Genomic DNA, 261432 nt, shown 5'->3' with positions numbered 1-261432 from the left:
GTGAATGTATTGTGGAATGCCCTTTGACATTTTTTTTTCCATTTCCATTTTTTTGTATTTAATTTAGTTTTGGAAACAAGAAAGAAAGCATACGTTGGGAAGTTTTTCCACATGGTGGACCATTACTACATAACACCCAGAGAGTATCACTGGCATACACAAGATAAGAGCTAGTGCTGCAATTTTAAAAGCCTCAATATTTGAAAAGTTTTCAGGATTTCATTGGATTATACTTTTTTTAAGCTAAGCAGCATATAGTAACCCTGTTTCTTACAAAGCCAGTCCGTGTCGTATTAATGTACTGTATGTCGTCTAAAACAAACACCTGTTCCTACCTGGCAGGGAGGGCTGTAGTCTTCATGCACTGTGAACATGTTATTTCCTCATCCAGGTGGCCACTCAAAATATAACCCAGTGTGAAATACGTTACAGGTGTGACCCCAGCATGCAAACCTGCTACCTTCACCAGACGGTGCAGGAAATCAGAAACACACCAGGCCAAGGCCATTTTCAATCCATAGTGGAGGAAGTCAGAACAGCAGTGAAAGTCTTCAACATAGAAAGTGTCATTTTCATATTAAAATATGATGATTACCAGTTTTTTTCAGGCTTATAATATATTTTACATACACAATTTCCTTAGTTAATTATCAAGTCGAAGTTGTGCCTCTGTGATTTTGTTCACAGCCTTCCATGTGTTTAGTCATTTTTCCTTTGCTGTCCCTCCAAGTCTTTCTAACCTGCTTAGATTCACTAAATTAAAAGTATTAATTGGGAGATTTCTGATTTTGGTCACATTACAAACATGCACATGATCTGGAGCGGCTCATGCCAGATAAAATTTGTGACCCCTGAGATGTACCCCTGAGTTTGTAGCTGTAGAAAATGATTTTGATTTGAAGTGACTTTCTTTAAAAAATATATAATTAAATGCAGAACAATGCATTGAGCTCATGTGACCAAAAGAACAAAGCAATCATTAAATTATTACAATCACCTCTGTAACACCACTGTTCGCTCAGGTGTTATGATGCAAAAGCAAGCTCTTACATGTCAGCCACACAAAAGGTGAGAGAGGTGATGATGCACATGGATGTTTAGATGAATTTAGCATGCTTGAGTACTGTGCGCATCCATGTTGCACAGTGATGAGGAGGCCAGGTTTAGCGTCTCTTCAATTAACAGCAGAGGTCTCGTCTCGGCGTCCTCCAGGGCCTACCTGTACCTCCGCTGATTAGTGAGCAGTCACAGCCCCAATTAGAGAACACAGGAACCTGGAGAGACAACACTCTTTATTTAATTGGATTGTGTTGCAGTCGGAGGCTGCTAACTGGCAACGTATTGAAGCAACCTGGAACTGTGGAGCATAAACAAGACATTAAAGATAGAGAAGGTCTTCTCGAGAAACGTTCGCAGAGTTCCGTGTGATTGTGCAACTGCGGAAGCATTTTTCATTCTAGGAATTATGCTAAGTGTCTCTCTCATTTTAGTCGAGAGTTGCTGTAGTACTGCTCCTCAGACAGGGTCATTAACACACCAGTTAAATTTAAATAGTTATATACAGGGAAGTAATGGAGTTTAAACTTAGCTCAGCCTTTTTAACCTGAAAAATGTGGATGACTTAATTCAGAGCATAGATTATTACAAGTATTATAAAGTTGATGGGATTGCACATCATACCTCATGAGGAAAAAAAGTGTGAATCTACTGGTTTCCTTTTGAAAAAGAATGATTTTATTACCTTGTGAATGGTAATCCTATAGTTAATGTATTAACTTTATATTAACACTAAATCAGAGCTGTCCAAAAGAAGCACAAAATCAAAAGGAGCTTCCTGAGATCATATTTTTTTCTGGTAGCTCTTCAATCTTGTTTCAATTTTCAATCCAAGAGCTGTTTTTCATTGTTGCACGTTGACACAGTAAAATTCTCAAAGGTCTTCCTTTCTTTTTTTTGCCCTCACTAAACCCTTTATTTCCCTACAGTTTCCCCTCACTGAAACATGTGGCACATAACAAAGACATCACCCTCATAGTGTGGGATGGTAGTCTACAACCAGGCGCCTAAGGGACACTGGCTGGCTGCTTGGTGCTGCCAGGATCCAGACAGTCCAGTTTCTTTCTCTGCAAGTCAGTCAGACCCCCTCAACTCCCCAACTCCCTGAGCCCCCGTCACTCTTACCTCCATCTAATTACCAAACCTAAAACCCCACTCAACTAATTAGCCACAGCAGACCCAGGAACTGTGAGTAAAGGTAAAGAGATGGCTTCATTCGGGGAGTGAGTGTGTACGTGTGTGTGTGTGTGTGTGTATGTGTTAAACAGAGGAAGAGTGAAAGAAAGAGACAAGAAGAAAGGGAAATGGAATATTCAAGCCTCCTTTAGCCAGCACATCTCTACAGCCAATTAAAGTCATTTATTAAACTCTTTGCAAAACCTGAGTTGTGCATGACAGAATGATAGGGAATGTGTTTGTTTGTGGCTGTGCATGTGTTTCTGGATATGTAGATTTGCGTGGGGGTTGCCTGCACGCGTACCCACATAGCCTCGCTCACACACACACACACACACACACACACACACACACACACACGTCCACATGTGTCTCAGTATGGCTGGCAATCTGTCGCCTTTTCTGTCTATCAGTGGCGCGAGAGCTCAGTGGGACATAAATTACAATATGCAGCAGCACCACTTGTGTAAGTCTCAATGAAGGGGAGGAATAACTTTCTTAATCAAGTTCCCCTGATTAATTGTAATAAAGGTGTCATCCGTAAATGTGTCCTCCTGATTGAGTAATTCGGGGCCGGAGACAGTAAGCACATCCCTGGTGATTGGGGGGTTGGACAGAGTTGGGGGGTGTGGGGGGGGGGGGGGGAAGGAAAGGTGTGAGGAGGACATACTGAGACACAAATAGCTCCTGGGCACACTGGCAGCCTTCGCAAAACTGACAGTTATGAAATACAATTATCAGTGTGATCTGCTTAAGAATTCATCAGCGGCTTCAGCGGCCAGTAAAGACGTTCAGAGAGAGACAGAGAGGGAGACACGAGAGGAGAGAAGGCCTCGCTGATTAAATGAGATTTTTTTATTTTTTTTATTTTGTCCAGATTGTTCACATTATGTTACACAGTTGTGTGAGGATGATCTTTTCTGTTGTGTTCTTTTGTTAGAATATCTGGTTTTATCCATCTCAGTTTAAGTCAATAGAATTAAAAGAAGATAGATCTTTTATTGTATTAAGCATTTATTTAGAGATGTCTAGTGGTTTAGGTTAAAAACAGGCTAAATTTAGTTGGGAAAATATTTCAAGATGCCTAGAAGGGCAGTTCCACACATTTTTGTCTTGTTGGCAGTGGCTCAGGAGGTAGAACAGGTCGTCCACTAATCAGAAGATCAGTGGTTTGATTCCCGGCTCCTCTAGTCCACATGTCAAAGTGTCCTTGGGAAAAATACTGAACCCCAAACTGACTCCTGATGGTTGTGCCAATGTGTATGTGTGTGTGTGTGTGTGTGTGTGTGTGTGTGCGTGCATGTGTGAATGAGCATTAGAACTCCTGAAGAGCAGGTTGGCACCTTACATGACAGCCTCTGCCATCAGTGTATGAATGTGTGTGTGAATTGGTGAATGCTGGCATGTAGTGTAAAAGCACTTTGAGTGGTCAGAAGAGAAAGGTGCTATATGAATACAGTCCATCTACAATTTATGGCACCTTTAAAATTAAGCCATGTCCTTTTGTGACCCCTCGTCACAAGTTGCATTTTGTCTGAGCAGGTCAAGTAAAAAGTGATCAGACTTTTTAAATTTGCATAGTGTTTGGGTGAAAATGAATCATTTATGTAGCAGTGGTATCAGCATCTTACACGAGCAGTGAAGATGCAGTTGAAAGCTCAGGAAAAGTAGACTTTTTTTTATGGCAAACAAAAAATAATAATTTAGAGCTGCAAGTCAAGAAAATTAATCAGCAGCTATTTTGACACTAGTAGATAAAACAGTAGTAATAAAATAATTAATTTGTTTTTTTTGTTTGTTTGTTTTTCAACTTCTGTGATGGTAAACTGAATATCTTTGGGTTTTGATTGATCTGGAGAATATCCAACAGATAAATCAATAATCAAAATAAACATTAGTTGCAGTCATAATTTGTTTAGAAGAAATACAATTTGGTTTTATTTCCCATCTTCTTAATAATCTCACCACTCCTCCAATTTTTCTGGCCAGCCCCTTACGAGCTTTTGACCCCAAGGCTGGGAACAACCCATCTAGGTTACTTACAGTATAATAGTTGTTTTAAGAGCATTTTTATGAGTATATATCAAGCTTGTCTATTGTACATGTGAGATACAGTCATTGAATTACTGTTGGCTATATGTTGCCTATATATATAAAAACTTGCACTTTGAAGACAAATGTATCCTGATGTCTAACTTAGACATCTGCAACTCTTCAACAAAATAAGCCAATATTTGACTGAGCATAATATGCAGGTGGCAGTGGCCAAGTTCGATAGCGACCCAGACATCCGAACTATTTTAACAACATGATTTATGACAGTGGTTAAAAACCCTATATCAGCTTTCATTTACCACTGTATTAATACAGTATTATAAAACTTTATTCTAGCTCGCTGCACTACCTGCATACGTATTGAATAAAAGATCAAAACAAGCACATTTCTATTTAACAGATAAAATCTCACTCGACAACATTCATCATCTCTTTCTACCTACATTAACCCTTTAGGGCACTTTCTCTGGCCTCCGGAGGGGAGCGAGGGTCCCTCATCGTGTCTGTTCAAATGTAGATATATATTCAGGTGAAAGGCAAGGGCACCATTCAGCACCTCAGGATTAATGACAGCATCAACGCCATCGCCATGCTGACCAGCCCCATATTTCCATTGGCTGGATAAAGAGGAGAGGAAAGACAGTGGTGGGAGGAGTGGGGGGGGGGGGGGGGTGTATGAGCACCTTGTCGGCAGGATGACGGACAGGTCTTCAGTCCAGCTCCCCCAGGTCCCCCCTGTCCTCATTCTTTACTGGCCAAGCTGGCCAGCAAAGCAGCGTCTCTGCGGCCAAGGACACAGGGGTGTCAGCATTGCGTCTGAGTAACATCGTTCATCAGGCCGCATCGGTAATGGGTAGCTCTCTGTGACAGTGGTCATCAGGACACAAAAGCAAAAGGGCCCATAAACATCACATGACAGATGGTTGGGAGGACAGCTTTGAACAGGGAGGGAGGGATGGAGAGCGAGAGATAAAGTGAAATAGAGAGAGAGGGGGGGAGAAGGACGGAGGTAGAAGAGAGATCTCAGGCCGGATTGTTAAGTCTTATGAAAAGTCTCGAGCACTGGATGGTTTATGAATGCCCATGTTCAATGTCAGCTGTGAAGGGAAAAACTGGAAATCACAGGGGAAATAGTTTGTAAGTGATGCCTGGCAAAACAGGGTCTAACCTGAGTGAAGTTTGCACAAAATTGCCTCAGTAAATCAGTCCATAATGCAGGAATGAATGCAAAATATGATGTATTATTGCACCAAAAACATGAAAAAACTGTTAAAGATTTTAATTGAAATACCTTTTTACTCACCATTTCATTCTGAGAACATTTTTTAATTCCATTTTGTCACTTCCTCTTGTTTGTTTACCTTCATGTCAGCAATGACTTTGGCCAATTAGTGCGGTGAAACTATTTAACCTCCACCACAGTGCGTGCAGTGTAAGTTAACGGTTAAACGGCAGGACTGATATGAAAGAGGTGTTTGCTCAAAAGCCTAACATAGAGAGAGAGAGAGAGAGAGAGAGAGAGAGAGAGAGAGAGAGAGAGAGAGAGACAGAGACAAAAAAAGTTGTGCTTGAAAACAAAGGATAAGAGATTGTTGAGGAGAAATCTTCAGATACAAGCCTGCAGCGCTGATATGTCAGAAGATTTTATCAAAAGGGTGTTTGGCACAACTCCGACTTTGAAGAGTTTGACAGATGAGCACGCTGCGTAGGAAGAGTTGGCCTGAGGAAGATGATGTTTTAAATAAATTGCGGCCTAGGCAGTTTTGAGCTTCAGGGGGAGGAGGAGGGGGGTTAAGAAATAATTACGGAAGTGAGAGCAATGACAGAATGCGAGAAACAGGTTGTGTGAAAATTAGGTGAGGTGAAGGTGTCGACTGCTGTCATAGAAGTGACTACAGTATCTGTTGTAGGTCCCCGTGGAGGGAAGAGGCAATTGTTGTGTTAGCATTGGCAACACCTTTGTCACCTCCAGATGTATACTTTGTCTTCAGTTGTTTACAGGGAAATCAAGTCCCAAATGTGAGGTATCATCTTCAAAGCACAGGAAAAGGTAGCTCCCTGCCCTCCATAGTAACGCTGCAGGCCATTCTGCGTCTTTCTTTGTTTTGTGGAAACAACCTTGCCCGTCCATTAATCGTCATCCATCCATCCCGTGCACCTGTATATAAAAGGGAAATTAGAATATCCATCACTCGAGCACAACGTCAGCATGATTGATGGGTTAGTCACTGGATCCCCTCCGTTCCCTACCCAAGTCTGTGTTTCAGGAGTGAGAAGTGAACATTATCTAGCACCATGATCAGATTTAGTCTGCACATTTCCATCTAGGAGAGCATTTTGAGTGGATGATACACAATCCCTATGAGGAGGCAGCCAGCAGAAGGTTTATGGAAATCTAATATCATAAGGCTTTTTGGTTTGTTAGACTTGTTATTCATAGAGTAGGCTGGTGACACGTTTGATATAACAGTATAAGACAATGTAACGAGGCAGAATCTCATTTTGTTGAAGTGTTTCTGTCAAACTATGGTCTGAAGGATGATGGGGAAAATCTGTGCAAACAGGTTTTGAGTGGGGTGTGCTAAGACTAAAATACCAACTGTTCTCAGAGAAAATCCTTTTGTAAATAACAGGAAATGTCCTCAGAGAAGGCGATATGAATGCCAGAGAGCGCAGGATGCATGATTGTCTTTTGAGTTAAGTAGTATTTAAGCAAAAGGCATAAATAGATAGACTCAGTGCAAACAGATGGAACAGAAAATTAAACGCCAAGGTTGGACTTTTATTAAAAAAAGACTAAGAAACTGATTTTTAAAGTGTTAAAGTGCTCTCAAGGTTTAAATCCAATGAGAAATACTAGATATTTGTTATTTGTTTATAATACTGGCTGAAAATGCTCTATCAGCATTGTCAATCCAAAGATATCGGTATTTAAACACCCATATCGGTCAAGTTCATGTCTCTCCTTCTCTATCTCTCTCCCTGTGTGTGTGTGTGTGTGTGTGTGTCTGTGTGTGTGTGTGTGTGTGTGTGTGTGTGTGTGTGTGTGTGTGTGTGTGTGTGTGTGTGCGTGCATGTGTGTGTGTGTGTGTGTGTTTTGACGAGGTGGAGACAGGAGCCCTAACGCTGCAGGATGGAGAAAGGTGAACAGGAAACAGAAGGTGCCCATGGAGGAGGTATATGACATCTGTCAGGATCCAGGGTGGGTGGGGGATTCAGCACCCCCTCCTCCACCGGCCGAGGGTCACCCATCGCACCGCAGTCGCTGAAGTTGTCACGACACCGTGACACTTCCTTGGCAGCGGTGGCCGAGAACCGGACAGCCTCGGACGTTCAAGACACACACATATTTTTTTTTGAGTAAATTTGTCTGAGGGGAGTGGGGGGCATTTTGTATGTGCTGTTTGTTCCTTCTCTGTACAGAAATGTCAGCGTCCTGTTCATTGCTGTCCCCCCACCCTCCCACCACCACCCTCCCATTCTCTCTCTTCAGGGTCCTGGATGGAGGAAGGTTAGCTGACATGGCAAGGTCGACAAACAAACAAACAGAAGGAATTAAAATAGAGAAAAACAGAGCAGATGAAACAAGGTGGTGTGTTTTTATCACTGTGTGGCTGATGGCATGTAGCAGCCATTACTCTCCGTTGTGTCCTCTGCCCCCCATTGGCTGCAACAACACCGCCTGGCGGGACTGCCAGTGTCACGTCATCTCACACTTCTGCTTAACTACATGGACGACGAGGGCCACTTCACACCAGGATTGCTTTATTGTTTCTTTCTGCTCAGGTAGCTTTTTTTTTACTCAAGGTGGCAAAGGTTGTTCACACTTGATTTGAAAGAAAAATATTTAAATATATTATTTATTTGAATGAAAAAAGTAAATGCACAATCCCCACACAAAGTTTTTGGAAGCCATTTCAGAATAGCCTGGTTCCAGACTATTGAAATGCTGTTCAAATAGTGAAGTGTGAAAAAAAAAAAAAAAAAGTTAATTGCAACAAAATGGCAATTCAGTCTCCTTACCTGATTAATTTCCTCAGTGTTCTCTCTGAAATGATGATGTCTGGTGACCTTTTTCTTCATTTATCACACAAATAAAATAATAATATAATGTCAGCTGCAGGTCTTTACATCACTTTGTCCACAGGAACTTTGTTAATATGAGCAGATTCATAGTTTTGATTTAAAACAGGTTTAAATGCAGAAAATGTGGAGAAAATAAGGCCCTGCACATTTGGGTCCAATACACATATCTACTGATAAAGCTGCTGTACATTCATCAGGGTAACATATATATACTATATATAAACACAACACTTATAGAATACAGATTTGAAAGTGCCAGCATTCAGAACAATATGTTATCATTGGTGCTGAGTGAATTGATAACCCGCTCTTATATTGGCAAGAATATAATGGTTGTTTTATCATTAAGACTTCACCCTAAATAAGCAGCAGAGCACCGTTTGTCATGACTTTGAATGTGTTTGGCTCAGCCTGCTGCAGGTGAAGCCCGGGCCTCACCTTCACATATCTGTATGCAGAGTGTGCCTTTAAAAAAGCATGTTTCTTTTGTTTATTCTTTGCGTTGTCTTTCCCTTTCAGAGCAGAGTTTTGACATTGGAGATGACAGGTGTCTGTGGGGTGGAGGAGGAGGAGGAGGAGAAGGAGGAGGAGGAGGAGGAGGAGGAGGAGATGATGCTAAGAAAACAATCTTTGACTGCCTGTGGGTGAAGGCAGACTCCTCTAGGCAAGGCGGCCTTCAGCGTTTAGCTGGGGGCGCAGTATCAAAATCACAGCCACTGCTGTACCCCTAAGGCGCTAATCTCAACCAGTTACCGTCAAGTGCTGCTTCTTCTTTATATAATCCTTCATTCCCCCCCCTTCCTTTTTCTCTCTCCATCTCTGCCATTCCTCTACCGTTCAAGACCCAATCCACAGAGGTGAGAGGATAAATGACAGTTTGAGAAGGTGCAGGGGAAGCCAGGCATCTTGAATCCAGCATTGTTTCTTTGCTTACCAGGGTTAACAACAAATCCAAACTGTACGGCTCTCATAAAATGGTTTGGTGGAATTGTAATATCATAATTAGCAGGGCTTCTGTACCAAACTAGGCATCTCACCAGATGCTTAGGAGACCTGTGCTGTCATTCAGTCTGCTAGATGGAAAAGGTTTGTTGTTTGATCACTGGATGACTGCTAATTTAATAAGTGTTAACTATGGAGCAGCTGAGCGAGGGAAAGAGGGAAAAATGAGGGAAAATGTAGGAGCAAAAAGCATTAAGATTAACTGATGACATGTTCAACTGTGCGCATAATATGAGGCTTAGTTAAGTACGCACATGCTGTTTGTCAATTATTTAAAACCCCAGGAAATTAAGTCCAGGTAATCTCATAAGGTGTAAATAACATTCTTTTTCATGGCAGCTTAATTGAATTCATTTGATGCTATTTAGAAATAACAGAATTAGATTTGCTTTCAAATACAGCACAAGGCTTTCAAGAGGCATTCTTTGTAAAGGTGAAAAGAAAAGGAATTAAAGTTTGTTAATTCAAACAGATCTGAAGGGATCAGATATGGGAATAAATGAAAATACAAAGGATCCCTCATGCCATCCTGTAAAGCTCTTACTCTCACACTTTGCAACAACAACTACCCTGAAATCCATTAATGTTAAAATCTAATCACTGGAAGACTGTCTCAGAATGGCAATCCAAGCTGAAATCTGGACTAAAATATTTTTCTGATATCAATTTTAATAACTGCTTTAATCTTCTGTGTGACTGTTTTTTTTGCTCTTTTTACACATACTTGTACAATGTATGCACGCTGGGAAATATAGTCATGATTGCTTGTTATTCTGCTGTTACATTCATTGTAAGTGTCACCTTAACCTAATACCTATACTTAAACTATAGAAGTAACTGTGCAGCTAGCTGAAGCAAAGCTGTTTGACAGCGAGTTGTGACCAGGCCAACCATGCACACACAGACACAATGGCCTCAGGCATTTCTGATTAGGCCTTACTAGTGGGATGGCATGGCCTGACGCTATTTACACACAAATAGACAAACGCACCCACAAGGAGTCTTGATGCAGACTGTAGGTGAAGGCCGGTATATGTCTGTCTTGTCTTGTGAGTGAGCAGGCCGGAGATGGAAGGGGAATCGGGGAGAGGAGGGGGGTGGACAGATCGGAGGGACGGAGGGGAAGAGGGGAAATGGAAGGATTAGATGAAACCTTTCAGTGCGTGTCATCATCCCTGACATTCTGTAGGGCTTGACCTTAACAGAGTAGCATCGTGTCAGAGACAGGGTCTCATCACCGCCAGGGAAAACACACACACACACACAGACAGTGCTTCAGAGATCCCTACAGCAATATCAACACCCAATATACACTTTCATACAAACACACACATACACTGGGAATCAAACTGAGAAGCGAGCCAACACTGGTCTTTTGTTAAAACTCAAGTATCAGCTGACTGCCAGTCACTTGATGATATAATATAGTTTAATTAATTACATATTAGTAAATTAGTGATTTGACAGTTGTTAATAAAACTCACTACATGGTTGGATAAAGAGCTTTTCTGGAGTTTATGGAGTTTTCATGTGCACTTTAAGTATTTATTGTCAGTGTTGTCTTAGGCTGAGGTTAAAAGTTCACACTTCCTGTAGCTGTTCTGCAGCTTATGATCATATCTTATCATCTTCATCAACAGATGGAGTTGAAGAACATGTGGGATGATCAAAAATCCCCAGATTAGATCATTATTCTAAGAAAGCTCTGAAAAAGTAGTTCAACCATATTGGTAATGTGCTGCTGTGCCAAAACCACATAATCATAATATTTATTAGCATATTGTAGACTTAATAAATTACCTGAACTTTCTTTGACAACATAATGGTAGCAGAAACACAATATTGACATAATATGACGCTACTCCAGGAAATGATTTGGCTCCTATAGTGCTAAATGCTCCACTATGTTCACTGGCTAATTGTGTCTGCAGTTAGGTTCTGGACAGGTAGCATACAGTTAGTCTTTCTGACTTAAAACAGCTGCCTGGTGTGACCAAAACTTTTAATGAGAGTGATGAGAATGAACTAAAGCAGTAAAGTTGCTTTAAAAGCTATGCAGCAAATATGCTTAAAAAACTTTGTAGAGCTGAGGGAAGCTGCAGAGTTTGGTGCTAATCCCCTGTGGGTTCATCATGAGTACTTTCATGTGCAGTACATGTAGTCATGTGATCTATTGCTAGTATAAAAATACTGATTATAGCAGCTTTAAAAATAAGATGCAGAATCTGATGTTCACATGTCTGCTTAGACAGATCTCAGGTCCTGTCAAGGTTCATTTCAAAGTCAGGGTGTGAGCTACAGGGGAGCCAGGAGACTCCTCTTAATAAGACATGAGCTCCCCTGAAAACATGATTTGTGATATTTTTTGGGAGGGTCTCTAAAATATTGACAATATGCTACTTTTGCCAAACATTAATATTTTTCTGTATCTTCATCATCATGGCTCATACATAAAATTGGGCTATTGTTGATGTATGATTCATGCATGAGTATTTTTCATTACTAATTTACTCAGTCTGCACCAGACACTGTATTTCTCCAGACTGCTATTACTCATTTCTTTGTTCTGTAATCAGCATACTGATATGGCCAAAAAGTGAGCTCCCTTGAAAGCCATAGAATAGTCTGCACCTTGTTCAAAGTTATAGTAAACAGGATATGAAGTCAATATATCTGTCAATTGTATAAAAAACCTTTCGAGAAGTTGGAATTTGGAAAGAAATAAAACTTTCACAGACAAAAAAAATGCATGGACCTAAGAGCCATGGTGGAAAATAAAATAAAATTAGTCTGAACCTGAGACCATGTTTAATTATATTGATATCTGCCAGTAAAAAATAGATCTCAGTTCTCATAGATACATTTATCAAGAGTGAGGTTAATTCTCCTACTCCTGCACTTCCTGACTTGACAGAAATTTACTTAGAGCCAGCCTATAAAACATAAAGCGTATCACAAGTCCCATCTTTCTACCCTGCCCACCTATAAAGAGTGCGTCGTAACGATGCCTTGCGTAGGCACTAGGCTTTAACTTCCACACCTTCTCATTTGTCGGCCTCCATATTCTGAGGACAGATTTAGAGTTGGCCATCGGGCTGCTATTAGAAAAATATGGTTGACCTTTGAGGACCAGGGATGGTTTAGAGTAGGATGGTTCCTCCCTGGTGTTGTTTGGACAGCCTGCTCTTCTCAGTCTTATTAACATATGCCAGTCTCCCTAAATGTTCTCCGTCACTATATTAAAAAATTTAAGTGCAACAGTATAATTTTTATTATGCCCATAAAGGAAGCGTGGGCTCATATTCATTTTTTCATGAACAGTGAACTTTAAGAGTGAACCGCAATGGGTTACATAATTAATTCCTGCTTTCTGTTAATTTGCTGCCGTATATTCCAAAGTTCCTTTGTTTTAATCTTGTTTTCTACCTATCTATGTAAAAATCCATACTTTAAACACACAAAACGGAACCTTTCTGCCAGTTTTTGTGTATATTTGAAGGTAAAACCATTGCTCCACATATTTCCCCCTTAAGCAAGTTCAAAAATATTTTTTTGTGATATTTTTTCTAATTCGATACATCATAAGTCACATAGAAATAGCTAGATGGAAATATATTTGGTGTCTGTGTTTGTCAGTGATAGTGCTGCTAGGAGTTTACAGAAGCGATGCAGTGGTAGCAGTGTGTTTCTGACCCCATCATGCTATCTGTTCTAATGATGCTCAGGCCTCCATCAAAGTAGGGACCCCCCATGGCTCCTGGGGGCCCCTGGGCTCAGGCACAGTTGCTCTGGTTCGGTTTTTTCCCCTCACTGCTTGAGGCTCGGCACAGTAATGAGAAACAGAATTTAAAGAACAGCAAAACAAAACAACAAAAACCCCTCCATCTTAGACTGACATCCAGTCTGTGTTCAGTCAGCTTGCTCTTTTTCTCCTTCTCTGTATCAAAAACAAAGATTGTTTTAATGGAGCAGTTCAAACACACTGGGCAGCTTTTGTTCAATGCAACATTTTTCTCTTCCACGCATGCACACACAGACACATACACACACAGACACACGGCTCACACAAACAGGGAGGATTAGTGTAGAGTGTGTGCACATATGGATTGATATGTTACAGCTTACTGGACCGATGCAAGACAGAGGGAAAAAGTATTGATTTTTTGCCAATATGGCTGCATGTTGATCCTGGGGCCACATTCATTTTCATCACTCAGATAGAGGGGGGGGAAAGCAGAGGAGTGTCACACTTGTTTTGCCAGTCTCCATGGCAACAAGGATCATCTAAGTCAGAGGAGGTCAGGCCGCTGGGGAGAGGCGAATCTAGGTTCACTGGAATCAACATTTCATGAAATTTTCTTCACCCTCACTCTGTCTGTCTCTTCTTGTGTCTGTCCATCATTTCTCTCTCTTCTCTTCATCACTACTTTTACCTTTATGCTCCAGTTCAAATTCCTATATCAGCTAGAAGAGGCGTAAGATGCTTTCACACCCAATCTGTGTGGTTTGGTTCAGTTATACTGGTGTGAAAGCGGTCAATTGAACTCTGGTGAGGATGAAACAACCAGATCCAGACATTTCAGGGCGCTTTTAAACCTACAGTTTGTTTGCTCTGGTCTGATTCTGTGGATGAGTCCGTAAACTTTTGCACTTTTGGTTAGCGTTAGGGTTCGAGTTAGGGTTAGGGTTTGGTTTCTTTTGACACAGAAAGAAATTCAAGCGCGTCAAAATGCTTCACTGAAAGCCACAGGAGAATGTTCACTTGGGTTAGATGTGTCTGGGCCTGGAGTGCACGTGTAAACACAGGAAGAAAGTCCTGAAGAAGGTCCCATCTTTGGCTAACTGCTAGCAACTGTTGATCAGAGTATTCCTTTTAGTTTTGGTGAGGGGGGGGGCTTTCAGATTCAGGTCGAGTCAAGTTCCCACCACAAACAAACCGCTCCAGAATTCATTTGTGACTGAGCCGAGACCACTTCCTGTTTTTTCAGTTCTGCCCAAGCTAATCATACAAAGGGGGGAAAAAGAACAAAAATCAGATTTGACCAGACTAAACAACATGGGTTTGGAAATGTCTTAAGACAATCTTGGTCCACTTCCAAGCAAACGGGTGCAGTTTGTTTGTGTTCTGAAAGCAAAACGTACCAACCACAGGATTTTATATCCATATAAATGCTGTATGTACATCTGCACTGCCATGACAATCGAGAGCTGTACAATGCTATGAAAAAACGCCAACAGGAACTTAAATGAACTAGAACTAAAAGCCAATAATGACTTTCCCCCCTTGGTCCAGACAAAATGAACCAGACTACAGGTATCAAAGTGCCCCTAAATAGTACATTTGACTGAGGCGCTGAACCCCGAGTTACTCCAGCGGAACCAACTAAAACACTGTTTTAAAAACATATGGTGCTCTGTTGACTCTCTCTGTGGAAAACTGGCCTTTAAACCCATCACTCATTTCTCTCCTGTCCCTCTGCTCTCCTCTCAGTGTGCTACAGCTCTCTGACCAGGCTGCATCCTTCATCCCTCATTCCTCTTGATAGATTAGAGTTTATTACTGCGATCCCAGATTTGTTGTCACTGCGTATTTGGGTGGTAATACGTTTCCTGGCTCCTCATCCAATTTGCTGGAGGCTGATGGGCGGTTGATTTCGGGAGAGGCGTGAGAAGAAAGAAGGGTAGCTGCCAACCGACTGAGGCCAACTGACTCTCCTCAGGTGATAATTGGCTGCTGATGCAACATCCAACCCCTAGTAATTAATCTCTGTGGTTGTGTGTGTGCACCACCAACAACATGTGTTCACTTCTTTATGCATGATGTACTACACAATCTGAAATACAATTTGCAGTTTAAAATCTGACCTTCACACTTTTATGTTTTGACTATATATTTTTTGGGTAACAATATTAGTTATTGCTTATATCAATGAGAGTGCAAGCGTGTTTCATCACTGTGATTACCCCCCCCAAAAAACTCAGAAAGGTCATCAAGTGGCAATGGTCAAAGTACAGTAATTGTGATAATATTGAATTCAGCAAAGGCATCCTAATAATCAATGCAGTCTGATATAGAAATACAGATTGTTTGATTACATATGTACCTACTATAAGATGTATCAATTCTACATTCATTGTTGATTGCTGTTGTTTCCAACCATTTTGACCTATGACCCCTAAAAATGAAGTCTACATCCTTGACCTCCGTGTTGGAAACCATTGGTCTATTATTCCCTTATTATTGTAAAACTAAAATCTCATCAGACTACTTATAAGTATGTATCAATCAAATGTTTTCATTTCCCATTATTTGCTGTTTCTCGCCAACCAATGGACTAGAAAACATTGAGATACATTACTTCTCTTGTGTCAAACAACCTGCATAAAAACATCTGCCTGTCAAATATCTCCAGATGTTGATGGTGATATTTGGATAAGATTACATTTTTCTTCTCTGGACTCCAGTGGCAGTCAATGGTATCCTTATGAAGAAATAATAACCACGTAATTAGTTTGTTATAAGAGCCGCAAAGAAAAGCCTGAATTAGGTTAATTAGAACATTTTTGGGAAAAATTACCACAGTATAGCTTGTCACATAATACACATCAGGTAGCTCATTGTTATTACATTGCAGTCGATGATAAGCCGTGAAAATAACCTGACAGTGTACAAGGCAGAGAGATAAGAGGCAGATAGAATGAGGATCTATCTTACTGTGTTAATTAAAGATAATCAGTCCTTAAAGACATCCAACTATTTAAATTAACACAAGATGGTGAGTCCTGCATCTCAGAGGGGAAAAGACAAAGAACAGGGAGCTATAAATATGTACAGAAAAAAAAAAACGGTCAAGCAATTTTTAAGCAAACTTTTGAAATGTCACCAAAGATATAATGATAATGATGTGTGTTTCTGCTGAGTTGAAGTTTTGATTTGAACCTTTGGGAGGCAATCCATCCTTTACAGTAACTATAAGTGTTGCCACTGGACAACAACAATGGCTGACATGGTAAAACTATAACTTTAACAGTTTGATAATATTCCTCATAGTTTGTGGAGGAAATTGCTACACATGTTGTAATGTCAGTATATATGTAATTTCCACTGCTATCAACAAAATCAACCAAAAAATATTAGTTTTAATACCTTTCACATATGAATCATCATTTACATAATAAGCCTTAGACAGACAGAGAAGAAAGATAAATGTTTAAGAGAATGACGTCAATTCATCATTTATGTCTGTAGATAAACCACAGCAGTGAACCAAAGGCCTGCTTGGGTGTCTGCTTTTTTTCCCTGGTGATTCCGATGGCGGACAAAGGTAAGAAGCTGGGTTTCCTCGCCAGGCTTTGTTCTCTGTGACTCCCAGTGTGAGTTCCGTGTTAATTAGGTAAATGAATACGTGTGTACAGACGGGGCCACCCCACACTAATAGCGACACCAGCACAATCTCAATAAAAGGGCCCCACCAGCTAAGGCTAAGTTTGTGATTAAAGGAAAGGCCTCTATGGTGAGGTGTAACAAAACGGCATACAGTGAGCTTTGAAGCTTATTTATGGCGCTTTATCTAATCCCTACCACCCGTGGCTATGGAGGAGATATGGATGTATTATTCATGATAATGTATGGTAGTGACTCTTATGCAGATTCACAACAAAGGCAACTTTCTTTTTGTCCCTCTAAATGGCCAATTATTTTTTTTCTCTAAGACTGACACGGAACAGATCAAATGATGGGGGGAAAAAAACAAAAACTGTGTTTCTGACGTCTTGTGGATGAGTTTACTGTAGGCTCTTGTCTGTCTTGTGAGTCTCTGAGCCCTCAAGCTATGGGCTTCCTTGGCAGAACTTCTGACTACAAATCAGAGTTTTATTCTTCTCACCTAGGGGATGCCAGGGATTCTCTATAGTCCTAGCAGTAAAATTTGAACTCAGTCCAAATCCACATCATGAACACACAGGTCAAAAAGTAAAGAGACATCCTTAAAGAAACAAATCTACCCCAAAACATCTGAAAATAATTGGCTTTGTACCTTGCACTTCTGGGTGTATTACAGTTTATTTGGTGTTTTTTTCTTTCTTATAATTCTTCAGAATAGCAGACCGAAGATTTGCAATGTGACATTGAAAATGTGAAGCGCATAGCTCAATATTTTGTTCACATACACTGCTTTATCCTGAAATCTTTTCTGTGTAAGCGTCATATGTCTGAGGGAGAGTTTCTCAACAACTGACAACATTACACATAAAGAAATAATTGAGAATCTTTATTTGTACTGTTAATATGATGTGTGATGTAATACCCCTCTTATGGAGGAGACGTAGTGAGATGTTGGCCTATTGAACAGTCATCCAACCAGTGTTTGACCCATTCACATGAGTCTGCTTTCACAGGTTAATATCTGGTTTCAATCTCTACTAGAGACACATGTCCACCACAACTCAATAATGTCCAATTTGCTTTCAATCCAGGCCAGGAGGAGGGACACAGATATGAATCAGCTTACTGGTCCATTCACCAATATGAATTACATTTAAAATCTGCTCCATGCTGTTAATCTAAAAGCGTGAGGTCTTTTGTTTTATTTGACCAAGAATGCATGCAAAACTTCTGCCCACATCTCAGAAATAATGTCTTACCATGTGATCTCTCTGGCTGTGTTACTGTAATAGTTAGACAATATCCATCTAGTTCATATTCATAGCCTTATATTATGATTTTATTACTGTAATTTTCATGTTGTGATTATGGTTATGGTACCTCTCAGATACATACTTGATCAAACTTACTGAGGACACAGTTCCTCTCCAATTATGAGGAGAACATGTCTTGTGGATTAATTACATGTTGTAAAGAATTCTTTAGGGCTACTAAATGAACAATTTAATGTGAACATATCATGAAATTATTATGATGGCATTCATTTTTGATTGTTTGAAAGATAGTGTCGTCTACATGCTGCTTTCAGAGCTGGATCCTTCTATATTATATAATTGTGATCATGTTGAGGCAAGATCTTTTTCTCTGCTTCTTTAGAAATCAAAACAGTAATGGCCAAAGCAGTGCAGCAACTTCACACCCTTTTTTCAGCTCCTCTGAGAAAGGTAGTCAGGGGAATGTAGGAAGGAGGCAGGTTGAAGCAACAGTAAAGTTCCCAAAGTATAAGAGGATCCTTGGGTGGACTGTGTCAGTGGACATCAATTGTCAGTATGTGTCAGGCGTGGAAACTTTATTGTCCAAGTATCCACTGACCTAATAATGCCAAAGCATCTTAAAGTAATCATTGAGTGGGGTGGGATTGCTGCTGGATAGATAAGTCAATGCCAAACAACCACACCAGAGTTACGTGCGCAAAGTAAAAGACTGTCATTAATTCAAAGGCAGTTAATAATGGATGAGGGAAGACATCACTGAAAAGCTATTTACGGTTTGAGGAGGCAGACATATGAATAGATGACCCTTCCCTCTCACGCAGTGACAGTCGAGGGTTACTTTACAAAACTGTTGGCAGCAGAAGATCTTCCTGTAGCAGACAGACAGAGTTGCTGTCACTCAACACTGAGCTGTCACCCTCTGCTGAGATACCGTAAGTGTGTATGTGTGTGCATGTGTAAGTGTGTGTGTCAGTGTGACAGGTCTGAATTAATGAGAGGTATGTGTCAAGGGGAGAGGGAGACATTGAGGAATAAGGAGGGCAAAAATGGCGGCGGAATAGTGGCGAGTACAGCCTGTGTGTGTGTGTGTGTGTGTGTGTAGAAATGGCACTTAAAAGGATAATTTTATTATTTCCTGTCTAGTTATTTAAGGGGAAGTCAGAATCAGATGAATCGTTAAAGTTACAATCAGTGACAGTTTCATATTAAAACATTGTCTGCTACTCTATATTACTGATTGATCTTGAGATAGCAGTAATTAGTTCATAAAAGGTTTATATATGGTATCGTAAAAAGTCTATGTCTTGCAGATCTTTTCAGGGACAAAGTCTGTGGTTTAAAGGATGTGGTGTAATTTGTATTTCTGGTGAACACTGAAGAACAAAGTACACCCAAAAAAAAGCCACTTCATATGCAACCTATAATTCAGAGCTGTCCCTCATTAAAATGGCAATGTAACTAAGCAATATAAGGGAAGTGTTTTCCATTTAAGGGTCACTCAAATAATAAAAAGCACACATATATATATATTTCGATTGAATGAGTGGTATCTAAGCATGATGTTAGTTTTGGTTTTAAATGCACCGGTTTTGAGATACCTGCCTATGAGATTCCTGCTACTTCCAAAATACATTGGAGAGGAATGTAGTATTGCACTTTGGGGTAAAAGACTGGTCAATATCAAAGCAGTAGAGTCAACATTATCAGACTTTTAGTCTTGTGTATGGATCAAGCCCCAAAAAATGCCAGATCCTATACGTTTTCCCATAATTGAACTGGATCTCATCTTTAATTTGACACCATCCTTGCCTCCTTTTTTGACCCTAACACCCCTAATTTGTAATGTCAGCTTCCTGTGTAAAAATGTTAGTCTGATGCCCAAACAGAGATAACCCTGATGACATCACCCATAAAATCACCAGTGGTTTTCTAAACATTTGCAAGCTCTTTCCAGAGCAACAGATAAGATTATACAACTGTTTGCACAAGCTGAGCTGTTCCCCTTAAAGGTGAGTAGAAATTCATGTGAAATCAGTGGAAAGCCCCTTTAAAAATTACATTTAATTTTTGTCTTTTGCTTCCATGTTTGAAAACAATATACAGTATTTAGTTGATATATATCTATATGTGTGTATGTGTGTGAATATATGTATATAATTAATCATATGCATGATTTACAGTATTGCTTCTTTCCTCAATAGCTTGTTTGCGTCTTGCATTTGAAAGGCTGTTGCTCCACATAAAGAAAAAGATGACTCAGATGGGTAAACCTCAGTTTGTGTGTGTGTGTGTGTGCTTTACTCTGTGTGTGTGTGTGTGTGTGTGTGTGTGTGTGTGTGTGTGCCAGTTTCCTCTCCTGACTGAAGGAGAAAAACAGCCAGGGAGAGTCTATCAGCGTGGCACCCTGCTCCAGAACATTCTTGATGAAGCAAAGGTTGTCTTCATTAGGTGCATTAATATTCATGACGAATGGTAATTTTGACACAGAAAAGGTCTCAGTAACCTTTTCTCATGCATTTTTTCACTTCTCAAGGAAATTACAGTCCGGCAATGACTTAATTAATGCTTGGTTTCTTCGCCAAGTCGTTTGAGGGCCTGTCACTTTGAGGTTGGGGTATCTGTCTAACACCGACAGCGATTGAGAGAGATAGAAATAGAGGGAGAGAGTGAGGAAAGTAGGATTTCAGAGAGATAGGGAGGGACAGGAGCCGTTGCTTTTGCACAGGCATATTTACCATTAAATTCTCCACTCTGTTTTCCTCCATATGCTCCACCCCTTCTCTCTCTCTCTCTCTCTCTCTCTCTCTCTATCTCTCTCGCTTTCTCACTTCCCCTCTATGCTATCCACCCCCTCTATTTCTCCACCTCCTCCTTCATTCACTGCGTTGTGGTGTGTTGGTATATGGAGGATGTCACCCTCAAGGCCCTGCAGGCCTCACATTTCAGCCGGGAGATCATGAGATGTGACAGGATGTGACTTTTCACTTTCCTCTCTTTATCATCTCAGGGATCGTTCTGCAACATGGCTTCAATGCCGCTGAACAGTGAAGCACTGCAGTCCTCGATGCATTTCCATTCCAGAGGCTATTGTAGAAATAAAAACAACGCCTGTGACATATTACTGTCTATGAAGAGCATGCATATACATATTTCAGATGCTTTATGTTACTTTATACTCAATAATATGTTTTAAACAGTGTTTTTGGGCGGCCAGAAAAGCCCATCTGATCTGGATTAGTGTAGAATTACAATTTTTTTTTTTTTAATTAGAAGCCCGGCAGTGGTGATAACTTGACAAAATTAATTAAAGGGCCTTCTAAATGTGCCAAAACTCAATTTACGAGAGTTTAACATTCTCTGAATATTCATTTTATTTTATTTATGGTCCTGTAAAGCACAAGTAAACAAATATTTTGAGGTGTTCTTTTTTCAATTATCACTTTACTAGTATGATGGAGTTATTACATTATTTGGCAGTATACTACATTTAAAGGTTTTATTGTGTTTTATCCCTTTAGGACCACAGTTTTATGAGACTGTAACCAATCATAACATTATCCATCAGTTGTAACAGTACTGGCCACACAAACACAAACACACACACACACACACACACACACACACACACACACACAGCAATCTAAAACATTCAATCCTTCCCATTTCCTCTAAGACAGTAAAATATTTGAACATAAGGCAGCATTTCCTTTATCATGTCCCATAAAAATAGTAATTTGCTGGAGCCCCTTGTAGCACAATATGGTAGGCAGTGTGTTTTCCTGATAATGTAGAGATGACAGATAGGTCCATACTGGGAGGTTTCACTTCACTCTGGATACCAGTGTAATAAATTGCAGAGGGAAGGAAGGACGAAAGGGAAAGATAGAGCGGGAAGAGAGAAAGATAGGGCAACAGATAGAGACTCCTCCGACATCTCTCTTCTCTGGCCAGTAGAAGGCTGCACTGTGGGCAGTGATTATACGCTATGAAAATGTAGGATTAATTAGGCCGGCAAGGGAAGGCAACCCTGTCTCATTACTGGCACACTATCCCCCCTCAAAGATATCACCACTAACACGGCCATCGCACTAATGCCAGCAGACAAAGTCCTCTCTTTTCTGCCCATCGCCCTTATTATCTTATTTAAGGCCACTTAAGGAGGGCCCCAAAGGTGGGCGACACCATAGATTCTCTTCACTATACGCCACCTTAATCAGAGCGTCTCCTTTGCTCTCACCTACAGTTCTATGGGAAAAAAATGGAACATGTTTCAGAGAAGAAAGACGTTTTTTTTTTTTCAGTGTAGCGCTACATGTGTGATTGGGTGGAGCGGGGACAATGGTGGCACAGTTTCCACTTTGTCACAGGAATAATTAGTCTATGGAGACTTTGCCCTCACTGCGTTGATCCTCTGTTCTTCTCGCTTTATCCATTTTCATAGATAACGTGTCACTTGGCCAGAGCCTTCCCCTCCCCATAACATCTGTGATTCTCCATCATACACTGTTCATCTTCCAGGTCTTTATCTTTCTTATTTGTCAAATACATCGCATCACAGAAGGACAATTTTCCACACAGTTGTGCAGGCCATGTGAAACTTTACTGGGATCATTTTGCCATTTGAAACGATCATTCAGGTGATAATCTGTAAGATATATATATACTTTTTATTTTTGCTTTTTTCGTCTTCTTCTTCTTCTTTTGTAGTAGGCGTTCACAGCTGTGGGGGTTTGATTTTGGACTGCACTTCTCAGAGACCACTTGTCAATTAGTGTAGTCAGCGTTAATGTTACTCCATCTGAAAGGTTAAAAGTATGTTGGCATGGTTTCCCATCATTATTATCATCATTATTAATATTATTGTTATATAGAGCTTTCTTTGTCAGACATGATTGTAAATTGTATATATTTGGTTTTTGGATTGGTTGCTATTTGAATACCTTAGGCTCTGATTAATTATAACAGGCATTTTTTTTTGGACTATTTTCAGAATTTCATGGACAAAATATACAAAATCAACTAATCAAGAGAGTCATCAACAAATTAACCACATTTGCAGCTGTATTGTTGTAAGTGTCTTTTTTCTTACTTAGTAAATGTAATAGCTTATATGAACAGTCTTTAGGAAGAATATTGTATTATTGTAGCTGGCAAGTGGCAAAATGGTGAGATTACCCAATGTAGCATATGGGCCTCACAGTCAATTGTAGCATGTTGTGGAGCCTACATAACGAAACCTAATTAGATTGTTGAGTCAATCAGCATCCCACAGGTACATAACATGGCTGTAGAGAACAACAAACCTGTCTAATTGCCCTGAACATGATTACACCTCTCACCAGGACTGAGTGCTTCAAACATGCTTGTTTTTGTTTTTGATTGCAAAGTCGTTACATGTGCTAATTGTGGCATGCAAACCTGTTTGAGTGAGTGTTAGCCTTAAGATGGAAGTCGAAATTATAAGCATTCAGGGCAATAAATGACATTCCTCCCGCTGCACACATACTGGGCCTCTGCCTTGGAAATAAAACAGCTTTTGTGCATGTGTGTTCGCCCATCTCTACTGTTTATAACCACTGTGAGAGTCTCACCTCCTCCGAGCCAGACTTAGCCGAACATAATTACCCAGGGCGCTCTGCGATAACGCCTACTGTCACTCCTCATTTACAAGGCCTGCTGGAACTCCACTCAATTAAGTAATAAAACATGTTCTCTACTATTACCCTCTATCACATGAACATTTCAATAGCGCACATCCATAACTGACGCGAGCTGCTCTCCCCTTTAAATTGGCAAGAGAGTTTAGTGAAAACGTTGATGTGTTAGTTTGGGATTATTCAGCTACAAAAGTTTACATCTTTTCCTCAGCTAGATATTTAATGTCATCGTTATACTACGACAGAAGTTCAACTGCAAGTAATAATCTACATAATCTATTTAATTGTAACACATGAATTAATGACAAATTGTACATTCATTATTTTTAACATCTGGAGTTAAATCTTTACCAGGAATAATCTTTAGATGAATAAAAAAGAGAGCATCAAAACAGAAACAATTTAATAAACAGACAACTCACTAATGATAAATTTATGAACTGATTAAAACATCCTTAAGAATATACAACCAAAAATGGAGAGTAAGATGAGTAATGTTTAGTGAATCTGAGCTTTAAAATTCCATCCTTTTATTTTCAGAGACATTGGTAGAAGAAAGAAAGAAAAGAAAGAAAGAAGAGTAACTTGGGACCTTATAAGGGAGTAATGAAAATGTCCTCTCAGTATTTATTTCCTCACCAACTTGTTGTGGTAATGTGCCCCCTCTGGAGTGTCAGTAAACTGTGGTGTCTGCTTCTGCTGTACTAGAGAAAGAAAAAGTGCAGTGGAACCAGGGATTTGTGGTCTGACGCAAATATTACCGTGTCCCCAAATGCCGACCGGTACTCCCGGCCAACGGTGACCTGACTGCAAGAGAAGAAATGTAGTCTGATGCAAATGTTGTGTTGGCCTGCAGTCAGAGCCCTTAAGTCGACCCTGAGGCAGTTAGCTAACTCCCAGACTGCCACGTACAGTACTGTGGATGTACTGTAGTTGCACTAAAGCTATACTGAAGCAACTCTGCTCACTGTTTTTCCAAATGGTGCTCTCCAGGGCCCCCCCTGCTTGCCTGCAGTGATGTCTGAGGCCACCACTACAGGCAGCTGCCACACCTCTGCTGAGGCAAGAGGCTCCTCTATGAACTAGGGTAACATTTCAGATGTGTTGCCAATTAAACACCCAAGGGACACGGTTTGAAGGAAGAAAAACCAGCATAGGTCTCGTGAAGAAACGCATATCACTATTTCACTGCTAACCAAGTGGGAAAAATACATGACAGTGATATGGTTTTTCAGTTTTCAGCCTCACCTATTACAATGAGCAAACATTTATATTCACTTAATTCTTAAATCGTATCTGTTTCGACTCAGACCTGTACACTTCACTCTTGCATCTTGTCACTGATATGCATCATGTCATCACCCCAGTTTCATATATTCTAAGCAAAGTCAGTAACATGGTGCAATCTGGAATATGGTGCAATACAAAAAGTACATTTGGTGTCATATATTTTTCCTTTTGTCTGTTTGCTGTTATAGGACAAAACTCCTTTGATTGTGGAATGCAGGATGGTATTCACTGTCAGAGATGAGCTATGGCCTCTTGTTTTCTTCTTTAACTCGGGGCGTAGTATTGAATCCTCAGAATACAATAACTGCTTTTGTGCAGTTATTGTACAAGAGTAGGTGAGTAGGTGTTCTTGTTTTATTCATTCCTCCAGGATAAATGCAGTGCAGGTCGGGTGAAGTTTCACTGATATCAGCTCTACATGTGTCTGCATACAAGTGTTCCCTATAAAAAGGTGTACAGAAGGTGCTGAGAGGAGATGGGGAATTGGTATGTTGATTTTCTTAAGAACGCACTGTTAAAGCATCAAAGGCTTCAGAGGCGTCAGTCTTTCAGACACATAACATCAGGATCAAAATGTCAGCTTCAGCTCAGCACAGACTGTCATCCATAGTCCCCACACGACCTTTACGGAGGTTCTGCAGGGCATGTGTAGGTGGTGAAATACAACATGAAAATGGATGTGCATCAGGTGTGTCTGCATCTATGTATGCTAGGCGTTTGTATCTGCAGGCTCTAAAAGGTTAAATTTTAGAACAAGTTGATCCTCACTTTTATTTTTGGATTGTGTTGGATTTTGTTAATGAGCTTCCTTATAGGTGTGTAGGTGAGATATGAGTGTGTGGCACAGTGGAATAGTAGCTCCTCACTAAAAAGATGGCAGCTTGGAAAAGAATGACTTCCAATATAATGGCTTTCTGCCTTGTATACTTTCATGGCTCTCTCTATTGCCTCAAAGGTCACAACTGTCATTTAAAAAACTGTCAATGATGTAAATTTACATGTCAAAGTTCACCAAAGTTAAGTGTTACAATTCAATTGAAATTAAATTATTCTGGTGTGAATTTGGTTTGTGGTCATAAATGCTGGCATGACTGGGCCTTTAGTCTTATGTAAGTGTGTGTGTATGCATTTGTGTGTGTGTATGTGTGTTTCACTGCACACACGTATGTCCCCTGACACCGTGTTGTCCTGTTTCTCCCAAAAGAGTGCACATTTCTATTTCTGTGTATGTAACTGTGCAGTTCACGTATGCGTTATGGGATCTACCCACTGATTACTGAGGGAGAGTTTCAGCCTTTGGGAGCGCGGTGAAGGACTGGCTAAGCTCTCGGCGATGTCAGCGGTGTTTAGCAGAGAGGGAAAAGCTTCAGCACTGTCGCTCACTGAGCTGGACTCTGACTGCTGGGTGTTTTTGTTGGACATCAGCACATGACATTTGATGCTGAACAGAACCCAGACCTAGGCCAATACAGAGCAAGGGGAACGTGCGGAAGAACCTGGGGCATGCTGGGTAACGAGATCTGGTGAGAGCAGTGGCTGGATAATGGCAACCTGCCGCACCTTAAGGATGTGAAGTCAGAGTTTAGGGTCCCATTTTTATAACGTCACTGGGATGTTTTTTGTTCTGATTTATCCAGTAGTAGAAAGATATATGAGCAATGAGACAGATGAGGAAATGTGACAATGATACAAGACTGGATCTGAACCTTCACTGTCACAGTTAAAGCTGTGTGTACATTTGATTTAATTAAGTGGCTTGTAATACATGATAGAACCAGGTCTTTATTCCATACAGCTTATCAGAAGAGACAAGCCTTTATTTATTTTATATTTTAACAGAAAGTTGCTCTGTTCTCTTTTTTCCTCTTGACAAATCCAAGATTTACAACACTAACTCTATCATTGCAACAATATATTAATGTCACATTCACAACTCTGCAACTGAAGTTTCTCTTTTGAATCCAAATTGTGTTCTCGTTGACAAATTTACTGCAGTTAGTTCTGTATTATGCCAATCACTTCCTCCACAGATGGTTGACATTAAAAGCCTCCGAGCAGCTCAAAGGGCATAATCCATCCCCTTTCCTGGTTTCCTGGTCTGCAGGAAGCTTTGAGCTCAACTGCCAGTAGTTTAGCACTGAGCAAACGATTGGCAAAGTACAGTAGGCGCAATTGGATTTTATTAATGAGCCTCTAAGAAATGGCTTTTATTTGTTCATGCTGTTATTTGAGGGTTGACCATTATCTGAATATCTTTTTTTAGAGTGGAAATTACAGTCATTTAGATTCTTCTGCTAACCTTGCGTGCTGTTGTAGGAGACTTTAATCAGAATCCTGTAAGACTTAGGTTGCACTAGCAAAAATAAAATTCAACCAAGATAAGCACACTACAAAATATAGCTTTTACACACATTTAAAATCAGCACACCATTATTATCCATAGCCACCGAAGAACATAAACACAATGAGGTTGTTTGCGGCTCCCTTGATAACGAGCCACTAATGATGCTAAGTATTAACAAAAACCCCACAGCTTCTTGACATGTTAAAGCCGGGTTAAAGAAAACACACACACACACACACACACACATTCACACACACACTTCAGCTCAGGAGAAGTGAGAGAAGACTCGAAGGTGGCGGTGCAGGGAACAAGGTGGGGGAGAAAGTGAAGATCTGGGGCCTTGGCAGGATTCGGCACGGCATGACAAGGCTCCCATTACATCTCATGTCAGCTCATAAACTAATGGAGGCATTAGCATAGCTTATAGTATGACTATGAGTCATTGGAGATGATATATAATTTAGAGAATCTGCGACTCAGCCCTAAAAACAGTGATTCCAGTTTACACAGCCCTTGCTGATGAGAGCAGATGTAGGAATATACTGGCATTCATTTGTGCACTGTGCATTAACACAGTCTCTCTCACACACACACACACACACACACACACACACACACACACACACACACGCAAACATGTATATACTTGCATCAGGAGGCTAATTACTGTAGCTCATGCGTTACTGATACCATCTCTTATTTTTCTCCCCTTCCATGTCTAATGGTTGTGACAGTAAATGAAGAATGCCTGGGGGGGCATTTTCATTGTGACACATTTAAGAATGCCGGCAAAGCACGTGACTGGAGTGTGTGTGCGTGTTTGCGTGTGCATGTGTGTTCAGCTTTGCTTTTAAAATTCTTCAAAGTACCGTCACAAAACACAAACACACACACACACACTCAAGCTTGATAAGATCTGTTCAAAATCTCCATCAAAGAATCACCATTAATTGTCATCAGTCACAGCTGAAGCGGTGCGAGGGCAGCGCAGTTGCATTTCGATCAAGACGCGTATAGAAAAGCGGCTGATAGGCTGTGACGGCTCCAGGGTGCGCCTGGCGTCTCGGGGGCATCTCTTTGCCCAGAATCAAGCCTTTATTGTGAGGGAAGGAGCTCTCAGGGCCCCCTTCTAATCTGACGCCCATTCTCCTCTCTGTCTCACCTGCAGGTGGGAGCTCACACAGCTAAAGGCCTCCTCACAATCAACCCCCCTTCTCTCTCCTCCTCTGCTCCTTCTCCCTCCTGCCTCTTCGTTTTAATCCCCCATCCATCCATCTACTGCTCTCTCCTCGCAGGTGCTTTCCTCCATTTCCTCCACACTTGTTCACAATTAGTAGCTTTCAGGGGTTTTTTTTGGAAAATTTGCTCACTGGTTCTTTGGTGAATTTCCTTTCATGCGTTTTATTTTGTTCTCTCTGGATAGATCTCGCCCTCCCTGTCTCTACCTCTTCTTTTTCTATCCTTTCTCTTTTCCCTCGCCCTCCTTGCATTCCCTCTCCTCCCTCCCTTTCTGCTATACCTATCTATCTATAGTCCGGCAGATGCTGTCCCATTTGTACTCTCCCCCATGACATTCCTACGGGGGATTGCTTAAGGATTCAGGAGCCTCGGTGCTCATGGATCACACTGACACTTGGTCAGCATCAGCAGATTATGAACTATAGGCGCCTGACACCCCGCCATTGTTCCTCCATCTAAATATGAACAATAAGGCCCATCCGACGCCCACGCTGACAGCTTATTCGCTCTTATCACTCCTGTGGAGCCGCCCGGCATGATCTGGGCGCCTCCCCCCATCCCTTCCTCCCCCCTCGCCCCATGTTCAAGTCCCCCCCACCACCACCTCCCAGTCCCACGTGCTCCAGCCCCTTCTTAGCCCAGCCACAGGGCAAGGGTGGAAGGACTTGAGCAAAAAAGGAAGGGAAAGGAAGGAAGGGGCAGAGGGCAAATAGAAAAGCTTACAGAGAGATACAGAAGCTGGTTGGAAGATCATGAGGGCCTTCATCAGCAAGTAGAATTTATAGTTTGGAGGATGCTCTTATCTTGAAGAAAAAGGGTTCAAGTGTTTTGTTTGGGGGCACTCTGGCAGCGGGATGCCAGACGCTAATTGCTTGTCACTGTCAACTGTCAGATGAAGCCAAGAAGTCAAACACTGTTTGAACTGACTGAGAAAAGACACAGATTTCAGTACACAGGTGGCTGCTGTGGACAGATAAAAACATTAGCTAAACTATCATTTTCGAGCTACAGTATATACGTTACATACAGGCTTTCATTTATTGTATTATCTATTTGACACAACCTTATGAATGTCAAATTTGGATGATCCAGCAAATCCCAGGATTACATACAATGCCAACATTTGTTTTACATCCAGTGCCAACTTCTTGTTTTACATCCACGGTTCTCAAAATTCTCGTTTTTCATCTATGAATGCAGCTACTGTCAGGGTTAAGGTTAAAAGATCTTGGTTTTTGGAATTTGAAATATGGTTAACATAAAGTTTGGGTCATGCATGTTAAAGAAACACTTAAATAGAAATGTGAACATTAATTGCTGGTCTCCTTTATTATTGCGTGATGCACCTTCCCATCTTGCTATATAAGAAATACTACTTCCTACGTCGGCGCCAAACATTGGCATTGGACGTTAATCGTGAGATCATAAAGAATCATACAATATGGATGTCATTCTGAGGGTTACTGGGCTGATTCCACACAAAAAAATTAACTGAATATCAGCAGGGCTTGGTTAATGGACTGTTTCTACAACCACGACACTACCCTGCCACAGAGCTGCTCATCTCTGTCACCATCACAACTTCACAACCTCCACAAGCTTTTAATGAGACTGGCCGAGTTCCCTGTTGACAGCACACCTTCCACATAAAGAAGAGAAAGAGAGAGAGAGAGAAGCAGAGAGGGGGCGACAGGGTGGATGAAGAAAGAAGAGAACAGCAGTATGGAGAGAAGGAGGAGGAGAGCAGTGGAGAGTGGCGAAGCTTTCTGAGCGGTGCAGAAATTAACAGGGCCCCAGGGACGGCCAGATCAGAGCCGGGGGTCCCCAGAGAGCACTTACCACGGGGGCCCCCCACGCTTGTTGCAGCAAGGCAGGGGCCACTAGGGGACTCCCAGGGCTACACTTCACAAATGCGGGGCTCAGTTCGCTGTGCAAGGTGGTTAAAAGGCAGACGGTCAGGGTAGCTGGGAAGGAAGAACACCACAATTATGTCCTGCTTTGAAATACCCCACTATGAGACAACCAGAGAAATTATAACAAGCTCAGATATGTTTAAGATCAATTTGGGAATAAATCCTCACAAATTATGTATTCCTCTTCTCTGAGAACATTATATTCAAAGGCTAACTCCCATGTAGGCTTTTTTTAGGGGGCTGAAATGCCAACCAGATCACTGGGGATGAGGGAATTAGCCAATAATATGAGTGCTGTTGAATGACACAGACACCACCCATTGGCAGCACCATAAATTCGTGACTGCACTTCTCCAGTGGCACAGTCAGGAGTGGTATCACATCTAATCCAATATCAGTGACACTAAAACTCAATCCAGCAAATGAGATCACCCCGAGAGTTGAGGCCCCACTTCCTCGCTGTACATTAGGAGAAAGAAAGTAGGAGGCAGAAAGAGGGAAGTAATAGACACAAGAGGGGAGTACTAAGAGGAAAGGCTGCTGCAAAGTAAAACTTTGCCCATGCATGCACAGAGATATTTGACATTCTCATTTTAGTCACATCATTTAATTGTTAAGACACATGGGCCCATTTATAAACATTTTACACACTCATGAGAGTCCAACTGGACTGGAATGTAAGTGTCATAAATGAAAACAGAGATGTGTCGCAAGAGCCGTCCGTGGGATGTTTGTTCATCTGCACTAAGAATGTTCATAAGTCTGTTCCTGTTTCTAGTGGCGAAATGACATTGGACAGCTAGTAAAGCAAAGACGTTCTGTAGCTCAATTTTTTTAGCAGTGTCGGTTTAAGCCACAGGACAGGGCCTCACTGTGTTAAATTAGTAAAAGATGCCAACGGCTTTTGTTTCTATCCAACTGACAAACACATTTTTAACAAACCTTTGAAACAGTGCAAAATAAATAACATTTGAATTTGGTTTTCGCCAGCTGAGTTTCGGTCACTCAATCAGCTTTGTGAATGTCAACAGACACACATCCACAGTCTTTCAGGTGTGGATTCAGGTTGGTCTTCTATTGGTCAGCACACACCACTCCTGCTCACTGTCGATTCTGGTCACATAAGTATTCTCATTCTCCTGGACCTCTCTGCAGCTTTCGACACAGTTTCCCATGCCAACCTTCTCTGTGAAGACCTAGGCCTCACCGGTAGAGCTCTCTCCTAGTTTCAGTCATAGATCTCAACAGGAAACCATTTGTCACCATCAGAGACTCTAGTTCCCAGCCCCACTCAACCAGGGTGTGCCTTAAGACTCTGTGCTTGGACCTGTCTTCTTTACCATCTATATGTTCCTCCTTGGTAAGATCGTCCGCAGTTTAAGCTTCCACTGCTATGCCGATGACACACAGCTGTATCACATCACTAAACCATCAGTCCCTTGTCAATTGCTTCAGTCCAAAACAATAAATCTGGATGTCATCTAATCTACTCAACCTAAATAGCTACAAAACAGTACATATGGTTGTGGCTTCTGGGGTGCAAATCCATCATCATATTTGTTTTCTACAACCTCAAAAACATCTCCAGCAGCACAACACTCTCATCCACTTTCACTGGCACCCAGTCAAGTCCACCATCTCCTACAAAATCCTCCTCCTCATTTATCAATCCCCCCATACCTTTGACCCACACTATCAGACCTCCTCCACCCCTATACCCCATTGCAGAATCTGCAGTCCTCAGACAAGGGGTCTACTCTCCACCCCCCACACCAGCCTGTAGACTTTTGGGGAGAGAGAGTCTTAATTGTAGCAGGCCAAACCCTCAACAAAACCAAACAAAGCAAGCAATATATTCTTACATTTTATTTCTACTGACATTCAGAATCCTGCTGTATGTATTACGGCTGTTACATTGTACTCATAACCTTCATAATGCTTACTGTATTCTTACTCCAGTGGTGGAAAGTAATTACATACATTTTTAGGACATATTTGTGGAACTTCTTTATTTCCATTACTATAGTCTACTCCTTCCACCACCACAATTCAGAAGGAAATATAAGTTTTCACTATATATTCATTTGACAGCTTTAGTTACTTGTTACTTTACAAATCAACAGTAATAATGAGCTTATAAAATATGATGCATTGTTATAGAATATATTACCCAACAGTATATAAATGACTAATTACTTACACACCATGAGCAACATTAAATGCTGCACTACTTTTTCAATTGATGCTGTGACTTGCACTTACGTGATGTGCGTATAATTAAGCTACTCTCATCAAACTTTCACAATGTGACATTATGGCGAGATAATATTCATGTTAAAACAGATTTGTCAAACTGATATCATGAGGAAATTAAAGTAGCTTTTCTATAGCACTTTCTGTACTTGATTTCGGTGCCTTATTTACATGGATTATCCACTTTGGTACAGGTTGTTACTTTCTGTTTTCTGTATCATGTAAGAATGTAATGCTGGAGTGACCCAATTTTTGCCAAGTAAAACATTACAGTTTCATCTTATCTTTAAAATATGTTTCGAAATCAAGAAAAACCTATCATACTAGGTTGTTTCTTGTTTTTTTTTTTTTACCTCTCTTCATCTGTCACACTGTTTGTTTTGCTAAAATGAATATACCAACAGAATTAACCCCTATATGGCAGTGCTGACATGAAGCAGATGGCTGCAGCAGCTATGTAGAAAGGTGTTATCGCAGGCTGACAGTGAAAATCTGCTATTTAAACAGAGTGGCGTGTTGGCGCAGGATAGCGTGCCGACTTCTCCGAGTCTATGCATGTTATTCAGACTATGTGAAGGCCACTGATATAATATTGAGGATGTCAAATTGTTTAATTCAACACTGTACTGTAGATTTAAAGCATAACATTTTTTTTCACCCTCAAGAGGTTTATATAATTTTAAATACTGTAAATCTAAATGGAGAGGAAACTTAACTGGAACTGTTTTGAGAGCATTCCATCTCAATTCAATTTCAAGTTTTTCGGCGATGTGCATGCTGTTGAAAAAGTGATGCTCTTGTAAGGGCAGAGGGAATAGGCCTCCCACTGATCCACTCTTTGCTTCATCGTTTAGTTTCCCTTCTGCTGGAGACACTCTGTCTTTCACTCTCCCTTTTTTTATGTTTTGAAGTGCTTTTCCTCAGTGTTGTGTGCCTAATTAAAAAGCACTTACAGTTGTTTCTGGTTCAAGGTTGAAACGTTGCTATCTCATCATAGTGAGCTAATCAGATCCCTTTTCAATCACTGCTTCTCCTTAATGAAGTGCTGCAGACTGTCAATGGCACTGCCTGCCTGCCTGCATGCCTGGTGTTTTATTTTATTCTTTTTTTGGGGTAGGGGTAAGCTGCTCTATGGAGGAATGGAGAATGCTTGCCATTTTGCAGGGGGTGTGAGTGTGTGGGATAGAGTGGGCTGTCAATTTCTGTCAGGCGCTGAGGTGTGTGTGGCAGTGAGTCTATGGCAGGGAGACCGGGGGTGGGGTGGGTGCTAGGCAGGGATTAACATGATCAAAGACACAAATACAGAGCCACATAGGAAAAGTAAGAGAAAGGGAGAAGAGCCATGCAGGGCCCCCCTCTCCCTTGCCTCCCCTGCCCTCTACACCCTCCTTCCTGTTTTCCCATAATAACTCCCATGGAAGAGATGAACCGTAACTGAACCGTGGCTTCCCCGGCCTGCACTCCACCTCTGCCTCAAACAACTATCGATTTACAGCAACAAAAATGACAAAAACAAACATTGGATTCTTCACTGTGTATGCAACTATACGTGGCCTATCGATAGCAAGGATGTATGTACACACCAGGATTTGAGGTTACAGCAAGCAGGGCACATGTAGGGGGAGACAGACAGGAAATAAACAAACAAGTCGGTTTAATAGAATTGTACCTGGTGCCCCGAGGACACGCACACACACACAAGCAGAGCGTATCAACTGGCATGCTAATACTGCCAAAGGGAAGCCAAAACTAATAGTGGAGACATTAAGAAAATGATCCCCAGGCTGATATGTTTTCTATAGATGGCGACTAAACAGAATTGCTATATTTATCATACTCAGGGAAATAGAGGGAAAGAGAGAGACCCCCATCCTCACTCCTGTCCCTCTCAGTTGTCCCCGGGAGAGTGATGAGAGTTGCCCCTGGGAGAGAGTGCAAGTTAGTGTTTTTATGTGTGCATTTATGTGTGTGTGTGTGCGTGTCACCTGAGATACTGAGTCTCTACACTCCACTCCCACCCAGCCTTTGCTAGTTTAAGGTGTAGCAGCAGCAGTACCACAGTAGTGAATGACATTACAAGAAATATTCTGCTTTCAAACCAGTAAAAGTACACAGGTATCAATATTTTACCAGCAGCTGCTCTTCCTGCATGATGCTAAGAATTTTCACAGACTGCTACTTCTATGAAAAGTGAATATGAACAATTAGTATATTCAATTAATTCGACTTTTATCTTTACAGCCATTGTAGAGAAAATGAACAAGGTAGAACGTACAGCATAGTACACAACTGTTGTCACCAGGGAGTGTTGAGTTAACAGCAAAATGTATTTGAAGTATCTAAAAAGTGAACACTATGCAGAATTGCTCATTTCATGTAAATATAGTAACATTACATTTAGAATTTGTAGGCAATATACAAAAATGTAACAAACAAATTTAGCATACTATAATGTAGCTGTAAGCAGACATCCTCCAGGTATCCATAACTGCATGGTGCTACTGTATATAAACAGATAATATAAGAAGATATAGTGAAGCACTGCTGTAAGAATGAAGAATATTAATAGAAGTTATAATTGTTGACAAATACTGTACATTAATAAATCATTACTTTTGCCTATAACTCCATTTTTGTGTTATAAACCATTCGTGTGTTGTGAGAATGAAAGTAAGTGTTATATTTTACATAGAATAAGTAAAGTTAATATTATTTCAGACTGTTTTTTATATTATTATATTATTACTGCATTGCCTTAAAGTGTAACTATCATTTTACTGTCAATGTGGAGGCAAAATCTGACTATTTTACACACTTCTGTGTTTGTGAGTGAATGTACTTATGTTACTTATCTCCTCTGCCAGCTGTGCAGGAAAGAGCATGTTAATACCAACAATGTAGACTACTGTTGATAGAGAAGTGAAATTACAGTACTGAAACTAAAATTAAATTAAAGCATTTTTTCCCCCAATAGGAACATTTGTGCTTGGTACTTTTCTTGCGTTATTTCCACCCTTGCTCCTACTTCTTTACCCTCATCTCTCCATCTATGACTCTCCTTCTCCTCCTCCCCACCCCCCTGCCCTTTTCCGGCTCTCCAATTAAGCTTCAGCGGCAGGTTTCCATCAGCCGTCTGGTCGTCTGCAGCAGGACTCTTCGGAGCAGAGGCCTGTCAGGAAATGAACTCATCACTGGGTGACAGCTGCTAATTTCTCCCTCTTCCATGTCACACGAGTGGCCTGCTGCAGTTAATAATGAGCCATCCAGCCCTGATTAGGGAGATACATGGGGAGGGTGGAGATGCACACAATACAGTACACAATCACTCAGCCAGACATGTAGAATAATGTAGTGCGGGGGCACAGACAGACATTCCTATTCAGAACAAGAACACCAATACACACAGTATACTGAGGATGTTAGTGGAGGACATGAACCCAGCTTGACTCAGGTCACTCATTTTGTTATTTGCATCGCTGGGGGGCATACAGTAATATGCTTCTCCTACCTAGACTGAACTCCATATTAAAAGATGGCTTTTGCTTTCATAACAGGTCAGTAGCAGGTCATATGGTTTAGTTTTTTAATGTTTTGCAAACCGCCACATCACAATACTGTTTATTCTTACATAAAATTCAAACACATACAAAAGAATTGTTTTACATGTCAAAAATTCTACTTAAAAATCTGATTTTTTTAAAAATATCCTTAAACAATTTTCCCCAGCAGAAATGATCTACTATCTGGATTTCAGTGCAAAGCCCCTGATATATGAAGATAATATTCTGTTCTGTAAAATCTGTTCAGAACTTCAATTTGCCTAAAACAGTGGCTCCCAGTAAATCTTAGGGTCACACATACTATCAACAAGATAGCAAAGCAGAAAAATCCATTTCTACTAGATACAATTATAAGATACTTTTCAATCTAATCTAAATGTTTTCTTGTTTTCTTACCTTTTCAGCCCTATAAATGGTAAAATAAAAGTAAAACAACTCTTTCATGAACTTAGTTATAACCCAGACATATTCAACAAGTGATTATGGGTAACTGTTTGCTTAGAGGGCAGTCACAAGACAATAAGGTTGGAAGCACTGACTTAAGGGATGAATTCTTTAAAAATGTTGTAGTTCAACTAATTCAGGTCACAAGGAGCATTTTGAATATGCTTCAGCCCCACATGCTTTTTCTGTAGTCGAACAGCAACGGCAATTATTAAAAACTATATATTATTAATGTGATTAATAGATATTATTAATGTGAAGGAATTTCTGCATACATGCAGTGATGCAAAGATCATGGGTCTCATTGTTACGTATCACTTGTCTTAGCTTTTGCCGGTGGTCCTTGGCATGCCAGGTTGTTTTAGATAAGTGGCTTCAGTTGCCATCATGATTGAAAAATCTTCTCCCATTATACTAGGTCGGCACTGTGTGCTGTATGTTCCTCATTTTGGTTCTAAAAATTAGTGTTTTTTCCCCCAATTAACACTTGAAATGATGAAGGCACTTGAATATGACAGCGTAATGAAAAACATACTTTGGGGTTTAATTTGACTTCTTTAAGATGCTCTGCTACTGAGCATATGACAGGGGGTGATCATTCTTTCTGGTTCCCTCATATTTTTGAAAAATCCAGCAACTCTTCTTCCTTTGATTGAGGCGAATAATGAGCATGATTGCCTTGCTAATATTGAGAAGACCACATCTGCTAAGACCAGATTTTCTGCAGACAACAAGACCTAATTCTGATCTGATTCTCTACATTGATGGTTCAGCATGTGGACCATCTGTTAACAAACACCTTGCTAGCTATGCTGTATGTATGATGTGAATGACTTGGTAGAGACAGAAGCTTGAGCATTACCTAATGGTAAAGCAGGTGGACTGTATGCACTTATGAGAGCATGAATTTTAGCCAAAGACAGAGTTGCAAGCCTGTGATCCTGCAACATGTGGAAATGTGTTGGCTTACTCTGCAGCCAAACAAGCTGACTTTTTCTTCATCCACGGCACATCAGTGTACAATGTACATTTGGTGCCTTTCCACTGTCTATCTGTCTATCTTCTATGTGCTGGTATATGCTTCACACGTAGAAAAAGTGGGGATAAAAGTGGGATAAAGCAATGGCTTGGACACAAGTAACAATAAAACTTTCTCGAAAGAAAAATGGGACAATGAATAACTCAATAATGGGTCTCTATATACTGTTGCAGATAGTCCATTAAAGGAAAAAAAACTTTAACTTCAACCAAAGATGATTGAAGCATTGACCACTGGGAGGAAATAAACAGTGAATAGCCTTTGTGGCAAAAATAACTCAGAGTCTTGGGTATATTTTAAAGAGATCTTTGTATCGTTCCTCTTTGTCAGAGTGGTATTGTCAAATTGTCATGACAATCAGGGTTCGCCTCTGGGATCCTAACTCCTCTGTTCACCTTCAACTCAAGTTGATCAGCACGCAAATCACCCAAGATCCAGAAGTCTACCCATCCCAAGAAAGGCTTGTAATCAACTCCTAGGGTGAGACTGCTTGTGGGACCATGGGTGGGGGGTGATACAACATTCCCATCAGAGGATACAATATTTTCAAGACAACCAAAGATACTTTAAGTTAAATAAATAGTAAATAGAAGCAGAGGAAAAATAAATAAATTGATCAATGAAACAATTAATAACATCAATGAATGGCATGTCTGGTAGAGTCTCAGAGGGACTGCAGAGTAATATAATGAGAAGAAATCATAGTAAACTTTTAACTGACAAGTCTGATCTCATATGTGCTCATGAAGCACTAATAGGGAGTACCTTCAACACCCCACAAAACCGCTCTGCTTTGGACTGATGAATACCTGACAGAGTTTGTTAACTAACTGACTAACTTAACTAGTATTAATAGAAATCTTGATACAGTTGATGAGATTGGTGATTTTATGTTAATCAAATCTCTGGACAAAGTGTCTCTGTCTCTTAGGTGGACACAGCCAGTCCAACAGCAGGGAGAAAGCCACGCTGGTCCATGCCAATTTCCACATTCCACAAATGACAGGAGCTAGTAGTTACACCTGGCCAAGCCCAAGTGGGTGAAGTCCACCATCCCCAAATGAATTCTGAGAAAGACGACATTGTGTGGAAGGAGGGCTGCTGTTTCACTGGCGCTACCAGCCACACATGATGAGGGGCCAATACACATTGAAAGATTGTAATCTGTCACACACAGAAACTAGTCATTGAGACAGAACAGGGGTCACAGTAATTAGACATACATTTGAATATAAGGGTGCACTGAGCATAGACTTGTGTCTCCATAGTAGTGCATCTGGAGGATTGGGTATTACAGGAAAAAACACAGAAAAAAACCCATTCAAAGTAGAAATTGGGGTCAAGGTGGGTCTGTTTAGACCAATCACCCATGATTGTAACCCACAAATGTATCCAATTGGGCAGCAGGACAGAGAGACCAGTTATACCAGACAGCTGCACTATTTACTCTGGAGAAAGCTAGTTTGACACTTGGGTGACTATAGAGAGGCTACACAGGACCCCACTGGGCTGTACCCCTGGAACCACTTTATGTGCACTCTTTTTAATTGCAAGACTGATAGTGTTACTGTGGTTCTAAGACAAACCACAGGAGCCAGAATATACTGTAGTGTGCACCTGAGGAGTAACACTACTGCTATTCAAGCCACTCAGCAGATGGTAAGTGTTGGTGATAATGGTTAGGAGTTAATGTATAATGACTTCTGAGGATCTGAAAATTGTGTTCCACCAGGTAATAATCTTTGATAAAATGATGAAAAATGGTCAAATATCATGACATGTTAGAGGAAAAAACCTAACAGACAGATGGTGATTCATAAGTTAATACTTAAGTATGTTGGGGTTCATGTAAAATCTTGATATTTTGGAAATTGCTTAATTTGAACCGTTATGTTTTCAAGGTTAGGACTATGTTTGAATTTGAATATACTTGAATATACCAACACTGAATAATCAAAGTTAATATTAACAGCTGGTAAAAATGAACAAGGTGATAATATACATTGATTGCTGTGGGTATATAGGAATTCTGTAAGCTATAAGCATTTATAGTAACTGTTTTTATGAGATGATAAAGAATTCGAAAGTTTGAAAAGTTTTGGTTTAGATAATTTTAAAGTGCTTGAAAAGTGCTTGACTTTTATCCTTTTTTAAGACTAATTTCCTTCTGTTCTGATTTAGTAAATTAAGAAACTCCATGTCTCTTATTATTATGTGTATGAATTGATGGTAATATATCTAAGTGTTAGACATTTCAGATCTGCTATATTACATTACACTTGTCACATTACATTACATTATGAAATCATGTTATATAATTTATCATTGTATACTTTGATTCACATAATGTTTGACAAAATGATGTTTGATTGATTTATGCAGTTGTATGTTACTCCAACTCTTAAGGATATTATTGTAGGTAATTATTATTGATTTTATGATCAATAAGAGGGGGAACTGTGAATATATGTATATCATATTCTTCTATTCAGATATGGAGTCTAAGACTCAGAAGATAGACAGAGCAGCAGGTGTCTGTCATTCCCTGGGTCAGATTGACTCCTTCTCATTGCTGCTGTTATGAGAACACCGGTGCAAAAGTAAAACAATGTTATCACAAGGTCTCTATGTTATGACTCAGCCTGGCTGTATATCTCCTCAACAAATCTTATAACCACTGGTTCACAGTTCTTCCCTTTGATTTTGGGATGAAATTCACATGTCAGCTTCATGCACCACAGCTGTACCCCAGAGTCTGCTCAATTGATCAAGTTTGTATTTGTCAATAAACTCTCCTGCTTCAAGACATCCAAATCTCCTGGTGGTCCTGATTTACCATGCTCAAGGTTTCCATAACAATTAAAATATATTTTATACTGACATATTTTGGGTTTAGTGTAAGACTATGAGCAGAGAGGGTGGAGATTGTATTTTTATATTTGATTTACTTATTTTTAAAAAGTGGATTAACCGATCAGATTTGTCTTTGCCAACTGCAGTTGCCACACCCACAGAGAGACTTCATTTCTGTTAGACACACAACATGTGTAACTAGTGAATTATCAAATGTTTCATAAAAGAATTTGATTTTTTTTTAAAAACCTACCAAAGTGAAACTTTCAAGGACCAATGTTGATGATGCAGCTTCAACCACTTCAGTGTCCATCTCTGATAACACCAGCAGTTGCCCCAGTCCCAACAACCAACTTAGTCGTGTGCAGCTGGTTATTGTAGCCCTACTGTATAGCTAGACCTGTGGCCACAGTCACAGAACCAGCAGAAGATGTAACATTGCTTTCTTTTTTTTATTGCCAAAGAACATAAACATACAATATGAAGGGAAAAACAAACAAACATAAAAAACATCACTTTCATCGCACTTATGGAGCATTTCCAGCCAAAGCATTTCTTCTTTCCATCCCAGCAGTTTGAGATCGAAGGCATTTCAAGATCATTCAACTTAGGTTGGTTTCAAGAGTAGAAATGGATTCATTACCTGAAAGAGGTGGATAAAGCCATGTCCTTCACATGTTGCTCTGCTGGAGCAAATAATCTAATTAATGAGGACTGGACAAGAGCTGATGATACATTTATGAAAGAAGGCTTTTTTTAAATTGCCAAAAGGCTGTGGAAAAATGTATGAAAAATTATATTTTCATCTTGAGGCTCCAAACAAGATTGCCTTGTTAAGCAACACATATATTCACCTGCAGCTTGCAAATAGCTGCTCAGGAGAGACAATTGGATGTCAGATGTAGTGCAGAATGAAATACTTGAATGCTTTGCACATGCTTTTCAGCACAAGATAGATGTTACAGCATCTGACTCTTCTCAATGAACATTGGGTCATCTGAGCAGTTCTCATTTCCGAGCAGAGTGTATTTTGGGGAATTTATAAAGCACCTGACACAACGTCAGAAACCCTCTATCACTGCACCAAGGACATTCTCTTGCAACTGAACCTTCTTTTTGAAAACTACAAAGTTACTATTTCGATTGTGCCAGTAATGTGTTGCTTCTCTGGGGTACAAGCGCGACTTAAGGAGATTTGTCCTGGTTTGTTTTTTGCACACTGCTGCAACCATGCTTTGAATCTGGTGCTGCAAGAGGTAGTGCGGGATATGCATTTTGTAGTGGATGTACTCATCTTTGTGCAGAGCATTGCCACAATCATCAAAGAGTCAGCGAAGCGCAAAAACTTGTACCAGTCAGTTTTGGTGATGAAGATATCACGTGTTACATTCTTGGGTTGTGTCCAACAAGGTGGCGTGTGAGGACAAAAGCAAGATCAAGGACATGCCATGCCTATAGCTCACATTTGGAGACACTATGTACACTCCAGCAAGATTTCAGGTGTTCATAGTGAGATACGGGCAAAAATAGCAGGGCATCACAAGATAGCTATGAAGGGTAGAACTGTCTTTGGGCTTCTCGGTTTGTGAGGCAGTCTTTACACTGAAAGAAGAGAGCTGTGGATGACAAAACAGAGGTATGTGCATCAGCAAACTAAAGTTGCCGCCGGACTCTAGCAGGATAAACAGGATGCTGTCTCGTTTTTGCAGCACAACAACAGCGGAGGATGTTGTGTCAGAAAACGGTGAATCACTGGTGTGTGATGTGAATTTTATCAAGCACTTGATCTACTGAGATCAGAAAATCCAGCTGAGGTTCGATCAAGACGGGATGACAATTGCCAAACAGAGTTCAAATACTCATGAACAGAGTGTCTCTACACCTGCAACTGAGGATGCTGGAACTCACACACTTCAAGTTTATATGTTTATATATGTTTATAGAGGACTTCAAGGAGGTGGAAAAGCTGCTCCAGCTGTGTCTGTGTTTACTGATGTCCACCGCTTCCTCCGAGAGATGTTTCTCCTCACTTTGTCGTCTGAAACTTGGCTCTGTAATACTACTACTCAGAAGACATTAACTAATGGCATTACTAGATGTCCACAGAGATATTGTGGATGGTATTAATAGCCCACCTTTGGAATACCACACTCATGTCTTTTGCATCTACTACTCTGTATGTCCTGGTTACTTACTCCTGCCACCATATAATATACCTGTATAATATATAAAATTACTCTGGTTGTGGTTTGTGACATGATCTTGAAAAAAAAGCACAAGGGTTTGCAGAGTAAACATTATTCTAAGTCTTTAATGACTAACCTGGTTTAGTGGTTTAACCTGGTTTTGCCAGTGTCAGCGTTTGCTGTATCCGTCACATGCGTTGAACTGGGTTGTTGTAGTCTAGCTCTCTCTTCCTCTCCCTCTCTCCTTATGTCACTCCTCTCCCGTGTGTCATTTCTGTGGTTGCTCTGATGTTTATAAGGTTTACCAAGCAGTTTAAATTGGCTGTTTTTCTATACCTGCTCTTCAAGATATTTACCATCGCCTGATAATTCAGCAGTATTAACCCTTAAGCAGGCCTTACTAGTTATGTCATTTGCACCTAAAGTAAGGAAGGAAGGAAGGAAAGAAGGAAAGGAGGGAAGAAGGAAGGAAAGGAGGAAGGAAGGGAAGCAAGGGAGGAAGAAGGAAGGAAACGAAGGAGGGAGGAAGGAAGGAAGGAAAGGAGGGAAGAAGGAAGGATGGGAGGGAGGAAGGGAAGGAAGGGAGGAAGAAGGAAGGAAAGGAAGGAGGGAGGAAGAAGGAAGGAAAGGAGGGAGGAAGGAAGGAAGGGAGGGAGGAAGGAAGGAAGGAAGGAAGAAAGAAAGGAATGACAGATGAAGGAAGGAAGAAAGGACAGAAGGAGGGAACATTTACCCTAACAGCTGAACTTAGAGCTGATGAAGGAAGGACAGATGAAGGAAGGAAGGAAGGAAGGACAGAGGAAGGACCGGGAGGACAACACAAAGGTTAAAGAGTCTGTATCTCCTGGTGCACGTTGTCTGTTTAAGGGTTAAGAGTTAATTATTGAACTGATGAGTGTACATTTCTTTTTTAATAGTATGTAAGCAAATATCACAGGTATGTCTTTTGGTGTGCATTGTGCAATTATATAATAGTTTTGGCTTCCTGCCCTGTGTAAGGCCCTCTGGGTATAATCATTAGATATAAATGAACCTGTCTGTTTAGTTCAATGGGGTACAAGTACAGCATATAGTATGACATTGTACTATACACTGTATGTATGCCACTGACCTTCAGCACCCCCCCCCACAACCCAACTCAAAATGTTTTCCAGCGTCCCCGCTCAGTGGGTGCTAACAAACTTTAGCTCCTGCTTACAGGCACGCATGGATGCTCACGCAGAGAATGTGACCTCTGTTAAATGTGTGTATCTTTGCTGAATGTGGGGAAAAAAAATCAAAAAACTGTGAGTTTATAAATGCAACATGATGCTGGGAACAGGAGACAAAGACAGGCTGAAAGGCTGACAGGTGTTATGTGAAATTACAGGCTCCCTTCTCTCTGTGTGGTTGTGGATTTCACTGCTCTTTCACTTCTCTCTGGCCTCACCTCTCTCAACATCCATCTGTAATCCTCTCATTTTTCCTGCCCACTCCTCCGCCACTTTCTCTCTCAGCCCACCTTCTCGCGCTGTGTGTGTGTGTGTGTGTGTGTGTGTGTTAAAGGGATGATCTTTTGATGCCCTCGCAGTGTATGAGTACTTTCTCTGTCTACTTTCAGCGGTTGGCCATTGTGTTTGCAGCCGTCATAGTGCTCTCCCACTCACTCCATCAGAAACCAGGCCTGTGTAGGGGCCTAAATGAATATTGATTCTCCCTCCAGTGCTGAATACTGCTGGGGGGGAAAAAAAAAGGATGAGTGTGTTGTTCGCAATGAACAGAATGGGCCTGATGGGGGGGTTGGGGGGTAGAAGATGACGATTAGGATGATGGTGATCATGATGACGATAATGATAATGGTGATGATAATGACTGTGTCAGTGATCAGAAAGCATGATGGGAGCTATCAGTCGATGCATGTATGTGCATGTTGCTTGTATGATGGCGCCGTACAGTACATCTAATCACTGTATTAATGCTGAAATGTGTGTTTGAAATCAATGGCAAATAATGCAATCGTGAGGTGTTGGAAGAAAAATCATAAAATCTGGACACAGTTGTTAAAAATTAGGCTCAATCTTTATTGTCAGAAATGAAAATGCATTCATGGATTTTAGAGGTTTTCCAAGAACTTACAAATAAATGAAGGGTTGTCCCAGAACTAAAATGTATCCTTATCACTTCCTTTGACTGTTACATATAAAATATCTATAAGATCTGTTTTTAAATGTTTCAAACCATTGTTTTGTAACTAATAATATACTAATTACTACAAAGGATGGAAGGAAAAATATCATTAGAACAGAGAGAAATTAATAAACCTTTGTGTCACAGGACACATGAGCAAACTTCTAACATCAAAAAACAAACTCAAAGTAATATCAAACAAGGATTTTATGAGGAAAACAAAACACACTTGCATGAAAACCACTGAATACATATTTTCCTTTTTGGTGAGTCATTAAACTCATCATATTAAATGCATTTAAAAAAATATTTCAGGAGGAAATAAATTCATTTCCTAAAGTTGCATGGTATTAATCAAGTGGTTAATGTAGTCTTGGTGGTTGTGAGGATTGCAAATTAACTCACTTAGCACCAAAACCTCTTTCCTTCGCCGTCCCACTAAACGAATCATGTCTAACCTGAGTTCAGCATAGCCCAAGAGAGGAAAAAAACACACAAACCAGAAATGATGAGAAGAAAATAATTCAAACTGTAAAATGAAACGGGAAAAGGGAAGAGGAAGAGTCCCAGAAATAGATTTCCTGGCAAACATTCTTTCTTCTGGGAAAATCAGAAATAAAATGACAAATGTACCTCTTTCACTTCATTTCTCCCTCCTCTACCCTTCCAGGACTATATTATGAGGCGCTCCGTCCAGGTAGACCACCATCTCTTCTCCAGCCTGCTGCTCTGTCTGCTGCACTGTTTCCTCACCTGCCCCAGCCTCTCCATACACGCTTCCCTCCACCTGTAAGGTGCAGTTGTCCAGCTCCGTCACAATGTAGTGAGTGCCCTCGTCATTGACGATGACCTGAGTTAAACCTTCCTTCATCATCTGAGACGCTGCCAGCTGCAGCACTTCCTGCATCTCCTCCTGATTGGCCTCCTGGATGACCTGCACTTCCTCTTGCTCTTGTTTCACCTCAGGCTGCACAGCCTCAGCCATCTCTGGGGTCAAGACCTCATGAACAACGGCCGCCTCTCCATGCATTTCTTCCTGATGGCCCATTTCACTGACAGCACTGAGCAGAGCGTCCAGAGCCGTGGACGACTCCGAAACAATGTGACTTTGTCCTGCTGCCCCAATCGCTACCCCTCCTCTAGCCACAGCCCGTAGCTCTTCCCTGGCTTCCCCTGACTCCAGCACCACATACTGGGTGCTGCCTCCGGCCAGGTGGGCCCCTGCAGATGCCACTTCCCTGCCTGAGGCTATGACTTGTCCATCTTCAGTGATGTGGAGCACCTCTGCCACCTGGCCGGCCATAGCCAGCGTCTGCAGGGTGGCAGCGGCCGATTCCTCCAGGGCCTGGTCAATGGTCACCTCTTCATCACCGTAGCCCTGGATAATGATGACCTGCTGGACTGATTCATCATGGCCAGATGCATCTGAAGAACCCTTCCTGCGCACAGGGGATTCCACAGACTCTGACTCCACAAAAGTAGCCCCCTGGCCCTTCAGACGACACTCGAAAGACTTGGACACAATACCTGTAATAACAAAAGAACACAATTCACATTAGATTTCATTTTTGGGATGATGCTGATACTTTTATTACAAGCAGTTCAGTGAAATAGAAACACGCCTCAATTCCTACACTGATTAAATTGAACCAAAACTGAGCTTTCTGCATACCTTTAGTGCCAGACACTCTTCCTTTGGTCACTGTATGTATATGGAGTCCAAACACATATTATAAAGAGAAAGCTATTTAGGGGCAAGATGGCCAGGATCTCATGCAAAAGCACCAAAATACACATTGCAATTAATGTCCATACCACACATGGCATGGCTGTGTAATGTTCTTGATAACTACAAATGTTGAACTTTCTATGTTTGTGCATCCATCACTGCGAGAAAAAGCTATAAGGAAAACTAAGTTAAAATAAAAGGTGACATAACACTTCACATATTTGTGTCACTTAGTGCATGAAAGGAGACAGAATATAGAGATATTAGACTGGCGGAAGAGTGTGGTGAGATACGGCTGGTGCTAATTGAGCCACAGTGTGCCCTCTCAGATCACAGGTTGCCATGGCGTCTCCAAGGTGACAGGAACAGTGTTAGAAATGCCATTGTTTAAACAGCGCCTGGCTCAGACACTTGTCGGCTAATCTATGCAGAAAAATGGGAATTTGAGACAGTGAAGAGCGGACTCTGCTCACACCTGAGCCTCTGAGCTTATTGTAAAAATACTGAAAACACACATATCCTTGTCATGGGAAAAGCATATTGACCCTCATTTGCAATGTTTTAGTTTAACCTGAAGGTTTGCACTTGAAAGTTGGCACATTCGACAACACTTAAAAGCTTTGAAACCCCTTAAAATTCAGAAAACTATCTTCAAAATTCAAAGTTTTTGGGAAAAACAACAACAACACAAAAATCATACTTTTTTAAAAATCTTGGGTTCCTGAAAAGTTGACATTTTGGTAGTACAAGGTTTGCCCCCAAGGGTAGCAATGAGATCACACAGATCTCCCAGTACATGGAGGAACAAACTCATCAATCATTGATATTCCTATCTCCCACTGACATGTACTGTCCTGCACTCGCAAGGTTGACAATGTGATCAGAAAGTCAGAGTTGTGCTGCAAACGGTCTCTGACCCAGCTGTGCCCTGTCCTCAGTGTAAACAGGCACAGACATGTGTTAGCTCTAACTTTGACTCTTACAGGACAAATAGACAGTGACCAGTTGTCCTTTGGTGAGAGCAAGCTTAATTGTGCATAGATAGACTCTCAAAATGGACTACTGCTACATTTTTACGAGCCTGTCCATGAGTGGCTGTAGGAAACAATGAACTGATATTTACATATAATATTACATATTTTAAGTGTGTCCAACATCACAGTGAACTGAAGGGACCTGGATAAATAGAAGTTGTAGATGCTGGTTTCAAGAAACACACCACATCTCCCAGCTTCAGCTCAGAACACAGTTTTAAAGCATTAAAGATACTTAATAAACTCAAAAAATGGCTTTTTCTGGCAATGCATCAACTGACGCATTCTTGTCAGTTCAAGACTTTGAAGAAGCACTTTTATTTTATTTTCATTGATCAATCATTCACCCTACATCTACTTATAAATCTGTCCATTGCCCGTGTTCACCCGTCAGCACACAGTATGATAGATCATTAGAAACTGGCATTATTTTAAAAGTGAGAAGATGAAAACTTGTTGCAGTTGCAGTTATGACACACACACACACACACACACACACACACACACACACACACACACACACACACATACACCCACACCTGTCTACACCTGCCAGGTTTATTTTAGGCAACAGTTAAAAAAGAAAGAACACTGGACAAAAGCAAGCTGTTTCGAGATCTCTTTTTACAAAGACGTGTTTGATTCATGCAGAAAAGGAGAAAACGTGACAATGTTTTTGGTACTGCTGAGTCATAACGGACGTAATTAATGACAGAGAATGAATAAATCTGCGTGTCACAGAGAAAAAAACAGACAGCAGGACAATTCAGTGAGATTGTAGTGGACGGACGGAGTGATTAACTGAATCCACAGCTGTTATCCTCTGAATTACATCATTCAGAGGATTTTTCTCAGTCTGTTTTCATACCTGAATGGTTTAAAATGCTTTCTACAAACTCTGAAACTGTGTTCCTTTCAGCATGACTGAGAACACAGAACCCAGCGCAGGGTCCTGTTTCGAGGGAGTTTTCTGTTAAGAATTGTTTGGGTTGATAACAGAATATTTTGTATCATGGTATTAATACATGTGGCCAATTATATTTCTTTATGCCTTTTGATTTTTGCATGTGAAATACAACCAACACAGCATACAGCTCATTCTACTGGCCAGTCTTTTCTCTCTACCCCCCTGATACTGTATATCTACTGTATCTCTATACGTAGAGTAAGATAATACAATGTGCATTTGTTTAAAGGCAAATTAGCAAAGAATTCATTGTGACGCTGCAGTCCACAGGCAACTAGTCTGTGTAGTATATATCAGCTCAGTCTATTTGTATCTCAAGTGACAAGCACAGTAGTTAGTGTATGGAGGGAGTCAGCATTGTCGAAGACAGCCAGAGGAAGTTGGCATTTTGAGCAGCATAGGTTACCTATTTTCACAAAGCTACAGGGCCAATGCTAACTGCCTACGCCAGAACGCTGCAAGCTGAGAGGTCGGCTGGAGAGGACAATAACTCAATGGCTGTGCAGTTCCTGCCGCATTACCATAAAACCTGTTTATGTGTGTGTGTGTGTGTGTGTGTGTGTGTGTGTGTGTGTGTGTGTGTTCTTAAGTGAGAGGGAATATTTATGTGTCAAACCCTCACTCAGCTCAGTAAAGCTCAGTTTTGCCTGTTTAAATATGTGTTAATCCATGTATGTCTGTGTGTGAATCTCTCAATTTACATATTATATGTGTAAATGTGCCAGTATGCAGGTATAATGTTACGGTCAGGCTCTGGTGGTGTGTATCTGTGCAATAAGCGCTCCTATATGTACAGTATTTGTATGTATATGCAAGTCCCAATATGTGCTCACGAGCCTACTTATGTGAGTACGTGTTGTGCTTGTGAGGATGGTAAGGCTATGCGTTGCTAGTGTGTGTCACATTAGCCATGGGGTGCTGTCGGCGGGTCCCAGCGGCGGCCTGCTGAGGTTTATGGAGTGTCACTCAGTCGCTGCAGCCGTGAATCAAGTTAATGTTGCAGATCCCATCTCTTCAGTTGTCCTGCGCTCCCGGTGGAAGAACAACATTTGAACAGCGTGATTTGGCCCCGGCGAGAGGCTGATGCCTGTTTAATATGTGTTTTGAGTGTTCTGACTGACTGATTCCTTTAACAGGAAGAAGGAGAGAGGATGATAGAGAGAGAGAGGCAGGCTGCTTTATTGGCTGTGATCTCAAACAAGATGGAGGCTCCCTGAGAGGAATAAAACAACAGGGGGAAGAAAAGGATGTGGAGATGGGTGGTGATGTCATTTTGATTTCCAGAAGATACAAACGCCTGAAAGAAAGTCTTCCTGTGAAATTGAATCAGTCACTAATAATAGACTAGTGGAAGGATGATAATAAATTAGGTTTTTAAAAAATACTTTTTATATGAATTTTATACTAATTAGCTTTATAAGTACAATGTACATCTTTGTTATCTCTTTGTTATACTCTGTTATCTTATTTCCCTATCCAAGTTTATGTGAGAATATGAACTGAAAGGATTATGGAAGACATCAGAGGGAAAGAAAAAAAAGAGTGAGATGAGTGGAAGCACCAGAGATGTCTATCGTCTATTTGTAAACAAAAATAGAAAAATGTCAATAGTTTGTAGCTGCATTGTTTTTTTTCTTTTTTGAGGCAGGGGTGTATTCCTATAATAAGGTTGGAAAAGGAGGAAGTATTTAAGAGTAGGGACATGGACTGGTTTAAACTACTGTACTGTACTCTCAACGGCAGTTCTCTGAAAACAACTCAGTATGTTGGGACCTCAGACAGAGAGTCTTAAATAGATCTACTACAAACCAACTTTACTGATGACTTGCACCTGACAAAAAACCTGAATGAGTTCTATTGTTGATTTAAAAGACAATGGGACAGTACTGACACCATTAAACAAGCTCCAGACCACCAAGTCCTGCCCCCCCACCCGGGCCTGGGCTTCTCCACACCTGTCTATCTCTGAAGAGCCCTCCTCTTTCTCCTTCTGTCCCACCTCAAATCCATCAAGGACCCAACCCTGGATTCCTTGCAGTTCGCCTACAGAATCAACAAGTCTGTGGACAATGTGGTACACATGGCACTTAATCCTCCAGCACCTGGACTCTGCAGGAACTTATGCCAAGATGCTGTTTATGGATTTTAGTTATATCATCTGCAGTAGGACAAGATCTCCCAGGTGCATGTGCCTGACTGTACCTGCAGGTGGATTACCAACTTCCTGTCTGACAGGAAGTTTCTCTTCTCCCTGTACACCAACAGCTGCACTTCCAAGCATCAGTCCATCAAACTCCTGAAATTTGTAGATGACACCACCCTGGTGGGGAGGGGAGCGCCTACAATACAATACAATACAATAAAACTTGGAGCTCAACTCTCTAAAGACAGTGGAGATTTCAAGAGGAACACAGCCCGCCCTGCCCCGTCCCATCAACCTGCCATAAGCAATGATGGTGCACTTCTACCCCGCCATCATTGAGTCCATCTTCACCTCCTCCATCACCATCTGGTACGCTGCTGCAACTGCTAAGGACAAGGGCAGACTACAGCGAATCTGTGCCTGAAAAGGTGATCAGCTGCAATCTGCCGTCACCCCAGGACCTGAAATCCTCCAGGATGCTGAGGCAAGCAGGAAAGATCATGGCCTGCATCTTATACCACTCTATCACCAGGTTGCCTCTTTTAGCTCCATTCTACTTTTTGCCATGAATCAGATGTCAAACTTGGTAAAAGCATAGATTTTTTTCTTTATACAGGAGAGCAGCAATTTGCCCTAACAACTAATTTTCAAAATCACATTGTGGCAGTTGTACAAATAATGTCAAACTGGCCAAGAAGTGTGTGTCCCCAATATCTAATATTTATTATGTGAAGAAAGATGAAATAAACAGTTTAATAAAAACAGTTATAATAATCTGCATGCACCTATTCTCATCATACTTCATATTAAGTCTGACAGAATTTGACAGAATACAACTGTATTTGCTGATGACAGTGAACCCTATCATAAGAACTGTCTGATGCTGCCAGAATGAGATAACCTCGAATGGATGAAATGATAGTGAAATTAAACTAAACCTGATTTTGATTTTGATGAGGACTCCTCTGGAACCCTTTTTAGAACAATTAGGTGATCCCTGGATTATAGTCCGCTAACCATTTGTACAGTGTGACTCCGTGCCTCACAGCAGTCAGTGTGCTAGGTACCGTACACGGAGCCTCTTTTCTCAGTGTACGGTGCAGATGCAATTATTGATCAGTGGATCAATGAGCTGGCCAGTGCTGGAGGCCCGGGGCCTCTAAGTGGCATTACTTCAGCTCGGAGAGGCCGCCAGGGGAGCGGTCAGACAGCACTTACCAGCAGTTAGAGAAATTAACCTTAACACTGAGACACCAGGACATACACAATCAATTACACTCGCTGTAACACAGGTCAGCTTGCTGCAAATGTAAGCTTACTTGCACATGCACATGTAATCAGGCCAGCACACACACTCTCTCACACACACATGCTGGTCTTGTTATACCAGTTCTATTCATTCTTTAATCCCTGAACCTAAATTTAACCCTCACACACACACACACTGAACGACAAAGAAATCAACCTGAATAGACACAAAGGAAAGCAAAGTCAATTATACTGTATCAAGCCATAACACAAGAGAGGACAAAAAAACATGCTCGCCATATCAATTACAAGGTCAATGGCAGGACCATGAAAAAGCCAGAGCTTATAATCAATTCTTAGCCACAGCACAAAACCCTTTACAATCCTTTTACCAGCCGATTACCTTCAATTATAGATATGAAGCCAGTGCCTTAAAAAGAGCATGATGGAGACCCCTAAACCTGACACACATATGGCTGTTATTTGTGGGGGAATTTTTACTGACGAGGTGGGGCTGTGTGTGTGTGTGTGTGTGTGTGTGTGTGTGTGTGTGTGTGTGTGTGTGTCACTGGTGTAGGCTTTTGAAGGTGACACTGCTAAGTAGATAAAGTGTCAGTTCTGGGTGTATCCAGGTCACCGGGGAAGGCCTATGTACAAGAGTGTGTAGTGTTTATGTGTGTATTATTAGGCATTTGTATTTCTGTGTATTTCAATATACATGCATTTTATAGTGTATGTATTTTTTTTAAGTAGTACACATGATGTTAGGGTTAGGGTTAGTGCTTGCTATTAATGTTTTTAGTTTTATGATAATTTTCTTGTATTATTGTTTATGTTATGCAGTTTTTGTCTTAATTTTCTTGTTGAGTGTATTTTGGCCATGAAGGTAAAGTTTTAAAGGTTTGTGGTATTTTTTATGCAATATATTTATAAAAATAAACACTAAATAAACATTAAATAAAAAAAATGAATGTGTTTGTGTTGAGATATTGTATTAATTAAACTTTTTTTTTTACATGCTGCTGCAAAATATGATATTTAAATTAGTATAAAATATGTCAATGTATAGAAGTTTATGTTCAAAAGTTAATTTCTTTACAAATAAGAAAACTGATGTATACTGTATATTAACTGTATATATTAGTAGACTGGTGTTTGTGTTGATATAGTATTTAGGTTTATACAAATTCATATGCTGAATCCATCTGTGTGCTACATGCTGTATGTGTTTATTGACTTTTATTTGAGTGTGTGTATTTCAGGATCTTCTTTGGTCGAGCTGTGTACATGATGACCTTACCTGCCTCTCTCTCCTCCCCTGTGAGGCCTCAGGCAAAGCTGCATCTGCTTCCTTTGCGTGTTTGTGTATGGGCGGGCGGGCGGGTGTGTGTGTGTGTGTGTGTGTGTGCACCTCCACGTGTGTGTGTGTGTGTGTGTGTGTGTGTGTGTGTGTGTGTGTGTGTGTGTGTGTGCGTGTGTGCACACAAACTAGCAGGTCAGCTAAGGTCCGGCTAGTGATGGCTCTACTTTGTCTGGTAGGGACAGCCGCTACTGTCACCTTTACAAACGCCATGAATCAACGCCAGGGAGGACAGGCCGGCCGACCAAAAAACAACCAATTATACAGCAGCCAGATTGACACCGGGTGGACAGGGCAGAGAGAGAGATGGAGACGCACTGAACACACCCCAAGGACGAATAAACAGAAGAGAATGAGGGCACAGACTGACAGAGGGCCTTCTGGGCTATAACACCGATACAGTGGCTTTAAAGGCCAATATTAATACATCAGTCAGCCAAAGAAAGAAGTGAAAATCTCACAAAATCATTCTGTCACAAAAAAATTAATGCCTGTGCTGTTCATTTCTATTACCAAATGATGTAACACAATGTTTAGTCTACAGCAGGTTCATAAAGACTATTAAAAAGGTCTTTCATAGCATAAATCCTCTGACACACAGGAAGTTATGTGTTTTATGTTTTTGGCTGTGAAGTGTTTTTTTTTTATAGTGTTTCCAGGTTCCTGTGAAAAGAGGAGTGTTTTCTCAAGTTTATAGTCTCTTTATTTAGAGTCTCCCACAAAAAGGGGGGAGTAGGGGCTGGCAGGAAAGCTGTAGGGCTGAAAAACACCTACAAGTTGATTTCATCCATGTTTCTCGACTCTGGTACCATGTGTAGTGGAAGCTAAGAGGGTGAATTATGTTGTTTGCAATGTCCAGATTAAAACCTCATTCATGAGCATAAATAACAATGATCTGATAGCAGTGCAAGCCAAGCCAAAATCTCAAAATGTTGCTTTGGAGGTATTTAATCTGTTGCATCAGGTTGCAATGGACCTGGACTTGGAAACCAGGAAAGTGTTTGTATTGTGTTAAGTGGTGAATTGCACTTGTTCAGATGACTATCTGGCAGAACAGCCATATATTGTAGTTATGTTAACAGAATACATAAAAGCTGGATTTGGTCTGCTTCACATAGTCAAAGCACAAGGTCTTTATTATTGTGCTAATATCAGTAACCATACAAGGAGAACATCCAGTAGAAGAGCTTAACATAACTTTTACTGCAGGTGGTCCCAACATACTGTACAAGATCATAGTGCAGCTTCAAGGCAAGTTGTGTTTTTAACTGAAGTCAAAGTTAACAAGACAGGTTGAGGAACATGGATATACCATAAAACCCCATTTGTCTATTTCACTCAAATAACTCCTGGACATCACACAGGAAAAATAACATTGTCATATTATTATGTTTAATACTGAAGACAAGACATAAAAAAACAAGAATATTTAAGAAAGCAATGGCCATTCAAAGTCAAAATACCAAAATCACTGGACAATGAAATATCAAAGCCCTCCAATTGAGGTGGAAAGGACTCATAAGGTGGGAAGTGCACAGACACACACAGACACACACACACACAGAGTAACAGTGGTCATAGGGAGCACAGGTCAGTGTCCTGCTCTCAGCTCTTTTTTTGCTGACAGAGGATGACCCAGTGCAAGTATAATCTAGTCCACACTAACTCTAACACCCTCATGTCCCCCAGGTCTGAGACAGAGAGAGACAGAAAGATATATTCAACAGAAGATGGAGGTGGAGGTGGGGAATAAAAATAATGGGAAAACATGTCTCAATTACATCTTCATCCTTTCATCACTGAATAACTGTTCTGGTGATTAACTTTGTTATTGTGCCATTTTGTTTTGAGTTGCCTCATTTTAAAAATATTCAACATGATATATGCTATCAAACTGATTCAGAAGAAAATGATAGAAAGTTTCATAACACAAACTACTTACTACTCTACTTTGTAGATTTTTCAAAAGAGATGAAAGTAGAATATAACAAAAACGAGGAGAAGATTCAGTTTTCAGATTTTAAAGCTTAGTATAACACATTTTCTCAGGGAGCGATGAGTAAGACTTAGGAAGCAACTCAGGATCCCTCAGCAAATAGTCACAACTGTCTTTACATGTTAGACTATCGTCATGCAGGAGCTAACAGCTTCCTGTGAGGACTGAGTGGTACAGTAGGCGGAGGCCATATATGAGGTTGGCCAGGTTAGCCAGTATTGTAGGTGCAGGAAGCATGGATTGAGCTGGGAAGTCCCATCTGCAAGATGAAGCAACGCTTTGTATCACAGGGGCTGAGTGAGAGCAGTGTCATCTACAACAACACGCACGAGCTGCTGACAATTCATCCATTTGGCGATGGATAAAAGGAAAGAACATGTGGGAGGTTGCCACAGTCGCACAAAGTGAGGCCTGATCAACCTCAGCGGGGCTTGCCAGCGAGCGGGCGTCTGACACTGAAAGGCCTGAAAACACCTGACGACCACAGGTTACATCACCAATATTGTGTCCTAGAAACGGATTAGAAGATGCTTCGTTTCAACCTTAAAATGACTAACCAGATATGACTAATGTATTACTTTTTTGTTGGGAGCGCTGCTTATTTCCCTGATGCTGTAAATCATAGCTATTTGCTCTGTGCAGATTAAGGTCAGAAACGATCACGGTGTGATGGCCAGATGTGAGCGGGAAAGAAAAGAGAAAGCGTAAAAAGCGCCTCATCCAAGAATAGGAGAGAGGGATGGTTGACATGAAACAATAACAAAGATCACAACACTCTTCTTTCCCATATCCTCCCCCCCCTTTCCCTTCTCTCACTCTCCCCATTAGGCCTTCTTTCTATCTCTGCGGCCTGTTTCCTTCTTCCTCTCTCTCGTCTTTCTCTCAAAATCTCTGGAGGTGGACCTTTGATTGCTTCTTTAATTAGCCATGTCAGACGGCTCCTTGGATTTACTGGGGATGTCGAACTTCTGCAGATAATTACATCCCTTTCACTTTCTCTCCATTGCGACGTTCACCCCTCCCTCCCTCCATCCATCCCTCCATCCTCCTTTCACTGTGCCACCCCTATCTATCCCTCTCACTCACTCTCCCATGATTTAATGATTAATTATGGATGTGAGTTTGAGAATAAAAGCTTTTTCGCTAATCAAAATGAAATTCCCCCCCCCCCATTCTTGTAATTACAGTGTGAAGATGATGTTGCTGATGTCTTTTTGTTGCCAAGGCCTGGCCCTCGTAGTGATCTGAGGTCCGTCAAGGCGGATGAAACGAATAATCGTGACATAATGGCTGCTTCAGAATTTCTAAAAAAAAAAAAAAACTGGAGAGGGTTGGGGGTGGCGGGGGGGAGAGAGAATAAACAAAGAGTAAAGACAGAGGAGAGAGAAGCAGAATGCTATGAAGGATGTCTGTACAGAAGCTTAGAATGGGAATCAAAGCCAGGCCTAAAACTATAAGCTGGACAACAGCCATCAGCCATGGAGACAATGTTCTTTTTGTTTTAATTAAATGAGAGTTTAAAAAAAAAATGCACAGGGTCCAGTCTTGTTTGCACTAATTTTGTTACACTGTATTGATATAAATGGGAAAAAAACAAACAAACTGATAAAGATGCTTTCTCAAGATACTGAATGAATATCAATCCAATCTAGACTGGTGTTTGATTAAACGGACCTTTCAACCTATCTCACAAGAGATAGAAATAGTTTAAAAAGCGGATTAATGGAAATGAAGATACTGTACTTGCATCTGACTGCAGTTTCAGCTCAACCTTTGTTTACATTTATGCTCAGTGAGAACAAATAGCAAAGCTGCTCTTCAACATATTGATGAATTATGGTCCAGGTTGCTTCTCTTTTAAAATACAAGTGCTCTGTGGAGCAACTGGAACAACACAGATGGCAATACAACACAATGATCTATCAAAACACTCGAATGCACAGCTTACTTTCTAGAGATTGTGCATTTCTTGTTGCTTTCATGTAGAATTCAAGAGTATAATAACAAATCAATTCAATCCAGTGATGTATTGTATTAGCTTTGGTAATAAAAATGGATTACACCACTGCTCTGATGAGCTTTTTTACTCTCAGACATGATTATCACGATCAATGTAAATCCTAAAATGTAAAGTACTTGAAACTGTCATGATGTCATATTGTTAGATTAAAGAGGTGCCAATAGTTGAATTTTGAAATGCAAATTTTAGTGCAATTCATCACATGTTGTCAAATCTATTTTTCAAAAACACTACATAGAGTGAAAACGAATTATACATAGGCACCACAGTTCCTAAATATGGACCAGGGAGACATTAGACGGGGAAAAAAATGCCTTTCACACAGAGTGAAGGAGAGGAAAGTATATTGTATGTGGTAGTTTGGTCTAAAGGTGGATGCAGAGGAAGAGACAGAAAGAACAGAGCCTACAATGCTGCCAGTGAAAGATGTGTAAGGGAGGGCTGCACCATGCAAATAGTTTCTGATTTACATAAACATGTTGTACTGAGGCATTTGTCTTTACCATACAAGTCTATATCAGCTTTTCATCCTTTGTGTTTTATGTTTACCACTGTAAGATGCTTACAGAGCGAGGGTACAAGGTGCACACTCATGGTGAGAGAAAGTGATGAATGTAGATGTTTTTGAAGTTTTGATGGATACCAGCAGATAATATTTGACTTAACTATTTGGTTATTGTATAAATGTCTACGTGAGAAATACAAAATCATACTTTCTATGCACTTTCTTTAGTTCTTTAGACATCTGATGCAATGATAGAGAGATTAGAGAGGTTGATGAAGACATTCGCCATTGACACAAGTTGAATGCTTTAAAGTGAGTGACGGACTCTTGAAGGACAGATAACATGTTGGTTATGTTGTACAAGCTGATGTGGCACCGTTCACACTTTATTATGAATTGCAGCAGTTCATAAAGTGTTCTTAAACAATTCAGACACACTGTAACAGAAATATTAAAGTAGATAAAATCAAAGCAGGAGAGGTCAAGCAATGAACCCTGTACTTCCCATTACGTAACCAATAGCATTCTTTCATTAAACCTCATATCATAGAACTGAGAGTACACTTTAAAGCAAGTATCAAACCAAGGTGAGTTGCAAGGACACATTTATATAAGGAATGATTTCTTACACTACAGTAGCGCATTAATAAAAATATAACAGATTTTTGTTTCTGCTTGTTTAGCTTGTAATCATAAACTAAAATAATAGTTTACCCTCCTTTTTATTTACCACAACATCAATGATGCCAACTAAATCAAAGCCTGACCATCCATACATCCACACAGAATACAGTATGACAAGTCCCTATTGTTCCCCGCTGAGAAGACTCACACTCGTACACACACACACACATACACACACACACACACACACACACACACACACACACAGGTCTGTTTAGCTTAGTCTCCGATCCTCCCTGCCATATTTACTGGGTATTTACCTAACAGAGGCATGCTGGAGATATTTATCGTCCTGATGGCTCTATATATAGGGCTGAGGAGCTTGGTGAGAGGAGAGGCAGGCGCGGTGGGAGGTTGCTCCTCTAATCTCCATCTCCAGGCTGACAGGCTTGAGAAGGCCCTAATGAATGGCTCTTTTCATCTGCACGCCTGTGTGTATGTGACAGTATAAATATTTAGCAATATTGGAGTCAGCTTGTGATTTTACACAGATGGAGTGATTGATGGCTCAGCCCCCTGACGCATGCCAAAGACCATCCTGGAGATGTTATATAAACCACAGCTTCTCTCTCCCTCCATCATCATCTCCATCTCGCGCTCTCTCTATCTTTCACACTGCCTCCTCTGCTCTCCGCCTCCTTCCCAGCTTGTCTCCTCGCTGTCGATCCGCCCTCTGTGGCTCTGCCAATTTGCTTCACTGTTGAATTTCTATCATACAGTGTGGTGTCTCTACGGCTGTAAGACAAGCTAAATCAGAGGAAAACAACCTGACAGGGAGGAAAGTCTGAGGAGATTGGCATCGACATGTTACAGTACAAACCAGCTTGGTATTTCAAACCGCTTATTAAAACACATTTTTCATAAAACGACGTCCTGGAACAACTCTTACATGCTTTATTTATTTAATATTAATTCATTTTTCATTAGCTTTGTCTTGTTTTTATCAATGTTTGACTGTTTCACCATTTTTTCATTTTCTTAGGCTGCCTGCCTAGTCTGCAAACTTTGAAAAAAAAAGAAAAGAAAAGTTTTTTACACAACATCAAGATGATGCATATTATCATGTACACATAAACAGTGTGTATTTCAGTGCTGTTCCCATGCTCTTGCACTGTATATACAGTAAATCAAAGGTCTAAGTGGACATGTGTGTGAGAGAGTGAGAGCTGCACTTCAGCTCAGCCGGCACACTTGCACGTAAGCAAAGACATACAGTACATATGCACACACTCACACACACACATTCAGAAACACATGCACAAAATGCTGTCATCTGTGCCAGAAAGAAACCAGACCAACCGCCACACTGTCTGAGCAACACACACACACACACACACACACCACACACACACACACACACACACACACACACACACACACACACACACACACACACACACACACACACACACACACACACACACACACACACACACATATTTTACTGCCAATATACTGCAGGATCTCTCTATGAAGAAAAGTGTGTGTATATCCAGTTTGGTTTAGCTATACTTCTGAGGACTGACTTGTGAAAGCTCTTGGCTATTATTGTTTTGGGGACAGTTTGGCTGGTTGTCATAGTGATTTTAGAGTCAATCCTTAAAATCTGGGCAGTGATACGAGTATTGGTTTAGTTACAGGTACAATATAGGCTGGAGTCATTATAGTTAAGGTAAATCTAAACCTCAGGGAAACTATCCTAAAATAAATCTATTGCCTTTGTGTGTGCGTATGTTTGTGTGTATGCGTGTGTACAACAAAGACCTTTTGCATAGGTCTATGCATAGCCAATTAAACTAAAATACATGAACAAAATCCCTGAACAAATATATGAGGACTTTAAGGGGGGATGTTGAAGATGTATTAACCTTGTAATTGCCTGTGTAAAATATGCTCCTCTGGTAATGAAATTTCCTGCTTTAATTTGAAAAAAATGGGGAAATATCTCTCCTTTTTTGCCTTGTGTTTTCTCATTTAATTGCATTTAAAACTTCAATCTCAAACACCCCCACCGCTTTTATGGGGGGAAGGACCAGTGCTGAATCGCCACATCTATTAATCTAACTGTCCTTTATCGGAATTAGCATTCAAATGTGATCGGTTCCACTGCGCCTTCGCCACTGCTTGTAATTCCAACAAAATCCACTCCTATGCAATAACTACAGTGCCCTTCAAGACCACTGCCACCTCCCACTTGCTTTGAGAGGTATTGATTTTTATTTGTTCTGTAATGAGAACAATTAGTCTTTTTCATGCCCTCCTTCATCTATCACCGCCATGTTCTTGTGGCTCTGCCACCCAGTCCGGCCTCTGTCTTTAAACCCAGCTGGAGGTCTGTTCTCTGGGTAGAAGATGCCACTGTCCCCCTCTGCATAGAAAATACAACAAGCTGGATAGATAGATAAGGGAGGACATTTGGCTCACCTGACCGCGGCCGAAAACAAAGCATGATGTCTTTTAAATTCTTCCAGTCTCATTGGAAAATTAATTCAAGTGGTAGGGTTGATATTTGATTGACAGGTGCTTTTGGAGTATGACACTAACAAGACAAAGCTAATAGGCAACATTTGTACTTTGATTATCACTCCTAAAACTCAACCGAAATGAATATTTTCCCCTCATTTTTCTTTTCTTGGCACAGAGGGGAAGTTTGGATTCAAACTTCAATCAATGCCACAGTAGCAGATAAATAAACTGTATCCTATCTATCAAAGTGGATGTCTAATCTCTCATTCAATATCTAGCCCAATGTGCCAGCTTGACTCTAATTAATACAGTCAGGAGAAATTACCACGCTTTAAATCTGGCACGGCTGATGTTAACATGTATCATAAAATGTGAAAACACAATAAAACACTCACATCTATCCATTAAGAATGCTTTAATTTCCGCTGTGGCAGAAGAGTGGCAGGCCAGACGGACTAGCAGTGATCAGGAGACTTTAGCCTCTATAAACCACCTGATTGACAGGGTGATTTGTGACTGACTGACTGGATAAGTGGCTAGCTGCTCTGTCAGTGTAGCAGTTTGTGCCTGTATACGAGCATGTGGATATGTGTGTGCGCAGGTGTGTGTGTGTGTGTGTGTGTGTGTGTTTGTATATATGTGTGTGTGTGTGACGTCAGGTCCTTTTTCAGCCATGGCCGGTGAGGAATGAAGTATCTGAAAGAGTCCATTTCTCTTACCGCGCTGCCTGAGCCTTACTTACCCTAATGATGTATATAATAGCCTGCAACTACACTTAACCTGAGCATTACTGTGGCAAAGACTGAGTGGGAGAGGCACACACACAGATGCACACACACACACACACACACACACACACACACACACACACACACACACACAAAGGTCTAGTATTCTGAGGACGCTGTTTACCAAAGGCTGTGAGGGCAGGAAACAACCTGGCATGTTGAGAAATGAAAGACTCGCAAATCGCACTCCATCAAATCAAATCAAACTCTAAGATGTACATTAACATCGACAGCTGTATCCTCGTTTTTTTTCTGATCCCTCGCTTGCACTTCACTCTGCTGCTGACTCATTCTGTTGCTATAAGCTAAATGATACAAGCAGTTAGCATGCTGCATCTGTTGTCTCTTAATTAAACTCATTTTCCTAGATGCCTGTGTATGTTCATACATGCAATATGGAATGTGGCCCTTTCACCCCTTTCGCATTCATTAGCACGGACGAGAACAAGCTCATCACTTACACGTGCTCCGTAAGTGACTGGATGAATGTGTGCGCACGTGTGTGTTCTTGTGTGTGTGCAAGACAGGTCGGAGACAGTGGAGAGACAGTAAATGACAGAGTCACGTGAGTCGGCTACTGTATGAAACCTCAGATCTAATCAATAGGAGTGAGGAGGACGCCAGGCGCCAGCCAGAGGGTCACCACTCATCACTCAGGTCAGCGGCGAACACACACACGCGTGCGCGCACACACACCTACACACATGCACGAGGGAGGGCACTGCATGAGGGCACATTACTAGACAGGACTATGAGGCAGTAGAGGATGGGTCAGAGAGAGGTTGAAGCACATAGCAACAGAGGGGGAGCTGGATCGATGGGAGAGATTGAAGGAGCTCCGTAATACCAGAGGAGTCACGGATGTCCAGAATACAGCTAAGCAGGGCTAGGAGACAGGTCAGGGGGGTTAAAACAGCCTCACACCACAGGGAGGAGGCATCGACAGGCCATAAAAGAGGTGAGGCGACAGCGGAACTGACTGATTTTGATGCTCATCATGGTTGAATACGATTGCGGTCAACACAGAGTATCATCGGTGTAGAAGAGAAACGGAGAAGTCTAATTGGATCAAAAATAATCAGGTTGTGCCTGGAAATTAACAGTTTTACTAATATGACAAATATAGCAGGCTTTTAGCAATGTTTGCAACAGGAGACAGCCTGCTAAGCTGTGGGGGCTCGAAGGAAAGTGGGGCAGCAGAGGAGAGCACCAGAGTGTGTGTTTGTGTGTGTGTGTGTGTGCGTCTGGGCACGCTGTGTGTGTGCTGTGGCCCTGCAGTAGAGAGGCACCGACGGAGAGATGGACTAGGCCTGGTGGCATTTAGCCCTGTTCTATAATGACACTGAAAGCTGGGGAGGAGACACAAGCACCGTTATTGAATTATTGAAGGTGCACGGTGAGGTATAAATCTGCCATGGAGATGCCATACTGTTGTAACACACACATGCACGGTCGCACACACACACACATATACACATACACACATACACAGAGGCCACAGACACACAGCGAGGTTGGCGTGACGACTGCAGGCTTTGACTTGCTGACCTTGAGGTTGTTAAAACAAGCTCTCCGTCAGCTTTTCTGCAAAATATGTTTACCTCGTGTGAGAGGGAGAGAGAGAGAGAGAGAGAGAGAGAGAGAGAGAGAGAGAGAGAGAGAGACAGAGGAAGAGAAAGAGAGCTGGAGTGAAAGTGTGTGTGTGTGCTCTGTGCTGACATTGCCGGAATAAACACAGCGACTCCATCAATTCTTCCGGATTGTGAGGCAAAATAAAAAAAGACGACACTGCGGAGGGAGACATAAAGTAACTACCAACCTGTACTAGCCGGGCTTTACTACACAGCAGCATCATGACTGAGAGAGGAGAGATTAAGCTCTCGGGACGACAAACAAACATTCACACACATACACACACACACACACACACACACACACACACACACACACACACACACACACACACACACACACACACATAACACACACACACACACAGATTAAAAGAGGACGGCGGTATACAGATATACCTGTAGCGAATGCAGCCTGCAAACCGTACATCAACCACCAATTACTGATGTTTATCTCTTAAATAAAAAGAGACAGAGTATTGCTACATGCATTAAGACATCACTATATGTGATAATTCCCTTTTCTTCCTTCCAGCGGAAAGATTTTCACCGTGCGCAAACACATTTTTATTTCCATTATTATTTCTGTATCTCTGTACAGATAGGGAAGTAGTGTTTCTCAGCTTGGTCGCCTCCCACCTCGAACATACGAAACAGAGGCTTCCTACAGAAAACGCTGGGCGGATGTAATGTACTGTATGTGTGTGCAAACTAACCGTGTGATAACAGAATGTTGCAAAATGCTTCTATGTACAATTGTTTCTATTTTAGTCTGCTCATGTATGCATATTTGTGCATGTATGTCTGTGCGCTTGTGGATAAGTGTGTGTCCTGTCTGTGCTCTGTAGCCGAGGGGGGCAACTCTTCTTATTAACATCATCAGTCTGCATCATTACTAGGCTGCCTGGGTTGGGCAGCAGGTGCTATGAGAGTGCCAGGGTTACAAACGACCATGGGATCGCTCTCGGAACACACACACACACACCCGCACGTACGTACGCGCAGACAAAACACACACAGACAGACTCCGAACCCCCCTTTCAAATCCCCAAAAGGGATGTGGGGTGTCTGTGTCTATCTGTTATCCAGTGGGTTAGCGCTCGGTGTCTGGCCAGGTTTTCACTGGGGGGGAAAGACTCCATCCATTCTCCTGACAACAGGCCGGCGATACGCAGCAGAGGCTGGGAGAAACTCAGCTCAGAGCAGGGGAGGGTCCACAAGTCAACCGACACAAAAAAAAAAACATTACACAGGCTGTGTGCAAGACAGTGTGCAACTATCTGGAACATGCACACAACAGAGTATGAAAAGAAAAGGTAACATGTTCAGGTGCAGGTGCAACTGAGGGGTTGATACTGGCCTTTTAATAAAAAAATGGCACTCTTATAGGATATTTGAACTACTGCAGTTTGCTTGATTGTATTTGGGGTCAGCACCTTTAAAGGGTCATTTCATCTAATATGTTTCTTCACTTACTTCTATTGGTGTCTATCCATGCAGGTAGCTTTGATTTAATTTGTCCAGGGCTTCAGATATCCGTCTCTCCATCTCTGAGATTTCTACCACCAAACTACAGTAAGTGTTATGGAACTTGGTGTGTGGTTCGTTCTGGAAATATAATGTCCTGTAACTTTGCATTTCATCTGGACTATTTCTTTTTCTGGACAGTTGCACAAACAGCAGCTGAAATATTTGGGTTAATCCAGAATAACCTAGACACCAATTCTAAAATGACACATTTCTTATATTGACAGATGTTGAAAATTGGGCAAGTAAAAGGTAAGAGAGAAGCTGTGTAACTACTGTAGATCATACTAAAAGTAAGTGAGACTTTTGCTAAATTCTGGTGAACTGGCTGTAATGACTCATTGTAATCAGTCACCTACAGGTAAGACCTGAGTATCAATGCATTTTAAAGGATACATATTGCATCCAATGGCAACTTTAGTCCTATCCAATCAGGTTGTTGAAATCTTACCCTAACCCTATGCAGGTACAAACACATCCCATAAATATAAGCATGGTCAATAGGCAGAGTTTGCATATTGACAGATAGATATCTACACCGGTGAAGTTAATGCTGATAAAATGCCCTGCGTTATTATGGCGTGTAACCAGAGAATGGTAATAAAAGCTATATGAATGGGGACTGGCCTGTTTCTCAGGCGCCTTTATGGCACCACCCATGACACCAAAGATGTGTCAAAGACAACAGACACTCAATACAGTGCTGCACTGCTGTACCCTACCTACTGTTATGGATTATGTAGCCAGCATGCATTCATTTAAGATGTACACATTGATCTGGCATTGACAAAACATTTCATATTAGCCAGGGTTTGCTCTTTACAGCATCAAGGGCAATCAGATGCACTATACTGCATCGGGCTAAATTTAACCTACTATCAATCCAAATGTGATTCACTCAAAGTCATCCTGCTTCTATCTATATGTGAAAGGGGTCACTTTTAAATACAAATAAATATCTCAATTTATTCACAAAAACCCAACAAAACGTCTGTTTTTAATTCATTATTGGTAGGATTAAACGTTGTTTAGGTTAGATTAACTCACTCCAGTGGCAAAATTAGTTTTGTTGATTGCACAATTCACTGATATTCCTCTAAACCACCCACTTAAAACTGTGTCACAGCTGGGCTAGGTGTGCCTCTGAATAAATCAGCATTAGTGCAATATTGATATGACTGCAATTCAATAAAAAAAAATTGAGGAGGGTGGGGTGGTGCAAAACAAAATGATAAATAAATAAGAGATTCACAACAGGACCAAAAATTGTATTTGGTTCTTTAATACTGAAGCTGCAGCAGGAATTAATGTCTCTGGTTAGTTAGTGCTGTTAATTGGGCGTGCAAAATTAAAATGTTAAAGTCACTTCTAGCTGAGAATGCAGGGAAGGCCCCTCCAGCTGTATTTGACCTAACAGAGCGTGTTTCTTCCCCTTCCTTCTCTCTCTGCTTCAAGTGTCTCCAAAACTAATAAAAAACCCCCTCACAAATCCCCCCATGAAGCCCTCCATATGAACTGTCACATTAATAACACTGCACTCGTATTCAAATTTTCTGTCGAAAAGCTAAAGAAAGATTGAATGCCCCGCCGTGGCGCGGCCAAAGATTGAAGACGTGTCTCATTGACATTGTTAAAAGTTTATGAAAATATATGAATTCTCAAACGTGGCGGGCCGCCGTGCAGCTCCACTCCCAACACTTCTGTTAGAGACCGCGGCTTTTAATCAAAATGATTGAATACCACAAGTTTGGATTCAGGGATTCTAATAGAGGACGGATAAAGTGTCACGGTCCACAACTAGAAAAACCATACGGGATCACACATGCATGCATAAAAACCTTTCTACATTTTTGTTTTTGTGTTGTTTTTTTTAAACCATATTCCTCATTGGTAGGTATCTTGTTTTCCTCTGTTACTGAGCTCTTGTGTAAATGGCATGTGTGTATGTGGCAGCGTACAGTGAGTGACTGTTGTGTCTTTTGGCTCTGTTCCTTTGCTTTCTGGAGCTGATACGACGCTATATCTGGGAAAGAGACATATGGGCACCGACATGAGCATACATACACACAAGCACACACACACACGCACGCAAACATATCACATACTCACACACTTATATGCACAGATATATGCACACTTATAAAGTGTGCTGAACACACACTAACAGCTGCTGGCAACGTCAAATGTGAAAACTAACAGAGGCGACCATGTCTTTATGTGTCCGTGTGTGTGTGTGTGTGTGTGTGCGCGTGCGTGCGGTCTATGTGGCGTGGCCTTGGCAGAGAGGGCTCATGTAGAATTGCTCTCCAAAGGCCAGGAGCCGACACTGCGGAAAAAAAAAAAAACGCAACTCCACTGGGGATAACACATGCCATCTCATTGGACCGCACACTGCATATCACTGCTAGAAATACAGGAGCTAGACCAGAAACAGCCTTGTTTTAGCTTAACCACTACACTTTTCTGAATTTCTATAAACTGACCCTATTCCCACAGTGGTAACTTGAACTTCCCCTCAGGGTAGGTGGGAAAATCTGAAGAAGAAGACTAGTACAAACCTACACTTTAGGGCTTAAGGTGAACTTGAAAGCCTGAGAAAGCAAAATAATTCAATCACAAAGGAGCTGATTTAATATACGTATTATACTGATATTGAAGACAGAAAAGTAAGTCAAACATCAAAAAAAATTGGTTTGTATTGGGTGGAGTTTCATTTTGGATGGTGGATTTAACTACAGTAGGTCCCAACTACCAGTAAAATCATTTCCTGAAATAATTTGTATCCAGCTAAACTGTAGCCAGAAGACTGTGTGTTCAATACACTGATACAGCTGACATTTTAAGTACAAGCAGTCACTGGCTTTTACTCTGTTTTGCTTTAAAGCTTTACTTTGTCATCTATGTGTATTTATTCACATGTCTCTGCTGCAAATTAATAGATGCTGGTCTTTGCTTAGGCCACTGCACCATCATCAAGCAGGAAAGACATGCAGCACAGACAGGAGAAGCCATAGCTTAGTTACCTTGCTTTTGGATAATTAATGCTAATTAGTGTAGCTTACACATCACCTCATGTGCCCTGCTAAACAGATAATGATCATTTGACAGTGTTTATTTTAAACTCATGGTGGTAATGTCTTAAAAACCTGATTGAATTACCGACAAGCATTTATATGTCACATATGAGGTACATTACACGACTATGAGTCCACTGCCAGGCCTGTATCACATAACAGCATCTGAGTAAAATGTGAAATTTGAGATGTATAAATCATCTTCAGTAAACAAGCAGCATTGAAATATAACTTCAAAACATTGCTATAAAATGAATGTATTGTGGGTGCATGATATTATATTGTGAAAATTGTGGGCTTGTGTTAAGTTTGGCTCCCTCCTGCACACTGCTGACTGTCAAGCGCTGCCTGAGCTTCTTTGCTGAGTGACATGTGTGTACAGTATGTGTGTGTGTGCGTTTTCATACTGCGGTGGCAAGCAGGTGGTGTTTTTCTCTCACTCCAGGAGGCTCCTCAAACAAAGAGCTTTTAGCATCAACTTATCAATCTCTGCTACGGTACCACGAACAGCTGGGTGGAGGGCAGGTCGCGAAGGTGGGGGAACGTACGGTAAACACACACACATGTACGCGCTCGCGATCTGAGTGTCGGCTGAGAGAGTGCTCTGGGTGGTGACTCATGTAGCTGTTTGTGTGAATGAGTTTGGCATGAGGGGATACAGGTGAGAGAAGAGGCAAAGTGGATCCAGGCTGACGGACACACTGCTGAGTTGAATGGAGGAGGTGGAGAATTAGATAATAGGGGAGGGCTTCTGCATGCATTCAAAGTCGCTTAAAAAAGGATTTACTCTATGGCCTTCATGATTACACCAGGATTTTTCTTAACTTTTAACACTTCTATTACTTCAAATATTCTTCCAGGTGTATTATGGCTGATTTTCTAATCGTTTCCACTACAGCTGACCTGAATGTTAATACTTAACACATTCAAGATAAGAAATACATCTTGCAATATGTTTCTGTGTATGTGCATACATAGAGGGAACCAAAGAGTAATGAGTGTCATTCACCTACCATATCTAGCAACCTTCTCATTACCAAGGTAACAAGTTACTACTACAGTACAACAGGTGATCTTCTATCTACTGTGTGATTGTGCTTTTAAGAAACTCTGTGGAGGAGCAGTTAGGCAAGGGAGGGTTCCAGAAACAATCAGTTGCAGGAAGAGATATTCGATATGAAAGACATACATAGGTATGAGGGAAAGACATACACAGGCCCGTTAACACAGTTAGGACCTGGGTCAGGTGACCGGCACAAAAGCTATTAAACTTTGTTGTTGCTGTGGTGACAGATGTGAAATGTTTTTAACACTGGAAAACACAATGAATCCTCTTCAGATTGAATAATACATCTGAGTTACTTCATCATATTCCTGATAGCTTACAATCAACTTTACATGATCACATCTTGACGGTGATTAACTAAATACTAGTAAGTGAAATAAAAGCTTGGCTCTATTATCACTATGATCCAGTCCCCTTTTCTCTAATACAACAACAAATACGAGATGCACTGACAGCCCAATTTATTTGAAACACATCTGAGGGATATTAAACTGTAGACATGAAAACCTGAACACAAAATACACATCTGTTTCCAGGTTCTCTGTGACTTAAAAACTGAAAAACATTCATATTTGTCTAGACCTCTGTTTACATCTACATCTAAAATTGTTGATTTAGCTAGTCACACCATGAAATGTAACACATTTTAACAAAGAAGTCATGATATTCTTTAACCACATTGCATTTCACTGCAGTCACTGATACTGCAATTAAGAAAGTGATGGTTTTAGCAAGACCAGTTGTAAAGAAGTAGACACATACAGCTGTTGCCCTGGTAACCTGGTAGTGGTGGATCAGGATGCAGAGAGTATTAGTTGGAAAGGATGTCGTGAAGGGTTTCAGTGATTTAAAGATGAGTTTAAATTGTCGTACAATTTTTCATGGAACTGAGTGCTGTGTGTGTATCTGTTGTCCTGAGAATGTCACACTCTTCAACTGTGTTGGCAGGTTGTAAAACGCTGTGATGCAACCAACAAGCTTAATGTGGACAAGATTGCAGACATTTCTGTGATTATTTTTCCACTAGCCTAACACAGCTGTCAATCAATACCCACATGGCAGACATCAAAGCCTTATAAGTCTTTAAATCTTATTCATGGAGCAATAATTGAGAAAGCGACTGAGATTATTGACTTAGCATGTCTGAAGAAAAGTTGATGCTTTTTGAATGGGAGTCAATTGGAACCTGAGATTTTTTGGAGTCAGCATCTAGCGGCTGTTGCTGGCATAGCAACATAAGATACCTCCACATTGACCTCAGCCTCAAGTCATGGTAGTTGCTGCTTGGGATTGCCGTCACTTTATTGCAACACTTCTTCAAATGCAAGTTCATGGCAAGTGGGCAAAACCCAAAAACAGGCGCAGAAAATGGGGAAATGAATACTGTAGTCCGTCTATGATGTGTGAGGTATAGTTTTAAATCCCGCCAATGGTGGGGTAGAGATTTTTTATTATTGTTATTATTAGAGCTTATGACATCTTTTGAGGGAGCCCTGGTCAAGATAGCAGCAATACAGTATTTCAAACAACATACGAGCAAGGACATTTTTAAAAAACGTACAGTAGCAACTCAGCAAACCATAAGCCTAAAAAGACACCTCACCAAACCCTCCACTACATTCTTAAATGCCCATTCTTAAATCAGGATTGGCTCATCTAGCTGCAAATGTGTCTGCAAATGCTTTCAGGCTGCAGGGGCAGAGGACATAAAGACCTGTTTACCAAATTCAGTGTGAATCTTATGGACAAACAGTAAGAGGGTATCATTTCAGCTCAAACAATAATTACTAGATTTGAGTGAGATATACCCATAAAGGGAAGAGGGGAGCAGACCAAGGATGGACTTAAAAATAAATATGTACCAGTGAGTGAGTCTGCACAAGGCCAGTGAAGGCCACTGAAGCCCACTTGGGCATATAGAGTGCAATAGTTAGTGAGAGCTTAGCAGCATGTGACTAACCTCAGAGTGGTACACAGTATCTTGCCAATGCAAGCATTGGGCAGAGGTGTAAATGTGTAACAGATCACCATAGTTAAGTAAGGGAAGGAATGTAGCCTCAACTATTTTTTTTTCCTGGCAATATACCGTAGGAAAAGCAGGATTTGTTTCTTAAATAAACACCTAGCTCGAGCTTCAGTTTCTTACTTAGCTTAGTTACTATGTTTTCACTGTGAAGATACTTGTACTGTGATGCTGATTCAATATGATGTTGCCCTGCAACATTTCAACATTAGGACAAGAAGCTAATGTCTTTCCTGGCATTAGAAAACAACATCAATTTAGTTTTTGTAGCATTCAACATGGGTTTCACAGGTTGGAACCATGAGTCTGCAATGCCAAAGGCAAACTTGCAAATACTCAAGTGATGAAGCGATGGTGGCACCACAGCAGTAAATGACATTATCATCGGTATAAAAATGAAACTGTGCATTAGGAACATTTTGACCCAGGTTGTTAACAGAGACAGTAAGCAGAGGTGTACCCAAAACACAACCTTGGGGGACTCCTGACTCAACATGTGGTACAATGGCGGAAGTGCAACCAGTTTTAAAACATTGGGTCATTTTCAGACCAGCCAACAATCTGCAGCTGGTTCTTTAGGATAAGGTAGTCATCTGTATTGAGGACCTTTGAAAGATCGATAAAATGAGAGGCACAGGGTTATTTTGTGATCCAGTGACTCAATTACATCATTGACAGTCTTTAAGGATGATGTCACAGTACTGTGTTATGCTAGACTGGCACAATGAAAGGATATTATTAGTGGCCAGGAACTCCTTTGGTTGATCATTTACTATCCTTCAAGGTCCTTTGATGAGATAGTTAAGTTGGAAATAATCCTATAATTATTAAATGATGTAGGGATCCTTTTAACAGAAAGAAAACATGGGCAGATTTCCACATTTTTTTGGGATGAGGTTTTGAGTGAAAGTGAGGTTACAGGTGCTTGATGAGGGTTTATCAACATTATATGAAACTATGGTTTTTTGGTCAAGCAAAAGAAAAGCACTGAACTTCAACATTGGAGACGGGTTACAAAATAACAATAATATCTGAAGAAGGCATATTATTTAAAGGCAGGGACTGCTTTTTCAAGATTTTCCTGGGATTATTCAAATTGTAAGTCATTGTGGACAGGTAAAAAATCAAAAAGTCTTTCAAATCATGTGAAAAGGTTGCTTAGTTGGCTAAAATGGAGCCAATCATCCTCAGTCCCTGTTTCCCTTGCCTTCACCCAAGCCAAATTTCTCTCATGAAGTAGCTTAGCCAGATCAGTGGAAAACCAGGCCAGCAAAACCAGTTTTTCATCACTTCACTCTAAACCTTTGAACGTGTATCCACAATATCTGAGAGCCAATGGTAAAAAAAAGTTTCCAAACGTTTTAAACATGATAATGAGATGAATATTTTCCCAGTCATGGTAAAATAAAACTTGTTTTGAAAAGTTTCATATCACCTCTTATAACAAAATGAGGCTTGAGCTTGAGAATTTTGGCATTTCTAATCGCAGTCATTACACAGTAATCACTAACAAAGTGCAGCTCAGTAGTTGTGGGGTGGGGGGGGTCATTAATAAAAATGAATCAATTTAAGATGATTTCTATGGGTTTTTGGGGTCAGGGTATGTGGGGTACATGAACATTTGGCTAAGAATTAATAAGCTACAAAGATCTATAAAACAGTCAGATACAGGCTTTAGCCTCAATTGAGGCTCATGCAGTGAATGATGGGGTGAGTCAGTCAATCCATCCACATCAAAGCTCCAGGCTTCGTCTTCCTCCCTCTCTAAAGAGGCACAGGAGTCACAGCTATCACTCTCTTCCTCAAACTCCTCTCCAGCCCCCCCATCCCACACCCCCACCACCTCCTCGATTCGCCCTTTCATTATCTCTACGGCAAGAAGGGAGAGAAAAGGGAGGGGAAAAAAACAGAAGAGGAGAGTGGAGAGGTCTGAAGAGGTTTTCAAATCCAGTGAAGCCTGTCACATTACAAAAACATGTCGCTTTAAACTAAATGTGAAATATCAGTAATTGAAGCCATAAATCCACTGTTGTGTTTCCCCTCACCTCCTCCTCCCTCCTTTCCTCTCTCTCTCTCTACCCATCCCTGCCTTGCTCTCTTGTTTTTGTAGGGGTGCTTTTGATGAGCGGTAAATTGGAAATTATTTTGTGTTGTAATGCCGCTCTGAAACGTCTTCCCATTACCATGCGTCAGTCAGCACTGACAGTGAAATTACTCAACTGTCAATCTGGCTATCAAAAGAGATGGGTGGGGGTTGTTCGTGGTGGTCGGTGGGGGGAGGAGAGAGAGAGGTAAAACAGGATTTAGAGATTGATCAATAAAAAGAGGGTGATGGGAGGAGGGGCAGAAGGAAGAGGAAGGGAGGGTATTTGGTCCGTCATAATACTTCTGCTGTGATTGAATAAATCAAAGCTGTTGTGGAATTTAGTTGTCACTATTACCCTGCTCCTGAGTGTTCTTATTTGTGTGTGTTTTGGTGTGTGTGGGTGTGTGTGTACGCCTGGCATGGGTGCCATTACTGGTACAGGCACCATCTCATGAGGGCAGCAGCAAATTAACCATAATTGCAGATAAGGGACAACAGGAGAGGAGAAATGTATAGAATCGAGTAAATGGAATAATGCCTTTGTTTCGCAATAATTTACAGACTGAACAGGGTTCCTGAAACCTAGCTTGGATTCTCTCCTGCTGTGTCCCATGAATGTGTTTGCGTGTGTGTGTCTCAGAGGACACAGCTGTGTTTTTGTTAGTGTGTGTGACTACACTTCTAGTGATATAGCTGGAAAATAACAAGCTAACATTACCTCCAGCTGGTGATCATTATAAAGCAAACACCAACATAAAGAATGGTATTACATTTTCAATTTTATACATTTTGATTCTTGTTGAAATACCAAAAAAAAAAGATCTTGTGATTTATGATGTTCTTTAGATTGATAAACTTTAGCTATAAATACAAACGAGGAAAAATTGCAACTGGAAGCTTTGGCCTCACCTGCATCCCTGGATGTTGTACAATAGTTCAAGAATGTCCTACTATTATTACTGCTGCAGTGTGTGTTGTTGTAATGTGTGTCTGTAATGACTGGTGTGTGGAGAGGCTTTGCAGTATATAAGGAGAGAGAGATAGAGGGAGAGAGGAGAGTGAGAACTCCTTTATTGCTCAATGCTAAATTAATTGCACCAATTATTCACGGAGAGAGTTGTCTAGTGGCGGCCTTCGGGGGGCGAGGCCCTGACCGCTCTCCCTCATTTTTAATTGGCTGTCCTGTTGAATAATTGATTGGAGCAAATGTGAAATGGATGGGAAGGTCCAAGTGTCTTTCATCACAACAGGCCGGCCGCTCTGACAGCCGGCCACAAACAAACTCTGCTGCTGTACGCAATAAACAAACCACATGCAGTGGAATTGAGCTTGGCCACTGCAGTGGGGTTAGAATAGCAGATATGACTCCTGTACAGGACACTGGCCTCTGAAATCTCAGCAAGATGTACAACATCAGTAAAACTGTAACTGGCTAGGCAGAAATCAAGAGGGGTGGGTGTGCGGGTGAGCAGGATATCTATTTGTATAACTGTGTCAATAGGCGCTAAAATATGTAAGTGACTCAGACTGATGTGTGGAAAAGGGATCTCAGGTAAAGCACTTCCTCAAAGTACACTTTAACTTTGAGACAGTAATGTGATTACTGTAGGCAAACAAGACAAAAGTGGGGATGTAGTTCACCTCACTCTAAGCTTCATTTTGCATTATGTGTCATTAGGATGTCATGCTACGCTGCTATTGTGGCACAAAAAAAGAACATTAAAAACATCAGGATTTATGGGAGATGTATTCCTGACATACACCAGTAACTAACAAGTATGACATGGTGACTACCAATCTTTACATCCATGCTAAGTACACAATTACAACTGCATCACCTTACTCAAACTGATGATTTTTGCCTAAAAAAAGGCACCATTCAAATATTATAAATGCATTTTGATCACAGTAGAAACGTATGTCCGAATACAATTTGTTTTCATGTTGTTCCGCACTAAATTATGATATAATTGGCTCTTAGGATGTGTTTCACAGTAAAAAATGTATCAAAATATTATCTGCCTTACTGTTTGTAAAATCCAACACTTAAACATGGATGAATGTTTGATATACTGTCAATCTGTCCATTATTTTCTACACCTCTTATTCACTCTTGCATAAATTACACATATCCTTATGTGTCTCTATGCAACCACACACACACACACACACACACACACACACACACACACACACACACACACACACACACACACACACACACACACACACACTTGCAAACCCCTCGGTAATCAAAGGCTATTAACTCCTGGTGCTTTCGTAACAAAACAGATGTAAGATTCATGAGTCCCTGCCCGTGACTGTTGTCTTTGCCACAGGCTAGTAAAGAAACAATTAGTGCAGAGCTGGCCTCACTGTCCGCCACAATCAATAGTCCCTGATGGTCTTCTAAGCCTATTGACCGAGGCCCGTTCCTCTCCATGACCCCCCATCTGTAGCGGCCGACAGCAGTTTCAGTCCACCTATCCGGACCTTGGGAGAGGGTTACTAGGTTAAACAAGGCCCGATCCATGCAAACAAGCACGTCTCAATGCTGTCTGCCTCAATCTGCATTGGTATGCAAAGATGCGGTGGAAGGTAAACATGTATAAGAGGTTAGCAGCTTGACATAAAACTTCAAAAGGGTGCGCATAACACAAAACAATCAAAATAATTAAAGGTCACATAATGCAAATTGCACTTTTTCATGTATTTTCAACATAAATGTGCGTCCTCAGTGGGAGACCTCCAAACTAGGAAAAAAAGATAATCCTCTTTCTTTTTCTCTTGCTCCATCCATGCTAATATGTCCATTGTGATTCATTGATAAATTTACCATTACTGTAATCCGAATATTAAGGGTGCTACAGCAGATAAATTGCAGTTCCATTATGAATACTTTGAACAGCCTTCAGTCTCTCCTGTCATATAATCTCACATTGTATCATGGCCTTAAAGCCGTAACCACTTCCGGAGCGGGACATGGGCAGCAGCAGCAGCTCATTTGCGTAGACGCAGACAACATCCCACTGAGAACGGGACAGAAACAGAGGGTTACAGAGACATGCTACAATGCATAATCTCAATGGTAGCAAAAAAACTACAAAGACATGTTTTGGGGACCTCAGAGACCTATATTAACTTGCTGAAAAGGAGTATAATATGTGACCTTTAAAGTCAAAGATGGATGGATTTTTGAAAAGAAAAAAAAATGCAGAAAGTCCTGAATACTCATTTTTGTTCATCAGTGAATGTTTGCATTGCAATTATCACCAAGTTATTCACATTAAAGGTTGCAAAAGTATGACTGCGGTGGTGTCTTCCGTGATTTCGATCACTGGACTGGTTTGGAAAATAACTGTACGCACCTTTAACAGAGATGTATGACTCTCAGCAGGTGTACAGTTGTGAACAATAGCACATTTACTGCATCTTTATCTACTGTTCAAAATGCAAACTCACAATGTTAAACTGTGGCATAGTTATAAATCATTTGCATAATAAAATAACTAAAATCATTGTCTTCCTGTGTTTCAAAGAGGATAAACTGTGGGATTGTGCTGAAAACTCATTCTCGGTCTATGTTCACCTGTGCTTTTGAAGACTGCGAGTGTGTATGTGCATGGGTGTCAGTCGACTTACACACACCATCTTGTACCAATCATCTCCCTTTAACAGCAGCCTTAGTGGCACTGAGGCAATCTGGTGATGTTACTGTAATTGTCAGAGTTTGTTTTCGTGTCCTGACAAAACCCTCCTCCTTCCCCGCATGTAAGAACATCTGGACCGGTCCTACTCGCTGCTCCCCGGCCTGCTGTGACAAGCTTTCTCCTCCGCGCTGCCGACGAAGGAGGAGGAGAAAGGAAGGCAACAAAGACGGAAGAGCGGGAAAGGGGTTGAGGCAGAGGAAGCGGAGCAGCTGTAAGGATGAAGGGGTGGACAGCGGTGAACAGGTGTCACTCCCACTGACGGGCTGCCACTGTGGCCCGCCACCCCCGACCCTCCGCCCCACCTGCACACCCACACAGGGTAGTGGTGTAGTGGTAGTTAAGAGAGCACCCGTCCCTCACCCCAACGCCCACCTTCCTCCTCTTACTCAGATGGCATCCAAGCCTTAGCTCAATCTGGCTGCTGGGCTCACAGATTGACGTACACACACGTACACACATGCACTAATTAGCACACAAATGCCTGTACATATTCATAAAGGTGTGAGTATGAGAAATCATGGACATAAGCTTGTGGATGCATGCAAACTTAAACACACAGACACATCTTTGCCCTGCTAAAGTACTCTTTTCTCCCTCTAGATCCAGCTGCATAACCTTTAACTGCAAAACTTATATCAAACTGAATCTACATGTACAATTCTAATATCAATCCATCATCACAACATGTATTATAGTATTCTTGGTAGTCTAGTATTCTATAGTATTGTTATTGTGCAGCTCAAGTTTGATCCATAAGGGAGTTGCTTGTGTCGATGTCGTTATGCACACTGATGACTCAACTTTGTTCTGTTCACCACCAACTTCAGTGGAGCCGAGAGAGAATCTACATGAGGATCCAACTAAAGAATGAATAAATAATTGTGAGGCATATTATTATATAATGAAGTATACTATCTGAAAATAAAGTTGAACATCAACCAGTAATTACTGAAATGCTATATTTGTATAATGTGAACTGGCTGAGATATGGAGGGAAAAGCAACTGGATTACTTTGAAAAATCATGTGACATGAAACTGGAGGTGTCTGCTGTGCTTCCAGAATTAAATATGAAGCTTTCAGGGTTGCTTTCAGGGTAATGGCAGACTGTCACAGACAAATCACTGGCAACATATTTATTTGCTTTAGTAAACAACTAAGGCCTGCAACTAATGATTCTTTTCAATATCTTCTTCTCTGACTAACTACTTCAATCTATCAAATGTCAAGTGGCTTGCTTTGCCCAATCAAGTGTCCAAAACTCAAAGGTAATCAGTTGCACTGACATTAAACAGACCAAAGCAGCAAATCCTCCACCTCGAGTGTTGTTGATTAATTTTTTGTCAGTTTACTTATCAGCTGTCTGATCATTTTAGCTCTGAAACAAATATAGGCAATACACGTTTTGATCCAAGAGGAAGAAATGTGATTTTAACAATGAACATTGAACCTACATAGTGACAATAATGACCATAAGGCCCTTTGTATCATGATCAATGCAGTATATGTTCACAGTATATGTAATGTTCAAAAATATGACAAGTTACATCTTAATGAAGAATGAAAAGGGCTGTCTCCCCAATCACTCAATCAAGATTCAAATCTATTTATCATTTTCCCTCTTATCTGTCCATTCATCCATCTGTGTCCAATCATCATGCTCTCACAGCCTTCATCACCCTCGTCACTTTATCCCAGTAGCATTACAGGACAGTTTGGCCAGAGGGAGGTAGGTGCAGGTGTGTGTATAACGCACCCCCCCACCTCCCTGCCCTCATCCCTCCTCCACTACCCTCCCTCCGTTGCCGTGGTGAGGAGGGCAGTAATTACTCTGGTGTCAGCGTTGCTGGGTGTGACTCCTCCCCCGGCAAGGGGCGGCGGGCATCCATAACCCATCGTCCTGCCACGGGGTAAACGCCGGGCCATCCATCACGCACCCACTTGACAAATACCTTCCATAATAGAAGTTTATTTTTATGGGAGGCTGAATCAAGGACTTTCCCATGCATACAAAAACGTGTCAGAATTATTTATGGCTTGTGCTGAGACGCACAATATGTCATATCAAAGTCCCATCCCGCTTGCCGGCGCTGCTGGAAGCTGCCGGCGCTTGGCCTGTCGATATCTCCGCTCGCTATCAATAATGTGGAACACCGCCACGATAAGCCTCAGGATTCGGAGGTCATACACACACAAACGCATACACATGGGAGCTGACACACACACACACACACACATATTCAGGCATCAAATGCATACACAGACAGGGACATGCAAAAAAACTTGCACATGATGACATACATCGATGTGCTTCCAAATGCATATCAAACGAAGGCAAACATTTTCATGTGAACACACACACACACACACACACGCCTAGAGACTCTCTCATACACACACACACACACACCCACCCCACACACACATCCACACACACACACACACACACACACACACAGAGGCAGGGAGGGAAATGTAAAAACACACAGATGAGATGAGAACATAAATTCATTCATGTGCCCACAGTCCCTCATTTAATGTTCTTTGCAATGAAAACAAGAGTGTTTTTTGCACTTGCTCACAAAAACAAGAGAAATACCAATCCCTGCATGACACAAGTGAGTTTTTCTTCATAGAGTTTATTTACTTTACCTCCCAACCCTCTCCTAAGGATAAAACAATTACCCAATACAAAGATGTTCACAAGGCTGAACTCGGAACTGGTGTGTGTGGTGAGCAGGGCCGCAGATTGCCGTCTGTCAGTTACAATCGCCGCCAAGGTCAGACGGAAAAAACACCCAAAACGGTTTGGAAACGAGGGAGCGTAGCTGATCTATGTACTACGTGTTCGTGTATGTGTGTAAGCGGTATACGTACGACCATGTGCGGTAGAATAATCTCCGCCAGTGCGAGGGCAAATCTGAAGGAAAATAATAATAAAAAAAAAAAAAAATAGAAAAACATAACAACTTAAAGGAAATCCCTACACAGCTGCCTGCAAATCTGAGAGCTGTCAGTCAGCGTGAGTGGCAATCCCTTTCGCCCAGAGAAACGGCAATAAATTGGGTTTCCTGATAAGGCCCCGGCATCACCAGCACAACATCTGACCAAAAAGGAAAAAAGAAAAAATGAGCTGCTTTTCCGTAGGCCACTTGAGGGCTGTCAATCAACATGACTGACAGGCTCACATGTCGCCAGTGGAGAGAAAAAATAGATTAATGTACAGAAGAAGGAGCTGTGAGAGAGAGAAAGAGAGAAAGAGAGAGAGAGAGAGAGAGAGAGAGAGAGAGAGGGTGGGGAAGAGAGAGACAGCATTAAGCCTGGCTGGGAGAAAATGAATAAATATGATAAATATGATAATTGAAATGATGAGATTTTGGTACTTGGTATTGGATTCCGCTATGTGCCCAAAGGGATTAGTCCTTCATTCACTGTCATTTTCAGCCTGTCTGTCCCTTACACACACACACACACACACACACACACACATATATATAAATATGTAAACACTGAGCACCGACGTAAAGTATGCATTCAAAATTGAACACAAAATGCTTACATTTAACAAAAAAAATAAATAAAAAAGATGTAATTCTTGTAAAGGTGGGTTGTTGTATGTGTAAAACTCGGCAGAAGGTGATAAACCTAAAAGTAGCCGTCTACAAACCCACTGGCAAAGTAAAAAAAAAGAAAAAAAAGAAAGAAAAAACAGCGTCGGTAGCAGCGGGAGAACTTTGTCCTGTGAAGACAGAAGATGTATGGCTCAGGGGAGATAGTAGCAAAAGTAAATGATTACCTTTTTACAAACTGGGCCTTTGTAATAAAATGCGTAGGGGGGAGTATTATCAATTCAGCCGCCCGGTGAAGATAGCATTTCTGAAGCCACGGCGAGGCTGATCACTATCTAGAGAGGAGCCTGAATCTGTATTCCTCACTGCGAGTCCAGGAGGAAGAGGGGTCTCAGACCTGCTCGTGTATACGTGTGTGTGTGTGTGTGTAAGGGAGAGAGAGAGAGAGAGAGAGAGAGAGAGAGAGAGAGAGAGAGAGAGAGAGAGAGAGAGAGAGAGAGAGAGAGAAAGTGTGTGTTTCACTGAGAGAGACATCCGTTAAGGCCCTTTATGCCTGCAGGCCCAGCTGTGACAGAACCAAGATCTATTTTCTTACACTCACAAACAGAAAGACATGCAAGAGTGTGTGCGCGTATACACATGAAATCTCTTATACGTGCAAACATACACTCTTAGTCCTTGGGGCATAGAACTATAAGATTGGAGATGAAGTTCTGTGTGAAACTGGGTGTGAGTGTGTGTGTGTATGCATCTCTATACCGTGTGTGTGTGTGCCGAGCTGAGATTCTCTGTTAGATGTCTCACTCTGGAGAAAGACACTGACAGATGACATGTACACAGCCCCGAAAAGACACACACACAACACACACACACAGACACACACACACACACACATGCAAACGTACACACTCTCTCAAACAACACACTTGTCTGATAGCAGTCAAACAGAGTCGAGAGAACACAGAAGAGACAACAGACACACTGGCAAACAGATAGACAGATAGCATGGCAGAGCTCAGCTGCTGGCCCAGAGTCACATCACTCACTTTCAACAAACACACACACACACACACACACACACACACATCGCCAAGATGGTAAGACGTAACACACACAAACATACAAGACAGAAGAAAGAGATGAAGTGAGAGAAGAGTAAGGGGGGGTTAAAAAAATACACAGGGACACAGTCAAACAGAGATATAAGTATAGCCAGAGGCGGTCATGCATACTGTTGAATTGTGGGATATTTACGTGAAACGAGGTGACCGATGATGTGACACTCGTTTATCCCCCCCGTCTGCGTGTGCATGCATGTATCACACACTCCTGCCTTGTGTCAGTGGGTATCAGATGTAACTGAAGCCAAACATTAAATTCAGTCTCCATGCTGAATGAAAAACAATCAATGCATCAATGACGACATGTTTTAACATTTTTGGTGGACGCTTATTGTCCATGAGAAGTGTAAAAAGTGAGATTTGTAGCTTTTCCTGAGTATCCAGGGTCTTGTTTCTAATAGAAAGATGTTGCTGTCGAATTTCTCAAATGTGATTTCTTCGATGCCTTGAGCAACACGCGTAAAAACATTCCTTTGACCCCCACTGGATTGGTGTTGACAGAAGTTTGAGCAGAGGGGCACCCCGCTGTTTTACACATCGCGTTCACTTTACTTGTCATGAGGAGTGCTGCTTGTATATTTATCTTTTGTGGTTCTGGAGGGAGATTTCTAAAGCGTGAGAAAATAATCTTGATGATGATGATGGGTTTAGAGCCTTCCAGTTTGTAATAGAAAGTCTGTTTTACAGAGATGTTGCATTATGGGAATTGTAGGTCTATTGTTTTTGGAGATTTGCCCATACCAGTGAGTAACAGTCAATGCATCTCTGCCTCTGTTGTTGCCATTTACATCAGACTTTTTTCTTTGTGAAATTGTTGGAAGGGCCCTTTAAAAATATTCTGCAAATTAAACTGCAATTATTACAATGATAACACATTACAACAGGTGACTGAATAATATGTGTATGTCTTATTATATGTTTTTTGGAATTGGGTAAACTGAAATCTAGAAAAAGTAAAATGCAATGCTTTATGAATTATGAAATTGAGTGAAAATGAAAGTTTGCATCAATTTCTTTTAAAAGTGAAATTATGAATTAAAGGCTGCTCTGATATTCTGAGGCATTGTATTTAGATAATTATACTGAATTCAAATGATATTACAAATAATAATATAATAGACATGTCCTTCCCTCAGCCACCCAAACTCTGATTTTTTAAAAAGTGCCCAGTTCAGATACTTATCTCAGCTAACACACAGCGCAAAGCTCTGTTACAGAAATTCTGAAGTCCCCCCCACCCTCTCTCTCCATCCTCCTTATTCTCCTTTTTTCTCTCTCTCTCTCTTTTTTTTTACAGGTGTCAGAAGAGATTTCATGGCCTGTGCGTATGTGTGAATTTGCCACACCCCTTTTGAGTGCTAATTTACCCTTTTAGGTTTAATCTCCCCGTGAGTGGCTTTCCTCGCCCTTTAATTAGGCTATGGGGAGTCGACACCAACACTAAACACACACTCTAAGACTTCGAGACACGCACGCAGACTGCTACTTTCTAACATAGACACACACGTACAACAGTTTATGTACACACAAACACACACACACACACTGAAACGCTGCAGAAACACAGTCCCAGACTTGAGACACGCTTTGCTGAGACAGTCCTCATCAGCCCTCTGTGGGCCTCTTTCACACTCTGGCTCCCCTCAACTGCACCAGTCACAGAGTCAGGACAAAAAGAAAAAGGGAAGGAGAACAAGAAAAGAGGAAAAAAAAATAAAACGTAAAAAAAAAACTTAAAAGTGAGATATTCTATACTTGTGAGAGGACACAGAGAGGTGCTGGCAGTGAAGGTATTCATCTCTTAACTTTTTCCATTTCAAATCTATTTGTCAAGTTAAGGCCACATCAGATTTTGGCAGACACACGTGGCAACGGTAGATACATGTTTGAATTTTCTTTTTTTTTTGAAATTCAAAGACTTTGCTGCCCATCCGTTTTCCATCAAGATGCCGGTGATATGGACACTCATTGAATCCAAAAGGCCAGGCTTTTTCTGGGATTCGCTCGAATTACCATCATCGGCTTCATCCCTAAATTTGTGATTTGGGCACAGGGCTGATGTGTTTTTGCATTAAAGTCTTGTTCTGCAGTTTAAAAGTAGCCCATATGATCCTAATTCTATATAATTGCTCAAACCTTTTTAATGCAGCTGCTATATATCAGCAGAGGAAGACAATCACAACTGAATGCTGACAGGGTTTTCACTGTGTGTTAGCGACTGTGGGGCAGAAACATGTTAACCACTGAGCTGTATCAATCAGACACTAGAAAATAGATCTGTGGTCTGTATTGTCACCCTAATTAATCCTCTTCCTTTTCCACCTACGAGTCTATCTTCTAAAGCACCACCTGCTCCAGTGGTAACTCAACACCGAAACTCCTCACTTTTACTTTTTATCCCTGTTTTTCTTCTTTGCTCTACAAACACACCACAGATTTACCCAAACAAAACTAGCCAATAAGGAGGTAAATACAATAACAGCAGTAGTGATAGTGGCTTGTTATGTTGGAAATAAAAGGGCACTTAATTGGGGTCTGATAGTCTAATAGGCAGCCCCTCTGATTACCAACTCTGCACATTGGCTTAAATTAGCCCGCTGATGAGCAGCCAGGGGATTCAATTATGCTGGGGGAGAAATAAGGGGCCCTAATAGGCCACTGTATCAGGAAACATGGGACTGGGCTTGGCTAAAGCACTGGTAATTGGTTGTTTAGTTGGGGAAAGTTGAGCTTGCAAGTAATCAGAGACGCTCAAGCGTTTGGAGAGCCACCAAACAGACGACATGCAGCGGCTAGAGGAGCAAAGGAGGAAGACAAGGGTTCTTGGCACAGTAAAAGGGGCAAAGGTCACGGTAGAGATCTCAGAAGTGCACTCCAGCCTATGAGGGTGTACATCAGGGGAAACATGTTGGTAGTCGGAGATGTGTTGACTCAGTGAAGGTCAAGATGGGGCAAGCATACATGAAAGTGAAAATCAGCGGTCAGCCTTATCTAACAACCTGCTCTCCTTTATATTTTTTCTTTCTTATCTTTTCAGTATTCTTTGTGTCACCCACCTTTCTAATCAATGACTACTTCTTTTATTTCTGTCTTTCTTTCTTCGTCTCAGGCAGCTGAGCTGTTAGCCGTAGCTGGATACGTACAGTGTGTCTGAGCTGAGGGAGAAGGGGGATTGAATTGGATGAGGCTTTATAGGAGCCGGCGGCCTGTCTGGTCCCATATTCACTGTCCAATACAGGAAGAGCAGCTCTGCCCGCGAGCATCCCCTTCACACGTCACTCACAGGAGGCATTTGTGTGCGTGTGTATGTACTGTATACTCATATAAAAGCATACTCTAGAGTTTCAAGTATTTTAATGCAAATATATGAGATAGCCACTGGGGTTATGTTGCATCTACTGTAAAGATATGACTGCACAACAACTGAACATACACTTTCCTATGTTACAAATGCCACTATCAAATGTAATATGTGACTAAAAGCCTGTGCAGACAGTGTTATCCATTTTGTGCTGCTATCACACTTTGCCACTGTGCCCTACATAGGCCATCAGCAACTTTTTTAGAATAGTGCAACATAAGCACACACCTAACATAACTGTGCCACTGCGACTCCAGGGAGTAGATATCAAATGTCATCAATCTGCTTCAATTTTTCTGACACTGACAGAACTCGTCCAGAGGCTCAGACAGAGGTGGAAGTTGACCCTATCTGACAATGACACTACTCTTCAAGTCATCATTTACCATGTGTGAGAATCTGTTTGCGATCGCCTAAAGGTGGCACAAACACAATGTAGCCATCACTTTATATTCAAAGCAGGCAGAGGACCTACTGTCGCCGTACTGATTGGACAGGACTTGCCTGTCAAGGCTTTGATTGGCCACTAAACGGCTGAGAGGAAGCTCTCAGATTGGCACCAGCAGGAAGGGAAGGGAATAGAAGGAAAGGATAAAACAAAAGGCCGTTTGTTGTGGCTGATGTGTGATAAATGCAGCCGTTTGGAGGAGTTTTCACGCTCATTGGAGCAGGTCATTATGCAGGAATTGCTGCTTGCAAGGCCCCAGCTTGGTTTCGGAGTTGGTTTACTTAGACACGTGCAACGGACGGAGTAGGTTTTACTCTGAATCTGCTCAGTTAACATCCCAAAACAAACTCACTCGCACTTTTATTGTTGCATCCCTCCAGGGATACACAGACACTGAGCAGCCGCTTCTCGACTGTAATATCTGAAGCTGTACTGTGTGTGGAGAGTGTGGATTGAAAGGAGTAGCTATGAAACACAGAGCAACAGTCTGAGAGATGGACCTTAAAGGGCACAGGGAATGGTTGTGAGTTCAAAACAATACACTTCAGTCCTCAAAGTGAGCCATTCAGCATCAGATAAACTGAAAGGTGTTCCCCCAACAGGGAATAAACCAATTAACACCTCAACACTGGCTTGACCTAATCTTCAAGTTTATACATGCAGGCTTGCTGAGGTTGAATAAAATGGAGAGACACAATAACCAAACAAGGTACAAAAACAGAAACTGTTATAAAGACAGACATTTATTCATGTCTGAAGCCACATTCATCAGATCTTATGCATCTCATCAATATGATGCATTTCATGTGTTATAACTTTGATACTTTTACTTAGACTATAACAGTTGAGCTTAATTTCATCATTGTTTACTCTTCTCTTTATTGGTAGAAACATGTATTGGCTTCTCATTAAGGCTGCAAATCCCTTATTGTCTCCAATGAGACAATAAACTCAAACTAACTAAATTTATGCCATAACAGCGTGAGCACAATGAACCACCCTGTTCATCTGATTTTACATCATACTGAACAGAATGACTTTTTTCATTAATGCCTATCATCTGAATGCAACATAAGGGATGTGACACAAAGACGCAGGTTCATCACTAACGCTGACGACTTGATGTCCTATAGGTGTTTTTCAAAGAACTGCGATACATTGTGTTTTGTTTTTTTTCTGCATATTTTCCCACATAGAAGCGTGTCACATATAACACATTGTTATTAGAAACAGATGTTGATTTTATCGCCGGTGTCTGCGGCTTCTTTCACAACGTCGACACAGTGTCATATGCGCTGGGATACCAGGACACATTTGCATGACATACACACCTGTCGTCCACAATGCAACACGCTGCCGCAACACAATACGCAAGTAAAACTCAGGAGAGTAATGTTTCATTACATGACGAACAGAAGGTGAAAGCAAGGGAGGGGGAGGCAGAGAGGCACGCGGATGCATAACTTAAGTAAAAGCCATCGAAAGCCATATTTGTTTGCAGATTTGTTTAATAAGGAAAAATATATGCAAACAAATGAATTTGCCTGTGGTTGTAACTGTGTATTAAGATCATCACTTACAAGGCCAGGTCTCCTCTAGCCCTCTACAGTAGCCATCCATCATGCATTATTAAGGAAAATAGAATCTGCATAAAGCTGCAACAATGCCTTGAAGAAGTTTATTTATTTATTTGTTTTTATCTTTTTAAGCACTAAGCAGCAGATCCAAGTACTAAGTCGCTGTTAGCTAATTACAAAGCATTTGATCTCCATGCCCCGAAGATGTGCAATTATAACCTTGGTTGAAAATTAGGGAAATGTTTCATAATTAAAAATAGCGGAATGAAGATGCTCTGACAAAGCTTATGGCGACATCCCACCTGTGTTCGTATGTGTGTGTGTGTGTGTAACATGGGTTTTGGTATTGAAGTGGACAGGAGCTTTATTCAACAAAGCCACTGCCCTGCAACCACAGCTGACCTCGCTGGAGGGAGACAGCAGAGAAAACAGGAAATATAGCATTTCCCAAAGCTGCACCAGTTGCAGTGTACTAGCAGCATTTTAACTAGAGAGAAAGTTCTAGTAAAGGGGTAATTTAACAAAGTCTCAGCACTCAGAAACCTGTGGCTCTAGTACTGCTGCAGTGCTATCTATGCTGAGATCACACAGGCACCGCCACTTCTTTCCGGCATATCTCTCTGCAGATCGCACTAGGAAGACAATTGTCATTACCATTTTATTAAAATGTGTCCTATCAGCAACATTTTACCCTCACATATCTAACCTCCTTTCTTTCTTTTTTTCTCCTTCTTTTTTTTCTCCTCAAATTCTAATCATCATTCCCCTCCATCACTTGCTGGGTCTAATTCCCTCTCTTCCTTCGTTTGCAAAGGACCTCTGCTTTCATCCTTGAGAAGGGCTTTAATTCGAAGTGCGACGCTGAATAAAGAAGGGAAGACGGAAAGAGAGAGGGGAAGAGAGAGAGAGTGATATGGAACGACAGAGCTGCGGCGGAGACGTTCGGGTGTCAATCAATCCGACGCGAGGGGCTGCAAGGGCCCGTGACTAGGGTGCGTTTGATCTGTGTCTTTCAAAGGGGGAACAGCGGGAAGGGCCATCACAGACGATTTGCCTCTCGCTGCTGGCCCTAGTGCCACTCTGACAGAGAGCAATCACAAGCAGGTTAATTCAACATCTACCTTCTTAATCTTTTTTTTCTCCTGTCTTTCTTTTGGTCTCGTTCTGTCTGCTTAGATGAAACACTGCTCTTTCCGCTAACACCCCCACCTCGCTTTCCCCTCTTCTGAAAGAGAGAAAGATCACAAGTGCACTTTCGACGCTTTTTCAAACCACCTATAGTTTGATTGCTTTGGTCTTAATCAGGTTTAAGAGTTGTTGATTTTCTGCATTCCTGCTATGGTTTATTTTCACATTGCTGTTGCGAGGCGAACATTTCTAGCAAACTGTAATGCATCAATGGAAGCTAAGTGGGATTTCAAATTTCTTGCAGAAAATTGGTGCAGCGAAGGATTTTCTTCTTGGGTAACAAACACCACGAGCTGCTTTTTTTTTTTTTTTTTGGATCGTTTAATTTGCTTGTCATTTTTTGGTTCATATCTGCGGTGCGGTGTGAGTGGAATATGAATGAGAGCATCAAGATGACATCTTGAAAACACGCTGCTTAACTTGACTGAAAGAGGAGGATGTGTTCCCTGCAGATAACTGAAACATGGGGTGAGTTCCAGACAAGATCTGACCTTTGCTCAGAAAAGTGAAATCTGAAACCCACAATGTACACTGTTTGATACAGCTGTAGTGGAAACATTGTAGGATCATGTCCACCTTCTCACATTAAAACCCCAACCTTGGAGAAACATAGAGAGAGAGATCTCCTTTACAAGGTCTTGGAATAACTACTGTGTTTTCATTTGGCTTAAGAAATAAAAGTTGGTAATGAAATTGAAAGATTGTGTTCCTCAGCAAAGGTCAGCCATGCATAAGGACAAACACAGGTGAGGAAAATTGTGGGGTTAAAGGGTAAGGAGAGGCAAAAGGTGTGCCTGGGTTAGAGGTGAGAGGGTATGGAGACGTCGAGGAAGGGAAGGAGGAAGGATTTTTTAAGTGTAGTTAAGGGTAAAAGGTTGTATAGAGAGGGTAAGAGTTGGGATTAAAAGATACCACAAGGGAGAGGTCAGTCAAACAATCTGAGGAAATTACACCAAGACTATATCTCTTTCAGAAATGTAAAAAATAAATAAATCAAGTTTTCAGCATCAGCAAGACTATTCAGTTTTGAAAGGAGATACACCAAAGCGCCGCCAGAACGCACGGCGCTCCCCTCCAACTCTACTGCTTTTATGTAAGGTCAGAGGGATAACAGGATAAAGCCTGTCCTCTCTGCTCCTCTGAAGGACAAGCACTCTGACGATTGGATTTGGTGGCCTTCAAGGACAAAGGAAGAACACTGGGATACAAAGGAACCAATAGAGGAAGAACAAGATTTCATCTGTCTCTGTGGTCTGAGTGATTGGCAGGGTTAGCCAGACCAGCAATCTTTGAGTACTGCCTCTTTATGGTTGCGTGACCCTCTATCAGCATTTAATAGGAAGACTCGATCCAGCGACAAAAAGAAAAAAATACTCGGGGATTCTGGAAGATCTGACCCTTGTGGAATGAAAGAGCTTGTGTGGAGTTGTGTGGAGTGATTTCAATTTTTTTTTTTGTTGAAGATTAGAGATGTGTAGTAGATAGGTCAACTGGATCCTCTACTGGAGATGTGTGAATTTGCTTTGCTTTTCCATTTTTTAACCACGACACAGAAGGTATAACAGTTGGAAAATCAAATTACCTGCATGTAGGTAAGCAAGGTCTGGGTTCTCAATATCAGGGTGACTGTCCTTCAGGTGGTTGCGGAACTCCATGGGAGAGTTGGTGGCGTAGCTACATTTAGGACAGTTGTACATCTTCACTCCCTCGTGTTTGCCCGTGTGGAGAATGTGCTTCCGGATGTTCTCAGCACAGTTGGATCTAAGAGAGACAAACAAAGATGAAAGGCCTCATTCCTTTTTGAAAAAAAAAAAAAAAAAAAAAAAAGATTAAAAGATGAGAGTCATGAGGGAGAAAACACAAGATAAACGCTTGGCAACGTTCCCAAGAAAGGTTTGCTGTAGTACACATAACACATGCACACACGCACACACGCACACACACACACACACACCAAAAAAAAAATCAAGCTGGGCTTTGGAGCTAAGGGAGCATCCGTGTTTGGACAGACTCTCAAAGCATTCATTGCCTAAATACGCCTCTGTGAAACAGGCCTGCAACAAGCAAACGACTAAAGGCCGCTTTCACAAACAACAAAACGTCACTTGTAAAACAAACATTTACATCCTGCATACTCTTTTGATATTCTGTTATGGTTTTACGTATCTTTTAGATTTTTTTCTTTCCTTACAGTTGTTGGGTTTAGTGTGTAATGGTGTTGGGAGCTATGTGTAACGACTGCTATCCAACTGCAAGGGGACCTAGTGGCCCACTGAATGCATTAGAGATACAGTATGTCTGAGCGCTATGTATCTTTTGAAATTTTATGAAAGGTGTAGGATTAGTGGTGTATTTTCTGTGTGTGTGTGTGTGTGTGTGTGAGTGCGTGCATGCATGAGCGGGATTCTGTGGGTCTTTTGGCTGGTCAGATAGGGCAGGCCGAGCAGTGAGCTACTGCAGGGTGCAGGATGTAATGATGTCAGCTCAGAGAGTCACACACAACCCTCAGCTGATTAATGATGCTGCCTGACCTGCTCCAAGGCTCTATCTAAACCTGCCCACGGACACACACAAACACACACACACACACACACACACACACACACACATGTATGTGCTGGATGTGGCAAGACAAACATGCACATACATACATATAAAGACATGAAGAAACCTCACTTTGTGCCAAAATAAGAAATTATAAATCTCTGATATGACTACATGGGTGTAAATATACAGACAAGATTACACAAACGCTCACGTATGTGTGCAGAAGTACACATATAATGCATCATGCAAGCGAGTATGTGCGGTGTAGAACACGCTTTCATACACACACATAAACACACACCATCATGAGTTGATGGATGGGGCACTCGTGCTCAGTTTGGACCTGACATTCTCGGACAGTATAATACGCAATTACTCTCCCTTATCACCTTGGCCGGGACAATAAAGCCTCACTGTGCCATAGCTCACGCCAGCCAAGGAGAGAATTTGTTTTCACTTTTGCAGAGACACCTCTCTCCATCATGGGGCCACAGTCCAGCCCGGCTCCACTGGGGCCTTAAAAAAAATGTAGTGGGCCCTCACTGGGTTCTGTTTATGCTGTGTGAGACGCAGAAGCGGCAGCCACTGGTGAACAATGAGAACTCTTCACATAGCTGAAGACAAGGCTGGGTTGCTGTGCTATCAACAAAAGAATAAATAACAGTTTGTAATTCACAGTGCTGTTTTTGCCAAGGGATTACTGATGGATACAACACCATACTGTATATGTGATTCAAACTATATCTAGTTCATGAAAGCTTCAACATCTGCTTTAGAGAAGTTAGAGCTCTCATTTCAGGGTCACAGAAAGCGCTGCTTGGATTCCTGGTTTGTTTTAAAGTAAGAAGAAAAACCTGGTAGTTTAACTATTGACAGCCACAGAGAATGAATGAACCTTCCTACCTCACTAGAAACTGCCACAGTACTCGCCACACTTTAATTCACAAGTGATATGCGGTACAGAAACACCACTGAATTAGAGTAAGAATTAAAATTACTGGTCCTGAACGTGAGACTTCCCTAATGCCTCTTTTAAAAAGCATAGATTTAAAGTCTTGTAGCTTTACATCAATATTGAGTGCGCAGAAGTTGAAGGGTTTAAAGAATTTGAAATATCTAAATGTGCCTTATGTGCATTGAGTGACAGCGTATAGATATGTACATAACCCTTAATAAAACATATGCTCAATCACTTATCCAGCATTTTGGCACAGATTGTTATGATTACTTTTCTATCAGCCATCACTTGCAAAACAATAACAGGTTCACAGACAAATCACGGCCACATCTGTTGACTGCATAATGGGGGGAAAAAAAAGATAGACTGAAGAATTTAAACTGTCACATGCTCACAAATTAACGCAAATCATTGTGCTTAAAAAAATGCATTTAATACTAAAAGTGAACTGATTTCTTATTCAAAAAGTGGGAGCATAAATAGATAAAATTTGAAGCGGAGCTAAAAGGTTCTAAAGAGAGCGCGGGTGGATTCCTAGGGGGGCCATGCTATCTCTCAGATATGGTAATGGTGTAATTGTCATATTAAAACAACACAACGTGCGTTTAGGAGTCAGCAGGTGTCACAGTTAGTGAAAGCCCACACCAGCCCTCCTACTATACACTGTATTAATTAGTCCAACACTGTTTCAACTTCCTCCCCCATCCATGCACTCACCATGGGAATCAGCCATACTGATGCTCGACGGAAGCATCACCCCTCCTCTGCTTCGTTCTGTCTCTCCCTCTCTCCTTTATTTTAGCCATTTCCATATTCCTTCTCCCAACGAGTGTATGGTAATGGGAGAGGTGTAATTGAGAGGCGCTTCGTTAGAGGAGATTTAAATGTGTTTCTTTGTGTGTGTTAAGAGTTGAGGTGGGGTGGGGTGGGGGGGGGGGTATTTGGATCAGTGGTGCTATTTGGATCTTATTCTGCCAAGAAGGCCCAGTTATCATCATTAACACCCCCCCCCCCCCCCCCTCCACTTTCCACCCTCTCCCTCATCCTCTCCCTTCTCTTTACGAGGTCGCAAACCTTCCTGGCATTGACAGTAAGTGTGTCATCCTCAAAGCTCCCCGCTGCCTCAAATTGAAACAGTATTTTAACAGGTAGATTGAAACGCGAATGCTGCGGCGTTCGATAAACAATAATAGCCCTAAGAATGGCGCTAACGTGGCAGGAGTCAGAGGCTACGTATCAATTAGACTGTTTAAGATGCCACCGTGACTTTAATGAGAAAAAATGAAAATTGTGAACAATAGATTGCTATAGCAAGGGAGCTGGAGAATAGTCAAATAGACATCATTAATTGACAGCCCAGGACTCCCAGTGCAATATCATTAGAATATTTTTACCACTATTCTCCAACTATAATTATCCCCCTCTATTATCTATCTCTGTCTGAATAGGAGATGAGTGGCATTTGATAAATCATTCACTCCCTGCTCATTTACATGCATTTGAGGAGCAGCCTTGATGGAGATAACATTGTATTGAGTGGGAGCCATAGATGTCATCCATAACATTTAATATGGATATCTTTAATTGTGCAAATCAGATGTATACCCCTGGAAACAGACACAAACATTTCCGACATCCGAGTGCTGTCAATCACGCAGCTCCTAAATATTTCTTTACAACTAACATCATATCTATTTCATAAGGCCGGCTTACATTGAAAGGTCAAACGTGGTAGCTCTTTATCGTAGCTCAGGCCACCGGAGACGACAGAGTTTTAAACATGTATTCAGAGTGTAAAAGCAGGGCGAAGGCGAGTCCCCTCTCGGCAGTCTGAGGCCCCCGTATTCAATTCCTCATCCTCACATTAGTAAACCAGCGGGGCGTTGCTGTATCCTCAACCTCCCCCGCCCCCCTCCTCCTCATCCTCTTCCTACCTTGCTCCCCCCTTCCCTCCCCTCTGGACCCCTCAGAACCCCTGGGGCAACTGAAATGTTAATTGGGCTTCTAATTTACTGTTTCATTTGCCCCTATCTGTAATGATCATTAAATATCAGTGCGGGAACAATGGGGCCCAGGAACATTTGGTTTGCTCTTTATTCAACATCCTCCTGATTTTTTGGGTTAGCGCTACTTGTCCTCACGTTCAAAAAAAGAAAAAAAAAACCTCTCTGATCAACTATTTTTACATATTTTTTCATAATTCATCACTACAAATGTCTCATAAAACTCAGAGTTAAATGAGACATTTGGTTCCTGGTTTCTGACATGCCATGAGATATGTTCTTTTCTGTCATGATAAGAACAGATTACTTGGCAAAACACCAAATCATTGAAGTTGGTCAAATTAATATCAACTATTGGCAGTTTAAAAGGTTTACATATTTAACAGCTGTACATACAGTATATTGACCTTCACCCCTAAGATGTGTGATTTGTCATCCTATGATGTCCTTTGTGCCTGCAGTTGAACCCAAAAGAACACATATTAAACTTCAATGATGTTATTTTGGCATGACAATCTTCAAATGTAAATATGGTGAATCTCAAATCAAACATCAAAAAACTGATATTGGTTGAATCCTTAATTAACACAGACAAGAAACACTTCTTGATAACTTTAAGAATAAGGTCAGATAATCTTTTGATAATTGCAAAATATTAGCCCGATTTTTCAGCATTTCTTTCTTTTTTTTTTTTTGTCTATGTTGGACTGCGTGCAAAAGACAGATGAAATGAGTTGAGCGCTTCACCGCAGCGGAGCAGGTGTAGCAAGCTGCCGAAATGACTTTGTCACAGAGGGGAAAAAACGAATGAAGAGTACATCTAAAACCAATGATGGGTTTGAGATCATTCCCTTTCACACTCTTCTGCCACAACCTGATGAGGAAGCACAGGATGAGAGAGAGAGAGAGAAAGAGAGAGAGAGAGAGAGAGAGAGAGAGAGAGAGAGAGAGAGAGAGAGAGAGAGAGAGAGACAAGGGGAGGATGAGAAAGAGAGAGAGAGATGGAGAGATGGAGATGTGCAACGCCAGCCAAAACTTTTTCAATTTCACCGACAATTTCCTGTGTAATTACTGATGTGGTATGATGGTGTTTTAATGACAGGGACCTGCCAGTGACAGTGACATTGTGTGTGTGTGTGTGTGTGTGTGTGTGTGTGTGTGTCTGTGTGTGTCTGTGTATGTGTGTGTGTTGGGGGATCTGGCTGGGCCTGTTGATGATGGCAGAGTGATGAGATGGAGCCGTGCTGTGGAGATTAGACCTGTCTGCCCTCCACCTCTCCCAGGCATCCTTTACACGCACACACGGACGGACGGACGTACACACACATGCACACACACACACACACGGATACACACAAACGGACACACACACTCTCACACACACACACACGGCCTCTAGCATTAACACCACCCCTCTACCCTTCCAAACTACCCTACAATGCCACCTGCTATCTCACCATCACACACACACACACACACACACACACATTTTTACACCTCCCTACAACACCTCCCACCCCCACCTATCAACCCCCTAATCATCAGTGCCACGGCGGCAGCCATCAGCGCCACCAAGCGTGGGCGGGTCAATGAGCCGGTACCTGTAGTCGCACCAGGGGCAGCGGTATGGTTTCTCCCCAGTGTGAACACGTTTGTGCCGCGATAGGTGGGACTGCGTGGTGGAGGCGAAGTTGCACAGCTTACATTTGAAGGGTCTCTCTCCTGTGTGGGTGGAGGGGGGTTGAAAAGATAAGAGACAGACAAGGGGTGATTAGATGGTGACTGGATGACATGAGCTTTTGACACAAATGTTCACCAACAAAGTCAAATAGAAAGCTACATGTGTCATGGTTTGGCTGAACCATTGAAAGTTATGAATCTACAGTTTAAGTAGAAACGGCTAGAATTTTTTGAAGAGAAAGTGAGTGTCCTTGCTTCCTCTGTTATTATATAACACGTTAATACAGGTAGGTGACAAATAAAAGGAAAAACCAGTACAAGTCTGAAAGCTTGACGCCTACAAAGAGGGGATCTAGTGGCTATGTTATGCTGTGGGGAGCATTTTGCTGGCATGGTTTGGATCCACTTACCCCCTTAGATGGAAGAGTCACTGCAAATCAATACAGTTGTTAAAGTTGTTGCAAGTGATCACCTCTATCCAGTGATAAAACATTTCTATCCTGATGGGAGTGGTTTCTTCCAGAATGATAATGCCCCCATCCTTAGGACATAAAGCGTTACTGAATGGTTTGATGAGTGTGAAAATGATGTGAATCAGATGCTATGGCCTTCATAGTCACCAGATCTCAACCTGATTGAACATCTATGTAGTATATTGGACCAACATGTTAGACAGTGCTCTCCACTGCCATCATCAAAACACCAAATAAGGGACTATATTTTGGAAGAATGGTGCTCATCCCTCCAGTAGAGGTCAGAGATTTGTAGAATCAATGCCAAGGAGCATTGAAGCTGTTCTGGTGACCCAACACCTTACTGACACACTTTCTTTTGGTTTTTCCTTTAATTTGTCATCAGTCTGTAGTTGTTGTATGGGTTTGTCTACTGAACAATTGAGATCGGTTGAAGTATAACTACTAACAGACTTTGAATTTTTCCCCCCTTAAGCTTAAGCCTCATAGGCAGTTGAAGTTGGCAATTGTAGACAATGAAAGTAGTTGAACTAACAGTTGCAGACTAAGAGCTGAAAGCAGATAAAATGTTGGTTGAGGTGTAAGGGATGAAACAGTTAAACTGCTATGTAAAAAGATATGAAAGAAGTTGCAATGGTAACACCAAACAATAAAAGAAACTGAAATTTCATTTGATGTTTGAAAGATGGTTGAACTGTGCAAGCTACACATAGTTGAAGTGCCAGTTGAAATATTCAAACCTTAGTAAATATAAGCGTGAGTGACTAGAGGCTGCAAGCAGTTGAAATGCTGCTTATAATGTTATTGTTTTGTCAGTTTACCCATCAACAGGATATGTTGGAAAATAATGAATGGATGAGCCTTGGTGGTGATCCAAACAGGAGACTTGTGTCATTACGTGATAGATAATTACCATATTTGACTTGATTCTAAATTGTAAGTTTATGCTTAGAGGGTCAAAAAATTGATTCAAATTAAAATGAAAATGGCAGGACTGGAGTCTGTAGGTGAAAATTGTGTATTGCTATGAAATGTTTGTTCTCTTTGGGAATTTAAATGATTTTTCATTGTTATATTTCAAATGGCAGACCAAAAACTGAGTTATATTATATGGGGTTTCAAGATTGTCAGTGTTTAAAACTAGCAAAAAAACCTTCTTCAGTCTGTTTCAAGAAGCTGCTAACTTACAGTACATTCAGGAAGTTTATTAACTTGGCATAAAATGAGGATTTTAAGTGTCAAGTGTTTGTTAAAAAACTGTTTCATGCCAACAGGAAAAACTTTAGGAAGGAAACATTTAAAATGGAAACAGAAAACTTTTCAACTTCCCCCTCACCCTTTAGCATTTCCAAGTGCTTTTATTGTTTGTGCCACTGTCATAAAGACAACCGGATCACTTTCCGTTTTCCACAGAGACTAGCTCAGCGAACAAACGATCAACATCACTTTGGAAATAAGAGGAAAGAAAGAAGCATGTTCACTGAAGAGGTAAACTGAAATTGTCACAATTTTATATTGAATTTGGGAACAGGAAAAAGTTACTGCAATGATGGTCATTACATAGTAATAACTTTTTTGAGTAACGTTATTGCTTCGCACAAAGACAGCAGGGGGAGTAGGCTAAACATAAGGAGAAAAGGCCTGAGTTTAATTTATAATGGGAACATGAAAGCAGACAGAAATTCTTTATTATTGTGTTGAGAAAAGTGAACTGGATTGGTAGCATGTTCTTTCATAAAATGAAAGAATCTCAACAACAGAGACAGTGATAACATATTTTCAGTCTGTTGATTTTCATATGAACAGGTAGATGAACCTGACAGCCAACCTGACTGGATACCTATCCAGTATTCTACAGATGTAGGACTTAGCTTAGCTAACTAATTTCTTTCTATGTCAGCTAGCATAGCTAATATGAAGAAAGCCCTCTAGAAATCAAAATGCAAGTTTACTCAGGTAGTATACCCAATGCAACTAGACACAGCTATAAGTAGTGTGTCAACAAATTTGTCTGTGCAATATTCCACATTTTATGATAAATGTGGAATAGAAGGAGGTTGGCCATAAAATGATCATTATATGCAGCAACTAATAGCTACTGGGGAAAACAAAAGTGCTCTCTTCTTCCTCTTTTGGTTTTGCAGTGGTTGACACATTTCCTATGTGCCATACCATTCCTACATTTTCCCGGGAGATCATGCCTGCTGGCAGCCAGAATTGCATAGTGAAAGTGAGGTTTATAGGGAACCAATCTAAACACTGATGGTGTCATTATTCTATAGCTATTACACTGTGTAATCAACATCTACTTCATAATGATGAGTTAAAACAAAAAAAAACAAAAAAAGTTGTCTATTTCCACTTTAAAGACACTGAATGATTGTACCAAATGTTACTGGAAACTACAAGAAGTGTTGGCATAAGTGGTGACCTTTAAACATCTGTATCAGTCTAACAGTGACACACTATCACACAGGGTGGTCCCTTCATATGCAGCTGCATGCCAACAGATTTGAATATGCAGCTAAATCTGGAATTGGTGGAATTGACACATATCAACATAGAAAAAACAGGACAAAAATTGGCGGTTTCAGTAGGAATATGGCAGAGAAGCTGAGGAGCAAACAAAATGAATTATGAAAACCTAAATGAATATTTATAACAGGATTCTTGATCCTTGGGCACCTGCCAGACAACGGTTAAGAGCAGTATTTGTTTCACTATCTCAATTTCCAAAAAAGCACTCGTTATTGACAGCCTATCTGAAAAATGCAATTTCCCTAAGCGACAGAATGACATGGTGAAATGATAACTGAAATTAAAAATCTCAGATTCAGTCAGCCATACTGGTACACATGCCTATCACTGACAGCAGCATGTCACACTGATGTGCCTGTGTGGGTGTGTGTATGTTTGTGTGATAGCAAACAGTTGCTAAAACTATGTGGAAAATAATTACTAGTGTTCTGATCTCAAACTGTCAATCACTGTCCAAGATTATGAAGGTCTGCACACACATAACAGTTTGTGTGCTTGGATTAGTTTATGACATGTGTCGAGGTCGGGTGCAGCCATGCTTACCTGTGTGTTGGCGCCTGTGTTTGGTGAGGGCGTGTCTTGTGCCTCCCGCGAAACCACACAGGTCACAAAGATAGGACTTTTCACCTGAAGAGACAGATTGAGAGTGAGAGAAGGAAGGACAGAGCATTAGGGGCATCAACAATGAGAGAAACATAGGAAGAACCAAAATAAAGGAGGTAACAAGAAGCTGAGACATATAAAAATAACTTTTATCTTATTTACACCTTGTTTTAGAGAAGTCTCAAATCTACTGTACATCTCCTTTAACAGACCAAAAAACAGTCTTTATGTAAGTATAATTGTGGTTTCTAGATCATACAGCTTTTAAATGTATCCTCCGGTTAGCAAAATGTACTTGGTAGAAAAAAACAAACCATCAAATTTTTTCTGGTGAAAGTGTTGGCTTGTTTATAACCTGTCTGATCACCTGACCTCTACAGGGCTTTACTTTAATGATGAGTGGTTCCCAGATCTCACCAATTACTTTGGTTACTTTTGATAACTGATGGAAAGAATGGCCACAATGTGTTGTGTATTAACCTTGAATCAAGCTTATTTTGACACACTGAGAATTAAAATGACACCATTGATAATTAAAATAAATTGCTAACATTGCTGGTTTCATTCACCTGAATATGTGATGCTTCAACATTCCTGAGATTGTCCTTATTTCAGTTGTTTTCCCTCTGTCTGCTTTTACTAAATATAGCTCAGCATAATTAATGTGGCTTTTTTTCATTTTATATTTGCCTTCAACAAAAAAAAAATAAAATCAAATAAAATCAAAACTAATAATGGTGAGGTGGTAATAAGTGAAAGGTTACTGCAGTAGATTGTTATACCCATTGAAAATCCTCTAAGTGGAAAAGTCTGATGGAGGAAATAATGAATAATACTCCCTTCACTCTAAACTGCTGAGGTGCCGTTGAGCAAAAAAACGGAGAGCTCAAGGAAAAAAAAGAAAAAGAATGAGGAATTATTGAGTTAATGGAGAGGGAGAGAGAAAGAGACGTAAAGCCTGGAAGTAAAATGCAGAAACAGAGAAAAGAAAAAGCAGACTGAACAGATGAGCAGCAGGTCTAGTTGGCTAACAGATGAGCCAAGCAGAAGTCACAGATCACTAGTGTATATCCATCAGAGCTCTCACAGCTAACTAATTCCTCCAATCAGATGGATCCATGTAAATATGTCAAATGGGGGACGGGAAATTGCCAGTGTGGTTTATTGACTGTGATAAAATCTGAAAAGCACCGCTGAACATAATTACATACTTGTCAGAGCCATAAAAATTAGCTTTATTATCAATGGGATGGTTTTCTACAACTTCATTTGGGGGCGATGCCTTCCAGATGGGGAGCGTGGAGAGCTTTTTTACACTCCTCCTCTCTTCCCTGCATCTGGCTCTGTCATTAACAGCATGATGGTCTCTCCCTCTCTTTCTCTCTGCCATTGCACACAGGCAGTTACACACTCTCACACACACACGCACACACACACTGAGCGACATTTGAGGAAAGTCAAGCTCACAGGCAAATGCATACACACAAACACATTTATAGAAGGGGCACGGGGATGTGAATGAACACACACACACACACACACACACACACACACACACAGACACACACACACACACACACACACACACACACACACACACACACCACACACACACAGCTTCCCCACATATAGACACACATATCAAACTGCATGTGCTAGTAACACATTTCCACACATGCACTCATGTACATGTGTAGTAACACATAAACGGAAACACTGTAGGCACCACATGCTCTAACATACAGACACACACACACACACACCCCACATATATGTACCTTATGTGCACCCAAGATCCCCGTTATTTAAATATTCATCTAAATGCTGATGTTGAACTCAAGCTCTCGCCACACACCCGATAACACATTTGGGTGACTCTTCCAGCTGGGCCTCGGTGGCGCTCTGCTCCTCTTCTGCACAGATAGCAGCTTTCACCGAGTCCGCAGAGACAAAGCAGCCTCAAGTTTCCTCTATTACACCCATTTAAAGCCACTCGACTGTGAGAAGAGTTTTAATGCAGTGCCACTTAGAGGGGAGAAAAACAGCCTTAAAAAGCTGCATTCGTTAGCCAATTCATACAGGCTCACTTTTCAATCCCAGTGTCAATGGCTTTTAAAGGAACAATGTGGTTCTGCAGATGGGCATGTCTTTTTTTTCTTTTCTTTCTTTACTGCTCTCCGTAGACAAATTAAATTACACAACAAGGTTTCAACCTTGTGTGTCAAAATCAAGATAACTGATATCTGTTAAGTATTTTTATGGGCAGCAATGATCAAAATATGAACATATGTAACAAAAAGTGATGTATTTTTAGACTTTTGGACATTTGTGCAAAAGAGAAAGTGGAACTACAACTTTAGTTAGAATCTCCAGCAAAGGTTACCCTGCAGAAGTGAGACCTTAGTACCAAGACTGTACCAATAAGTACCAATACATTGTGATAGAAGTATTTCTCTAACACTACATTTCTACATCTAAAATAAGCAACAATCAAAGGTACATTTCAGGAAAAAAAACAAAACACTTTGGGTATTATTTTAACATTCAACAACTGCACTGATTGGTGCACTTTAGTACTTGATATCAACTTTTTTCCAGCTAACTCCATCCACTTCAAACCATTGATAGGAGCACCAAAAAAGAAAATCACAAACGTGAAATAAGCAAAACAGCTCTAACCTTCGCTGATCATTTTGTGTTCATGTAGGACTCCATTGCTCATAGAGAGAAATTGGTTTCAAGGCCTTTGATTAAAAACAAACAAACAAAAAAGCTCTTTTATTCCTGGGTTTCTAAAGTCTGCAATAGTTACTGAGGATGTAGTCAGACCCTTTTTCATCCAATCAGAAAAACAGCGCTGGTCACTCCTCCCCTCTTCCCCCTCCCTCCTTCCATCTCTCATTACAACCAACGCTACAAGACCCCACCACAGAAAAATCCATAGCCATCGATCCCTACGCCCAGCCGCGGTCGCCACAATTATTCTTGAGGAGGAAACGTTGGCGATAAATTACATGTGTGCTTTTCATCTGCTGTCCTGTGGGGTGGGGACGGCGAGGTGGGGTAGGAGCAGTGACGCGCTGCTGTCAACGCTGGAAGCTCTTGCCTGAAAAAAGCAGCACAGAATCTCCCCCCTCGATCCCACCTAACATTCAACCTTGCAGTACATTATCACCTTAACCTCTGCCTACAGTACAGTAAAGGATCTGGAATAACACTTAACCCTTACCTTAAACCTTAATGTAACATAACCCTAAAATCATGTTTATATCCTCAACCGGCATCGACCTTAAACTCTACTCTCACTTGAACCGAATCCTAACTCTAAACCCTGACGAACATCAATCCTGAGCTGTTCCCATGCAGAAGAGAGGCCCAGACACACATACATAAAGATACATGTCACAAACATCACTTTAAAAGCTTACATAACCCCAAGTACCCAAAGTATAGCGCCAGACACAAAAATGCCCCCAAAAATACATTTACTGCTAATGTGTCTTGCACAAAAAAAGTCTGTAAACTTTCAGGCAATTTGAATATTGGCTCATTGCATCTTTTCTTTTGTTCCCCTAATGCACCTCAACCCTTCAGTCCCTTACTGGAATATAAAAAATGCCTTATTGCGAGACAATAAAAGAACTTTGAAGTCAAAATATACAACCTTTCTTTGCATGTGTATGTGAGTATATATATATTTATATGTATATGTATGTGTGTGTGTGTGTGTGTGTCTGTGTGTGTGTATTTCAAATAACCCCGAAGGAGTCTGCATGCAGCTATAATTGCCTCCCTCATTAGTTATGTTTTAGCAGGAGCGGATGGGAGGGCAATTAATTTTACCGCTTAATTTTTGACACAGAATCCGCTGCTGTATTGATGTGTTCGCCATTTTGGGTCTCATTTTTCAGGGAAATTAATTGACAAAGTGCGAAGATTTATCAGCATATCGCCAGATTAAGCGACAAACTGAAGCAATGAGGAAATCAATTGTGGCCCTGTCGCTGTGTTGAACCCTCCACTACCCACCCACCTCCTCCCCCCGACACCCCCTCCCCACAACGCCCAAGAGCCTGGGAAAAGCTGGGTGGGTCAGATGCAGTGCACTTATTTATTTATTTGAGTCGCTCATTCATCAGCCGTTACAAATGACCCTGGCGGCTGACGACCACTGAATCCCCCCCCCCCACCCCCGCCCTCCTCCCCTCTCCTTCAGACACGAATAGTGTGTGAGGAGGGAATGATTAACATAAAAAACACACAAATCAGAGAGGAACAATGAATCCCGTTAGAGGCAGGAGGAGTGGAACTGGAGGTGTTAACTTTTTTTGAGTGGCGGCGGGGTTTTGCATGTCACGGCTCTGTCCACAAGATTTTAAAAATTTGACATAGATTAGACATTAGACATTCGATTATGGCCTTCATTTTTGCTGTTAGTTTGGCTGCAATGCATTTATGGGTGAAAATTAAAAACAGTTGATTCAGTCTTAATTATGTGGGGGTTTTTTTTTTGTTTTTTTTTGCTGAAGTCACCATTAGCTAAGCCCAGCTAAGCTAAGCTTTCTGGCATGACACATTTGGACTTCATAATGATTAAAAATAGAAGATTTACCACTTACTCATACTTGTTGGTCATGTTTTTAAACAATGGCTCCTTGAATTCATACAGTAAATAAAAGCAGTCTTCTCGTTTTCTACCTGGTGACCGTCTATTTGTCGGCTGCAATGATAACTGTTGCTAGCAGATTTAATCGGCTGTAGCAAGGTTGCTATTTAAGCTAACTTTAGCTCCATGTGTTAAGTGAAAACGCTACCTCTGGTTACCTTTTTCATGTTTCGAGCTGACTCATTCCAAAATGGGAAACCCTGTAAAAGAGTCTTAAACATGCACTTGGTGGAAAAATACATGATATCATGCAAAAAGAGGCTAACACTTAGCATTCTCACTAGTTTATAGAGATGGTAAATAAAAAAGCAAGTTGGAATAATGCTTTATTGTTTGTGTTTTCAAATAGTATGTTTCACCTAAGTCTTTTTAGGAGAAAATGCTAGGATAAAGCAAACGTTACGCTACACTTGCAAGGGTTTTAGGGGGAGGCTTTAGACTATAGTCAATTATAAAAACTTTGTCATTTAATGTTGGATCTAAATTTTGAAGTTATACCAAGGACATCTGAGGCCTATAGCATTGTGTATATTTCATCTGTTTGGCTAAAAGGAAAAAAAGAACTCTGTCAGATGTTAGTTTTAACTGTATTAACCTTGTTTTTAGCCCCAGAGTTTGTGGTGGAACTACTTCTTAATAAGGGGGGGTTTTAACAACCTTTTTGGACAGACTCCTCGTCCCCTACCTGCAGGAGTCTGGTGTGCACAGTTGGGTCATCAGAAAGATTCAGCTTAAATGGACTGACAGGCTTCTATGTAAGCTTGTGGCAGTCAGCCCTCGGCTCTTTCTTCTCTGGCTTACACCATGTTTGGTTTTTGTGTGTTTACTTTCATTTATCTTTTAATTATGTACAAGGAATCTGTTTTTAGTTACAACTCATGTGTGGTCTCCCCTCTGTTGTCCAGCCTTGAGACAGGTCGTGACAGTCTGATTCGCATGTATATGTTTGTGATTACTGTTGCCTAATGTTATCGTTATTTGTCTCACTACTAAATTTACACTGAATCTGTGGTGTTTCAGCACGAGATCATGACACGGACCTGCTATTATAAGGGATTAGAAATGTTAATTTAAGGGAAAATAAATCAATTATACAAAGTTGACAAACCAACTCAGTCAAAATGTGCCACCATGATAAAGTTCTCAGTAGAGTGATAGCACTCTGAGTTTTCCCCTCACCGTATGACTTTGAGTTTTACACTTCGAACTAATGAATTGGATGTGTGTGTATCATTAAACTCAGCTCCAGCACAAACTCCTCAGTCAGTCCTGTGAGCTTCTACAAAAACACACACACACACACACACACACACATACAAACACACAAAGACACACACAAACACACACATGGAAGAACTGTAACTCCCATCCCCTCCATTACTGACTGCTCTGTTCCCAGGACAGATTAGTTCAACTTTTAAATCTCCTGCTTATTTTATTAGTATTGCATCTTAGCGCCGTGAAGGAGCCGATTTATAACCTTTAAACAGATCACACACATGCTGATAATATTTCAGTGTGTCAGGTTGGCTGCTGGAATGTGATTGCAATGATTGTATAGCTGCAGCTAAGCGTCCAACCCAGCACCAATTACAACTGGCAAAGGAGTATCGGGGGTCGCAGCAGAGCAAATTGTTTTAGCTTTTTTTTTTGGGTGTAGCTAATCAAGTCAGGTCTTGTCACTCAATAAAATGAGCTTGTTTTAGGTTCAGTCTTAATATACTATTTTCATATGTTCGTGTAATACTTGGCCACCCTTGATCTTTCTAGTTCCCCTTTATTTCATCACCTTCCCTTTTCCATCTCAATCACTTCACTCACTCTCTTCAACTCAGTGTTTCTTCCCGTCAAAGTCACCAATACACACACAAACACACGCACACACACACCACCACCCCACCAGCACCTCACGCCTCTCCAGGTGACAGCAAGGTGACAGTGTGACGCCAGTCGCCTGATGGGGAATGATGAGGGCTGGAAACAAATGAAAATAAAACGTCTAATTATGTCAGAGGCGCCTTGACGTTACATCACTGTTAAAACACATTTAAAATAACATCCAGCAAGTCTCGCACTCACACACACATACGCACACACACACACACACGCAGCAGGCACCCGTGACGGATGGAGGGCTCTCCTGCAAGCGCTCAGTCAGGCTGTCAGGCCACTGGCTGCTGCTGCTTCTGTCATTGACTTAAAAGGGCATCAAGGAGCCGTGTGTGGGACATTACTGAGGCCGAGGGGAAACTGCTGGGCTGCAGCATAAAGACACTTTCAAAGAGGCTGACTTGGGCTCCTATCGAGGGGCTATTATTGAAGACAGTATCCTCCCACCGCCCACCGCACCATCTGTCTATCCAAAGTTTTCAGTAAGTTGAAAAAAAACATGACTCTGAGCAGTCCCACAGTGTACTGTATGGACTGTAATATGTGGGAAGGATGCAACGGGAAAGAAAAGGAACTAGATATAGTATACAAAATACACCGATTTCAATGTTGCAGCCAGTGTACTAGTGGTAAAGAAGAAAGTGGGTAAAATAAACAAAGCAAATTAAAATATAAGAAACTCATATGATTTTTACCTTTCAGGACAAAACTCAAATTATGCACATTTCAAACCACCTTCATCAAGATGTAGATTGGGCTTGAAAGAGGTTAAACTCTATTTGTATTGATAGCACATACAATATGCTTCAAACAAATATTCAGCTTTCAATTTCTAATTTAAACTAATTGGGAATCTACTCCAAATGCAATGGTTCTTTTTGTTCAAAAAAAGGAAAGAGACAAATTACACAACAGGCCAGACTTTTTTATATCGACTGGACATGAACCAGAATACATTTTGGTTTGTATCGCGTTCACTGTTTTCTCTTTTTATTCTTGGTTTTGCCTTCCCAGCAGATGAACACACATGTGACCAGCTTGAATGTGGGAAAACACACTCTTGACGATCAGATGGATTTCATGAATACACACTTGCTGACCAGCTGGGTTTGGGGAACACACACTTGGTGACCAGATGGATTTGTGGGGAAATACACATGACCACCAGTTGGATTTGGGGAATACACACTACCTTCATTTTCCACACCAAAATTGAGGGGGTGGCAGAAAAACAAAAAAAAAGTGAATATATTTTTCCTCTCTATAGACTTTTAGTCATCTCTTTTCTCATCTAAGAGGTTGATATAACGTTATATGGAGCGATGGCCGTAACAGAACCACAAGAAAAAGGTGTAACCCCTCCGCAGGATTGCCAGGAACTAGCGCTCAACTCATTCTGGAAGTTGAAAATGAGTACAGATGGACGAGCCGTGGCTGTAATCGGCCAAAAGCGTGTGTACAAACAAAGCTGTGAAGATTCATAATTAATGTGAGATTTCACAGTTAACACATGAACTTTTGTTAAATGGTCTACAGCTATAGAGAAATGATAAAAGTACATTTTGTTAGATCCAAGTATAGTGTTTCTTGATTAATAACCTTTTGTCTCACTTTTATAAAAAAAACGCTGATTGCCTGTAAAAACAAAAAAAAAAAGAAAAGTTTTTCAGTAATTTTTCTGTTTGATGTGTCAGTCAACGTGTTTATGGAGTAAAGCAGTAAGGGTTCACGGTGGAGGTTACTGGCTCTCAGTGTCTCACCAGTGTGTGTCCGGTAATGGTCCTTCATGGCTGACAGGTTGAGGAAGGCGTAATGGCAGGACGGCCAGGCACACTTATACGGTTTCTCCCCACTGTGCAGTTTCATGTGGTTGTTCAGGGCCCATTTTTCACTGAAGGAGCGGTCGCACAACTCGCACTCAAACTTCCTGCAGGAGAAGAAGAGAGAGTGGAATGAGGAGGGGGAGGAGGAGGAAAAAAACACAAAAAAACGAAGAGTTATTTACTGATCCCAAAGCTGACGTAAAATACTAGAAAATCCAACCCTGTGAGAAAGGAAATGGAGGTTGCTTGGTACTCGCGCTCACACCCGCAGAGCAAGGGGCCGTGTGATTGCGTGCTGTACATCTACGCCCACACTCACACACACACACACACACACACACACAGAGAATGCAGTTGGCTGCTGGTGTGTCATGTCTGTATAAGCAGGCATTGATTTTTCTGTCCTGGCCTGCCACCTCCACCATTTATTCTCTGTTTTGCACCAGGGCCCAGAGGACTAGAGAAATTCTGTTACAGTCCACACACACACACACACATACACACTCAGTCACACACACACCCTGCAGGGCCAGTGGGGAGAATGGAGTTCACCTGTCCAGCGTCCCTGACCACTTAGCCACAGCTAAATGAACGGTTAGCAACATTTTACCTCCCGCCTTTCTCTTAAGGCCTCCCGTATCCGAGTTTCCCTCCATCTTAACCTCTCTGCACAACACTTCCTTCCTGTTTGTGTGTCTCATCATCAACACCAGTCCTTCGCTCTGCTTCGGAGAGTCTGTATCAATCCAATAAATGCAAAAGCATGATTTATCACGCGTGGTGTGTGTTGTTTTCTTTTACGCTGCCAAAAGCCTCTTTTGAGAATCGGGATAAATATGTGAATATGCATGCTGTTCTTTCTTTATGTTGACTCTGGACATCTGTCTATTCCTCATGCCGACGCCTACGACCTGACAAAAGCTGTGTTTTTCTTTTTTTTTTTTTATCAGCGTGTAGGATGTTTGGACCTATATTCATCTGCTGTGTTATTAGGCTTCAAGAAACACACAGAAGTAAAAAAAAAAAAAAAAAAAAAAAAACAATAGAAAAGCCTGTGCTTGAATTAATCTTTACCCCCGCGCTATAATTTAGGCGCAGAATGACTAATGTGCGAGTCATAAACAAATGAAGTCGGGTTTTGGGGAGCATTTGTCTTGCTGCGCGGGCCATGTTATTTTAGGGAGGGCGGCTGTCTTTAAGTCCTGATTGTGTCGCTTAATCCCCGTGGTATCTGTTTCATAGCGAGCAGCATGACACTCACCTGAACAAATAATGACTCCAAGCAGCATGTAGCATGTGTCTGAATCAATAATTCAAACTCATACATCTTCCTTACTGGAAGAAGGGAGGGAGGTGGGGGGGGGGGGGGTGTGGTAAAGGAGAATGAGAGGGAGGGAGGGTAAAGAGAGAAAGGAGGGAATTAAGGTGGGGTGGTGGAGGGATAGAGAGGAAAATGTGTCCTGGCTTCCATATCAATCTATATGTTCCATAAAGATGAATCTGAATGGGATATGGTGCCGTCCTACACTAGTTGAGAGGACATTTTAAGCTCACTTACTAGAAAGGATGGAGCGACTTTTTAAAATGGCGCCTTTATCACCTGGCTCTAAGCTAAAATGCATATTTAAACAGCCACCTTTTTCCTTTTTTCTCATCAGGTGACTTGGCAGAGACTTTATTTGACCAACAGATGTATGTCTGCATCTGTATTTCCTTCCATTCCCCTTCCCTTTCTCTGCGGTATTTATAAACGGCTCGTCGCCCGTGCCACCGTGGGAGAGGTAAATAAGATGAGTGAAGAGATGTTATCTTTTATTGTAAGCATTATGCACAACACTCCTGCTTTATGAGCTAAACGGGCCATTGTTTATCACGGGGCGTAATCGCAAAGTCAGGCAGGCAGGCAGGCAGGCCTTGACGTGGGCACGCGGCATGCTGGGATGGAGGAGAAAAAAAAAAGAAGAGAAAAAAAAACGAGAGAGAAAGAGGAAGAGGAGAGAAGATGGAGGAGTCAGGGCTGGCAGAGTTGACTATCAGTGGGGGTTTTGTAAGGATGAGAGGAGGGTTTGCGTCTGTTTTTATGGGATCAGATGGAGCGCTTTGATCTTGTCCCCGCATGTCAGATCCCGTCACGATCCACCGTCTCGCCCATACATATGCATACTGCCTCTAAACAGCCAGGCACCATGCAAAACACACCAAAGGTAGGAGGAGGTAGCGGGGGGAGAGAGAGAGCGAGGGAGAGAGAGAGAGAGAGAGAGAGAGAGAGAGAGAGAGAGAGAGAGAGAGAGAGAGAGAGAGAGAGAGAATGAGAATGAGTGGATGTGTTTGTGTATGCGTGTGTAGTTATGCTATACATACATATATCCTGTGTGTGCAGGAGGGAGGGAGGGAGGTAGGGAGGGAGGGAGGGAGGAAGAGAGAAAGATGGAGAGACAGAGGTTAGAGAGAAAGAGAGGTCTGCCAACTTAAAATATCTGAAGACTTTTATAGTGCCTCTTAGAACTGAGTTTAAAACCAACAAAACATAAATAAATCCACAAAATCCTGCTAAAGCATCTCAGTCCAGATTCAATATAGCATGAGAAAGTTCTGAAAGTCCTAACAGGGATATTAAAGGAGTGGGAAGTGTATATTTATATACATGGCTATGAATTCCAATTTTATGTGGCACAGTAAAGAAAATCTACGTATGTACAAATGTGTACTCCATTCTAACAAAAACATCAATCTGTTATTAGGATGACAGCACAATTAAAAAAAATGAAAAATAAAAAAACATTTAGAACAGATCTACACACAATTACACACTCTTCTTCTATATCCACATGGGCACTTGGCAGTAAAAGGCCTGTGTTGGGTTAAAAATGTCGCTGATAAAGCTTGTGGGTGGCTACATTTCTATTGTATTCATGCACACATTACAATAATTTTTGAAAGCACATATCTTCAGGTCAAAAATTCTGATTAGCACTACATTTCATAAAAATGTACGTTTGTTTATTGCTGACTATAAAGGCCAAATCACGATCACTAGCAGCTGTTTTATGCCTGTGTGCATGAATATAAATATCAATGTACATTTTCTTTTTATAAAGAAGCAAGGAAGCTTGTCTCTCACTGACTGCTCCCTTAGCTTTTAACATTACTGTCTAACCTTGATCAGCTAGAGGCCACAGCAGGAAGAAACATCTGTAACACTGAACGACTTCTACTTCCAGTCATTATATTGGCTTTTCCCTCCTCCTGCACGTCTCGGTCTCTCTCTTTTCCCCTCTGATCAGCAACCGAGGCGACATGATTGACACCCTGCACATATTTATTCAAAGACCCAGGTGGGCCCTCTTGCTTGTGCGTTGAGGAAGCTGCATGCTACTGTGTCTATACTGTCACTCATTACCATATCTATACTGTAGTGTGATCCTGTCATCAGTTCAGGCATATAGGGCTACTGTCAGAACATCACAGGCCACACTGGCCTTAATTGTGATATAAATCCCCCAGGAGGAGTAACTCTGAGGGTGGGAAAAAAAAAAAGAAAAAAAGAAAAAAGACCTGACTCATTACCACTCACTCACTACCGCCCCCAAGTGGTGAGGTTGTGCTTGTTAAATGAAACCTTGCAGAGTGTGAGCTGAGTTTCTACTAATCATGTGTTTTGGATAGCAACAGTGTGTTAAAAAAGGAAGTATTTTTTTTTGCATGCTGACGAGCAAGAAAGATCCAGATGTTTCCACTAAGCTCACAATTGACTGATTCAGACGACAAACTGTTTAGTTGATAAATAATATGATGTTCATTGACAGTGTCATGGCTACAGGCTGCACTGTACTGATGCCCTGCTCCCTCCTCCTCACTGCGAGTTTGGTTTTATGCTGCAGAGCATCACGCTAATCAATGGGTATGTAAACAGTGCTCTTTTAATTGACTACGCTAATTGCGACGGCCTTTTTTTTTGGACGGCTAAGGATTCCTTCTCTGGTTTTCATGTTGTGTTGGCCGGGCCGGTGAGAGGAAATAATCCGCTGATGCTCTCACGCTGCAACACAAAGACAGAAAAGAGAGAGTAAGAGAGAGAGGGAGAGAGAGAGAGAGAGAGAGAGAGAGAGAGAGAGAGAGAGAGAGAGAGGGAGAGAGGCCGACTCTCGCCTCAAGCCAAACTGACACAAACAGACAACTTCAAAGTGAAGACTGTTGTTTATTTGGCGAAGGGAAAGGAGGAGGGGGGGGGGGGGTGGAGAAAAAAAAAGAGAAAATTTATCTGATATGCAACTGTCAGGAGAGCATTTTCACATGCAAAATAGCGAGTGAGTGAGAGAGATTACCTAGAGGGAGGAACATGACAGCATTCACTAGGGTCAGGATGGATCATCATCTTCAGCCCCCTCCTCCTTCGTCTCTCTCCCTCTCTCTTTCTCCCTCCATCGCTCTATCTTTATCTCTCTCGCCCTCCGTTTCCCTCCCTCCTTCCTTCCGTTTTTCCCCTCCTCTCCTCTTTCCCCCCTCTCATCCTGTTTTCAGACTCCATCACTCTGCACTTCGACAACCCGGCAGCTTAAATCCAGACTAAATTAGCTGAATGAAGATTAAATCATTTGGCCCTGAGCTCTCCAAGATATTGGGAGGAAGACTGAGTAAGCCTTAAATGGTGGCTGACTGGGTTCGGACCTAAATATGTGTCTGTGGAGAGGCTCTTCCTTCAATGGCAGTCAATCGAAACCTGATTAGAGTGGGGGTGTTGGGTAAAAAATGGGGAAAAGATTAAATTTCTGGGACAACTGTTTCCTAAGTACGGACGCTGGCTTCGTTATTTTTCGTTTGCGCGCCGAATGTCGACCGACGACAGGCTTGTTCCCGGACTAAGATATCGAACCGGGCAACATCATCGCTCACGGTGCTTAGGAGAAATGCTTTAGAGAGCGCTGTAGTCAATGTGGTCTGCGGATAGTCAAATCACTTTCCTGGACGGTGCTAGTTTAACATTCAAATGAACAAAGACAACCATCTCTGGCCTGCTGCTGCACCACTTACAACAACAGCACGAAAACTAATGCTAAAAAGAAGAAGGAGGAGGGGGGGGGGGGGGGTCTCTCAGGAGAAAGTCAGAGAATCATCCCAGCAGAGGGGGCATTTTAAAGTGAAATATCTATCGAGTTAAAGCACAGTGAGACCTGCAGGAGCGTACAGCCAGCGTGTCACACAAAAACAAGGACTAAAACCTCCATGAAGAGGCCACATGTGTCTGAGGAGTATTGTAGACGAACCTCCTCTGAGAGGACTGCTGCTGCATATGACTGCAATATAAACAATAGCACACAACAGAGATGCTGCTGCTGATTTATGTTTACCTTCAATCCCAGGAGGGGGAGGAGAGGGGGAGGAGGAGGAGAAGAAAAAAAAAAAAAAAGATAATGAAATAAATAATAAAAGACCAGGCCCATCAGATAAGCTCCTGTTTATCCCGCTGTAGGGCAAATACAAATTGTCAATTTAATGAACACGGTGGACGTGATGAAAGCGGGGTGAAGGAGCCTCCTGCCTGACAAACAATCAGGAAATGTTATCTTAATATTGTTGCGCTGTTATTCAGCCCATAACTTAGGGGGTGGGGAGAGGCCATGAGGAGAAGGAGGTGGGCATGGTGGTAGGGAGAGAGGGGAGCGAAGGGGGAGCAAGGAGGCACAAAGGCCAGGTCCCTCTGTGGTGGCCCTGTTATTGCCTGTTTTTATTATGAGCCATAGCTCAATAGTCCCAAACACACTTTGAAACACACGACTTAAATGTGAGCCTCGGAAGAGTGCACAAACACACACACACACACACACACACACGTAGACACACCGTGGCGCACATCACGCACACACACACAGCCTTGAATTACTAGATCTCTTTTTTTTTCTTTTTTTTTTTGTGAGGGAACAACACGACATGATTCTGAACAAAACAGCCTGAAATGATGTCTTTCTCTGCGTGCAGGAGCATGCCGGTGTAATGTGAAGTTTCCGGACTCCAGTTAATTTAAAAGCTTAATAGGTTTTTACAGATATCCGACTATTAATCAAAATGTTTCAACCAAAAAACTGCAAATCAAAGCTCCAAAAAGCTTCCTGCAGAAATTAGCATCCCCCGAAAAGTACTGAAAGTCTGATTTGTGTGACACGGTTCGGTCAAAGGCCTCTTAGAGCCTCCCTCTCCCTCCCCCCACTCTTCCTTTAAAACGGCACTTTAAAAAGTGTCCAGATGCTTCACAGCTCAAAGTTTTTTTTTTCTTTTTTTTTTTTTGTAATTCTTGAATTTAAAGCATCGCAATCTGAGCAGCCACCAAAATTAACTATTATCTCCATATTTATATATTGCTCGCACTAAATTGCGTCGGGAAGAATTACTATCAATATGAATATCTGCAACAATAACTCAGCCGCAGTGCTGAGGACAGGATGCTCTTTATCAGGCTTCTGATAGGCCTTAAATACAGCACAAGGCAGCCATATCAGAGCTTTTTCTCTCTAATATCAGACCGCATTAGCACCTCGTAAATCAAATTACACTCCTAGAATTTCATTAGGCTCACCTGCCAGCGCTGCTGTGCTGCAGAAATATTTATGTTTTTATGCTGCGATTGTGCGCTCTCAGGTACACAAAAGGGAAGGGGGGGGGGGGGGCGAGAGGGAGAAAAAAAAAAGGGTGATAAACCTAATTATCTTTAAAGAATACAGAGAAAATGTGTCATAAATGGTGGCGGTCCTGAGGAGAGCTGGCGTTTTTCCGAAGCCTGTGGGGGCTGCGAGTTTGGGGACAAGTCTGCTCTGCTGTTTACCATCTTTAACCGGGGCTAGACTCCCTGCAATCCAATTAGCATCTTCCCTAAATTCGCTCTAAAACAGAACTCAAACAGGATGATGTATGACACCGATCACGGAGCCCTCGACAACAAGCTAATCAAATAAAGCCAAAGCAAGACTGCTAATCGTGCAAATACTCGTTCAAGCTGGATCCCAGCGTTATGATGGGAGTCTGTCTTTATTATCTAATTATCTCAAAAGAATTTCGCATTTCCATTTGTACATTTGTACATTTCTTGTTTGTTTGTTGGGTTGGATTATCTGCATCATAAGCATCTCTAGTAGTGAATGTGAGCTGAGGCTGGGGCTGGAGAGGCGGGGTGGGGAGCTGTTGTGGAGGCGGCTGTGGGAAAGAAACGCCCGACGTTCCCCCCGTCCCATTTTCTTCCCCATCTGGAGCGGCTGGGTCTGGATGGCGGGGGTGTCTGGGTATGGATTTTGATTAGACACAAAGGGAAATGACTGAGCCAGTGACCGTAACGACAGCCACTTAATAAAAAAAAGTACAGTCTATACATCAAAGAGCATCTAGCTGTAAATCATTCGGCCCTGTAACGACGTGCATCCTTGTCCCATTACCTAGCCCCTAACAGGCCACTCATATTTACTCTCTGGGCCCCAATATCATTTTAGAATAATGAGCATTGTCCCTTATCTAATTAACGAAGGAGGGGGGGCTAGGTTCATTCTCTCCTCCCCTCCTCTACTCGCTCCCTCATTGAAATTAGGAAGCTGGCGTATTGCTTTAACTCACAAATATTTAGCTAATTTTTTCTCTGTGGCATGACCAGTAAAAGTTATGACACAGATAGGGGCGCTCGTGACTATTGTTGTATGTTGTGTGTAATTGCTGCATGTTGCAACTGGAGGCTGTTTATCCAGGATTTTGTGTGTGTGTGTGTGTGTGTGTGTGTGTGTGTGTGTGCGTCTGTGTGTGCTCCAGTGGGCAGAAGTAAAAGACCAGGTCCATTCTCTCTCTTATTACTGGAATTGTAATTCAATGATCACCTTAGATCACACGCGTGCCATAAATCAGATAGGCTTGACAGAGGATGAAAAATTGTATTAATAATGTGAAACTTATTATACAGTCCCAAATGCTCCCTTGATAAATGACATTGTTTGGGCCTGACAATGATTGCATTTAAAACATTATTTCTGTTTTCTGCTGGTGTGTGTGTGTGTGTGTGTGTGTGTGTGTGTGTGTGTGTGTGTGTGTGTGTGCACTGCTGGACATAGCAGCAGTGCTTTGCCGGTGGGGAAGACAGAGGTGGGGTTCCCAAGCTTCATAAAATATTCAAGATGTTTCCCACCCCTCTCTCTGGAGTCAGTGGGCAGGCGATGGCCGTGGCAGTAAGGGTATAAAATGTGTGTGCGTGTGTGTTTGTGTGTGTGTGTGTGTGTGGCCAAGCACAAAGTTAAATGGCTGGTGGCTCACCGCAGCACAAACACCCCAACTCCCAAACCGCAGAAAGGAGACGTGCACATCTTCAAGTCATAAAGCGGTATACTCTGTGCCGTTATAATGACACATCCTAGTCAGATATTAGCAAATGTGAAGAAGTGCAGAAAGAGAGAAGCGGCGGGCTAATCATTTATGAACGAGTCTACTAGAGATTGCTCTTTTTTGAATAAGTTATTTGGTTGGGAGTTTATTTTTCTTCATAACTCAATTTATACAAGAATGCTAATATAAGAAAAGTAAGTCTAGAGTTGGTTTTGAGCAAAAGCTAGCAGTGACATGAAACCCCCTTACAGGAAAAAAAGCCTGAGATTCAACACACTCACTCTTTCTTTCTTTCTTTCTTTCTGCATTGTATCAGAACAAGCTGGACTGTGCAGGATTGAACTAAAGTCTAGTCTGCATTCCCTGAACACTCAACTGTGCTAGATGGAGACAAACCTCTGAATCCTTGTGTTGTGGAGTTGGAAAAAGCAGCAATAGAGAGAGAGAGAGAGAGAGAGAGAGAGAGAGAGAGAGAGAGAGAGAGAGAGAGCGAGAGAGAGAGAGAGAGAGGGGTCTGGCACGGAGCCTATTTCTTTTCACAAGGACAAACACATTATGTTGTAGCGCAGTATTTTGCTAATGCTTTCTTATTTTCAACACCTCTCTATATGGATTAAGTGGCCCTGCTTAGTGCATAAGCTGTAATGAGGGATGTTGTGTCTGTGTCAAAGACTTGAGCCAGAAACCTCAACCCCGCCTGCCAACGGCGCTGTAAACCAGACCTGGACGGTAAACAGCTGGACTAGAACGTCCAGGCCTTAAAAGTGTTCTCTCTCACACACACACACACACACACACAGACAAACACACACACACACACTGCTTCTTTGTGTTGGACTAACAATCGAGGGACGGACCGTCGGGGCTCGTTCTGATCCAGCTCACAAATCAACAGTCTGTGCCAAAAACTTTGAACCGGGAAGATAAATAAATAAATTAAATCCGATAGAAACTTTTGACAAAAGTAGCAACGCCAATTTAGTGTACATGTAACAGCTTTTGGAAGAAGACACCTGGCAAAATGTACAGTGTACAGTCAATATGGGTGTTTCAAGGGGCAAGGATAAATGTTGGAGGCTTCGACATAAACACGCAAACTTAATAAAAGATTTTGCAAACTTGATCAAACACTCGCAGAAGATTTATGTAAATGTCTACAAGCAACAAGCACGAAGATATGAAAAAAAAAAAAAAAAGCATACTGGAAACAAATAAAACATTTTATGCTCTGGATGACCAACCGTTACAGCTGACTTACATATGATGTTCTAGGTCAGTTTGGAGTGTGACAGCAGACTGGAGAGACTTTAAAAAAGCAGATTTTGGAGCTTGCACAATGACTGCAGCTGAGGACAGTATTTGACAAAGTGTTTTTGGAGAGCTTTCTAAAGTGAATTGAGAGGCTCATTGATGGCTTAGTGGATTTTGCAGAGGGAAAAACAAGCATCGGATTCTCATTTATTGATATTTGGCAGCGGTAGAAGCACAATATCTGATCAAAGAGGAACACGCTAAACATACTGGAAGAAATAAATGTCAGTCTTGCTCATTCGAGTTAGTCTTAAACTAAACAAACACATTTCTATTTAACTGAAGAAGAAAAAAAAAGAAGTGTGAAATAATAACTTTGGAGTGTTTGAGCAAGTATGAAACAAAGGGCGGCTCTATCCTTTATCCTGAGACGTGTTCGCAGTTTAATGAAAAGAATAAATAAAGGCAATGGTTGCACTTGCTCTTTTGCGACTAGCTTTGTGATAAGTAGTGTGCTCTTAGAATTGTACAATCTACGACTCATATTAGCTTCTTAAAAGCTGGTATCGGTGCAGCTCCGGGTTCAAGAAAAGTCTAATTAAGTTCCTGGACAGTTGGGAGTCAGATCCCAGTGCAGGGACCCCCAGAACCAGACCGGTCTTTCCCAGCAGACCTGACTTTCCCTGGCCGGCCATGTCCAACGTCCTCTACTGTATGTGTAATATAACCCCCCCTGCGCCCCCCCCCCTCTCTCCTTGTGATCTTATTACCCCCCCCCACACACACACACACACATACACATACACACACACTCCACTCCACTCTCCCCTCTCTTCTCCCTCCTCCTCATCCCTGCAAATGACCATGATGGGAGGCCATTCATCTCACTCCATCGGCCACCACAATGAAATAAATCAAGAATTTTTCCCCCAAATATAACAATATTTGTATTTGGGGTGGGGCAGACGTAATTGATGACTGCGGCCGCGCTAATTAAAAACGGCGGAGGTTTCATTAATCTTGGTCATTGGGTATGGGGATAGTAGGGGAGCAGCTATAGTGTCGGCTGGACGATGGGGGGTGTGTGTGTGTGTGTGTGGGGGGGGGGCGCCTCCCATCGTCCTCATCGCTCAGGTGATTTGGTCCATTGTCGAGTATATTAGCACGGCGAGGTTAATGTGAAACGGTCATTAATAATCACAACAAAAGTCTATAAGTATACAAGCTCAGTCTCTCTCTCTGTCTGTGGCCTTCTACCACGACGTGACTCCAGGAAGCACACAAGACAAAATAGTGAACAATCACACATGTTTACTGCCATGTCCTGGCTGGAGAAGTTAATTGCTTTTCTGACTTTGCTTTCTTTTTTTTTTTTTTTTTTTTTACTTTCTCCTGTCACACAAGCACACACATGCACACACACACACACACACACAGTCATACGCCGCTTTCGGAGAATTAATTACCGGTCTCAACTTTTGCTGCTTTGCCTGTGTTTGCCTAGTCAAAACTATCCAGGCACAGAGGGCTGAGGTGTCACAGGCTCTTCAGAGAACAACGAAATACGAGCACCGGAGAGAGAGGGGGGGGGGGGGGGGGGGGTTCATGCATGTTTCACGTCGTGTGAGTCTACACATCTGACATAATCTTCACGCTCTACATTTTGGGGCGTACATGATTTTTATCATAATATTTTGATTCTTTAAGAGTATTTTTTCCTTAGTCAGATAATCTGATTCATGTCATACATTGTGGATTATCAAATTTTTAACATGCAAGATGGCAGCAGGGCTTTAAATCAATAAACATAATCTATAACATGGAGAGAACGAGCTAGGTTTAAACATTTTGAGTGGTTTTCTGAAATGACTCCACCTTGAAGCATTATTAAAATACATTTCCGTAACCACTCCCCGGATCACACAGATCACACAGACCAAAAACTCTTCAGCATCTGCCACATAAGTCACATCGGCGCTTCTACTTAGCAGAAAAAGACGTGAACAGACCCCGGAGTTGATAAAACAGAATCATATTGTTACTCTTGTGCCATTACAGCGCAGACAATTTACTAAGTAGCACCTATGAACGGCGCAGATGGATATCATCATCACTCCGTAATGGCCCCTACATGTTAATTCACAACTTTAGCTTCTCCTCCACGACTCTGCCACAGAATAATGGCTAGCCTGCATCTGGTGAGAGGCAGTGTGTGGGGCAGTGTATGAAGCTTAGAGAGAAACGCAGAGAGACAAAGAGAAACAGAGAGAATTAAACAGGGAGAGAGAGAGAGAGAGAGAGAGAGAGAGAGAGAGAGAGAGAAAGAGATGGGTGGGTGGGGTGGAAGCAGTAGCATATGGTGCCACGCTGCCATAAACAAGCTTTATGAAAAGACCGGGGACGTTTATTTAATCATGGAATACCTGAGGAATCGCAACGAGACACACACTTTGTCCCATTATTGTTAGCCCATAAATTTAACTGCTTTACCACAACGACAAGGAACCTGATACAACCGCTGAAGACAACACGGGGAAGCAGGTGAATTTATGTATATGTGTGTTTGCGAACTGCACGGTGGAGCTATGGTAAAGAGTGTGTGTGGCGTTACAGCTGCAGCAATAAATGCAACACACTGGTATCAGTGTACCTGCCAACACAGAGAACAAAACACTCTGTAAAGTATCTGATACAGAACACTCAGATTACAGATGTGTCGACTGTGAAGCTTCATTTTATTCTTCCAGCAGCCTCGTCATGCATAAACATTCAGCTTTTCACCTGTAATTGCCTTCATTCTCTAGAAGGTAGTCTAACAGGCGATGCAAAGAATTAAAACATTCATTAGTGCCTCGACCTCTCGGGGTCAGACAAAAACATTTCCGAAAAAATAACAAGGTGGGTCTAAAGGCCCCCAGAGGAAACACATTTCTCATTTGTATTGAATTGAAACAGCGGTGGACATCCAAATAAAGCTCTGCACTGCACTGGGGTCACTTCAAAATCACACACTCACACACACACACTTACAAATGCACAAACACAACTGTGCTTGCACATAGAGCTGGACATAAATATCAGCATATTTGCCACATGCATGGAAGTGCACATGGGACTACATAACACACAACTGCACGTACAGCTGTACTTGAAAGTTCACAATGCAATATAAAAGGGACGTCATGCACACGAGACACAATTGGACTGCGTGTGCAATTGTGTGCCTGCAAGTGTACTGCGCACACACACGCACATATACACACAAACACATACACACACACACACACACACACACACACACACAGACACACACAGCTCTGGGTCAGGGGGACAGCGGTAGCTCAGAGCCAGCTGTGACCTGCCGGTCCAGGTGCTCAGGAAAACCGCTGTTAACGGCCACGATTGATGATCTAATCAAACTGTCACCATGGCGATCCGCTGCAGGGGGAGGGGAGGTTGGGGTGGCGTGCGTGTGTGTGGGGGGCGGGCAAGTGGGAGTGGGGCGAGAGCAGGTGGGGGGGAATATCCAGGAGGCCTTGTGCATGCTTACCGTTAGCCCAAATTGAGAGTGACAGTCTCAATAGTGAAAAGGCCTCTTTTTTCCCCCTCTAAGTAATGGAGGAAACAACTCCAGCGGTCTTCCGGAGGATGTCACATAATCAAGGGAGCCCCAAAACACCCCCACCCACCCCTCTCTGTAACGTCTCAGCCCAAGCAGAGCGTGGGGGGGTGGATTGAGACTATGGACGTCCGGAGATGATGCGGTACAGTGCTGAACCGACAGCCAACACAGAGCTGATTATGATGAGTTCTGCATTGTTGGATGCTAAACACGCACACACACACACACACACACACACACACACACACACACACACACACACACACTCACTCACACACACACACACTCACACAACACACTGTACTCCCTAAATCAGCTAGACTAAAATGTACATGAACATCTAGTGTTAACATCTAGTCTCGGGGGGCCATTAGGAAACATTGGTAATGTCGATTTAGTGATGAATTGTTCTTTTTACAACCTACATGAGGAGATGATGGAGAAAAAAAAAAAGAAACCTTGAATCCCAACAATCATTCTTTCACATTATCTAAATGGAATCATCTGTAGTGGCCCCTATAGCCTGCTCAAGACCATCAACTGCATGGGCCCCCGACCCCACTGCTCTAAACTATGATGATGGGTAGGCCTCGTACTCTGCTGTCCAACCCACACTCACATCATATGTTCACACATTAAGCGCCACTCAGCCCACACAGGCACACCAGATACCAGGAGATGAAAACATCCACGCTGTCTGTCACATGTTTAGCTGGGGATTTATGCAATGAAGAGGAAGTGGTTTCCAATTCAGTGAGTTTGGAACTTTTGGAGTACCAGCTGGTTTCCTTGAGGGGGCACTAGGGGGTCCACAGATAGAAGAGGTTTCATTTTATGATCATTTATTTCATTAAATCTGATCTGTAAAAGAGAATACATGATAGAGTTTTCTGTGTAAGAGCAAACATTTCTCTTTAACCACACTGCCAAGAAGTCAGCTGGATGAGAGGAGATACAATTGATATTATTTAAGAGATGTTATTATATAAACCTTATGCATTTCAATATTTCCCCCATATTTCTGTATTTCATTAAACAACATGAACATGAATGTATTGTAATACTAAAAAATTGAAATGTTTAAGAAAGCTCTCCTAATGATTAGAGTATTATTATAATTAATCATCATTAATTACGTCATATAATCCATCTCAGTAGGGATTTCTGGTTAGTGGATGTGTATTTAATTAATGATGTCCATAGGTGAGTGTGTATATTATATTACTTTATATTGTTATAAAGAAAAATACATAGTGTCAAAGTGTATATTTATTTGTTAAATGTTGTTTAACAACAGTGTTCAACAATCATCATTTAGAAATAGAAGGATGCTATCTTTAAGTATAAGAAGACTGACAGTAGTAAGAGAAAAACATGAGATCATATTAGAAAAATACATGTGACAATCTGCTTGAAAACATGCAGTAGTTGCACAGCATCTTAACATGCTTTGTATTTGCGTGGGGAAATATGATTATTTAACTAGTGCACATAATAATAAAATGAATTAAGCCTTCCTATATTTAGCTGAAAAGAGAAAAGTTCAGGAAGTTGTCCAACTTAATAGTGGCCTTGTTGATCGCTGCCTGTTCTGCATGTGTGTTAATCACCTTCCCCAGGATATATCCACGACTGCCGCTCGCCCGTCCAGCTCGCATTAATTTAATCGCTGCTCAGCTAATTCATTGATTAATTGGTTCATTAGTGATGCCTGGCAACATCCATTTCTGCCATGACAGTCTGATGTTTCAATAGAGAAGAAAAACAGGCTGGCAACAGCCCAGTTTTTCCACAGTCCCACTGTGCATAATGTCCAACCACTGTCAACAGTTAGCCGCACAATTGTGTCACTGTATAACTGCCTGGTTTTGTGCCACAGGATGTGAAATGAATATGAAGGTGAACTGTGCACATTCCCCGTTCTTGTCTGGTTGAGTAATGTCACTTGGGTTTCAGTGGTGGGTGACATCATTCTTCGGAAAAGAAAAACTTCAAAAGCAGGAGGGACTGTTGGAGCTGCACTACCGAGATGAGGTACACGCTGTTATGAGAAGACAAACTACTGCTGCAGATTTATTCCACAAGTCAAGGTCATGTTGTTCTGACATGATGAGCAGCTTCCAACTCTGGGAAGAGCTGTCGACTGCTAACTAACATTATTATTAGTAATAGGATCGGATAGGACCCTGCTGCACCCTGCAACAAGGAGCCTGATGTTAGAGTGAGCAACAACAGTATACAGTATGGATGGAAGTGCTGATGTGACATCAGTGGCCAAATGACATGACCATAAAGTAGCGAAGACATACATGACCTCTGACCTTTCTACTCCAAGACATGGACCCAGATTTATAATTGGCATTTTGTCACAGTTGCTGTTACCAAGCAGAGGTCGTACTACACTTTAACTAATAATGAGTAAGACCACAGGGGTGGAGTTTTTAGCATTAAAGTGCGTCAGCAACATGCTTTCCTCACACCCCCTACCCACAAACACACTCATACACACACACTCCCACTATTCTGCACCATATGCCCATGACAAGTGCATAAAAATCGTTCCCAAGCGATAGCACAGGCCAACCCATAAAAACTTAATGCACCTAATTTCCCAGTAATCAAACTTTTATCGACTGCAATGGCTTTTAAACTAACAAATTTTAATTATCGCTTAATTTTAACAGCAATATTAACGCGATCCCTCATTCTGTGAGTGTTCATTCTCCATGAAATATTGAGTAGGGTAAACAGCGAGGCGCTGTCCGCTGGCTCCTGTTCAAACAAGCAGCCAGCAAACACAAAGGTGAGCTCGGGGTCGCTGAGGCCTTGCCAGTACCGCACCAGGACAACGTGAGCTGCACAGACCTCTGGGAAATGAAGCTTCATCAGTGCAAGTGTATGAAAACTGGTCCGCTGATGTTGCACTAAGATTACTACATGGCATTGATCACTGGTGTGTGTTTGTCAGCAATTATAATTCGAGCCTGCTTCTGCAACAGACACCAGTTTATTTTATGTTCTCCGTTTGATTTGATATAGATGAGTTTTTTTTAAATGGATAAAAACAAGGAAAAAACATATTTTCTTTCTTTTTCCTGGATTTAAGGATATTTAAACACCCCAAAGTGAGCCCAAATATCCTTGGCTACTTTCAAGTTAATATTTTCCTGCTGCCTTGCCTGTGTTTCTCTGTGCTGCTAATCACATCCCTGCTTACTGTACTAGCAGCTCGGGATGTTATTGACTGCTGCCCTTGGGTGGCTGAAAACTAGGCCTTACCACCCAACACCAAGACAGAAAGACAAAGTGCTGACACAGGCAGATAAGAGGAGGAAGAAAGAGAAAGATTAAAGAGCAGATTCATTATCAATAATTAAGGGAAAGGATTTATTCTAATGAATTAGGGGTTGTCTTTATCTACTCTTTATCTCCCTATCACGCAGCTAACTCTCTCTCTCTCCCTCTCTCTCTCTCTCTCACACACACACAAACACACACGAACAAATGAGCAGCACACACACACACTGGCCCGTGGTTTTTGTGTGACTTGACCCCTGCCTGCTCTGTGTGGTCCATATTGCCACCATGCTGGCTCCAGGCAGGGCTCTTCCGCCCTCGCTCCTCCCGTCCAGCCTGGACGGTCCCGGCTCTCGGTGCCGGGGCAATATGGCTGCGCTGCACGGCATGCTGGGACGCGGCGGCAAGCCCAGAGCCCATTGCTGCAAAGCCAGATGCCCACTCAGCCAAGCTCTGACCCTGGCACAGCAACTTGAATGCAGGAACGTACAGTATATATATATTTATATAGAAATGCTATCATGTGAACATAGTAATATAAACAGAGGGCATTATGTAAACCAGGGTAAAACTGAAATATTGACTTATAGATGTATTTGGCTAATTATTTTAAAGTCAATATTATGGTATTATTTTCTGTAGAAAGTATCAATTCATTAATCTTGCTACTAATAAAAATCTAGAGGAAATACTGAATATAATTAAAAATACAAACATTTAAAGGCACATATAAAGAGATGAATGATGGACACACATTTGCAAATCAGCTGCACAAATCCCAAATCACTATCTGCAGTCAAAAATTACTCTCCACTCTCCGCTGCAGTCATGTAATAACAGATGCTCTGAATATCCCCGTCTTCATTTTGTGAGTCATCACACCTGCGCTGCATGCATCATGCTAGCTATTTCTGGATCTGTGTTTGTGCCTTTTCACCTGGTTTTCTGTTTTCCTTCCATTAGAGACATTTTAGCGCCGGCTTATTGCTCTCAAAGATACAGTAACAGCAACCCGCGCCGAGCCTCCGACCCACCTATAACCAAAACTGTGAGCAGACTTCAGTAATTAGACACGTCCAAAACACTGAAAACATTCTACTCCGGATGCTTGTAACACGCTTTTTATTTTTACCTCACTTAAACAAATACATCTTTTTTTTTTTTTTAAACTTAGTTGTCAGCACTCCTGTTTCAAGAGTGATGAGCGTATTAGTTCGAGGAGTTTATTATTACAAGCGTGAAAATGGCAGGCGTTTTAACAATTACCTATGAAAACAGGTATGTGAGACAGGTCAGTTGTCTTTCGGCGCCCTGTTTTTAAAGAACTAATTACGAGCAATTGAGGCAAGGTCGCCCCTGTCAGTCACGCTCTCACAAGCCACTCCCTTGTTATTAAAGTGTTGGTTTAGGTGCCTGCGCAGACACACACTGAGATGCGCACCAAGGTTAAAATGGCAAATTACAAGAGAGATGAATGTATTGGAATAAGAAGTCAAACTATGTGATGAATTATGTGAAATATGTTTTGATGGAAGAGAACACAAAGTCTACAACAACCTTGACATGTGTACATAACTTCATAAAAAGAAGTCAGCTTTATCTATTGCTACAGAAGAAATAATATATAACTACATATTCACATATTCATTATTACTCAGCTGTACAGCTCTGGTTTACGCTAGACATTCAAAATTAATGGTTGTATCCTCTCTTTTGTTTTACTATCAGGATCGCTCTGTTGTTCTTTTGTGAATGAGCAGCAACACTCAATCAAACTCAATAAAACAACTTTTACAGATTCTGGAGCCTTTACAACCATTTCTCCCACTAGACTGGCTCAAACCCCGCATGGATTAACTGAATAAGGGAGATTAAATATTCAGATGAAACTACACAGTGAAACAGGGCTAATTCAACTCTGTATGATATAACAAGAGAGAGTGATAGCAGATTCTTATTAGGATTCTTAGCTGTAATGCACAATGTTACAATAAAAACCTTTTAACATTGTTCAATGCCATTACAGTCTTGAAAGCATACAACAAACAGAGCCAGGTCTGTGTATACCTATGAGGACATATGGTCCTCATAAGGATACATGTGTGAGAGACTACACACATACAGGCAAACAAGAGGACAAAAAGCCCTCATCTCCACTGAGTGCCTGCAGTGAGGAGTGGTGGTGTGACTGAGACGAAGACCCAGTTGTGTCACTTTATTACAGTTCAGCTCTCCCTTTCTTTCTCTATCTCTCTCTTTCTCACCCAGAACCTGTCAGATAGTTGGAGTCTGTCATCTCCCCTCCGATTCTTCTTCCGCCCCTTCCCCACAGGGGTTAGAACGATATATGGGGCTAATATTAGCCTTTCATTTTTAAGTCGCGTCTGACCAATGTTGGCCGTCACTAGCCACTCCACTCATTAGCTGGAACTGGAAAAAGCAGTGTTATTCCTCACATGAAAATAATTCCATTTAAATTAAGGGTACGTTTCGATGCTGTTCTTCCTGTGTTTGTGTGGGTTTTGTCAGGGTACCTCAGCTTCCTTTAACCGTAAAACATGTGTGGTAAACTGAAAGTAGACGGCATATGACAAGAAAATTTGCAGGTTTGTGAGCAAAAGGAAGTGCTGCATTTGGCTTTGATCACAGTGTGTGCTGCCTGTCTGGAAGGTTTTTTTTTGCACAGCCATAACATTTGCTTTCTTTGATTTCATATATTCATGCATTATACTTCCTTGCCACTTCCTTTCCTTGACCAAGGCAAAGGCCTCGGTTTGGCTCCATTGTGCTGAGTCTTCTTATTGTCTCAAAGTACTGACAGGAAAGGTCTAACGGGGACAGAGTTCTCCTTAGGAGATAAATAAAGTTTAGGCTGATGAACTAAAATAGTTAGTAGAAGTAAAAGCAGGAATTGTCAGCATTTTGTGTTGGTGGGACTAGATCCTCCTCACAGATACCCACCCAAAATAACTTGGCATTTGAGGTCCCAGACGGATTTGGCTAAGTGGAGCTTGGCGTTACCTACGGCTAGTCAGGTCTCTTCCTCCTCCTGCTCCTCCTCCTCTTCTCTTCCTTTGACTAACAGATCTCCCCAGTGTTCTAAAAATATCAGGTGAACAGGGCCGTAGAGATGGTGATGAAACTGCCTCTCTGACACTGTCCCACTGCAATCCATCTCTCCACCGCCTGCCAGCCAGCATATGTTTGCAATTGGCTCCCCCCAACAACCCCCCATCGCCTCTCAACCCACCCCCCTCACCGGTCCCCAGTTGCCGGTTCAGATCCCTCCCTCCCCTCCCCTACCTTACACACACACACACACACACACACACACACACACACACACACACATTTCCCCATCCTTTCCCCTCTCCCTGTCTCTCTCCCTCAGCAACCGTCCTAGTCTCCAGCTCTGGGCTTTCAAAACCGGTGCAGTTATCAATCACCGAGCCGGTACTGTCACGTTGGACCAAACCACTCACACACACACACATACATACACACACACACACACACACAAACGAACACACTTTCTTTCTTTTCTTTTCTTTCCTTTCTTTCTTCCATCTTTCCTCTCCTGCTATCTCTCTGTCATCCCACCCCTCTCACTCCTCCTTCTCCTTCTTTTTATACCTCCTCTGTCCTCCGTTGTCTGCCTCCTCTCTTACATTTGCCCAAATTTGTTCCACTTAATAAGCCCTCCCCAATGACCTTGTGCTAATTAAGCTGCACTGTGTTGGAAATATGATGGTTAATTAATGATGAGATAAATTCTGTCTGCAGGACTGTCAGAAAAATGATGACACCGTGTTTTACAGGTTTAAATAGAACAAACCTTGTGGCCGTCCTCCCTCCAAGTGCGCATGCAAGGTGTGTGTGTGTGTGTGTGTGTGTGTGTGTCCATGCACATACGTGTATCTATAGGCACGTTTTTAAATGTGTATGAATGTGTGCAATGAAAAAAATGAGAGAAAATGAGGATGCTGGAATCTACAGTTTGTGTGTGTGTATGTGTATAAACATAACTGTACGCATGTGTACATGGGTGTGTTTTAACGTGGACAGAGTGATCATACAGTACTTCTATGCACGTGTGATGTAATGACGCTGTGTGGATGAGAAGAGCGAGTGGAGTTGTTTTTGGCAAAAACACACACTGAGCTAAACACTATCAAGTAACACACAGACCTTATAGCTCCATCCATGCCCAGAACCCTGTGTGTGTGTATGTGTGTGTGTATGTGTGTGTGTGTGTGTGTGTGTGTGTGTCCTCTGTGACCTTGGCTGTATTGCTACCTCTTGACACAAAAGCCAAGAGCACATTTGGGAGACAGAATGTGACAAAAACAGAGATGGGAATTTTTGACCGGCAAGTCAAAAAAATGTAAGTCAACTTCAAATTATGGGCATTATGGGTAATGTAGGCTACCCATAATGCAACGTAACTTGTTTCATTTGACCGTATAAGGATTCTGGTGTGTTCTGCAAGTGGTGGCTAAATCAGCCTCAATCTGCAATAATGTGTATGTGTATGTTTATACACACACACACACACACACACACACACACACACACACACACACACACACACACACACACACACACACACACACACACACACACACAAGCAGAGATGAGGAGCAGACTGCAAAATCTCTGGTAACCTCACTTCTTTTTAACTTTTTTTCTTCAGCCCAAACCCACATGCAGCTCTCTCCAGAGCCACAAACTTATGCAGTAAAACTTTTTTTCGCAGCAGTAATCCCAACACCTGTAAACAAACTTCTCTGTGTAAAATCAATGGAGTTCTCCTATAAGTAATCACCTGCTCTCAATCCATCTCAAAGAAACAGTGAAATATAGAATGTATTTTCTCTAGCCCTAACCCTAAATTCTAATCATGTGTCCATGTGTGAATGTGTTATCTCATGTTATATGCCAAATATTTCCCATCTTGAACTTGACTAGTCAACCCACCCATCTGGTGCAATTGAAGTTAACCATTACCTCATGGGTCATACTATCTAGCCAGACAATTGGTCAGAGATGAGTGTTTACACACGGTGATAAATACTTTGGGCTTGGGGTCATTAAATTCTCCCTTGTCCTCCTTGTCTCCTGATCTCACAGTGTGGGTGAGAGAGGTGTGGGTGTAAGCCTAGAGTACTCTACAACACTGTGTCTCACTACAGCTCTGCGTTCCTCCATTTCTGCTAAGCTACGCCTACTTTTGATCGATCAAAACAAATCCTTCTTGTATTACACCACCCACATATTCATCACTCAAACATATGTCACATTATAGAACAGAGAGGGAGTCAAACTTCCATTTCACTATGATTATAACAATGCTCCTTTTCTATTTATTTCTTCTCTTTAGAGTAGTTTGCAACTTTTAATAATGTTGTTAGACCTCATTTGAAATTCATTAAAAGTATCTGCTTTGTAAAAGAGGACGATAACATTCTCCCACTCACATTTAGAGAAGCCTAAAGCCAACATAATTGTTTCTGCTCCTGCATTTTCTTATTCTTTTGGGTTATTTTTGCTCTTTCTTCCAAAAGAGTAGCAAAGATGCCGGACAAAGATGTTCATCCCGTGTTGGTCGGCGGCAAACAGCAGAGGCCTGTGGTGCTGGGGCATGTCACTGATATCAATGTATGTAATTGTGAGCACTTTATTGAAGCAGAGTGTTGCTAAAGGAATGCTATGGAGCTCTGTCAGCTCTCCTTGGATAAGCAAAGGTTACAATAACAAACACGTGGATGAAACGGAGACTTGAAGCAGTTAAGGATATGAGGATTTGTTTCCATCTAATCCAGATGAACAGCTGACAGTAGGAATTTAGTTGATCACGTCTGAGAGATGGAGAGGCATCTGCTCGGGCTGCTTACTTCCATATCTGAAGCCACTTGTCATATCTAATACCGCACGTTGTCAAAAGTATCAATTTGGTTGCGGAGTAATGAAAAAGCGGGTCTGTTTCTATTTTAGCGGCTCGCTTGACAGATTGAGAGGTGTTTAACGTCTCGTTTTGACTTGTCAGGGTAGAGGGAGGGAGGGAGGGTGGTGGTGGTTGAGGGGGGGGCTTCACAACTTCATCTCCTCATCTTTCTTTTTTCACACACATACACAACACACACACAACACACAGACACAGACACACACACACACACACTGACAGCAGGGCTCTGCTTCTGATAGACAGGGCCAAGCTGGAGACATTACACATACTCGGAAACACACACTCGCGTGCACAGACAAAAAAAAAAAAAAAAAAGGAAAAAAATGGTAAAAGAAACATCATTCATCCTTAATTCAAGAGGGAGAGCAGAAAGTAAGATGAGGGAAGGAGCCAGATAAAGTTTGACAGAAAAAAGAGATGTGAGCAAGAGACCGAGACAGACAGAATGAGTGAAAGCCATTTAACTCATTAGGGAAAGGGAGGATCTCAAGTTATATTTAACTTGAAATTTTACAAGGGGGGGGGGGCAGTTTTTGCTTAAAAGCTTGCAGACCTCCATAGGGGTTGTAGTAGTCATCCTTCAATATCTAGAATGAATTGCTTGCTGTAGTGTATCTAGTCTCCTCAGAACTAAAAGACTTGACAGCAGCAAGGATGGAGACACTTACCTGAGTCTAATTGTACCTTCCTTTCATGTAAAAACTAATGTTCACAAGCTTTTCTGAAAAAAAAGTCTGGAACAAACACAAACTTTTATAAGTCCTACAACTAAAACACAACCTTAAAACCAGATTATAATATGTAGCAGTGAAAAAAAGTCACATTTTTGGTTTAATTTACCTTTCTTTTCGTTGTCCAACTCCATGTTTTCCCAGCAGGTGGGTGCTGAGGTGTTTCTTCATCACAAAGGCCCATCTACAAAACACACACACACACAAATAAAGGACACGGGTTAACTACAGGGCAAAATGTAGGAATGGGAAATGAAGCACTTGGTAGACAACATCTGCAATTAAGCGCATTGAGATGAATTAATTTCTTCCTATATTAACATATACTGTTTTTCCAACACTGAGGTTTAAGCATAAAAGATCTTATGCCTCTTGGTTTTTGGTTCCTTCTCTTTTTGTCCCCGCCCCCATTCCCCTGAAAGATGTGTTTCACTTCAAGAATATGTTGGACTGTCTGTTAGCTTTTCCTCTGTTTTCTCCCCAACTGTCACTTTTGAACAATTGCATGAAAGCACGAACACATCCTTCTTTTTCGCTGTCCAAGACTGTTTCCTGGAAAAACCCCTTGCGACACCGAGTTTTCAGAAACCGCAATAATAAGCTGTCATAAACAGGTTTTTTGGGCGGAATACTACTGTTTTGTTATCTGATGACAGACCAGCAAAACAGACAAGAATTTCTATGAAAATGTTGCACCACAAGAGGAGTATTAGTTGCTGCAAGTCTGCAAATACTTAACAAAGTTATAAGGGATAGGGATAGGGTTAGGGTTAGGGTTAGTTTGCTTGTTTGTTTGTTTTTGAAGCACCTTTTTTGGCCCGAGGCAAAGACTGCCACATGTTGTACATCAATGTGCCACAAAAATTACTGATGAACATATATCTGCAGTTCATGAAGGAGTACATACACACAGTCTAAAACACTGGGGTACCGTAGCTCAACAGCGACCGCAATGTCCTGACTTTGTCGAGGGCCCTGAGTTTACCGTGTCTCCTAAACAGCATATGAAAACATAATATACGGATGACAGGACTAACTACTCAGACATCCAAGCTGCTTCACCAGTGTTTTCATCCCCTGGCCTTTTCATTTAGCACCCATCACTTCCCATTATTGTGCAACTGAGAGACAATGACCACATCTGAGAGCCGAGGATGGAGCTACATGAAAGAGGCCGAGGGAGTTGAACCGACAGTCATGTGGTTGGCACTGTCACTGCACACACTCAGGTCCCCTCCCTCGTGTGGCGCTCCCTCCCCATTTTTCTCTTCTTGGAGGTTTTCACTTTTCCTTCTTCCAAGTAGATCATTATTCTATTTTCTCTCCGGCGGAGCCCCGTCTGTGCCTTTTTCTGAAGCTTTCCTGCCAACTTTAGGAGTCAGTCTATCATAAAGCAAAAGCATAATTATTTCACCATTTATGTCGCCATGTCAGCTATTGCCCTTCTCTACCGCCCCCCCATCCAAAGTCTGGACGCACACACACACACACACACACACATACACTCATACACATGGCTGAGTCCTCCATCCCATCATGGCCCCAGAGTCCCATCCGTCATGGAGGCCCCTGAGGCCGACGCTAACTAACACCACCACCATATAAATATTCAAACATGTTCCACTGTTTTGCCTCGTTATCATCACTCTACATTTTCTCAATCCTCTCTAACTCAATCCATCCACCCGTCCAGAATGTTGCCTTGGAGTTAAACTGGGAGCGAGCGTATGACTAAATCTTGTACACTCCAATCAGGGAGGATGGCAAGATCAAAATGCAGAGTTTCTTTGACCCACTAGAAGCATCTCTGACTGACGGCATCATCTATAAATAAACAAACAGCATAATTAAGACATTTCTGAGAGGATGGGGGGTGGGGGGTAAAATAATTAATCAATACATTTGAGAGGAAAGCAGGGCCTTGGAACACTTCACGCGTGCTTGTTTAAGACGTCGTGTTTAGACGCGAGGAAAAAAAAGAGCTTGCAAACATTTCTGTTAATTATGTATTACAGCTGTCCTTCATAAACCTAATTACAGAGTGCTGAAAGGCAACAGGGGCAATTTGCATATGCGCATGAAAGACAAGACATATGCAAAATATGATTTTAATTAGCATTCTTTGATAGCGAGGGGTACAAATCAAACTGGCATGTTGTGAGATTCTCATCTCTGCCGTTTTCTACCGGATAATCTCAGGGTGGCACGAGTGCAAGATGGGTAATGCACTACGGAGGCACCTGGCACAGGCTGCACACATACACTCGTGCACATAAACGGCTGTTAATATCCACAGAAGTGCATAATAACAACATGCACAACCCCATGATAACCAAACACACAAAGAAAAAATACAAATATCTACTATGCACACAAATGCTGTCATAATTAGTTATTTGCCATGTGATTATCTAATAGACATTATTACTATTATTCATGATAACATTGAGATAAAATGCAGGCAATGTACAGTACACACACCTACTGATGCAAATACAGACAAATTGCAATCCTTACTTGCAAAAGCAGACGTCCACAAGTACCCTATCTCTCAAACACGCACACATACACACACACACACACAACAAGATCCCATATCTAAATGTTAAAGGGGCAAATCCATTTGTTTAAGGCAGTGTGTAATCAGCCCCCTGCCCTTGGTGTGTGTGCATCCTCTGCCATCCAGGTCAAGGCCTCAGCTTGTCGTCCTGCTGCCTTGGGCTGCATCATCAGCCCAAACCATCAGCCTTGATGGTTATTGTAACAAAGGGATACTTTAACATGCCATTCATCCATATCAATTCTCTTCCCCCCCATGAATTGAACTAATAAGGCTGTGCCTCTGCCCTCCAGGGAGGCTCATAATATCCATTGCAGATATGAAAAAAAAAAAAAAAAGAAAAGGAAAAAGAAAGACGGAGGCTCTGGTGTTTCATGTTCGACTTTCCCTTCAGACTAATCGGCGCGCCACAGCTCGTTAGGTCCGTGACGTGCCGGAGCTTTACCGATAAGCAGGGGAGACACGGCTCAATTACCCACAGTTACAATCTTTCTCTCTCTCTTCCCTCCCGCCGCCTGACGATGAAGAGATAACATGTCAATATTTGATACAAACAACTTCATTTGCCTAATGGTGTTCCTGGATAGGCCCATCTACAGGTCCGGAAGGGATGGGAGATCTAAGAAAAGGCCTCAAGCAACACTCGGCTTAGACATACTGTTGCCCACCCCACCCTCCCACCCCCCAAAAAACACGCACATTCATTCCCGAGAGCTGCGCACAAGGCATGCTGGGATAGAGCCAGGTCAGACGTGACATACTTTGCCAACTTTTGCATGTGTTACTTTTTCGCTGTTTTCTAAAGGTTTTTGACAGTCAACCTTGGAAGGTAAAAGAGGACAAAATGTAGTAGAGCGTCTCGGTTAGTTCTGACATTTCTGCCCTCACATCGCTGCCATGAAAAGCCGTACCAGATGGTATCAGGTACATGAATGGTATGGCACAGAGCAATATGAGCAAGTGTGGTAGAAAGTAATTTACACCAGGGATGATGAACTTGACCGTTGTTGTTTATTAAAAAAAAACACTTCTAGTTTGACATCGATTGAGCGAGTTCACGGATGCAGTAACGCAACTATGCAGGTGTGTATGATGAGACACAACAAAACATTAACAAAAAGTGCATTACTGAAACCAAAAGACACTGCTATCAATCGGAATAACTCAATCAGAAAAAAAGCATCTGTGTCGTCCTAAATGTGGTGGCACAAGGCAAAAGTTTGGGAAGAGCGGGCACAGTTTCTTATCGTTTCTCTTTTCTTTTTCCTTCTCTTGAACGAATGAACATCCAGTTTGCTGCCTGCTGTGTGCCACCACCACGTGAATCCAACATGGGAAAAGCTATGAGGTGAAAAATGAAGCTGAAGTCGAGCAAACTCACGCATTGTGATTGGTTAAAAGCTAACTGAAAAGCCATTACGAGAGAGCCGCCAGATGCAGGAAGCGCTCAACCCTCGCCGGGGCGAAGCTGCCCAAACATGGTGGGAAGAAGAAGGGGTTTCCACGGGGGAAAGATGAAAGGGGAGGTGGGGATGAGCTCTGAAGTTATGGGACTATGCTCCAGCTCTTTTTGAGGAGAGACACATACACACCCACCCACCCACACACACACACACACACACACACACATGTTCTGCAGTGGTCTGCTGGGCCCAAAAGAAATGAGTGTGTGCGGGCTCATCCAGCCTCCTGTGCCAGTCCTAATGATGGCCTCCACCTGCTGCTTTAATGTCACAGCTGGATCGCCCTCCATCCCTCACTGACTCTGACTGCCATCAGCAGCAGGTAGCTCCCTCCTGCACGCCCCTCCCTCCCTACGCCTCCACCTTCCTTTACTTCCATCTTTCTCCTACCCGCTCACCTCCTCCGCATCCATCTCTCCTCTGCTACACCTCTGCTCACATTTCTCTTTATAACTCCTTCAAGTTTTACACCACCTACATCACTTTGCCATACCTCCCATCAACTCATTTTCCCCATTTCTACCCATCTACCTATTTTTTCCCAGTACCTTCCTGCCATTTATACTACTATCTATATCCTCATCTTCTTGATTCACAATGTAGATGTCTCCATTTAACACAGGTGAGACACAAGCTACCAGTCATCTCAAGCATGGCCTCATTTATTTTTATTTCTAAAGGCAGAAAAAGCATCATAATTCATTTGATCTTCTGATAAAATATATCCTATACATACAGTACCATAGCACTTTAAATATCTAAAAAAAATAGTGCTAATGCTTATATATTTGGCTTTGAAGGGGGAGATCCATATCATAAAAAGAACATTTCCTCATGCCACAACTAATTCACTCTTCTGAGTAAACATAATGTGTTTCTTCCTTGTTTACTTTTTTTATAAACCCATCCTGGAGAAGCGGAAACCTGGAGGTAAGTTGACATGTCTAATCTGAGAAGCTTTGACAGGCAGGTGAACTGACACAAGAACAGAAACCAACACTTGGCTGACAGCAACCCCGGAGCGCCGAGACAGCTGCCGACATGTCAGACAGACAGATAAACAGACAGGAACAAGAAGCGGAAAGATAAGACATTTTATTGACAGACGGAGAGACTGCTTCCTGACAGAGAAGACAGACAGGTAGACATCAAGAGTGAGGACTGAGGACTGAGGACTGAGGAAAGGAGGGATTCTGCTGAGTTTACAGACTAAGTTTAATGGATGTTCTACAAAGCGGGCCTATAGCAGAAGATGGGGGGGAACTAAATGCGGTGTCAAATTTGCAGATGTGGAGATAGATGGTGATGGAAGGATGGAGAAAGAAAAGCCACGGGAGAGAAAGAAGGGGAAATAAAGGAATATGAAAAATCATGATGGAGTATCCGGATAAGCCGGAGTGAATGTGAACTAGGGAGAGAAGCGGAGGCAAATGCAGTTTGCGGCGCTGTCGCTTCATTTGACGGAAGCAAGAGGCGACTTCGCATCAATATTGCTTGGGCTTCTAAGAGATCCGCTTATGGAAACATCACATAATGTAACAGATATTGGGGAGGAAATAAATAAATAAAACATCCAAATTGATTTTGTTTTTCCGCCCGTGCCAGAGCAAAGCAAGCACTTGATCTATTCTAAGATGATCTTGATAAAAATAAAAGAGAGGCAAAGTGTTTCTCTGACGACTGATCAACGTCAAGGCTCTCAATGAAACAGGCACCTCTCACTTATGATGCCGCTGCTTGTGCGTGTGTGCGTGCGTGGGTGTGTGGGTGCGCATGTGTGTGTGTGTGTCCTCTAGTCTTAGAGGAGGTACATAAAAAGCTCACTTTGCCTCACCAAAGGGGTTTTTGGATCATCTGCTGAGGCAGGTGATGGGGCTTGACGGATTGATTGAGGCGAAGTTCTCATCGACAGTGGCAGCGCCCCATAGAGTTCCCAGCTCCAGTGCACACTGTTCCATTAAAGGATCATTTAGAGGGAGAGCAAGTTCCACCTGCACTTATGCAGAGCACACCCTAATGTGAGATGAAACAGACATTTTCAAGCTCCGGGAAGGGAGGGAGGAAGGAGGAGAAAAAAAGAAAAAGAAAAAAAAAAGATAATAATGAAAAATAAAAATTCAGTCCCTTCCCAACAGCGCATTTCCATCTTCAAGAGAACGGCGATTGATGAAGTAATCTATTATTGATATCATCATCGTTATGTGCCGATGGCAGTTTCAGTGTTACGGAGCCCCCAGCTCTGAGCGTCATAGCACTGTTTGCATATTATGCTGCTCAGCTTCATTATATTTTCTAATTAACTGCTTTAATTTGGGATTTAAATCCTAAGTGAGGGGAGAAACTTGAAAATGCTGAACAAGAAAGAATAATACTGTATTTGGTGTCAAGATGAAAGGAGAGGTGTATAAAGAACAAGGTACAGACAGTTACACAAGTGGATTTAGCACTTTTCAAAATAGATTCTAAAGAGCTGGCATATAGTGTGGAATCAGCACAAATACACTTTTATGTATATAAAAAAAAGGAGGAAACACTCTCCACTATGAAGACTGAACATGTACTGAGAAGCGTTTTTAAATGAAATACATAACATACTAAAGTACTGCTGTGTTATGAGGAGGTGAAGAAGTCTCATTTTACACAACAAAACAAAATGAATCAAAAATGCTGGTTGTTAAAGGCTGTTAGCTTCTCTTGCTAATGCATCTCTCTCTCCTTCCTTCCTCCCCTTCCTCTCTGCAGTGCAGTTAAAGATATGAAAAATATATGTGCTTTTTTTTTTCTTCTTCTTCTCCCCCTCTCCTTTCCACCGCACCGTGTTAAATCATTAAAGAGAAGTCCTGCTCATTATCTCTCTAAACAAAACTTCTCTTAAACCAAATAAATCACTGTTGCGCGGCGCAGCTAACAGCCGTGAAGGGATAAATTACAAAGCGCCTCACTGGCAGCGCTGGTATTTTAAAAAGCTTGCTGCACAATTTCTATGATGTGCAGTAATTTGTAATGCAGGTTTCCTTATGTTTATAAGGTCTCTTCAGGTGTGTATGGTGTATGCTAGGAGATGAGGTGAAGGGTAGGGAGTGAGAAATAAAAAAAAGAGCCCGTTTGTGTTCTTTATATTTTCAATATCATTAAGATTATTTTGGCACTAAATCTAGTTCGAAGCTAAATGATTTTACATCCCTGAATGTATTTTTCTACAGCTGGTTGTATTGCTTAGACCCATAGGCTGAAACTATAGATCAGAGCTGCTGCTAATATAATAGGTAAAAATACTCCCAGTAATTATGATTTTATGGTGATATTTACTTTATTTACTTTTTAAAACTGACTTTCTGACAGGGCTGTATCAGTGGCAGGGTGGAAACACTGCTGATACCGCACTAAAGTCGTCACGGGATGCAGCTACAGAACATACTGATATCATTCATTTAGGAGGCTCCTTAAGGCAAGAAGTGTTATTTCAGGATTTGCACACTGACACTATTGAAGCTGGATACATAACGTCTTTCCACACTATCTCAGAATGATTTCAGACAAATTGACTCTCTGTGGTCAGAGGATGCTACATTATATCAGAGGTGGACAAACACTGCTGATGTTAGCATTATATTAATAATCAGCCAGTCAAACTGATGTATTGGTGCAACTGTGGCTGGTCCCCCACCTCCTCTCTTTTTTTTTCTCCACCCCAGCTGACTACTGCCATTAAGGCTTGCTTCATTATAACAAGAAAACACACCAGAAGTGCCTTATCTCTGGTTAAAGAGACTAATTGAGGAAAAAGACACCAGCCACCCCTCTCACCTCCATCTCCACCTCTGCATCCACTGTGCCCCCTTCAGGGACCAGAAGCCCCCCTCTCCGACCTCTCTCTGGCCCCAAGTGGGCAGATTAAACTGCGGATAACAGGGTTACACTTGGGTCCGTTTACAACGGCAAGCCTCCCCCGTGCCTCCTGGGGATAAAAAACCAAAAACCAACACTAGCCGTGAGACCCCCCCCAACCCCCCAACAAAAAAAGGAAGAAAGCCCAAACATGATTTATTCAGGCTGTTTACTGTACACTCTATCAGCCTGTCCTCTGAGAACAAATTAAATGTATGAAAGAGAGGGTAAAGAAAACGAAAGGAAGAGAGAATGAGTGAATAAGAGAAGAAGAGAAAGGAGAGAGAGAGAGAGAGCGATATCAAAATAAATAAATAAATCCTGGAAATAAAAGTGAAACATAAAAGTCCAGAGGCCTGGAGTGTGTTTAATTTGCACAGAGGCTCTATAATAAAAGGCTTTTGTTCCCGGCAGACACACGACACTTTGTTAGCAAAGATGCAAAGCAAAGATAAATTTCAAATGATAAAAATCAAACATATGTCCAAACCCAAAAAACTATTTCTCTTCAGGATCCAGTAAAAAATAAAAACGGCAGATCTTGGCGAATCTCAAAGAACACCGGGTTGCCGTGTTCAAACCTGAGCGATCGGAAGATGCTGAGGAATGAGAAGGGAGAGGCGAAGAGAGCGAAAATTGAAAAGAAACAAACAAAGAAGACAGCCTCTAATTTCCACCGTTGTTGTTTTGGTGAGTGGTCTCGCACATTAAAAAGAACTGAAGCAACATGACAAGCGAGAGTTGTATTTCTCTCACTATAGTTTTGCTAAAGCAGATAATCCATAAAACATAAGGCCTCCGTATTGACGTTTTTCCTCAGCCAGCTGAGTGAAGGGCGTAGCTGGGATGTCAGGCCTGTCTGTCGGCCAGCTACCACTCTCATTATCCTCGCACCTCTGTGAAGGGCAGCTAAGGTCACACTCGAGAGGAGCAAAGTAAACCGCTATGGTACTAATTTAATATTCAGCGATCCTATCAAAGAGAGACTTATTAGACTAGCGTAACTGTTGATGGAAAGGAAAGATTGCACAAAGTAGAAGTTCACAGTGTGGGTAGGGAAGTGCAAATGTGACATCTGTCATCTTCTCTGAGTGATGAAATTAAAAAAGGACTTTCTTTAACCCCCAGAGGAAGTTTTCTTAGAGGTTTATTGAGGTGTCAGCTGTCTGAAATCATATGAAACAATGGACTTTCTCAAGATTGAGTGAGAGTATGGCTTAGGAATTTACACAATGCATCGTTCAAGTGTTATTATAAATGCTTTTGCCTCCTACTCAAAGCTAGCGCACTTCTACACCTCTCAGAAAGTATGCATATACACACACACACACACACACACACACACACACACACAAAGGATGTCTTTGTTTGGCTATTGCTGCCGTTGTCTTGACACCCACCATCTGCCGCCCCGGCAACAGAGAAGAGTGAAGAGAAGAGTTTCTTTCTGGAAAGGAAACTCACCCTCCACCTCACAACTCCACTCCCCCCCCCCCCCCATCCAAACATTTTGCGAGGTTCCACTCAAAACATGCGCAGGCCTCCCTCCCACCGCTGACGCTCTCTGATGCTCCACAGGTTGAATCACCGCTCAATAAACAGCCAATTTCTTCCCTGTTTCTAATGCTTACTTTAAGTCCTCGCCGGAATGTATCAAGTGGTAAACAAACACAAATGATTTACAGTATGAGCCATCCAAACATTCTTTTTTTTTCTCCTCCTCCTTCTTCCAACAGCGAAGAAAGCCTTGCAAAAGCCTCCAAGTTCTCATTCAGCCATTTAATAAAAGCCTCGTTTTATTGAAGTGTGTTTGTGTGAGTGTGAGAAAGGAGGGATAGGGGGGTGGTGGGGAGGGGTGGGGAGGGGTGGGGAGGTTGCAAAAGGTCCTCTTCAGTCACCATCTACAGAGTGGAGATGTATCGCGGAGAGCAAGCGCTCAAAAGTAAATGAATAAATAAATAAATAAGTAAATAAAGTACGCTATGCAGATGAGGGTGACGAAGGCTCCGTCTCAGCCTATTCTACGATGCACCGGCCATTCATCACCTGCACATGCAAAGCGCCCGCTCCGGTCCTTAGCATATTCGCATATTCTAATGAAGGCATGCATGCAAATGAGGATGACCTTTTCCTTTTGGCTTTTCCTTTTTCTCCCCCCCCCCCCCCCCCCCACCTTTTTTTCTTTTTTTTTTCTTTTACAACTTTACATTAAGAAGAGGGGAGTGGAGAGTGGTGGCTGTAATGGCTATTAGAGCGACAGACTGAGTACGTGACGTTGTGATCTAAACTCAGGGACGCTGTAATTAGGCTAATCTATTACCAGACGGCGGCTGTCAGAGATCTTTATGGCAAAGGACGGACTTGTCAGACACTTTATTTATTAAAACTGGCTCTGGAAAAAAAGGGGTTGGTCAGTTAGACCCACAGAAAAATGTAGTTGCACAGTGACATGGGCTCAGACGTGTATAACAGATCCGACACCGACACCCGTGGCACCTTAGCACTGCCCCCTGGACCTTTGAGGTGCTGCATGCTCTGCAACCTAATTTTGGCTAAATGCGTCTAGACTCCTGTCTAGTTGCCTACCACTACAGACAGAGTGGTTAAGGCTTCAAAGTGAATACTTAAAACTATCTAACTTAATATGATGCAGCTTGTTTATAAAATGGATCGATGATACAGCAGTAGTCCTTGTAGTAACCTGAATATACTTTCAATTAGATTCTAAAAAAAATCAAAGTTTTACCAAAGTCACCTCTATAAAAATTAAATGTTGTTTTTCAGATGCTTCTCTACTACTTTTGTATATTCTTATATAAACATCATTCTCAATAAACATCAGTTTAAGCCCATAAGCAGCATTGCACCAGCGTCACTTCAGTATCATTATCGGCTTTAAACACCAATATCGGATACAGTGAAGTTCGAGCTGTCTGTCTTTGTATCCGACTCTCGAGCCTCTCCTCTCCACTCTCTCTTTCTGTCACCGGTGACCAGCGGAGGGGAGGGGACACTGGCCGTCACCATCCTCACCCTCTCCTGTCCACCAGGCAGGGTCCTGCGCTGTCGGCGGGGAGGCGGGAGAAAGTTATGCCTCCTTACTGTGACTTTGAACTTTCTCAGATGAGGCATAAATATTGAAATATTGAAATGAAAGATGCGGCAGGCGCAGAGGGGATGGGAGGGAGGTGGAGGGGGGAGAAGGGGGTGGAGGGGGGAGAAGAGAGAGAGAGAGAGAGAGAGAGAGAGAGAGAGAGAGAGAGAGAGAGAGAGAGAGAGAGAGAGAGAGAGAGAGAGAGAGAGAGAGAGAGAGAGAGAGAGAGAGAGAGAGAGAGAGAGAGGATAGACGGATTGGGGGGGGAGAAGAGACAGGAAGCCCACTGAGAGAAGAGACAAGGCCCTCACCCCTCTGCCAGGCTGCATTCTAGCAGGCTGACAGTTATGGATAGGAAACATTACTGCTGCTGGTAATTAAAGCAAAAACTAATACTGTCTCTTGGATGAGGGGGTTTCATAGTGAGCATCCATTTGTCACTGCTGCCGCTCGCCAAGGCCAGATTAAATCACACACATATTTAGTCCTGCTGTGCAAAGAGGCTCTCTATCTATCTATCTATCTATCTATAGATACCTAAAACCTAAAATATGTATATACTAGTACACGTTTTTTTATTATTTTAATGATTTCCTCATGAAAATGGTCTAAGGTAAACACTATCGCCAGCATCAACACAAAAATGTTTGTATCAGCTTTCAAAAACACATGTAGGTCATCTCCTACTAAACACTCTTTAGTGAGGCAGTAAGTGAGTGACTGAGTGACTGACTGACTGCATAGTGGCAGTGAAAAGGCCACCGGCTGGTTCGGGGTGGAGTGGTGGGCGAAGACGAGGACGGGGGAAGGGAGGGGATGCCATGTCACCAGACGGAGGGGATCGGTGACACTGAGCGTGTCACAGGGTGACGGCTGCACTCTGCTAGGACCAGTAGCCCCTCCAGCACTGTCAGAGGAATCAGCGGCTCCAGATACTGACACTACCAGCCTTACTGACAGGCCAAAGATGACTCGTCTCCGCTCTCGCCACAGACGAGGCCTGACGGCACGCAGAGACACCGGGAAGAAGGAGGGATGGAGGGATGGAGGGATGGAGGAATTAGAATAGGGGGGGTGGTGGAGGAAAAAAGCAGATAAATACGAACTGAATCTGTGTCTCCTGAACTGCGTACCCCCACCCCCACCCCCACCCTCGGAAAAATGAGTAAAGAGAGACATAGATAAAAAGACAATAGAGAGAATATGACCTCAGAATAATGTCTAGAGCCAGCCACAATAATATACAATCATATTATTATCAGCTTTATCAGCTTTGACTGGATAGAGACTGATTAATTTTCTCTTTATTATCATAAGAGACTAAAGTTACAATTAGCGACAAGTTAGTTTTTATTTGTTATTTGTTTTCTCATTACTTTATATTTTTTCTTTGTTGACCTCATGATATTTTCAAATGAGTGTGCAGTTGTAAGGAAAGAAACTGTTTTTTTTTTTTTACTATCTGGATCCAGCAAAGAGACAGAGTGTGGGGGTGGAGGTAGGAGAAAAGGAAGGTTGACAATGATAAGATATAGATGGAAATATGGTGATTTGAGGGGAAAAAACATGTAACGGGGGGGGTGGCGGGTGGGTAATGCCAAAAGGGGAGAAGGCAGAAAACAGAAAGGAGAGAGAAAGAGGGAGGAGATGTAGAGGATTCAGAGACAGAGAGAGAGAGAGAGAGCGCAGCGGCGAGACTGATCGCTGTTGATCTTCACGATAAATGCTCCCGACAACTTGTGACCAAAGTGGCGCTTCGACACTAATCGGCCGTGAAGGCTGACCTGCAGCGAGGCAGTGCAGTTCAGATCGCATAGGGCCGGCGCTGCAGCTCAGACGAGATGGACCCAGACAGGAGACATCCAGGCATCAAAACTCCCTGAGAAATTGCGACATGGCTTCAGTGCACTGTGAGAAGAACATAAGAGGAGGGGGAGAAGAAAAAAAAACAGCAAGCAGTGATACTCGGTGCTCTTGGCAGTCGAGGCAGACTTATCTGGCTTAAGATGAAAAGAGAAGGACAGAGGCAAAGGAGAGTGGAGTGAGGGAGTGAAGGGAAGTGTCTAGTACAGGAGAGGAAGATGGGGGGGAAAAAAAATACGAGCAGGGTGGAAAAAAAATGGAGAGATCAATTTTATTGACAATTATCTGTGAGCTGGACTGAGCTGAATTGAAGACTAACCTTGAACTGTGTGTGTTCAACCTCTGCAAGACATAAAGGGTGCGAGTCTGCAAACTATACCGACAGGTCTGAATACTCTCATGAGTAAAAAGTAAACTGGTCAAATGTATAAAAAGAATTGCTGTGGATAAAGTAAAAATACAGTGTGCTATATATGAGAAAGCCTGGAATATTCTTAGTGAACTCAGTCTAGCCTCCAGAACAATTCAGTGGAGATATTTCACTGATGGAGTGAAATCCACCAATAAAAAACTCACCAAAAAAAAAGGTGCTCTGTCACAAAATGGCAATATATCACAAAATCCTTATCCTCAATACTGAATTAAGCCAGATCATTATCAGAGATTTCCATATGTACAGTAATTTACCCAAAGTTCAGTTTTTTTAGTGGAAGCCATTTGTTGAATTGTTTCTCCCTCCATTTACTTCCCACTCCTACTTGTTCTAATGGTCCATTTGGTGCAAAGTTTGGGAAAATCCTGAAGCTGATGGAATTGTGATTTCTTTTTGGAGGTATTTAGTCATAAACCCAAGTATTGTACAACACTCCATTTAGATTATCTTAACTGTGCTCAGCTGTTCAGATATTTCATGTCTGGACCAAAGTTATGGACCTACAGATATTTTCATCCAACTATTTGCTGGACATTGAGAAGCAGCACAACTCAACTCATGCCATCAACTACTTTCTTTCTTTCCAGTAATACATATTCTGTCAAAATAACAGCCAATGATTCACTAAAGGACATCCGTAAATAGTTACAAACACTTAGGTAATACTTGGTTGAGCTGTCAAACCATCAGCCGGTCAGTCAGGACTTTAATTTACCAGAAAACGCCTTTCCCCTCCAAACTCTCTGACACATGCCAGCAGATCTGCAGACATATTATACATTCTTAGATAAATATTTTCACATTCACTCAGAGCGGCTTGTCCTCTGTTGCCAAGGCTCTGCCACGACAGTCATGGGGAGGAAACATGAAGCCGTATTTTAATAAGTAGGGAACGTGCTGTTTATTCAGTCGTTAATGACTACTGGCTCCCACTTAAGGCGCCACATGCAAAATGCGTCCATTGTGTAAAAATACATGGGATCTAATCATATCTGGCACCATAAATCATCTGTGGCTGTGTCCCTTTAGGACAATTTACGGCAAGTAAACATGAGCTAGGTGAAGAGTGGGGGTTGAGATTGTATGTGCAAGACGGAGTGTATTCGCATGTGTGTGTGTGTGTATGTGTGTGTGTCAATATTTCATAGCAGCAGCAGAAGTGTGTGTACTGCTGGTATCCAAAGAGGATAGTATAGTTCTGCCAATATCTTATATAAGAAATAGTAGTTCAATCATATTTTCCACCACTGGTAGAATGATGAATCTTTTTAGACTGAAATATTTATCTAATCAGAACTATATCAGACAATCTTTACTGAAAACTTGAGAAGGACCAAAATATGACTTGACAGCTCTTGTGAGTCTGATAATATGCCAATAGCTTCAATGATGGCATCCAAGTCCAACCTTACCAGCAGAACACAAGTGAAGTTGTCAGTCTGAGTATTCTTCACAGTCGTGCACGCACACACGCGCACGCACACACACTCACTGGTTTGGTTAAATCTGAGACAGAAGGAGAGATTCTAGAAATATTCCCTTATTGATCTGTTGTGGGAAGATGCTATCTTTTTACATGAGGAGCAGACCACTGGAGCCAGTACACACACACACACACACACACACACACACACACACACAAAATCATGTACAGACACACATGAATAGCATTACTACAATCACATGACACGATGAGTGTATGTCATCGTCTACAGAAACACAAACATGCACGATACATTTGCACGCCCACAAACCACACGCATGCACACTTAACACACACGGCATAAACGTCCGCGGATATAAAGCTTACAGAGAGTACAAATACACAAGTCCCAAGACAAAAATACCATTCCACGCAATTACAGGCCGGCCAAAACACTGTTTACTTATTTATTGATGGAGTTAATTGCTCGTTAAAATTGCACATGAATTGTTTTGCACAAACTGCATAAACATTTCATGTTCTGTCTTAAGGAGGAAAGTTTGGGGAGAAATGGAGAGCAATATCTGAAAGATACTTAACACATGTACGCATCTTGAATCCTTCACCACAACAAATTGTTTGTATTTATTCAGGAATGCAGAAAAATTAGTTATTTTGGAAAGAAGTGGGAGAGTAGGTTTTTTTTTTTTGTAAAGCAACACACCAAAAGGACAGTCTGGGAGACATGCGGCACACTGCACGCTATTAGTTCTGACTGCTCCAGCTTCCCATTCCTGTACTTACAGTATACCGCAAATTGGACCATCACTTTTCATTACCTGCTGTTTCCAGCAGAGCTTCACTCTATCATTGCCACGGCATGCTAATGTAAAGCAGGCTACTGTCATGTAAATTAAACTGTTTGTTTTGTTTGCCTTTCCTCCTTTGGCTGATTGTCAGAGCGACTTGCCAGGAGCAGCAGGTGTGTTTGTTTGTTTGTGTAGGAGTGCACCGGTGTGCCCGGATTGCTGTTTGTGTGCCGCGGTTACTGCTTTATGCACGCAGGCTCCGGCTGCAAAGCAACAAGTGAGCCTGCATGTGTATGTGTGTGTGCGTGTGTGACTGTGCGTGTGTGTGTGTGTGTTATGGAATCCGAAACGCAAAAATGACACACCGCACACACAAACCTCCCAGTCAACCAGATGTGCTCCTGACCCTGAGCTCAGCCACTGAAATGCAAAGTCGGTTGCCTACTTGGCGCTCCCTCCCCCCGGCGCAGGTACAACCAACTGTCACAAACAATGGGGGAATATGCATACCGTGGGCTAGGGTTTGCTACAACATGCTCTCAATGTAAATCATATTTCACAGGTTTCCAAGAGACAAGCCAGTCAGCCACCAAGTCAGCCACCCAGCCAGTCACCAAGTCAGCCAGCCGGCGCAGCGCTCTGCTGTGTCTACGAGGATACTGCCACCGGGTAATTGACAGTGCACGCAAGAGAAAAAAAAAAAAAAAGCAAGCGACCCTGTTTACAGCGTTGCCTTAAAATATGGAAACTTGTCCCCTGTTCATTTGTAGGCACGGCGGAATATCAAATGGCACAAGTGAGAAAATAAGAAGCCTTCATGATTCCTCATTATGAGACAGATGACAATGGCTCCCATCTCTAATTAGACAGAAGGGAGTTTTTCTGAGCGCCGACTGACACGTGTTAACTAGATTAAAACAATTCTTAAACATCTGCGAGGAGTGTCGTAGGATGCAACAGTTTTCCCTACAAAACAGAGACACTAACAGAGACCCTAACCCTAACCCTTTGAAACACGTTTGGCTTAACTGTGACCTCGGCGATTGTTACACCTAGTTGGTTCCATAGGAGTTATTTGCAGTCGTGGCAAGTTCTCTCATTCTTTTGTTTTGGTCATATTAGAGCACTAAAACTAAAACTGTAATCAAACACGAGCAGGTAATATACATTATGGGTAAAATATACCATGGATGGTGGGTTAAGGAAGCGCTTTAATCCCCCCAAAAACTCCTTCCATAGCTATATTGCTGTAGAAAATTACTGCATTCACTTACAGTAGGTGAAAATTAAACAATCAAATTAAACTAGATAGAGTTTTTTTTAATGAAATATTACTGAACTGAAACCCAAGTGCAAAGAGCAATATGTTCTCTAATTTGAAAGTTTAAAAAAGAAAGTGATCAGACACTTTGAGTAAGAAAAAAGTATTGGTCATCCAATTATTTCCTCCACTGTAACCAGGGAAACTTTGCAGTGTTATAACTTCACGTCTGCCATCAATACCTGGTTGAATTATCCATGTGGCTTCATTTCTTGCACTATAATTCTACCTGGCAAAGTACAAAATGGCCAAAAAGTTAATGAAAACCAACCATGTAGTTCTTTACACCGCTGAAAGTCACCAGAAATAAATATGTTGGAATTTGAAAGCTTGAAGATCTTTGGCTGTTTTTTTTTAGTTAATGCTACTACGATTCAGCGTCAATTGGCAACACACGTTCAACCTAGATGCTAAATATGTGCATGCAATGGTAAGAGCAAATCTCATTTAAACAAAGCTAGTTAATTCATGTAAATCCCAATAGCTGTTGAAGAGCTCTCGCAGCTTTTAAGCACATTCAACAGTTGGTTTTATGCCTCTTCTGAACAGCTTCATGAAGAGTGGCTGAAAAACAATCAAAAGACACAAGTGTTTAGAGGAAATCCATGGAAAAAAAGTCTTCCATTTCCAGTTCAAGTAATGGGAACTCACGGTCACACACACACACACACACACACACACACAGCAACAGTCACAGCCTCTGCCAGCTGTGTCCACCAACAACAGGCCCTGTCTGTCAGACAGCGTTATTCATCATGCCGTTATCCTCGTATTTGGCTTTCTTCGTCCCCCAAAACAAAACAACAGCATGCTATAGCAACGTCAACGTGATCCTGTGACAGATGTGAAGTAACAGAAACGCGGCAGAACTTAAAGTAAATTAGCCCTGCGTGATGAGTCGACCACGTCCGTCACTGTGAATCGCTCAGCTCGTCTCTAAAGCAAAGCAGATGCCATCGGAGCGGGCACAGTGAAAGGGACACTTCATACCACGATGATAAAAACAACACAGAGCTTTTTATATGAGAAGAAACTGTGTGTTTTAGAGCTTATTTTGAAGATGAACTATCCAAATTGTTGTCTAACGAATTACATACTGACCTTTCCGTGCGATGTAACCAGGGAGGCAGTGGTGGGCAAACTCGTCTGAACTCTGTTGACCCGCTTTTTATTTTTTTATGTACTCAAAACTGCTTTTTCATGAATGAGAGAGTGAGACCAAACTTTTGACCTGTACTGTACATATATTCTATGCATTAAGTTGTGTCACACCGATGGCAGTTTTAGCCCTGAATGTATAATATAATTTTGTTTTATTGATGCTGGAGGTTGGATAAACTAACTTTCTCTGTGTTTTTTGACTGTAACACAAAGTGATGTTCACTATATTTATAATACTATAATAATCTCTTGAATAGAAATATTACCTTCCAAAAAAAAACACTTGCTAAAATACACTTTTTACACTACGTTTTTTTGAAAACATGCCATATTGTAAATACGCATGTGACCCTCATGTCAAATAGTATAAGATTTCACTGCCAGTCATGTGTAGAAAAAAAAAAAAAAACTAAACATTTGGGAATCGTGGCTGCAGGCGTACTTGTGCTGCACGAGGTCTGAAATTCAAGATGCAAAACACAGAATTGATTTCTCCGTGAGAACATGGGGGGAAAATGAGTGGTTGAGTTTGAAAGCGGACAAAAAAAAAAAAACAACAAAAAAAAACATGATGAAGTAATGTGTCATGACAATCATGTTGGTGGGATTTCATTTCAAAATAAAATCATTTCGGATAAGGAGAGCATGGGCTTTCACAGCACCTCTTTTTTTTAGTTAGTAAGCGTTGCACTGTGGACCAATCGCGGGAAGAAATAGAAATTTAATAAATAAATCAAACGTCTTGTCAAGAGGCCTGCTCCTAATAACTGTGTCACTTCTGCGCTGGAGCTCATAGTAAAAATAATAAAAAAGAGGGGGATTCAAGTTGCTAACAAAATAGGAGACAGAGTAGAAAAGGTAAAGAAAAAAAAAAGCAGAGTAAAAGAGATTTCCAAAATTGAGTGTGTGTGTGTCTGTGTGTCTGTGTGTGTGTGTGTGTGTGTGTGGGCATGCTGGTAAGTGTTGGTTTAAGCCTGGTAAGACATTCTCGGGGCTCCCGCTTCCTGCTGGCGTTAACCAAAGCTGGAGTCCAGGGGTAACTGGCAGCGTTTGATCTGGAAGTTTCCGATGACCCAGGGCTCCTTCTGTCGCTCTGCCTGCTTATGCTAATGCCTGGCTGGGTCTCCTCTCACCGTGGTCCGGCCTTAATGACTCTCAGGATGAAGGGGAGCGGTCAAAACAACTTTTCTTGGTGGGTATCTTGTTAAATTAAAGACACGGGGCTACTCAGGGAATGCTATGCCAGCCTGTGGACTACTGAAAAGACTGCAGCGGGGGGAAAAAAAAGTGAAGAAAAACAACTTCCCTGAATAAACAACAGCAGGAACCCAGCTCGAGGTTGGTTATCTGATACAAAACAGGCAAATGAATATGCAAAAACAATGGTGTCAATATCGCAAAAAAACAAACATATGTTTAGAAGTTTGCATAGCCTTGGAAGTTAGCAGGCTGTGAAAACTGTTTTTTTTTTTTTGTTTCTTGTTAGTGAATATTTTGATGAAACAGGAAGCGTGTGTGTGTGAATTTAAGGTATGTGCAGGGTTGGATAGGTCAATAACAAAGAGAGCTATGTGTGGGCAGGTGTGAGTGTAGCTGAATAGCTTGGTCAAGGATGTCCAATCTCTGCTGGCTTGGAGGTGGGCTCAAAACAAACCAGGGTGGGAGTGTGTACAATCATCCCTCTTCTCGCTCTCTCTCTCTCTCTCTCATACACACACATACACACACACACACACACACACACACTGAGAAGTACACACACACGCTGCGAGACTCTTTGCCCTCCTCTTCCTCCATCCTCCATCTCTCTTATTCTAATCTCAAGCTAATCTTTTCTCATTCTTACCTCCCCAAACCGACTCATATTTCACCGCCCGTATCTTTACATTTTCTATTATCCACTTCTGAAAAATGTGACCAATGGAGGCAGGGTTTTGAAATAAAATACGAATCATCTTAGATAAAGATATGGTGTGGTTATTTATTTATTTTTTTTGTTTTTTTTTTAATTCCCAGTTAGCCACCGCTGGCCTGCATTTCCTGTGTTTACCCTCCTCTGCCTTTCTCTGTGTGAAATAACTTATTCTTCCCAAACTCGTTGACATTTCTGTCAGCAACTAAATTTCCTGAATTTTTCCTGCAAAAAAAAAAAAAAAAAAAAAATTACAGCAAGGTCTGCTGACCAGCTAGCGGTGTCTGATCAGATTGGGACATCCAGAAAGCAAATACAGTGTACACACATACACACACTCGGAGTCCTTGTATCTACACTTCTGCCAGATATATATAATAGAGAGAGAAATAGGAAATATGAAGCCTTCAGCCACAGCGCAGCGGTGTTACATATGAGGGGGGATCCCATTGGTCCGGCTCTGTATTTAGTATTTCTCGTGAGTAATCTTTTGTCATTTTATCACAAGAAATGAAATAATGGGACAATCCTCTAATGAAAAACGAGGCTGTTGCTGCGGCACAGGAGAGACCGAGAGACAAAGAGGGGGAAAGAAAAAGGTTTTGAATTTAAGTCTATACTACACAGAAAAACTGATAGCTGAGTATCCTTAATTGGGCTAAATTAAATATAAAACAGGCATTAGCGATTGTGCAATTGTGATTCAGTTACATAAAGATGATTAAAATAGAGGTTTGCATTTCTTGCAATCATTAGCAATAACGTCTGAATACGCACTCAATTAATTCAATAACTGATTGCATATGGTCAATTGATGTGACATCTCTTACTCCTCTATTATGACTGTTCACTTTGTTTTTAGGCCCATTAAAATCATCAATTATACGACTGAATGTTAGTGCAGTTCTGTTGTTCTCATGCTTCTGTATGAGTGTGAGTCAAAGAGCAGGCCGCTATTTCTGAAAAGCCACAGCGGTTTGGAGCAACTGGACTTTGTTAGTTCTAGAGGTTTGATTATTTTTGGTCTTCATGTGGTATTTTTTTTTCTCCTTTTTTTTTTTTATATCAAAGTCTTGTTATTGATCAGCACTGGCTTGCTCTGCTTACCGCAAATGGATTACATCAATCAGCTGTCACAGGGGGGAGATCAAATACCGTCATAACAATAAGACATGTAGCTCTAGCCTGCTTAACAAAGGAAACTCAAGTTGGATAAAAAGTAACTGAACAAGTGGGCAGATAAACGTTATAAAAAATAAGAAATAACATAGCGGTGGCAGACAGTCAAATGTATAACTAAATCAGAAACCTACACTGATGTTTAAACTCCTCTGCGAACATGTGAAAACATTTAAAAAACCAACATATCTGCACCTTTAAAAGCCAATAGTGTTCAGGCTTAATTTAGATTAAGTCATTTATTCCCTTGCTGAGTGGAGATAGAAAGAGGTTGTTTCCTCTAATACACACACACACACACACCAAGTATGTTACACTCTTTCATCTCCTTCAATTGTGTGTGTGTGTATGAATTTGTGTATGTGCCCACGCACGTCTGCATGCGTGAAGCTGCTGTTAAAACTGTGTGTGACAGACAGTCTCTCCTTCCATGCATCTGTGTTTAATTAAAGGCAGAGTTTCGGCATCCCAAGCCACCGCCACAGCTCGCGCTCATACACACACACACACACGCACCATACACACACACTCGTACACAGCGACTGAGCAAGCAAGGGAGGGAGGCTGGCCCTAATGTGCATAATTAACTTAACCCCCATCACTTGACTTTAAAAGGGCTGTTTGGAGGACTGAGCCAGGCAAATGGAGGCTGGGAGAGTGGTCCTTTATGTCTAAAATATTCATTACTGCATTTCAGAGCATTTTCGAGGATCCTCTGATTTTTGTTTTCTCGTTTGGGAGGACAGATTGTTGCTAAGCACCTCTGAGACGACAGGAGAGACCAGTGGGAAATGGGACGAGTCACCATTTCAAATAACAAACACAAAGTCACAAAGAACACACACACACACACGTACAGCGACCGACCGACAACAGTGGAAGTATCTCATGTGGTTACACTCTTCTGCTTGTGACTCTGTAACAAGAGACGAGAGAGACTTTGCATGTGAAACACGGTGTAAACCGGCCAAGAGAGGCTGTCATGACTCCAGTCATAGAGGAGTTGAGAGGAGAAAGGAGGACAGGAACAGGAGTGACTGGCCAAGAAAATCTCTCGCCCTCCGGCCTGGTCCTTGTTTTTTTTTTTTTTAATTTATCCTCCTCCTCCTCCTGTTCTTATTCCTCCTCCTTATCCTGCTGTGCCAGTACTGACTGCTACCAGCCACACACTTCACCTCCCATCAGGGTCAGGGCACCAGCGAAAAGGTCAGCTTGCCGACAGCTGATTGGCCGGGATGGCTCCGGTCGGCGGCCGGTAGCCAATGGGTATCCTGACGCACCTGATGTGACACACACCGCTCCGAGCATCCTCTGCACAACAGGCCAGAGAGGATGGGCAGAGTGAAAACAACAAAAACACGAAGCACAGCTACGCTAACAAAGAGAAACAAGAACAGACTGTCCAGTCCTACAGCAATGTAGAAACCAAACAAATGAAAAGTTTATTAATCAACTTAATAATATTCTAAATTTAATATGAAGAAGTGCAAAAAAATGGAATTCATTCCAGCTCTATCAATATGCTCTGGGTAGAGCCCCGGTGAGGACTGAATTAGACCTCACAGCTGCAGCTGCTGGACCAACTCCTGAGGTCGCCTGCAGGCCACCAGCATCAATTGTTGCTAATGAAGTACCAAACTGACTATGCATGGAATACAGCGCTGCAGACATAAATACTCAACTGACTGAAACTGCCCATGCCTCACACAATGAAAAAAAATTATAAATCTACCCATCCCATAAGAAGTAGTCTGGTTAGCTGAATCTCATCATGGGATTCTGGTTTAGTAACCCATGATAGCCTTTAACTCAGTATCATGAAAAGCATGACAAGTCAATTGAGGAAATTAGAATGGATATATTCATATTGCTGTGTATTAAGCAGTGGGAAATGCATATTCATAATAGGCTGGTTGCTAATTATCCAGTAATAGGAGTGTGTGAGTGTGTGTATGTGTGTGCGCATGTGGTTATTTAATGGGTAATTAGCTGAGATAAGAAACTAATAAGCACTGCACCTCAAACACTGGCTCCTATTACAGTGTGTCTACAAATGAATCTGCAAAAAAAAAAAAAAAAAATCATGTGGATGGAAAAAACAAGATGCCGGAGTTCGTTTAAACCACACACACACACACACACACACACACACACACACACACACACACATAAAGATGGGCCGAGCAGGGCTATAAAAAGTGCAAAGGGCCAAACTGCAGGGCACTGTGTGTGTGTATGTGTGCGTTTGTGTATGTGTGCGTTTGTGTGTGTGCACGCGCGCCTGGCGGCGGAGCTGTTCATGTGGCTCACACTAGAACAGATCAAAGGAGACGCATCATTTTTGGGCATGTGTGCACCAGCTAACCCCCCCACCCCCCCTCACCCCTCCCTCCGCAGCCACATCCACCGCCCCTCCATAATAGAACACAATAAGAACCAGCAGATCCGTCGTCAGTGGCTGATGTGGACGGACAAGAGCAGGAAATGGATTTGGAAACCTCCTCCAGCGCTCTGTCACATTTCCTTGCACTCTGTTGCTGACAAACAAGACGCATCACCGTTCTGTTTGACCCCCCCCTCCACACACACACACACCCTGCCGCCCCCCTTCGCAGTCCTTCTCCTTTCTCCCTCTCTCACAAGTATTTGACTTATGCTGGAAATGTGGGTGGAGCTCACTCTTGTTGTTATTGTTGTTGTTGTTGATGTCGATGATGTGTCCTTGAACACACATGCCAACCTGAACAAGTTAATGTCCGGCTGAGTAAATGCTATAATTTGTTTGGGAGTACTGGGTGGGCTGGTGGCAAGCTCTGTGTGTGTGCAGTGTGTGTGTGCAGTGTGTGTGTGTGCAGTGTGTGTGTGTGTGTGTGTGTGTGTGTGTGTGTGTGTGTATAAGCAGGGTATGGAATGTGGAGTGTCAGTCATACAGTGAATACTGAGATTAATTTCCAGGGAGCAACATGTTAAGCTTATTAGAGTCCTTTAGAGCTGAAAAGATTACTTGACCTCATCAATAGAAAATAAATTGGCAACTATTTTGATAATGAATTAATAGTTTACAGCCATTTTCAAGCAAGATTGCCAAACAATTGACAGTTCCAGCTTCTAAAATGTGAGAAATGTACTGCTTTTTTTCTGTTTTATATAATTGGAAATTGAATATCTTTGGATGGTTTTGGATTGTTGGTAGGAAAACAACATTTGACAACAATTATTATGGATATTTTTTACAATTGTCTGATGTTTTACAGACGAAACAACTAACAGGTTAATAGATAAATGAATGAGTAGATGAATCAACAATGAAAACAGTTGATCTACAATGTATGAACGGCTACTTGATGTAAGAATACATCATAATTGAAAATACGCCAGTGTTACATAGCACGGCAGCCCCGGTAAACTCCTCCCATCACATACACACACCAGCATCGCTACACCACCACTCTGCCACTGTAAGGCAGTGCTAATATTTGCCCGGCTCACTTCTAATATACATCAGCATCAGGAATGTGTTTTCACTGTGCTGTCGCAAGCCAGAGAAAATATTTGCTTCCCTCAATGCTCCCCCACCTTCTCTCAAAACCCTGACTCCCCCACAGGACACACACCCCCCCTCCAACTTTCCCCAGACACACGCTCACACACCAACAGCCTTCCCCTTGATAACTAAATGGCGAGTGGATTTGCTTAGCAAATTGTTGTGCCGCCTAAAACGACAAGACTTGTGTGGTAAAGATACATGTAAATAGTTGACGGGCTGAAAATGATTTTTCCGTGATAGCCGGCCATTAGGCTGGTGCTCTCCAGCGTTGAGGGGTGTTATTGGAAGGGAAACCCAACACGACTGCACAGACACACTCCGACCAACCAGTGCAATGAGGTAGATGGTCCACCAAGGCTTCACACATGTGGAGGCTCAGACATATGCTTTAACACTCCACAAATGGGGTGTTTTGCGTCTCATTTTTCCTCTGGTTTGTGAAACATCATGACATTGTGGAGCCGGCCCCATTAAGGTAGGGCTTTAAAGCAAACATTACAGTGTCATCACACCACTTCAGACCTCCCCTCTCCCCTCGAATATCAAAGCCAGAGGAGCTGTCAAAAGCCTATATTAATCAATTTCAAACTGAACAGAAAATTGTTTCCTACTCTACACCCTAACAGCTCTGATTTAGAGCAATCTCAAAACCTCTGGAAAAAGAATTCACCTCCGAAAGTGAGAAAAAGAGAGGAGGTGAGAGAAGAGGAGAAGAAGGGAAAGAAAGAAGAAAAGAGGAGAAGAAAAAAAAAGAGCCAGGGTCTAATTAGGAGTAATTACAGTCTTTTCATTTCCAACATGATGAAATAATTTGATTCTTTTTAAAGACGGGGGTCTGGTTTGCCTCAGCGCAGACAAAGCGCCCCTACGTCGAAAGTTGAGAGCTGTAGCAGGACAATGGCAGTCCTTCTGAGAGCCGAGCGTCACACCGGCCCATAAATCATGCCAAAGGTAGGCTTCAGACACAGCTATTTGACTGTGCCTCGCTGATGGCCGCCATACAGGGGTATACAGGGGTGACCCACATTAGCGACATAAAATAAATATGGGCAATGGCAGGGTTGAGATGGAGGGGAAGTGACATGTTAGAAGGAGAAAGGGGACATACGTCATCGCCGAACACTTTGGCTTGAACAGACATCCATAGCGCATCAATAAAGGGCCATGTTGTTTCAATTCACCCTGTACCGATGAAGTAAGAAAATGTATTTGTGTTTCATCTAGGAGGAACTACTCCTATATGAGGATGGAAATAATCAAATGCTCTTTGGTGAACAAAAGAGGAAGGCTTAAAAAAGATGTGGCTGGTGTTTGAAAATGACGAAGATGGAGCAAGCAGGAAAATGTTTCATCAGCAATAAGAGAAAAATGGGGAGGGTGCAGTAAGAGAAGAAAAGAGAGAGAGGGGGGGGGAGAGAAGAAAGAGAGAGAAAGGAGGATGCTGGGGCATAATTACAAGTAAAATGTGGAGACATTAGCATAGAGAATAAGGGCTTCTAGTTTGTCTCTCTCTTAGGCATCCTCCCAGAGGTTCTCCCATTGGAAGAGCTAAGGTAAGAAACAACTAACTTCGACTCCTTTTCATCTTACTAAGGACACAGCACATTTAGGGCTTTCACAGCTTAAAAGGCCTCCTTAATCAACACCAACTCTTTCATGTGTTCAGCAATAAAGACAAGAAATTCCTGTTTCCAAAGGCTAACAAGAAGAGTATTGAAAGTGTCTTGACTCAAGTTCTGAACTGAAGATTGGTGGAGTGAACAAACAGAAAGAAAACATTTCCCTACATACAGCTTGAACTATGAAATAGGTTTAGAAGAATATATATAAGTATACAACATATTATTCATGTGCATTGTGCATGATTTTACACAGATGTCTTATTCTGTTAAGTCGGCCATTCAACAACGAATTCACTACTATGACGTTTAGTGGAGAGGGTTAGGGGGTTTTCGAAGGCTTTCAAACTGATGAAAATAACGTTTTGAGTGAAGAACAAATCATTTGGAATAACATGGCTAACATAATGTTCAAATGAAGCAACTGTGCTATAAAAGCTGGTGGACATCTGTTCAGTTCACACTATACTGTTCATTTTACAACAGTAGCCTATTTAAAGGTTTGAGCTGGCATTCTATATCTTCTCTATTTTTTACTTCGTTTCAAACAAAAAGACCAAAAACGTGTCCGTCTTTCATTACTGACTATCCCCAGCTTGTCTGTGGTTCTCTGCCATAAGCCCACTAGCTCTTACTAATGATGTACATCTTCAAATGAGTCACAAAAATATAGTTTCATTTTTTTTAAAGGGCAGAGTAATTTCCTAAATGAGGAGTAAATAGCACATTTGTTGGGGACTGTTTTCAGCCACATGCAGTAGTGTATATTTACAGCAGCAGAACAGTGTGTGTGGGATTGTCTAGAAATAAACTACAGTGCCCATTTGCTTTGTAATGAAGGAACATGTCATCCACTGCAATTGTGTGGTTCATTGACGTGTATTTTAATAGTTTTTGGACAACAACAGAGAGCTCATTGGCACAGAGGAAATATGCTATATCAGGCTTTGGCAACCCAGGCAAAAAGTTGTTAGTAAATCACTGTTGGTTTTGGTCGCTTTACTGCATCCGTTGACAATAAGAAAAATATATCACCAGACTTATCCTTTAAACCTAACTCAAAAACAAAAGAGGCAGGCGGGCTGACAGGAGCTGGTGGAGGCTGACTGAGCCCAGACGGAGAGGCCAAGTGAGGAAGTTGAACACCAGCATCCCTGCTCAGCATCAGCAAACCTGCCTACAGCCAGCTTGGAGCAATCTCTTCCAACTCTACCTGCCAATCAATGGACATGAACCTCTCCCTCGGGTCTGGTCAGGGGGCCAGAGGGTGGACCCCGCCGTCTCTGCCCAGAAGGCCCGTCCCCTCCAGGAGGAATAGCAAAGAGAAATAAGCTGAAAACAGTTAATGGTTGTCTGTCTGTTGGTGTTTCAAAGAAATCGAATGAGTTCTGTCTGTCTGGACGCAGGTAGGAGATACAATGGCAAACATATGTACACTGTAACACTGTAGAAGTCAAGACCTTCAACGGGTGAGGCCACGTTTTACTTTCATGAGCTCTTTTTACCTTAAAGAAACTTCCTGGTGCTTTAACTACAAACTCAAAATAAAACATATATTTTCTTTTTATGGTTTTATGATTATGTTGGCTCACTTCTTTGGTTATTTTTACTTGTGATGTCCTTCAGGAAACATCTTGTTAAATGTCCTCTGTCAGTACGCTTTAAACCGCAGCATTCTCTTCTTTTCTTCTCTCTTCCCGCAGGTTGCTCATGTTCATCATATACTGTCATGATTTTTCCAGACCGTTCCTTTTGCTACATTAAATATTTTGTAGTTTGTGGAAAGATGTGCAGATGTGAAATTCTGTCACCAACTGTTAGATTACTTGGCCTGTTTTGAAGCCTGGTTGCCTCGTTCTCTGCAGGTTCTAGTCAAAACCTGAAATCACTGAATGGAGATTTGTTCTATGAAAAGTGATTTTTGCCTACAAGATGATGTTGGACTTTTGTCAGGGCGATATACCCCTGTCTGCACAGCTTCACATTTATCTATGTGTGTGTGTGTGTGTGTGAGAGTAGAGGGGGGTACGTCTGTGTGTATCTATGTCCGATTCCAAGAGAACCGGAAAATAAAAGCAACAGAGATGATGGAGGTCAGAGCCCCCTTTCATGCTTACAATCATAGCAGAGGCCCCATTGGGCGTGTAAAGCTGAGCTGAGCATCTGTCTGTCTCTTCTCTCCTTTCAAAACTGCGCACACACGCACACACACACACACACGCACACACGCACACACAGAGACAGGCTGAGATATAGACGTAACTACCCGGGCAGGCCTCCCTTCCTTGCCTCCCCGTCCACCTGGCCGTTTGATGATGCCTCACTCGCTCATGACAACGCATCGATTTTACTTCTAGCCGCCGTGTAAGCCGTCCGCCTGGAGGAATCCATTAGGGCCAAACAGTTCTCATCCTCCCATTGAGTGACAGCCATGACAGCCCCCCACCCCCAATTGCCTCGTTGCAGACTGACAGCTCTGCACTCAAACGGGCCTTTTTTCACAGCAGCTCTAATAGTTTAAAACGCTTACCATTACCAGACACAGACACACGGGGGCCAGACAGCAACCAGGCAGAGAGGACGGGTGTTATCGGTTAGGTGTTTTTGGGAAAAAGCGCCATCCAGTCGCAGCCACGCCTCCTCTCAAGACAGCTTACATACTTGCATCCCCGTCCCCTATCATTGTCTAACAGCGACTATCTGGAGAAGCTCTCATGGAGGAAATCCTTGATCTTCCGATCAACCTGCAACCCTACATTTTCAGTAGAAAACCTAATTGGCATAAATACTACTATTTAGACCCCCCAGAGTGAGAGGTAAACCACTGACAGCTTTAACAGTGAGACATTTATTCGCTATTTTTTGGCCGTGACCTAGAGTGTCAGCTTACGCCTTTGGCAAATTGTGCTTCCCAAGGCTACTTACAGAAGATATGAATACTTTCTATGTGTTCAACAAGCAGGCAGTTGTCCTTTCTATAGAGTTTGAAGTGTAGAGTATAATTAGTGGATGCATGTGTGATTGGGTGACTGTGTACTAAATGTGTAAATCTTTACAAATGTGAGTGTGTGTTTGCGAGCAGGGTTAACGTGACCATTTGGCCACATGTAGAAGCCTCAGACACGTCTCTAGAGTTAAGGCCACGTCATTTGGTCGATTGGGTTAAGCGGTTGGCGGAGGTACCGGTTACACACTTGTTTTCTCAACCTTGTGTGTTGGTTTGGTGTGTTGATGCTTCATGTTTCAACATCGGGACAGTCCGGTAGGGGTGTGTATACTGTGCGGCTAGCCTTATTATTTTTAAATTCAGAAGGAACCCAAAACAGACAGGGAGACTGGAGGTAAGATTACTACTGTTTGGTGGAAAGTAACTTGAATCCTGTTATACGATCACACACACATATTATATACATAGGCTATATATACATAAACATATATAGACACACACACATATATATATAAACACTCTCACACCACACAGGAAATATTAAGATTTAACAAAACAGCCTGTCAGACTGGATGGTTTTATGTGAGCTTCGCTGCTCTATTATTCTCCACATCCACTACTTCAAAACATACTGTAAATCCTGTCCTGAATGCTGTATTCACAGTCTCAATATATGATGTCAAGACTTTAAAAGTCACACTCTCTCTACGGTGCATGTTCTTCATCTCAACAGCCACTCACCAAGGCATGACCTCACATAAAAATGACCCCGGGAGGAAATCCAAGTGTCAGACGCAACCAGAAATATGCCCGAAAAGAGGGGAAAAAGGAGGGAGAAGACTGAACAAGTACCCAGTGATTAATTAGCTAATAATTAAGTCACTGGGTAATATGCATTTTTCAATTAATTAAACCTTGCCTTGCGCCATAAATCAAGCGAAACTGTCATTGTTTCACAAATTAAATATATACATTTCCCAAGCAATAATACTGTTGATTGCGTAACTGCAGGGCTCATCAGGGAGGGAAGGCATGACATGTGTGTGGCAGGCGTCGACTCAGTCCAACGCCCCAACACCTTTGACAGGCCCACGAGTCAAAAGCAGCCAACACGCTCGAGGCCTCCACCATTCAGACACCACATCACACACCTCCCACTTTCTGCATGGAACATCGCCGGTGTGTGTGAACAGCGTCAGAATCTATAGAAATATCTATTCATTGCATACAGAGAAGTTACTAAGCATGATCTTACAGTAAAAAAGAATTTATTTCTTTCCTTTACAGATACAGTTTGTCATCCAGCGACAGTCAATCACAAAACCAGTAGGTCTATTCAAGCAAAGTGACATAATATCTCTGTTTGCTTTCATTGCTTCACAAAGGAAATTCATTACCTCACATTTACAAATGCAGAAGCCAATAGATGCAATCATTATCCAAAATATATTGTTTGTCACCGTTGGCAAATGATGGTATATTTTTCTTCCCAATGATTCAGACGTTAATTTGCTGAAACATGATGTTGTAAAATGACAAAAACAAAAGACATGCACGCGCACACACATGCACACACACACACACACACACACACACACACACATAAATTCCAAGTGCCTTGTGACACCCAGACGTATAATGAACAATATGAACCACTGCCATCATTATCCTACACAATGTATTTGTTATCACTGCTCCCATAATGAAGTGTCTTGTTTGATGGTTGGTGCAAAGTCCCATTGCTCAATTGCTTTTCATAAAATGGCATCGATATATCCATGTGGACACACACACACACACATACATATTCAAACACACACACACACACACAGGAGCAGACATGGAAACTCACAGTTCAAATGCAATTAATCAGAATTTTTTTTTTAAATGCTTGTGTGCACAGAGCCAAGCATTGCTTTCTGCTACATTTGTTTCAGCTGTAAAACTGTGTTACCTTGCTCTTTTTTTCTTTTAAATGATAAACAGAAACTTTAATTATGTGTGTTCATTAATTATTACTGTATGTACAACAGGGGGGAATTTTCTAATTTGTTAGTAAAGTTATTGCATAGAATAGTTTTTTTTTAAATAACGAAAATCAGCAAAAACGTGATGTTGTTCTATAGTAATTACAATCAATTAGCTGTGACCCAATCCCAAATTCAGGAGATGTCTACAAGTTGCAGTCTGATCTTTTCACTCTTTTTTGTGTCGAAGTTTTTTTTGAGGGAACTTGGTCTTGTCATAACCATTTTGCCCTTGGCTAGCATACTAATATGGCCTTGGGTTGGAATAAATTACTGCTCAGATTAGCAGGAAGGATGAAGAGGAGGTTTTATTTTTAGAAATTAGAATATTTGTTACATTATTAAAGGAGGGGAACATCCTTTGATTCCTCTCATGTCTTCTTCTTCTCTCTTTCTTTTTTCTTTTTTTTTTTTACCCCCCCTTCTTCCTCACTGAGATAGTCCCCAAACTGCCTACCTGTGTAAAAACAGAAGTCTTCAGTGGACGTGAACATGGCTCAGGGACATGAAAGCAGCATGTCTCTCCCTCCTGTAGCCCGGCGTTGTGCTCGGCACGCCACACAAACTCTGAATTTACTGCCACAGCACATTTCTCCCATCCTACCCCACACACCCCCCCGTCTCCCGTCCCCCCCACCCCCCTTCCCACTACCACCACCCTTGCCTTCTTCATTATTCAATCAAATCTTTTGTTGTGGGGATTAACGTATGTGTTATTAATAGAGGATCGACAACTATATGCAAAGTGGGCGAGTAAATGATCATCTTTTTTCTTTTCTTTTTTTTTACATTTACTATAGGCCTATGTGTTAGTGCCTTTTACAATCTACATACAGATTCAGGTATGTTTCTGTGGTAATAACAATAAACATTCTTCATTTTATATCAGGGGCTTTTGTGTGGTTGACCTATCAAGAGGAAGAAACCCCCCCCCAAAAAAAAAACCCACTTCAAATCGCTAATGTTGTTTTTTTCAAATGATTTTATGACAAGGGAGCAACAAGGCTGAAACAGGATTAGTCCACTGTGTCTGAATCCATTTAGCTAAAAATTGACCACGTACTGATTTTATTTTAATCACAACAGACCCTTTTAATTATTGCAGTAATTAGTAAAATATATGTGCCTTCACCTCATATTGATCTATATTGTCTGTACAGTTAGTGATGCAGAGGTCTGAGTATTGACTAACACACACACTCTCCCCTCTCCAAACACACACACACACACACACACCATCCCTCTAACCACCACCACCCCCCCTACAGCCCTCTCCTAACCCCTCGAGGGCTTGATATCTCTCTCTCTCTAACACACTGCCTCTCTCTTCTGCCTCCGGGTGTTTGGACGGGTTGGTAGGAGGGTCAGGGGTTTGCATTTGTGTGTGTGTGCTGGGTGGGCTGTTTAGGCTGATGGGCCCTAAAGAGGACAGATGACCAGCAGAGCAGAAGAAACTGCAGAGCTGAATAACTCTTCCATCCCTCCGTCACGTCAGGAGAAATTCAGCGCCGCGCGAGACACCCGGTCTAAGTGTTGTGACGCCTAATTACCACCAGCAGCAGCGGCAGCACCCAGCAGCACCCACGGCAGAGCGGCTCCTTCGGATGGACGGCCCTTTGTAGTTTCACACGCGAGAGAGAGAGAGGAAAAGTGAGAGAGAGAGAGAAAGAGAGAGAGAGAGAGACGCCCAAATGACGCCAGGGGGGGTGTATGTGTGTGTTAGGAGGTTGGCTAAAAAAGAATGTGAGGTCTGTTTGAAGTTTGGAAGTTTTAGCCTATTTTTCTTCTCACAGGAGTCACTTTTCTGACTCATCAAAACGCCTCTTTTCTTTCCTTCTTTCCTTCCTTTGTTTTTAGCCTTTTTTTCACTCTCTCTCTCTCTCTCTCTTCCCATCCCCCCACCACTGAACGTGACACTTCGCCGTTCCCTCCCCAGACAAGGCACCTTTAGCGGCACCTCTGAAGACTCAGCTGGGTTCTCATCCTTCTGTGCTGAACACTGGCTGCTTTGTGGGTGGTGAACAGTGTGTATCCCTTGATTTGAAGATTTTTTTTTTTTTTTTATATTTCTACTTGAGCTGTACATTTGACACAGTCACCCAAGAGTTAGGGGGAAATATGTATCGTGTAAATTCCTATAAAGCATTTAAAATATGGTGGTGTAGTTTAAAAGTAAATTTGTCCGATTTCCTGAAAATGTGGCCGCTTGTGTTAAGTGTACATGCATTACAGCACAACATCCATGCAGTATGAGGTCTGTGTGTGGTTAAGTGTAAATGGTCAGTGTGCATCATAGCCAAATGACGTGTTTTCTTGCTCTGAGGAACATTCTAGCAGAACCAGTCCTATGCCATTAGCTGTACAGCAAATACGATTTCATGGGATCCAATGAGTCCTTCACCAAGAATTTGTGTCGAGGCGTTCATGTAGGCTTGAACGCAAGGAGCAGCAGGGCCATCACACTTTGGTCCATCTCATTTAGAGCTGGCATGTTTAACACAGCCTCTCTCTCCCTTCCTCTCTCTCTCTCGCACACACACACACACACACACACACACACACACACACTTGTTCAGTGGGGAGGGGTGCGGGAGCAGAGCGGGTGTTCCCTGGCACACTAATCGGCATGACAGAAATAAAATAAAGAGAGTTGGACTCCGTCAAAACATGTATGGCCCCTTAAACAGAGAGCTAATAAAAGGAGTTAAAGCTGCTTGTCCTTTCAGCTGAGCCCGCCTGATCACACACCAACAGTCACATTATCTTAATTCAGGGGATTCTTCTAAGTGTCTCCTTAAACAACGGAGAAAACGCTGCTCGGGAAAGACAAATGAGTTTACCAGTTTTAGCAGGGGTAAGTGCCTAAATCCAGCTCCATCGATCCCTATCTGGGTTATTACGAAGCTGTGAGCTGCCACTGGAGCTCCGCTTTGGTCGAAATGGCTTAAAATATTACGGGGGCTAAAGAGGGAGGAGAGATGGGTTTGAAGCGAATCAGCCTCGTCCCCCTGTACTGGTCAATACCTGCAGGCGCCACAGGAAGGGCATCCGCACATGCAAACACTCTCGAGTGACAGTCCCGGCCACCCCCACACTGCTCGTACACACACATACACACACACACACACACACACACACACACATACATACATATTGGTAAAGGGATGCCTTCAGAACCTTCAGATCGGCCCTCTGACTCTACGGGGAAAATTGATTTTTCTCTCTCTTGTCTTTTTTTTTTTTTTTTTCCGGGGAGGTGCTGGGCAGGTTTTTAACCTAACACTCTAACCTAAGTGTTAATGCACAAAGAGACATCATGTCCATTGATCCAGTGGTGCCGCCAGAGCATGTTTAAATGTCTGAGGGGGGGGGAGACAACAGGAGTTTATGCTAAACTAGTAAGATCACAGCCTTCATGTGGGAGCCCTAAAGGAAATTATTTATAATTTCTAATGCATTTATCACTGTTTGCTACTGCAGTCATGGTCATCGCTCCATGCAAAAAAATAAAATATAATTAAATATTCAGTGTATTGTCGTTGTTTTAATTGTACTACTCATTGTTCGGGCAGCAAACTTCATGTAAACAGCTGCTGTTAGAAGTTGAGCTTTATAACAACACAAAAAGCTATTTAGATTCAGGAAAAGTTTGGCAAAACACACACTACCTGCAACTGTGGGTAGGAGTAGGACAAAGAAAGTACTCCAACCCTCCGGTGTAGCACATCCTGTCTGCTAATTATTGTTAAAAAAAAATAAAAAATAAAATAATAAGGATTAATAATACATTAAAGACAACCAGATGAAAAAAATCCCAGCCATAAAACATATGTATTTTTAATATGAATCTCACTGAATCAATACCCTCAATTAGCAACAGCAAGCAAATTGCCAGGCGAGGCGTAATTACTCGAAGGTCAGTAGGTATTATTCACAGTCACTTTAGTTTACCACATTAGAACAAGACAGGACGTCGGGCTAAAATTATGAATTCCATTCCCATATCTGTCCTTTTCTGATTTAGATGGATGAAGAATAATTAACTCCTAATTATTCAGATCACTTAAGGCACTTTCTGGATCCACAAAAGAGATGCAGTCGTGTCTGTCAGCCCACTTCAGCTGCTATCATTTAGAACGATCCAACAACTTGACCAATGACAATGTGAAAAAAATAAAAACCACTCCGGCTGCCTGTCTGTTTCTCTCCCCCCCACCCTCCCCGAACCCCCTCCAGCTCCACCCGTTTCTACCTCAGAGGGTCTTAAGGAAGCACACTTCCTTTAAATTCACCCATATGCAAATTTTCAGATGTGATTTGCATTTTAAAGTATTTAACTCCCCATATTTATTGGGCTCTGAGGCCTTGCTGATCATTGATTTATGTGCTTCCGGCAATCGTATTTCCATATTTTGTGTGGTTTTTAACGACAGTAATAATTCAAATATGCAAAAAGTTGTTCTTTGAACGATATCTTTAATTATATCCTCAAAGCATCATTCCTTTTTGCTTCTTTTTTTCTAGAGCTGAGATTGTCTTTGAATAAAAAAGGCTGAAGAATCATAAATTAGACTATGCAATGAGACATTGACAGGCAAAACTCCAGTCGGTTACCTTATGCACAAGGAGACGTCTTAGCATGTTTGCCTATCTCCAAAGCCACAAACAGACTCGGGGTGCTCTGCTGTACAGGGACCCGTGTGACCTTGTCCCAAAAGCCCTTTATTAATGCTGACATTCTTTCACCACAAATCCAGTCTCAGATTGTGAAATTCGTCTCTTATACTCAACCAACAAAAAAAAAAAAAAAAACACAACACATGCATAAAAAAAAAGGAGACCTTCCCCCTCTGTTTTGCCGCTAACACTGAAAGTTTCCCTGTCACCTCTCCTTATTAGAGTTGTCACAGTCGCCGCATGCTCTTATGAAAGCCGTCACCCTCCACATGATTAAAAGTGGCGGGTTCCCACCACCGTTTGGCCCGTCAGCATCACCGAGCAGCCGTCAAATGCGTCTGTGGTCCTCCTTGCCCATATTCCCTTTGTCACCTCGGCACGGCGTGGAAACTTTTTAGAATAATTGCTCACCCATACACGAGCATGGGTGACTAATATATTAGATTAGTAGTGTTTGGTTGCAAAGGGGAAAAAAGGGGGTGTTTCATTATCTTGTTCACTTGGTAGGCTGCATACTGGGAGAGTCAATATGAAAACAGAGAAGAGATTCATTTAGTAAGAAAGCCTGTACATTAGATCTCTGACCATAATGAGCTGCACAATAGTTTACTACATTACACTGCATATCAGAGTCGTGCATTATCAATATCTACTGGATCCAAAAAATTGTAATGGTAATAAATCAAGTCAGAAAACGTATTGAAATATGTTTACATGCATATTAAATACAAGTTATTTATAATTATATATTTTTAATGTGCATATTTTTGTGACCACACATCACATCACACATTTTCTGGCTGCAAGACCTGCATCAAAAATCACATTCTGCACATTCTGTCTTTTTCTCTGTGTCTTCCTCACTAAAACACACACACACACACACACACACACACACACACACACACACACACATACAAAACACTTTTCAAACAACAACATGAAATTCCAACATACTGTACAGCATTCTATTCAACTGAACGGCCAATTACAGTGGTAAGATTTAACAAGGCAAACATAAACAATAATTTCCTAAATTGCACTTAAAAAAAAAAAAAGGTAAATTAACTAAAAAAAAAAATAAAAAAAAAAAAGAAATTTATATTACAGGAGCATCGTAATTATTAGTCTCAGTAATTACTGTTATTACTGTAGTAATTTTTCAATTTTCTTCATAATTTCAAATATACATCAAAATATATTCAGTGTGGGCGATGGGTTTACGACGTCGTAGTTTTAAACGCAGGGATGTACAGAGTTCAGTACAAGCCAAACACATTAACACGGAGGCCCTTGGAGGATGCATTTCACCCCAATGTTTAACTATCACTGCTGAGTCTTGCACTGAGCGCACGCAACATATGTTACAAACTCCCCCCCCTCTACACACACACACACATACATAGACACATACACATACCCACCCACCCCCTGAGACTGCTGGCACACCACCCTCCACTCTGCAATTAAGCTTTAAGCCTCACTTCAGATTTCTGCACAGTGGCTTTAAAACTGATCACTGCAGATCAGTGTGATTAAATTAAATTGATTTAATGTGATGTTTATGTTTGTGACATATACACGGACATACGCGGGCTGTCACACAATCAGGCTTGCAAGTAGCACACACACACACACACACACACACACAAACACACACACACACACACGATCCGGAGTATATTTCTGCTTTTATCTTAGAGTGGGTCTAAAGGAGATTATGGTGGGTGAATGTTAAAAATTTAATTGATTATATGACATTTGAATATGTATCTAATATAAACAGGAAACTGCACATTCTCACACACACACACACACACACACATTATCTTACAAAGACCATTCCACAAACGCACACTTACAAGTAGCGCCAAAACAGCAGTCGAAAACGGTCAATGAGGAGGTTGAAAGCTGGTCAATTTACAAAGCAAATAAGAAAAGCTGACTATAAAATCACTTTGATGCATTACAAAACTGTATGAACTCCCGCAATGTCTCTCCTAAGTCGCACTAGTGAAAAAAATGTTTTTGTTTTTTAGTGTTTTGTTAAAGAAAAAAAAAAAGAAAAAAATCAGGATAAAGCAAATCAATTAGGTTTTGCTGAAAATCCTTCATGTGGTGTAGCAGAGCTGTGAAACAGAGTGTAAAACTATTCTCTCTTTCCTCTCCAGAAAGGTTATCACGTTGTATCTTATTGCCTTTACCTGCTCCTATTCACTGTGAACATGCACTGATTTGAATAAGCACCGCTCCAGAGGCTCTCTTATCAGATCCCAGACGGGTGTGCCAACACAGCAGTATCAGGTACACACCATCTCTCTCTCTTTCTCTCTCTTTCTCTCTCTGCCCCCCCCCAAAGAAAAAAGGTTAAGAAGAAAAGAAAAGAGAAAGAAATAAAGAGAAGAGAGTATTGGTACATCTGGCATCTGTTGCCTGATAACGCGATTTGGTTATAATCACATCCAGGCTGGATATGCAAAAGTGACCAAAAGAGGAAAGCAGTTCATCTTTTCTCTGGAAATGATCCGTTTTGCCATTTTCTTTTTTATGTTTTTTTTTTTTTGCTTTGTTTCTTATCCAGAATACATTATCTACACCCTTACCTACAGACTCATCAATTTATTTCAAGTAAAGAAATGTAGGATATAACGCACTGAATTTTTAAGTGTGATATTATTAAAAAAAATAATTAAGTGGTGATAAAAACAAATCGTAGATCCGCTAATGTGCAGCAATTACCCACCGAAGGCATGATATTTTAAAGATTTCATTTTCATTAATAGCTTGCATCGGGACTTTCTTTCTTGCTTTTTGCAGCCACAGGAATACAATTCCCTAAAGATGCACTGGTTTCCAGTTTCGTGTCGTTGTTTGCTTTTTGCTCTGTGAGAGGGGAAAACACCGGCTTGGGAAGGCATCCGTCAGTGAGGTTAGCGAGCATGGTAGCAACATGACCTCAGAAAATGTATCCTCCTCGGGTAGGTTAAACAGACACAAACACACTCGCGCAAACAAACACGCACTGAGGCCATGCTCATTTCCCCAGTCCTCTTAACAGGCTAACCTGCTCTCTTCATTAGGGTGCTGTGGGGACTTATCACTGTGTAGTCTTTGTCCTTGCTGTAATTGCCCTCTCGGCATGTCAGCCCCCCACCCACTCACCACCACCACCATCATCGCAGCAGCCCCACACCCAGCCAGCCAGCCAGCCAGCCAGCCAGCCAGCCCAGCATCAGCCCCCTCGTGACAGGCCTGGTGAGACGGCGGAGCAGGGAGCCTCTCCTGAGACCTGCTGATCGGCCCCTGAGGTCCACCGGTATAGAGAGGCTTGTCCTAGTTAAAGCAGCACCGGCAGGGACACCCCTCTGAACGCTACGTCTGCCCTGCCACAAGCCCAGCCTCCAACTCCGCTCATTTACAACTGCACTAACACCCACTGAGGTAGTCTCCATTGCACCCTAAAAAGATAGGGAAGTATTCTTTTCACAAAATGTTTTTTACTTTTGAAAGTACCACACCAGAGAGCATCAGACTCTCAAATATATTTAAATAAGCCATCTCCCTTTATAGGAATCAACACATTTAACTAATTGTGCAATTTGCTTGTAATGTGAAAGAAACCAGCTTTGTCTAAAACAAACTTTCACTTCATTAACAATCCTCCCCCAGTTCTGACATTGCCAGTAACCTACACAATTACGCCTGATACATGTTCCACTTGTATTTTATTTAGAAATGACAAATATCAATTGAGATAAATGTTTAAAGACTCGCAGATTTGAACAAACCTTTCAACAGAACGAATAGAATCTTAATTGCATTTCATTCATGCAAGAGATCCACATGTACCACACACCAGGCAGTCACATTCTGCATATGAAATCTTGGACTGTGGGTTTCAAGCAAGTTGAATGGCGCCATCTAATGTCCAATAAACAGACCGCAAGTCAGAAGCAGCCAGCAACTGTTTCTGTGAGCTCCAAACTGAACTCAAAGAAACAAATTAGTTTTTTTGGCTTCACTTGAAGCTTATGTAGCCTGTAAAAAGTCGAAGTAATCAGATTTTGCTGGGGGGCTTGGAAGACAGCAGGCAGGCTTTGAAATGACCATAAAAGTGGGCAGAGTGAACCCCCTAATTTGAAATTTAACTGTAATAGACACACAGCTATCAGTGTTGCAGCATAATCCTGACCTCTGTTTGTTTTGCTGAATAAACAGAATAAATGAATAAATGCTTCCTCTTCACACGGCGCGCTGCTCTTCATCACGCTCAACGCTTTCTCCTGCGGGGTAATCGATGCGTCAGCGTTTTCACGGCCGGCTGCAGGGGTGCGGACCTACGCCTCAGTCTGTAGGGGCTCAGTGGCACAGGGGTTAATGTGGCGCAATGTTAAGAGAGAGCAAAGAATGTGTGGTTGACAATAGGGTCTTCTACATTTAGGGCCACATGTCTGCTTCTCTTTCCTGCAGGTTTGACACTTGTGGATACCAGACTGGAGTTCAAGCAACTCCCCCTCCCTTATTTCCTCACTCTTTATAATTTATCCTCCTCGAAAATGTACCCCCATCTGCCCCTGCCAGGAGCTTCGGCACGATTTGGTGGCAACTGTGCTGATGAGGAGATTTTAGTGGCAGCCGCAGAAGCCTGATCCTAACTTCTTCCACCACTAAACCCAACATCAGCAACCAGGGCCACGGGAGACGCAGGCGAGCAAACATTAGGGCATAAAAAGAGATGTGATATGTAGTATAACGTTGCAATAACTCGGTTGCGCCACATCGGAAATGCAAACACATTAACAGGTTACACATCGGACACAGTGCCCCTCTCATTAAAAGCACAGCAGTGTAAACATTATCTATCCCCCTCCACAGTCCGCACACACACACAAAGACCCTCGTTGCCTTTCTGCATCCCTGCATCCATCCACCGATGCCACCGACAAGCCTTGGGAGTTTTTCTACAGGGGTGCTTTATGCGTCCCACGGGGCTCGGAGACAGTGAGATGTGGCTATAGCACACAGAGGATCCAAGTCAAGGACACAGGCAGCATCACTCACTCCGCCATTATTTGCTCATATTTAAAGCTGGGAGGCGCAGGGGCTACCTGAGGGACTGTAGCTACACATGCGATGGAGGATGGGTGATTTCAGAGTCCGACGGGTGTGCTGAGCGGCTGAGAGCTAAAGGAGATGCAACGCAGGCAAGGGGAGAGAGAGAGAGGGGAGTGACTGAGGGCTTTATATGTCAGGCCGGTGATACCAGCGTTTTTATGGCCGAATATTTTTCCTCTTGTCAGAGCTGGATAAGGAATCACCATAAGGTTGGGGAGCATGAATATTGCCCTTGAGGGCCCACTGTGGCTGCTCCTGTTTATGGTTGACTAGCAATCAGCCACCGATTCAGGACCCGCAACCCCTCATCCATCCACGTCAGCAATTAATCAATTAAACGGGCGGCGGGGAGGAGTGGGATCCAGCTAGGTGTGTTAATACAATAGCCTGTTAAGGTTGATGTAATTTCATCACTAATGTCACCCATATATCACTGCTTATTATCTGTTTCGCATAGACAATGGTCAATATCACTTCATAAATCTGAGAATCATGGGGATCTTATGATATTAAGCCTGAAGGATGCTAGCACATGATGGGCTACAGAGCATGAGGGGCCAAAGTTAACAAGTAAGCCTACTGAAACAAGTGGTAGACTTAATGGGACAGATTATAAAACCGGAGTATAGACATTTTATGTAACCCAATAGATCTAAATTAGAAAATGGAACCATATTTTTAAAGATCACAGCTAAAGAGCACCATCTGAGAAGAGTTTTGTCTTTAGAAGTCATATAACTGTCCTTATTATAGTGCTGTCAATCAAAATAATCCCTTTTATAAATCTTCATGGGTTGAAAATACCCCCTTTAAGAACCACAGACATGAGGTTACGGATACGCTGCCCGTTCTAACTACATTGCAGTATGTACGGCGTAGTGTCATAAAGTGTGTGCGTGTGCGTTATGTGAGAGTGTGTAAATAGATGGGTGTGTGTAGGAGGAAGGCCTGTGCGCTCGTGTGTCTGGTATCAGCATGTGTGGGCCAGACCACATGTGATACACAGAGCGAGAGCGCTATTTGGCGTAGCGATGGATACGAAGGCTTGTATCACTAACAATGTTGTTTGGACTGGAGCCACTGACAGCTGACAGTTTGTGCCAGTATTTCATAACTTTAAATGTCGCCGTTTTCAGAGCCAAAATATCTGAAAACTTACAACGACTCAGTGTTTTCTGGAAAAATGTCATTTCTGTTAGGGTGGAACAAGCCTTGGACACCACGTCCGGACAATAGACATTGGTATGGAGAATATTACAAACTCACTGTTGGATTTCTAGTAACTTTTACAACTGATTACTACTTTTTCCTACCTAAATCTCCCGTTGGACACCCATCTGATGAGTTTTCCTGGTGTTAAGCTGGGTTAGAACTTGCTGATTTATGGGCTTGTAAAGCTCAATGAGGCACCACAAGTAAAATTGGTCTACACAAATAAACTTGACTTAACCTACTAATCAAAATCCATGTAATTGTTTGGATTGTGATCAAATTGTTTCATTAGACTCGAGGGCTTCCCGCAGATGACAAGTGTAGTGTTGATTAATTCTACAGTAAATACAGTATGTAATCAGCCAAGCTGCATCATATCCATCACATCAGTCGGACAGCACAGACTGGCTGACGTCCAATTTTTAACAGAGGGCCGATACCTTAACCGTATATCGGTCTAATACTACTAACAGCTTCAGTCAGACACAAAGAGCCTCCCTTACAACCAAGCCAACATTTCCTCAGCACTCCCAGCAGGTACATCAGCTCAATTATGATGATGGCAATGACTGATTGCATTTTACCTCTCCCCTGTTCCCCCAATAAGTCTGGCCATCACGCAGAGAGAGGGCGACGAGAAGGAGAGGGAGAGAGACAGAGACAGAGATAGGAGCATCATCTCCGGTGAGCTACAAGCATCCCAGATGCCAGTCTCCAGGACGGTATCAAACATCTCGGTGGCAGACTCGCCATGAAAATAATCTATACCTACAGGAAGTCAATTAAAAAGTGCCAGGGGAGATTAAGAGCAGCGTGACAGCTTTTTCGTCAGGCCACAGGTTTGTCTGGGAGAACCAGCGTGTTGCGTGTCTGCTGTGTGTGTGAGTGTATGCAAGGTAAAGTGTGTTGTCTGTTTGTGTGTAGGTAGTAAAGACATGCTTGAGAACGGGTGGTGGCGGCGGCGGCGGAGGGAGGAGACCGTTGCCGAATGCCTTTAAAAGCCCCCTCATGAATATTAAAAAGGCCCTTGGCAGCCGGCGGCTCTGCCACAAGTTTGCAAACCAGCGTAATGTGTCTGTTTGCACTGAGAAAGGGCTCAGTCCGGATATCAATTAAATCAAGCGTTGTCAGTCTGATGGCCCTCTCAATGGAGGGACAGCCCATTCCCCTCTACACATCAGCTCAGCTTTGTGTCAACCATCCATCTCTCATCCTCCCCGTCGCTTCCTCCTGTCTCACGGTTGCCATCTTTATCAGCCCAGACTCTTTCTCTCTCTCTCTCTCTTTCTCTCTTTCTCTCTCTCTCTCTCTCAAGCAGCCAGTAACTGAATGCACAAATTACTCTCCCCTCCACCTTTAACTCCTACTAAATCTTTCCCCTTTTCCACTTTGCTGAGCCGGGATATTTTATTCCTCCATCAAATATGCATCCCATTAATTAAGTTAAATTACTCCTGACTGCCAAATATCCCCTGCCCCGATGGATGTCAACACAGAAATGCATGACTGTGAACCTGCAATGACACGGCCCCAACACTTAAACATGAGTTACAGCCTTTCCGAGCTCCATCCATGGGCAGATTACCAGACACTTTGGGCTGCTGGAATTAAGCGCTGTTCGCTCCTTCCCCCCTCCACCCAGCTTTTTAATAAGTGCACAATGGATGACACTCGCACTTCTGACAATGAGAGGACTGATATTTTAATTACACCCCTTTTTTTCATCTGCCTTTCTCTTCATCTTTTAATTGCTGTTGTTAATCACTCATTAACTTCCCTCTCTTCTTTTTTTTTTTTTTACCTCCTACAATATACCTATGACATGATTAGCTCGATAGAATGGATTGTTCAGCAATATTTCTACAACAATTCAACTACTTTAAAGATAAAGTTTGTACTTCTTATGCGTGGGATCTGGTTTTCAGTAAATGGGGAAAATACTTTGTCCTGAAGTTTTTCTACTGTGTGGAGTTTATTGGCTTTTGTCAGCTGATATTAATTGTTAGAGAGTACTGTAAACCCAAAGTGTATAAATGCTACTAGATATGGTCTTTTAAGGCAAAAAACGCTACTTCGACTTATTGGTACTCATTATCTGTCCGTGTAGTACAACGAGATGGTGTGAAATTTTAAATAAAGTACATTTCAAGTTCTGCAAATTGAGTATTCACAGAAACAAAAAGTGATAAAGAGCTGCAAAAAAGGCCAAAGTTTACTGTTTTAATGAACAAGGTAGTGAAATCATACATTGCAGACAATAGCCTTTTAAGTCAGACAGTCCACAAGAGCTGTGCTGTGTTGGCTCCCTGGATTAACTACTGATCTTGCCGTTTATTGTCTGGACCCAGTGTTTGTTTTTGTTTGCCTTTGATTAAGGGTAAATGCTTTGATTATGAAGCCCTGAGGCCCCTGTTCTGGGTCCACTAAAGAATATGAGATTGTTATTAAAACCTAATGGGACTGATATGCTGACAGCGATTTCTCTCTTTGTCTCTGGCGCTCAGTGAATGCTGAGCAGGAGTCCCATTCAAACTCTTCAAAAAAGCCTCCTTTCCCCAACACGAGACTGACCAAACACAGACTTTATCTCCCTCAAGTACTTGTGTAATTTGGAACACAAATTTAATGTTTGCATGGCTGCCGCTGAGCATTCGCTGCCTTTCTGCTGAGTATTAAGTCTATAATCCAAACTCGACTAATGAAGCCATATGTTTGTTGTCATCGCTTCAGATGAGAGATGTCTGAGATGACGTGTCACATGTGGGGGATATAAACTTTGACTATTCAGCTCTGAAACAAGTATAAAAACTGTAAAAATGTACACCTCTGAATTTATATTGATATATCGATGCTGTCTAGAATTGATTTCTCTCTCGCCTCTCTTTTCCCTCTCTTGCCTTTTTCTCTGTGTGCGCATGTGTGCCTGTGCATGAGTGTGTTTCTATTGCAAAAAACATTAATTTTACAAACATCAGCCCAAGGCTACTAAACACATCCAATCCATTATGCTGCGCTTTATCGTGTTATGGGGGGTAACGGGCTGTAAAGCTGTCTCGGTCATAAAGAGCGATCGCAGAGTGCCGAGTCAAACCAGAACGCCGAGCTCTCCAAGCCATACGCAGCCCTCGTTATCATCAGAACAGCTCCGTCACATACTTAACCTTTCCAGACCAGCCTTTCTGCATTATTTTCCAAATGACCTTTAGCGTTACTTATTTCATTTCCGATAATGGCATACTAAATTTAGTTAAATGCATCAGAGCAAAATGTGTTTATTTTGGTGAAGGGTACTACGCTGACTGACAAGGACCATGTTCCCAGACATAAACTCTACTGTGTCCAAAGCAGTAAACATTAATACATCCTCCTGATGAGAATGAATCCCGGGCCCTGTGTTTGATGAGCGCAAATTACTCAGATGGATCAAAACAAGTAAAAAGGGACTATAAAGATCTAAATACAGCATAAAAAAAGAGCAGCTGCATGGATATGTGGATGCCATTTAATCTAAAGAATAGTTCAGGGATACACTGGTGGGCACGGATGTATCCACCTTTTCAACCTGATAAGAAGTATTTCAGGTATATTCAAGTACAAATAGTGCTAAACACATCTCAGTAATATTGGTGGTAGTTCATTTTTATATTTTCTTATTTTACATGCCTGCAAGTGCATATTTACAACCACCAAAGGGTTGATGAAATAAAAATAAATAACTACTAATGAAATACGCAAACACGCGAGATTAGTTGAATCTGACTTGTTTGAGAAAAATATTCAGTGTTTACATCTGTTGGGGGGTGGATAATGAATTCAGAATTCCTGCTTCCAGTCCCTGCCAACACATGGTGCACGCTCTCGGTCGCACACAGCTAAATGATTTAGGACATTGTGAGATTTCAAAAGGTCCAACTCTTAACATGAATGCGTAGCTCCCCCTAAAGCTGTTGTATCACAGACACAATCCCTCAGCCTCTAAGGAGCAGTGTGCTTCACGCTTTTGCTGTATGAGCGGAGGGGGTAGGGTGGAGGGATCTTAGCAAAATCGCTAATGTACGTGATGATTAAGTGTAACTCAAATACCGAGTGTGTTGTTCATAGGCCTGACAGGCAGTAATTTGGTGTATTATATTCTGCGGTTTTAATTGCACGCCACCAACGTGTCCCTCTGACACGTTATGAACCGATGATGTACAATTATTTCGGGGCGGCGGGAGATCAGTGGAGTGACATTATAATCATCCTCACAGGGATCCCTCTCTTCATCTGCAACAACCATTAATGTTTAAATGGGAGTAGGGGAGGGGAGAAAAAAAAACATAAAAATAGTTCTCAGGGAGTTCTAACCAGAATCTGTTGGAGGATTATAGAGAATCACGTCAGGGGAGAAGGAGAGGGGTGTGGATAGACAATAGAGGGGCTGAGTTAAGTGACGGCTTTCTCTGGATAAGCAGCAAGCTAAGATGCTCCTCCACTGTCACTGCCAGGCCTCACACTACTCATACAGGCCCGGGCATTAAGGCACATTACAGCGGATGAGCCACGCAGGGCGGAACTGATGGGCTATTCTGGGAACAGACCAGACAATCTCACAAGACAGGGGGGGACATAAAAACCCTGACATGATCCAGCCCCATCCTGTTAACAGTCAAATCACACACACAACACCCAACATGAAATCATGACTATATATACTCTCTCCAACACAAAGTCAAGGAAACTGAGACGCGGGAGGGAGGGAGGGAGGGAGGGAGGGAAGGAGGGAGAGGGAAAAAAAAGAAAAACACAATATAGCCTCCTCCACAGAGAGCACAAACTTAAGCACGTTGCAAACTTTCCGTGTTTGCGAGAAAGCAACAGTTTTGAAGTTTTGTTCGAATTCCTGAAGTGACACGAGGAAACGGGCAGCTTATGACCCATAATCATAAAACGGCAGTCCACAAGAGGACAATCCTTGCTTCTAAAGCCCGGGCTGAGATATTAAACCGATGCCTCAAAGCATTTAGACTGTTTATGCATAATTTAACACCTACAACAGCACTGGATGTCCATTGCATCTTTGGGGAGGATGGAGAGAGAGAGAGAGAGAGCGTGAGGGTGGAAATGCTGCATCCAGGGCCTTTTTCTGGTAGATGATGGAGGAGAGGAGGAGGAGGCTCATTAAGTGGCCGAGCCCCACTGTGGACAAAACACGCCAGGAGGAAACGCAAGAATCTGCTGTCTCACATGCTGGAGGAATTTCTTTTTAACCAATTAAATATGAGAAATCTTATCTCAAATGCTAACAGCCAATTTGTGTTTTTTCTGCTGTTTTTGCAACTTAAGAGTTCTTCTCATGTGAATTAAGACAGATCAGTGTGTTTTGAAATAAAGACACAGATAGGCGGATAGATAGGTAAAGAAACAGACGTCCAGAGGAAGTGAGAAAAATGGCAAGGCGCAGACAGAAAGCCTATAAAGTGTTTGGCGATGATGAGCGAGGCACTGACCAGCCTACTCAGGTTTGATTGGCGGCATGGTCAAGGGTTCCAATGTGTCCCGGCCTCGCATTTGCATTTGTTAATTAAATGCCACAACAATATGATCTTTAACTATCAACAACTCCCTCCCCTCGCTCCTGAGGAGAGACCAACGGCAGTAGGCTGAAGCTAAAGTGAGGTGGACAGCCAGGGTGCAGAGCATCCATTCGCTCAGCGTCAGAGCCGAGGTAATCTTCCAGTCTGAAAGTTTAACAAGGAAAACACGGCAATCGATGGCAAGTGAGGGGAGATTTTTTTCTTTCTTTTTTTTCTTTAAAAGGTAAAGAGGAGAAAGGAAAAAGACACAAACAATATGCTGAACCGATGCTCTAAAGAAAACGGCAATAAACTCAACCTGCAAAACTCCATGCCATAAGGAGACCCAAGTGTTTGTGACCACAAGAGAAATTAATGAAACCCAAATTTCATAATGTAAAAAAAAAAGCATCCCCAATATAGTCTTGTGTTAATTCAAATAATAAATGGTGATTACACATAAAAATTCCCCTAAACTTTTAGTTAAGCAAAATGTTGCCCCCGTCATTAGTATCCACATGAGAATTCAAAGCTTAATCACACTATAATCTCACTTTTCTAGGTCGCCCCCTCCCCTTAAAGACAAAAAAAAAAAACAGGTAATCACATTACACATTATACCTGAAACACGGTCATCCATTAGTAACGTGCTGTAGATACAGATAAAATATCATCAAACGTGAAAAGTTTGGGCAGGGGAGCAGGCTTGCGTGCATGTGTGGCTCTGGCCTTAATGAGCTTGTATCTGGGGGTTTCTTTGTGTTTGCTGCTCTTTAGTCAAGAGGAGGGATGGCCTGGTGATCAGTCAATAATGAAAGCACACACAGGGCCGATTTGTCACTAGTGGCTGGCACTGGCAGCGCACAGTTCCTCCATCCGCATGATTTGTGAAACCGGAGGGGGGGGGGGGGGGGGGGGCTGTATTTAGTAGTCCCATTTAAAGACACATTGAAGTTCCGCATCTATGTGTGTGTCTGTGTGTGTCTGTGTGTGCCTGTGTGTACGTAACGCTTAGACGCTTGGTCAAAGCCTGATGCTTTTGCAGCACTTGGGAGAAGGGGTGGTGGTTTTCAAGGCTGGAGGGCTTGTGAAACATGAGCCTTTCCTCTCATTAAAGGAGAAGCTGTGTTTAAACCCAAGCTTGTTTGCTCCTGCTGTAATATGTTTGTGAACATCAGCGGGAGCAAATAAACACATTCGCTGTGCTCGGCTTTAGAAGAACAAAAATCGGCCTGTGACTGAACTAAATGGAACGGTTTACACAGAATTACGCAGAGGGAGAAACTAATAACTCTGCATACGTCTTCATCTTAGCGAGCGTGTAGCCGCAGACGCTCGGTGGCACAAAGCTGGAAATCCCACAATTTACTCTATTCCCCGACTGCATGTTAAACAGCTTAACACGTCCATTTGAACGCGGCAAGGCAGTCAGGAGGTCTACCATGGGAATGAAACGGGCTCAACGCAACATATGGTCAACATGTAGGGGGTACAAGGTAGTGGGATAATAACTACTCTTGCACTACTGGGCATTTACAGGCTCGTGGTTAGCTACAAATTGATCAAGATTATTTGTACAGCTGAGAGAAGGTGAAATAACTCTATTTCTTTTACCTTGAATTCACACAGAGTCAACTAGCAGCAATATATTTGTCTTTTTAAGATGTAATTAAAGGTTAGGGAAAGGTATTATCACACGTTAATATGAGGCCATAAACAAAACATTAGTGATTGTTTTTGGACTGCCACCGGTTTTTGTCAAAATTCAAAGTCTTTAAAAGGATTGTTTTATTACATGAATGACTCCTAGCCGACATATTTTGTGTTTCAACCAGAATATAACAGTGACAAAGTTTAATTTTATTGGTAAATACGACATAGTGTATATAACAATGCTGTCAGGATTTTGAAAAAGCATTTATTTCACAAGTAAAATTCTTTGAGCAGCTCCTTCAGTTAGTCTGTAGATTATGTTTTCCACAGATTGAAATCTTTTTAAAAAGGACTTTGCCTTATTGTATTCGATGAGGCCATACACCAATTACCTTATGACAGATGTGATTTAAAGGAGGTCAAATCACTTCTTAGATACCAATATGAAACTTTTCTACACCTGCCAGCAGGAGCATATCAGTCGCTGGCTGTCACTAATGTTACTCCTGATTTCTTTTTAATTCATTATACATTATTGCAGCTCTTCTGGAAATTTTACTAAATTCCTCCTAAAATATCCTAGAATCTGTTTCCAACCAATCAGTCATTTGCAGAATGATTCTTTATTTTATATTAACACTTTTAAGATGTGTTAGCACTGCCTGCAGCAGCACATGATGTTATCAGTTAAATGTTCATTTACTTACCTGATCAGGCTGAATCGACTATCAGGTGGCTGGTTCTACACTTAAGTCTTGTAACAGTATCAGTCTAATGCTGAAACACTTAAATTTGACTAGAACAACAATCATTGAAGGGTGGATTCAGTTTGCATGTTCAGTTCTCTAATGACATGATCACCTCTCTGTCTCTTCAGTTGTAAAGCAGTAAAACCTTTGCTCAACTTCTTGTCAATTCTGTTTTTAAAGGAGCAAAAGGAGAATTCTGCCCTTGATTTTTAAAGAAAGCATCTTCAAACGTTTTAAAAAGGAAGTTCGTCCTTGAAACTCACCCACAGATGTCACATTTGTACTCTCTCATGCCGAGGTGTCTCTTCACGTGGTTCCTGGCGTCTCCCAGCTGAGCGGTTGCAAAATTGCAGATCTTACACATGAAGGGCTTAGATCCTGTAAAACAAAGTACAGAGGGTTCATTTACAACGACAGCATTCAATCTGAAAGAAAGAAGTAGCAATTGTAATAAAACCTGACTGCATAACAGCTGGGCTGAAATGTGATTTTACATTATGGATCGTTTTTCAATGCCAGGCATGTAAGACTGTTATTAGTTCTGTGCTGGGACTTCAACCTACTTCACAGCCACAAAATTACTTCAGTATTATAAAAACAGATGCCCTTAATCCAGTCATCATAAAAACTACAGTCACACTCCAAGTGCCAAGCGCTTCTTCTTTCACTCCCCATCTATCCTTGTCACTCTCCTTCATCTCTTACCTACTCTTCCTTTTGCCCGTGGATGCGTAAATTGGATTCCAAAGGTCAGGGCGAATACGTAAATCAATTCTGTGTGCGCTCACTACCTCCCATTCCATCATTAAAGCGCTAATCACTCTAGCGGGCTTCGCAGGGAGGTTTCTCCCTAATTATTGTCATTAATAAGTCCAGAGGGCGTGGTAGCGTTTGAGAGAGTGGCAAAGCCTCTGCCTGCCATCCGTCATTTAAGAGCGGAGATACGAGGGGCTGATACCGCTGCACAAAAACCTTCTAGCTCGGGTTAAAAGACGGAACTTGGTCCTTCAAAACAAACACAACCAATATTTTAGATGAAAGCAGTTACCGTGTGGTCTACCAAACTTTAAATTTGGCCAAATAATTCGCTAAAGCCTACATTTCCTCATAAAAACTAAACATATGCATTTGGCACAATAAAATGGTTATTTTGTTTGGCAGGCTGATCCAGATGTAGGCCAGCATCAACACAGTGCGACACTCAAGTCTAAGTGGCAGCCTGGTATGATATCCACGTACGCATCTTTGAGCAAACCCTCACCCTCTCCCACTGAATATCCCAAGACATTCTACAATATTTATTCCAGGGGCAGCTGCTGATTTGATTAAGCACTTTGTGTAGATTACTAATTTGTTCATACACGGTTCACTTGCTGTGAGCTGGAAGTACGACACATCGAATTTTAAGTCGGTAACGAAGATTGAAAGGCAAGCCTGTGCTAACAAGGTCCATAAACACAGAGGGCGGGGAGGTCCACACATGGGCAACAGCAAAGCCAGCCTCTTCATTTCACATGTCCCTACAGTGTACTACACACATAAACAGGCGCGTGCACACACAAATCATAACGCGGTCACAAAGGCACATAAATAAGAACAAATAAAGGCAGATAAACACATAAAATCTGTACACACAACTACATACGCTTCACACCTACATGTGTAGACACTTTCATGCGCACACTAAAACAAATTACCCAACAAAATCATCATCCATTAAAAAACACAAAAAGACAGACATTCTCACTCACACCACACCCACCATCACACCTACACATACCTACATCTACATTCACAACCTAAACTCACACCTATGCATGTGCATACAGACACACACACATTATATTCACAATACATAATCACCCGTGGACAAACAGAAGGAGATACAATCATTCTCTCTCCTTCTCACTCACACACACACACACACACACACACGCGCACACACACACACAAGTTGAGGTGAGAGAGAGGCGTGTGGGGAGCTGATTTGTCCAGATGGCTGGCTGAGTATGAGACATGGCAGAAAGGAGAGAGATGTAACATCCCTCACTTCTCACATCTTATCACATTAATACTCCACCACTCCACTTAAACAGCCTCCGTGAAACTGAAATTGACCATCAATGCAGTGTCATGTTAAATTAATATTGCCATCCACATAGGGGCGATGTGGCTCCCTCACATCCCAGATGAGACAGGGAATGACTAATTCATTTCCTGAGAGGAGAACCTCATGCAATGTTTCACTATACACACACACACACACACACACACACACGCGCACACACACAAAATGTGATGTCTTAAGCCTTGCACATGTCACACACTACTGTCAGACCCTTTGCTTTAACCTTCATGTTTAGAGGAACAGAATAATACATGATAATGTCATATAAGTAAATGTCTGCTTTGCTGGGTTTCTTTCTACAACCAGCTAAAGTACAATGGTAGAACTTCAGAGTGTCCCAATTTCCACCACAGGCTGGCTGCAGCATTACTGCGCACTTTGCACGACAGGCACTGTATAAGCATTATATTCATATTCTGTGACACACATGGTTGCAGTTATCAAGTCAAGATTTATTGTTATCTGTCACATTTTTTTCAGTTATTGTAACCTACCAACAGATCTACTTTACATTACAGTGAGTGGATTAGAACACCTTTAATACAGTGCCACAAGTCACAGAAATATAAACAGGATTCTTTACCGGAGAATTTAACCTGTGTGAAAAACATACTGTAACTGTTAAATATATGGCTGTATTAAAGGGATATTCTAGTGACTTAGTATTGCATTTATATAAAGGCGGTGAATTCAAACAAGACACCTTAAAAAAAGTGTCAGATGTAGGGTCAAGCTCCAAAAACACTGGGTCGTTTATTTTCCAAGATGCAACTTGATCTAGCATCTATCATTAGACCCCCTGCTGCCTAAATGCCCACTTATCTGAAATCTAAAGTCCAGTCCGAGGAGACCCTGACTGACACCATCACAATTCTTTCAAACTTTGATAAGCTCCTTCAAAAGCCACAAAGAACAGACAACTGAACTTCATATGCAAAAGCAGTGAAGTTCCCCACCTGAGCATGTAATCATGCATCAGGAAAGTATAGTAGCCTGACAGCAGGTAACATCTCCAAAGGAAAAGGCTACCGATGACAATGAGTGATTTATATATATATTGCTTGGCTTGTGGGGGCTGGTGACTCCACTACCTGTAAGCATGCAGCACTGATCACTATGAAGTAGAAAAATGGATTACATTTTATTTTTGTGGAACAACTCTGGATAGTACTGTAATGTAAAAGGTCAAGAAATGAACTCTGTTACTTCAAAGACTAAAGAAAAAAAAAGAGTTTCCAAACCTAAAAGATAGATTACATTAAAAAAAACTATATCTGATATTTTCTAAAAAGCAAGAAAAGCACCAAGCAAGCACCAACTAAAGGATTTACAATAGGGCTATGTCATGTCATTAACCTTGAGACGAAAAAAACCTTTCTACCCTGGGATCACCTTGTTAGGATTTCTCAGTCTGCCATTAACATGGTATCTAATATCTTTCCATTCCTGGTTTTAAATATCCTTGTAATGGTGCTATAGGAGCCCCTTTAACTTAACAATAACATTCCTGGGAAGGCTTTGTTTGTCATCCAAACCCTTCCAATCAACCTTCTGTGTCCAGGATAGGTATCAGGAAAGCTCCAAAATCATTATAAACATTCCAACATAGACAGCTATCTTCCGGATTCACTGTCTGAAGAGCAAGGTCTGATAGGATATTGGGGTTGATGGTGTTCGGACAGCAGGTGTTGAGACAGGAGTGGATACCCCGTTTAGCTTTGATGGGAAGTGAGGTGAAAATTGTGCCTCCGGAAGCCCTGAGGAGGAGCTGCACACCAGTGTCTATAAGGGGTCTCAGAGAGGGCAAAAGGCACAGCAGGCAAATCTGATCTTGCAGTGGAGTACATTGTACTGGCCACCACTGCTGCTACTGGAGTTCCCCCTCTTCACCTTCATCTTGAGGGTGTTTCGGAAAGAATCTATTTCCTCATGAAGTTTGGCCAGCTCCCATTCCAGCCTCCTAACTGTCCTCTGGAGAGAGGTGTTGTCCTCCAGTGCTTTCCTCTGCTCCTGTTTAAGCTCATTCAAAGCCTTCTGAAGCCTGGAGACTTCTCTCTGCATGCACGGTTTCACCAGTTCCTCCATTGCCTGCACAGTGACCGCTGCAGCAGGACTTGCTGGCATGGAAAAACAGCAATTAAACCCAGAGCTGTAAATACTTCGGTCTTGTCCCAGTCTACTGTCTATCTTCACCTTAACTAAATTTTCTCCAGCTGTTCCTCCTGCATTTCGGTAATTGCAAAAGAACGAATTCAAAGTTGCATGTATTGATTAGCTTGATGGTGAATGATGGTGATGGTTAATATGGAACTCACACAAATAAATCTGCAGCTCATTCTATTATTTTTGTGTATTTGGTCTTACCCATTTGGGTCTGACATGGTTGCAAAATGAACTGGGCTTGACTAGAAAATAAATGAAATAATTATATAATATGTAAATTATAAGTACCATCTTTTTCCAATTTGACAAGAAGGTCCTCATCACAATGTGACCACAATCCAATGTGGCAAGGGATGATTTAAGTTGAAATAGTTTGATGGAAATTAATTCTTCATTTAAAGTCTTGTAAGAGTTTCTTGGCTGTGTGTGTGTGTGTGTGTGTGTGTGTGTGTGTGTGTGTGTGTGTGTGTGTGTGTGTGTGTGTGTGTGTGTGTGTGTGTGTTTCTGAGAGAAGATATTGCTTTCAGTAGAGATTTTTTTTACATCCCATGATGCTCAACACATGCTTCTACACTTGATAAAAGATCAAATTGTGGGGAAAAACCTTTAATAATTTTAGTGATTTTTTTCTTGGTAGTTTTTGGATCAAAGCCCATATTGATTAAAGTGGCTTCAATAATATGGATTATGTTCAAAAATCTAGACTCGAGGCAGGCCAGTGGAGCACTTGCAGTTTTACTTTTCATTTATTTCTACAAACACACATCACATCCTCTGTGTGAATGTGCATGCGTGGCATGTGTGTCCATTACTTTAAGGCTCAGTCTGAGGTCAGACAGCCCACTCCAGTGAAAAAGTGACCAATTTACCTCAAAATGCAAATTCCAGCTGCACCCTCATTGGCAAAATTCAGGCATGTGTATGTGTTTCCTTTAAGGGACAAATTGACAAATCTGTGTGCAGCCTCCCACTACCGTCTCCTGATTTCACTGATTAATCAAGTGAATAAAAACTAGGTCTTAATTAAAAGGATCTGGACGTGCTCCCAGCCCAGAAACTGGCAGACCCCCACCGTGCTGCTCCACAGCCCCACAAACAAAACTCCCAGAATAAATGACCACCACATAAAAGGAGAATAATTCACTGTAATGAGGGAACTTAACAATAATACCAACTGGCATATGTTGTCAAAATGAAGAGAAATTGTTGCTTTCCACAAATAAGAAGAGCATAAATGAAAGTGGAGATGTAATCTCATGAACAAGAACATAACTCTATTGAATGAAACCTAAAAAACAAAAAAAAGACTGAACCTCAGAATGTGCCCTTGACTTGAAGCCATCTGTTAGAACTTCAATGTTACAGCTTTCATTTTCTTAAGTAACAGAGTAAGTGACCTCAAAACTCAAGAATTATGGCATAGGGTAGAATTATGAATACATATAGACTAACCGCTAATAAGAAGAAAGTGGGTGCTCAACATTAATCATCAAGATTTTCACCTCTGGTTCTTACGGCTTTAAGCGATCTGATTTTAGCAGTAAGCAACCCGACTTTGGCACACAAGGTGACTGGCATACGTTCTAGAAAAAATAAGAAAACATTTTTAGCCAAATGTAAGATAAATTATTGCTTTGCAATAATGAAATCATGTGAAATCATGACAAAAGCATTCATATTCATTGAGAAAACACTGGTAATACAATCTCTTCATTTGCTAACAAGGGCTACATGACAAAAGCTACAGTACCTACACAAACCACCCACTGTGACTGACTCTGAAAATGGAAATCCTTTTTTCTACCTCCCATTCAACCGATACCTCATACACACAAAGACACATGCACTCGTGTACACACACACACACATACACACAGTAAGCACAGAGCATGGACTTCAATTAAAGTCCCATTAAAGTTTGGGCTGAAAGGGGGATGGACCATACGAGGCAGAGAAGGGCATTTATTGATGGCGCCCTCACATCTCGTTCCTGCATTAAGTTGATTTTAAAAGCAATTAATACACATGGTCAGGGAAAAGTAATGGAGCGCCCTATGTTCTTAACCTGCCGGACATTTCCCAGCCGAAGCCCTGACCAACTCAGACCTGCTTTGCATTATAAATGACAAGATAAATCTTAATGGATTGAGGATAATCAGCTAGCCATGAAGGCTGACATATACACACATTCACCACGCATACCGGCGCTCACACACATATACACAAACATGGACGTACAGACACAAGGGAAATTAAAGGCTTTGAATACGTCTGCATTGATTATTTTAAATTATTAGCCCACCTCTCTTTGGGCCTCCAATGCTTTTAGCCTAAGCTTTAACACTTTTACAGAGACTTATTGACTATAATTACAACTGAGTCTTGGTAATGGACACATCAATTATGAGTCGCACATGTCTCTGACCAAGCGTTGCTCAGGGAATCCCAATCTGGGGTCCATTAGCGTCTCTCCTGTTGGTCTGAAGCTCAATCAGTCTTTACCTTCACCTCAGCTGAAACAGCTATTACCTGGCTGCAGCAGATAGTAGCCTTAACATTAGCCTGAGCTGCCAAAGAGGAGGCTGTATATCCCCACTCAATACAGCAGTTCCAAAACACAAAGGCCTAATAGCTCAGCGGCTACATTTTCATTTAAAGATTTTTTGCTTCAATTATCAAGTGTGGTCGAGGGCTCATAAAGCATTATTGTACATGGCATCTTAAGAGCATTATGATTAAAATTATTATTATCCATACATAATACCCCAAACCTGCTCAGTCACACTTCAGTTATAGTGCATTAAAATACATGTATTTTAATTATTTACTGATGAATAGCTCACTACTAGTACACATAGGTTTGTATTCTGCATCACAAATACACATCATCAAGTTTCTTATTAAACTATATGGTATTCATTGAGTATCCAAAGCATTCTGAAACATTTTTAATATAGTAAAGGGGTCATATTGTGAAAAACTCACTTTTTCAGTACTTGTGTGTATGTATTTGGGTCTCTGATGTGTCTACTAACACAAACCTTGGAATAAGACCACCCAGTCAGTTGGTGTGGGCTGGCTTGCTCTGTATATATGTGATTCAACAGGACATTCAGATTTGATGCCCCTTCTTATGTCACATAGGGTGAAGCTAGGCTAAGCTTAGCTAAGTGTGAAAAATTCACACATATCATGGAGGTGGGGCGAGGGGCAGAGTCACTGCACCCCAGTGAGGTCTGTGGGAGAGAGCCAATGAGGGAGCAGAGCTGAAGAGTCCTGTGTCTCTTCAGTTGTTTGCTTGTCAATTGTTTGCTTTCAAGATGTTTGCTTGTCATCTTGCGGGCAGACCTGACAAGGGATGAGTTCAGGCTTTTGACAAATCACCTTCACTATGTAGTTATTTAAGCATCCTTTTGATCCGTTTAATGCAATTAAATCATAGCAAAAGTTTATTTAAACTCAAACCAGCCACTTTAAAAAGGCAGTTAATGGTTTAATGCGTTCCCTAAAATAGTTTTCTTTAAATATCAGTGTGGGTAAAATAAGAAATAAAAGCTTTGACTGCTTGTTCTAAATAGTCAGTGTGTTTGCAATATTTGGTCAATATTTGGACACACAAATTGGTTCATTTGTGTGTCAGATGCAGGAAAACAGAAATAGCATAAAAGTAGGATACATACCGGTGTGTGTGCGGATGTGAGCCAGGAAGGCCATGGAGTTGCTGCTCTTGCACACCTTGCCACAGTATTTGCACACACTGCCCTGGTTCTCCTCACGCTCACGGTTGATCTGCTCCGTGTCCTCCAGCACATACTTGTTGACCTCCCTCAGAAGCTCCTCGTGCTTCTCTTTGATGTGAATAAACAGGTCTTGCTCTGTTTCAAAGCGGTCGGTGCATTTTACGCACTTGAAGCTCGCTCCCCCTTCAGGCAGCTCCTCTACACTGTTCTGCTCGTTGCGGAGGTGGGCGGCGCTGGTCAGGTGCTGGTGCAGGTTGCTCTCAGTGTAGAATGACTTGCCGCACACCAAGCAGTGGAAATGCTTCTCCTTGGACGGATGCTTCATCGAGATGTGGACGTTGAGGCCGCTGATGCCGTCGGCCATGAAGCCACAGTCCTCGCAGCGTATGCGGGTGTTGCTTCCTTTGGCTTCATCTCTCGCCCTCGTTTCCTTGGGTTTGAGCTTCTTAACGTAAGCAGAATTTGGGGACAGGAGGCCAGAGGCCGCAGGTGTTCCTCCAGTCAGGCATATCACAGCAGCCTCGCCTTCTAAAGTCAGACCATCCTGCAGAGCCTGCTCCTGCTCAACGAGGGTCTTTATGGATACAATGCAGGCATCAAAGGGTAGAACTTTCGAAATGTGTATGTCTGTTTGAGAGCTGTTGGTGCTCTTTTCACCTACATTCACCGGATCTGTCTGTTTACCCCCTTCTTCCTGGCCTTCTTGCTGGCCTTCTTGCTGGCCTTCTTCCTGGCCTTCTTCCTGGCCTTCTTCCTGGCCTTCTTGCTGGCCTTCTTCCTGGCCTTCTTGCTGGCCTTCTTGCTGTGTAGATTGTTGCGCTGCAGGTTGAAGTTCTGCTGAAGCCTGCTGGGGTGTGGACAGTGCTGCCAGTTCCACTGTCTGGTTTGTTGGATCAGGTTCACCACCAGTGGAAGATGTAATACTCTCATTTGCACTGCCAGCAACACTAACCACAGCATCAACAGGTTCTGTGGGTACTGGAGCTGCAACTGCGGGCTGATTGTCTACAGCTTGGTCATCTGGACAAGATTCAGACTCTTCTGTGGGGCTATACGGTTCACATTCAGGGTTAGAATTTGGCCCAGCAAGCTCAATGACCTCCTTAGTCTTCAGTGGGATTGACAAAGCTCTTTGTCCATCACTACCTAGCGCCTCCAGGTATTTCTGGCTTTTCTGCTTATGCTTCTCTGTGTTGGCATGACGAGACATTTCCCTGCTTGTTACAGCATAGTAACTGCATGCAAGACAGACATACTCAAAGTCTTTGGTGTGCTTTCTTTTGACATGAAGATGTAGGGAAGGGATGGACTGAGCTACAAAATCACATTGGCTGCATTTTGTTTTTTTCTGACTTGTGACTGACTGACTTTGCTCTTCTCCGCTGTGCTCTTTGGACTCTGTGTTATCAGATTCCTGCTCTCCGTCAGTGGTCTGTGATGCTGCATTTGATTCCTGGACTTGTGTAGATGTGGATTCCTGGGGTGATGCACTTGTGTGACTGTTATTATTTGCACATTCTTGTGCACGTCTAACATGTTTCTTCGTGATACAGTGACGATCCATGTCACCTTTGGTCACACAGCTATAGTTGCACAGGTTGCAGCTATAACCGTACTCCTTGCTGTGTTTACGGCGGACGTGGACACTGAGGTTTGTGGCGTTGGACACTACCAGGCCACAATATCCACAAGTAGTCGTGGATCCCTGCTTTGGTCTTCCTCTTTTCTTTCTGGGAGGTTCTAGCTCCAAATCTTCCTCATCAACCAAAACAGTTTTAGCAGACCCCACTGCCTCCTCAGTTTCCTGGTCTCCATCTGTCAAAGAAGGTACTACTTCTCCAATAATCACTTGAGTAACACCATCCAAATCATCACAATCTCCAGCTCTGTCTTTGCTGACCCTCTCAACATATTCTTCAAACGGAGAAGATTCTGTGCTTTTCTGCCCATTCTGCTGTTGCATATGGCTATCTGAGGACAGGTGAGCATCCATCCATTCAGATGTGGCCGAAAAAAAGTTACACAATTTGCAGTGGTACCATTCCTGGCCCGGATGTTTGAGGCGAGCATGGCTCTCCAGCAACACAGAGGTGCTAACCCTAAAATCACAGTTATCGCACTTCAGCTGGAACCTGCTGTGTGTCCGTTTGGGCGCCACTCGCGTTGGGATAGTCTTCACAGTGTTGCCAGGATCCTCAGCTTCCTCTTCTTCCTCCATATTCTCATCGGCATGAACTGAAAGACATCACAAAGATACACTTTTTTAAGTTTCTTTTTGATAAACAGACAAGTTAGTTAAAAAATATATACAGTGTGCAACTTTCAAACACTTTAAAAAAACGCATGTTTCTATATTTATACTTGGAATTATATACATTACATGAGTACATTGAATGAGTACAACATTTTGGTAAAATATTTGTCTGTAAAAGTTACAAAGTACAAATCTAAAGTTCTTACATATTTTACTATCAATAATAAAACCAATAATTTGCTTCAAATAAAAGAATGTATTCACTGTGATGATTCTGAGATAATCTGTCCATTCCCCCTCCACATTCATCCAGGTACTATGACTGTGTCAAGTCGATCATCATTTTACTACACAGAAATGTAAAGCTTTGGCCCATTTTGACTCATTTTGGGAATCTTGTTTCTCTTCTTTCTATTCTATTCTTATGAACATTCATCAATCGAGATTGAACTATCTAAGATCACCAGAACAACTTCTGGTGGAGGGTGGATTTCAACACTGACTGGAAGGATTAGAGAATAGCAAATACTCACATGTGTACTGGGTGTCTTTGGTGTGGTATCTCTGGATATGCACGTCCAGAGGAGACTTGTCCCTAAACTCTTGCCCACAGTAGTTGCAGGAATAAATAATCTTAGGTTTTGGGGTTCGCTTGCTTACTCTTCTCTCTGCCTGCTTGTCTACTGCCATCTCCCTTTTAGTTGAACCTTTTGCGTTCATCCCATCATCAACTGCAGCAGATCTCATATCATCAAGATCAGGCCCTGGTTCTGACTCCTGATTTTGTTTAACCTCAGCAGTGCTTTCTGTCTCCATATCCATCTCCTGTTGGACTTCAGCTGGATTCACGTCAGCGATATCTTCACCCTCTTCAGCAGGCTTTGTGGTTCTGTCTGTGTTCTTTGAGTTCTTGCCATGCTTTCTTGCATAGTGAATTTTCAGTGATCTTGGGCATTTGGCTAAGAAGCCACAAAGTGTACAGAGCTTATCCCCATCTTGAGGTGTGGAGTCTGTATGCTGCCTTTCAGCCAGTTCCTCATCTGCTTTATCAGGCTCTCCAATCCTACTGGGTGAGACAGTCTTGGTTTCCTCCATTTCTTCATTGTCTGGCTGCACCTTCCCACTGGTGTCATTTTCTGACATGTTGTCCTCAACAGCCTCCTTTCCTGATATCAATGTTTTATCCATATCATGTCCTGGAATAATTACATAAAACAGTGAAGCTGGTCACTGTCAAAGCTGCATCAAACTTCTGAAAAAAGAAAAGAAAAATACACAGAATTTATGTTTGAAATCTTCAATTGATAAAAAATTCAGTGAATAAAAGACAATTCTATAAACAAGTTAACTGCATTAGCCACAAATTGTGTAATTAACCACAAGCCTCTGTAAAATGATTAATCTTTCAACAACACTGCCTGACCAAACACAAGTAAATGTCGCCATCTAGTGCCTGCAGGCAGACACAAATCATATTAGTTGAAAAGACAGACCAGCATGAGAGCTACAGCTGTTGCTTCAAATGAGGAAAAAAAACATGACTTTGGTTGAGTCATAGTCATTTAATCAAGTACAAATATGTCACTGCTGGTTTAAGACACATTACCAAACGCCTGTAGGCATGACACAGTACAGCTACAGTTAGTTGCCACAATAATGAATAACAAGACAGCTAAAACCTCACAGTTCCAATAGTTTCAACATGTTTTCTTCATGGCAAAGATACAATGTCGACATTTGTATAACATATTAGGAAAATATAAAGCAACAGAATTTACGTTTAACCCCCCCCACACACACACACACACACACACACACACACACAATCTTAAATTGTCATATAGGTTAAAAATTCTTCTTCTTATCTCATCTATTGTGATAGTAGATCCAATAATAAATGCCACCCTTTACTCATTAGAGAAAGCTACTTCAAACATAGCATCATTGTATTCTGTGTAATGGCTCATGATTTGTTTCTGCTATCAGCCCCATAACATATCTATAATCTGTAACATTTGTAATTACAATTATAGAGAGGTCATCGCATGCCCATGTAGTGTGATGGTCTAAATGTAAGCTTGTTTTTTCCTGCAGTTCAACTAGAACTGAAAAAGTTGCACAATATAATATAAATATCAGCAACAGAGCTGATATTTTATTTTGATCATACAATGAACCCATCCAGCTGATCATAAAAGGGTTATATTAATCAGGATGTTGCATGCAACCAGTGGTCATATTTCAGCACAATCCAGTATTAAACAATGGATGTATTATAAGGTTGCATTATCCATCGAGCATTCAGACTGAATTCAGTATGCTCTCTACCGCCATCCACTGAGTATTGAGCAGAATACGACTGCAGGATTCACAGAGGGATCTGTATCATGTTGTTGTTATTTTTTAGTGATGTATTGTTTGCTTGGTTGTCAACCATAGACTACATGCATATCGAAATGAGAGAACATTTCCGTTGGATCATGAAACGTCTTAATTCAAACTGAATGAATAGTTTCCCTGTGTTTGTATCCCTCTGTATGAGAAACTGGTAGTATCTGAGCCAAGGGTGCTAGGCTAATAACATAATGTGTCGGTTGGACAAGGACTGTGACTGCTGTCTATTACTGGTACAACTCCGAGGCCAAATTAACAATACGTCCACCTGTCGGTTTGGTAACTTGTTCTCAGTGAAGTCCAGGTGGTTGAACTATTACCAACCCTGCAGTACAAGCTGGAAAGTAATGCAAGTTAGCCTAACAGACTCTAACTACACCTTTCAAACTGCAACAACTCGCGTAGTATGTTATGTTGCAATGCTACCAGAATCATAAGATCTTTCTTTTCATGGGTTAGCTGTTTCTGGTACCAGTACACACAGTCGGTCGCGTTGTTTGGGGGATTTTGATGCTCATTGCTGGCTACTGTGTGGCTAACGTGCTAACTAGCAACATGTTCCTCAACTGTACTTTGAGCTGTGTACAGCGTAACCAATTAAATTGCGACATCGTCTGTGTCATCCAATGACAGTGGGCCAAAGGGCGGGTCTTAGTCGCTCCGAGGCTTGGAAAACGACGGCAGCACAGAGGCCCAAAAAGGAGGCTAACATCGACCTCTGGAAGTGTAACCTACACTACCGTGACAGACTTTGAAAACAGTCCGAACAGCGGTCTAATGTTTCACTAAAAGCGACCCGGGTAATAATTGCGTTGTCTAGTAACAAATGCATTCAACTTACCTTCAATTAAATGACTATTCCCACTGTCCGCGCTTTTTGCTGCTAGACACAAATGGCGTACCGTAGCATGAGCCCTGCGTCACACGAAGAGGCGGGCCTACTCGCTGCTTTTTTTTTCTCTTTTTTTCAATTTAGCACTAGGAACACACACATGAATAGTAGTGTATTCAAGTATTCAATCAACAATGATGGAAATTATATTACAACACAGTCAAATACAAATAAAACACAAAAGAGTCATCATTATACTTTTAATGTAATTGTTTTAAACAAAACAAACAACAAAAAAGAAATAATCAGGTCAGCATATGTAGAGCACAAAACAGCAAGGCAACAGACTTTTAAAAGCAAGGACAGATGTTTTTAGCCACTTGAATTGGTTGGCAAAATTATAGTTATATGAGCTTGGTGAAAGAGGGAATACTGCCTTTCTACTTACAAGTTAGTTAGTTTTTAATGACAACCGGTTATGAATAACCAAAACAAACTAGTGTATGAACATTTAAAATGTTTTCAGCCTCTGAAGAACAAAAATGTAAGGATCCATGTCACAATCTTTTGTGTAGAAAATCAACAGGGTGTTGTTGACTTTGATGGGTTTCTTTTCAGAGCAATAGGACATGATTTTTAAATTTTGTTTAAAAACCAGACTAATTGTTCTGTTATCACATTTTTTTCGAACAAATCGGCATCAACAACTTTGAAAGAAAGAAAAGAAAGTAGGCCTACAGTCAAAGAAAATTGCATATTGCTTCATTATTTGAAGGAATGGGAATTGTATTATAGATTCTGTACTTTATACTTTCTGGTAAAATGTTCAAAGCATAACAAGTGTCCACCTGAATTCAATACATCATATACAAATGATAAATATATCAATCAGCTTTAAACATTGTTTTTTCAGTCATTTTAATTTCAATACCTTGAATGTCAGGAGTTTTTAAAATATATCTCAATCAATTCTGCAGCCAAAATATATGATGAAAGACTAATCAGGCACCCCTTCTAATTACCCTTCACTTAAATGGCTGAGAGATACACTACTGTTTATATCATTATAAAGTATTTGAATAACATTACAAATTCTGAAACTAAACATTTCCAAGGGCTTAAACAAAAATAGAGGTTCTGAAGTTTCATTACATGAAAAATGATATTCCTATATTTATTGTAATCAGACACTGATCGTCACCATGATAGAGATCCTTCTATAACTGCAGTAACATCAAAACTATCAATCAGTTGTGTGTCCTGTAAACTGATCATTCAATACAGAGAAAGTGTCTTGCAATTCATTAATAGAGTTATAGTGTTACATTGTGGTGTAAAAGTTGTTTAAGATGGGTTTCCAGAAGAATAAAATGATAAAAATGTTGGTTCTAAAAACGTATGAAGGGCAGCTGATCTGATTCTAATACTGTGTTTGTGAATACTGTGAAGTGTGAATAGTCAATTTTTGAAATAGTTTGAATCAAGATACCATGTTAAAAATAGGGTTAGGGTTAGGGTTAGGGTTTATACAATAAAACAATTGTAATTTTATTTAACAAGTCTGGCTCCATAGCCACCATAATGTGACAGGACAAGTCAAATATCAAACGTGACCTGTTCTTGGAACAAAAGGCTTGAAAACAGTTTTGATCTCTGCTCAATTACAGTTACACATATTGTTTGGAGGATGTAATTCAACTAAAACCTATAATGTAAAACTCAAACTTGGAAAACTAAGATGAGAGGAAAGGCTTTCTGATGACAATAATCAATAAATTGATCAATTAATTACGCTATCTGATAATGGATAAATTTCATTTCCAATCAAAAGTGTATAATAATTACTTCTTAATGTTCCTTAAATGTGAAAATGTTCTTTTATCAGTGTATGCTCATATATAACTGGATGTTTGGGGGGTTTGGACAATTGATGTGACAAAAAAGACTTCCAGGAAATTGTAACGGGTGTGTTTTTTTAGTATTTACTGACACTGTAAATACTGAAGAGTGAATTACTTTTTTTATTAGTCACAAAAAATCCTGAAAATGTGATTGATAATGGTAATAATCATAACCTGAGCTGACGCAGGGCTAAATGTTTTTTTCTTATTTATTTACAGCATACAGAGAGGGGAGTGATTTTTCTTTTAGTGAAAGTCATATTGATTTATTGATTATCCTCCTTAATACCAAGCCACACAGAGTCCCGACTCTGCATAACTCTTCATTGTTTTCAGTTAAACTTGTTTTTTGTCATCCTGACATTCCAGAATACAATAGTTACTCTACAGTGTGACATTATAGAACAGATTCTTCTAGAACTGGTTAATGAGTGAAGGCTGCAGCCAAATATTATTTCAGTATCATCTGTTCAGACAAGAGACACTTTCTTTGAATTAGCAAACCTTGACATAGAAACATGCCAAAGCGTAGAAATAGACATAAATCAAAGACCACAAAAAGACAGAAGAAGAAAAAAGGTGAGAGAGATTAAACACTCTGACTACTGTATTATGTTGAAATATGGTTTCGCATCTTTTTTTTCAGTGTGATTTTTGTGATTAGGTTAACATTAAATGATGTTAGTTGGTTAAAATCTCACACTTGATGTCAGAGAAATTGTAGCCTTACAAAAATTAACAATTCAGTGAAAACTGCAAAAACGACTTGTGACCATTTATAACACAGTATTGACATATTGATAATGTACTGTGACTGTGATTATAGAGTTGTTTTGATCATTTACTCATTTTCTGATCTGTTATTCTTTGAGAAAATTCCTCATTTAAATGGTCTGAAAATCATCCCCTGCAGATAGTACAGTTGTATGTTTGTGATGTGTTGACTGAATGTAGTGATTTACAAATTTTCTCCAGCTTTCGTAGAACCTCTTAAATCAGAGCTACAGCCCAATGATGTAGTGACTAGCAGTTTAAGTGAATACCTGCTTCAGTACTGCATATCAGATGGTGTCTTCACCAGAATTGCTCGGTGTCAAGACAAAAACACCAAAGACACTGTGGCCATTAAGATCTCCAAGGAGAGGAGAAGTCTTTATGAGTCTTAGAGCAGCACATTTCATTTTGTATCCAACATGAACTGTTAGCTATATCACCCATCTAATTTCTGCTTATTTCTGTCCAGCGGGCCATGCTGAAAATGATCCGTGGCCTTGACCCGCTCAACATCATCCAACTCTCTCTATGAGAGTTTTAAATACATGGAGAAGACTTGTCTTGCATTTGAAATGCTAGACAAGAATCTCCATGAGCTGCTGAAAGAGAGACGTGGCAACCCGCTCTCTCTTCAGCACATCAGACCCATGACACAGAAAGGTATGTGGATCTGGTCATTCTTATAAAAGCAGTGATATAAATGCATCAATTGACGTACAGTAGTGCACCAGCATTTGGACAACAACATTCAGATCATTGTGGATACTGAACTGTGGCGTTTTTATTTCTTGTTCTGTCTCTACAGCTACTCAAACCACTCCGAGCTCTGAAGACTGTTGGTGTGATTCACGCCAATTAGCGACCGGAATTGCGGGTTGCCAGGGTTGTCTGTTGTTCCGGTGCAGCTACTGTAGGCTGGCACTGGGTGAAATGGAGTTGTAAACAAGCAGAGCCGTGTTGGACTTACTAAAACCAGCGTTTTTTGCTCTCAAGTACAACTTTTCATCACAAAACTTCGAAGGTAAGACAGAATATCTGTTAGTCGCTGTAAATAAGTGGTTGTTTACCTTTTGTATGCTGCTGGTTCACTGAGTTTTTAGCGCAATAATAGTGGTACTGTTGAACTCGCCAGGGTCTTAGCTTTCATATGAGATGCTATTTGTTTGTGTACCATGAAGTATCAAAACGGTAGCAATGGAAATGTGGAGAGTGGGTTGACTTTCTGACGCTATTCGGATTTTGATATTTGATCATTAACCTCTTAACGCACGCTGTTCCGTTCACGGGACGGGACGGATGTTAGGAGGTAGCCACACATTCTTCTGAATGTTTTAAACAACAACCCTTAAACATATATACTAATGCCGTATATTGTTGGAAAGCTTAGATTGTTCTGATTCATTCAAGACCACTCACGACTTATATGGTTGCTCACAGCCGTAATAGTATTAGCGATTAGCTCGGCTAGCCACTCAGCTAAGTGAGAAAAGCTATAATGCCTACATACCTTCAAAGTCTTCCCTTTATCCACAACGATCATCTTATGACTCAGCACTTTCTGTACAGCTCGCCAAGTATCCATTCTTGTGAAATATGAAATCCGTTTTCCATAAAACCGGAATATTTTCCTCAATATGTCCATGTATTTAGTCCACACTAAATTTAGTCAACACGTAACGTAATAACACAAATAACAAACCATATACGGTCCGTTTACGTCATTTCCTGACCTGCACGTCCACCAGAGTACACGTGACTAGATGTTTACGACCGTGAGCCTCTTCTGCTTCTGACGACACCACACACAAGCCAATCGGTGCTTAGGATTAGGCAGTACATGCAGAGACATTGCTGCTACTCCCACTGGCGTTACAATGTAATGTACCTCGGTGGTTTCAAGTCAGTTACAGCAAAGTCCTTCTAAGGCAAGTCATCTCACTCGGCGGCAAAATTGGCCACGCCTCCGGGCAGCTATTTGGCCATAGGAAGACCAACCGGCTATCTAAATGAATAGGGAGAGAGCTGTATCTCCATTTTCCGAGGTCTAAGGGACATAAAAAACATATGTTTTGAAATCACGATGAAAATCAAACTATAATCGCTGAAAGGGTTTGATGGTTTGGTATCAAATTAACGTTTTAAAAGCCTTTTTCCTTACAGGCATCTTGGACTGCGCATGCGCAATACTTCACGACAGTCTTCATTTACGGCAGGCACTGACAGCAAGACGTCATCTTACGCTCACAGCAGAGACAGGAGTTTGCTCACAGTCAACTTTCCCAGATCATGCCACAATTTTGGATAAAGCATTACAAAATATATGTACACAAAGTAGTATAAACTGCTGATCATGTGTTTTAAAATGTCGCTGTTGAAAATGACTTCCAAGTGTCGCAAAAACGTGACCGCGTAGGACCAGCAAAATGATTGGAGCAACGGCACCAGAAGAGGCGGGACATGTGCAAACACCGGCCATCTTGGCGTTACGTAGTTTCCCTATGCATTTCAATGGGAGTGATATGTCTCCTCTTATTATAATGTCTCTGGTTACAGCGAGGGTATGTTCGCTTCCTGTTTTCACCTACCTAGATAGCTAACGTTAGCAGAAAGAAAGACGATACCCATTTTTTTTCACGGTTAGCTTATTAGCTAGAGCTGAGTGGCGATGAGGTTTCATATATTTTATGAGACACATTGAGGGTTTTTCCTTGCAAATTTTTAAAATTTCATTTAATTTACCTGTTGATCCACTTCAGCAAGACAATAGACTATCCTGTTGATCCACTTTGGCAAGATCTCCAGGGTAGGTTACAAGTATGGGCGGGTCCTCTGTGAACTCTGTCAACGCACATCATGTAGGTAGGTCATTCTGAGAGGTAGGTTACATTTTCAGAACACCGGCTCTCCCTGCATCACCCTCGGCCTCACCACTGTTAGTTTCCAGCTGGGAATCTAAAGGGACATACTAGATGTGGGAGATGTGAAGCTAACGTTACTCCTTTTCAAGTTACATGGATTAAGTTCATAGAGAAATCATGTTATTTTACAAGCATCTTAGATACTGTATTTAGTGTCAAATCGCTTTTGTACGTTACTGGAAGGTCCGCCATATTTTCGCCAGCCAGCGTTGGCGAGTAATGTTAATAGTAACAACGTTTACCTAGCAAGAGTGTACTAGTTAGATGTTGAATCACAACCTCTGTCCTGCAGGCAGCTGTCTGTGTCCCGCTTCCCGCTTCCCAAACAGTCTAAGCCGTTGAGTGGGCAGGCTGGTGACAAGACGCTGTGTTGCGCCTGATGTTTAGAGCCCTGTGCTGCTGCCTCTCTGTACCTGCTGAGCAATAGTGCCATGTGTCATTAAAAATGAATGCATAAAAATATCAACTGAATTGAGCTTTCTGTGAGCTGTATGTAAGCAACTGCAAGAGCTGTCATAGCAGCAGTAAGTAAGTAAGTAATGTTCTCAGTGGCAGCAGGAGCAGCGTTGGAAGTAGCTAAAAGTAACAGTGTTATTGTAGTAGTAGTTTCATTACCATTGATAGTGTACCACAAGAATAATATATTGTAATTAGATCTTCATTAAAATTTTAAATCAAGAGCCAATGCTGGATGTTGCAGTAACATGTTAAAAGCACAAAATAGTTCAGTCTTTAATTTTTGAATGTGAATGTAAATGTTTCTCTTTCCTTCATAAAGGATTTGATTTATCTTAACTGTCATTAAAATGTTATGAAATAAGAATTAAGAATTCTTTCTTAAAAAAAAAAAAGTTATTCAATTCATTTAAAGTATATTTTGCATGTGGCCTAAGCAGAGAGAGCATATTTTTTTCTCATGTCCTCAGCACACGGTCACCACTTCCATTTGACATGCAGTGTTAGCTTCATGGAAAGACTTAAGATGGATTAATGCATGGGCATTAATTGATTAAGTTGTCTGACAGGTCAGGAGGTGATAAATGATACCTCCTGCAATGAATACACAGTTTACTTTTGCAATAATTTTGTTTAATTCATCACAGTCAAAATTATATGACATGGATGGTTGGAAACACAGACCCCCCTCCTCTCCCAGCCCCCATTTTTCATTAGGATTCATCATTCATTTTTCTCCATTAGTTGTCTATTAAAAGGGAGGGGGGAGGCTTTGGTGGACACTGCCTTCTGTCTTTTCTCTTTTTATCCGTATGTTTAATGTTCTGCAGTGAAACCCACAGAGTATCTCCCATGAATACAGAGATGTTTGTTGTAATTTTGTTTCAACCAGTCAGTCAGTTTACTGTATTTCTAGATTCATGGAGATAAAAGAGCAGCATACAGTAACAATATAAAACATTTTTGTAAAAAATTATAGTTTTATTTCTGAACTTTTTTTCCGGCTTTCACTGTTGTTTCCTCAAAGAGCACATGTTCATTCCAATCAGGTTAACATTTATATTTTTGCAGTGAACATAAGGCACTAGTAATATAGAGGTACTGCTCTTCTCCTAAAAAGTAGTTCATGAAGCCAAACCAGTTAAGCCTAACCCCCTTACACTGTCATTATTGTTTAGCAAACAATGAAAGTTGCCTCAACGCCTACAGTCATAAGAAGTATGATCTTTAGAAGCCTTCAAGTAATACATGTTCACATTAACCAGGGCATGTACAGTACATCAGCTGCAGACACAGTGATCCAATCATGACACTGTGTTGCATCATATGTATATTTTTTCACAGACAACAGCATTTTATTGAATGAATTTAGGATGCAGTCATTAATGAATTTCAGCATTTTGCATAATGAGGATACTGAGGACCAGTTAAAAAATCAGGCTATATATGTATACATAACAACTATGTATACATATATAAATGTACATATACGATACGGTATGTTTTACCTATGAACACACATACATCACTTCCTATTTTCTGCAGTATGAATACATAAGGAGAGCAAAAGGCAAATGCAAAAACTAGAGTCACTCATGATTCAGCTGTATGTTGAGACTAAATTACATCACAGTCATTCTTATTAAGATGTTTGATTACCTTACTCAATTCACACTTTAAACTGGATATCTACCAAATAACTGAAAACATCTGTGTGTGGGTGCAGGGCCTTTAATAACCAGATGACCATTACTTAATGTGAAAGATAATGCTCAATTCATAATCAGTGCATCCACTGGGTCATCAATAAACGAAACCTCCAGCATATGATAGCATATATATTCATTTTCAATCAAACTTTATAACATGCTTATATCCAGTGGAGGGCTGACTTGTAACAGTATTATGTAGTTAGGACACATATGCAACTGACATCAATGTAACCAATACAGTTGAAGACCCTGTCATCCGAAGGGTCCATCAACCATCTGGGTCATTTTGTCCCACAGATGGACCTCAAACTGACTTTAAAGGTGGATAAAAAGACTAACCTGAGTAGCAGTTAGAAGAAGCTTTTAAACAACATTAGAGTGACTATCTCTGCATGTCTGCCAGGTGTATGTATTAATGCTTCCTGAGATTGCCTGTTGAAGATAGACAGCATGAGATGTTATGTAATTGTGTCTCGCAACTGTATGTTTCACTGTAACAAAAAACTAGCTGCAGCCCACCAGAGGGAGCAATCTGCACATTCTTCACACATCGACAATCTTCAGCCACACCTGCAACATGTGTGTATACAGTATGGTGCTATGGCAACCGTCTGAGACACATCTTTGCTCAAAGACACGGATCCTTTCCAGGAAATGATAATGCTTTAATAATGTTTCAGGGAATAGAAGTACAGAAAGAAAAAGAAAAATGAAAATAAAGCACAGTGATACCAAGTAAGGATTATTTTATCTGAACAGTACCAGACAAATTAGGCTTTTAATAGGCTTTTGTTGATCTAGAAACGTATAGTTTTTTTAATTAAATAAAAATACCTGACCTTTGTCACGTATAGAGCTACAAATATTATTTGCTGCTCTTTGTGAATGCATTCTGTGTGGAACAAACCCATAGATATACCCTGGTTAATGCAAGTATCGGAAACTACTGCGTTATTTTTTATAGCTTGTGCAAACCAGTGCTTAAACAAACAGGAATACCTGAGAATAAACTAATAATCTCTGCAGTGACAGGTAAGTGTTTTATCAATACCTGAAACATTTTAAAAGGCAGCAGTAGGACAGCTCTAGGACTAGGTGGCAGAGGAAATCCATCCAGTTCACTGCATCTTGAAGCCATACTATATCATGCCTGCCAAGAGTCCACGAGTCCAAGAGTCTCTCTCTTTGTAATGTGGGCATGCACGTGCTTGAGTTTCTCCTTCATTATAATACCGGCAGCTGTCTACGACCATGAGGTCACAGCAGCCCCAAAATGCATCACCTCACTGTGTAAACACACAGCCATGTTTAAAAGGTGAGTCTTAGAATGGGTGCAGTGATGTTTAGGTTTAGGATGGTGGTTTAGAGGACATTCAATGGAAAATTTTGGATGTGATTATAGACTAAAAAAGAAATGTTTCTTAAAAAGTGTGACCCACAGTCCCAAAATAAGTAGTGTTCTTTAGCTTTCAGGGAGTATGACTTATGTATTTAGTGGTGAAAACTTTACATGAAAAGCTCAATTGGTTATTTTCCTTTGCTTCTGCTTTGCAATCATTCTAATTTACTGCATTATTCGACTCTTAAATTTAGCTGTCTGTTTCGCTTCACTCGTCTGTGCCTCTGTCCCATCTGTAGGAAATACCAGCCTGCATCCCAAATGGATGGTATGTGCAGTAGCATTCCTTCAGACTAGCTTCTCTAATCCTTGACACTCAAGTTCTGACATTTTCCTCTATAGATTTGGGCCAGACCGGTGCTGATACAAGGATTAGGTTTCCGCTGGATCTAAATGAAACTGCTTTCTATCTTATGATCCTAAACTTAAAAAAAAGTATGAAGGATTAGAATAAAATTGGACAGAAGAGAAGGGAGAGTGATATGCTATTTAAAGATGACTACCTCTGCTACTTCAGTGGCTTTTTTCTGCTTCAGCACTTTTCAGAACATTCAAACGGAATCAAAATAAAACCATGGAATTAGGGCATCAGTAGGTTGACTAAATATCAAGGTCTTGCTTTTGCGTTTTGTGCTCACTGGGGTTGAAACACTCTGATGATGAACTCATAGGGGGAACTCCTTGGTTTTCTGGCACCAAACACAACATATGCAAGCCACACAGCTGCGGGACACTATTTCTCTAGGGTCTCTCTCCCGCGCTCACCCCTCAAGCACCCCTATCCCTCCCTTTCCATCTCCTCCATCCTTTTCCTAGAAGCATTACCTCACACCACATTAGGCAGAGCCGGAGGTATTACCTGGGGAGTGCGTTTGTGTAGAGGGAGAGCCTTGTATTTGTGTATGTCTGAGTGAGAGGGGCGAGTAAGAAAATAAGGAACTGTTTTTGAGACGTTTGTGTTTTATTGTGACATTTAAACAGCAATGGGTGTAGCACAGTTGTCCTAGAGCTCACTTCTCCAGCCTATCGCCAAGCCACAACAAATATGTAATCAGGGACTTTCTGTGTAATGTGGACAAATCACTTTCAGGATAGGATCAGTCTTTATTTGCACTAATTCAGGCATTTGCTGTGTATTCTGCTGTTGTTTCTGCTGTTTTAAACATTCATGGTTTGTCTCAAACTGGACATCATTTGCAACAAGACTGGAATAAAAAGTAACAACAGAACCAGGCAGGTTTCTAACATCATGTAACTGATAATAAAGACATTTTCACTGGATCACTGCAGTTTAAGGACTTAACCATTAAACCACATTAAACAGTAAAGCAACCAACTCAACATCTGCATAATTACAATGACCTACAACTGAGAGGTGTTTCATTTCACTCCCACCTCTATATAACATGGTGAAATTGACTGAATATTTTAAAGAGTATTACAGCAAAGGAAAGTGGAGGGCGTATACTCGGACACATTTAATTATTGTGATTTTGCTAATAGTAACCTTTACAAAAGGTATGAGAAAAGAGGAGTAAATTGCCATCACAGGAAAAGGTGCTGTTAACAAAACCATAAAATACAGAGAGCATAACTCAACACATTATGACTGCTGCTGGTCATCTAAACATCCTCCAGGCTGAGTCTTATGAGAGCGGCTGTGTATAAAATGAGTCAAACAGCCGTGATTTAAATCTGAGCTGGCCCACCCACAGTGACAGGAGAAATTAGACAGAGAGTGGTTTACATCTCTCACTAGGTGTTCATTATAGTTTCCCTGTCATAATTTGACTGTTATTTTCTGTGTCTTACTCCCTTTTTGCTTTGTAATCCAGCTCATCCCTGGGTTGCATTTTTTTGTCTGGTTTAGTTAATGTTGGTCTGAGATCAGCCTCAAAACTGTTGATATGTTAACATAGAAGCATTTTTCTGGCTTTGTGTGCAAGTTTAAACATGTGTATGTGACTAATACCAAGTCTTGTGTATACATATGAGGGAAGTTATCTGAAATAACTGAAATAAACTGTACTAATGAAGTCGAGACTTCTACATATTTATATACATGTGTAAACTGACACAAATCTATATGAAAACATACACACAGGTGGAAATAGGTTAGGGGAGAAATGGGGAGAATTTGTGCTATAATCCTCATGAATACATAATTTGAGGATTACCGTCCTACAACACATCTTTTGTTTTAAAGGAGAATTTACTTCAGACTGTCAAGGGAACAAACATGTATACAATTATTTAATATCTGTGAAACAGCTGAGTGGATTTATGTTAACCATCCTGTTGTCTAACTATCAACCATGCAACTTTTGTTGTTTTACCTCCTGGGTGAAAGAAGACCCAGTCTGGTTTGACTGTTTATAAAGCATAAGGAATAAATTAGCACCCACTTCTGTGTTAGTGTTTTTTAACCAACTTCATTCCAACTTATTACCACAGGTCTTACACATGTTTTTGGAAATTTATGGTCAACAGGCCTCATTTAAATGAAATTATACCTCCTTTTATAATTAACGCCTGCTGTCCTCCTGGGTCAAAAGTGATCTGATAACAATAGGAAGGTTCAAAAACAAAGGGATTTACTTTTCATGGTTCATATGGTGTATCACATTCTGCAAAAAGTCACTATTTTACAGTACAAATACTCTATATAAGTCTGCTTATTCACAATGTGGAATATGTCATACAGTACATCTGTATTAATGAAATCCTCAGAAGATCAGAATCTTCAGCCCTAAGAGAAAGGGAAAGCTGTGGTTGATTACCATTTCTGTCCTCAATATGAGGTCGGGATTCTGAAACAATGGTTAGTCATGGTGCTGTATCAGGGGAATCTATGACGTTTGTAGCGTATGAGTCAGAAAACTAAATTGCTTCTTTTTTTTACTTTGTCATGATAGTATCCCAATCACCCTTTCAGACATAAGTCCAGCAATTTGCTGCCTATTTCCTGAAGATGTATAGTATAGTATAGTAGTAGTGGTAATACTATATGTTTGTAAGTGTGGCTGTAGCATCTTGCATCTTGTATGTGATCCATCTCCCTAAAATGCTGAGCACCACTCTTTCTTCTCGCATACGTAATTCACAGTGAATGTCATTCAGCATTACTTATTATTTTGTGATTTGTTGACGTTTGGTCAATTGTGATCTTGCATCATGGGAATCTGCATAAAACTGTGCGCCCGTTTGAAGCAATGACCTTTGTTTCGGCCTCTCCCACAAAAGCGGGACTCCATGCCAAAATTTCTGGTCTATATTATTAGTGGGGAGAAAAGGAGGGTCGACAGAGGCATGGATAAATGGATGGGTGGTGCATACTTAAGTATCCACTAAAGAGCAGACTGAACTACAACATAAAATAAGAGCAAGGCAGCAGCGTAGCTTTGTGGTTACTGTACAGTGGTTCTTGTGGTAGAGATATCACATTAAAAAGGATTGTATTAAACAGTCTTACCCTCTGAATTGACTTAATGTGGCCTTTTTGTTGTCAGATATCCAAATGTAAGCTAGAATGAGTTTCAGTAAAAGTGAGCAACTTGTGTAGGTTTCTTTTAAAGCAACAACATGATGGACACTCCAGATCTGCCTAAGGACATCAACACTGTAATGTATCGAATCCCAAAATGCTCATTGCCCGTTAACTGAAAATATGTTTGATATATATGAACCTTTACTTTTATTCACAGGATGTAAAATATACAGGAAGCAGTCATCCTCACAGGTTTCCATATGTCCTTCTCTCTCTCTCTCTCTCTCTTTCTCTCTCTCTCTCCCTCTCTCGCTCTCTCTCTCGCTATCTCTTTCCCACACACACACACACATACACACATACACACACACACACATGTATACAGAGGTGTTGTGTTGGCTGTGACTATGTTTGTATCTGCTCTGGTTTACTGCGTGTTTAGTCTAGAACAACACCAAAGTCAGCCAGCAGACCCAAAGCTTACAGTAAGTGGGACACAGCCTCAATGGTCTGCTTTGCCCTTGGACCACTAAACTGAGAGCTTTTGCACTGAGTGATTTATGCCAATCTATACAGTTTAATCTTCACAGAATTGAATACCTACCTATTGTATCTTCAAAGACAGAAAGAAAGAATCTTGAACCAATCTAGATTGCTTTCAAACACATGCTTTCAAACAGCAGTGACTGACTACAGGATGAAAAGAAGAATGCATACAGAAGTCTTTTCTTTTGAACACCACTTCAAACCACTCAAAAAGTTTCTCTCGAAATTGCATGCAAGTATTTCCAGAGATTTAAAGTCCCACTAATTTTAAATGGCATTGGAATAAATGGGAATGGGAATAAATGTTCTTGCACTGTTAAGAATAATTGTTCCAAGCACTAGAAAACAGTCCATCTGACTTTTAACAAGGGGCATATGCTGATAAGTTCTCATAAGTGTTTGCTGTTTATTGTGTCACTGGGAGAAATTTAATGATCGATTGAGCTCTTTAAAAAAAAATAAAAAATCTGAACCCTGCTGTTAAATAACCAGGTAAGACTCCTTTTGGAGTCCAGCAGGGTGAGAGAGAGCAAGGGTGATTTTCCCAACCAGATTTAGTGCCCTGATCTCTTTCAGCCCATTGTTCCGTGGATGGAGGACTAAGGGTTTAAGATGTTACTGAGCTTTTGGGAAAGTCACCTACTGCTCCCTTGCTGGGGAATGATGGGAACTTACTTCACTGTATGTGTAAGATCAGAAAAACAGTTGTAGTTTGGCGACTGAGAAATGATGATGTTACCTAACAGATCGCTAGGTGTAACAGATTGGGGTATCACATAGAAAACGCATATGCTGTGCGTGTCATTCTGCAGGGCAGTTACAAATTATGCTTTGTCATTTAACTGTCTTTACGACATTGCTTTTTCCTATTATTTTACACTTGCTTCCTATTTAGCACACACACCTATGTATTCAGTTTATTATCCACAATCCAAATGACAAGAAAAGGAGGAAAAGGACAGGAGATAAGAGTTTAATTTGAGTATTATTATCCAGAAGTTAATACAGTGAGAATATGCAAATGAAAGAGACATGAAACATGAGACAAAGAAAGAGATGATACTGGGAAGAGGCGGCTGGGTGCAGACAGGGTCTCCTAGAGCAGAGAGGTGGTCTGTCTGCCTGTCTCACTCACATCTTTTTTGCTATCTGAGTGATATGTTTGCTGTTTGCAGCTATATTTGGTGTTAAATTACTCAAATAAATATTACTGCAAAACCCCTTTAGTGTAGTAGACAGTATAGAGACAGAATAAGAGTGGATAAATACAGCCCACCATGACCTATGACATTTTTGTAGCGGTACCATATGTTAGTCTGAGCTAGCTGAGGATGAAATACTGCCCAGATGTATAGATCTAATGTTTTTGCTTTTTCACTGCACAATTCTTATCCACCTTTTTCGGAAAAGTGTTGGATTCTGATATGTAAATTAGCTATTCTGAATTACTGCAAGTACAAAATGAAGTTATATATATTTTCCTCTAATTCCTAATCTCCCTACCCCTCCTCTCTTCCTGTACAGTGTGAGCACGTCTTTGTCCTTAGTCTGACGTTCATTTTAGATAGTGGGTTTAAATCATTGCGTAAAAGGACATGATTAAAAGAAAAAAATGACACCGTATTAAAAGTTGTTGTAATTCAGAGGGAGATTTAAGAGCCTTATAGATGAGTTCAGATGAAATGACGCTTCAAAAGTCAGTGGAGGGATGAAAAAAAGCAGTTTGATTTGTGCTCAATGGTGTGACTCCCTGTAGTGTGTCACTGAGATCTGGGATCTTAAGGTCTCTCTTGCTCACTGTGCTAAGTCATTTAAAGGAGGGAGGGGTGAGTTGGCTGTAAAGTCGGTTTCTTTTATTAAATCTTTTTCTTCTTCTGGATAAATGTAAATATTTTAGGAAGTGGGATTAAATCTTATCACATGACAGCATTCAACTTCAGTTTAAATAAATGCATTAAACAATGGATGGACAATGAGGAAATCTGTTTCAGCCTTTATGTTTTTATAGAGAACACACAGTACTGAGAGCAGAACACCATCACTAGTGTCCAAGTTGTTAACCCCTCATCCATGTAGACCCACAAAACTCTTTCCGTTTCAGCTTTCACGCTGTGGCACAGATTTTAACATTACACTGAAATCTTTATATGCTGTTTTAAAAACCTTTTTGACAGTGAAGAGGTACAGATACATTGGATTAGATAAGAGCTGGCAGCTGACAAATTGACTACAAATACTGGAATAAAATGAAACAGTGTTTTATAAGCATTTCAGTAGTCTTGGATTTTCCCCAGGCCTCATTCTCTTTATTTATTTATAATTATCTTTATTCAATTTCATGCTTTCCACCATGAGGTTTTGCTTACAGTTCATTATCAACATAATACATTGATGTGCAACATAATATATGCCTTATCATATTACATCTTATCCTAGGATGGTGTCACACTTACACAAAACATTAATTCATCCACATACACAAAATAAAAACAGATACATTTCTATCACATTCATTCATCTTCAAATGATGCATATACTTCCTGTCCTAACACCCAACTATCTTCAAACATAGGACACCCATACACACACAGAGACACACTCTGACACGCTCCCACCTCATTCTCCTTTATTACAGAGCAAGTTATTGATCAAGAAAGTATCTCAGTGAGTACGGTTTGGGCTCATATGTTTGCAATTGGTGTAAAATAAAGCATTAAAACTTTTCAAATGAAAGATTTACAGTAATAAGGACAAGAATCCTGTAGTTGGCTAACACATGTTGAAAATAAAAGATGCACAACTAAAGAATATTAAAAACAATAAGCTGTAAATATTCATTGAGTTGAATTGATTAAATGCAGCACTATGAATGATACAGTGTTTCACTCATGCAGACAGAATATTTCAGACTTTCCAAGGTAGTAGGTTACATGAGATGAGAATGTCCTCCGAGGAGTCATCACGTTGAGCAGACTCACAGATCTTCACTGACAGTTTTTCTCCCAGTGGTTTTGATGCAGCAAGATTATCTTCCAATCCTTGAAATGAGTCCAGAAAGAGCCTGAGTCTACAGAACCTGACTTTTTTCTTGGGTGGCCACTTGTCCTCGCAACAGTAGAAAACACTGTGACTGATTAATTTCTCTGTATCTATTTGCCAAGAAACAGAGTATAGACATTATTTAAAATAGTATACCCAGAACACTACAGTAGTCTCTCAGAGGCTTTAGTATTGACCAAATGCTGTATGTGGAAAAGTGAAGAAACGCGTGAAGACATCTTCCTGTGGGTATACATGGCTACTTCACAGTGGTGGGACCATAATGTATGTACAATATGTTTAATGGTGGACATTATGCTATACTGTGTCTCTGACTACAAGGAGAGGTGCACTGCTCAATGTCAAAATAGACCTGTGGGCTCCCGCTGTATGGCTTTCAAACTGTGCTGAATACATTTCTATCCAGCTGACAAAGGATACTTGAAGAAAACATAAAGAACGTACAAGGTTACATAACTCATCTTGTTACTGTGTATCTTGGGCAATCAACAATTTATCAGCTTGTGATTAGGTTTGGTTAGAATTAGTGGCATTTCTTACATGTCATGTTTTTAAAAGAGGACACACCATAAGTACAGGTGCTCTTTGGATTCAAGGGCCAAGACAACTGCAAAAAGGAGGGAAAATTCCAATGCTCTCTGAGTCTCCAGACTAATAAAAAGCTTTCACTATGACGTGGTTGACATCAATGGGTTTGGGCTGAAAGCTTTCATTAGGATGTCATGTAGCCATGTTTTCAATTTAAAAAGGACATCATTTTGTAATTATCTGTTTCTAATGCAGAAAGCACCCATTGATAAACTTTCATGAGATCATGCCAGTGTGGTTTCTGCCTTATGGCTTTATGTGTATCTTCGATTCAGCACATCTGCATTGAAATAAAACACAATTTTTCTAATAATGTTTTTCACAAAAGACTTAGGCCTTCTCCTATTTTATTTTATTGTGCTATGTTTTCTACTATTGTAGACAATAAAGTTATTTTCTGTCTTCCTATTTGTTTCACAAGTTAGTACCAAGTACATGCTGGAGTAAGTGAATTTTACTGCAAGTACAAATTAGCTGAACATAATTTAGTTAGCACCAAACTGTTTTACACACTGTTTAAAGTATTTATGGTTTTGAATATTTTGCAGAGATTATGTACCTATAATCAAGCACTTGTAATTCCACAGTGAGCATTCATTTTCAATTTTTTTTTCTGGCAATATGGTTAATGTACTGTCTCCATAGATGAAAACAATTAGACTAAAGTTGCAGGTGGTAAACCAAAACAATGGGCTAAAAGATGTTTAAACGTAGTATGAAATTAAGGGTCAGGTGATGATTCTCTGTGGCCCTGATATAACTGAAAAAATCATGGAGGTCTGTGGCTCATTTCTTTAAAGTGCTAACTGTCCCTTTTAAACAAAAATGTGATATTTGAATCCATCTCACAGCTGCAATGTCCAGAATGCTTACTCTGCCCATCTCCTTTTCAATGCCATCCTATAAAGAAGAAATGTAATAAATTGACAGGCCACACTTTTAGCTTGAACCCACTGACTTGGAGGAGCATAGTGTTTTATAATAGATGTTAACACTCAGCAGGATCTTGCTCTTTGTGTGTGTGTGTGTCAAGATAATTTCAGTAGCCTTTCCCTTTTCTGCATGCATGCATATGTGTATATGCTGTGGGTGTGTTATAATGTATGCTCTCCTGTTTGTATAGAAAGAAGAAAACGTCCTGTCCTACTGGTAAGGGATGGGTCTGGTCTTTTCTGATGTCACACACACATGCTGGTAGATTTACAGCTGATGAGCATTTTAAGCTTCTGAGAAATACAGAAATGCATGCCTGCAAGCACTGACACACACGTAGACACGCAGACACATACACGCACACATGCACACACGCACACACACACACACTAAAAGTTGATGTGCACTTTGAGTCGTTCAGGAAGTCCCCTTGTTGTTCATGAAACATCTGGAGCACAGAATCCCTGAATCCCGTGTTCCCCTGGCAACACTAAATCAACAGCCAGACCATTGCCTGCCCTAAGTGTATGTGTTTGTGTGTGTGTGTGTGTGTGTGTGAGAAAGAGAGAGAGAGCCTGATCAGTGAAGTACTTAACCGGCAAAACTGGACAAGACTCAAAATGAATGCTGTAAGCAAGCTACTTGATTACTATAAGCAAATGATTTAAACAGCACAGGAATGATTTTGTCCCAAGCTTTTTTTATCCATATAAGCAGTTACTGTAATAATAACTGTAACTATGATCACTGTATAGGCATGAATAATGTAAAGAAGAATATTATTGTTTAAATACATATTTTGCTTTTATTTATGCACTAAAACAGTGTTTTAGCATTCTTCTTAGGGCAATATTATATATGAAGATGTCCTGAGATGGATAGTTATTACTGTACTTCACTATCTTCTGAGTGGATAACAGAATCAGGTTTGAGTCACAGTTAAAAGGTCATGGGACAGTCAGTAGAGTAACTTCCATCCCAAAATAGCTTTTATTGACTTATGTGTTCTTAACATCAAACTGTCAAATAACTACTCATTGTCAGTGGCTTGTTATCACCCTCCATCAGCACCAGCTTGTATCCAAGCAACCTAAAGCAGCATCCTGCCCCCCTTTACCAGATCAAAACTTATCCTATTAGGTTACCTATACTGGGACACGCTCAAGCTGCCTGACATAGTACAACAGCAAAGTGACTCCCTACATCTCCATCAATTCATATCTCTTCCTACTAGGTATGACCGAAAACCCTGAAAAGGCCACATTGATTGATAGAATCTTCACAAACTCCCTCCATATGTACCAGTCTGATGTGTTCTACAATAACATTATCAACCAGTGTTTTATTTCCTGTGTTTAAACTAACTGTTCTCCTAAACAGTCTGAATCAGTCATAAACAAATCCTAAAAAATGTCAACACTCCAGATTTTTTACATGACCTGGCCAAATGTGGAATGGTTTAGAGTCTGCCTGTGTCCCTTTGTAAGTGATGCATGGACTTGGTTTCGGTCCTGTTTAGTGCCATTGTTGACAAGAAAATGAAAATATAAAATTGGCTCAGTCCCTGGTTTATCTATAAACTTGCAGTACTCCATCAATAAAAAAAACACTGCCTGATGTAAGGTGTGGTTGTCTAGATCCCCTGCAGACTACCAAGCTAGAAATGAGCCATCAGATTATTCAAAAGGCTAACGCTCACTATTTCAATGAACAATTATCTCTCTTGTAACTAATATTCAGTTGCTCCTGTCTTTTGATGTGGATGACTTTATAGTCTTTGATACGGGGCATGTGGCCGACATTTTAAATTTGAATTTCATAAAGACAGGTTTTACTCTGCCCGCCATGCCTGGCCAATACTTTGTCTCTCTTAAGCCAACCCCTGCAACTCAACTGAAGCCTCTCAGCCTATCCCCCAGGGCTCAGTCTTAGGCTCCACACTATTTTCTATACATTGCTTATTCTGCTGGGGATTCAGCTATCCACCTTCATGCTGATGACCCAGTCCTTTATGCCGCCAATCTCACCCCAGATGCAATTCTCACATCAGTTCAGGATAGCTTCCTTGGGGTCGAACAGACCCTCTCCACCCTAAACCTCCTGCTACACACCACCAAGACCAAGGTCATGTGGTAGGAAGGAACTCTCAATGGGGTATCCTTGACCAGCTCACAAAATACAAATACTTGGGTATCTGGTTACAGGGTCACATCTAAAATTGGCTTCTTATACAAAGTGCACTACACATTCACTTTCTCATGCTAAGCTAACTCCTAACCCCCACAACTTTATTCAATTTGTTGTCGTTCAGGTCTGCTGCAGCCAAGATCTGGAACAATGAGCAAAAAATTGGACAATGTTATCCCCATGTCAGCTTTCAACGACTTTATTATGGACATTCTCACTGATAGATGCAGCTGTTTCCTGAGCCATTAATGTTTTCTAACCCTTATCTGTCTGCTGCTTGTTGTCCCATGATGTCGTTTTACTTTGCCTTACTGCTTGCATCATGCTACTCATGTTCTGTTGTTGTATTGTCTGATGCTGTTGTCTGCTAGCTACCTGCACGATGCTTGTGTATTGTATTGTGTATAAGTTTTCATGTGTGCAAATGTTTGGATGTGTGCTGCTGTCTTTTAAACTTTTGAGTTGTCCTTTTAGCCCCTACCCCCTTCCCTCAAGAAGCTTTTTCCAGGGCCGCTACTGTAAATGAGAATTTGTTTTGAAAGACGTGCCTGGTTAAGTAGAGGTTAAATAAATAGAATGACATAAATCAGGGACCCCGAAGCAGGGGTAAAACACCCCCCCCCCCCCCCCCCCAACCCCCTAAAATAAAAAATCCATGCCATAGAGGGTTAAGACATTTTATGGTCTGCTGTTACTTTGCAATGTACCACTAATTATATATGCTCAATTTACAGCTTGTGCACAATATTTAATGCCTGATCTTGATACACAAGCACTTTTGAAATTACAGTTCAGACAATAAATTGAAAGTTCAGCTGCTTCTTTCCTGTAAGTAAGGATACATGGCTTTTTCAATGTTGTGCTTGCAGTCAAATGATTTCCTAAGATCCTTTTAAGGCAAAAAATATGAATTTTCATGAGTCTCCTGTGTGCAGTGGCAGGCCAAATGAGGCATGTCTGACCTTGAGACCATGGAAGCACTGAGTCTGAGATCGTCTCTTTGTCATCGGACCCCAACCATTCCTTTCTTAACCTTTGAGGGAACTGCCAAACAGTTTTATCTGCCTTCTTCTTCATCTTTACTCCTCTCAGTGAAAGTTAAATAGTCATTTTTTCTATCTGTGTATCTAGCATTTGAATAGATCATAAATCAGTCTTAAATTCCACATTGAACAATTTCACTCTCACTAATACTGAAGTATTGACCTTTACTTCTTCATATGCTCAGCCTGGTGTTCCTGACTCATTTCCTTTTATCCTACCCAGAAGAGAGTAAAAATGACATGAGCCACACCAGAGACATTTGAGACCCAGCATCATTGTTGGAAGTCAAACAGTCAACCACGAATGAAACAGCTTTAAAACCTCATCAATATAATCTTACTGTTTGCGTCTCCTCTGACCTCATCTAAAGGCTCTTAATTTCTCTGAGACTTAAAATCTGGAGTCTTTAGGCCAAGACTAAAGAGAGGGGTTTGTCTTTGTGTATGAAACTTGTTTGCATTTGAGCATTTGAGAGTGTTTGATGTTCTCTATATTGTCTGTGTTGACTTTTAACTCCTTAGAGTTACTTTTTAACTTTTATTAAATTGAGGGCACAGTCACATTTATCTTCTATCTTCTCATATGGATGTGATGATTGTTTGTGCAATTACAAAACCAAAATCTTGAGTTTAATCCTAACTTTGCAAGTTTATGTTTTGACCTGTTTGTTGTTTGGAGTGTCTTTCTCCAAAAAGCATGTATCAATTCCGTTCTCTGAATACAAAGGTCCAAATATGGGCAAACTGAGAGACTTTAAATTGACTTCTCCTGACCAGTGTGATGACAAATTATTATTTGAAAGACACAGTATAATAATAATTTATTGCAGCCCTGATGAGTGTTTTTAACTGAGTAGTGGTTACATAGTGGGTGTGTGTGTTGATCAGTGAAAGAGAGAGGCATAAAAAGGACTTTGACAGATTTGGCTGTGGCATGGTTACAGCAGTTACAGTCTTTCTCTCAAAAACAGGCCAAATTGGCAAATAATTCTGGCAAAGCTTTTCATGGCAGACAACAGCAACTTAACAGCCACTCTTACTCAAGAGCCACAATTTTTCCAATCTCCTCCTCCGCTAAAAGAAAAAGAAAGTCTCCCAAAAAGACATAATTGAGTTGCTTCAAATTTGGTGTCTAATTGATGGCATATCTTTTGCTGTTTTTCTTGAAATGAGGCTGTATAAGTAATTCTTCATGTTTTAAAAATACGCCAGTGACGTTTCTGATAAATTGTTCTCATCATGAGCTACTTGATGATGGGTTTCGCGTAAGTCATGACTTCATTTGAGATTTTATCATAAGACCATTTTATAAATAAGACCCCACAGCTGTGTAGGGAAGGAATTGGGCTAATTTGGAGGAAATTGGATTAAGGCAGAGAGAAGCATGATAACCTTGAGAATCTATTATCCAAGTGTTACTTGCCGTTTCCCCTCTACCAGTTCAGGACTGGTGGCAAGCTTACTGGGAGATATGTATAGGCAGTGTAAGATATAAGCTTAGGATGAGTCATGTTGAAATATGTAAGTACTGTTATGTAACCAAAGCTACTGCACTTTGAGAGGAAAAAGGTTCTACCTTTTTAGCTAGCTACACATGTTGCATCATCCATACAAATACCACAATCCAGACAAATCATTTTGACCTTAAAAATGCTGTGGGTACATATTGTAAGCCTAAGGCTCAATCAAGTCAAGTCACGTCTTCCGAACCCCCCTCCTTTGCCTGCTTTGAAGTCTGCAACCTCATCTGTAACTGGTAAATGGTCAGCTTCCGTTTGGAATGAATACATTTATCTTTCAGATGATCCGTGTGACTTCTATTTGAGTGATTATTAAAACCGGCTGTCAAAAAACTGACCGAATTCAATTTGTGAGATGAAACGGCGGGCTGGAAAGAGAGCAGAGGGCTGAGGAAAGAGTGGAGCTTGTTCACACGGGAACCTGGGGAAAGTAGAGATGAAAGTGAACCACAATGCCTTGATAAGAGTTCAATTTGTGAATTTAACCTCACTGTATTCATACAGTTTATACAAGCACCACTTTACAGCAATTATAATCCCTTTTCTTAGAGAAAAGGGTCCATGTAGTCCTCTAACCATCAGTGTGGATCACAGACACAGACTCAACTGTTTTTGTCCCAGTCAGAAGGCCCTCTGGTTTAGTAGTCTACTTCTTGTGGGTTTGTAACCCATAATGAAATACCATAAAAACAGTGACGATATAATTCAATTCACCATAATTCTTAATCATAAGACACAGTTAGATTGTTATCAGTTGAGTCACCTCAGACATTTTTGCTCATGTTCTGAGTAGCAGTTCATACACCCTGAGATGTTAATACTTTTTACTGATAAGGCACAGCTGTGTTTCACTGCACTGCATCTCTTAACTTCTGACTATGCAGGCCCACACCCTGTGACCCTCACCTTCTGGTCAAATACCTTTCAGAACAACCTTGCTTTGATTCTGTTTCTTTAAGGAATGCTTTAAGGAACTGAATACTCGCTTGCTGTAGTTTGTAGGCTATAATCAAATGTATATGTAGTGCTGCTTGAATGTTTGTGAACCCTTTAGAATTTGCTATATATTTCTACCTAAATATGATCTAATATGTGATCGGATTTCCATCCAAGTCCAAAAACTGAATCATCATCAGTCCAAAATCTTACACTTTCTTACAAACTGGCCAATATTACATGTTTGTGTGAGGCAAAAGTATGTGAACCTCTAGGATTATCAATTCATTTGAAGGAGAAATTAGAGTCAGGTGTTTCAATCAATGGGGTGACAATCAAGTGTGAGTCTGGGAGGCTTTGATTTATTTAAAGAAGAGAAATCTGGGTCGTTATTGTCTAAGTCTGAGCTGCCCAGCACAGGTTGGTGGAAGTGTGTCATGGCTCAGACAAAGGATATTTCTGACAACCTTAGAAGAAGAGATGCTCATACCCAGCAGGTTGGAAGATTTGCAAAACCATTTCAAAAGAGTTTGGGCTCCACCAGTTGTCTATCAGGCAGACTGTGTAGAAATGGAAGACCTCCAACACCACTATTACCCTTCCCAGGATTGGTTGGACAGCAATGATCACGCAAAGAGTAATGCATGTAATAGTCTGGGAGACCACAAAAGACTCCAGGCTAACATCTAGGAAACTAAAGGCCTTTATTGCAGTGGCTACAGTCAATGTTCATGAGTCCAACATCAGGCGAACATTGAACGTCAACAGTGTGGATGGTGTGTGTAACACAGTTGCAAAAAGAAAACCACAACTTTTCAAAAAGACCATTGCTGCTGTCTACGGTTTGTTCAAGACCACATTGCCAGATGTAAGCCAGAAGGTGACTGGAAAAATGTTCTATGGATGGATGAGATGAAAATCAAACTTTTCGGCTTGAATGAGAGGTCTTCGGTTTGGCAATGCGCAAACACTGCATTCCAACATAAGACCCTCATCTCATCTGTGAAACATGGTGGCTATATTATCATGATTCAGGCCTGCTTTGCTGGGTCAGGACCAGGATGGCTTGCAAACATTGATGGAGCTTTGAGTTCTGAGTTGTAACTGCAGATTCTACACGAAAATGTCAAGATATCTGCCATGACCATATGCCAAACAGAAGGTGTGTCACGACAACAAATGCACAAGTTGTTCTACCAAATGATTGTTAGAGCAAAACGAAGTTAATGTTTTGGAAAGTTTAGTCAAAGTCTTGACCTTAATTCTACAGAAATACCATGGAAGCACTTGAAACAGGCAGTTCATGCCAAGACCTCATCAACATCTGTTCTCTAAGGAGGAATGGGCTAAAATTCTTCATGATAAACAGTTGCCAGATTTTTTCTTTTAAAGTTATTGCTGGGAAAGATGATCACACCAATTATTGAAAGCAAGGGTCCACATACTTTGCCTCACCATCAATAGCCTATTTCAATCAGGAGAGACCAGAGAATTAAGTAAAATAATGTTTATTATGCAGATGATATTAATGATTAGGTATTGTCAAAGTCTTTGGTGCTTGGACTCTGCAGGGAGAATTTTTTGAATAGAAGGACATTAGTCCTTCTAAGCGGCAGCATGATGGAGTCCCATGGTGTCAAGACACTGGTGGTGGTAGCTGATGACTTCCATCAATCAATCTTGGGCCAAATCACAACAAAAGTCATCTTGAGGCACCTTTTGCATGGAGCAGGACTAGACTGTATTCATTGTTTAATTTAGAAAGAGACCTAACCCCATGAGCAAGCACTTGGAAACAGTGGCAAGGAATCAGTTCAGTCATTCAGTATCATTCAGTAAAAATCTAATCACTTTTCAGATCACATTTATGCAGAAATATTAAAAATTGTTAAGTGTTCACAAACCTTCAAGCAGCACTGTATACTCGATGTATAGCAGTTGCAATGCAATCCAACAGCAACCCAGAGTCATAGCTCTATGATAAAGAAGGTGTTGTTACAGATATCATCTGTTACAAACAGGTTTATCGATGTAAATGACCTTCCTCTATCTTAACCAGTGATATTCTCCTCATCCTCCTCCACATGAAAAAATAAATTACATGTAAAGATGTTATCTATGGATGGGAATTCAGTCATTCACATTGCACATTGAGCCACAAGAACATACCTGGTAGTAATTGGCAACACTCTTAACAAGTCAGGTGTAAATACTTGCTAAGTAGTAGTAATGTAAGGAAAATTCCATACACATAATAAATGTGTCTAAAATATAGGGAAGAGGGCAAAGTTAGATTTCTCTGGAACTTTGCAACATATCTCACAGCCTTGAGCTTTCAGCTCAAATGTGGCTGAGTTGGATCAGATGGGATCACGTTGTGACAACTGAAACATCCTCATGACAGCTGAGCATACCGCTAATGAAGACTGTTAGATGCAGTTGAAAGCTCTGAAGAAAAAGAGCTTTTTGAGTTTAAACTATTTCCATAATCAAAACTCGATTTTCACTCTCGTGAATGAAAGAAAAATTCAAGTGAATTATGAACGTTATGTTTCTAATGTTCATATGGTTGTCCAGTCCTGCTCTTGTTAGATGCTGGATTACAGTCCTTAGAGACTTAATGGGTTAGACCAAACACATTGAATTGTGTTGGTATTCTCTGACTAAAGCAAAGCAGAATGTGAATGCTGTTCTGACTGTCTGTTGTCAAGATGTGCGTGACCCATGCTCCCTTCATCTCACAGCTTTCCCAGCACTCTGCATTGTTTTCTGCTACAATAATTGTTTGACTGTTTATCCCAGTGGGGATTTCAAGGTTCAAACACAAGAAGCCTCCCACCCTCATTATTCCTTTTTATTAATGACAGTATTAAAGAAATGCTGTTTGGCCTATTCATTTCACAATCGTGGGTATTATTTGAAGAGGAAAAATGATTCAGATACCCTTAGTATTGGCCAATAACCTTACTGCTCAGGAATCCCTTCCAGTAGCCTTTTATTCACAATGTACTTCACGTTTGTATAGAGAAATTGATGGAGGGGATGTCTGTGCAGTCCCCAAACTGTCATCATCTTTATCACCATATCCAGAGCCTAAAGCGGTCATCAATCACACATAAAGAGACCCTCCCTTACAAGAGTCAGCTGTCTTTTAATCAGCTACCACTGGGAGAGGTCAAATTCACTCGGCTTTATTAAATTAGAGTATGTGCAATGTACACAGTGGGATTGCAGCAGTTTGTGTGTAAAATAGAGACAAAGAAACAGGGAGCAAACAAAAGACAAAATTGAGATAGAGAAAAATAAAAAAAGACATATGGACCCTGTTGACACAAAGATGACTATATATGCTCGACATCTTGATTATTATACACACCCATATAATAAACATGTGGACAGCTCATGTTCAGTACTATTGCCACCACAGTCTCACTGCTCACTCTGGACCCAATGTAGTGTTTGATCTTCCTGTTCCAACCCTGGAGATAAAGTAAAAACAGGGAAATGTGGCCTCTTGCAATCAGATATTTGTCATTAGACATCCACATTGAACAATCCAGATGTACCAAAAAGCCTACTGCACATTGTTTTTTTCCCAAATATTTTTATTAATAAGAATAAAAAAATATGACTGTCATGTAATTGAGATGTAGAAAAGATGTCGACATGGTCAAACCTATAAACTGTATATGAAATGTAACTGTCTTATAGAGGGATAACTCAGGTCACAAATGGTGAAATCAGATTTTGTATATTCCTGTATTTTGTGATGTTTTATCTGACTGTAGTCCCAAAATGCTTCCTAATTTAATTTGTGGGTCATTCTAAAAAAACAAAACAGAAACAAAAAAATCCCACCAAATTACAGCAGGAAACACAGAAAGTGGATCTGATGTGATTCTCATGTTCAGACTGAACAGAAAGTCTGTATAGGAATGAAATAAACATGTTCATTATGAAGAATTATGAATGAGCCCTTCCCAACATGCATATTCCAACACATCCCCACAGCCCAGAAATTTTACTCACCACATTCCTAATGGCAGTCATTCAGTAAATCGTTTACTCATTTATTTCTCCCTCACACACACGCAGGTCCGCACAGCTATCCCCGTTCTGACATTTCATTGACTTCCATTCATTGTGGACAGTCTAACCCAAACCCTAACCATAACCTTTATCTTAACCAAACTTCACTTCACAAATTACCCTTAACCTTAACCAGGACTTCAGAAAAGACGTTTTGCCTTGTGAGGACTGGGCTTTGGTCCCCATGAGGACAACTGGTCCCAAAAAGGTTGTAACGGTCCCCCACAGATAACAAAAACAAGCATGCACACCGGCACACACAATGCTCTTTGCTCCATTCTTACAGCTGTAAACTCCACTTTAGGCAGTATGGAATTACCTCATTTCCCCTTATGGGAATCAAACAGCAGATGGAGATTTCTCTTTCTTTCATATATTGACACACACAGATAAAAAATACACAGAGAAATGGGTTGGAGGCCCCATATCTCCAACTGTAAGTCTGTTAAGTAAGTGTTTACTACTGTAAGTTGAGAGCTTCCGACAACTTGGTTCTCAGAACTTACAACAGAGACCACTTTATATCACCTGATTGTGTGTGAAGAATAGAAAGAGCCTGCCAAACTGTGGGTGGTCATTTGGCTGTGGGGCAAGTGACGTCTGGTCTCTACCAATGTCACCCATTAAACCTCCAATCCAGAGACAGATAGGAACTAAACAGATACAAATGTAGACTGAAATTCCATGTACGTTGTGTATGTTGTAACCTTTATTTCTATTTGAATATTTTTATGAAGACCTCTGTGCCAAAGAAATGGTATGGCATTTGAACTAAAGGCAGTTGGTGTGTGACACGCAAAAGAAAAGGGTTGACTATCATCAATGGCTGCTTTAATTCTCTGTGAGCCATAGAAACACATGGGAGTTTTTAAAACAATTAGCCCTGGTGAATGAGCCTCATTATGTGATTAGAGGGTTCAGAGGAGAGGAAAAGGAAGAGAAAGGTAAATTGGATGGAGATCGATGGATGGAGAGACCAAGTAAAGGAAAAGGAAGAAGATGTGGGACAGGAACGAAAGGAAGAGAAAGCAAAGATAATAGAAATGTCGGTAATTGAAGCAGTAGAGGTTGAAATTTGGAAGTGATGATGGAGGTGGTGGAGGCTCTACTTAAATGATCTTAACTGAAGTTGTTTTGACCCCCCCACCCCACCCCCGAAAAAAACCACACAAGGCAGGGGGTGTATGGAATGCATCAAATTGTGAAAAAAAACATCTTGACACGTTGATTAGTGGAATCAGATCCTGGATCCAGGAGCAGGATCACAGACCTGGTTACTCTCACAGACTGATCTCAAATCCACTGAAGGCTGTTTATGAAAAAGCTTGAGAGATGGGATTTTGGACAACTGAAAAGAATGAAGATTGTTTATCAGAAAAGAAAACAATGCACCAGGACACAGTCTTTGAAGAGATCAGCTGTTGGCGGCGATCATACCCTTGAAAACATTGTGGTAGACTTTGAAGAAGAAAGTCATCTTGAACTCGGTCTTAAATTGTTTAATTTGATCTGTCCAATAAACTTGTGAGATTCAACAGTCTTTAACTGTACTGTGACAAATTGAAGAATATTGGTTTTACTGGCAGTGGTGCTCACAGATGGCCTGGTACAACTTCATCTTTATTTCCAAATAACAATGTAGTTTTTCTGTATCGAATTTTGTTTCGAGATTAAATTGAACACCAATAATTAAAACTCCAAAGTCCATAGTAAGGAATTGACCACATTAATCAATCAGAAATAACCAACCTATCAAACGTACACATGCTTTACCTTGTGTAGCCAAGTATGCGGTTAGTTTGCCTTATAATTTCACAGCCTTCTGTTTAACTAACCCCTGATGCACAAAACACAGGTCCACTGTCACTTTTTCCATGTGTCACCTTTAATCTAACTTAAGTGAAAACTCCTTCAGCCTAAAATTTTGTGGCCCATATATGTACAGTATAATTTGTTTTCCCACATGTTGACTAAAGTTTTCAGTTTTCATGAAATTAAACTGCACTAAATGCAATCCCAACACAGAATGTACTTAAACTGACCTATTTATGTGCAATTTGCATCAATTTACATTTGAATTAATGTTTCAAAATGTAATGTTGGCACACCTGCATTAAGAGCTATTATTACTGGCAAACAGTGAGTAAATATTGCATTACAGATGACATGCCAGCAATCAGAAGATGATGCAATGACCCTACTGAAGCAGAGAGAATATCATATTTATTAAATAAACAAAATCACATATACACTTAGGAGAATTTTTTATAAGTCAGATATAGTCTCTGATGCATTGAGCACCACCTTACTCAACAAACATTCAGCGCCAGCAAAGATTCACTGCCAGTGATTCTTCTGACTGGTATGAATGGAAAAGGTTGGAGGTCAATGCAAAGCAGATTATTCCATGGATGGATATATTGCTGCCAATATTCTGTCCACTCTTTCTCTCCTTCTCCCTCTCTTCTCTCTCTCTGTACGTGTGTGTGTGTGTGTGTGTGTGTGTGTTTTTGTTACCTCTTGGGGACTATTTCCAGTTCAAACACTAATCTTTTTGGGACCAGTAGTCCTCACGACAACCAAAGACCAAAAAAACTCAGGTAAAATGTAATTTCTGAGGTTCTGGTTAAGGTATGGGTTAGGCATAAATAGGATTTGTGTAATGCCGTCCACAATCAATGGAAGTCAATACAATCCTAATAACAAGGATAGCTGCACAAAGCTGTACATGTGTTTGTGTATGTCCGTATTGGAGGTTTATGGGTATGTACAGGCCAGGCATTATGTGTAATATGTGTTTGACATGGTCAGAGATGATTAATTGCATTGTATATATGATCTTTAAGTTTCCTCAGGATTGATGATAGATTTTGCTAATGGTGAGTCGGGCATTTTAATTTTCAGACCTAAAAGTCCCATTATGTATTTATCTTAGTGCCAAGTTGTTATTCCTCAATCATTCATCATCAAGTTTAAACTATTGAGTAAAACTTTACTTTGGCTTGCAGATATCATTCAATAATATTTGAAACAAAAATACAATTAACAAAAATAACAATCAACACAACAAAGACTTACCGAATAACACCAACGTCATTGTTGTCATTGTGATTTGTCTTTACACTTGGTGCTTACATTCACTCTCAAAACATTATTATAATGGTTCTGATTATTACTAGACATATCATTAAATGTCCCATACCTTACCTTTTTATTACATGATGGATTACAAACAAGCCTGGCGAATGCATTTGTATATTATCAAATTCAATGAATATGGTGGTGTTATATCTTTCTGAATGGTAAGAAATAGAACACTTTTAGAAATTGGAGCTTACATCATCATAAGAGAAGTGAAGAGGACAACTTGAACTATAGTAATCCAATTGAGTCCACCAAGAGACATCCACCTTTAAAGAATAAACTCTCCAGTGATCTATCTGATTGGTTGCACCATTGGTTGAGTTCCTTGTCCTTGTTCCCAGATTAATGTTTGTGATATTTTCTCATGTAATATGAATTGCTTTCAATTTGTTTCAAACTGTGTCAGATCAGAAGTTGGAGATACTGTACTGTACAGATAAAAAACACTGTCCATTAACATGTTGTTTTTGATGGGGACAGCAGCACAGAATGTGATATAATAGTTTCTGGAAATTCAATTGAGAAAGTTGGATGAAATAACTAGTTTGTCAAGATCTGACCGATTTCATAATTTAAATAGCTAGCAAATTAAAGTTGAACTTCACCACGTTGATGGAAAAATCCTGTAAAATACTGCCAGAAAACAGCTCTAATGCAGCCAGAGATATTAAATGGATAGTTACCCCTGTAGAAGCTATATCTTTATTGCTTGACACATCTCTTCCATCTCACAGTATTGTCATATTGCTCAAACATAATGCTCAGAACCAGCCGTAGATCTGTAAATTTCAGTATGTGCAAAAACAGATGGGCACGATCATATCAGTGCTTGGAATGTGTCATAAATTGATTTGCTAATGTTTCCATGCGTTACACGTATCCAGGAAAAACAAACATTATATTTCCAAAGCTGTGATGAACTGCAACCTTCCGAAGCTTACGGTCCAACTCATACAAAACGCATTAGACGCTGTACCACCACTGGGGAGCTGTGAACTTGTTCAAAGTTTAAGACTCTGTGGTGCAGTGATGTACATTGTATTTAACATTATAATTAAAAATCTAAGGGTAGATTTAATTTAGGATTTAGAGGGAAGTGTAGAGTTAGGCATAAGGGTTGGCAATGTAGTTTCAAAACCGTAAGAAAATTAGCAACCAGCTGAGAGGGACAAGCATGGTATGACTCTGTCAGCTGCTGGAGACAGTTTGCAGCAGGGAGCCATTAGCTAGCTAGCAACGGCACTAAGCAATGTTGTAATGTATTTGGCAGTGTCAGAGCAGTGATGGCGTTGATGCTGACGCACTGAGAGCAAGGCCTAGCTGCTTCCAATGTGCTGCTGATCTCCCCACATGTGTTATTCTCTTTTGCATATCAAAATGACTTCACTGGGAAAAACACAAAAAAAGAAATGAAAACACAACAGGCAGAGTTTGTGTGTATATGTGTGACGAGTGGTGTGCTGGCTGTGGTTAGGTAAAATAAAGAAAATGTGTCTTTTTAAATTTGCATTAGTTGTAGTTGAAAGATTGTACACAATTACAGTATACAGTAGATATCACAGATATGTCACATGCCATATCTTTAAATGGAAGCAAAGTTGAAATTACTTTTTAGAAGCATCAAGCACTTTTGTGTAGTAATCTTCATCTATAAATGAATATATGTCATTAGTTCTTTAATATTACTTTATTTTGGACAATGGCTGGGCTTTTCAGCCTGTGTTGCTACACACGCAATGGGTAGGACTACGCCAGAGGTGTTACCTGAGGTATTACAGAGTTTAGTGGCTCCATCATTGTCTGATTTTAAACTATCAGTGTCACATACTGAGATGTTGCAGGAGCAGCAGAGTGATTCCTCCCTAAAAGAAGTAATTGACCATGTTTTGTCTGCTATTGTGGTAAACAGTGCGGTCAGTGGCTACTTTGTGCAGAGTGGGTTGTTGTTTAGGAAATGGGTTGTTCTAGGCAATGACTTTGTGGGAGAAGCTATTTTAATTCTGGGTCTGCTGACTAAATTGAAGGTGGACACTGGCATGAAAAAAATGTATCTCAACATCTTAAAGATTTTTTTTTGGCTGCATGTAAAAATTAGGGTTGTCAAAGTTAACGTGTTAACGCGTTAACGCAAATTCATTTTAACAGCTTTTACGTGCAATTAACGCATGCACGTTCTGTTTGATCTGTGTCCCGGCCTGTAGTTTGGAAATGAGGAAGCAATGCTGCAGTAACGTTTTGGATAACAAACAGAAATTGATAAAGAAAAGGGTCTAATGAATGGCAAATTGAGCTCCAAAGCCCTGCCCGATGTTCTATCCATTACGCAGTATGCTGAGTCTCAAATACCAGTTGCTGGCCAAACATACAGCTGATACAGAGAGACCTCCTGCTTGACAAAGGTGTGTGTGTGTGTGTGTGTGTGAACAGGTGAGTGAATGTAACAGTTCTATCATAACTGACAGCAGATTTTTTGAGGGTCTTTGGTGTCTGAGGTTGGCTGCAAGGGAGGTTGTGCAGGAGAGTACAGGTTTAACTCCGAACAAGCTGGTGTTTAGAAGTTGGCAGTGCTGAAGGATGATTTGGTGGATGCAAAGCCAACCAAAAACAGAATGAAAAAGATGATTGTTGCACAGAATGCCAGGAGTTTGACCCCGAAACACATATGACAGGGTACTACAATCATGCACAGGGTACAATCTAGTATATGACTCAACCGTGTATGGTTTTTTAAATTTGAAATGACAGATACAGGAAGTGGCGAAACTGACACTAGGCCACAATATTATGCAGGTAATTCACCATCAGTAATTTGATATCAGACTTGATTTAGAGGCATTAGCACGTCTTCCTGCACAGGCCTGAAAACAAATTCAAACGTGTGTGTGTTTCCAATAAATAAGTTTACTTCTGTCCTAACAACCATCCACCCTGTTCTGCTGAAGTCTCTTTCTCTACTGAGAACTCAGAACACATATAAACACATCTTATGACTACATTATCAACTCACTAGCCAAAGGCTAACAGGTCACATCCAGTCACTCATCGCTGTGGTCCACATTATGTGTATTTGCATTTTTTTTCTGCATTCATGTTGATTACCATATGTCTGTGTATCCATGTCCACTCCCTTGTTTTGGTTGCACACATCACATATTTTGTCACATACACACACGCGTCAGGGGTGCAAGGGCTCCTGATCCAAATTCGTGCTTGGACTGGCCATCTGGAAATTTGGCAAACTTCAGATTAACTGACTCACCTTTGGGCGGCACACTTTCTCAAACTCAATTATTTAGTAATGGTAGCATATTGTTTCATTTTAAGATTAAATACTGACAGACATCTTGATCTCTCTAATTTGCTATAGGCAAATTACTATTCTAAACTATTTCTTGTAGATTTAACAAGTATTTAGTGGATAATATAAGCCAGATGGATTTTTAAATCAATCCCATAGTCCTAATTAAACAACAACAAATTTAATTTTAACAATTTACACAATCCTGCCAATTCTGCAACTCCCACACACAGACATCAGTGTCTTAATGGAAAAAGGTGCTTCTGTCCAGCCTGAAATTGATGGTTTTATCACAGAATGGTGGCAGATGTATTTTTTCTCCAAACTGTTCCAATGAACTTGTCACAAGCTAATAATTACAAAAAATGGAGAAAATAGAGCTCTTTAATGGGTTGTGTTGGACTTTATGGAGGCTTCCCAATTGGTTTCTTTCCAGTCCAAATGGTTAAAGACAGACATAGTAACAGTGTAGATACTATATAAATAATCACATTTCTGATCTTCTTGGTAAGAAAGATGAACATGTAGGGGATAGATAAAAGCAGTTAAAATCCCTCTGTGCATGTGCTGTAAAAACAAGTTGAACTGTTGTAAAAAGATTTTTAACTCAACTGTGGAACTGATTTGGATTATCTCAGCACATGCTGAAAGAAAACCTTCTCCAATTTATTCATAACTTGAGACTGGTTTATTTTCTCTGAGCACTGTAACAAAACATAGTTCTTGCCACCCTTCAGTCGCAATGTGTGCTGTTAACTTGTCGTACACTCATGAAATGGATCAGTATCTTAACAAGAAAGAGTACCAGTGCACTGACCGTTAATCAGGCCACTTCATGTTCTAGATCATTTCAAATAAATGAATAAAAACTCAAGCATCAGCAAATTAAAACATAAGTTGTTTTATTTGGCACAACACAAAAGTGCTTTATGATAACACTGCCCATGACTACTTTGGCATGAAAACAACCTCATGGTTCAATTTTTGGTCTAATTCATTACACCTCAAAATAAAACCAAACCTTAAAACTGTATAAAAATGGGACTCAGTTGTTCTTTTTCTTCTGTTATTGCTCAGAAAGGCACCTCACAACTTAACTCAAACACAATATAATATGCAGATAATTACATTTTTGTGCAAATGCTTTTGACATGGTTTTGGAGGACAATTCTCAAGTCTGCTTTGGCTTTATTCTTTATTTTATCCAGAACTGCATATACGTAGGGAGAATGACTCCATATTATTTCAACACTGCAAACAAATTAGAAATATGATTATAGCAATTATGTTTTCTTGACTAATGGATTATCAAGCACATTTCAATATTTATATTTTCATATTTTAACAATTTTATTTGGAACATATTGAAATAAGCTTTATAATCCTTAATAGAATATACATCTAAGTGTTGTATATAATAAAATGAATGCATTCACTGTTTTTGCAGTGTCAACATATGGAACTTTAGGGGTTTTACATGTTCACCAGAGTACATTTTACCAAGTACAGAATGCTATAAACCACAGAATATTCTTACATAAATATGCTGGTTTTCTAATTGAGTACAAAGTATAAAAACACAGGTTCATCATCTCTATTGAAAACAATAACTTATCCCTACAAATTGCATTTTTATTGTTGTTATTGCAGAAAAAAAACCCCAGCTCATAATTTCACATTGTTTGGTCAGATATACAAGTCATTGTCAGAACAGTTGAAAGCACAACAATACATTTTTTCCATTTTCTTATAAAAACATCAAAGAAAATAAAGAATCTTTGGTTGCTAAGTAAAAATAGAATAAAAATGTCTATATATAAAAATGCATTGAAATACAAGTAACAATAAGTAAACGGCTACAGCAAAGGGTCGACAAGGCAGAGAAATCCAGCTTTGACTTAATAAGGAACTGCGTATAAAAAGGACACCTTTATAATTAATATCACAAACAGATCATAAATTACTTGAGACCTTCAGAATGCATTAGTCTTTGGACAGCATCCTGACACTTTGATGCAATGCACGGAGAACCACTGAGGTATTTCATCTTGATTACGTCAAGCATGAGATTGGACGACGAGAGAGACATAAAAGTGCATAAAAATTAAACTCATGTCTTCTCCTGGTCTAAAGCAAACACTAGACATGTTTCATTCCAAAATGCTGTTCCCTTCCAAGTGCCCTTATTCACATTCCTATTATCAGGTAGTACTTTGCTCCCATTAGATTCGTTTAATCATTCTTTCTCCTTGCAAGTGAAAGATTTTCACTTAATTCAACACAATGCAAGGAAGCAGAGATATAGCCACTTTATCCTCAATACAGTATGTGATTGAAGGAAGAGAGCAAGGGCATGTGGGAGGCAAAAATCACAAAATCTTTTCTATTAATACATTAACAATAATAGTGTTAAACCCATTTAGCAACATACACCCATCATTCATATTAAAGAAAAGAAAATTAATAGTCATTGTTTCTGTAAAAAATAAAACAGTCACAGCAGCAATGATACACCATCTCTCTTCTGGTCATATGTTTCAACTGATCACCTGATCCATTGGAGATTAGATCTGCCGATCGGTGATTGTTTTGAGATTCTTCACTTTGTAAACGTAGAGGATAATACTGCATTCATGTCATATGGGATTAACAACACTTTAAAGTGTCTGATTGATTTATGTGTTTAAATAAATGGATGACTGTATGAATACATTGTACATTACACTCAACTACAGGTGCTTTCTTTTTGTCAGAATGAAGGTAGTCAGGTAATCGTTTTCTATTGCCAGTTCCAGATGTGGTATTAATTGCCTTAAAGCTTTATGGGTGAGGAGTGAAAGGAAGTTTTTTACTGTATATATCCCATATGACTTAAATGCAACAATAGAAAGAGAAGAGCTCTCCATTTTATAGCCCTTTCTTCACCCTTTCACTCTTTGTGAATTGATATTGTAGCTCTTCTTAAAAAATACTGAAAAGGCACAACGATACATCGCCCACAGAGGTAACGATGTAGACCATATGACATTAAAATATGATGATAAAACAGATGAAGAATGGTACAATGGAACAATTTGACTAATTGATATTGATGGCAGTAGCCTCTTAATACCTTTTAGATTTATGAATGTGATCTTCAGTTTTGTGCAGTCATTTGACAGTGGAGACAGCCTCATGTATAAAAGCCTGGCAGGGCAGGTACAGTATGCTGGTAGTTTCAACTCAAAGTTATGTAGTGGTCCTTTTGCCTTTCATTTGGTGGTGGCAAGATGTTGGTTGATTTGTAGTTAGGTTTACAAACATTTTTGGATACAGTGTTGCTCTGGAAGTAGAATATTCATACTGGTTGAGTTCAACCTTCATGAACATAACTAAAGATCCACAGTTTGCTGATGTTTGAATGAAGCCCAGTGAACATGACAAGTGTAAGAGGTAGCTAATATTATGAAGCCTTGCACTCTTGCTGCCAACTGCAATATATTTAATCTCACCATACTGAGTTATCAAAGGTAGCTATAGCCTACATGCATAGATCACATTAGATCAGATAAATCTAGGTAAGCTATATTGCTAGCATGTTGCTGTTCCAAGAATGAATGCTATGGTCATGAATGAACAAAAAAGCAGCCACTGCCATTAATATTTTTTTGGTATTCAAGTTTGAAAAGATTCTGGGTTTTTGCCCACTGTGGTTGAACTCAACCAGATTATCCTCCAGAGCTGCTCTGCATCTGAAAAATATTTATATAACAACAACAACAACATGGTGAATGAAAATAAACCAAAAAGAGAGTGGTAAATGATGACTGTAGTCTGTAAATCATACATCCAGCACCATATCGTAGTGTGTTTCCTTCTTCCTCTTCCCACACTTATTTATGAGCACTGTATACAAAGTCAAAAGTATGACCCAGTAACTGGCATAAACAACTGCCCCTATGACCAGAACAATCTTTTCTGATTCAGGAAAAGGTTTTCTAGTCTGCAGGATTATTGTGTAAATAATCCCAATAAAGAGAATAGTGAACCATACTGATATAGGAATCAGGCCAATGAAGTTCGTCACTATTGTTTTTCTTCCAGAGGTCCCCCATCCAGACTTGTTGATTGTTGCTATTGCAAACATTTTGGCTGGCAACAGGCTTGACATGTACAGTACAGAATAGAAAGACATGAACACCATGACAATGTTACCTCTGAGGCAACTGGCGAATGCCGACTTGATCAGCGCAACTGCCTGCACAATGAGAAGAAACAACAGAATATTCCAGAGCCTTCCTTGGTAGAAGAGTTGGATTGCAGTGGCGATAAGGAAAAATGGGAAGAACCCCGTGATCACAGCCTCATAAGTCATCCATAGATGGTGTTTGTGAAACCACATGGAGTTGTAAAGCCATTCTCTGAAATATGACTTACTCCATCGAGTTTGCTGATTGAGCCACCGCAAGTATGTAATGGGTGTTTCTGTGAGGCACTTTGACCGTGCAGTGTATTTGGTTGCATACCCGAGGCTGAGAACTCTGTTGGTGAGATGGCGGTCATCCCCAAAACTGCAGTGGGATCCCATGAATGTCTGATTGTACCAGTCCTCAACGAACTCATGCAGGAGGGAGTTTCGGTACATCCCTAAAGGTCCACTGATGCACTGCACGCAGCCGAAGTAGGACTGACATGCCCGCTCAATGTTGAAGGCCATCCAGTACCGTACACTGCTCAGGAAGGAGATCCATGACTCATATTTGTTTAAGATCTAGGGAAAGATTGATGTGCAAAAATATTATTTCAAATAGTCATAGTCATAAAAATGTCTCATTTTTAGCAAGAAATAAGGTGAGAATCTTAGCTTTGTAATTACCTGTACATCTCCTCCAACACCTCCTACCATGGGGTCTTCTTCTAAAACCTTTACCATCTCCACTGATGAAGCTGGGTCAAGCATGGTGTCAGAGTCACACACCTGAGTTAAACCCACAAAAATAAGCAGTGTGTTAGAGCCAAAGGTCATCTATTACAGTCATTTAAAAAAGGCAAACAGCTTGAGGCTAATAGAATATAGACTTCACCTGGTAGACATTATACTTATTAAATCTTGTTAGAAACACAGTCTCCCTCTATAATTCATGACAGACAGGGATTACATATTCTCTGTTTGTTTGTACTACTAAAATAATGTAAAACAGAGTGAAACAAATCTATATATACTGTGCTGTTTGTCTTAGTATCCCACCCCCACCCCTCTGTCTTTCTTTACTCTTTCTGTTGGGCAGTATAATGTAGACATGTAGATAATCCCCTGCAACAAAGAGCAGAATTTTCGACTAAAAATGGTAATTTTCCTCCCTAGTAAAATCAGGTATTGAAAACATTCACAGAGCCCAATCCCCATTAACAAAACACATCTGTTACAGGCAGAGCCTGATGATAGTGAAAAGGCATGCAACACTGTCCCTCCTTTCTCTAAATGTAAGAGGATAGAGACATTGCAGACAATGCTGCAATAGTTTCTTTTTGAGATCTCTCTTAAACAAGAAGTTTCTGGCAGGCCTCAGCCATCTGCTGGTGGTACACAGCATTATAGCAGACACTTTTTATCCTCACGTCATTGTAATTCTGATCCATTTTCCAAGAATATAATTCAAATGTCTTTAATATACATACTGTTTGACTGATTTTCAAAGACAACAGAACAGCAATCCACCATAGCTATCATTTAGCCCCAATGACAGTTCTATTTATCTACCTTTTGCAATGTCTTAAACCTGTCTGTCTTAAAACAGCTATTCTCCAAATTCAAACTTTTTTTCACACAGTTTTGGGCCTTGACTCTACATACTGCTCATGTAGATGATGTAACACTCAGCTCTGGGAAACAGATCTGTTATTACACTTAAACATCGGCTACTGCTGTCTCTCTTCATGCTACACTTCACAACACGATGCACGCAGCCACCGTCCGTCTACAAGCCACACAAAAGACTCTTTGTGGACCCAATATTTGGCTTGGCAAAGACCCCCTTCTCCTCTCCAGTCATTTCTGTCTCAATCTCTTTCCTTCTTCCCTTTCTCTGTATCTTCAGCTCTCATTTTTCTAGTTTGCATTGCCCTTAGTCTGGCTTTCATTCTTTCCTTCCCTTCATCCTACATTGGATATCAACTGTCCTTGTTTTAACTGTATATTTACAGCTACACAGACACAAACCACTGCACATTTTACCTAATATATAAAGGTGTCTAATTTGCACCACTTACACTCTTCCCTTTTTGAATTCACTCTAGTCAATCCTCATGACAAAATGTGTCCCTTTCAACTTTAAAAAAAACTAAACTAAATTAAAACTTTTATTTAGAAAAGTTACAGTAAACCCCATTTCCATTTGATTGAGATCCTTACCTGCACATAGTCCACGCTCCTCCCCAGTGCTTTGAAGGCTGTGTACATGACCTCTCTCTTCCCTCCCCACTTCTGCATGATACACAAACACTTGTTGTTCAGCACTAACTTGGAGACATGCTGAAGGCTCTCAGCATAGCTCTCATCCGTCTCCTCGGGCCCCCTGCTGTGATAGTTACTCCGCCACACATATGTGGCTACTTTATCCCATCCCATGATCTCTTTAAAAATCTCCATCATGTACAAGTCATCTTCATTGTTCCCGTCAATCACCATGATCACTTTGATGCCCGGGTATGTCAGCCTCTTCACTGACACCAGGCATTTCTTCAGGTAGTTTGGGTCCTCTTGATACGCTGCAATGCACAACGCCAGCGATTTATTCAGTTTGATCGGCGTCTCCAAGGACCGCCTCATGTTTCGGTGCTCTAAGAGCGCAAACAGGCTCTGGATAATGAGGTGGACAACCAATATGGCACCATACAGGCCAAAGGATAGATGATTGCGGGCTGTGGTGAAGAACTGGTAGCCCATGATGTAGGCTGTGGAGATACCCACCAGGAGGGACACGCCGAACATGGTGGTGCCGAATATCCGCAGGTAGGTGAGAACTCTTTGACAACTCATCTAGGGGCAAAATGGGAAGAAAGCAATCCAAATTAGTGATGCTGGTATAAAAGTGACATGGTGTTAGTTCATTAATGACAAGCCTGACACTATGGGGTGCAGACCCTCAAACCATAGCCTCACTTAAAATAACCAATAGGAGAAAGTGACCTCCTGCAAATGTCAAGATGCTACGATTTGGATGGGAAATTATAATCCTAACATGTATTTAGAAGTACAAACACACAGAAACAAGCATTGTACATACAGTTGAACACATTGAATTCAATACCAGCAGTGAAATGTATAAAGTTTTAATATGAAAAATGCTTATTCACCATTTTTGATCATACCCCTCTCTGGCACACACAGTCTTTAACATTTTATTACACCAAAACTGCAGGTAGGGAAAGTAATAAAGTTTCTCCTCCTTTTTTTCTCCTTCCTTCCCCCTCACCTTTCCTCCACCCCACTCCTAAATCCCTGTTTAAATGTCAGACATTTGTGAGTAGCCGATTGTTCCAACTCTCCTTTAGTGAGGGAGGGTGCACATTACAAGATTTCTTGACCTAATTAACCAACAATCTGGTTGCCCTTGCCAAACATCCAAGTTCTAAGTGCTCTCTAAATGCTGTATTTTTTCAGTATTGTGAATAAAAGGTTGAGGCGAGCACCCCATATAAGGATCTCTAATATAGGACAGCTTGTCCATTAGAGAATATTCTGTGTCAATGATCCCCCGCTTTTGTGTCTCATCTGTGAGCGACTGTCTTTTATGAACACGGGCTGCTGCACAAAATCTTCTCCTCAAACTCTTTCCAGCACTCATTATGTTGCTACCGCCATCTGTTTGGCAGACCTACGGAGACCCACTCAGCGTGGCTCAACACAGAGCGGACCACCCTGTGATGTCATCTGTTAATGTCTCCGTGGGAAGAAGAAGACAAGAGTTTTAAGGTTTTCTAACCCTGCACATGTGCTCCTACTCTTTATCTAAACTCTCAAAGCAAGTATGACAAGAAAGATAACAGAGGTAGATAACATGGATAAAGATATACAGTGGAGAGACATGTATGAGATTACAGTACAGGAACAATGAAAGAGAGTTTGACCACTTTGAGCAACCTTTTGAGCTGCATTTTAGAGATGGTGTCACTGCATGAATGCCATTTGGTGCACATTTAGTCTAGCAAACAATGCATATTACTACATATCCCATGTACATACTTACAGTAAAAAAGTAAACTAAAAGTTATACAACTAAGCGATGAAATGAAGGACAAGCAAGCCATGTAAATCAGGATAGTAATACAGCCATCAGAAGCAGAGTACACAAAGTCGAGTTGTGTTTGTGATTTGGAAGGACTTCTTCACACCACACCTAAACACACAAGACAGATGGAGGGAGGGAAAGAATATTACATAGGGTAAAAAAAAGAGAAAAAAGTAGGGGAGAGGGGCAAGAGATTCCAGAGCCACAGAGAACGAAAAAGGAAGAGAAAGTGATTCAAAGCAGATATCACTATGAAAAAGAAATACACATAGCTGAACAAATAAAACAAGCCACGCTGAAAGAGTTGCAGTGAGGAAGCAATAGCCACACTAAGCTAAGAGAGAAATAGAGACATATATACACACACGCACACACCCCTTGGCTCAGACTTAAGGCCTTGTTCATTTGATCGGTGGATGAAAAGGACACAAACAGTGTAGCAGGCCTCCTCTGGCACGTGGCAAGGCTCTTAACGTCAGACGCTCATTTACAAGACCCCTGACACACACGCCAAACACACACACACACAGAAAGTGCACACACACACACAATGTAAAGTACACAAAATGCTCATATAAAAGCTTGTTACAGCGGTGCTGAGAGTGAGAAGTGTTGCTGTTAAAATACATGGTTTTCTTTGTGTTATACAAAGAGTGCATATCACCTTAGACCACCTTTAATTTGTGTACATTGTGTGTGTGTGTGTGTGTGTATGTGTGTGTGTGTGTGTGTGTGTGTGTGTGTGTGTGTGTATGTGTGTGTGTGTGTTTGTGTGTGTAATGTATTACAACTACATAAAGTAGTGCAGAATAAACCCCTTCACCCTGTTTTTCTACATCAACTTTGAATGAACTCAACCACTGCTTAGGATCATCAGAAAAAACCTTAATTTAGTCATTAAAAAATGCTTGCTGTAAATTATATTCCAAATCTTTGGCATTAGTGCAGAAAACCTGACATGCACCTCCATGACAGCTCACCAGTCTATCATAGGTCTAATACTGACAGACACACTCACACCTACTGGGAATTTAGTTTCCAGTCCACCTACCCGGCTTGTTTTCGGACTGTGTGAGGAAACCAGAGAACCTGAAGTAAATCACTGCAGATGTATTTGAGAGCATGCAAACTCCACACAGTGTTTGCTGCTTTGTGACTGCTTGTTTATTTATGATCGGCACTTCACTGACATCAAATGCTCCCTCTGGTCATAAGTTTGTGATTAAAAGTACAAAACCAAACTGCGAAATGCAATTCAGTTCATGTTCCACAGGCATAAATCCTTTGCTGTTGTCTCATTGCAAATACTGAATGCCAAATGCAGTCAAACTGAAACATCAGAAAGCTTATGGAGATTTGTCAATTCGGTTTAAAACAACAACACTCTTCATAAGCACTTTTGGGCGTATGATTCATTGCAAAGGTCAGACTAACACTACACTAAAAGCAGACAAAATCAGTCATGATGCTCATTCAAACTTGGCACTGGGCCTTGAGAGATAAAGCTTTTAATCAGAGGAGTATCTGTGACAGTGGAGGTATTATCGACACATGTGCATGATGTCACTTTGGTGCTCTGTGTATCGACACATGACGGTATACGACACGTATCTGTGTCATTAACACATGTGAATGATATCACCCTAGCCTTCTGTTTGTTTTTGTATCTTGGCATGTGTGAAGCCCGTCACTATCTATGTGTGGGTCCAGCCCTACAATGACCTTGGGTTGGATGCTTTAGCAACCTCACTCTGACGTTATTGTCTCTTGAGTAAAACTCCCCACTTCCTCAATCTCAGTGCAATGCATGGATGGAGAATAGATTTGGGTTAGCAGAGAGATTAATGAATGAATGAATATGTTAAAGAATGAATGCATGACTTAGTTGTCTTACTAACCTAATTGGTGCACTGGCAAATGCTCTGTTTGGCTCATAACTTTATAATTTCTGCTGTCCTGAGATCTGCCAGTCTTAACAACAAACAGCAGGATGGATGTGTTGGGAGTGGCAGCAGCTTTGACGTCAGAAAATTGGTGACTGGGGAAATCCTCAAATAAAAAACAGAAAACTAGAGAGATGGTACTTCCCACTGTTGCTGTATAAATGTGGAGCACAATATCTCTACACATATCCAATGCAGTCTGTTTCAGTCATTTAAGCTGTTTGACCTGAGCTATTAGATATGAACAGATCAGATGAACACATGTGGCCTAAAATATACTTTTTTAAAAAACTTTAGTGGGCAATACACTCTAAAAATGTAAACTTTGTGGTGTGCAATCTTTGTCACCTTTGGAAAAAACAAACCTGAAAAAACTTGAAATAGGAAGAGCTCTGTGATATTCCATCTATCTGCATTGTTGAGACTGGTGATAAGGTTGCTACTTCATAGGTGGATAATGCACACCCAGAATGGACTACGCTGATATAAATGTTAGAATAATGCATACTGTATCCTGTCATCCATTCTATATTCTATGTTTAATTTCACATAATTTTGTGTAGCAATAGTTTGATATTAAAGTAACCTTTAACTTAAATGTGCAGAGGACTATAAAAAGTGATCCTTGGTCGACAGAAACATAATTTGACAATCAAGCAAATTTACAATATAGATAGGGAACCAGCTTCAACTTACGAAAAGCTACAACCAGAACTGAGACTGAATACATTCAGTGCAGTCTCATTGTAACCACATCAGTGCTCCTGGTATGTCGGGAACTAAAGGAAATATCCTTCTGAAACATTCTGAGCCTTAAGTATAATAAGTGATTTAGTACACTCTGGAGAATTACCACATGCTATAATACAGTGGATAGTTGTCAGAGATATATGTGGCCTGACTAGGTAAATGTGAACGCCATTAAGTCTTATATCTGAGTTCTGGCCATGTGTGCATGTGGGTCTGACTTAGCCTACTTTTAAGGGACACATTTCAGACTTAATTGGGAACAGCTTGTCCAATTGGGGACAAAAGCCAAGTTCCCAGTTGGGATAAGCAGTACGTGATTAATGTTAGGGTAAGGGTTAGACTTAGGCAATCAGTGGTTAGGGTTATGGTTACAGTAAGTATCCAGAAAATGAATGTAAGTCAATGTAATGTCCCCAAAAATGACCTAAGTGAATGCTGTGTGTGTGTGTGTGTGTGTGTGTGTGTGTGTGTGTGTGTGTGTGTGTGTGTGTGTGTGTGTGTGTGTGTGTGTGTGTGTGTGTGTGTGTGTGTGTGTGTGTGTGTGTGTGTGTGTGTGTGTGTGTGTTTGGGAGGGTGTGTGTTTGGGAGGGTGTGTGCAAATGTGAAAGAAAATATGTACAGTGTTTGTGGTTGGCCAGTGTCCAGCGTGTGTGTGAGTGTAGGTGCACTGTAGAGAGGAAGAGATGGTTTGGCCAAACTCACAAGAGAGCAAGAAAGTGGAATCCCCGTCTGCAGGGTCCCAGTTCCAAGGCCTGTGAAGGAACGTAAAATATAACAAGGCTCGCCAGACTGTGTGCGTGTGTGTGTGTGCATGTCTACACACACTAAGTACTACACGTGTACATGAATTTGCGAGTGTGTGTCATTACTGTATGCTCTGGTAGTATAAATCTGGCGTAGAGCCAAAAAAGACAGCTTGCTAGTCTGCACAGAGCTGAAATAACATAAAGCTTACATCTTTATGTTACTGTGACTCAGCAGTCACCAACTGGAGGTGTAACATTCACAAATCAGCAGTTCTGGCCAGATGAGACGAGATCTGTTCACAAATCAAACTTTAATGTTGAAGACAGAACTAGCTCACACCTTTGGCTGGTACACCTTGGCCATGAATACAATATATGATGGAGAAGGTGCTACGGTATATTCTATTAAACTGAGGGCATTCAAGTCAGACATCAGTAGATAATGAAGGTATATTAATGGTATCTATTGTTTGTTAAAAGCCTCTTAGCGTAGATCTCTGACAAAGTTGATTTAATCATGACAGAAATTGGTAAACCAGACTGGCTTAGGTCACCTTTGAAATCTCAAACGCATGGTTTTCAGGCAACAGGAAAAGCACACATGCAAAAGTGGAGTGATAGACTGGAACTTAAACATGCAATGCACATGGTGAAATACCATATGTGTGCGTATGAGCTGGGCAGGGCTGGAAAATAGAGGATGCATTTTAAAGGCATTAAATGTGGAGATAACCCTCATGACGGTTGTAGCAGGAGACAGGGGAGGCTCACGTGTTCAGATGATGAGGCAGAGGAGAGGGAGCGGCTGGGAAAGACTCAAGATTTGGCTGCCGTCTTAGGCGAGACATATTGGACAGGACGAAGGCTGGATCACTTTTTTTCCACTTGCTTGAAATGCTCTTTGTTTCCTAATATAAAGTCAATTTCAGTAGGATTGATTTACTTAACTTCATTACAGTAATGTCTTCTCATTTATGGCTCATGAGTAATAATCAAATCTTGGTTAGGATATGTAGTAATTCAATGATGCAATTTGAGTTCCTCATCTTAATTATGCCTTGTACAAAATATCTTTTATCTGTGTCTATCTCTGTTTATTAAATGGTAGCATTATTTTTGTTGAATTGAGACATTTTGCTGTAGTGTACAGTGTACTCCTAATAAAGTGGAAGGTCATGTGGGTTTTCACTGCCAGGAAGCACCTCACTCCTCCTCTTTCTCCTCTTCTTCCTCCCTCTCATAAACCCCCCATGTGGCCACTGGGAGCATTGTCATTATGAGAAGCAGAACTAAACAGTAACACCACCCACTGTGCTACACTGCACTGCTCCTTACATGATTGGAATCAGGTGGACAGGGCGGCAACTGGCAAAGGTACAATGTTACAGCATTACAAGGGAGTTGGCTTTAACAATCCTCTTTTCTCCGTCTTCTACTGTCTCTGTATTTCCTCACGTTCTTCATGTTATGAGAATCAGGTGTGACATAATTAGAACTGGCAAATGCACCAAAGGTTACTACATCTGAAAAGAGTGTTTTTTAATACTCTCTGTCATTTTCTTCTTTGTGCATCATCTCATTTTTTAACCACAGCTGTCGGGCTTGAGTCATTTTACTTTTATGCAGTTAAATAGCAAAGGTGAATGATGAAGCCGCAACTCGTGATTCATAATAGAGCGCTGAGGCAAATCCAGATTGGTTTTGAAGCCAAACTATGCTGTTTGGTATTTTGGCAAGTCTTTGCCCTTTGACTCATCCCTAACTCTCTGCTTTTGTGAATGAGAGGAAGGAAGCAATGCAGACCTACTTTCGGGAGAGTGTGGGTGATATAATGAAAGAAAGATGCAGGAGCAGAAAGAGTGACTTGTAAATATAGGTGGAGGACTAGAGTATTCAGTAAGAAAAGAGAGAAAGTGGGTTGGAAGTGAGTTAGACAGAGAGGGAGGGATGGCAGACACCAAAAGAGGGAGGGGGGGTTGGAGAGACTGGAGGCACGCTGGTGGACTTGGCTCCCTTCACTGCCAGCTGAGGCACTGGAGTTACGCCACTGTGGCGGGCTCCAAGATTTTCAGCCAAATTACAGATGCAGCACAGTTGAGAATGCATCCACTCTGCAGCCACTCCTCCGTCTGAGAGTTTGTTTACTTTTATTTCCTGTGCTGCATATACACATTAAGAGCAAATCCGATTTCAACACTTTGCTGCACTTCATGGTTGTATAAAAACTGCTTCTGTTTCATTTTTCCAGCCAGTAAAGACTGCAGATTGCTCCAAAAAAAAAGAGAGAGAAAGTTTTCTGCTTTTATAAATTCAGCCTGTCACTCTCTATGTGTCATTCACTGATCTAACACTTTCCCTATCTGGAAATAGAGTGTTGTCAATAGTGTGATAAAATAACTGGCCTCCCCCTAACATGGTAGAAAATTCTATTAATAGTCCTGTGTACTATCACAGCTAATTACAGCTACCTCTAGATAACAGATAAGCTACAGACACCCTGAGTGGATGCATGAACAGATGGTTAGTGGAATAAATAAAGATAAGAAGAATCTGACTGTTATTCAGATTTGAAACTTTGGACCTTTTGTCAAGTGCTTTGCAACAAGATACACTGTAAGTAATATCACCAGTAATGTCTCAAATGCAGCTACTTAAACACAGCATGAGTTACTTTATGGCACACTGAATTCCTGGATCTTTGCATTAGTGTTGGCATCAGCCCTCCCTGTGAGACTCTGTGTGACTCAGTATGAGGTAGTGGGAAGCTGACTTAGAGCCTCACTGACATCCAAAATTTCACTTTTACTGGCTGGCTGCGTTGCTGCTTCAGTGTTACTTTACAGAGGGAAACTGGAAAAAACTGTGGCATGAACGTTAGATGAGGTAGGTGGTGATGTTTGGTGTGTCTGTGTGTGTGTGTGTGTTTGGGAGGGGTTCCACATATACAGTCGTTTAACTTCAGTGCCAGCCCCAAGGCCTATACATTGAGGGACCCTTGCTGAGACTAGTCTCACAGCACGTGAGATTTGTTGTGAGCCCTAATGGAGACCAGTCATGGAATGCTTTCCTCTCTTGAGTAGTAAACTGCTCTCTGCGCTGTTTAGAAGAACATCCTGTAGCACTGATGACTCTGCAGTATGTATGTCTGTGTCACTGCATTGGTAGAAAAGAGTTGTTCCAGTTACTTTTCTTGTCTTTTATTTATATATATATATATATATATATATATATATGTGTGTGTGTGTGTGTGTGTGTGTGTGTGTGTGTGTGTGTGTGTATGTTAGATTACAGACTCTGTCACAGACTACCCACATTGCTGTAAAAATGAAATTTTAGAGCTTAACAGTGCAATAGGGGCAGTATGTTGGTATTAGTTTGGATACATACAGTATATACATAGACAGAAGGGTTCACACATGCCTTATGCAAAGAACATATGGTCTGCATCTATCTTTGGAATTTTACATATGCTTTTCTAGCAAAATAAGAATACTGATTAGAAGAGACGCTGACTTGAAAAGTGTGGCATGGCATTGCCACAGTTTCTACAACAGTATACCAAAATGAAGATGTGATGATTAACTGCATATTGGGGAAACCCAGCCAGTTTGAGTCCCTAAATGTGGACAGGGAGCCACTCCAAAGAATACATATTTTTAATGTAAGTAATGCCGTAGACTGGAGAAGCATACAGCAAAAGCAAACCAAATTATATATCATTATAATACTAAAAATACTGTAAATAACTGAATGGCAGATGTACTAGTCTCACCAATATATTATAATTTTCAGCAGAGTACATGCTTCACCCCTCCCATCAGATGGACATGGCCAGTGTTCCAGCTTGCACAGTGTGAGCATGAAAATGCATCATGAAAAGATTAGCCAGATCAGCAGGAAGTAGATGCCATGTGTAGGATGGAAACTCGACTGTACATCATAGATAGAATTCTGAGACATCCAACTCACAGATGGGCATTCCTTGCGTGGGTTTTATACAAGCCAACATTATCTGCTCACAGAGAGGTTAGACTAGGCGAATGGAGGAGTAGAGTATGTCATGAGTGTGAAGGATTTTCATGTACATATATGTCTATTATGTGGTGTGTGCCTTGGTATTCTACAGTATAATGCCACAAGTGATTATGCATTCATTATGTTATAGTCACAGTCTACATATCCACCTGTCATAAGATTTATGTTGTTTGCATGTATCTATACATTTTTTAAGATCGGTCTACAGCTGGTGAGACTACATGGACTGCTGAACATTCCTCTAAGGTAAAGATCTGTCAAAGTTCTATTTAACATTTACTAGATTATAGTCCTAAATATGCCGGCTACTCCTTATGCTACGCAAATGACAGTCTTTCACATGGAGCATTAAATTACGCGCTGCTACCACGAAGCATTACGCACGTTTCCAAATCCAGCCTTCCTATTGGCTCACACATCTCAAAGAATGACGTATGCTTCGTTATGTCTTCAGTGTCGTCTATTCTCAGGCTGTAATAACTGGTCCAGCCAAGATTTTATGTGTAGTTGTACATAATTAAAAGTATAATCAGGACGTATATGCTTCACACATTTTCACAGCTTGCACAGCTGGCTAAAGGAATGCAGTTGTCGGTGCCAGTTGAGACAAATTAAAACTTTCAGAGACATATTTTCTGAGTTTTAATGTAATAACATTTTATATGTAAGAACACCTGTGAAGGAAAAATACGTAATTGCATTTCTCCAAAGATGGTATCTGCGCTTTACGCACAACGCATGGAGACATAAAAAATGACTCAACTGATATTTGGCAGTCCCAAACTTGTAGCATCACTCACTTTACCAGACTACTGATGCTGTGAAATTATGAAAGAAACCTCATATATACTGTAGAAATATTTAAAATGTATTGGCATGGGAATCTGGAGCTTCAACGCGATTACACGTGAATACACTCAACATGACCAACCACTAATGGAACATTCATCATTGTCTGTCAGCAGGCTGAAAGGACCAAACGATTACTGACCGCCTACCTTGAAGCAGCTGTTGTCCTGTAGTTCGTCCTTGAGGAAGGATGCGGTCAACTCCGGTGGCTCTGGTACCGCTCCACGGGAAGAACAAGTCTTGACAAAGTTTTAGAAGACACTTGTGCAGTTATGAGTCTCATGAATCCGCTCAGAATGGTCCTCATCAATTAAAAAAAAGAGAAGGAATCGTGCAGTTTTCTCTAATTTTGTTCAGCTGGATGCTCAAAAATGTCAAGCCCTAGATTTGAACTGTCTGTCTGCAGTCATTAACTACACACCGCATGCATCTTAGGCGTACAAGCATAAACATCATGTCAGTCAACTTTGGCATCATTCATATAAAAAAGTATAAATAAAAAGTAGACTATATAAAAATGATAAATATTTTTCTCCATCAACTTCTGACAGTTTCATTCATTCTTCAGAAGTTTTAAAAAGTTACCCAAAAAAGCCATCAACTTTGGCACTGTCATTTTCACAAGGGATAAAAAGTTTCCAGAAAAGAATCTAATAATCAACTATGAGTCTGATCATTTGTATGTTGCTGTCTTGAGGGGCATGCAGGTAAGTATTTCTATTCTCTCCAAGCATCCAGTTTACACAGACCGCAGTGAAGTGGCCAAAAAGTCTCTCTGCCGCTGTTTCAGCTGTCTAATTCCTTCCAGACGGCTGTGTGTGGAGCCTCCTTTATGGCTGCTGCGGCTCCCAAACCCCTTTTACCAGCCTACAACAGATTGGCGTGTTGTTTTAATAAGAGGGGAAGGTTTTGGGGGGGTGGGTGTAAGGAGGAGCGAGAGGAGAGGATAAGAGAAGAAGGAGAGAGAGAGAGAGAGAGAGAGAGAGAGAGAGAGGTACCAACTCATCCAAACTCATTCAAACTCTTAAGGTTTAGAGAGGGAGAGAGGGTAGGTTGTCTGACCACGCCCCCATTCAAACCTGAGAACAGAGCCAGATTACGGCATGTTCCTGAGAGGCAGTTAAATGTATGTGTTGTCGTTAATTAGTCCTATAATACATAGTGTGAATTCTGGCTCAGTTTCAAGGACTGAGCTATACACTGAGGCTGTGTATAATTGCCTGGCATTAAAATCGATGCCCATGATGCCCATGATGAAAAGATAATCCAAAGAGAAATCAGACACTGACATAACATCTGGAAGTGGATTATGAATCCAAACCAGCATCTGTATAAGAAACGCACGTGCATGCTGCACTTCTGGTGCTATGGAATTTCAATCATCTTTTATTCACCAAAGTGCAGTTCCGATGATTGACCAGCAGGCAGTGCTATGTAATACAGAACCCAGAGTCAGGGCTCTGACATGTACAGTAGCTCCTCTAAAGGGAATAGCCAACCAAAGTCAGGATTTATGTTACTCCTGCAACTGTGTGAGTCAGTGATTCCCATCATTATCAGGAACTCTTCCACAATACCTGGAAAAATCAAAAGTTTTGAAACAAAAAGGATACATGTTATGGCGATCCAGTGAAAGCCATTTATGATGATGATTTTCAAATAAACCAAAGGAATAAAGGTTTCTTTGTTAGCTTAAAAAAATCTAATACATATTATCTTACATAAACTGTTCAAAATGTGTTGGACTAAAGCTGCATTGTCATAAAGCTGAAAGCATGTCTGTTTTTGTTGAAGTTTTGGAGATATGGTTATCACGATGGAAATACGGTAGATTGTGTTCATTTTCTGGTTAGTCTTTGAATGCTGTTAGCTCTTTGTTTAGAGAGAAATCTGTTTTACACACACAAGGGTATACATATAACTTTTATTTTATTCAAGTAGTCTTATTTATCTTGCAAGCCAGAATAAATTACATAATCAACATCACAACAAGACAGTTCAGTCACTCAAAGTAATCAAAGTAAGTCAGACACACTAAAATATTAAGTACCATTAATTATCAGTAGATACAAGTTTAATTTCCCTTAGCAGTTCAGAGTTGGTGTGAAGCACTTTGAAAACAAATTTATCTTGTGATATGGTATATATCATGGTTGTTCACTTTGAATTAAACTAAAGATGTGGGTGTCCTTGCAACAGAGATGTCCATATAAAGAGAATAACAGAGATTACATAAATCATTATGTGAAGTTAGATTTAAGATACGTTTTCCTTTAAAGATGACGGGATCCTTGGAAAACACTGCGGTGTTGATATGAAATATGACATGGGAGCCGGACATTTGGTTTCATGATCAACAAGTCATCTCTTTATTGAAATGGTGTAATCCAAAATCACACATTTACCTCAAAGGGCTTTGTAATTTGCACAACATACAGTGTCCTCAAAAAAAAGAAAAAGCTGTAGCTATAAATCATCATCATTAGTATCATAAGAAGTGTGAAACACCCTGCCCTGTCCAAACCCACAATGGTACATCAACTAATAATCCATTTAAAAGTTATTAAATGATGCAACAATGTAGGCTTGAACAGAGAAGGGTGTTGTTTTCTTCTGAAGTAATGATAATGATTTATACAACTTGTTAGAGCTTTTGTTTTTGTTTTTTTGTGGAGCTTTTCCTTTTCCGAATCAAGCCTCTGCAGATAGAGGGTGCTGTATGTTGTGCAGATTGCAGAGCCCTTTGAGGTAAATTTGTGATTTAAGGTTACACCATATCAATAAAGAGTTGACTTTTTGGTCATGAAACCAAATATCCAGCTCCCAATGATGTCATATTTTGTATCAACACTGTAGTGTTTTCCAAAGGTCCAAACTCACATGATAAGCATCATTCTTGTGAAACGTCTCATTCGGAACGTGAGTGTATATGAGTTGAGGTGATGAATGGAAATGAGGCCTCTGGTAGGGACCCCCCTATAGACCTGCATTGTTTATGTATGGTGCAGTAAAAACACACAGTTTCGAAGCTCCGGTGGGTCTATCCTCGACTGTGCCAGTCAGCAAACGACATTATTGTCACAGGGGCCATATATTGTTTAGGGCCAAAATGAGTCCTCTACTCTTTGCTTTTTTACTTTCACACAAGCTCATTTACTCAAATATTTATTTAAACAAGGAAATACACAATTACTTGCAGACCTAAAAGGCTTCCTGGAAGTAGGTGTAGAATTAATACAGTATAGAAGAGAGATGCAACTGGTAATATTTCAATTTTGCATTATGTGGAAAGAATACTGTATATTAACATATGTTTTTTACAACATGAGGTACAGAGGTAATTTGTCTAATGCTCAATGGCTCAGTGACTTTTTAGCAAAGCCGGTTTATCTATTTCAGGACTGTTTAATTATCAACAGGACATTTCATTCAGAAAATAACAAGGGCTGACAAGGGAGCAGATGGTAACTTCTGAACACAGTGATCACTGAAGAGAGGCTGTGCTCTGCATGCCATGTTGCTGTCAATGCCAGTATGAAACAATATCCATCATACACTATGAATTGAAAACTCAGTGTTGTCAGTTCCATTGATGGTCTAGATTTTAGTCAGTCAACAGACAGCACACACCTTTTGTGTAGAGTCCATATGGAAACTCTATGCGTTTTACTTCTACTACTGTGAGACTGTACAGGCAGGAAACAGCGGCAGAGCTTTGGGGAATATATTGAGCAATTATCCTGGGAGGTATAGCTAGGTATGAGCTTATATGTTCACAAAACATGTCACACTGTCAATCTAAGGTTTGTTTTACTTTTGCCTTGACCAGAATAGCAGCCTGAGATTGAACAAAAAATCCCCCACACTAGCACATCCACCCCTCAACCAAAGTGTATTGTTTAAACATGAGAGGAGAAAAGTTAAGAGCAAAATATAATTCAAATCCCTGGATTGGCTGAGAAGGATCTCAAAAAGGGTGGTTGACTGATTGATGCTCTCTCCCATAAGACCTGCTGTCAGTGGCTGTCGAACAGACCACTTACCCCCCTCCGTTTTTCCAGTGATGGTGAAGTTTGCTGTCATTCTCCTGCTGAAAACAGAATATGGACAAAAATGGACAAATTACCAGATCAATTGTCAGAAATGTTTGTAGATATTGAATGATTAAGCAAAACCCTGGAAAACATTCAATTACAGTTTGGGGGGTCTCCAAAACTTCAGTCAGATGTGGTAGATGCCCATCCACAACTCCAAACGTCAGACCTTTACCCTCTGCTTTTCCATGAAAAAGGCGCCCCACTTCTTGCACTGAGTGGCCTTGGACTTAAAACAATGCAGAAACAGTGGCGAGTCAGGGATCATCAATCACATTGCTGCACAAACAAGAGTGCTAGTGAAGCTGCTTCTCAACAACTTCAGATGAAACCACACAATAGTATAGCTTGTTCATCCCAAACAGTATAAAAGTGTGTAAAACTGTGTCAGTAAGTCCAGTTAAATCACTTTCAGCTGCCTTTGTCAGTGTTGTGACTATTGCAGAGTTTTACCTTCAATTGTTGGATGAAAGGTTGCAGGTGTGTAATGGTGTTGAAATCGTTGTAACAAGCTGTCTTCTCTCGCTTTTCGTGTATATGCTGTTTTACTCGTCTTACAGTGACCTCTTTGAAGTTTGGCTCTTTAAAACCAAGACCACAAGTATCATCTCTCATCAGTGCTTTGGTGATGCAACGTTTGAATGAACCCGCATCTACAACAGTGAGCTACTTCCACAGTCCTGCCAGATGAACACAAGTACACCTTCATCAAAAAACAAATCATCATTTCTATTTTGTCAAGTAATCTTCGCTACTCTACTTCTGGTTAGAAAATGACTATTAATCCTATTATTTGCTCCTAAAATTATGATTTACTATTTTTTATATTTTTTTATTTCTAAAAGATTAGAGTCAGATTTTAAATTCTCCAGCACACATTTCAGTTTTCTCACGTTGGCATGACTTTCCCCAAATGTTTCCTGTGCTTCTAGAATTGCAAAAAGTCAACTTGCAGAGTAAATAAGGTCAATTTTTCTCTCGCCAACAGATGTGTTTGTTGTTTTTACACAGTTTCACAGTGTGCTTGTTGTATGAGCATAACATATTACATCATTTGATGTATTGTAGGAAGCACAAATCAGCTTGTGTTTGGAGAAATCATGCCTTTCTGGTGTTAGAAGTGCACTCAAAGCACATGAGTTGAAACTAGGTAAGATTGTTCAAAAGGCCTCAGAGTCTAAGGTTGAATGTTTGATTGAGTGTAGTTAAATAGGTGGGTGGTGTAAATCAGAACCCAGTGCTGTTTAACCACAGTCACAAATCAGCACCATCTTGAGGCGTGGTTTTAGGGTGTGAAGTGCAGATTTCTAGACAGCTCAATCAGAATGCCACCAAAACCAGGCCAATGATTGGCCATTGACATCATGTTTTGCGGCTGGTGGGATTATGTCAGAGACAAAAACGCACACAGATGGATTGTGTAGGGCGTGACACATTCATATAGTATGATCCAATACACACACAGTATAGGCTACCGTGTTAGGTTCCCTTCCTTTCTCCTCCTTGACATAAAAAGTGTTACTCCAGTAGTTTAGGTCCAATTGGTACCATGTGTCTCTGCTCTTAAATACATTGCAACCTTCAGTCTATGATTTCCTCACGTCTCTCAGGAGGGCTGTATGTTAAACGGTGATTTTCTCAAATTTAGGGAAATGGGGAAAATCTTCTATGCTCACCTCCCCTACAACGCAATCAGTCATCAGGAAGTAATAATATTTAGAGAGGACAGGAGTCAAGTAGTGGCTTTGTCTCATTAAAAGGCAGTACATCTGATTGTTATCTCACTGTTTAATATATACATCACACACAGGCAAACACAGCATTGTATAAATTTGAGTGTTTTCAACATGGTGCAGTCACCTTTGTGTCAAAGGTGTCTATTGATCCTTTCACACTCTGATTTCTGTCAGAACTCATATATTGAAGTTATGACATGCTTCATTCATATTTTTTAAAAGCAAATGAGCTCAGTGTTTGAAAAATGCTGTATATTCTAACAAAATAATAAACAGTACTGTCATTTAGGTTCCTTAATAATCTAACACAGTCTTACCTCAATGGGAAAATGACTTGAGGCTGCACTTTTAGTTTTCTGAAGATACACTTGACTATCTTTGCAGGCAGACCCAAAACAGTCAATTCACGCACAAACATGAGCATCAAGCAAGCTGATTGAATGATCCATTTGTAGGTTTGAAGCACATGAATGTTACACACAAAATGGTATAAAGAGGAAACATGTTAGAGTTATCCCTCTGCAGGTTTACATGTTGCAATATCTTCCTCCACAAAGATAGTCAGTTGGGGTGGAACAGTGGTGGTAATGGATAGAAGTAACCTTTGACCCAGGAGGGGAAAGCACCTTCCTCGTCTTCCTCTGGGTGCTGTCTCAGAGTTTCCACGTGACCTGGCTGAGCTGGTATTATCTGTAGATGGAACATACAGTTAGACAGACACATACATGCACACACAAGTACAAACACAGTCACAAATGCTCATCGTTGAAATTATTCCCATAACATTTAAACCTGAACATTTTATGTGCATTTTTTTCTTTTTTTTGACATTCACAAGACTCAAAACCTCCACTCATGATCAGCTCAGCCACGGCACTGAACTATTACTGAAAGAAATAGATTGAACAAGACAGAAAGACTTTATGTTAAGGGGGACCGAAGATTGAAGCAATCAGGATGGTACTTGTGTTGATTGGCTCTGAGTGAGTGTGTGTACTCATTAGGGAGTTGTGGTTCGACATGAATGGTTCACTGCAGAATAGACTGCATATGTGTGTGTGTGTGTGTGTGTGTGTGTGTGTGTGTGTGTGTGTGTGTGTGTGTGTAGAGACAGACAGACAGAGGTTCTGGATAGGGATACCCCACCCTCAATGTTGTGGTATTGTTACCATGGTGATTTCAAAGACCAGACCACCATGCAGAGTTGAAGGAATAATTTAGAAGTTTTAAAGGATAACTATCCATGCGACTCCCTCTCTCTGTCCCACTTCCTTCTCTCTCTCTCTCTCTCTCTCTGTCTCTGTCTCTCTCTCTCTCTCTCTCTCTCTCTCTCTCTGCATCCTTTCTTTCTTTCTTTCCCCATACTATTTCCATATCTTACCACCCAGACCCCCCGTGTCCTCTCCTATAGAGGCCCCTATCGTTCTCAGTCTGCCTCCTGAGCCTCTGCTGGGTGTTATTTGAGGTCACACAGACCTCAGGGCCACAACCTGTGAGAATTACAGTTGACATGTATTTAATCATCTTCCCCCCCTCACAGGACAATAGACATAATTTACCAACAGCTCCATATGTCTGCAATATGGCAACACAGAGAGATTATAATATTACAAGCCAAAAAAGTACTCAGAGGCTGTATTTACAGTTAAAACAATTATAATATCAAGGAGGGTGGGTTTTGTCAGTTCATTCACAGGCTGCAACACTGATTATTGTGGTTGTACAAGTTATTTTTTTAAACTCTATTTTGTTTTGCATTGCAAGGATGAAAAATAATTTTGGTGTACTGATCTGACATGAGGAGAAACAACTTGATTTTGGCTCATTCACTGTGTTTAGTGGTTTGTTACTGATTTGTTTTAATGTTTTGCATAATAGATAATGTTTGGTTGAACTTCTGGTAACACTGCTGTAACCTTTTCAATTTAGACTTGTTGGATTTGTTACTGAAATTTAAGGCCAGAAAGAAGTAAGCACAACAAATTAAACTGCTGTCACATTTAAATGATGAGGTGCATGTCTAAAAGGGAATCAAAATTCATCATCAAACCGTGAGATGAACAACAAGAAGGTGCAGTATATAATGCATTTCTTTCAGTTTTATGGAATAGTGCATGTTGGTCATTAGCTAAAGTACCTGGACCTTTAATTTGTAAAGCAAGGAACATCAGACAGTGCTACAGTGTTTGCACCGTGTATCTGTTTGTTTGATATGTCTGACATGAGTAGAACACTATAGCTAATAGCTTAATTTATCTGTACAATCAGATGAAGGCAATACCTAAAATGGTTTAAAGCACACAGGCGAAGATAAGGTAAGATAAGTGTAATTTTTAAAATGCTAATGCAACTCCTCCTCATTTACGCACTGTTAGCTGAGAGAAGAGGACGCTGTGATGTGTCTATTTCAGGTTTATTTGCAATTTTTAAATATAGTTACAATTAGACAGAGTATGTTGTCATATCGATTCAGAGACCATTAGAGCTAAAGAAGTTTGTCAATGTCCTTCACCCACAACACTGATTGAGAGTATAGACAGTAAAAAAAAGTACTGGATGTATCCATCATGACTTCACCCAGTGGTTTGTGGAGCTGAGCCTAACGCTAGCTACTAGCTTGGTTAGCACAATGCAAATCTTTGGTTATCTGTGATAATGCTTTATAATCCACTAGCAAAAAAACAAGCTTAAACCCATTAAAACAAAATGTTCTTACTGGGAAAACCACACCAAACCAAACCACCTCCTTAAAGGGTCTTTTACAACCAAATCATGCAACAAGCAACCAAAATGTTACAATTAAGTATCATGAACTGAAAACATACTGAAATAGCAGGGGTTACTTCATGTTTATGGTACCTAGCCAATGTTGTCACCATGGTATTCAATTGTCAAAGCCATAGCCAAGCTTGAAACTAGCAATTGAGACCAACAGTTTATTAGATAATTATATTACTGAGGTAATAAATCAAGTAAGAAGTAGGGTCATTTTCTCAAAGACTTGTATACAACTGGATTTCTTTTTGGAGCCAGTGGAGTCACCCCCGCTGTCCATTAAAGAGAATGCAGGTTTGGGGTACCTCTACATTGGCTTCAGTTTTCAGACCCAGAGCTACCAGCTTGATTGAGACACATTAAATTCAGTGCTCAGCTTATATTGCTTAGATTGGTCCAACATGATGGCATGAGTAATTATCCCAAGTCCTGTCCTCTGAGAGACATCCATCTTCTTTGACAACATCACAATTCTGATGCCAAAAAAAATGACACCCTTGTTGATCAGTTTGTCATATCATGTCAAATTGATTGAGTCCCTAGCAAAAGATGTTTAAAATGTATAAAATATCAAAACTCTAAATTCTAAGGATGTTAGGAGGACAGTCATTGAGATACAGTTTTTGGTCTTCATTAATTATTGAAATCTTTTCAGGTATCTGTTCATTGCATCACAAAGAAGAATAAAAAATGCACCTTGATTGAGTCATTACTGAACTCTCACACATGCACAAACACTTCCACTTTGACAATGACAGTCCAACACACACACGTAACTGTGCAGGTCTGAACAACCTTCAAGAAGGAGGAAGTCTGCTGGACGTTCTTTACTGCCTCTGTTGTCCTCCGCTTGGCTTCAAAGAGCTGCTACTATCAGAGCTGCTCAGTAATGGTTTTACTCAGGGGCTTGGGGGCTTTTATCTGAGCTAAATGATGGCCATAAGTCACTAATGAGTATTTTCTGACAGTGTCTTTACTGTGACTGGGAATCTGGTGCTCTTGTTTGGTTAGTTGTGGAATGATTTGAATCAAAATCACAGACATACAGTCAATATTGAAAACCATTTTTCTTGAGCTTCAGGTTTGGCCTTTCGCTGTACTTTCACAGAAGTTGGCTTGAACATTTTCATTGTCTGTTAGAATTGAGTAATACTATTATTCTTCAGACTTTTATTTCCACTTGTTCAGTAAACATCCATCTGTTTTGCCATACCACTCATACATAAAATGAGTCTAGTTTAAGATGACAAAAAGGCGTTTTTAAGTTATAACACTGCAACTAACATTGTTCTCTGTTAGTCATCTTCTGGCTTCGAATTCAGTATTGTATCTAAAGCTGACGTTTGAAAAGCACTTCCAGACACTGCAGTGTAAACCCAGCCTTTGTTTGCTAAATGAGCATGACAACATTTTTTACTAACAGCAGTGAGTCTGCAGGCTGATATTAAAAGGAAACAGGCCTGAGTGTGTGCTGCTTCCTGTAATAGATGCCACAAAGGATGGAGAAGGCACTCCATGAGAATTATGAGTCCTTTTAAAGTCCTAAACAATGATTGTGAGTGTTAGACGATATAATGACCACACAGTCTTTCATGTGTTGTCACTTAAATATTGTCCATGGTATAGAAGGTAATCATTATCTGGTTAGCCTTCAACATACACATTAAAAAGAAAGTAAGCGAAGGTGAACAGTAAAGTTTGTAGTTTAAAAACATGTGGTTGTCGCTGTTTTTGCAGTCCACTGACAGATTTGAGAAGTGTTTGAGAGTGTTTTGCACAACAGTTATACCTTGAGTTTTGTGCAGAAATCCCATTATGATGTAGGAGGTCATCAGAAAACAATGCTGTAGCTATAATGCTATATGTCATTATAGAGTAAATCAATCCAACAAGTACTGTACTTTACCTACATTTCCAAACTAGAGTTGATGTCTAGAGGTGTATTTTAGGAAGTCAGATTTTGATGATACAGTGGAATTAGCATTTTGGGATATGTAAAAAATACATAAATCATGAAAGAAAATATGCTCAAAATGCTTATATATATTATATATATTTTATCACACAGTATTCATAGAGACGGGTGATTGATGGGTAAAAGGTGGAATTCTCTTCTAAAGGATCATGGTTTAAAACGGTTAATGAAATGAATATGTTAGATGCCTTCTACAAGTCAGTGAAGCCGTGATAAAGAGATGTTAGAACAGGTGAAGAATTATGGAGTTTATTCCCTATCTTAATTCAAGAGCATATTAAATGGATTTGAGAGCAGTATTTATTGATTTCATGCTCAGAATTTGTGATATTTTCTCTCAAAACTTGGTTACAACGCTGCTCGCGCAGATTTCCTGCGCTCAAACTCGAGTTCTTCCTCTCGCGCTCAGGGAACTTGTGCTCACGGATCTCTGCTCTGCTCTCGGATTTTTTGTAGATCAAAGCTGTCAACCAATAGAAGGCCAGCTAGTATTGACCAATCAGACTGTCCCTGTTTTTTTACGGGTGTGTTCGCTGTTCTTGGACCCTTCTAACCCTGCAAACACAAAACAATCATCTGTGTCATATAAAACAGTTGTTTATTTTCACATCAGCAGTAAATGATCAACATTATCATTCATTTGGAGTCATGACACCGGTGACTGTACGTCCAATATTCTCTCTCTTTTCTCTTTGTTTTTGCTCTCTAACAACTCCTGAGGGAAATATTCAGCTCTTTAGCTGCTAAATTCTCCTCAAACATAATTAACAGCTCAATATTTTGGGGTTTTGTAGAGTGGATTTTTAGAGCTTTCTCTGTTAAAACAGCTGAGCACTGACAGTGAACCAAAAGCATAAACCAAAACACTGACAACAGTGGTCCAAAAAATGAAAGAAACCACATTCATTACAGCACCGGAGGTCAGGAGTGGATAAACCCGGTTGAAAGAGTGCCTGCCCGTATGCCACGCTCCTCGAAGAACAGCGAACGCACCCGTAAACAAACAGGGACAGTCTGATTGGTCAATACTAGTCGGCCTTCTATTGGTTGACAAGTTCCCTGAGCGCGAGAAGAACTCGAGTTTGAGCGCAGGAAATCTGCGCGAGCAGCGTTGTACCGGAGTGTGAGGACACAGTGCGAGCATGCGCAGAGCAAATTTGAGTGCGAAATCTCAGCATGATATCAATAAATACTGCTCTCAAATCCATTTAATATGCTCTTGAATTAAGATAGGGAATAAACTCCATAAAGAATCGCCAGCTATGCAATGTGGATCACGAGACTTCATCAAACCAACTGTACAACAGTCACAGAGTGCACAGCGTGTGAAGAATGATCATAAGCATGACAGTAGTTACTGATGTTTCATCAAAGCCCCTTCCTGAATCAAAGTATGCTATGTAAGAGGTGTGCATAAAAGTAATCAGAAGATATGTAGAAATGTGTGATCATGACCGTAACTATTGCAGTTTGATGTTTAAGATTAGAGGGTGTCAAAGAGCCTACTGTGATAAAAGCCCAGAGATTATGTGTGGATTAGGTTGACAGTTTCAAATGCTTCTACAGTTACACATTATCAATTTTGTTTCGCCACTTGGTTGTTTGGAATCTACAACCTGACTTTGAAAATCTGAAATTTACACCACACCTACTGCTAATGTCAGCCCAGATGAATATTCTCAAACAGTGGGGTGCCATGGGAGATTTGGAAAACACAATATGACATTCAACAGAAGTCATGAACTAGGGATGAACCCAGGAACACATGCGTATATGATGTGCACTTGTTAACACTGCATTGCAGGAATATCTATAGTTTAAGCTTTATACAAATTCATTTTGGAAATGATTTCTCTTTTTAAAGTTTTAAAAAAATAGAAAGTGACAGAAAAATTGGACAGAACTATGCAACAAGATTTCTCATTATCCACACTATAATACCTTACTTTCACTTTTTAATCTATTTTAATGTTGTTTATTTTGATTCTTCTTGAATCTTTTTCTGCTGCTCAAATGAAACAATAGAAAAGTTTAATATTATCTCTCATCTTTATCATCCTGATAAGAGCCTTTCATGATGTTAGTAAATGATATGATACTCTTAACCCATTACATTATCAGAATACCCTGCTGTCCTACCACTTCATTGTGCCTGTTGGTCTTATCTGAACAGACAGGTCGAACATGTGACAGAAGTGGACCCCTGCTAGCCCATGATCAGGAGAACCATGGGTCAAATTCTTCTCTCTCTGTAACACCTCCACATTTGGTGTGAGACACACTGGCTCTCTCGTGCAAAAGTGCATGCACACGCACACACACGCACACACACACCTACACACACACACACACACACACACACACACACACACACACACACATACCAACACAAACCATATCCATTCATTTAATCTCTTTCTGAAGTTGATTTGTTGGCTGGATGGCCATAATTATCTGCATATGACACTCACACATAAACCAATGCCCTGCTTGTCCATTGAATCACTGTGGTCAGTGGCCAAACATAATCGCCTGCGTGATCTCTAGCCTCAGGGGTCAAAGTGCACAATGTCAGGTTCCGGGGTGCCAGAAGATCAAGGGTCACATTTGTCCCTTCTGGGCTATAGCCAAAGAATCACCAGTAAAGTCATATATAAAAGACCTGCAAGGTGAAGAGATCTAAAACCGTTATAAGCATCCAGCAAAAAATGAAGATCTAAAAGATAGCAATATTTAGAGATCTGGACCTGTTTTGGCCTGTAGTTTCTCTTTAAAAAGTGGTGAATAATATGATTTAGTTCCAGATGAATATGTGAGTCACACTGAATTGATTATTAATAACTGAATTTCCTGGCAATTGTATTTCTCTGGAAATCTCTAGAACTATTGTTTCCTCTGTCATTTCACAACTATTTATTTCCTGTTTGACACAACACTTGTAGTTTTGGCATGCATTTCACTTTATTGTTTTATTAAAGGTGCAGCGTGTAGGATAAATGGAATTTAGCGGGGAAGTTGCAGTTTGCAAAAATGAATACACCCCCCAAACACCCTCTCCTTCCAAGTGTGTAGCACAACATACAGGAAAAATGTGAAAGGTCATCTCTATATGGCAGTCTCCATGGAAGACTCCCTATGTTGATATAAAGGGCTAATTTTTAGATAACAAAACACTCTTATTATTAGGTAATTATACACTAATTAAAATATATTTGAATATCTAGTCTGTTCCGTTAGATGCTATTAAATTCTACACACTGCACCTTTAAGAATCAGCTGTCAATATTGTCTTATCCAGCTGCATGAAATCATCCATCTCAGTTTCTTCTGCTTCAGTTGGTCTGAATCTGTCCCAATGCAGGAATTAAAACCTCATGAGATCTCTGAAAATGGAAAAGGTGGTCATTCTGATATGTTGACTACCATTTGATTTTTATTTCAAAATCCCTTAAAAGCCCCTTGAAGCTCTACCAACATCAACAAGGGTACTTTAAACTCTATGGTATGTAATGAGGAAATAAGATTAAGGATATAATTTAAAAAATAGAAAATTATAATAAAGTTTGGCACTGTAAAAGTCATTCATCTGCTTCAATACAGTTTAATCAAAAAGTAACACCTCTGTGACTTCACCCATAATGCTGTATCAGTACAGTACCACAGAGACCAAAGCACACCCAGTGAGATGCCTATCAGCTCAACATCTCCCAGATATCACTGTCAATGATTTGTAAACACTGCTTCCCACTTTAACACTACAAAAGAACCCTATATGTCCTAGTCATGTCTCAGGATGCCTGCTAAGTTTGTGATAAGAGGCTAAAACAGCATCCATGGTATTGTCCCTTTTGTAGCCAGCGTCTTACAAAGGTTAATGCATACCTACTAATGGGGAGGTATTTAAATTACGCTTTTTCAGCTTTCATGTTAAAGACTCTGCAGTCCTGTCTTGTCACAGCCTGTCAGTCTTTCATTCCTTTCCCAGCAGGCCTGGTGGAGATAAAGCAGGGAGAATATAGACCATGTTATTGAGGTGCAGAGATATTTCATCCAGAGGTCAGAGTGGACAAACCACAGCTGTCCAGGGTGCGATGGACTGGTGCCTGCAGTGATCAATAATCCGGAGGTTCCAGCCACTGCATCCCACCCCCTCTCTAACCCGCTGACCAACTCATTCATCTCTCACTCAGTGGCTCTCAAATCTTGTCATTCACGGTCACCTAACCTTCACACTCTCTCTGACACAAGAACTGGACTTACCCTGAATCTGTATTTTCTCTCTTTGTGTAGGTCTGCCTTCTATGTCTGTCTCTTGTGTTTATTGTTCACACTCTCATTATCACACTTTATGCTTTTAGTTTCTTTCACCACCCATTAAACAGTATCTATTTCTCTGTGTCTTCTGTGTCTTGTGATCACTAAAAACAACACAAAAAGGGTCTCTGAGTCTGATTATGTACATTTTAGGGACGTGTGTCTACTTGAGCATGTGTTCAAATAACATTTTAGCATATGCATTTTTGGTAAAAGCTAGACTTACAAACATAGAATATACTTGTATTATGTAAAACACCTTTCACATTATGTTATGCACAGAATCTCAAAATGTATTTCACTGTTATGCAACATCTCAGATTTGAAGTAATTGCTGTTTTGAATTTAGTATTTCAACAACTCCCAACACATTCAGGTCAAAGGTCTCTCCACAGAAAAAGTAGTTCTGGAGGTATTTGTCTAACCCTTAGTGTGAAGGCAGGACAGAGGTCAGCTGATGGTGACCGTGGCTCTCTTGTTTCTAGTCTAAAATTCTCTGATGTCATTATGAACAAATGGTGTACGGACTCTCTTTTCGAAGTGGAAGTACAGTGTAGGCACTGAGCTAATGGAGCTTTACTTTTGTGGTAAATTAGGTGAATCAGGTTTCAGCTGGATCAGTTTGCCTTGTCTTGATGTATCCTTTGAAGATGGTGATTAACACCTTTGGGGCAAATCCATCCCCACTTTGTGTCTGACAGTGTTTGAGTTAGTTCAGAGGACCAACACGTGTCTTTTTGCTGAGAGATAATTCAACTAGACCATGTCCAAACCAGCTAAATGCAACAGACTTTTCCTCTCAGGTTTGGCTCATTGTTCACAGTCATCTGGCATTATCTACAAAAACTCTAAAGAATCTATATAAGGTATATAAGGTGGGGTGCTTTGGTTTAGATTTGTCTTCTCAGATAAGTTACCTTCTTGACTAATAAGTGAGTAGATGTGAACACTTCACAATATAAAAATGGAAATCTGCTTGTCTGGGGTGGAGACGCTGATGGGACGCTACAGATGATTGCTCTCTAGTCAGATCTGGTTACAGCAGTTGTGGTCCAATTGAGGTTTGACACAAACTTTCTGGTTAGTAAAGTGAACTCTGTCAGTGATTGATGAAAAGCAGACTGGACACTCTCCCAGAACTTACACTGCACTGCCAAGACAAATTTTCAGAGGGTGGGACTAACATTTCAGGTGTTACAGATACACTCCACAATACATGCCTGTTTTATTTCAAGGCCTAACTTTTGAAAGTCAAAATGCATTTTCAAATCCTGTTTAGCTGACGTGTAGTATCAAAATAAAAAGCCAATCCAATAAAATCTGAAAAAAGTTTTGGCAGCTTGCTTGGTCTGAGTTCACAGACAGTTTATTCCCAGTGTTAGGCTATCTGTCTCTGGAATACATTAATACTAGATCAGTTAACACTGATTAATCAATATAGTTGACTAAACAAAGACAATGGGCCTCATTCACTAATATGTGCGCAGAAATGTTCTCTCTCTCTGCACAAAATAAGTGCTTGCCGGATTCACAACGTGTGTAT

General features: G+C 41.0%; 2 protein-coding genes across 2 annotated transcripts; both read right to left on the bottom strand.

Annotated features, from left to right (window-relative positions):
* Positions 1–44867: 44867 nt before the first annotated feature.
* znf407 (zinc finger protein 407) lies at positions 44868–194498 on the bottom strand. The gene is made up of 11 exons (XM_053326313.1): positions 194421–194498; positions 191719–192437; positions 189727–191166; positions 188872–189633; positions 181164–181278; positions 130803–130877; positions 107416–107582; positions 99040–99123; positions 95407–95527; positions 89880–90058; positions 44868–46504 (listed from the first exon to the last, which is right to left on the bottom strand). Exons 2-11 carry the CDS (start codon positions 192371–192373, stop codon positions 45636–45638), a joined length of 4467 nt encoding a protein of 1488 aa, XP_053182288.1. The 5' UTR covers positions 192374–192437; positions 194421–194498; the 3' UTR covers positions 44868–45635.
* Positions 194499–232222: 37724 nt separating this feature from the next.
* On the bottom strand, positions 232223–235426 carry has2 (hyaluronan synthase 2). Its single transcript, XM_053327075.1, has 3 exons — positions 234794–235426; positions 233258–233359; positions 232223–233152 (listed from the first exon to the last, which is right to left on the bottom strand). Exons 1-3 carry the CDS (start codon positions 235418–235420, stop codon positions 232223–232225), a joined length of 1659 nt encoding a protein of 552 aa, XP_053183050.1. The 5' UTR covers positions 235421–235426.
* Positions 235427–261432: the final 26006 nt, after the last annotated feature.

This window comes from Scomber japonicus, chromosome 10, assembly GCF_027409825.1.
Source record: "Scomber japonicus isolate fScoJap1 chromosome 10, fScoJap1.pri, whole genome shotgun sequence".
NCBI lineage: Eukaryota > Metazoa > Chordata > Actinopteri > Scombriformes > Scombridae > Scomber > Scomber japonicus.
The sequence above is the reverse complement of the archived record's forward strand: the minus strand, read 5'-3'. Positions and strand labels throughout refer to the sequence as shown.

Bases quoted from the DNA above. Each gene is read 5' to 3' on its own strand.
- znf407 (XM_053326313.1), bottom strand. From the start codon at position 192,373: ATGGATAAAACATTGATATCAGGAAAGGAGGCTGTTGAGGACAACATG. The intron at 181,279-188,871 runs GTATGTATCCTA...TTTGTTTTACAG, and splicing joins TCACATCCGCACACACACCG to GATCTAAGCCCTTCATGTGT. The intron at 130,878-181,163 runs GTGAGTTTCAAG...TGTGTTTTGTAG, and splicing joins TACAAATGTGACATCTGTGG to ATGGGCCTTTGTGATGAAGA.
- has2 (XM_053327075.1), bottom strand. From the start codon at position 235,420: ATGAGTTGTCAAAGAGTTCTCACCTACCTGCGGATATTCGGCACCACC. The intron at 233,360-234,793 runs GTAAGGATCTCA...GGTTTAACTCAG, and splicing joins GGAGCGTGGACTATGTGCAG to GTGTGTGACTCTGACACCAT. The intron at 233,153-233,257 runs GTAATTACAAAG...ATCTTTCCCTAG, and splicing joins GTGTTGGAGGAGATGTACAG to ATCTTAAACAAATATGAGTC.